Genomic DNA, 288,358 nt, shown 5'->3' with positions numbered 1-288,358 from the left:
GGCAAAAGTGAATTAATTACATTAAAATATAATATCATGATCTGGAGATATGCTGTCTTCTTTTTGCTGGAATCAAAATGGGAGTATCAAGGTAAAAGAAGCAACATATGTATCAATTTAAACCACTCGGAGCAGTGTTACCATCACTGTGTTGCTTCTTTGGTAGGTCAGTTGCTGCCTACTTAGTTCCAGAATGCTAAATCTAATCTGTATGATTTAAATGTAGAAACTCACTGTTCTGATCTCCTGTCTGAAAAAGTGTGTTAATGTGCTTCTAAATACATCCTTTACCACAGCTCCTACTACAAGATGAGCCCCATATGTGTCATCTATAGAGACCATTCTCCTTGCACATACCCAGGCAGTCCTGATAAACCTCAGTGTTCAGGGTGGTTCTTGAAGCTCTTCTTGCTCTCTTGCCTTGGATCTGACAGGTGCCTTCCAGTGAGGCTTCTCTCCAACTGCTACAGTCTCAGACCAGACAAAGCTCCAGGCACTGCTCAGTTGTTTCACATGGCAATATGAATACAAGAGCAGCAGATTTGTGTCTGAAGGCAGCAGCTTCTCTTTCACCAAGGAGGGGTGTTCACAGCCACAAGGAGAACATTTCTGTGGTACTTTGTGGAGCCATAGCAAAGCTGGGATCACACCAGCAGCCTGGCCCTGCTGTCAGGGGCAGGAATGAGTGAGGCGAGAAAACATCAGTTCTTTTCTTCACTTTCAAGAAATACAACCTAACCCTTCCTGTGGGACAAGAACAAGAATGAAAATAAGAAATGAAAAAAGTAATTTCTGCCCCTATGGAAGCTGAAGCCAGCTGACTTGAGGGATGTGATCTTAAAAACAGGCAAGACTGGTGTGAGTGTGCAGTTACTTATGCTAAGTACTGTACTTCATCAAGGAGCCACTGAGAAATCAGTAGTACCTCTGTCCATAAAATGTCTAGCTAGAGGGCAAGACTACTGCTCCGATATAGCAAAATTATGTATTTTAGTAACTTCAAGAATAGAAGAGAACTGAAGCTGATTTGTCATGTTCTCAGATGCTCCTCGGCTGTTGCCTTGCCCCAGGACCATGTTTTCAGGGAAGCCTTGCTGGTCTCCTCTGGGAAGCACATACAGAGGGACTTCTTGAGGAGAAGTAGGGTATGAGCATCTTACTTGCAAAGGCAATGAGCATGTATTTGAGAGAAGACCATAGCACATTTAAGGCTGCTCTGCCTCTAGAGTCATGTAACGTTGAAACTTCAGCACTTTTTGTGTCAAAACTTAAGGGTTATTTAAGCGCTGTGTAAACTGAAGCTCCTGATTATCAGCTTGTATTGCCAAGTCACTTTGGACAAAAAAGAGATAGAACTTCACCTGCATGGCAGAAATGCTTCCTCTTACCAGATCTGGGGCTGCTTGCCAGCCTCATACCAACTCTGTTACAGCACCTTAGCACCTTCCAAGCATGAGTAACCAAGCTGTCACAGCTCCTGGCAAGGAGTTCTCATGAGAAGCTGTAAGACTTGCTGAGGTGTCTGTGCTGGAACAGCCCTAGTTAGGCCGTGTGCCAGGACTCAGAGACATCTTTAAAAGGTACAAAGTAATATAGTAGTATACTTCATGCATGTCATTACACCAACTGATTCCCCTTGGAATGAGCTGTGGAGTCCAGTAACTTTTCTGATTCATAGATTTGCCTATAAATGTCTCCTGACTTCATCTAAAGACTTGAAGAATTATATCTTAATTTTAGATAAGTATACTAGAACTAAGAATAATAAAAAGAAAAAATCAAACCCTGAACAGTTAGAATAACTAACCATAGGAAAAATTAGAATGTCATCATTGTGATACAAAGATTTAACAGTTACTGTTCTTTTCCTCCTTAATTTATTTTTATGTGAAATATTTGCTTTTTATTTTAGCTACAATACTCTCAAGATCCATCATAAGGTACAAGCCCTGGCTTTTGTAGTATTCATTTATGCTTTGAAAAGAAGCGCTACTGGGGTAATTTCAAATTGTACCTTCTTCCTAGCTCACCTGAAAGGACTTCTCTTCTGCTTTGTTCAGTAGGAAGTTTTACAGGGCAAGGGCTCATAGCAGGTTCCTTGGAAATGAGAATTTGATCTGAGTCCTTGCAATTATCTCACAGAGCTTTTGCACTGCTGATATTCGTGTTTCCAAAATACGAAGGCAGTCATATTTACAGAGAAAAGATTGCACTGATAAATCTTATTCCCTTTGTGTTAAAGATTTAATCTGTGTCATTGTAATAAACATTCTACAGATCACAGTTATAGTAATATAAGATCTCAGTATGGGTAAGTTCTTTACTGGAGTTCGTAGCAGATAGCATTGGAAAAAAAAACCCAATATTGCCTCCAAACTCTACTGTCTACTTCCAGTGTTTGCTGTACATAAAACTTCTAAAATCCATTAGATGTGCGGGGGAAAAGAAAGAGCCCAAAGCAAGAAATGTTAACATCTTGTAGTTTGAGACTGTCAAAAAAATCAAATTGCCTATAACACTAATGAGCACATGAAGTCTGCAAGCAGAGGCAGAGCCTCTGTAAGCTGTTTTGCAAACACTAGTTTGCAAACACTTAGTGAGAAGTATACCTATGAAGGGTAATTCATAAGCATTATGTTTTTCTCATTTATTGGAGAAACCATCTCACATTTTTAAAGAAAAGTATTAAAAACTAATCCAAAGTAATTCAAAAGATAATTTCAGTCTCCTATGTGTCTCAGCTGAATTGTTACCCTGTTATCTTCCTTCTTTCTTTATGTGCAATATCTATCCATTGCACTATTTTTGGGTTTACTTTCCTGCTTGCTTTTGTGGGGCAGTCTAGCCTTGAAGCAGTAGCTCTAACAGGAATATAGGGGGTTATGGAGAGTGGTCCCGAACTCCCTGTGCAGCTCATGGGCAAAAGGACTGATGCAGTACATAGTCAATTAACAGGATTCCATGCTTGCATCGAGAGGATATGCTTTGCTGCTTGCTTTGCTATCTTGAGTTTGGCACAAGTGCAGCTGTTACTGGAAAACCTATTCGTTTTGATGTCTACAGTACAAGGTAGCTTGGGCGGAAATAAGAAGGGTTGAAGAGAGTCTGTGACAACTATAAAAGGATTGAAAACAGTCCTTAAAGAAAAAGTTATTGAGTGAACTGAACTGGGGTCAAAGTAGTCACACAGCAACACAAATTTGGTAACTAAGGGCTCCTAGGTCCAAGAGAAAAATAGGACAGTGGCTGGAAATCAGAGGCTTGGCACATCTAAATGTATAAATGTATCTCCAAGTATAAAACAGGTGCTTTTAGTGTTTTTTAAGTAGTTTAGCCTGGTGCTAGGTCTTCTCTTACAGCCAATTAATAAATCGAGGTAGTTTAGTTTGTCTCAATTATATGTGTACATAGTTCAGATGATAAGTAATAAGAATTCTTATGGTCTGTATTAAGAAAATACCAAGGATGTCAGATGTTCAGTGTGACGCTGTGATCTATTTATGTAAATCACTTTTTCTCAGCTTCTGTTTAGAGCAGCACCTCTTTTTAGCCTACCAGGGTCAGTGCCTCTCACCAGCAGAAGTGCTGGTGAGAGATGTGGTGGTCAGAGGCCATTGGGAGCATGGTGACCACAAAATAGGAATCTTTTCAATTCATGGTGTAGTGAGGAAAGAGGTCAACAAAATCTCTCACATGGATTTCCAGCAGGCAGGATTTGGCCTGTTCAGGACACTGGTTCAGAGAGCCCCTTGGGAAGCAGCCCTTAAAACAGAGGGCTCCAGAATGGCTGGACATACTTTTAGAAAGAAGTCTTAAAGGCTCAGGAGGAGGCGGTACCTATGTGCCTAAAGGTAAGCCAAGGAGGAGGAAGAGCAGCCTGGATGAACAGGGAGTTTCTGCCAGAATTCAGAGAAGAAAAGAGAGTTTATGACTTTTGGAAGAAGGAGATGAACTTGGGAAGAGTACAGGGATTTCATTAGGTCACGTAGAGAGAAAATCAGAAAAGCAAAAGCTCAGCTAGAACTCAATCTGGCCACCAGTGTGAAATAAAAAGTGGGTTTATAAATACATTACCAACAAAAGGAGGGCCAAGGAAAATCTCTGTCCTTTATTGGTTGTGGAGCGGGGGTAACTATCACCAAGGATGAGGAGAAGGCTGGGGTACTTAATATCTTCCTTGCCTCATTGTTTAACAGAGGGAGTGGATATCTTCATGGCAACCAGCCCCCTGAGCTGGTAGACACGGATATGGGAAGCAGAACAGACCCCTGCCGTCCAAAAGGATGTTGTTAGTCACCTGCTGTGCCACTTACACACTCACAGGTCATGGGGCCACTTGGGATTCATCCTAGGGTGATGAGGGAGCTGGCGGGAAAGCTTGTCACAATGCTTGCCATCATTTATGATCAGCCTTCGTTAACCAGGCAGGTCCCAGGTAGCTGGAAGCTAGCAAATGTAATGCCCATCAACAAGAAGGGTCAGAAGGAGAATCCAGGGAACTACCACCCTCATCTTAGTGCTGGGGAAGATTATGGAGCAGATGATCTTGAGTGTGATCACATGGCATGTACAGGACAACCAGGGGATCAGGCCCAGCTCTGGGTTTAGGAAAGGAGAGTTCAGCCAAGGCTTGATCATCCTGATCTTTTATGACTACATCGCCTGCCTAGTGGATGAGGGAAAGGTTATGAATGTTGTCTACCTGGACTGCAATAAAATCTTTGACACTGTCTCCCACAGCATTCTACTGGAGGAACTGGAGGCCCATGGCCTGAACAGATGCACTCTTTGCTGGGGTAAAAACTGCCTGGAGGACTGGTCCCAGGGAGTGTTAGTGTGTGGTGCCACATGCAGTTGGTGGTCAGTGACTAGTGGAGTCCCCGAGGCTCGGTATTGCGGCCAGTCCTGTGTAATATCTTTATTGATGCTCTGAACGAGGGAATCGGGTCAGTTTGTAGATGACACTAAGTTGGGTGGAGGACTTGATCTTCTGGAGGATATAGGAGGTTTCTGCAAAAGGATCTGGACAGGCTGGATATGGGCTGAGACCAACAGCATGATGTTTATTAAAGCCAAATGCTGGGTTCTGCACTTGCATCACAACAACCCCTGTTGCAGTGCAACAGGCTGAGGGAAGAGTGTCTGAAAGCTGCCCAGTGGAAAAGGATCTGGGTGTGATGAGCCAGCTGTGTCCAAATGTCCACAAAGGCCAATGGCATCATGGCCTGGGTAGTGTGGCCAAACAGACTAGGAAATTTTATCGCCCTGTACTCAGCTCTGGGAAGCCTCAAATCGTGTATCCTGTTCTGGACCCCTCACTACAAGAAAGACATGGAGGTGCTGGAGCATTGTCCAGAGAAGGGCAATGAAACTGGTGAGGATCGAGAGAGTAAATCACATGAGGAGTGGCTGAGGGAACTGGTGTTGTTCAGCCTGGAGAAAAGGAGGCTCAGGGGGAACCTTAGTGCTCTCTACTTCCTATCTGAAAGGAGGGTGTAGCTAGGTGGGGTCAGCCTCTCCTCCCAGGCATCAAGCAATGAGAAAAGAGAAAACAGCCTCAGGCTTTGCTGGGGAGGTTCAGGTTGGACATCAAGAAGAATTTCTTCATGGAAAGGGTGGTTAAGCTTTGAAATGGGCTGCCCAGGGAGGTGATAGAGTCACAATCCTGGAAGTGTTGAAACAACTGGATGTGTCACTTAGTGCTATGGTTTAGCTGACAAGCTGGTGTTCAGTTAAAGGTTAGATTCGATGACCTTGGAGGTCTTCTCTAATCTTACTGAATCTGTGATTGTCAAGACACGTTCACTCGCATTCAAAGAAAATATAAAGCAGTCAGCCTTTAAGTAAGAAATGTTTTGCAAAGATATAATGACAGCTACATGAATCAACCTACTGACAGCATTTCTTATCTTTCAGGCTTGCGGTCCCTTGGGATGACTATTGCTCAGTGCTATGAGGAGGTTGGCCTTCTGCTTCTTTTCCTCTCTGTAGGAATCTCTATATTTTCCACTGTGGAGTACTTTGTTGAGCAAGGTGTGCCAGGCACGACTTTCACAAGTGTACCTGGTGCTTGGTGGTGGGCAACAACTTCCATGACAACAGTTGGTTATGGCGACATTAGACCAGACACTACCATTGGTAAGGTAGTAGCCTTTATGTGTATACTATCAGGAATACTGGTTTTGGCTTTGCCAATAGCTATAATAAATGACCGTTTTTCTGCCTGTTATTTTACACTGAAGATTAAAGAAGCTGCTCTTCGGCAGCGTGAAGCTTTAAAGAAACTCATGAAGAACTCATCCAGTGATTCAAATATCAATGTTAATTTGCGAGACATATACGCACGCAGTGTCATGGACATGTTGCGGTTAAAAAGCAGAGAGAGAGCAAGTACAAGGAGCAGTGGTGCCGATGAATTTTGGTTTTGACTTTGGGTGTGAAGATTTTTGGTTTTGGCTTTGAAGTTATTTAACCTTGTGTAGCACATAGACTACTTCAGAAATTTAGTATTAAGTATCTCTTTTTTAATTATTTGCCACACAGTGTATTTGCTTTTCCAGGTGGAGTTTTACTTACTTGGACAGACTGAAATATCTATAGTATACAAAAGGCAGAATTCATAACATGGAATCTCTCAAGGAACTCTAAAACCCGCTCCCAGGACTGGATTGTGGTAGGTGAGATTAGAAATAACAGATCCATGAAAGTAAAACAATGATGCAAACATTTGTCTAATCTAAATCCCTGCTAATGTATCATAATAAAGTCTTGGTGAAAGTTTGTTACAGTGTTTTCAATTTTAAACATCTAGTTTTTGTATTTGCACTTGAAAAACAAAAGTCAGAGTCATTCAGGAAAACTGAAAAGGGAAGTCTTAAGAAAGTGAAATATTGAATAAATTTAGGATGACAATTCTATAACTAGCTTAGTCTTGATCCACTTTCTTATCCCCATCTTCTACCATATTTGTGTGCAAAAAGTCGTTGAGGGTTGGGAGGAGAGAGGAAGGGGTGGGTTTGGAATTTCCTCATTTGCAGAGAAGCAAAGGGCTACCAGATATATAATGGGTATTAGGAGATAGGTGGAAGTATCAAGGAGATGTGAGATTATAGCAGAGTACAAAACAGTCATTAAATAAGTGCCATAATATAGAACATCATCTGTAGTTGCTTCAGAAGTTGCAGGAGCTAATACAGCCTTTGCAATACAGAAATAATTTTCAAACCTAGTTTAAACTATGTCTTCTCTATGTGTTTTGATTCCCATAACTTTTTTGTGTAGTTAAGCAGTTTTTGTGCTCAACTAAAGTCACCATTGGATAACAGGAGAAGCAGAAATTGTAAAAGATAACAAGCTTGTGATTTCTCTGTCTCCCATTAAAATTGTAGGTATTTCAAGTGAAACAGACTTTTTAAAAGTTAATTATCTTCACTGATACATTATTAGAAAAATGCTTCAATAAAATATTTTGTTTCAAAGGAAAAATGAGCACTTTTTGGATTGAATGCTTACTTTATGTAGTCATGGAGGTAAAAACCTAAAATAATCAAAGGTATTTTTGGACCAATTTCCCACCACCCGCCTCTCCAGTAGCCCAATACCATTCTTAGCAAATAAAGCTTTTCTTTAATATAATTTCACTGATCTAGACTATGACATTCCCATAGAATGCAAATAACTCAGCTAGTAGGTTAAATTTAAAAATTCACAAACCTCTCACATTTCACATTTCTTTTGGGCAATATAAACACTAAAAAATACATCTATTTACTGTGTATTATTAAGCTTTATCTATTTATGTACATCAAAGGCTTAAAATGCATTTGAGCATATATGAATGGGTGAAATAACCCAGTTTTAATAAACATTGAATAATACTTGTTTTGAAATAAGAGTGTGTGTTTCTGTCATTCCCTGTAAATAATGGTGTAAACATAATACAGCAACCAATGTTTTCAAGGCATCTTGATGCAAACTGAGCAGGATTTTGGATGATACTTCCCAATTGTCAGCTGGCATCAGTGAGCATTTTGATTTGGGACCAATGCAGCACACACAACTGTCACCAGGGTCAGAAGGAAGATAAACACTGGACACCACCAGAGATTGCCTAGGTGTGAAAATTTGTAGGTTATCTGCATGGTCTGTGGTAAACAGAGAGCAACTGTATTATCACAATGTTCTCCTCTCCCCAGAAAGTCTATGAATCCACCACAAAACTCCCAGTGATGTCCAGGAGACAAAATTAATTCTGCAGGGGAAGGTCTGGTGCAGCCCACTCTAGGTTATTATTTCATAGCTCTTTGGAGCAGGAAGTCTCTCAGGCTGCACAAATTGTACAGTCTGTTTCTCATTCAAAAGTCATTCTAATTATAGAGAATTAGGAAGAAGCTTTCATTGTGAGAAGGCTGTTTTGTAATGTCTTTTGTGCTGTCTTGTACAGCATCTGATCTGTGTTTGAGAAAGGAAATGCAGTCAGACAGCTGATTGATTCTCTTTAGAGAAAGGCTGCTTTATTGCATCCTGTGCTTTTTATGACAGACTCGAAAGAATGAGAGAAATATTCTGGGATGTATTGATGTATTTGTTGATTCACTCCTTTGACCATCTCTGGAGATAGTTTCCTAGAAATGCCCATGGGAGAAACATGCTCAGGCTTTTTTAAGTAGTTGCTTTGGCCTCTGTTTTCAGACCTCTTGATTTTAAATTCAGTCTCCCAAGCAGCAATTGCCAATCATGTTGTTTACACAGAGCAGTCATCTATCACGTTATGGGCTGAGACTGCAAATCTTTTTACAGAGAGCCAGTTCTGCTTTCAGCTCTTACAGACAGAAGGACCAGAGCATTCATACTGAGAAACACACAGTGCAGGACATCACAACTCTAAAAAAAATGAAAGTACACCATGTATGTGCTACCACAGATTTGCGAAATAGCTCAGCCACCACTAAGGCATGAAATTAAGAATGTAACTTTGCTATCTTTAGAATATCACACTAAAGACAAGAAGCTACCTTTTGTCCTCACTTCTGTTCTGCCATCCTGCAGCAGACTTGGCAGACATGACTGGTAACATTGGCTGAAAATTGAGTATTTTAGCTTTAAGCACCAAGTATTTTCACAAACTGACATCAAGGGTTGAAGCTGCAGCACATAGAAAGAAGCCCTACAATTATCTTGGTTCCCTAATACAAGATTTAGTAATAGTGAAAATTATAGAAACATATAGAACAGTTGGATTAGAAAAGGATCTTAAAGATCATCTAGCTCCAACCCCCTTGGTGTAGACAGGGACACCTTCCACTTAACCAGGTTGCTCAAAGTCCCATCCAGTCTGGCCTTGAACACTTCCGGGGATGGGACATGGACAGTTTCTCTAGGTGTGTGTGTCAACACAAGCAGGCAGGTGGGACAGCCACAAAGTCACTGTTAGAATGCAGAGAGTCTGTTTATTCCTGTTCCCTTGCTTTCAGGGGACCCTAAAAGCAGCACCTGGGCAAAGGTTCATAAAGAAGATGCAGGCACCTTTAAACTTGGTCCATGCTAGAGAATCACTGGCCTGCTGTTCACTCAGGCTGCAAGGTCACTTGATTGATTTACAATGACAGTCTTCCTTGAGTTTAATCCATTCCTTCCAGCACTGGGCAACATTACCACCCTCATAGTGAAGAATTTCTTCATAAAATTTAATCTGAACCAACCTCTTTCAGTTTAAAGCCATTCCCCCTAGTCCTGTCACTACATTCTCTGCAAAATGTTCCTTTTCAGCCTTCTTGTAGGGGTACAAACTAATATGTAGACAAACAGTGTGAAAAATCTTCCATATTTGTTTATAGATGCTTAGGGACAGTTTTTCCTTTGGGCCAGTGTAGTTCAAACCCACCAAAAAATTTTTAACATCACTAAAATTGTCATTTTTACTTTGAAGAGAGGTAGCAGCATCCTGGGTCACGTTAGGCAGAGCATTGCTAGGAGGTCAAGGGAGATAGTCCTGCTCCTCAGCCTGATGAGACAGGTCTGGGTGACGTGTCCAGTGCTGGGCACTCCAGCACAAGAAAACAGGGACAGGTTACTGGGGGTACTCCAGCAACAAAGTGGAGGGCCAGGTTGCAGAGATCAGCACATTGGGAAACCCTTGTGTCCAGGAGGGGCAGCTGTGCTAGTAGCTGGGGGGGAGGGATTGATCAGTTCTGGAGTGTTTTAGAAAGGTATTTAGAAATTCATGTTTGCTAGTATTTTACATGTTACTTCTTGGAGTGGTTTTCATCTTGAATGCATACTACAATGATCACTTTAATTAATGTGTTGTTAGTAAGTTAATAAACCACTTGAAACTTGATTTGATATTAATTATATAAATTGAGCAATTTTTCCTTCAGAGAAGAATTTTGCTGGTCAAATATGAGCTTGTGGTATTGCACATGGCAAATATGGTTGAGAACAAAAAAGGAGCAAAAAGGAAAGAAGAATGTTAAGAGTTTTGTTACGTAATTTAAGTTTTCTGACATAGCTAAGTGTTTTCATCTTGTTATGATTGATGAATGACATGTTTTCTTATTTGCTACAGCATTGTCTTCTCAAAGCTCCATTGAAGTATCCATGCATAAACACAGCTTTAGCAGGACACACTCTGTTGAGATGCTCACCATCCAAACTGTGTTGGAGCAGCTGTTGCTGATGTCTCCAGGCACAGCTGTCTGTGCTCTCCCCACACGGCCTCACTGCAAAAAGGGTAGAGCAGGCTGTAGTCACACCTGGTTGCAAACAGGGGTCTTCAGGGCTCTGGGTCCTTGAAAAGGTTATTCACCAAAGAGGAAGGCTGGAGTTAATTATGTCTCTAAGACTGAAATGCCTCATTCAATTACAACCTCTTGTCAATAAGGGCTTTTTTTTTTTTTTTGAGAGAGAGAGAGAGAGAGAGTTTTAATGAGTCCTGTAATAATTGCAGTTTTTCCTTTTATATAAACACAAATACTAGAAGTCACATACATCTCCAGACAAAAGCACAGCTGCCAGAGACTGTTTGCGGCCGTTTCGATGCAGTTAAATTTGGTAAGTAGTGAGCTTGACCTAATGATCAGTCAGTAACTGAAGTAATTCCTTTATAAAATGGGTTTTAATTAAACACTAAGCTGAACAATTTAGTTATAATTACTTTGTTGTTGTTTGTTATATATGAAATAGAATATTTTCTGAAAAAAAACATGACCCCGATGTATGTAGGGCTGACACTTCTGCTGGAGAATGGCACTGTCAGCAGGAGGAGCACAGTCCATTTTGCCTCTCACTTGCGTTGTCGAAAGTGAGCAGACACATTCCTTCCCACAGAAAACGGGGAGGGAAAATTTGTGCAGGTGGGTTTTGCCTGCTGTCCTATTACAGGATTTCTACATGAAACAAAAAAAAATCTAAACTTACAACAATGCATGTTTAAAAGTATTTGGGGTTCTATTACATGTTTTATTTATGTTGCATTTCTGCTTTACAGACACCAGGAGCCCCTTTAGCTGGGGTGAGGATAAGGATTAGGTGGGATCCCTAATGTCATAAAAACAGGCCCAACCTCAATGTAAACCTCAGTTGTTCCTAGCCTTTCTCAGACCCTCAAGAAACAGCTGGTGAGATGGATTTACAACATTGGGTGTCATAAGAAGTTGTGTTCATCTGACTAAGAATATGTGAAATGCCCATTATGATGTGAAAAAAACTAGGCCTTTGTAACAGCTTCTGCAAATTAAATCCTCTTCCTTGTCAAGAAAAGAAAGACCATACAGATGTAAGATTTACTCCAATTATCCTCAATTCTGTACAGCTTTCAATAAAATGAAAAGTATTTGTAAGTCACGTAGTATTACTGTGTGGTCCTGCAAGCTGTGACAGACATTTCATTTCCTATGGCTTACTCACAAAGGCAGTTCTATTTGCAACTCTGCAGCAGAGATAGATCCTGGGAAATGGCTGAAGTGTGCATGACTCTTCACTGCCTAATGCATGAACAAGTTTCTCAGTAGAACTTGAAAAGCAGTTCAGAACAGCCTCTTGCAATTGCCATAAAAACAAGCCCAGTGAATTGACTTGTCCTAAGCACATTTTTCAACACAACCAAAAAAAAGGCAACTGGCTTAGACATAATTAAAAGTTAACTAATTAATTCACTCTTTACAGATTTCTGAATTGTAACTCTCAGCTTGAGGTATGAAATATATTATGCAATTCAGATGTCAAATTATGGAAAAGCATTCCAAGATGAACATGTCTTTGTTTAAGAACTGCTGTCCAGTGAAGCAACATCCATAAACTCTTAGGTTTTTTTGTACTAAACCAGCAACATCATCACAGCCTTTGGAAACTGCCAGAGCTTCAGGCTCCATGCAATCACTCCGTAGTTATTCTGATGTGCGTTAGATGCTGCAGTGATAAAAGTTATTACTACTAAAACATGAACAGACAGATTAGGCCATTATTAATGCTGAAAACACAAGAAGAAAAATAATGAAGGTAGAACAGGAAAGAGAAAATTAATTTAAATTTAAATTAGTTTTAATTTAAAATAAGAATTTGACATTCTTCAGCTGAGATTTACCAGTGTCTTTTTGTGACTGACCTTGTGTGTTTTAGTCTTCATATCGTCTCATAAGAAAAGAAGAACATATGGTTTACTGCAGAGGAAGAAATTATTTGCAGCTCATTAATTGACATGCATCATAGGTCCATACCACAAATTAGATCACATACTAATAAATCCTACCTCATCCTACCATTCAGCCCTGTATATCATACACACCTCTGCCCATGTGTAAGCACATGCCTTCATATGTGCATTGTTCTTCTGTAGATCAACATAAAAAACTCCCATCTTTTTGTAAGAACCAAACACCAAGTTAAAAGAATAAGATCAGATTTAATCTGTTTACAGTTTCTGCTATTTTTTTTATTTCTACTGTCAGTTCTCATTTAACTTTCCCATCTTCTCTTCCTGGCAGGAATTGCCAAAAAACAGGTGGAAGAATTGCCAATCACAGCCTTTCACTGTCAAAATGTAGACAAACCTACCTCACAGACCTGTGTTCTGCTTTCCTATACTAGAAGCAAAATCCAAGTCAAAAGAAGTGAGTATGGTGTTTTTCCCCAGGTGAAAAGATGGTGTTGATTAGGAGCCCAGGAAATCAGTTTTCCAAATTACTGGAAGCTGTGTGCTTATAGCTGGTTAAAACTGACCCCTCATTAACACAGCTATTTATATCACTAGGAAACTAGACTTCAGTAAAAAATAAAGAAGGAATACATTCTGAGAAAATACCTGTCCCCTGAGTTTAGACAGTTCATAGCATTGGTACCACAAAGCCACCCGAGAGGCCTGATCTCATTGTGCAAGCATTGCACTAAGTCAAAACACAGCCTTTTCCTAAAGACCCTTCCACCCAATTGTGTTGCAAAAAAACAAACCCTGTATTCAAACTGAGAGTGTAGAGGAGAAAAGCTTGTTCTAAAGCCTTCATAGGGATTAATTGTAGGAATAATGTGACATGTTCCCCTTGGCAAGTGTACTGATGTCATGGAATTACAAGAAGATGAATTTGGCCCACTTCCCAGGCAACACTCTCTTATAAGAGGCTTTGTTGTATGAAAGTTGCCTATGCGGTTCAGCCACAAAACCAACATCCAAATTATGGGCTCTATTATGCAGACTCACTCTTTCAATATGGAGATTAATCCAGTTTGCTTCTGCCAAACATCACAATGGAATTACTGGCAGGCTGAGCTAACAAAATGCCACTGGCCGGCACTACAACACAGAGGCTGCATTATGCTGCAAATGCTCCCATCAGCTGTCCAGCAGATGTGACAATACACAAGCCAAAATTTAGAAAAATGGAAAGGGAAAGATCTTGTGCTCACCTATAACCAGGATTTCAATCTAGTTCAGAGCTAGTGCATTTCTCTATCAATTACTTAATGTATTTAGAATTCAAAACTGGAGTAAGCAAAATATTTAATGCAAAATTGATGGGTGTAATTTATACAGTATCTTTCTGTATTAAGAATGTCATTTTCCCACGACACTTCAGTATTTCAATAACCATTGCTTACATTTCCTATCACAAACATCATCACAAACTGCAGGTCTGTTTCCTAGCTGGTGGGTAGAGACAGTTTAACTTATTCATGGTAGGCTTCCTTTCACGTTATCTTTTCAGTTTCTGAAGGTCAAATATGCTTTTCTCACCTGCATTTTAACAGATCAGAGCTACCTCTGCCAGGGAGACATGTTCCTTCAGAGAACCACACTGGAATGATGTTGTCTGTAGTGCAGTAATATGAGTAATAAGCAGGAAAACACAGTGCAGGTGTAATAACAGGAAAGTCACACAAGTGCCTGTTTCAGAAGCAGAAGATGAAGATGCTCTATGGAGAGCAGAAAGCCTCAGCTTTTGACATGGCATACTGCAATTGAAATCCAGTCTGCAAAATAAAACCAAGTGGTCATTAAATAAGACTGGTGAAATGGAGTCCCACAGGTCATGCAGGCAGAAGGAGCTGCTCTGCACATCAGAGCTTTGCCTATTCCTCATTTTTCCCAGCCAACCCCCTAAAACTGTGGAAGAGGACCCACTAGCCTACCTCTACCTGGGAGGACCTATTCAATGCCAGTGAACTAGCCCAGGGAACAAACATGCTAGAATTTGAATGTGTTAAGTGATAAAGAATTATTTGCAAATTCAATTCTAGACAGTGCAATGTGCTTTCTTTTTCCAGTTAGTTTCATTTCCTCACCTTCCCATGTAGAGGTGTCCAATTAGCAAGGTGAAATATAATCTGCTCATTAAAGGAAAGATTTTATTAAAGACATTTAAGAACCTCAGTAGGGCAGGCAAGATGAAAATAAATTATAGTTGGGTAATGGTAAAAATAATTGAAAGAAAAAATAAAATCTTAAAAGACTGAAATGTAGTTTGAGACTAGGCTAAGGGAGACAAAAAAAGTCAGAAATTCTAGAAGAGATAAGACAAGTCGGAATATGAAATCCAGGTTCTGATGCTAAATGTTTCCAATTACCCAGCATACCACGTCTCCCATGCAAGCTACTAACATTTTTGAGTTTCTCTTCATTCTGTATTCTGGGCAAGCCTTAGACATTTGATCATGTCAGATTCTGGTTTACCACGATAGGTGTGTAAACTCAAAAACTTGAAAATTTTGATATATCTGGACAAGATCTGGCTTTGAGTGAGAGAAATAGCACTGTAGCTGAATGTATGTGTTCCTTTTGAAAACTGAATAGTTAATAATCCTTCACAATTTAAAAAGTCTTTTCTTCCCCTTTCTTGAATAAGAGGATCTGAAGCACTTGTGCAAAACACAAAACATGCTGAACCCTCAGAAGCACTGCAGAAACATGTTAAACCTCTGCCAGGTTCACCTCCTCCATTCCCACTTCAATGTACACAGAACAGGCACTGAAAGGCTCCTGAAGAACATTGTAGAAAGAATATTTTTTTGCTTTGGGGCAAATTTTACACCAGGGAAAAAGCTAAGTGGTAGGTTTGCTTTAGATACCTGAGAAGTGTTGGTATCTGCAATGCAGTCCCAGCATTATGATGAGGGAATGAGAGTAAAAGAAAACAAAGTATTATACTAGTGAACCAGCTGGTTGTTTCTGACATGAGTTTAATGCAGTGTAGCCCAGACAGAAAGGACAGGGATGCCACCAGAGTGGCAATTAGCTTTATTTATTGGTTCCAATCCCCACCTCCAGAGACCAATTTAAGGCCAGGGATCGTAGCGTGCAAAATGCATCTCCCATGCTTATTCAAGCTATATAAAAATGACAGGCATAATCCTGTCTTTCCAAGGAGAAGGCTAGCAATGGCCAGCATTGGTGCTCAGAATGTCTTTGGAGGACCAGCAGCAACTGCTGCAACTGGCCTCAATCCATGGATTGCACTGCCTAGCAGGATGCCTAGCAGCAAGGTTTATATCCCTTCTAGATGCTGCAGAGAGGTTTCAGAGCTACCACCCAGATCTGAGAACGTGATAGGATACTGGGGAAGATGCCATTGCTGCTGGACCTCAGTTTCTGATTCAATAAGTGTGTTGACACTTCTTGATGTTTTTGGAGTCAGACCAAACCATGGTTCAAGAAGAGGGGCAGCAGGTCTGCAACTTGTAGAGGGCCCTTTCATGCAGCATCTCAGGGCTGCTCTGGGGCCTGGCAGTGGAGAGACAACTCCACCAGTGCAGCTGTGCAGCTGTGGGTAGGTTGCAGAGATACCAGTGACCACCTGATTGAGCTGATGTTTTTTCCCCCCTCCCCTCCCTCCTCTTTTCCTTCCCTTCTGCTTTCCTTTCCCTTCCCTCCTCTTTTCCTCCCTTTCTCCTTTCTCCCTTCCCTTCCCTTCCCTTTTCCCTAACGTGGAATCAGTTTCTTTCCTGTACACAGAAAGGCAATGCTGGAGACTTTCTATGAGTCCATTCCTATTTTGTTGGGCTGTATGCTCAGAAAACTACGGAGTATCTTGTAAACAAGCAATTAGAGGCTGCTTGAAAACCACTTGTGCTGCCGGAAGGATTCAGTCCCATCGCAGTATTCATGTGATGCCGTCACCACAGCAACCAAGCCTGTAAACAATGCTGGTGATCATGGCTAGCGCGCCAGTACTTGGTTTCGAGATTAGAAACAAAAGCTTTGCCAGACTGTATTTCTTTCCTGCCATTGCAGGCTCCCTGATTGAAATGCTATTTGGATGTTTTGCTCTGGAGTGTAAGTACATTAGTCTTTGACTGACATAAAATGTGAGAAAGATGTTGAACTGCAGTGCTCCACCAGGTCATCTGGTTAGAAATTGACATGTTACTTCTGCAGTTAGCAGTGCATACCTGCCAGCATAATGACAACACATTTATTAACCCACATGGACCCTGTTCCTTCTTAAACAAGACAAAACTAACATATAATTATGGTATCTACTGAGTGGAATCAGTATTCTAAGTTCCTCATTAAAGACATCTAGAGAATTCTCCAAAACCATAGTGCTTTACAGAAACACTTCATTCATCTGCAACCTGAAAACTCTATAAATCTGAGGAGATGATCTTCATAGAGTAAGATAACTACATCTTACTTGGGAATAATATCCCCATCTTTTCTTAATAACTTAGAACAAAGGGTTATTTTGGCATTAACTCCTACAGGGCATTGATATGCCTGAGGCAGCTGTATAGTACTGATGGAAAAGCCTGAAAAAGGTGAGGGTCTAATCTACTTAAAACTCCCATCAGAACTCTCAGTGTGGGTGAGCACTATTATAGCCAGGGGCGAGAGTCTAATCTAACCCTAACCCTAGATAAGCACAGTGTAGAAAACCTTACACTGACACAGGTCATCTTAATGACTATTTGCAGCGAATTCATCTAAAATAGGATGTCTAAAACTGAGTTGTCTGTTATTCTCCATTGGCTGAAGAGACCTTTAGATTGACCAGCTCTGGTTTAAACACTTACATCTTAGAACCCAAAGTCATGGAGAGTTGAATCATTCTTTTGCAGCCTTTTTTGGCACCAAGAAGTTTATTGTCTAACCATTCAACACACAGATTTAAGAGAAACTCTTCACTCTGAAGCCAGTTAGAACTGCTTTGAATCAATCTATTCAGGCTGCAGCTGGAGAGCTATGATCCTCTCTGGGAAGATTTATTGAACTGGAAATAATAATTCATTTGTTTTCTTGTTTTGCTCACTGAATTAAAACTTCTTCTTCAGCTCTCTGAGTCCTTCCTCACTACAAGTAATTCTAAAAATTAAATGCATAATTTTTGGTGGAATTATTCTGAGCATAATTATTTTGGATATTTACAGGATGTCTTTTTAACTCTAGTTTCATGTAGCTCGTGTCCTCCAGATGGAGACATTCATGGAATAAGCCAGATGAAAACCTGCAAAGCTTGAAGAATAAGGAGAATTCATCAATGCAGACTTTAAGGCTATCTAGAGCAAAACATGTCTCTGGATTTTTCTGAGACAAATGGTTAAATATTTATGATCATATTTCTTCAGCCTCGCTGGTTTCTTATGACTATATCAGGCACCAGACAATCTTAAAAAGTTTACAAAAATTGGTGTTTTCATAAATTTTAGTTCTATTTGTTCCATCAATTCAGAAAGCAAATTATAAATTCCTCATTTCATGTCTTGCTCTACAGAGAGGGAATAATACCAGGTGCTTTGAGTGATTAGCTGCAAAACATGAATCACAATTACTGAATCATTGATGTGAGCATTTCACAAACAGCCTTCAGTCTGAAGTTTATTTATGCAAAACTACTCCACAATTTCTTGTAAATAGCAAATAGCTAAGAAGGAGAAAAACTCAGTTTTTTAATTTTCACATCAAATGCAGGTCTGCTTTAAAAGAGAACAGTAATTGTAATAACAAATTTGAGCAAATTCATTATCTACTGAGGACTCTCTTCTTTCAATAAAAAAATATATTCTTAAATTTTATATGTGTTTTTCCTAATTTGCATGTTAAGTATGTTATTTTAAACACCTGTAAAAGACTGATCATGCATACCTGATGCTCATTTTAGTTGTAAGACTATATAATCTAGCTAGGTTAAGCAGCATCTGTTACAGTTATGTCTTAGTAAAGGCTATCGACTTAATGGGAGAGAGATTCATACTGAATTATCTTTCACTTTTCATGTCTCTCTTCCACAGACATTACTACTCTTTCTGATCTGAACAGTAAGCAATGCAACATTCACACAATGACTTTAAAGATGTCATGATTTACCAAACAGGAGACATGATCAGAAAAAGGAAGCATTGCACTATAGAAATACAGGAAAGAGTTAATTTGTATTTTTTAGAGACTGCTAACATAATTCCATTCCAGATGGCAGTGAGAGTGCAAATCTGTTCTGTTCTGTGAGAGTATGGGTGTTATAATAGGCTCCAATGGATCAGATTTATTTTTCAATGTTTTTCTCCACAGAACACTTTAACCATTTCAGACAACAGCTATTTTGTTTTGTATGCTCTGCATTAAGTATTCATATAAGATACTGTGTGTCATTACTAGTCACAAAATGCCATACTATGGAGATGATTCTTAGAAGCTGATATATTGATCAGTCTATTCCATATAGGATCTTCTCTTAAAGCCACATAACTCTGTCTCTTCCCACAGCTTTTTCCCTCCTTTGACTCCTTCACTGAAGTTCCACCTTCAAGGGATATCTTTTTTCCTTATAAGGATTCCAGTGTCTTCATGCTTCTCAAAGTCAGAAAGCTTATGGATTACTTCTCCGTCCCTCTGATGCTCCTCAGTCTTCTTGGATGCTAGGATGTCTATAGCTTTAAAGGAATGCTGGCCTGGTACTCTTCATCCCTGAGTATCAAAGTGCTGGGGAAAACATGAGGCTATTATCATGGTTAGATTACTGTCCTTCATTCATTTCAGCCAGCTCACTCATGTTTCAATGCAAAACAAAAATAAATGTTGTGAAACCTTGATATTTCAAATTTAGGAGGGATACTGATTTCACTATGCTGCACTATCTCTCCACAGCTGCACAGTCCCAGACCTATCCCTCTGCACCCAGTGCTGTTCTGCTTTCTGAGGCCCCACCAGTCAGGAGTTTTCTCTCAAACCTTCCTGTGTTCACTGTTCTAAATGATAGCACTCCTAGGGAAATTTCTTTCAATACAGAACATGGTTTTGCTTGCATCAGGAGCTTAATGAAGCATCATACAAAGGAATACATTTGATAAAATCTCTGGACTACCTACTTCATGGTAAGAGCCAAGAATCTGACAAATATTGTGTATATGTGTTGAGAGACAAAGAAAGGAGAATGAATTTCACTCCTTCCAGTTAGCTGCTCCTCACCACTCAAAAACAAGGTTGTTGTTTCAAAATCCCTTCTAAATTTTCTGTACTGCTTTCTTTGAGGAAAATTTTTTTGTGTTATAAACCAGTTGTCCAACATGTGCTTTAGAATTGCCTTCAGAAGGCTTCTTTGATACAGAAAAGAAGAACTGTGGTCTGCATGAGCATCTGTTGTGCTTTTGAATGGCACATTAGAGAGACATAATTCCTTACTTCACTGTAAGGTAACCTGAAGTGTCTTCAAGAAAACTGTTTTACCTGTTTCATTTCAACTTTGACAGAAGACCAATGATCTTGATTAGCATACCTATATATACTAAAAGCAAAATAAGACTAGGTTGCTTTAAGGTAACATTTGTTCTGATACAAGGTGAATATTGACAGTAAGAGATTAATAAATTATTCAATAAGCACTGGAACTTGCAATCATGGTATGTGTAAAAAACAGAAAAGCTGGGAGTAGAAGACTGAGCTTTCGTGCTCTGGACCTGCTCAGTAACAATTAAGAGGTAATTGTGATATATTTGGGTTTATTTTCTTAATTTGCATTCTTGATAATTGTTTAAAATTTGCAATATTTCTTAAGTATGCACAGATTTTTAGTCAGAAATTAAGCTGCCCATGATGACCAGAATGTTAAAAGATTAAAGCATATTGTTTTCACTATACTGAAGCTTGGACAAGGAGATCGACCGTCAAACCAATGAGAAATCTTTGTTCACCTCTTAAATAAGTTGAAAGAAGAAAAGCACAAAAGCAGTCCCCAACTTCACTTTTATGACTGTATAACTATACAGGCAATTTTCACTATAAAACTTCAAGTAACTGTAAGGAGTCTCTTTTAATTAAAATAAAAAAAAATCACTGAAAATGAGTGCTGCAAATGTACATACCTCACATAGTTTATGCCATACTATTAAGGATTTATTTCTTCTTCATTTAATGGATTCTTGCAGTTGACTTAGAGTGAATTAAATCTTATAACACAGCAACTACTTACACACTGAATGTTCTCATGTGCATATGTCTGTACCTGGAATTCTGTCCCTGATTCAGATATTGATTTGAATACTAGTTCCCTTATAAAGCTGAATTCAGGTAGTAAATCTGACTGTGCAGGTGATGAAGTATTTGACATTGATTTTAAAAACAGGACTATACAAAGTAGCTGGAAATAAAAGGACAGAAGTTTCTCTCAAAGGCTTGTTGAAATTTCTAGAATATTTAATTGCAAATAGACCTCAGATATGTATACAACATATAAAAGAAATAATGTATTTGTCCAATTCAATAATAGAAATTGAAGGGCAGTGTATTCTAACTAACCAACTGATTATTCTGTTTCTCTGAAACTTTGCATTTTGTTACACTTCAGAAAACACATTTATGCTTTAGTATCTGTTCATCCATTTCATCACTAGGATGCTCAGATGCCTCCTAAAATACTAGTCATTGTTTACAGAAATAAAAATGATGTTTTCTGATGGCTGCCAAGTGGCTAATTAACAACACAAGTATACCCCAATTTAGTTTTTTCAAGGGTTTGTTTTCTTGTTTTTAGTAATTATAACAAAATAATTACTTCTTAAACATTAATTTGAAAAAAACAAATTTCACTGTGGAGAAAAATGTTCTCAGTACACATTCAAGAATATAAATGTAGTGTCCTTCCTCTGGGCTTTTTAACACCACAGAAATGTATCTTAGGGTTAAATGTGCTTATGTTGTGATCAGATAGGATCCCAGAAAATGGTAATTATGAAGAGTAAAATAAATTCTTTCGGAACTAAATATATCAGTAAAAAGAAACCAGAGATGTTATAGAACACTGATGTGTATTGCATGAAGGGAACAATTTGCCTCTCCAGGGACACTAAACCACACCACACCGAATAAAGAGCCAGGGACTTGCAGTTGATATCCTGGCAACAACATTTTGTGGTGAATAGCATGTTAGAGATGGCACTAATTAATTCATACAACAGATATGATTAGTGGATGGATTTCACTTTCTGCTTTACTATATAAAGTTATTTTAAACATGCATGTTAAGTGAGTTGGAATTTCTTGGCAATGGCTTCAAATTATGTTTAAAGTTGTTTAAAATGGGGAAGAGGATTTATCTAATTAACATGTTCCTCAGCAAGACATTCTTAAAATGAGAACAGTTTTATGGGAAAAGAAAAATTCTTTCTTACTTGCCTACACTGCTGAACTCTTACGTTGTTTTCTTTAACTGAGAATGCAGCTCTTGTTCTCACATCACAAGCAGACAACTGCAATCAGTGGCAAACAATGAAGATTAGAGACATGTATACTTAGAGGCTATGGAAAAATCTTGCTATTCCACTTTTTGTGAGTGGAAAGCAGTGGGAAATGGCACTAAGTTACTAGCAGTGATTCAGCAGTGATGAGGAACTATTCTCATAGATTAGAAATTGTGAAATAGTAATTAGAAAAATGTCATTTAAAACTTAACATATAAAATTGCCACGATTTATGCAATATTGCACATACTTAATACACGAAGGATTTCAAAGGCTCTAAAGCACTATAAACTGCCTGTTGGGATACAGGTTTCTTTTGTTATCACATCCAACAAAAAATTAGTTAAATCTTCATGGCACAGAAAAAAAAAGCATTTTCTGGATTCTGTGTCTGCTGGGTATCAACAACGGGAATCTTCTCCAAATCCACAGATTCTTCTCCAGTCAGATCTATGAGAGAGTCCTTTACAGAGGGAAGCAGGTGGTGTTTATAAAAAGGGTGAGTATGGCCTTATGACTGAATGGTCCTTACAGTCATGGACTGCTATCATTCTTTCCATAAGCAAGAGGGAAATTTATTGAAGTCCATGGGAGATTAAAGTTTCATACAAGTTTAATTCCACAAGAGCGAATATTGTGAATATTCAGTTCTGAGTTCAAAAAACCAAAATGTTTGTGGCAGCTGCCCCTGTTCACAGAGACTTGGCACTGTCCAGAGCACAGCTGTCTGCAGGTCCCTGCACTGGAGACCCTCATGGAACTGTGGCTACAGGCCGGCAGTTGCCACACAGTGGTCACTCAAAAGAGGACAGAAAAACATTTCACAACAGATCCAGGGCAACACCTTCCCACAACTATCAGGGCCAACTCTCAGTGAGCCACTGCCTGCTAACTGTCTGCCTCTGAGAAGTAAGGCACAAGAACTCCCATCCTCTGTACACAGTCCTTGCTCAACTACTATTGTTAGAGCCTGGAAGTACTGGGACTAAGAATTTGGTGGGAAATTATTTGCAGAAATGGATGTGGGAGCATGTTGTCACCCAGAAAGGGTCAGTCATTCTGATGCATTCAGACTGCACTGAACTGCACCATTGCTGTTCAGCAAGGAAGCATTGCTGTGCTTCGTCACCTGACGTGGTGTGACATGAGAGAAAAGCAGTGTGGGTAGCATGGAGTCATGATCCATGTTGTCTTTGTACTGTTCACCCTCACCACAGCACAAGTCCAGACAGAGGAAAGGGTAACAGAGTACCAGCATCAAATAGAGGCATCAAGGCCCATACAACATAAGATATTCAGTATCCAGATAATATTTCTATTTGGTACTTCTGTACCAATTTCTATGGTCATTCTATAGTGATTGAATCTGTACCAGTGTTCTTACATACTGACCATGGATGCTGCTGTGACCTGGTTAAAAAAGATGCAGCTGGATCAAGTAGTTCTTGTGGAAAAATACAGGATAAATCAGTCCAGCTACACACTGGAAGGGGCCAAAGGGCTTAATATAAATCTAGTTTCTTGTCTATGTGGTCTGTCACTAGCCAATACCATTTAAGCTTCTTCTAGCAGGATGGATTTGAGAAGTCTCGACAAGTTAGTTAAAGACAAAACCATTAAACATTGCTAAATATATAAATGTAACATAGAGTGAAAAACAGAGGCTGGGGAAGTACACAGAAAAAACAGTGTGTACAATTTCCTTGTTGTGTAACGTATTCTTCACAGGACATCCACCTGGTGACTCTGAGAGATGAGACCTTAGGTCTATCTTAGAATGGTCGCTTTAATATTCTTAAGGTGTGGGAGTTTGTTATGTAAAATTTGGTCTTCTGACAACATTGATTTTGTCATTTGGGTAGCAGTGGCAGAGTAGAAGCCCTTGGCAGAGTAAAATGTCTCTATAAATCAAAGGTCTTCAAAAGTGTGAGCGTTGCAACGATGCTGCCTATCACCACAGTGGCTGTCCACTAGTGATTTAAGAGGAAGGCAGTTTCTGGCTGAAGCTATAGTTGTGCATGTGGTCCTCCCTTGTTAAAGCCTTTCAGTGAAATTCATTTTATATTCAGGAGAGCAATATTTTTGGCTCACAACTCACTGGCAAAAGAGATGGTCTTTTGATGAACTAAAAAGGCTTTAGGAAGTTTACCAGCATGTAGCTGATGAAGAGACATGTTTGCCCAGGCACCAAACTCCACAGGTGATGAGGATGCTGCCAAGCCTGGAGTTTTGGTTTTCACAATTCAAGGGGGCACAATGAGGAGCAGTGACTCTCTGTGCAGTTTTCTCAGGGCTTCCAATTTTCCTAGCCCACACATAAGAGGTCATTGACATTTCACAGGATTGAAACAGTCTGAAATAGTTTAAAATAGATTGAAACAGTCTGCATAGTTTAAGCATTTGCCTTGAAGGGAGTTCAGTGACCACTCTTAAATAAGAATGCAGACAGACTTGTGGAGCATCTCTGCTGAACTGGAAGTTTCAAGCAAATTTCACTTCTCTAAATGCTGAATAGGCCTGATCTTCAGCATGCTGAAACAAATTTGACTTTCATCAAATACATTCAATTTAATTTATTAAGAAGCAATTGAAATTATCTTTTAAACATAGTATGGCTGCTAGTTGCTCTGAAAAAGTCCTAAATTAAAAGATGACTGAAAGAAAACCTTTTGAAGTTAGCTTTCATCACTTTGTGGTTGTCTGTTTTCTTCCTCCATTCATAAAGCAGTGGATTATTAAAAGCTGATAAATATTGCCACAAGGTCACCTGACCATATAATCTGAGGCAACAGTTAGCCAAAGAAATGTCTCCTTCTGACAGCCAAAGTTGTTCTAGCAATATGAGCAGCATAACCTAACAAGAACCCCCTTTTTTATGTCAATACATACTTGTGATGTAGACTGTTTTTAAAGGACTTCAGAGATTAGAGCATTAAATGAAACACAATAGATGGAAATGCTAATAAGAGGTACAGGAAAATGAGAATGTACCAGACAAAGAAGAAATATTAAAATATATTAGTCTTTTCTGTCTGTGAAATACATCAACCATAACAGCATTTCACAGAGAAACTGCTTACAATTACTCATCCAAATGAGTGAGATAGCATTGTCTCAGAAGTAAATCACTTATGTGCAAAAGCTTTCATCAGTGTAAATTTGTTGATAACATTCTTTTGTCCAAGATATATTCAATTTGATATCTCCAGAGTGATTAATGACTTATGTCTGTGTATATTCTCAGCTTCATGGGTTCTGATGCCCAAATCTCATAATAAAAGATTAAACTTTCAATGATTAAATTCTTCTATATGCATTTAAGATGGCATCCATTAATACATTGTTGTTGAGGGCTAACAGTAATTGCCTTTGACTTAGTTGCTTAGTTGGCAGAGGGATGGATTTTTTGAAAGGAGGTATTTCTACAAGTGCAGGGATTGCTGTTTCAGTGTTTTGTAACATTAGTGTACCATTCTGAGGTACAAAGGAAAATTAATCTCACTAGGAGCCTAGAGGATTTCTTATTAATGTGTTTTTTTCATGAGGTATGGGTCTCAGAAATCACAAAGCTGCAGCTGAGGAATTCATAGAGCAAAAATAAAAGTTGACTCAAATAAAAATCTCTGAAGTAGACTTTGGAGCATTAGCATATCTCTCAGGTTTTATTCATGTCATAGATTTTAGAGGCAAAGTTCATTAAAAAAAAAAAAAAGGCTTTCTAGCTCCTCTTGTCTCAAAAAGCTTACCTTAAAAGAAGTAAGATTGCCAGCCAGGCTGGGGCTGGCAAGGAGAATCATGAAGTTCCCTTATACAATTATAGGGAAATGGTCTGAGCAGAACTCACTGTGTTTGATAAGAATTAGAAACCAGTATTAGGAGTGTCCCAAAATTAGGGGATCTGGCACATGAGGTGAATGAAAGATCATGGTCACAGTGATGGCTACAATGAAAAGGGATAAGGGAAATAGAGGAGGAATGTAAGGAAGATTAAAGTGTACATAATGAGCTACTGCTCTGGAAAGAACAAAAGACATATGGGAAGTTAGAATGGGAGAAAGGAAAACAGTCAAAATAAGGCAAAAAGAAAAACATAAAAATAAGTCAACTGAAATAAAGTGAAGAGAATAAGATGGTGTCTCAAATCTGAAAGTATGGCAATATTGGATAGAGAAAATTGTGAAGGCACATTTTGAAAGGCAGATCCAAAAAAATTAGACAAAACTGGGTCTTTTTTCCAGAGGGAATTGTTTTTTCTGGATTTCTCTTTGTCATCTATCCAACAGCTAGTATACCACACAATCCCTTTATAGGACACTTATCTGGAAAAGCTAACATGGGTGATTTAAGATTTTTCAGATTTAAGATAATAAACTACCAACTGGAAACTTGGATGAGATGAAGGGTGAAGCTGTTCATGAAACTGTAGGAATAGGACTGGATAAAACCACCGAAGAAATTCTGCATTATTGACACAGTGATCTTGTCTGTCATGGGCTCTCTAGGTGCTGGCAGTAGGAAATCTCACAGCTGGATGCAAAAGCAGTCACTTCTTTGCTTTTAAAAGCCTTTTTTGCTTTTAAAAGGATTGTAGGTCATTTTCGCTACCTTTCAACCCATTTAGGAGACCTTGTTATTTTTCCTTCCTAAACAAGCCTGAGCAACAAGCCTGAAATAACAAGTGGCAAGAGCATTTTAACAAACAGGAAAAAAACCAAGCAGTGAAGAACCTTTAGTCCTGACAGTTTCAATGCCATAGATACAAACAGTAATAAAGTTTTAGGAACATAGTAGTTGCATGCAGGTTTATTTTCAGAAATTACTTTGATTTATAATTACCTTAATGAGTGCACTAAAGCAAAGGCATAGCATTATGTAAGAAATGCCAGATGGGAGACATAATCAAATTTGCTGATGAAACCATTTAAGAGAGAAAACAATAATCCCAAAGGTGAGTATACTGAAATAATGACTTCTGTTCATGGAAAAGAAGTACAAACTCCTATATCCTTAATCATGAAAAAAGAGTTTATGGCTTTTTATCTGAATGTATCAGTGATGTATGTTAATCTTTGGGTTTTGAGGGGCATTGCTGTTTATTTTCCTTTTCTCAAAATAGATCCTATTGAGTTCTTACAATGTGCATTTCTTTGCAGTATCTTACATAAAAACCCAGAATCATTAATATTAGGCAAATGTTCAAAAATACTTTGAAAAGGAGATACTTAATTCACTTTATCCTTCTATTTACAGTATAATTTAAATAAGGGAGATTAAAATTAACCAGATCTTTAGGTCATTGTGAACTAATTAAAGATCCAAACAAAAAAAATATTCCACAAATAGATCAAAGGCATTTAAGGAAATTGGAATTGGGTATTGAACTGTCCACATAAGAATGCAATGTGTTCTATCTTTCTATTATGAATTATGTGCACTTGTTTGCCTTAATATCAGAGATAAATAAACAGCTGCATCTTTGAGCTTCTTTCCTTAATGCATACAACTCATTGTCTCAGTAATTATACCTTAATGTGCATCTTAGCATTATTTTGCTAGGCAAAGAAGGTAAAAGGCAGCTCTGGAGTGTTTAACCTGGCCACTCTTTACCTGCTTTCTCAATTGTACAAGTTTTTGCAAAATCAGCAATCAGCTTAAAACCTAATTTTAAAGGGCTAATTTTAAGTTCCCTTTTTATCTGCAGCCTCTAATTCACCTTATCGAGAGTTGAGTGGTTTTTACTTTCAGGGTACTCCCACGGCATAAGAAAACCAAGAGTGAAGTATGAAGCAAGAGGGAGCCAGCTGCAGTCTTCAGGTAGATTTCAGTCTGTCAGGTGTCCCACACACCTATCACAGCACACTGGTGTTAGCCAAGCACAAGCACACAGGCTTCAGAACTTCTAGGAAATACAGAAAATAGATACAAAACTCTCTGGAACTCTAAACAAAATTGTAAGGTTGATGGCCATGAAAATGGGGTCCAAACAAAGAAAAACCAAAAAAGGTTCAGTCACAGATCATGTTTGCCGCACCCAGGTTAACCAGGTCACCTCCAGATGTAGGATACAGATGGTCCCAGCCTGACACCCCAGGCACTGCTGGAGGTCAGCCTGCAAGCTTGCTAGGGAAAGGGACAGGAGCAGGACACAGGTCATTGCTAAAGAAAGTTCTCTCTGGCAAGGCTCCTCCTTTCTGAAGAGCAAAACCCTTCCTCTACACAGGGTCTCCTCCACTTTCCCCCCACCCATACCCAAGGAGCCTCATGCTGGAGCCTGAAGGCTGAGACCTGGTGAGAAGGCAGCTGAGTGTTCAGTGGGGAATTCAAGAAGGTGAGACCTGATAGGTCTAAAAGCATCTGCAGGAGGGGAATCTGCAGATTCAAATCACCAGCTTCCATTTAGAAGGGATTTAGGGAGGTCCCAAGGGGAAGTTCTGAGGGCATTCAAGCAGCAAATTGATTCAAGCATGTGCAATGGCAAGCCTCCCTCCTTGAAGGAGGGACCTGAATCAGCTTTCTTGGCAGCACACACAAGAAATGAAGGAGTACAAACACCACCTGCTCTACTCTGGAATTGCATTGGTGGTGTCAATTATTACATTGTCCATGTTTTAATGTTATTTTTTTAATTGTGGTTCAGTGACTTAAACTTGATCAGAACAATAAAGAAATGCTATGAATGAGAAAGCTTTGTTTACAAAGTCTGACTGACCACTCTGCTCAGCTTCCCTGCCAGTGGCTTATCGCTGCTCCCTGCTGTGAGTGAAACTCTGAAACTCCTCCAAACTAAAGAAACCTAATGCATTTCCCCCTGATTCATTTGTTCCTCACTGCTTTACCCTCCAAGCCTTGTTACAGGCAAAAGGGAATGCACCACGTAGCTCAGCAGCTTGATATTCGCACTCAGCCACAGGCTGATACAGGCAGCCATGCTCTTGTCTCCCCAGCTGCAGCACCACAGACACACAAGTGCCTCTGGCCCATGGTCTGAACCCCCGTGTGCTGTACTCAAACCCCAAACACAGAGAACAGAGAGCACACACCCAGGAAAGGAGTGAGTATTGGAGTTTGATGAGATGACAGGACAGACCAAGCTGGCTGGGCTAAGGGCACAGCCAGACAAATGTACTGACCAGCAAACTGCTCACAGGCAGCTGGCCCCTTATATCCTCTTGCACAACCTCAGATTGCTTCTCCCAGCATCCCATAATGAATTCCATCCTCCAGGACAGGGAATCTCCCAAACAGTCTGTGCAGGGCCCAGAGAGCCACATCTCTGGGGACTCACAATGCTGGGTCTCACCTGGACTTGATGCTCCTGGGACAGGACTGGGGGGCTGGGGCTGCACTCACGTCTCTGACTGGGACACTGAGACTCCCCCACTGCCCCCATGCCCCTCTGCGTGGAAGGGGTGAGCCTTTAGCACACACTCTAACAAACACCAGCACCACCAGTGGGAAGTATTTTGACTGATACTGAATCAAAACAGGTTGGTGCCTAGCGGTCATTTATTCTCCCATTCTTATACAGCAGAAATGAAAAGGAAATTTATAAAAGGACTGACAGAACTCTACTATAGAGAATAATGCTTAAAAGTAGAAAAAGAAGACTGGAGTGGAAGCACTGGCACTGATTTGCACCCCCACAAACTGGAAGCCCTTGGCAGTACTGGCGAGGCAGCCAGGCACAGCTAACTGCTAGCCAATGCCCCTGGATTAAAGGTCTCATATGGCACCAGGCATCTGGCCCAGCTGTGGAGGAAGGGCTCTGAATCACCCAGTGATTATGAACATATGTGAGGGTGTCCATGAAAAACTATTGTCCCTATTCACCCGTGCCCAGTTCCCAGCTCCCAAACCTGTGCTCCTTTGTGCGGCAGGATACTTGCTGAGATGGAAAAATGGAGCTAAGCACAACCAAATGGACAGGCTAAAAGGAGCCTTTTCCAGGAGACACCAGAAGGGAGCACTTAGGTATCGCATCCTAAAATTAAAAGAGCACAGAGTGGGCCACTGAATCCCAGAAAATAGGCAAGGACACTCAGGAGCCAGGCCAGGCTTGCTCTGAGGAACAGAAGCAGTGCTATTTAGTGAAGATTTTACTGTGGATTTCTGAGTTTTGGAGCCTAAAGGCTTGTTCCTCTACAACCTTTGTGGTTGTGAAAGGGCACCCAGTGGAAGTCACGCTGCCAGCTGTACTAAAGACATGCTTCAAAAACATGCTGGACAGGATACAAATGGAGAGAATCACAACCAGATGATTCAATGCTGGCTGCACATCTCTTCTCAGCTGCCAGTAGCACAGGGTCTGAGTCAATGGGCTGCAACAGCCTGTCTTGTAAATAATCCTCCACATTTTTCACTGCTGCAGAACTATTTAAAGAGGAAAAAAATGTGGTGTAAGATGGCCTATAGTTGTCGCTCCCTTGTAATAAACAGGACCGTTCACTGTCTCCGGTGTCAGTCCTGAGGGTATGTTTCTGTGGTGCAGAAGTGTACTGGGGTATCGCTGTCCTCCTGAGCTATACCAAAAAATATTTCAGGTATCATGTGATGGACTGTGTTTAGAAGATTTTGAATTGAATTAACCACATCTTAGTATTCCCTTCTGAGATGATAGGAAACAGGATATTGTCAAACATAAGGTCTGGATAAAATGCTATCATTTAAATTCCCTAGTGCTCCAGAGACAGCTGGAAACAGCCTACTCTTTTGAACAACTCATAACACAGATTTTTCATTATGGAATTGTATTGGAAAGTCTGCATCTTGATAATGGAGCTGCATTGACTCTGGGGTGCCTTTGAACACAGGCAGACAAAACTCCAAGAGATGGGGAGAAGGCACTCTTACAGCAACCATCACAGAAACATTCTCCTTGGATTCATATTTTTGTTTCCCCTGAAAAAGGCTTTTAGGCCATTTGTGACCTACTATTAAAAGGAGCTGACGTAAATGTGGAGAGCAGACACAGTGTCCAGTGTACCTCTCTAGGGCAGGACTCAGCTGCAAGGTCAGGCAGGGCAAAGCTATGGCAGGGCTGGAAAACAGCACTCCAGTTTAGCTGAAACAGAGAACAGAGCTTCACATCTGCACTCAATAATGCTTCTGGGCCCGTGGGTGAGGGTGGAGGTCTCAGATGAGTCTAGTCAAGACACTAAGACTTATTGATGCACCTGGGCTCTTGAGACCATTCTCAGCTAGCTGTCACCTGGGAAACGTGGTGGCCTCTCAGAGAGCTTGTGTCATATCTACAGCTTTTCATTAACATCTTAGGTACCCAGTGGGTCCTCAGATGTCAATGGCCACCTACACATAGCCAGCTGAGCTACACCAGTCAATGTATGGGATTTGCAATAAATTAAAAGGTCAAAACACAGATAGCACACACCTGGTGTTAGGTTTGAAAATGTTGCTGTGTCAGCAGACTTGTAGGTTTTGAATTATTTGCCTGATAAGAAGGATTTGGTGCCGTTTGAGATGCTCTGGTGTATCCAGGGAGTCTCTAGGATATCTGTACAGGACTGGCAGATGTGACAGGAGCAGTTACATAAGACTCAAGAACTTTTGCAATAAATACTGCAGAAGGTTAGACAGGATACTGCGGGACACCTTAATGATGGGTCACAAGTTATTACTGTGATTTAATCTGGAAAACTTCTGGACAGCCAAGCATTTGGTGTTTATGTCAAGATGGTCTGAATGGTGGGTTTGATTTTCTGACTAGACTTCCCTTACTTGTACTACTTTAGGCATGAAATTTCATCTAAATCCTAAGAAATCTATCTACTCTTCCTCTCTAGTTAGCCCTCAGAGACACATTGCTCTGCAGTACATTTTACAGTACATTGTCTTGGCTATCTGGGATTGCAGCCCAGACTGTCTTTGCTTTGGCATAGCTGAAGAGAGAAGCACTATTGTTCCCAGAGTGAATTTTAAATTATTTCCACTTTGAGGAGACAGATAAGCACAAAATTCTTATAGAAGACCGATGCTGTGAGGAGTGGCAACTGTTTTGGCACACTTCTGAGGTGCACCACTTTGAACTGGTGCAGGTTCAAAGCTCTCTACAACATTCTGAAAACCCCTTTCTTCAAGGCATTGCAAGTCAGAACTCAAAAGTGCTGTGCAAAAAAAAAAAAAAAAAAAAAAAAGGCCAATATTTCTTTAAAGCACCTGGCTTAAGCCATCCCAGCTTATCTTCAGTTTCAAAAAAAACTTGGATGTTTCAATTACTGAAATACTTTACAGGCATGGTTTTTACAGTAATTATGACATTGTAGATGTTATGTTAATTCTCTTCTACCTCAGAAGACTTTAATTGTCTTTGGTTTTTATTTAACAATATGTGTTCCCAGGACATTCCATTGATTTACTTTTTGTCAATTAAATTTTGTCTTTTCAATTTATCCAAAGCTCTCTGTGAGTATTTCATAATTAGTTTTAATTTCATTTTAGGATCCACCAGTTCAAATTGTCTCCAAGTACTTAATTAAATTTCATTCTCAGAAGACAGGTATTTCATCTAGATTTTGTAATAGTTTATCATACACTTTATAATAGAGTTGATAATAGTTATTCAACTGCACAGGACTGTGCAATTTCTGTAGAAATATGACTCACATACTTTTATATCCTATAGCTCTAAAAATTAGTTGTTTCCAGTTGCCACAAAAATAGATTAACTCGATTAAAATATATGTGGAGAGTACCAAAACCAGAGTTTCACCCAAGTTTTAATCAAAACCCACCAAGAGAACCCTTGCCAAGAAGAGGCAAGCAATGACGAACTGCTTGTCTGTGTTCTCACAAGAGGGTTTGCTAAGAGTATCTTTCATCCTGGAGGATTTGCTGAGCACCAGCTCCAGCCTGCACAGGGCTGGGGTCTCTCCTCTCGCTGGTGATGGAGGCCCCTGCTTCCAGGCCTGTCACTTTAGCAGGATGGAATCTGTTTCATACCTGGCACCCTAGGGAGCAGGAGAGAGTGTTTACCTCTTTGGAGCACTTTGATGGTGGTGATAAGAGAGACCTATTCTTTCCTCCGTTGTGAATTACAGATTAGGCTACATCTCTTTACAGGTAGCAGTCATTTTGGGGAAAGAATGGGGTTCTACCCAAGTGTCTGAAATGCCTACTAGTTACCCAAATGGTCATTCTACTGTCTCCTAAAAATTAAGTACTGCAGAGAGTAAACCACACATGAGGTAGTCAGTAGATCTAAACATTTGCTCTGCAGCTCACAGAGCAGCTTTTCCTACCTGAAACTCGAACACAGAAACAGCATTAGTAACATTGGCCTTACCACCTCAAACCTTCATTTAGATATTTTTATTATTAAAAAAAAATAAATCAATTAGATACTGAAGGTGAATTAGCTTTCAGAAAACATTTAAATATGCTTTCTCAGCTGTCTGTGTAATATTTACATTAGACTTTTCTCAGCATAGTGTGCCTCTTACCTCACCTGGAGTTTCTAGAGAGAATTTAATTTCCCAGACTATAGGGTAAGGTTCAGTTTTTGCCAGCTGTTTCTAGGGGCAAAAAGGAATCAAAGTATTCAGTTCAGGACCACTTGGAAATGAGCATCCACCACCCCTTCTCACTAACGCAGAAAATTTTTGTGGTCACTATGTTTCTTCCACTGTTACTGAAAATTTATAATAGAAATTTTGGATTGCTGGAAATATTTTGTCTGTTCTATAGGTTGAGAGAAATGTTAAAATTGATTAAATTCCCATATGCCCATCACTACTTCTTTTTCATCAAGCCTTTCTGAAAACACTTGGATAAAGTTTAGGCTGTAAAACTAGAAGTCTTCCCATGACATTTGTTTGGAGTGAAAGAAATGTCAAGTCCAAATGTGGGGAACCAAAGCAACAGTACTCACACAGGTGATTCAATTTAGTAATTTAAACAGTAGTTTTTCAAATAACTTTTAAAACTATATTTCTCTTTTTTCTAGAATCTTCCAAATTACAGTCACAAGCTGTGTAAAGGGATAGCATAATCTGAAAATGATACAGTTTCTGAAACGAAATACATATCCAATCCTTAGAAAGCTTTGTGTATTCCTGCAATAAATTAAATTCCATCAATTTATCTGTAGTGACTTCAACCATTGGAAGCAGAGAGTAGCGAAACTATTATAGGAAGGCAGTCAATCCTCCTTCAGGTCTCAACAGCTTCTAAAATAGTTTTTAGTATCTATCTCCACTTCATACACAGTAGAGAAAGAAACAGCAAGATCTTTGCACCTCTGCTTCACCAATTTCTGACGTTCTATGGTGAGGCCCAACAACCACTAGGAATCCTGGGTAAAAGTGCTGTTTCTTCTGTTTAACAACAGGTGAGGAAAACGTCCTTAATCTACAGCACCTTTGGATACATTATGCAGATATTTTCACATTTTCACACAGTTTAACATTTTCAGTGTTACTTTAAAAAAAAAAAAACAAAACTGAAGAAACCTGACATAGCATTTTGCACATAGCTATGTGTAGCTATATGTATCGTTAGCAAAACGAAATATTAAGTTTAATTAAACATCACACAGTATGTGGTCTAATTCCCATTTACGCACTGGTTAAAAGTTCCATCACCTGTAGCTGTGCAGATTTAGTTAGTTGTGGAGCATCTTTGATGTCTACAACCACTAATGAGGCTCAGAGTCAGAGAGGTCTGGCTTCCCGAAATTTCTTCTTGTTTTTAGGAGGGAGTGCCTAATTTCTTAACCACTCTCTGGGCTAAGCCTGTCTTCTCATTTGGTATTTACAATGCTTTTGAGTACTTCCTTGGTGGCACAGCTTTATCTGCAATGTACACAGATCAGGCTGTGATCCTGCTCTACTCTATCCCTAGTCTGAATTATAACAAAAGGATTTTCATCCAATTCTCACACTGAAACTTTATACAACCTAATTAAGAGGTTTTATTGCACAATTGTTCATAAGTAGATCTTGACAAACATTATTAAACTGACTAATTGGCAGCACAAATTTCTTATTCAAGTGCACAGGAAGATAACTACCAAAGTGATAAATGTTAGTTTGCTGTCCACAGGGAATTTTCAAGAGTAAGCCTAAGTGGTTTCTATTGTTTGAGCTTTTCTGAAATCACAATGACTTTTGTGTACAATGGCATTCAGAAGATAGTCAGCTGGGATATACATTCCTCAAACACGAAAACATGATTAATCAGAACCTCCAATGGTAAAGTTAAATTAAAAGAATCATAAAATCATCAAGGTTGGACTAGAGCTTTAAAATCATCTAGTCCCACCATCAACTCAGCACACCATAATCACCCCTTAACCAGTCCCAAGTGCTACATTCAGATGCCTCTTGGACACTTCCAGAGACAGTGACTCCACCACCTCCCAGAGAAATTATTACCACTTGCTAAACGCATCATGATGGAGTGCTGGTTCACAGGAGGTAACCCTGACTCCATTTAAATTAATAGGAGGTTCTGAGAACAGTGAGAACTAACCTTGTTCCATGCTTTTAAAAACTGATGTAGATGGAAATGTTGTTTGGATACAATTTCAAATTGTAGCTGTATACTATGCTAGATAATCTCATTGAGGCTTCCTTTCCCACAAAATGTTGGACCAGATAATCCTTGAATTTCCCTTCCAACCTGAGCTGTTCTATGATTGTATGAAGCTTCAACTTAGCCTATTAATAGCATAGAATCTTTGACCTCAAGAGTTTAATTAAAATTTTTTGATTGATCCTTTTCTCCTCATATAGCACAATTTGTTTTATTAATAATAAAACAACTAAGTTCCACAGCACAAAAACTAACCAGAAAGAGTCTGGCCATTTCCCAAGACAGAATATTCAATTGTCCAGAGAATTCAGTCACTAGAGGAAACACATGGAGCTGCAGGCTGCAAGAAGGATGTCTTTATGTATTGTCCATGATCTTTTAGAAATGTGGCCACTTTCAAGATTGCATTCTTCAAATTTAGCCAAAGTTTGACGCTTCAAGCAACAACTAGTCCACTGAAGGACAGTGTTTCTTCTCTTCCTTCATTGATGATGAAGGTTAAGGACAAAGTCTACAGAAATAGTTCTCAATTCATGTAGTTTGAGAAGAAAAACTATAACGTAGTCACGTGGCATCACTGTATCTGTCATGGATATACAGGCATCTGTACTGATTAAATAACAGCATAAATGATGTTGTATTTTATATGTTACAGCTTCACCAGCTTTCAGTCCATTTGAAAAAGCCTCATTGAAAAAGAAATGACAGATCACAAGGGTAAACCTGGGCCATAAGCAGCTGTTTATTCAAACAGTACTCTAATTCACAACTGTATTCCATCTGTTCTGTTAGAACTGTTTAAGAGTAACCTTAGTATTGTATTTGACTGGTATTATTTTCTTAAATAAATCATAAAACTGAATTGGAATTGTGGGTGCTTTCCATTTAGGTAACAGAACAGTCATTGAAGCAAATCAAGACCAAATTCATGTTTTGAAATGAAAAATGAAGAAATGAAATTTTGCCACATATTAACAACACCATTTTGAATGCTTATATTATTTGAATTGTAAATACTGACTAATGCAATTAACAGATGCAGCAGTGTATAATGCAATTTCTGCTTGGCAGTGTGTTAATAGACATGTTCTTCTGCTCTGGTACAGCTGACAGATGTTCAGGAATCCCAGGAGCATTAAAGAGAAAAAACAAATCATCCTTAATACAGAAGGCCTTTCACATGCAAATCACAAAAGTTATTAATTTCCTTATAGTTAATATGGGGATATGATCACTGATAAATGTACCATTATTATAAACCACCATAGAATACCAGCTTTGAAGGATCCTCAGAGAACATCTTCTCCAACATTTAAACTATTAGTATGCATCTTCACCTCTCTCTAATACCACAGTTACACATTCAGCTTATTCTGGCCACATAAAATAATCACACCACCAGGTTTTCAGCAGGGTCAGCTGACATAATCCCACTGAAATGAGCACTGCTCTCCTGCTGGCTTCAGGAAAGGACAGATGAACAGTAGTTTCTCCTTAGTGCACAATTACAGAGGCAATGGTATTTCACACTGCAGTATTCTTGTGAACACATTCTAGTGAGGTAATTGATAAAAGATTGGTATCTGTTGGAGATACTCCTGTGTGGGTACAAAGCAGTCAGTAGTGCTTACCCTGCAAGACAGACCCAAGGGAGGGCAGATATGAATATTTATATTAGGATCTTTATAGGCTGGCAAGGAACACCCAACTTCTGCATGTGGGAACTCTCTGCTGTAACTGCAGCACCTCTGTCTCAGGGTGGTCTGAGCATGCAAAGAGCCAGTAATAGACTGCTCTGACTGCCTGGTGCCCTTTTCCTTTCTCCTAAACTTTAGCTTGCTTTTGGCTTCAGTGGCTTCACTTTGGCACCAGGCCAGTGTTGGATAAAATGTATTTTATTTAATATAGGGAATTATTTTACTGAAAATATTTTAGTGAATATAGGAATTCCATGTTATGATTAGAACACTGAAAACCATCTGTTGTCCTGTACACCAGGAGTTTGAGAAGAACATGAGTTTAGGGCCATCAGAAACAGGGAGCACAGAGCAGCCTGGTGAGGTCTGTGTGGACAAGGCAGAGCATGGCCAAGCAGAAGGTTCAGAGCCCAGTGCAGGGAACACCAGGGCTAAAGCAGTGGAGCCAGGCATGCCAGGCCTTGACAAGCTGAGGAAGAAGGAGACACAGTGATCAAGGGTATGGCTCAAGATAAAGACTTTCTCAGCATCAGGGGACAGAGCTGGGCTGTCTGCAGCTCCTGGGGCTCTTTGCAGTGATGGATCTGTGCTGGCAGCAGCCCCTTCCTGTGCTTATACAAGGATGACCCAGCCCCAGCAAGGGCTCATTGCAGCTGCATCTGTGTGCTCTGAAAGCTGCTTTGACAAAGAGTCCTCCACATTCATGAAAACTTTTGTGGCTACTGTTATTGTTAATAACAGAGGGGGGAAGTTCTGGCAATGAAGAAAGTCCATTGACTTTAGCAGTTTTTCCAGCCTGGTGGAAACTGCTTTCAAACCAGTGTGAATATGTAAAAGAGAAGAGTTCCAAGAAAATAGGGGACTTTGTGGATCCTCATATTAATAACTATAAGCAAAGAGTTCTTTTTAAGATGGACTGAACATGGCAGTGAACATGAGATCAGAAATTAGGCATATTTATGAAAATATGGCCCTATTTTCAGAATTGCTGAAAACTTCAGCTTTATAAATGCTTGTTTTATTTCACATTATAGTTGCATATGAAAGATGCTTCAGTACAATAGGCAAACCCTGTTTCCAATCTTCTTAGCAAATCTAATAGAATATTAGTATATTTTATCTGTATATTAGGATGAAACTGGTTATTCATATTAATTCAATAGGGCATATACATTTAACATCTTTATCATACTTGGAGGGAATGACAGTGAGTCCACCAGATGGATCCAGTCAGTGATTCATGTGTCTCCCCATATAAATAATCTCACTTGCTCATTAAAATAACAATTTTTCATACTTGGTTTACCTATAGATATATTTGGGTTTCAGTCATAATGAAAGAAGTAAAATTTAGTATGAATGTCTTTCTCAGCACACCACCTGGCTTTTATTTTCAGGCACTTTTTACCAAAATGGAAACATGACCTTTTTTTTTTAGTGAAATCATATTTAAATATTTGGTAGCTAAAAGCCTTTAACCATTCTTTCTTTTTAATTTTTTCTTCTCTGTGCAGACATTTTCAAACACTTTCTTACAGCTAAATAAAAGATCTTTAATTAAAGATAATTAATATTTTTTAAAATATTCAGGTACATAAAATAGATTCCAATAGCAAAACTGTGATCAAAAAAATATATGCCAGTCTTTGTTTAAGATCAGCAGAGTCTTTCCAGGATATAAATCACAGGAAAGAAACATCATTCTGAAACAGTGATTAGGGCTGAACTTCTAGTTTCGGATGTTCCCCCACTGTCAGCATTTCCGACCAGCTGCTCTCTGCTCATCACACAGGCTGCTCTAGGGCTCTCCTGTCCCCTGGCAGTCAGATCCCATCTAGCGAAGAAAAATCCCTCTTTTTCAGCCAGATCTCTCTGCCAACCCTGGCAGCTGTGCTGACAGAAATCGGGCAGCAGCATGGAAAAAAGGTAAGTGACGTTAGGGTGAGGGCTAACAAAAATCTCTTGAAACCCCAGATAATTTTGAGTATGTATGTCCATACTTTTTTATAGATATCCGTATTTTATAGATACCTAAACCCTAATTACCTGATAGAATCTTTACACCACTCTGGCCACATAAAAGTCTTGGAAAGAAGGTACAAATAATTTTCATAGTATTTTGGTTTTCAATATAAGGGCTTTGTTTATGAAAGAACTTCATGCACATTAGTGTAATAAAAAGAATGCCAAAGGTCGCTGGAGAAGGTTTCCCTACAGCTCTCCTTCCATAGGAGTACCTAGAACTATAGGACATCTCGAAGTGCAAGAGAGTTTTGGGTTCACTGGAAGGCAGGGGACAAAAAATCAATAAGAAAAACTAAGCAAAGATGGGGAACCAGAGAAATCTCTCCTTAAAATCCATGAAAATCTGATATAGTTAAAGGAGAAATGTGGTGTTTCCAGCCAGTTCTTACAGTAGAGTTACTAGAAACACTCAGATCGAAAGGAAACCTCAGAGCGCCTAACGGGCAAACCGAGAGGAAACAATAAGCTTCACACAGACCCTGGAGGGAAAAGCAACTGACAGACACAAAATTTACGTACAAAATCAAGCTACTTTTTCAAAGTCATCAGTTTTTTATCTTAAGACTATGCTGCCTGGGTGAAATTACACACATTTCAGGTTTAAAGCAATAAACTTTAAGTCAGGCTGTATTAAATATTTCAGAAGGTCACCTGGCAACATTCACGATTTACACTTCATTTTAATTTAATTCTGGGCCTTATGGTGAACCAATTTTGTAGCATGGCTGAGGATCTGAAATAGCTGATGTATAATTTCCACCAGCTAAAAGCAATATAAAAGCCTTTCAATTTTTAATAACTCTGATATAGTTAATAAATCATCAGCCACTATAGGAACAAGGATATTATAAAAACTAGAAGTGCATGTATTGACTATCCATGTAAACAATTATTTGCTTCTTGTATTAGATTTAGGATTTCCTTGTACATATTAAAAGAACAGAAAGATGAGTTTTAGCCAAGTACAAGGATATTTTATTTGAGTTACCAAAAAACTTGACTCTGCCCTGCCCTTAACACCTTGAAGGAATTAAGATGAACAAAACAAATTTCTTCTTAAAAATCAGTGTCAGAAGAATATCCTTTTTTCATGGCCTTCCCCCAGAGACTACTGATGCAATTGCATGAAATTGTCAAAGAACAAAAGAAAAAAAGCATAGCAAAAAGTGCAATTCTAGACAGGAGCATTCCTCTTCCAAAGGGAAGCTCCAGAACTAGCCTTCTTCCCAACAACTTCCAAAAGGCTAAATGTGCACAATACCCTGCTCCACACCCTCCAATTTCTTCTTTGTCTGAATGATGATGTTGTTACCTTGGACAGGAAGATCCCTTTGAAGCCAAGAGGAGTCCATCTTCCAAACTGTGTAAGGACACTCCTATTTTGTGAGAAAAAATAGACAATATCACAACAGTATTTGTCTTTTTAACTTTTTTTTTTTATTATTACTTTGTTATTGGCTATGGAAACCAGAATTGATTTAGAGTCTGCAGAAGTTTTGTGTTTTGAAAGGCTGTTTTGTGTTTTGAAAGGCTGAGAAAGAGCCCAGGGCCTGGAAGGGAGATATCCTGGAGCAGAGACAGAGCAGGGAAGGATGTGCCGTGGGCCCAGGTATTCTCCAGACACTCACTCATGTCTGTTTCTCTTCAGTGGTTGTCATTACAGGTTTAACAGACAGTGTGCAACACAGCACAGACAAGACACAGTCACCTGCTTATTCCCAAATGGTGATTTTGCTTTGCCTTCTCCCACACCTCTCAGTCTAGAGAGCAGCCTTGGGTCATGAGTTCCTCTACCTTCATCCACAGCAGTGAGAACTGCAGAAGATGCCCATTTCCTCTCCCTCATAGACTCTGGGGGCCATGTATTTCATTTTAGTTGCCCAGTCCTCTGCATTCCCTGAATTAAAGTGCCTAAACTGGATTTCTGAATCACCGTTCCCAAGCCGGCTTACCAAATTAGGCAGGCTCAGTCCTTTGAAGTGAGAGAAGACGGAAGTTTGGGGTGAAATTGATTCCTCTAAAGATGATCTGAAGTCTGGGGTTTCCATTCCCTTGAAAATTCTAGACAAAGATTCCCCTGGCTTTACATGAAAAGATACCCTGTAATTTATAAGCACTCATGAAGAAAACATCCCCTTCCAACCAGACTCAGATTTGCATCTCTCATCCTAAGGAGCATTTAAACAAAATATAGACCCAGTTGTGCTTTTTTGGTTTTGGTTTTGGTTTTGGTTTTGTTTTTTTTTTTTCCAAAAATGATACATCGCTGGACTGTGGATGGATGCAAGACGTGGCAGTTGTAACCCAGCAATAACGACTCTTCATGATGATAGTAAAGCAATTAAAAGATGTAGACTGTAGAGACAGGAAAAAGTTGCAGATTTTTTTTTTCTGTAGCCTATTTGGCTTCCTTTCATTTTGCATGTAATTTTGACTGAAGAAAATCTGGTAGCAAGGCTTTTCTCTTCTCCTCTCCTCTCCTCTCCTCTCCTCTCCTCTCCTCTCCTCTCCTCTCCTCTCCTCTCCTCTCCTCTCCTCTCCTCTCCTCTCCTCTCCTCTCCTCTCCTCTCCTCTTCTCTTCTCCCCTCCCCTTCTTCCCTTCTGTTCAAAGAGCTCCCCAAACCACTAATTGCTTTTTGGAGGAAATACAGTTACAGATATCTGCATACGAGAGCCTGAAACACCAATGTTAGCTGAGACTTGTGAATGTATGTCCCATCAAAAGAAGTCTCCAAAATATTGATTTGAAGAGGACTTCTTTTAAAATATCTTTTCCAGCAGAACTTTAAGAATTGTAAAAATTTTTTACGTTATTCTATACATTCTGCATCCTACCTGTTGCTTTACACAGCTGCTTTAAAGGAAAACCAGCTGCTCTTTCTCATTAGATTACTCTGATGAAGCTTAAAGCCAGGTTTACATATTAATCCCTGTATTTCCCCCATATTTCATCTCTCTGATGTCAAAAAAATATGTTGAGTATGTTGTGTATTGGTGTCCCATATCATATCTTATAACTGAAAAGTAATCAAATATTATTAAAAACAATCAATCAAATTTTTTTTCAGGCTGTGGTATGTACATTATCTCAAATAGCAATGTTCTGAAACCTCCTGCTTCTGAAACTTCCTGCTGCTGAAAATGGAAATTCAGGTCAGAAAAGTGCTGATTTGTGATATTTTAGATTAGACTCCAAAAGGAGAATGTTGGGAAGGTGTTTCTTTCAGAACTGGCATTTTTCAGGCCTTCAAACCTCATACCAAAGCAGGTCACATCTAGCAATTCATTATTAAAGCATCCAGACTTTTTACAAAATGCTTTCTATTTTATGCTGCTTTTGACCTTCAGCATTTTTCTAAAAGAGTAACAGAAATGGTATTAGCAGACAAATTTTCTGCAACAGAACCAGATTCTTTATATCAAAGCAAGCTTTGGAGTTCTGATTAAAGGATTCTTTAGCTGATGACAGCTCTGAAGGGTTTTGCTATAAAGTGCTCTACCAGCTATAGTCATAAAGCAATGGATATCCCTAAATTATATTTTAATGAAAACAAGTTTTGATAAAGACAAAAACAAGAAAACAAACTCATCTTTCCTTTTTCCTTCAGAGATAAGGGAAAGAACTTGTACCTAATAATACCCAATTTGCTGTTGAAGAGACAAACCTTATTTTGTGATTGAGTACAGAGAAGCACACTGGAACCATGTAGGAGTAGTCCTGTAATAGGATCATACCCATCCACTTGTTTGTGTGATGGTAAGGGGACAGTCTATTTTTAAATCACAAGATTTTCTTGGTTGACTCAGTGCATGATGAAAGCCTCTAGAATTTATATTAGAGATTATAAATTGCAATGAAGTTTAGGGCTACTGAAATCCTAGCTGCTTCACCATGGACAGACCTTTTCTCTTCTTCAGGTTGATCCTCCTAAACTTATTGGAAAATTGATTTGTAATTGGACTAAACTGGAACACTGCTTTCACAGTGGCAGAGCACCAGAGGGCTATCTAAGTATGGAAAGGCAATTAATGAACCTGGGAATCTATGATTAAGAAATGGGAATTCAGATGGAGCATGATTATGTAGGTGACCACTAAAACACACCTGCAAGGAAAGCAGCAGGCCTCTGAGTTAGCTCTGGAAGTGCTTGTAGAGGTTACAGATAAGTAGAAGGCAATGTTCGGGTGACTGCCCTGAATCACCTGCACTTCTGTGTCCTGAGATATCCAGCAGTCAGGCTCTGCAATCTGGGTATTTTCTTTTTGAGAAGCTGCTCGTTCCACCCCACAGCAGCCTGTGGACAGAAGCAGCACCAGTGAAGGGTGCATGCTGAAGGAATTGATGTGCTGAAATGGTCCCTGAGCACCAGCTTTAGGCAACATACCAAGAGCCTTCATGCCACAGCCGAGAGGGTCATCCTCTTCTGAAACAGATTGAATAGCCTGGCTTCTCTAGGCCATGCCATTTTGCAGCTGACTTAAGTCAGAGACAAGGGATCCACTAATGTCAAAGTTTCATCTCTCTCTCAAATGTCTCTGTCAATATGAATCGAAGCTCCTACTCATTATTTCACAAGCATGAAACTTCAAGTGCAATTCAAATGTGTACATTTCACTAACTTTCACATCTTTACCTTGTAATCTTTGATCTTAAAATAGGCTGAAAAATAAAAGTTAACTTTAATCATAAACATAAGTCCTTCCACAGTTACAGCTGTTTCAATTACTTGTTGCAGTAATATTTAACAGTTAGTACGCACTCCTATGAATATTCATTTTGTTTCTTCATTAAGGAAATTTATTTTAAAAACCATATTTACAAACCTTATTCAGAAGGAAAAAATTATTTCTGTGTCTTCAAAATGTAAATTAATATGTTTTAATTGTCCATTAAATTATGAGAATTATTAGCTATTGCAACAAAATCAGCTTTCAGTAACTTGCATCTCAAATTAACTTCTGAAGAGGCTCATCATTTAATAAATGTACATATCCTGCTGCTGAGAAGAATACATTATTTCTTCATCAAGTATTTATTAATGTAGGGTTCATAGCATCCTAAAACGACTGGGGCTGACAGGGATCTTAAAGATCATCAAGTTCCATCCCCCCACCATTGATAGGGACATATTTTACTAAACCACGTTGCTCAAAGACCCATCCAGCCTGGCCTCGAAAGCTCTCAGGGAGGGGGAATCCACTGCTTCTCTGATCTAGTAATTCTCTACCAAAGGATTTCTGATTAACAACAAATTGCTATCTGAAAAAATCTAACCTGAAATTTTGACTTGCGTTCATACGTATTATCTACTCTGTTGTGTGTATACATATGTGCACATGTGTGCATTTGCATACATACTGGTCTACATTAAATTCTCCATCAGTGACAATAATTCTACCATTTCTTTTATGCTACTGGATATTTATACATGAAGATATTTATAACAGCATAACTTTGTGAAGCCCATAGAGACATCATATCCATCTGTCTTGCTATCCATCTGTCTTGCAAAAAAACCCCTGATTTATACTCACTGAGAAATTACAAATGTAGAAGAAATTGCATTATGTGATTCAATTCTTTATCAACAACTGCCTGGTTATTTTTCCAAATAACTAAGATTGAAATTGTGACTGTTCAAAAATATTTCCCTCAATTTCTTTATAGCCTCTGAAGGGATTTAAGATAACCTTGTGAAGTTTTTAGTACACCAAGCTTCACAGCTTTCTTCTATGTTGAGTAAGGATATTTAACATTGGTATGTTTGAGGGACTAGAATGGCCAATGTGCCAGGTCTTGGATGATGTACTCCTGAACTCAGGCAGAACTTTTATGTATGCTGTGTGCCTCTGGTCCCAAACTTTTGATGCCTGAAGCTGAACGTGAAAGCACCGATACTTTGCAAGAGATCTGATATCAGATATGATGAGGACTTATCACTCTGTGTCACTTGTTCAATGAGCCTGACATTAAAAACAGAACCTTTATGGTGCCATTATTCCTCAGCAAAAGGTCAATTTTTTCAGTTTTGTCAATGCTTTCTAATACTTTTTTGGACAGACTGCAGTCATTCACTTCATCACTTCATTTTTAGTACACTTGTCATAGAAGAGGCTGAAAGGGGATCTGATCTATTTACATTTAAAAAAAGAAATTGAAGAAATAATATGGATGATTCTTCCAATAGAACAATGTATCCCTCTAGTTTTCAATGTTGCCAATAAGGGAAAAAAGGAGATGCAAAATGAAAAGCTACAAGCAGGGAATGTGCACACTTACACTGAGCTGTCCATGTCTCTAGCATGCATCAAGCTGCATCTGCTTCTTTTTATTCTTTCTGTGCATGTTCAAATCTCTATTAACATCTTTGTTTGCCTCTGGCTTGATGATGAATTATGACCCTTTGAAAGCACTTCAGATTTTATACTCCAGCTGGTTTTCCACGCCCTAGATGTAATTTTATTATAAACAGATGTCAGTGGTTCAGCTGATTAACCTCACTGACATCCAGCCACAGGCACATCTGCAGCCACTTTTCAGAAGATGGACAGATATAATGTCCTTTGCAGTAGTCTAAAATTGTGTCTACACTGTCTGTCATTTAACCAGATGAAGAACATTATTATCAAAATACAGTAACATTCTTATCAAAAAGACTGAATTTTATCTCCTGTGCTGAGCCAGTAATACTCATTTGAGAATAACCTTGCATTGATTTTTCCCAAAGACTTGAGCAGGCAGAGCTCTAGAATACTATCATTTGAATGAAGATCTCAAATATACCCTAGAGATTCTGTTCTGGTTTTTCCAGACAACACCTGCCATCTCAAAGAAGGCTGGCCGGATATTTTACAGTGGAAAGGTTTTCTGATAGGCAGTTGCTGATTTGTTTAAAGCATAATATCCTGTGGAAATATATTTATTTAAAAGAATGTATGTTGGAAACCTTACTTCCCCCCCTGCCATTGCAGACTCAATAGCTTGATGAGACAGCAGGCCCAGGAACAGGACAACTCCAGCTCAGCCAGCAATGAGTGGTTCCCAGGTCCACAGACCAATGTCAAAGAAATTTTGAATCAAAACTAATTTATTCCAACTGTTTCAAAAGTTATTTTTCTTGTTTCCTGTCTTATCAGGTTGGTTTTGATTTGGGTTGTTTTAAACGTAAGGACTTTACCATAGATTGAAAGCAAAACCTTACCATAGATTGAATGCAAAATCTCAGCATCTTAAAATCTTGGGCTTGTCTTTGGAGCAAAGTTACTCAAAAATGAGATCTACAGCCATTCTACTCCAGTGACTCTGGAAAGCATTTTACTGGCTTCAAGTATCTGGAATAAGGTTCTCGGTTTACAATAAGTCACTGTCACTGACTGCAGACAAGAGAACGTTGTATTTTTTTACTGAGGCATCACTGTATATTTTCCTGATGAAATATGAAATATAGCATCTAAAGTAAAGATGAAATTATCTACTTATTCCTCACAGACCTTGTCAAATGTCTTTCCATTACTGATTTGAGCTTTTAGACTTCTCTTTGGAGTCACTGGCTCAAAAGTGAAGTGCTGAACCTTCCTTCTACTGCACTAAGGGTACCTGCAATTGAGATAAATCAACCTCAGGTACATAAATGGCTAATTAAGCAGAGGAATCTTAGAAGACCTGAGAGAAAATAGGAGCTGGAGAGTCATATAATCAAAATATCAACCAGAAAACTCAAGAGAAATCAAAAAGTTGAAAAGTGAGGGCAAGAAGTCTGGTTTGGTCACACAGAGGTGAATGACGAGAGTGTCAATGTCCTAAGCTGTGACAAATGTGTGCTGCTTAGGTTATATTCCACATGTGGGGCTGCAGAAGGAAGTGTCATCAAACACCGGCATATTTTCAAATGAGTCTTTTAAGAATTTTTCAAACTCAATAACACATGTACAGGTAGCCAGATTTTATTTTCCTTTAAAAATGTTTGTGTTTTGTTTAACTAATCATGTATATTGTGCTGCCTTAGCCAAACTGCACAAAATGTGGGATGTTTTCCACAGGCTGGACATGCCTACAATCTTCACAAAGGGATGACTAAAGGGTTTTTGGCAAGGAATGTCTCTCCAATTCCCTATGCTGGAAATTTAGTCTTTGTCTTAGTTTTGGCCAGGATGGAGTTAATTTTATCATAGTTGCCATGAGGAGCTGGAGCCTGCAGCTGTGTGGGAGTGTGGGGGTTGTTTATTTTATGCCATGCTTTCATCACTGAGGACATGGCTTTGGGTGAAGGAAAAGTGGAACATGACCCTGAACCAACCCCATTTTCTTCCTTTTCCTCTGGGCAGCATGACACAAATGGTCCATTTTGGAGTGTTTGTCCATTGTTGGTTTTCACTGCCTTGGCCTTGGGAGAAAGCACCAGCTGCGGTAACATAGCCAGTTTCTCCTTTGTCTCAGGATGCCACGTGTCACTGGCTATGGTAACACCAAGTCCATCTTCTGTAAGCAGTTTTTTGCATGTAACCACCCTCTTTTATTCACTGCTGTTATTACTGTTGTTGCTGTTACTGTTTGTTTTTTCATTGCTGTTTTTCTAGCAAATTTTTATCTCAACCCACAATCTCTGCCATTTTTTCCCTTTCTCACTGGAGGGGACAGGGGAAAGGGAAAGACCCTGCTTGGAGTTTAATTTCCAGTGGGTTTTAAAATACAACATTATCGAAAAATCGATTCGGTTTCCTGCTAGTTCAGCTGTTGGAATAGATTAATGAATTCCAGTTGAACACTGTTGATTGCTTGTTTCTCTTATTAGTTAAGCCCCAAGACAATTTTTTAACAAACATTAAAAAGCACTGGAATTTACAGTTTTTCCATTTTCAATTCAAACTCCTATATAGCCATTCAAGGCAAGAGAAACCATTATCTCCTTGTTTGTATAGGATCTATCAAACAAAACATTAGAAGAGCTTCTGCTATGAATAAGCTTTTCAGAGTTAACCTAATATTTGCAGAAATACCAAGAACTTTAATGTTCAAAATTAATAGCTTTCATCAGAATATTTCATTTAAAAAGTAATTTAGAAAGTAATTTCTCCCACTGCCCTGCCATGGAAAAATCTTTCTAAAATGCTTAGCAAAACCAATCTAAACACAAGAGTCTCATTTTTGACACTTTAAGCCTCCCTAACCATCACTTGTCATAAACTGTGCTCAAAGAGATTGCAATAATCTACTGCTCATTCTCAAGTCTAGATGCTAAACAATACCAAGACAATGTGGTCAGTTTGAGCAGGATCTGAAAACTAGTATTTGTATTAGGTTTTCATCAGCTTTATTGTAACATACAAGAGGGGCTTAGTCCAAATACAGTTCATCAAGGAGGCCTAAGGAGCATCTCTCAGATCATAGTGCAGCCGGAGGTGGTGGGGATGCACTGGTGCAATCCATCCCATGACTAAAGTCAGCTTCTCTGGGCCTCCACATGCAGCATTTGTGTTTGGATGTGTGATCAACAATACCTACCTCAGTCTTATGGCAGAAATACCCACAAATAATTATTTGGGTTTGGTTTTTTTTTTTTTTTTTCATTTAGAATATCCTAGAAAAGCAATTCTCACATTGCTTTTCAGTCTCAAGTTGAAATGTGTATTTTTTTATTACAGCAAGTGCATCTGCAGTGAAACTTTTTGCTTTGAAATTTATTTATGGACCTTGCTTAGTTTACTGAAAGCAGAATTGTCTGACTCCTTTTTTTTCAAGAGGAACTTAGCATCATGAAACACAATTTATACTTTTTGACATACTGATATTTTTGAAATACTAACAGTTTATAGCTTGAACTCAGTGCTTGGGAGTCTGCATAGCCATGCATTCTTGCCATGTTGAAATACCACATGTTCAGCATACACAGGAGCTCAAACTTGCAGCACATGGTGAAACACCTTGAAGTGACAAGATGCAAGTGCAGAGCTGCAGAGCCAGATGCACAAGGTCTGAGACATACATGATGGCTCCCAGAAATCTGCACCATGCCTCTGGAGCACAGTGGAATACACTTGAGAGACAAAACTCGGACAAAGACAGAGATCTTCACCAGTCCAGTCAGCCCCAGGCCAGAGCCATGGCTGAGGTGGACATGACAAGGAGAAGTGTCCAGGACAGCATGCAGCTCTGCCAGCTTCTGCAGCAAGGTGGTCTGTGCTCAGAGAACCATGGCTGAACAGTGTCAGGGTCTTATGCCAGCCAGAAGGGAAATAGGCAGAACTAAAGGGGTAGTTTTGCTGCTTTGCACTGTGGAGAAACCTCCGCGGAGAAAACATAGAGCTCCTTTCCATGTTTTTGTTTTCAAAGTTACCACCAAAGATAGGGATGATTCCAGTGCTCTAATGATATGAATCTTTTCAACTTGCAGCTTTTTTAATGCTCAAAATTTTGTAGTAAGATAGCCCAGTGAATACTCCTAAAGAGCTAAGAGAAAATATTTTTGTTTTCACAAGAAAAAAGAAAGATGTCCCCGTCTCTGTATTCTGTAACTATCCAGTGTCTCAGGCTTTCAGAGCAGCACTACATTTTTATTTAAACCATAAAAAAGCAAATGCTGATTTCTCATGGCAAAACTGTTATTTAATGTCATCATGGTTGGCAAAAGTAGCAATATTTTACCTCTGAAGCAGTACTAAGAGCAGGTGCATATGTCCCTGTTTTCTTGCTTCCATACGTAGTGTTCTTTGTTATTTTGTTGCCATATGGCAAGGACAGCAGGATCTACTAAAAAATACCTCTATTAATTTAATAAAACATGGTTACCCAGTTACCACTGGCCCACAACTGAACAAGTAATATATGAAGTATGATTTCTGAACAGGTTTTTCTGAGTTGATAATTTTGCATTCTCTCAATTTTCCTCTGAGAGATCTTTTCTCCAAGAAAAGCTGTTGATCCATTGAAAAAAAAAAAGGTAGATGAAGAAATGTCCTTTTGCTGCCATTACCTTTGCCTTGATGAGTCTCAACCCTTGATATTTCACCTTATAAAACATGCTCAGCTAAGGAAATACTAATTCTCCTTTGTTTTATATGTTTAAAATAAGGTTTTAAATACATCAAAATATTTAGTCAAGACAACATTACTCTGGTGACAACATTTATAGCACAAGGCAAAGCCAACACACAGTGGACTAATGACAACACACAGTGGACTAACAACAACAGGCAGAGTGATTTGCCTGAAGGTTTACATGAGGGCTACTCCTTTGTCTTAAATAAATAAATAATAAATTAACACTGCTGGATATGTCAGCTACTGGCCTAAGGTGTGAACCTATTCCAGTTAAAATACTCAACATAGTAACTACCAAAACAGTGAAATCCTGTATGTCCCATTATTGTAGACATATTCCACTAGCAAAACAACTCCCACAGACTGCTTATAGAGATGGGAGGGAATGGAATTTCACTTTGTGTGCCAGCCCAAATCATGGATTATTTTAAGACCATGCAGCACCAGCTTTGTAGAATTCCATGTTATCTTTTAAGAAAAATACATATGTTCTCATTTGGAAAAAAAAAAAAAATCAGCAGAATATAACTGCAATATGGCATTGAGTTTTTGGAAACAAAACAGACTGACCTTGCTCTGAATTATTTATCCTTGTTGAACTGTACTTACAAGAAAATCATAGAGCCACAAAACGGTTTGGGTTGGAAGGGACTTTAAAGATCCACCCAGTTCCAACCCCTGTGCTATGAACCCCTCTGCCATGGACACCTGCCACTAGACCAGGTTACTCAAAGCCATATTCAACCTGGCTTTGAAACATCCAGGGATGAGGCATCCACAGCCTCTCTGGACTACCCGGTCTGGTATCTACCACCCCCACAGTAAAGAATATTTTACTAATATCTAATCCAATATAATCTAATCAACCTTCTTTCAGTTCAAAACCCCTTTGTGCTATCACTACTTGTCCTTGGAAAAAGTATGTCTCCAGTTTTCCTGTTGGTCTCCTTTACTTATTGGTGAAAACTGAGGGAAACAAATAGTTGATTACCTCAGCCTTCTTCATATCCCAGGTAATCAGGCTTCCCATTTCCTTCCAGAGAGGACACGCATTTTCCAGTCTTCTTTTTATCACCAATGTTCCTCTAGAAGTGTCTCTTGCTGCCTTAGTTTTTCCTGACCAGGTTTTACTCTATCAGGGCTTTAGCTTTCCTGCTTCATCTAGTCCTCAACTTTCTCACAATAATTATATATCTGCAGACTCCTGAAAGAAATTTTTCAATGTAAAATACCAGGAATCACTGTTATTCACAAATATGCATAATGATGAAAATTATTTGACTTTGTAAATTATTAAAATTTAAGAGACATTACAATTCAAACTGACTAAAGTCACACGATTAAGACTAAGGAAACAAAGCAAGCCTAGAAAACAGAGATGCAAAAGAACACCCAAGTCCTGCAATTCATTAACAGAAAATATGCTTCTTTCCCTTATTATTTGGTTCAGTATAATCAATAAGATCCAAGTGACAGGAACTGATAAGAGATGAAAACAGGGTTTGACCTTTTAGCTTCCCTTCAGCATAGTTAATTCTAATTTTAAGGTAAAATCCCCAAAAAGCTGCACACTTAATGAACTGCCCATGGGAAAAATAGCAGATCTGGTTGGGAAAGTCCCAATAAAGCCACTCCAGTATGGAAAAGATGATAGGTCTTCTAAACACTTCTCAAAAACATTTTCTACAGGCTTTTACCAAATACTCTTCCAACTCACCTGGAGGACTAAATGGCTTACAGAATACATTACACCAAGGAGACACTGTAATACCTGCTGCATCATGACATGGATCCTGGCTCCTTGTTGCAAAGGCAGGTGGAAAGTGTGATGTACATGAATGTGTGCTTGGAGTTGGGCTCCAGGACTTGGAATATTCCTGCTTCATCAGAGTACTTAACAGTTTGTCCCCACTCCAGGAAAACTGGAGAACTGAAGGAAGTTGACTTATCCTTCCACTATTGTCTGCATTAGAAATCAAACTGATTTGTTCCAGTAAATCTAGGAAAAAATTACTACCCTACTACAGGAATTTTACAAATTATAATCACTTTCTCCAAATGACAACAAAATCTTTTAGTGGACAGTATAGAACAGAAATTGCCAGGATAGCCACCTCTAAAATGTGTTGCTGCTATTCAGGGCAGGATTAACAATGCCTGTAAGAGGATGTAACAGTAGAAGATCTTGCCTTAGGTCTGTATCCTCCCTCATAAGAAAGGACAGTGGGCATTGTTTGATGTTGCTCTAAGTTAATGCTCCTTTGTTGTCAAGGTGACCACAAGTATTCCCATATCCCATCAGTTAACCAATGAGATTTTGCTCTCTCTCCTCCCAGCATGACATTTTTGCTCCTAGTTTCAGTATCTTTTGGTGTGTTTGACTAGCCCAGAAAGTCCCTTTCTCTCTCCTACTCACCAAAGGTCCCTCATTTTCCACAGCCACACTGGAATGGAAATTTCCCTAAAGGCTTTAAGCCTGGAAACATTGCTTTTGGTCTGCTTAATCTCATCATTACCCCTTCTGGCATATGAATAAAAACAGGTATCAAAAGACAGGAAAAGAACCGCCATCAGACTGAGAGGAAGGGAAAGTTCCCTCCTGAGCATGTAGACCTTCTCCATGGCAATGTCCCTTCTCATTTCAGTATCTAGGCTCAGGTAGCTGCTCAGAGAGCATGTAAAACCCAGCAAAAAGGACAGAAATCCTGGTTTGTATTCAGTAGGATAAACAACACTTAGGTTAAATTTACACTGCACAGAGGTTAGATCATACAGCTACACTGCACAGGACATATTTGCCTGAGAGCTGTGAAATTAGGCTATTATAAAAAACAGGAAAGAGCCATTTAGATATTCTTGAAATACACCTAGTGTTACAAGCTCTAAGCATTCATTTTGAGAGTAACACTTAATACTATTTATTTCAAAAGCACTCAAATCAGAATGACATTTCTTTGATACACTTATATTGATTGTACTAAAAGAAATGAACACACAGACCTCTAAATAATATATTGTGGCTTAAATAATTGAAATAGGGTAGGAATTCATGCAGCTTTCTAAAATACATTTGATGTAGTGGACTCAATAAAATATGATTGTATAAAGACTGTCTTGAAAGTTTCTCTATGAAGAAAAAAGTGAGTTTGAGCAGCAGAGCACAACAGACTTGCTTGTGGGAGTACAATAGATGATGTCCTTGGCACCAGCCCATGTTTTACAGTACCATTGCCTTCCCTTCTTCTGTCTATTGTTTTTATTTCTACTTTATTCCATTTTTACCCTTTTCCTTTACTAGTTACCTGTTCTCAAACAGTGTTCATATCACCAGTAGATCTCTTACATTTTTCAATAATTCTGTTACAGAATGGAATCTATAATCTAATTATGCCCAGGAGTAACATTTATCAGGTTAGTGACAGCCAGAGCTTTCCATAAAGTTCTTTCATATGTCTAGGGGTTAGTCATCAGGTTTTTATCACTTTGCAGCATTTTAGAATAAAAGTATGTTCAATACTAAAAATACCAACCACATTACAGCAGCTGAACTCAGTGCCAGAGAACATCCCTGGTACTTTCAGTGTAGTAATTCTAATAAATCCTTGCGCTAGACTAAAATTTCAGCTGATATTAGAGCTTGACTAACACTGAACTACTTACTTGGGCCCCAGTGTAACTAAAGAACCCAAGATAGTAATCTGCAAAAGCTAACTCACCCCATCTTTCCTACACAATCACCAGAGGAAATGACAAATTTAAGGTTAGAAATGCCTAATCTCTTTCCATTGATGACTGTGTAAATGATTAATTGTATATATCTAATGAAAAAAATCCTGCTCTTCAGTGGTACACATAATAACTACAATGTGCCTTGCAAAATTGACTTGCAGACTTTATTATATTTTTAAGATCCCAGATTTCTAGAGACTTTTAAAGTTTACTTTTAATTTATTCATGAATTCATTCTAATCTATATATTAGGAGGGAACATGTTCAGTTACAAAACTGAATCACCTAGATGCTTTGGCATATGTCTAGCTTTGGGCACAGAAATACTTCTTTAGATTTCATCATGAAAGTTAACTCATCAAAATGCATATGCAAGTGACTAAATTTAACCTGGAGAAGTTTAAAATAGCCAAAGGAATTATTAAAAAAATTAAAGTGAAGTGCCATAAGCTGGACCCAGACCCTTCTGATTTAACTAAGCACCAAACTCTCCACGGTGCATGGGAAAGTGTTCTGCCAGACAAAAGGGTGTGCAAGAGAGAGCAATCACACGTTTGGGTACCTGGGGTACAGTAGAAATATTGTGGATACCACTGAATGATCAAATGCAGAGCAATCATTGCATAACAGAGAAATAGAATGGGTTTAACTGTAAATTTAGTAGTTCTTAGGGTCCAGTAAGATCTCTACAACCTATTAATTCATAGTTTTTAGGCTTTTTTCCTGAAATAGCAACAGTTAGATGAAATGGAAGTAGAGCTTTTCAGGTGCTCTCCTCTTCCAAAGCAGGTGTGCAAAAGGGAAAAAAAACCCACCATACTGGATTTTTGACCAAATGAAATACCAACCTTTATGTCTAGAAAAGGTATAATGCAGTTAGAGACATGTAATGGTAAAATGTATAGCTTATTTGCATTATTCCGAAGTACCCCAGATCCGTAAGGTAGATACATTAAAAAAAAATTAGATACAATAAAGGATCCCTCAAGTAAAGCTCATTCCATGTATCACATGTGATGTTTTGTTACTCTGCTTTATTTAGTCAGGCAATAAATCTTTGCATCCCCTATGGCTGGAGCAATCTAAAGTCCTGTGCATTAATATTGTCAATCCACCTGCAATTTTTGTAACAGTACAAATTTGAAACAATTCTAATTGCCAAGAATAATTCACCAGTCTCTTTTTATTTCTAGACATTAAATGTTGCTTTCCCCATTTCCCAGGAATACAATGAAGTGATTTAAATCAATAAAGCAAGTAGGACACACACAGGGAGCCTAAAATAATTTAATCTGTGTTTTGAAAACATATTGGAGCAAGAGTAAAGAACAAGATATTCTCCTTTTTGCTAAGCAAGTGCTGCATTTTATTTGGCATTGTGAAAAATCTGGGCAAAAATGTGAAAAAAATCAGGTTGTAAAAATGTAATTCTTATTTTCAAATTTAGTCTGATGGAGGATAGTTAATGTAGTTCCAAGAAAAAAATCAAAATATTACCCTGAACATGTACTTAAAAGAGTACAAATAGTCCAAGAATCACATCTACACTGTTTGTACAGTGCTGCCATCCACTGAATTACAAGAAACTCACATTTGTTAATTTTCAACATTTATGAGTATTTTTCTCCTGATAAATCTAAAAATCTAAAATTTCCTAAAGGGTCTTATCAATTTTATTTTCAGAATATAAAATTGTTGTCTCAAAGTGTTATATCAAAGAGAACATTTGGTGGCATGAATGTTTGATTAGAAGCCTTTGGATGGTACCCTTGGAGATGCAGACTCTCAACAACAGTCATAAAATATACATTCAGTGACCTAAAAGGCTTGAAAGATACAAAATATGCTTTTAAAACTTGGGACTAAACAAAAAAAATCACAGTTTTACTTCTATCCAGACACCAATAAGTGATACAGAGAGGCAGCCATGTACATGTGAAGACAAAGTGAGTGGGGAAAGGAGGAGGAATAACATAAGGAGAAAAAGAGCAGAGAAGGGAATGTGGTTGAGGAATAGTGGCATCTTCCTTAGGGAAGATTTTCTTATATCCTAGTTTTTTTTTCTCTCCACTCTTACAGACACTGTGTAAAGTGACTGTGCCCAGTACTTCCTCTGAACTTACATTCTGCCCTTTTTGTAAGCATCACTGAGGTCAGGTCCCATTTATCTATAGTAATTTTTGTAGCCAGATGCAATTGCTCTGCACTGCCCTAGGAAAGCATGTGAGGGCAATGCAGGGCACATCTCCACCAGGCTCAAGTCACAGTGCTCGCATGGGAAATTCAGCTGTGTAAATGGATACTGCTTTACCTATGGCAAAAGTAAATGGAAAGAGATTCAAATTTTCAGAGACTCCATTCTGTATTGCTGCTAAATCATCCTATCCATTCCAGTGAGTCAAAATGTACTCTTCAGGAATGCTAATGATGAAAATTTTAAACATCACAGCTAGCAGCCTAACCTCCTTGCTTGTGGACTTAGAATTCTCAACAGGAAAAACACAGAAAAAACTATTAAAGCCATTTGACCAGATGTTCCAAGTTGGCCTTATGAGATTTGCTTTCTGAACCGCGTTTATGATCTTTTCTATGGAATGTTATTATTAATGTAATTGCTATTGATTTGTCTCTCTATTCAATAATTTTCATTACCTCTGATGTGGTTAAAATACAAAGTAGTGTCACAGAAAACAGTGCAGAGTATGATGCTACTTGCCTGTCAGTAAATGCACACCTACCAGTCCTCTAAATATGAAGGATCATGCCTGAGAAAACAAACACAATTTGCCCTTTTCAAACCCAAAGTGTGTGTCTGAGCTGTCAGAGTCTTCAAGTGCAATAGATGGAATTCATCTGCTTTCAGCTATCTGAGGGTTAAAAACTGTCTGAGGTAATTGCTTACATTCTTTCAATAACCAAGAAAAGAGAGAAAATCTTAGGGCAGGATGAACAGTCCTCTGCAGTCTAAGAAGTACTTCCCTAAAAATTACATAGAAGACCAAGGTAAAGAAAATTGGTGGACAGCTCCATTAGCTTCAGTAGGCATTTTTAATGTATTCACTGGTTAAAAATGAGTCTTGCACAACTCTTGTCAAAGTTTAAACTCCTGAGTTCATAATAAATACTTAAAACCTCAAACCTTATAGTTACCTGTCTAAAGGAACTATAAGCAAACGGATTTAGGATTTTCTGTTCAAGTGTGTGTTTGCTCTTCATTCTGGATCACAAGACTAAAATTAAAGCAATAAGCACTGAAATAAACAGGTTTTGTACTGATTTGAAGCCTCAGACTCATGGTGCATTATCTTCATACTTGAGAAGAGCTGAAATGCTAACATTCCCTACTATTACCTTGATTTTTTTTAAAAAAGCATCAACAACATCTGTGCATCAAAGCACAACATCTGTGCTACAACAGATGCCTAAGTCAGGTAATTTTGTTCCATGGAAAGAGGTTTTTTTTATTTTTATCTCTAGATCTGATCTGAAACAGAAATAATACTTACCTTGAAAACAAAGGAAAAATGTTTTCACACTCCAGATTCCCGCCTTGGAATGTAAATTAAAAGGAACAAAATCTGAAAACAGATAATCAGCTGACAGATGCAGTATCTGCTCTTGAGGCATCTTTGAGTGAGGAATTGCTCAGTATCACAGAAATCTGTGGAAAAACATAAGTGTGATAGGACAAGTCACTAACCACCTGATTGACACCACTTTTTTTTAGGCATCATCTGACACTTATCAAAGTTTTTAGAGGGCATTATTATTCACGACCTTTCACTGGAGTTGTATCACAATAACAAGCACCAATTTAGCCACAGTGACATTAGCCTATAAAACATTTTAACAAAAACAAAAATCATGCCATCAAGATATGTGGGGACAGAATCCATTCTATTTCTGGCAGGGGGATCCCAACAGCTGTCTGTACTGAAAACTGAAGTAAACCTGATTGGAAATGAATGAGAGGGCATGGGACTGAGAAGGTAGATCATATTGCTGTGCACCAGCCTCTGGAAAAATTGAGAGGGGCAATGGACTTTAAAAAACTACATTGAAAACTGTGGGTAGTGGGATCTTCAAACATTGGATCTACACTTAGCAAAGGCCACCTGGTTATTTAACACTAGAGGCTCTACCAATCAAGCTGACCCTGCCCAATCAAAACGTCCACATACAGTAGAAGGGATAAAGTCCCTGTGGTGCATATAGGGAATGTTTCAGGGAATTTTGGATTAGTATTGCCTCAGGCAAATGCAAATCCATCCATGGGACTGTTTTTGCTCATGGACTTGGTACACTTGGTGGATAACGCAGAGAGACAAGGAAGTACAATGTACCTCAAGGAGATGTGACTTTTGGGTGAGAACAGTCTGTAATGCTGAATTGTATATTTAATATTGGTTGCTGAATGGCAATGCCATTGTATGCCATAAGTACCACGGACAGTAAGTATGGACTGCTCCAGATACACCAGTTGTGAGCTCCTGATGCAGCAGCTCATGGGTTTTCATTTTAATGTAAACACTAAATTAAGGAACACCATTCCTAAACCACAGTGCTCATGAACCCAAATATTTTCTGAAGCACGTTAATGTTCACTGGCATCAGCACATGACCTCCCAGTAATGTGAACAGCTCAGACTGTGCTAAGTTCACTTCCACCTCTGCCATCTGCCATGGTCTGTGGTTCATGAGGAGCAAGAGTGAGTTGTGCCATGAGTCTGGGTGCAGATGTTCCATAGCAGTGCAATCACAGCAGATGTGGATCCAGGCTGCTGATACTGTACTTACCCAGGTGTGAGATTCAAAGGACACATCACCCTCTGAGCTGAATTGCAGAAGACAGACTGTCTTTGTCTAATGTCAAATAATTAATGTGTTTAGTTCAAATATGATGGCTGGCTTGGGAAACAGAGTTTGTAACCTTACAAATCACTTCTGCCTTGAGAAAGCTGCCTGAAACACACTGAACAAACCAGCTAGTGTTCCACAGTCCCTAGACCTGAAAAGAACAGGGTGGACACACAGAGTCTGCTCTGCATGACAGTGTGATGGAGGCCTACAGAGGTATCTTGCTCATGCTGTGGTGCACACTGAACCTGGCAATGTGTAACCATGCGTGGCTCCTATTTGTCTTGTCAAATAATTTGGTGGGGCACAGATCTGGGGCTAACAGTGGTCAAATGATGTCAGACTAGGAGACTTGTAATAAAGCATCACAGAAAGAGAACAATATTTGTTGCCAGCTGACCTGCAGATGAACTTTCTCTTCTGCTCTTTTTGCCTCAGTTCTGTCACAGCAATCACTTGGCAGAAATTTTGCCAGGAAAAAAAATAAGAAAAGGATGTCTTGCTATCAATACCAGAGAATACAAACTTCATAATAATAATGTAATTATCCATGTATTACTCTGAACACATGCAAAGTTGAGTAAAAGAGCCTAAAAAAGGTAGCCTTGTTTTCATGGTGGATGAAAAATTAGGTTTGAGAAATAATTCAGTTCACATCTGGTTTTTCACTTTTTTACAGAGATTTTTATGCATCACTTTGAGTGACTACAATAACTCATTTGTAAACAAATCACATTCTGTGATCTCTTCTATAATTGCAATAGGCAATTGCAATATTTCCTGTTAGTCTCAGAGGGAGGTAGCTTACTATATGGACTACTTGGTCAATTAGGTTGAAAACATTACTCACCTAACCTTAGCAAATGTAAAGTAGATTTTGTGTGTAAAAAATGCAATACTATTTTGCTCCTGCATAGTACTGTGCATCTGTACTTCTCAAAAAAAAAAAAAAATGTCCATTTAATAATATTTTATTTTCTTGGAGCCCACACTTTCTGTGAAAGAACACTGGGATTCCTTATTCCAGAAGGGCTTTTGCTCTAGGCTGAGACAAAGCAAAACCTCCTGTCTTGCAAGGAGAAAGACTCAGTGTAATACTGTCTATCCTTACATGAATCATTTAGTACAGATGTTGGATAAAGTCCCTTAACCTGAAACATTCACTGCAGACCTGTTAATTGGTTATTAAACCACATAAATAAAGGGAATATTTTTTCAGCATGCAGGAGCTAGAATGGTGTCCAATGTGGAAATCTGGATGAACTTTACACTGGAAATACATACTCATACACTGGGGTTTTCTTTGTCTTTTTGTTTCACTGTTATTTATTTAAATTCATTGTTTTATAAGCTAATTTATACTTTTAGCCTTATTTCCTCTATGGCTTAGGTCTAATAAGGCCTCTTTTTCACCTGTATCACATAAGAAATCTCCCAAATATTGCTATTGCTGGATTATATAGCTCTCTGCTTCCTTGGTTGGCTGTGCTTTTCTCAGCAGTTATCTCCTTTCCTTGCATATGGATATTTGGATTTTCTGGACATTTAATTTATATTTTTACTGGTCTACCAAAAGAACCAAGTCCCAAGTTCTCAAATATTAACACAGAGTTTATTCACACTAACAGCACCGTCCCTTGCCATATTTTTGGTCTGACCCCTTAGCACTCTCACAGGCAACACCTGGAGTAGCTTAGGGTTTGTAAAAGTCAGGAACCATTCAAAGGAGGCATGAAGGACAAACCATTCTGTTCTAGAAGAAAGAATTTGGCTGTATAGATATAAACTGTGGGATATAAACATATCTACTTGCCATCAGAAGCAGAGAATGAGACTGGCCCCTCTGCTTTCATTAGTGTACACATTGCCTAAGGGTCAGCATCCTTCCTCACTGCCTGACTGGATTTGAGCTTGTACAGTTATTCTACTCTTGATTTTTATCTCTGAAGCCCTCTAGTTAACTCTTACTTATTAGTTAATGCATGCTGCTATTTCATTTTGCTATTGTCTTTTGTGTGAGAAGAGCTTTTGTTAAAATTAGATGAATACATGAAGAAGCCATCCAGGCCCCACAGCACATTAAACAGTATAAACACTGTCATCCAAGTCACTCATCATTGAATTAAAAAATGAAGCGCTATAAGAAAAGACAAATGCCATTAGTTGCTATGAAAAAGACAATTTATCTTCAGTGTAAATGTCAGTAGGTGAATCTTAGCATGCTTGCAGTGTTACTTTTACTGAATAAGAGTCGTGCTCCAATTTTGCTCTATTTTCAGCTTAGTTAAGCTAAGCCTTGATTTCTCCAACTATTTATTATTTTCCCTAGTATTCACTTGGGCAAGCAGTTTTCAACTACTACTGTAACCTGCTTCATTATCTGTTAAATACAATTAATTCAAAAAATATTTTATCTGTATTATCAGAATTTTTTTATAAGTACACTTTTCACTCTTGCTTAGCCTTTACATTTTCTTTTAAAATTAATGAGGGGTTTTCTTTAATTGCACTGGCCAAATTCAATCCTGATATTCTTTTCTTTTATCGGAAATTTTAAAAAATTGATAATATCAGTAGGATGAAGATTGATATTTCATTCTGTCTGCATTAGTGAAAGGACAATACTACTGATAACAATGTCTGCAATATATATTACTACACAATGGGCTTGCCACAGTTATTACAAAATGCTAAATTACAAATTCTGATACATTTCCTACGAGCAGAATCCTAATCTGATATCTTGCTAATAGTCTTCTCCTTGATTAATCTGAGCAGCTAAGCAAAGCCAACACAGACACACATAATGTGTCAAAAACACTCTAATGAATTATATGACAGTCTTTTGTTAATGTACAGTAAGGTAGAAAGTGGCTATTAATGCTGTGCTATGTGTCATGGTAATTTAATTATCCAATCCACATCTACCTGTGTGCCTAGAAGTGTAAGTGTACTGTTCAATCAGTACACTTTGAAACAAATTTCTTTGCTTTTCTAGTTTATCATCTTCACATATTCAGTTCTGACCATCTTTCATCTGCTTTTAAAGTAAGCTCTCATTTGCTTGGTTATTTCTTCACCCTACCAAGTACAAAACTGCAAGTGAAGAACTCTTTCTGAAATCTGAGCCTTTTCTTTTTCTGCATGAAAACTTTTCTTTTTTTCACATTCCCCTGGAAGTGAACTGTATAAATTCTTTTAGTCTCAAACCTAGCACTGTTATATCAAGTGGAGGCTTTTTAAGGGGACGTGGAGTCCTAAGTATCTGTGTCTGTACAGTGAACAAAAATATTTTTGCTCATTTTCTTTTTCTTATTATTTCTTCTTCGTATAGTCAACTTCTAATTTACCTTTACAAAGATGAGAGCATAGGCTTAAAAAATTTAGGAAAGATCTGTGAAAGCTCCCAGCACACAGTCAGTCAGCATCTTCAATTAGGTAAGGTCTCAATTTAGGCATCATCTCACACCATGTTTAGAGCAGAGTGCACTATCAGTCAACAAAGTAAGTCAGTAGGATAGCTGAGGATAATCTTACTCCCAAAACCTCTTCAAAGTTTGAGCATGTCTATAGCAGACTATGACTCATGGCCCACATGTCCTCTAGAATAGGGGATGAATTCTTTGGCTGCAAATGATGCCTTGACAGCAGTGAAACTGTTGCCTACACTTCAAATAATAACTATATCTCAGAATTCTTCATTATAAAATGAGACAAAAGTTTTTACCCTGCCTACAAACCATCATCTTAAACTGTGGGGGTTCCAGTTGTGGTTTCTCTGGGTCTGGATTGAAGGCTCTTGAGACGGTAGTTCATATTCGGACTCAAGTGTTCAAATTTCTTATCAGTAAAACAGTCTCACTACTGTGAGTTCGGCAGCTTTTCATTAGCAAGGCACAAAATGGCTAGCAATCTCTTGTTACAAGGTCTTTTAAGACTAAACTATCCAATTAAGAACTGATACCTAGATTATTTTCCCTTTTAACACAATAACTGATCCCAAAGAACCCGCAGTGTGGACTTTTCTGCCCAATTACAAAATGCCACCCAAACCCAAGAAGAAGAAGGAAGAAGCAGCATGAAGAAGAAACCCAGGATGACATCCTGTGCTCTCCATCTTGCTTCCATCCACAACATACTAAAAATCCCCAAACCTAAATTTCTCAGCAAGTGATACACCTACACTACTCTCTATAGTCTATTTCACACTTCTGTGGATCCTAGTCTGTCTTGAAGTCTAGGAAACTTTCTCCATGAATGAGGGTCAAAGTCAATGCTCCCCTGGGAGTAAGAGCACCCCAGAGCAGGCAGAGAAATATTCCCGGTGCCCTGGTTTCCACGTTAAACCATTGCTCAATCACTAAATTTATTTTCCATTTGCATTGGTAAGAAGATTTTACCTGGTTACAGCTCTTTTTTTCACCATGAAGTCAATGGGAAAGATATCCAAATTTTTTTTGTAGTTACTGGAGACTTCAGAGAGTACATTAAAAAACACCCTGCAAGCCTCTGAACAAAAAGACACCAGAACAGCTCAGACACACAAAATAAACACTTCTGTTTCATATAACTATTCAGAAATCAGATTTGGAAATGAGAAAATCAAAGATCCATATCAAAGTACCCCTGCTGTAGGAAAGCAGAATAGGACAACAACCTGCAGGACCTCCTACCTTACATCACAGGATTTATTTTCCCTCTCTAGGAAAGACAATAAAATAGTATTTAAAAAAATGTGACAAGTATGAATTTCTAAACTCTAGTGTTTCCAATGACTCTTCATAGTGATTTAAAATTATTTCCTTTTAAGAGTTTCTCATAAGAAAGGACTCCTAATCAAAAAAGCATCAGTTTTCACTCTCATTTTTATTCCAGGGAAGGTACTCTGCACTGCCATGTATAGAGAGGTTTTATAATTATTTTTTACAAATTAGACCAAATGCAAGCATATTGCACTTTTTTTCTTGTTTTAGGTCATCTGCAACAGGGTTCTGGAGTGAAAAGTTCCAAGTCATTGATGAAGATGTTCACAATACAGGCAGTGTTGATATTTTAATTTGTACTCTGAGCTCTATGTAGTCCAGGCAGAGGTACAGATACGTGGTGAAGCAGGGAGGGTTGGTCTTGGGTCACCAAAAGTCTAATTTTAAACATGACTATCTTGTTAAAATCCTAGATACCATATTTGCCAAATGTATGCTACTGAGTAGAAATGTGGATGAGTCACAGGGTCACAAGAATTGCAAAAGACTGGCTGCAATTCCCTCATTGGATGACACATTTGTGATGGGGGGGAGGGGTGGTCTCAATGCTATTACCATTACTAATTAAATATATAGGTCTAAATCTACATAATCTACATAATGCTCATGAAGGGCATAAAACAGGTCTTCATAATTGTCATCCCGGCCACATAATTTGTCTGGACCCAACAGATCTGGTATTTCTGCTTCTGTTCTGGCTCCCTCTGGAGAAGGGAAAAAGGGGGTCAATTCATAATAAAATTCTTATTTGGAAATCAGTAGGAAATCATCTTCCCATGTCCTAAATGTGAGCCTTAATCACCAGCCTAGATCATAGTTTACAAGATAGATGTCTGGTTCCTGCTTTTCAAGCTGCAGAAATCCACCTTCAGCAGAGATGTCCAGCTGAAACTGAAGGGATCACATCTCTTCCACTCAATAGGGTACACACACACCAGAGGCAAACAGCACCTAGGATCATAGGATAGAACCATAGAAGAGAATAATGGAATTGTTTAGCTTAGAAAAGTCCTCTAAGACCACTAAGTCCAATCGCAAACCCATCCCTGCCAACTCCACACTAAATAGTGTCCCTAAGTGCCTCATCCACACATCTTTTATCCACTTCCAGGGATGGGGATGCCACCACTTCCTTGGGCAGCCTGTTCTAATGATTAATAATCCTTTCCATGAAGAAATTTTCCCTAATATCCAATCTAAATCTCCCCTCACACAACTTAAGGCCATTTCCTGTTGTCCTATTGCTTGTTATTCAGACAAAGAGACTTCAGGCAGACTTAGGATATAATGAACATTATCTATAGACTGGATGATTTCAGGCAGCTCCCTGATCAACATATGTCCTTTTAGACCCACTGAGAGAATAATTTCTCCTCATTTGCTGTAAGCAGACCATAAGCAGACCACAACACAATAACCCCCACTGTATGACAGAGGCACACATGAGTAACCTTGGATATTTAGCTCCCAGACTCCTCTGCAGTTCTTGCCTTTGGAACAAGGAAGGTGGTAGCACTCACCTTGGATCAAGAGCTCACATTCTTTTATCCACAGCTATCACCCAAGAGAGAAAGAATGAGAAGAGAAGAGAAGAGAAGAGAAGAGAAGAGAAGAGAAGAGAAGAGAAGAGTTCAGTTGGAAGAAATGTAAAACAATTATCTAGTTCAACTGCCTGACCACTTCTTCACAGCTGATCAAAGTTGGAAGCATGTCCACATGCCTCATAAACACTTACAGGCTTGGACCATCGACCACTTCTCTAGGAAGCCTGTTCCAACATTTGAATACCTTTTTGGTAAAGAAATGCTTCCTAACATCTCATCTGAACCTCCCCTGACATGGGTTTGAACAATTCTCCCTGTCCATTTCCTTAGGAAGCTGTAGAGAGTGAGTCCTCAGCCACTCCACACAGGATATGCCTTCAAGCCCTTTGACCAGCTGTTGCCCTCCTCTTGAAACATTCCAGGACCTTCACATTCTTCTTAAATGGAAGGGCCCAGAAGTGTGCACAGTGCTTCAGATGAGGTCCCACCAATGCTGAACACATGGGGATAATCCCCTCTCTTGCCCTGCTGGTCATACTGTGTTTGATGCATTAGAAGTTGTTGAGTGCATGTCACTATTTGAGATGACCATGACAGTTTTCCCTTGACGAAGTTTTGTCTGTTGTTCCAAACTTCCAGTGTAATTTACTGTTCCCTGGTTAAGCCTTTGATCTTAAAGAAAGGACAAGAACTATTCCACTCACATTGGTTTCAGCAAATCAAAATATGAACTGAGACTGTTGATTTCAGCTGCCAATTAAAAAGCTAATTAGACAAAAGTTCTCTATCAATATCCCAAACTGATACAGGCAGCAGATGCAGCAGTTAGATTAATAATATTCCTCAAGTTGACAACGATGAAATAAAAGCACAGGAGAAATACTCCACCCCTGGAAATGTTGATAAGAACATCATCTGACAAAGCATCAGAAACAAACTGAACATACGTGATTTTAACACCTTCTATACTATAACCAAAGAAACAGTTTTATGCTGTATGATTTTCTTTTTATTTACCTTTTACTTTTTAAGGAAATTAAAAGCTAGGAATTTCAGAACTGTGACAATAAGGCACTTAAAGAGCTTTGACCATTAGTGTACTTCCTACTGTAATTGGCTGATTATGTCTTTGGCAAGAGGACTAAAGCCATTTAAGGAAGAAAAAGGATCATGCTACCTTAAGCTCTTTTTGAATTTACCATAGTATATTTTTTCCTAGTACAAAATTGGAAGAAAAGAAAATCATAATAAAACTATATCGGTTTTGTTTCTTAATGATATTTAATTAAAACAAAGCCAAGCTTCTCATCTAAATAAGAAAAAAGGAGACTTTTGTTGAGCAAAATATGTTCAATTCAGATCTCTCTGAATTTGGTTTCATTTTATCAAGGGGAAATTAAACTCCAAATAGCTAATGTAAAAATATTTATGAATGCACACCTGTAGAATTATGCACTTTTTTGTGCCTAGAAGACCTCAGCAATGTGCTTAATGGGACATTTGCTCTTACCAAAGACCTGCAGATTTTAAATGGCTGTGTTCAGTTAGTTGCAGCTAAATATGCTAAGGGAAAGGCATGAAACTGGAGTTTGCTCACTGAGAAGATAACAAGCAACTTCTCAGTGCAATAACTTGATTTCTTTCTGGGTTTTTTTTGTTTTTGTTTTTTGGTTTTTTTTTTTTGCCTTTCTGATTCATTGCATAGCTGAATTAAATGGCACTAGTTGATTTTACTTGAGGAGATGTGAGGAGATGCTATGCACCCCATTGAAGGTTAACAGCACTGAGGGCTACCAGAAAAGTAGCTCACCTACCTTCACTGAGATTTTTGCATGCTCCTTTGAAACCAGCTTTTAGTTCCTTAAAAAGAGACAGTTCTCAGTAGCCTATTTCTGAAGTAAGTCAAGTAACAAACAGTAATCTTTACTATCTGATCAGTGGTATTGCATGCCTATGCTTCTTCTGGTTTTAATCAACTTAAGTTCTTTAGGTTGGTCTGCAACAAATTTGCTCGTGTGATGAGTTACAGTCCAGATGTGAAAAAAGAGTATAGGATGAATTTTTCTAAACTTTAAGAGTCTTCTTTAATTTCAGCTTCTTAATTCTGGCAGGATACTCTGTATTTGCTCCTTCAGAGAGCAGCTGCTGCATGCTGCAGTTTTCAATTCAGAGAGGATGTTCAGCACCTGGCTGTCCCAGAAGAAGATGAGCTGGCATTCTGCTTCCTACAGAACAGACCTCAGCAATATTACCCAGCAGATCTGGATGAAAATTAACCACTGAGCTTTGAGCTAAGGTTTATGGAAAGAGTCCCAGAAAGTGCTGATGAAGCTGCACTGAGGCATAACATCATGGCACTCGCTGCAGAACATTAAGGTTAATTATCTCCTAAGTGCATGCTAAATCCTATTTCCTTTCTTCAGAAGTTCAGTTTAAGCAGCCATAAATTTATTCTGAAATTCTAATGTAAAGATGTTTCTTGATCTTGACCTTGGGAGAAATTGCCTTATTCATAAAATCCATTAAGGTCTCAACATCAAAGCAATACAAGCAATAATGTCATTAGATAATAATGGGAATCACATGAAGAAATATACTAGAAATGCCCAGCCTAAGCCTTCACAAATCTTCATTGCACCATTCCTGAGAAAGAGTGAAAAGACCACAGGTAAAATTGGGTCAGAAGTACATGAGTTTTGCCTCACTAATCTTATTAGTGACTTTCACTACTTTCATAATCTAGCAGGCCTTCATTTCACACTACCCAGTACAGAGGGGAAATATTTTCTAAGTGCCACCAGAAGCACTGTTAATATGTAGAAACACAGAACATTACAAGAAAGGAAGTTAATTTCTTTTCTCCATTGCTTCTATGTTCAGGGGCATGCTGATCATTTCTTCTCATGTATATATCCCTATAGACATCATCCAAGTAAAGCCAACAGAATGTTTCTTCTGGAAATAAGAGAAACAACATTCTATCTCTGTGTCTTAGCTGGAAAAAATCATAAATGAGAGGTAATTCAAAGGGGGAAATAATTTTATTCATCAAACAGAATAATCTGTTTCTGGTTTAATACAAATTTGCCATTGGTGTGACTGTTAGGTCAGGACTGTTAGGAAAGGATGTTCTGGAAAGAACCACAGACCCCAGGTATCTTTCAAATATTTAGAGGTAGAAATATTCAGAGAGTCTTATCATTTTTCAGTAGAAAAGTCCTGAAAAACCCTTGCATTGTGATGTCTATAATTTGCCTCTTCCTACAGAAATATAAAGAGCAATAAACATGTGGGTATGCATAGCCTGACTAAGGAGGCTCTGTTTTTTTTCTCCCAGGTGTTTAATTATTCAACATAAATCTTACTAAAATTTTTCATTATAATACTTTTCTGATCCAGCTTCGTCCGTTTCCTGAATCTCACATTTTTTAAATGGTCTTTCAATAATTAATCTTTAAGATATTTTTAGGACCTGAAATATTTTTAGTAAGCAAATAAATTACACATTTACAATAAAAATGTTCTGGAGTTCTGACACGTGTAATTAGAGATAACCTTTGAGTGGTACTTATATCCAGGATGTTACTTTATCTTTGAATTCCTGCAAGGCTGGTTGCTAAAAAAATACTGTACATCTTATTAATCAGTCTCGTATTGGGCTAAATTGAAACACGTACTAAGAATGACATTAATATTTGGAACTTTACCCTCCTGAATCCTTCATGCTTGAAAAATATCTGCTGGCAGTAAATACACTCCATGTAGAGGAATTATATTTGACCTTGCAGTACCCTGCAGATGTAGCAGAGGTGCTTTCTTCTTGCTCAATTAAATAAGGCTCCAAGGACCTGCTGTCACCTCTGTATTTGTTTGTTACCGGTTAAAGTGTTCTTGCTGCATGAAGATTCACATCTGTGACAGCAGCTGAGAAAATGTTTTATTTTTATCTCCCTGTGATCATAACTCCTTCAATTAATACTATGAATTAAGCAGGCCACTCAAACTACCTTTCCCATAACAGTTGTTTCCCCTCAGAGCATTGCTGCCTCATCTCTTGCAGAGGGGATTTTTCCTGACTCCAGGGTCGCATCAAACATTTTGCAGTCTTCAGATAAACTTCTCTTTTGTTCTTTGTGTGAAACCTAGATAATGGTGATTTTGCTCCTAAACATCAAAATATGAAAGTTGTCTATCTTGTTTCATTATTATTTGCTTATTTGTAATAACTAAAATACATAAAACCTTTTTCTTAGATTAGCCCCTATTTTTTCTGTTGGCGTCTTGCAGCCATAGGCACTTTCTGTTCTGTACAAAGCCCAAATTGCCAAGACAAAATGGTGCTAGAAATCCTTCTCTTCAGCAAACTCTGCAGACATTTACAGACACACTTAAAGCCCATATTTAACCGCACTGTGCTTGTCACATATTTAACATATCCAACCTAATGCCAGTCTATGAGATTACTGATTGCATTTCAGCTTTGTGACATTATTAGAACATAATTCTACTTTGCACTCCTCTTGCAGATAGCTGGTCTAGGCCTTTCTCAGGACCAGAGAACAGAAGTTTGTGCACTTTGCATGTCAGAAATGCCCTCTTCTATCTGTGATCCAGCAGCTGCAAAGATGTGTTCATCAGGTGACCAGTTATACACCTGTCATGCAACAAAGATGCCACGTTTAAATGTCCTCTGGAAAGATGGCGAGTATTGACTATAGCCTAAATTGCTCTATGTTTCAGGCTGAAGGTGGTTGATATATGTTGGATGCCTAGCTGAAAAACAGCTTCTGTGTGTTTACTATTAGACTTAATAATGTCAAAGTCTCACTAAAATAGTCAAATGTGACTGTATTCTTTAACCATTAACATGTGCCCTGCATGATTTTGGTTTATCCCACCTGGCAACACTACCAGATAGGAATGTTTCAGGGGATAGCTTGAAACACAAACCCTCTCCAGTAATCTGTATAAACCAGGTGATCCTCTTATGAGGGGATATCATTTAGATGAAGAGATACGGTGTAAAACCATGTCTCTGACGGGCTGTTTGGGTCCATTCCAGCTAGCTCTGGACCCTAACCCACACGGTCTTACATGGACGACAGCAAAAGACCAGAAGCGCTCTTCTCCATGTGGCAACATTCTCTCTTTATGCCAGGAGACACAGCAGATGGACAAGCACATGGAAAAGAGGGCATTCCCTGGTGGCAGGGGACTTTTATATCCGGGGAGTGGGGGGTGAAGGAAGAGGTCAACAGCCAATGGGATACCAGTGAGGAGCAGCGAGGGGAGGGTCAACCCAGGAAGAGACCACAGGGGGTACTGGGGTGATGGGGGGAAGAACAAACCGTGTGATATAGCATCAACTATTCAGTGCCATATAAGGACCACTCAGTGCAAAAACTCTAATCACCCAATGCAAAACAACGACTAAATAAACTATTTAGTGCAATACAACAATATGGGCTATGAAATGCTGCTTGCCCTCACAAGCAAAGGACGAAGTTTGGCCTGCATGATCTGTTTGTATAGAAGAAGCCTGTGATAAATAAACACTCAAATGGGAAAGAGCTGGTATCACATAAATCAGATTAATTACAAAGAATTGTCTTTCTTATGTTCGTAAGTGGATATTATAGCTTTTAATAGAAGCAATTGTCCTGATAAATACTTATAAACATTAATCTTACTCTAAAAGAGACTTGGGACAGTCATGGCACCACTGGAAGAAGCTAGACCTCCACTCTTAGCTAGACCTCCACTGACCTTGAATAGTTTCCAACATCACAGCCTTTTAGTGATATTACATGGAGTTTCTGCTAACAATCCTTCCCACATAGACTGGTGTTTGTCAGTTGTAAGCTCTTTAATCCCCTAAATTTTACCCATATCTGACTCTTGCCTTTTTATATCCACAAAAAATAGTTTCTGAAAGATAGCGTGATTTTAAAAATTGCAAGGACACTTTCATTGTAGATCACTAACTTCAGTATTCCAGCATAATTGAATAAGGAACATCAGTCAAGGGAGTTTAGATTATGCTAAATGCTGTGCAAAGGTGACAAAAGTCAGGAGTTTTTTAAAGCCACTGCTGTATGACTTGCCAAAAGCAGCTAACAAACTGAACCTGCAAAAGAATGTGAAATTAGCACAAAGGATACTGTCACTTACAGTGGCTAACTATAGCAAGTGGCATGACAGCGTGTCTCATGTTTGACCTAACAGCCTCCCTGAGTGCTCTCTAATGCTAAAGCTGCATCTCTGTCCAACTTATGCTGCAAAGGGCACTCATGGGGCTGGCAAGTGATGAAACAAATCTTTGAGTTAATCACATATGTGTTAATTACATATGGAAAAAATGTTCCTGAATATTTGTAGTTACTGAAGCCTGACATCCAAAAGATGATTTTTTTAATTTAAAAACTGAACATTTATGTACATTTTCCCCACATCTGAACTCTCACAATTCTCCTTTTCCTCCTAATTCCGAGGTAATTCTATGCTCATGGTGACTGACTTGCCACAAGAAAATGCTGAATGACCTGCAAACCACAAAAGAAATATCAGTTGAGTTCAGACTTAAGCCTTTTTCTCATCAGAGACATTAATTTTATCTCTCTCATTTCCCTGCCATCATTTTTCATTTAAGTTTTGAGACTAGAATAACACATTTAATATTATTGAAATTAAACTTTAGATTTAAAATCTACTGCGATGAAGGGAAGTAACAGACAGAGAAATCCCATAATAATCTTTCTTTTGGAAAACAACCTAGAATATTCTTTTTCCTGCATGCCCAGGAGGAATAAATTCCATTCCTTTTTTTGGCAGGAAATCTGAAGTGCCAGAACACATTGCTGGTGAAAAGCCATGAAATTGATTCTCAATCAGCTCTTCTGCTGGAACATTTTAGCTATAGTCCTGGTATTTAAAAAGTCATCAGGAGGATATGTTTTGGCACTAAGTCAGGTGGACATGATGACATAAAATGGCATTGCCTGGCTTTTCAGGATTGATACAATTGCACAACTTTTCACAGAAGAAATGCCTCATTGCCCATCATATTTGTTTAAATTTCAGTAGACTGTAGCTACTATCAGCACTAGTCTATTCAAATGACTTCAAAAATCCTGTTTACAGTGCTTGGGATAATTACTAGGATTGACATTTCAATATTCAGTATCTGGTATGAAAGTTATGTGGGGTCTCAAAAACCAGGATTTCTGCCTCAGTACCATGTCTCTCTCTTATAGATGGCCTGAAAGAAAGAGATTAAGAGCAGTGTGCTTTCATTCTTGACATCAGTCTCTAGGCAACAAAGAGCTGAATTATGGTGACTGAATGACATGTTATCATAAAAGGCTTAAATTTTAGGAATCACATAAGTATTGTGTGTATTCATACATCTGTACTCACACTACAAATATGAATATATATATATATATATATATATATATATATATATATATGAGTATGCACATATGTGTAAAATGTGTGTGCATATATATGGACAGATATGTACATAGAGGTGCAATATGTATATTATATGCATAACATGCATACACCAGGACAGATATTTCAAGTGGCCCCCATATCTATCTATCTATCTATCTATATATATATATCATGTCTATGTACATATATACCTATATACATCTATATTTGCATGCAAATATACTTTTAGATGACTGTTAAGTGCACCATGCTTGGAGTACATAGATTCAGACATCAAAGAAGAAATATTATCTATTTCTTTTTTTTGGCCAAACCATTGCAGACTGATGTCTAATCTGTTTCAATGTCTTGCAATGTCCATATCATATGACTGCTAAATTACCAGAGAGTGTTTTGAGTCATATTTTCCCTGCTATATATGAACATGGATGTAAATAGGAGCAAAGGCACGAAACCTGGCACTGGTAGATGATCATATCCTGGCTTGAAGTCAGAGCACATCAGTATGATCTAAAGTTTGTTTTTTCTTTGGGGGTTCAAGGCGATCAACCAGGTGATGCCATTCATCTCATTTAAGAGCTCTGAGGGTTCTCTGACTTCTCCTCCACTTGAAAAGGCTAATATTTCTCCTCCCTGACTGTAATCACCCAATTTAGCTAAAATAAATTTTCCTTCACAAGAGGGTAAGTGGGAGAGTTGGTGGTTTGCATGGACTGAGTCACCACTCTTGAGGAGAAATCCCACATGAAATATTCAGGGAAATAGGAAACACGAAAGAGAACAGTCAGAAAAGCATGCTCTTTATGGACATCTATAGATGGAAGAAAGCAACACTTTTTTCTACTCCCCAGTATTCAGTGAGGCTATATCTATCTTTAACAAACTGTTTTATTTCCAAATAAAACAGTAACAGTTTCATTCTCAGTTTCCACAAAATCATCTATCCTTCCATATTCTTGCCCTTTCACTACAGCACAGGAAGATAAGGCAGTAAAGCCTGTACTGAGGACCAAAAATTACATCTGTTTCAAGCTAAATATTAAAATGGTTCCAAGGAAGCCTAATAGACAACAGGGATAATTCTGCCATCATTCTCCAACTCTTAATCTGAAGGGTATTGTGTCAAAATATCCTTAAAATATTTTTAACTTGTTTTACAGAAAGGTGGACAATCTTCCATTACTTCCATCAAAATTTTCATGTTACTTCAGAATGCATCCAGCTTCATGAGGAGCTGCATGGGCTCCTTAAATACATTCAGATTTCAGATGAGAGGCCAAGCCAAGAGAACCAGTGCAGTGTGCACTGATTATTAAAATTATCGGAGAGATGCCTCTGTCCAAATTAAGGCTCAAATGAGACCATATGCCGAAGTCAATAATGTGGATTTTTATTTAACCATAAATGTGACATAGAGTGAGAGAGACATAAAAAATAGGAAACGAGAGTGGGAGGAGAAAATGAGAGTGACAGAGAGACAGATTAAAGAGAAAAAATATCACCACCACATGAATCCTGACAGCATCCCATTGGTCCTCTTCTTCTGGTCTTCTTGGTGGTGAGGGTCCTGGTCTTGATCCGTTGAGAGTGGTGGAAGTCCATGAAACACAGAGTCCACTGGATTTATGTTTGCTCAGGTTCAGATGGGAACACCCAGGTGGGAACACCCAAGGCAGGAAGTTTTATACTGGATGATGTAATACTTTGGATCATGGGACACTTTGGGTGTCTTTGACGGTTATGACACCTTCTAAGACACCTCTTACATCAGCGAAGTGCACTCAGCTCTGGACCATTTAGCCCCTCAGCAGAGATGAGAACCGTCAGGCTGCACATGAATGTGCCAATACTTTCCCAGAGGTGAGTTTTCAGGCTGAGCCACTTGTATAAGTGTCCATAGCCATGTCCTTGGCATGATAAAAAGCACTATCCAACTTCATTGGATTTGCCTCTTATCAGCCTGTTCCCTTATCTTGCTCAACATCCAACTGTAGCCTCTGGTGATGGGCAGTTAAGTGGTCGATTGTTTGAGCAATTAACCAGTGACAGTCCAGTCTCTCACCCAGTGAAGGTACAGAATGGGGAATAGGAAAGTGCTACAGAGCCAAGGGTATAGCAAATATGTAATTATTTACAGATAGCAGATCAGCCCAATTAGACAAGCCAAAGGGACCTCTCCAGCCTGGACTTTGATCACTCTGCGGGGAAATAGAAGACTGCTCTAACGTCCACTCTGCCTGGTTGGAAACAAGTGTCAAGCTTCCATATGTGGAGGTAGGATCCATTTTCCCAGCCAGACCACATGTGCCAGCACAGGTCATCCCTCAAACTGTCATCAACTGACTATTTAGGACTTACTAGGTAAAATCAAAAGCTGAAAGGACTACCTGAAACCCAGGAGGCAACAATCCCAGTCAGGAAACAAGAGGACTAAAACAGCAACAGGAATATCAAGTTTTGTTACAGTGGTAAGGGCAGGAGGGCTGTCTTCAGGACTCAGGGCCAGCTCAGAGCTGGAGCAGCTGAGGCAGCCCCTATCCCCTATCCCATTGGGAATGCTCGGCCATAGCCCAGCCTGGCCTATGGCAGCTGCTTTTCAACTGGGGCTCTAATGGGTGAGCTACAGCCCCCAGAGCCCCACAGCCCTGCCCTGGCCAGCCACAGGGCCTACCTGCAAGCCCATGGCCTGGCTTCAGCCCATCCAAAATATGCCTCTTTAACTAAAAACCAAGCCATTACACCACTACACCCACTTCCCCCACTTCACATTGCTCATGCAGGGCATGGGGGGCACAAAGACAGGGGCCTTCAGATGGTGGGCAATGGCTAAAAGCTGCTCTATTTGCAGTGGGCCTGTGCCCTGGAGAGCTGTCAGGCTGGTGCTGTTTAGCTCCTCGCTAAGGTGCAGTGTATTTGTGTCATTTGTACACGGCTTATGTTGCAAGGTGACAAATCTACACAGAGCCACTACCCCCTCTCAAATAAACAATCAAAGAATCACTGGTAAGTCATGAGGCCAGATCCCCTGGATGCAAAAGTGACTTGCTAATTGCTTCCAGGACTGTTAGCAAGAGTCACAAGCAGTTAGCAGAGCTAAGCAGCTCCCGGTGAGCGCTGCTTGTGGCAGCGTGCATGGCAGGGACCTCGGCAGCCACTCTCAGGGCATGAGCTCTCAGGGTGCCCAGGGCTGCTCAGAGCAGCAAAGTCTCAGCTTTGGTGGGAACATTATCTGCCCCAAACAGGGCAGAGCCCAGGAGCAGGAAAAGATTGCTCAGGCTTTTGGCCACCTAAGGAGACATAGTTATTTGCATTAAATTAGGGAGAAATGAATGGTCTGTGATAAACATTTATGGCATCAGGACAGGGATCGCATCCTTATGGGTACATTTAGTTGAGACAATAATGAAAATGATAAAAAAATAAAGACAATAATGAAAAAAAAGAAAATAATAAAAAACCCACACAAAATCGGGGGGAAAAAAGGTTTTTTATTATGATCATACTCTTACTTGAGAGTATAAAATTGATAACTATGGAATATACTTCTTTTAAAGACCATCATTATAGAAGTCAGAATGCTCCTTGACTCTTGATGTCTTTAGTCTCTGAGTTATTAGTATTCAGGTTTTTCAGTGTTAACTGTGTCCTCAGTGTCACCTGCTTCCCTTCAGCATCAATGAGGACATTTCCTTTGTTTGCTATGGAGACTCCATGGTGGCCCAGAAGGTAAATGAATCACTGTTCATAACTATTATTTGGCTCTAAGGTGAGGAAAACCTAGAGCTGTGTAAATGAATCCCCTCCCTGCAGTCTTGCCTTGTTCCCTTCTGCCATCTTGTGGCACTAAAAGTTTAATTCTACTCTAGTTAAAGGCATTGTCCCAGTCTGACATGCAGCAAAGCACCAAGTCATTCCCCATCCCACATTAATGAGCTTACTCCTTCTGGATGTTCAGAGCACTGCCCTGGGAAGTCTGGAATCACCACTTGTGAAGGTGTTTAAAAGACATGTAGATGTGGTACTTAGAGATATGGCTTAGGGGTGAACTTGGCAGTGTTAAGTTAATGGTTGAACTAGAGTATCTTAAAAGGTTTTTTCTAACCTAAATGATTCTATGATTATGTGTTAGAGCACACATGGTAACAGGTGCTCCATCCATTTCCAGTATTTGGTGACAAGTCTGAAATAAAATGTTCCTGTCAACAGGTTGGAAGGTGTTCACACTGACAGCAGAAGACTAGATTGGATTGGAAATATGTTTTTTGGGCAATGTACCAAACCAGGAATTAATTTTTTTCTAGAATAACTTATTTTTTCCTTCTGTAATTTTTTCTAAAGGGATTGATAAAGTGATATAGAGGTGGAAGGGATAATGTCTAGCGAAGAGAAACCAGGAGTTGCCACAGGCAGACTTGGAAGCACTGAATAAGGATCAGCAGTGATAGAAAAGAGCTGTGGTGCAAGACAGGAGCAGAGTTTACCCAAGGCTTCACAGCAAGTAGGAAAAAATTGAATTTCCAATATGAGTACAGGATACAGCTGCCATAAGGATCAAAAAGGCAGATGGGAAGGGCTGGAGCAGCAAGAGCTCTGTCCCACTTCCAGAGGAGAGACTTTCAAGTAAACCAGACATCACAGTAATGGCTGGGACAGTACAATAATGTGCTCAGCCATGCAGAGAGGCTGCCTCTCCTCAAACACACCATAGCTATGACTCCATGTGCTGGCTCCAGCTCAGCTACAAGCATTGAACATCAGCAGAAGATATGTCTCTACAAACAGTTTATTACATCCAGCAGCGTGCAATCTCACACACCAGTCTGCTTTATCCCAGCTAGAGACATCTGAGATCTCTGGAGAGCTTTTGGCATCAGATCCACACATCTTGCTTACCTGTTAGCAGTGGGAGCTTGCACCATCCACACAAGCCAGTGCCAGCAAAAGCTATTGAAAAAATCCTTTTCCTTTACAGGACAGGTGAAGACTGAGCTCAATTCATGTCTTTAGGGTCTGAATTCATGCACACAGTGCATTGAAACCAGAAATAGATCAACTGAATGCTTTTAAGATTACCATTCTGGTGAGAAAAAGGCAGGAAAGAGAAAATCCCTAAAGTCTTTGCAGTGAATTCAATAACTCAAACATTTACACTCATCCCACATGATAGCCTGTCTATCAGAAGAAAATATTGCTAATATTAGCAATAAGGCACCTGGAAATTAGGAAAAGCCAGCACTGAAGCATAATAACAGAGTTATGAATTATGTGATGGCATATGTACTTCTGAGCAATGTCCAAGGCAATCATCATTCAGTCCCTTATGGCAATAGGAAACTGTTCCTTAGAACAGTCTTCCCTCATTTTTTCTGTAAGGCAAGGACTGTTCAATATTTAGAAATATTTATACAGACCAACAAACCAATAGCAGCTTTAATTTATAAAAGCAATGAATGGTCATTAGGTATTTTATTTTTAGCCTTGTTTCTGTGGACAAATGTAATTTTTTTAAACAAATTATCTTCATGGGATATGGTCTAATATTTTCTCATATTTTACAGCCTTCAAAACTGATTGAATTTCAGGCTAAAAGGCAGTTTTGTAGATTACTCTTACCTCATACTACAGAATGGGATAAAATGATGTGATGATGCAAGTAGCTGGATCTTCCTTTAGCTCTGTCCCAAAGTGGTGCTAAGCTAATGAATTAAATGAAGTTTTCTGCAAGTAGTCCCCAGTCCCATGCTCTTATTAACATGTAATATTGTTGTGTGAAATCAGTCACAGAATCACAGAGCAATTCAGGCTGGAAGGTACCTCATGAAGTCCCTAGTCTGACCTCCTTCTCAAAGCTGCTTTATACAAATATTAACCTGAACTGCAGCTAGGTATGTGAAAAGGTTCCCCAGAAGCCATTCTTGAAGCTCCTTTTGATGCACAGTGTTCACATTTACAGGAGCCGCCGTAAAGTGTTACATTATCCTGCCTCTGGGTGTCAGCATTTGCCCTCATTTGGAGACGCTTAGAACTTGTCCTTAAAGTCACTTGTCTCTAAAGAACCATGAAGCCAGACAGATTCCGGTTATCACTCTGAATTTGTCTGAACAGTTTGATCTGGCTGATGAGAATTTTCAAGAAAGCTGGAATAATCAAGCTAAATCAGGAAATTATAGTCTCTGTGTGATTGAGAAGGGAGTTTTTTTCAGGATTTCACTTCTAAGATGAAAGGGAGATTCAATTCTGAATTAATCTTTTTTCCCTAACATTTAGACTGCAAGACTTGAGCAAGAAAAAAGAGAAGAAATAGAACAGGTTTGAGCAGATGCTATGCTACTCACAGATGATACACTACCAGATAAGCAAAAGTTATACACAGCTTTTCGTTTTAAGCTAAAGCTTACCTCTGGAGACAAGATCTGCATGAGGCTGCATTATTCCAGGTGTCATTATGGCCAGGTGGTGGAGACAAAAGCTGTAGAAAGACCATTTTGCTCTTCATCAGTGTAGTCAGAGTCAAGGCCATCATGAGGAGGAAGAGCAGCAGAGTAAAGAAGAAAGAGAATGGTGACTACTTAAACAGAAGGATGCCATAATGCCTATCCAATGCAGCAAACCTTCAGTCTCTCTCCTGGTGCATACAGGGAGCTCTCAAACCCTGTGGGGCCAGAGGGTGGCTTCTGTAGCCTCAGTCATAGAGGGTTCTTCATAACACCCAAATCTCAGAGACACCTAAAAGACTTGAAGGAGCTCAACACCCTATGGGACCAGTTCTCTGCTTTCCTGTAGCTCCTGGTATGCGAGCTCAGAGGCACTGTCAAAATTTCTCCAGATCCCAGGAACTGGGGATAAGCATATCCTGTGGAAATCTGTCTGCCTAGAAGATTTTGCTTATTATTTAGACACACTTTGATACATAGAATAATAAAATATTTTGGGTCAGAAGGTACCCATAAGGATCATCAAGTCCAATTCCCTGGTCCTTGCAGGACTAGGTAAAATTTTAAAATATGACTAAGAGCACCCTCCAGACAGTTCTTGAACTTCAGCCAGCTTGGTGCCATGACCACTTCCCTGGGTAGGCTCTTCCAGTGATTGGCCACTTCCTTAGTGGAGAAACTTTTCCTAATGTCCAATCTGAACCTGCTGGGACACAGCTTCACTCCATTTCCTTGTGTCCTATTGCTGGTCACCAGAGAGAGATCAGCACCTTCCCCTCCACTGTCCTCCATGAGGAAATTTCAGGCTGTGAAAAGGTCACTCCTCAGCCTTCCTTTCTTCAAGCTGTGCCAACTAAGTGACCTCAGCCACTGCTTTTAAGTCTTATCCTTGAGGACTTTCACCACCTTGGTGGCCCTTCTCTGGACACTCTCTAAAACTTTGTACTGTGGAGCTCCAAACTGCACACTCAAGGTGGGGACAACCAGAGGGACAATCACCTCCATTGACCAGATGGCAATGCTGTACTTGAATCCAACAGTACAATATATAATCCAATCATCTCCAATGTAAAAAACAAAAAAACAAATAGGCCTCACCAAAAAATGTCTGCAAGGAAGTTATTTAGCTAAGATTGAATTTCCTGACAAAATAGAAATAAGTGATAATTCATGCGTGCAAACCAGAATGGTCCTGTCCCATGTGGATTTATATTCATACCACCATACATTAAGAAGTTCAATCTGAAAAACACAGTATGTTTTTAGAATGCTGCCCCCCCTGAAGCATGACATGTAGTTTTAGGCTGGAATTAATGAAATTTTCTTAATTTTTATTCATTGCATTCAGATGTGTGCTAAGACAATAAATGCCTTAGAAAGAGTGAACATTCAAAAGCCCCTGTTATCTTGTGTATTGAAAGACACTTGTTTTCTGATCAGATTTAATGCATGACAATTACTGAATAACTCTGTCAGTCATAGTTGTTTTGTCAGCATAAATCTGCCAGAAGAAAGATTCAAATTTTTAAAAAACCAACCCAAACAAACAAGAAAACAAGCAAACAAACAAACAAACAAAAAAAACAAAACACCAAAACCCTGAAATTTATATAAGAGGAAATCCACACCAGACTAAATTTAGTCTGATTTAAATTAAAGATTGCGGAGCAGTATTATTATAGCCCAATTTACCCCCTTTCAATCCTTCACTAAGCTGGTTTGGATTTACAGATACTTTTATAACTTCCAAGTATAATGAAAACGGTGTAAATATTCTCATATTAAGATCCTCTGTGAAGATATTTTCCCACTACGCAGCTGTCTCTGACTTTTTGAACAAAATTAGAGATCACTTAGGAAAAGTAAGAGCAAACAAGCCTATAGAACTAGATGAGATGTGTTTGTGGGTACAAGAGTTGCCATTTGCTATTTTAAGACCACTCTAAGTCATCATTGTAAGGTCACAGAAGTTAAGTGAAATCCCCAGTGACTGTAATAAAGGCAAATGTAGCACCTGTCTTGAAAGGGCAAGAGAAGAAGAAGCCTGTTTGCTTAATATTTGTCCACAGGAAAATTAGGAAACAAACTTTCCTGGAGGACATTTCCAGGCACAAAAATTTGACTGGGAGCAGCCAGCACAGATATATCAGGGGTACCTCACACTTGACAAGCCTGATGGCTCTGTATTATGAGATGAATGGGTCACAGAATAGCTGGAAACCTGTTTAAGTGCCTTTAGCAAGGCATAAGTAGTCCATAATAACCTCACAGCCAAACCAAAGAGATAGACTGGAAAGTCAAGTTTGCTTTGAACAGCTCTCAGGATCTGCCTGTAGTCATGAATTTATTGTCATTTTCTTCAGCAGCAAAGGAGCATAAATGCTTAATTTCAGTGAGAAAATTAAAGTGAGTTACTGAGTTGATGTTCCTCAATGCATCACAGTGCATGAAAATACAGTCTCTACTGAAAAACAGCCCCACGACAAGCTTGAGGAAAGCCAGACTGCCTGAACAAATGGAATGTGATTTAGTTATTGTGACCTTCTCTTACCGTCAGCTACTTCTGTCTTCCATTAAGACTTTTTAGATTACAGGGTGAGGGTTGGGGTAGGAGTTTATAGATAAATTTACTGTCCGATAACTGCTACCCTACTTTTCTCATGCTAACTGTGAATGTAAGAGCAGAACTACTCAGCATTGAATTCAGAACAACCTTATAGCAAGGATGGCCACCATATTTTAATTTAAAAGAAATGCTGTCACATATCTTAAAATACACTTTAGTCTAAAAGCAAAATACCTGCTACACATCATTCTGCAATTAATAAAATTGCAGATAATATACAGAACTGATATGCTTACAAGTAGAAGTGCTGCTGAAACAAACTGGCTGCAGATAAAACAAGCTCAGAAGAATCAGTAAGAAGATTCTGTGTGAAGGTATCTTCAGATCAGCTCACACAGCAGAACCCACATTAAGAGTTATCAGGTTCAGAGGTCTCTGTTACACAGCACCTGAACAAAAGGCTTTGATGAGAAGAGAGATACCATCCACACACCTAAGATTTTTTTATTTTTTCAGTTATTAATACAATGGAGATTGTATGTGACATTTTCTTCACAGAACATAGGCATTTTGTAGGATGATGAGAAGATAAAAAGAAAACACTTGAAGGGTTCCTGTTTCCTGTCAGTGGAGAAGGGATGATGAAATCCTATGGAAACATTGGAAAAACCAGCGGGAAATTCTATGGCTTTGTTTTCACTGTGGTGTTAGAAATGGTTTTGATTACTGAGATGGACTATGGTTTTTGCACATAAATAACATCTTTGATCTAAAATGCAACTGCTGACAGGTAGAAAGTCTGATCAGTGTTCAACTTTTCTCACTCTCTTTTCTTTGTTTGCCTGGTTTCTTTGAAGTTCAGTAACATACTCCTAGCGTGCCATCACCATCACTTCATATAAAAAGCACAGGAATCCAGACTAGTCATGATAAATTATAGATAAGCTAAGCAATATTTCTTTCACACAGACTGCAACTTGTGGTAAGGTGTATCCATCCACCTGCCTGGCAAAAAGGTACATTTATTCAGCTTTGCATTTTTCTAATCTACTTATAAAATAGGAGGCGAAATTTATTTCTGGACCGTACTGATAAAGTCTCACTAGGACTACACAGCAGTATTTGGCATCAGAAGGAAATATATACCACATTTCCCTTAATTCTAAAGGGACTGGGAAAATAGAAGGTTAAGTAAACTCAATATTTCACTGAAGAAAGGAAGACTTTTTTTCTCATTACTTGGGTTCTTAACTTTACAGCAAATACCTACCTTCTTCGTATGCATGCACCTTCATTAAACTCATAGTATTTTTACATATTGTTTTACAGCTTGTGATTTATGGGAATTTAGAACATTTTATCTCTCATTTATCTGATTTTAAATATTGGTTACAGTACCACCGAAGTTCACTTTGACTGATCCAAAGAAATGCACAACTTCTAAATTTGGTAACATGATTCCCAGCTTTCTTAACAGCAAGTGATTGAAGTCTCCAGAAAATCAGGTTTTCTTATTTTCTTTAGTGTGTAAACAGTATAAATCTACTTTAATGGTGAGACTGACAGCTGGAAGCTGATAGGAGCAGCTAAGGGAGCAGGGGGTGTTTAGGCTGGAGAAAAGGAGGCTCAGGGGGACCCTATCACTCTCTACAACCCCCTGAAAGGAGCTTGCAGTAAGGCGGGATTTGGTCTCTTCTGTGAAGTAACAAGTGATAGGACAAGAGGAAATCACCTCAAATTGTGTCCAGGGAAGTTTAGGTTTGATATTAGGAAACATTTCTTCCCTGCAAGCATTGTAAAGCATTGGAACAGGTTGCCCAAGGAAGTGGTTGAGTCACCATTCCTGGAGATAATTAACAGACATGTGGCATATAGGGACATGGTTTAGTGATGGACTTGGGAGTGCTGGGTTACTGGCTGGACTTGATGATCTTACAGGTCTTTTACAAAGTCAACAATTCTGTGATTCCCTTTCAAGTGAAATGAGCTCACAGAGCAGAAGGTGATATTTTAAAGATTTCATTCCTTGTCAGTAACATCAGTTTGATCAGAGTCAAACTGAAACATGAAAGTTCTGCAGGGCTACTACCATCAGGAGGTATGAGACATCGAAACACGTATCAGACTGACAGCTGTGGAAACTGAAATCCTTGCTCTTCCACTGAAATATAAGGTAAGCCGCTACTGGGGAAGCTTCTCACAAGCATGCTTCACTGATCCAAACAAGTGATCTGCTTTGGTGACAAAAGGCAGTTGTTTATGTCACCTCCACTGAGATTATCAGCAAGTGTGTGTAGGAGCACAACCGGCTGGGATGAATGGTGGTTTAGCCTTGGTGGCATAAACAGGAGGCATCAACCTGAGACCATGGAAAGCAGGATACTGAAAGGGAGATACCTGGTCAGGTTATGGTGAGAAGAGTGTGGTCATGGGAGTTAGAATGTTAATGGGATTACTCTACAATAGGTCATGTTTCTGGTTCTTGTTCTCCATTGGTTTGGGACCTGTCACATATAAGGTCATGTTCCAAGTTCATGTTCGTTATTGGAGCCCTGCCCTCAGAATACCCCCATATATTATGTTCACCACACCCTCTGCTCTTTGGATATTGCCCCTCAGATCATGCAGTTTCTACGTTTGTTATTTTGCTATAAAAGTTCTTTATTTTTCAGGCAAGTCCATCATTCCCATCCCTCTATTTTTGCCACTTTCCCCCCGGCTGGAACAGACTTGGGGTTGCAGGGAGCCAGACCTCAACAAGTGTGTCTGTGTTTTTTATCCTTTTTCTCTCTGTCATAATACAAGTTCTTCTGATCCTGCATTAAGCATAGGTGATTAACTTGTTTCACTTGCTTGTTCCTTTATCTTCAGTCATTATGTTCAACCTAGAAAGTTAAATTACTTTTTAGACTCTTTGAACCCAAGTGTTGTAGTAGTTTGAAAACAAGAGACAAATGTTTTAAACTTAGTGATTTTCTGTGGGAAGTCAGCACTGAATTGAAACTTCTTTGATGGGTTTGTAACGTCCATTGCCACTAATTCTGTGGTGGTATGTACCAGCCTGAGCTTCCCAAGTTCCGGGAGCTTGAAGTCCATTGAATGGATCATGGAACTACATCAGAGCTACAGAGAGAGCAGAAAAATGTGAAAAAGAGAAGTCAGCTGGAAATGGTTGAGACAATGTCAGTGAAGAATCCAGCAGTGATCTTCACTAGGGGACTGAATGAGGCAGTCACAGGTATAGTGCTTCTAACTAAAAATACTGCACCAAGACTGTCCAGAATTGCTCCGTTTCTGCCTCTTCATTCACTGGCAGGATGTATGCTAATAATTACAATTATTCTGGCAGTCCTGTTGCCATATGTGGTAAAACTCAGATAACTCTATATCACCTGTTACAATATATCATCCTAATTTATCTGCAGGTAGGTGTTAAATTGGTTTATAAAGAAACAGCTAATTATTCTGTTATTCTGTAAGTCAAACTTCCAAGAACTATCTGGTTTATTGTTGCCTCCTGGGAGTACTCATACAAAATTACCAAATTATTCTAAATTTCTACAAACTCCCTTAACAAGGCTGCAATATCACATGATATAGAGGAGTTAAGGAGGAAGAGAATGGATGTCTTTCCTCTGTCCTTCGAAATAAAACCAACCTCTCTTTGCACCACTGATGAAGTTTGAATTCCATGTTCCGGTCTGAAACCAGCTCCTCAACTTCCAGTGAATGGATACATACTTATCTTTGATCAGTTTTCCTGTGAACCTGTGGCAAAAGGAGGAGCCTTGGGCAACAGCTAAATGTATGGTTGAATCATAGAATGGTTTGGCTTTGGAAGAAACCTTGAAGATCATCTATTTCCAGTTCCCCTGCCATCTCTCATGAGTTTCTGAGACAGGGCTAAAACTTGTGGCACACAGCTTGAGAATGTGAACCCCTTTTCAGTGGGACATGAAAAGACTTCCAGATGGTGAGAGCTAGACCAAAGGTATTCCAAAGAACAGAAAGCCTCTGCAACCTATGAATGCCTGTTACTTTTTTAAAGCTCATTAAGAACGTTAACCCCCAAAAAGAGGTAAAAGGTACTTTCTAGTGCTAAATGTGTTTGTTCAAATTGAAGCACCCTGTGATGTGTTGACCTTGGCTGGTCACCAGATACCCAGCAAGTCATTCCATCACTCTCTCCTCAGCAGGATGCAGGGAGAAGAAACAAGAAAAGCTCATAAATGGAGCTAAGGACAGGGAGATGATTCACCAACTACCATCATGGGCAAAAGAGACATGACTTCAGTAAAAATAATTTTATTTACTGTCAGTTAATAACAGTAGGAAAGTGAGAAATATAAAAACAAAATTAAAAACACCTTCCTCTCCACCATCCCTTCTTCCCAGGCTTAGCTTCCCTCCTTACTCTTTTACTTTCTCTGCTCCAAGTAGATCAGGGATATGGGGCATGCAGGTTCACAACTCATAACTTTGCCTCTGCTGCTCCTTCCTCCTCATGCTTTTTCACTGCTCCAGCAGGGGGCACATCCTACAGGATACAATCCTCCAGAAACTTCTCCAGTGTTGATCCTTCCCACAGAGAGCAGTCCTTTGGGAACAAACTGCTCCTGGGGGGGCCCTCCACACATCCTGCCAGTGATGCCTTCTCCTGCATGGATCCTCTCCCACAGACCACAGTTCCTGCTAGGAATCTGCTCCACTGTAGGGTTTCCATGGGCCACAGCTGCCCTGAGGGAACATGCCCCTCCTCTCCTGTGGGGTCCTCCCTGAGCTGCAGGGGGACAATGTGCAGCACCACAGTCTTTTCCATGGCTGCAAGGGAATCTGTGTTCCAGTGCCTGGGGCACATCCTCCCCCTCCTTCTTCACTGACCTTGGTGTCTGCAGGACTGTTTGTTTCACATTTTCTCACTCATCTCTCACAACAGCTGTGCAGCACTTTTTAACCTTTCTTAAACACATTATCACAGAGGCACTACCAACAAAGCGTAAAGGACTCAGCTCTGGCCAGTGGCTGTTTTGGAGCTGTCTGGAACTGGCTATGTCTGACATGGGGGAAGCTTCTGCTATCTTCTCACAGAAGCCGCTCCTTCAGCCCCCCTGCTCCCAAAACCTTGGCACATAAACAAACATACCACTGCTAATAACATCTGGCTTAGAGATTTATTCTGAAATGCCTTATTCATTGAATTCTCAGGCAAAATTGCTGCCTATCTGTCCTGGTTATAATCCAGCACAGTGCTTTGAGTAGTAGCAGATTTTCTCTTACAAGAAAAAACTGCCCTATTATTATTAATATTATCATTATTATTCCTTTAAAGTCATCATAAGATGTGTTTGCTTCAGTGAGCATTGTGATCTGTGAACATTTTGTATTTTATGAAAATAGGCTACCCTCTTTTCCCATTGCTGCATGGAGGCTTCCTGAAGATGAGACTGGCATAATAAGGTCAGCACTGCTGGGTAGTGTAACAAACTTGTCAGTAAATGTTAGTTTCAAAAACAGCATCTCAGAAACCTTGTCTTTATTCTCCTCACTTCTTAAGACATGCAGTTTCATGTGTCACCACATGGTATGTTCAGCAAAAAAAATACACACAGTTTGAAAAAGAAATGTAATTAAAAGATTTCATTTAAAGCCAGGAAAATATTCAGAATCTAGTCATTAGAAGAAACAAGTACAGGCAGCTCTACATACTTAATTTCCTGTGCCTATTAGCAATAATGTCTTTGGGGGTGAATTTCTGGCATATTTATCACCATCATATTTAGGTACTATGGGTTAAATCTGTGACCATGTATAAATCCTCTTTTTGATGCTTCAGTGGAAGATTCACCATTACAGAAAAATACTATGCAAATCAGATTACATTTTCCTGCCTTAGGGATTCCAATCCTTCTGCCCATTGGCCATGCCAACATTCTCTATACAGACATAGCAGGAAATCCCAGAAAAAGAAGTAATGAAAATAGTAAAATGATGAAAGTCTTACAGTACACAGAGAGAGAAAAGAGATTAATTTGCTGGGGAAAGAAATGAGAAAGGTGCCAATAGAAGGACAAAATCTGTGGAGATGAATGAGTCACACTTCCTTATATTCTAAATATAAGCGTTATATTCCGAAACATAAGCAAAGAGAAAGGTCATGGTTCAAGCTGTGGGGTTTTGCATCATGTTCAGCCCTTGGTGTGTGCACACTTGAATCTCAGGCATGTGTTATGTGGAATGTGATGCCTGCATACAAATTTACTGCACTAACCATGGAACAGAATGTATGAAACTCTTTGTGGTATATCTGCTAAAGTGTCTGTGGTAACACTGAGCTCACATTGTCTGCACCCCAGAAGTCATGGTGAGAGTGACAGTAAGTCTGTGCTATAAAACACTGATGAGAGGTGCACCAGAGTATACATTCACACTACTAGTTATCTGGGTACTACCTGGCTTTGAGAAAAGTGGAGAGATGTGGTGTGTACATAGAGCAGGCTCAGTCTGCTGACAAGGAGCCACACAGATGTACCGACCAATAACTGGGTTCCAAATCACTGGAGGCTTTTAAAATATTGTTTAGAAAATACCTTTCCCCCGTTGATACTTTCAGGTAACTTAATTTAACCCATTTCTGCTTTCCTCTTTGGTGAAAAAAGAACAGATTTTTCCAAGTGATTCACAGAGGTGGTTGTGGGTAACAAACTCTCTAATCCACCTCCTTTCACTGAGCAACAGGAAAATTTACAGCTGAGCTTCCTGAGTGGGGAGGGAACAGAAGGAATCTAAAAGCATGCAATGTCACCTAACTCTTTATTCAAGAAGTGCAATATTTATGCCACAGCCTCTTCAACAAGTAGATTTATGGCTTTCACATTTGTGGTGGCTTAGCATTCTGACATAAAAATTGCCTTTGTTTACTCAGTCTTGTCTAGCAGTACAGGACTGCTCTGCAATCTCTGTATTTCCAGATGGTTGAGGGAAAAAGCAAGGTTCTGTTTGGAGACAGCACAGAAACATTCCTGAGGCAAGAGGCTGCATAGCAATAGGGATAGTGCATGCTCAATAGTGAGTCGTCATCCCTGCCGCTCTGTTACCATGGAGATGGCATGGCTGCTCCAGCTTACTCCGCTCCCTCCACAGCTGCAACAGGAGTTTTGCTGGGGTGCATGTGCACTGCTCCTCATACCTTCTGTCCTTCACAAACACTGCAGGGCAAACCGATTATGGTTTATTTTGTGCTAAGATCATGGCTTGTTAAAGCTCACTGCTGTGTTTAAGAATATCTGTGTCAGTGCATCCTAGGACTGTGTGAAGCTCAAGGGAAAAAAACACAATCATAAAACACATGCACCTCTAAAAATACTCCTGTGAATTATCTCATTTCTGCCCAAAAGCCTACAGACAGGATATCTTATCCACCCATTTTTGAGAACTTCATGTATACATTCAATTTAACATTGGGGTGTGAAAACCATTATAATTAATGTACAAGCAAATGTACAATTACCGAGTATTTTGTATTCTAGGGCTACAGTGAGGAAGAGAGGGAGGGGAGTCCAGAAGCTGATGACTTTTTCCAGGTATGAAAAAGACGCATACAGCAAGGAGCCAAGGAGCCACCTCTCTTGTTGTTGTGCCAAAAACATTTTAGCTAACACATTGAACAGAAAAGCAGGTCATAGGATGATTTCTTTTTATGCACAGAACTTGACAGGCTGCACTTGCTCAGAAGTATGTCTGCTTGTTTGAAAGCCATTTCATATTTCAAGATTGGAGAAGCAGCTACAATCCTATGTATAAAAAAAATTTAATGTGCATGTCAAAACTTCAACAATAATATCAAGTACTGCTTTAAACACACATAATCAAGACCATTTATTCTTAACCAGGACTACTATATATTCAGGTTTTTACACTGAAAAAAATCACTTTTTCTTTCCACTGAACTATCTTGCCTGCATGGAATTTTAAGAATTGCCCTTTTGTTTTAAGTTTTGCCTGAATAATACTTGAGTTCAGATGAAAGGGCTCAAAATACTCTGCATGCACTATATGACAGTAATGAGCTCTGATCTTTCATCAAGAGCCAAAATCTAGGAAGCAGGAAAATCAGGACAGTTTCTCATGGATGTGCTCCACATCCAGAGATTCATGTGCAATAAAGGCAGAGCTTTTTGAGAAAACATCAGTCCTTCTACCCATCTGCTAAGCAACAGAACAGCACTGGAATCATCCAAGAAGCTTCACAAGACTATCTGATCAGCTTGCATGTTATTTTGTTGGCTCTGTTGAATTGTGTTATTTGCCATCACAGCTGCTGGCATTTGCTGTATAGACTCAACCCTTTAAATAACATAAGATGTAAATAATATTGTGCTTTTACCTTTTCATTTCTGCAATTCACGCCATCTACCCTGGAGCATAAGTTTTATGAAGCACATTCTCTGACTCATCTAAGTGAAATACTCAGGTTATGCCACAGATAAAATTTATTTCATGTAACACTGAGTGGACCTCAGTATATATATAATGCACTTTGCTATGTTATGTGTCTTCTGCTGTTCAAAGCCCTCTCCATGTTACATTCAGAGAGGTGCAAATCACTCAGCTCTTCTATTCAGGATGTCCAAAGGTGAGTCCATTTCCCATTATCATCAATCATGCTCCTTGCATAAGCGCGGTTCCCGTAAGACTGGAGTCTGGTTTGCATCCCATTAAGACTAATGGCAGTCTCATGCACGCATCCTGCGCGCTTCCGAGCGCTTTGAGCGCGGCTCTGCCCCGCGGAAGGGGCGCCGGTCGCGGGTGGGGCGCGCTGCGCCGGGCGCTGTCCGCGGTGCTGGAGACGGGCACGGCCGCTCTGCCCCGCGGCATCAGGGAGACCTTTTTGGCAGTCTTTCCCGCGCTGATTTAAAAACAAAAAAACACTCTGGCAGAACATTAATTCGTATATAAACATCTTGATATGATATTGCCTCACATGGGGTGGACTAGATGACCTTTCAAGGGTCCTTTCCAAACCAAACATTCTATGAGTTTATGAATATTAAAGAGATTAAAACAGTGCTAATCCCTCTCCAAAACAGACCCCTTTTGACATCAATGTCACTAGAATAAACCAGCTTTCTGTAATTTTTCAAAATCTGCAGTAAGATTAAACTGAAGAATCATATTTACATTGTGGAAGGGTTTTTGTGATAAAATGTCAGCAATTAGCTGGTTTTAACAGTGCACTTCAAGAGATTCCATGCTTCTTCTTGAAAACAGGACAACGTCGAGGCTGAACTGAAGAAGAAACCTGGATTTCAGGTGATATTCTTTTCCCTCTGGAATTAATAAAGTACTTCAAAGAGATCTGAGAAAGATGAGCTCAAACACCTGAGTCAAGGAAGCACTTAAGACAGCAGCTACTTCCACAGGGGGATTGTGAGTCATTTATATGGGGACCCTAGGAGTTTCAAGAAGAGACTTATTAGGAAGATAAATGGGATATGAGAAGCTGTTCTCTGGCTGGCAAGTGGCCAGAAAAGAAGGACATGAATGAGATTCACATAAAAAAGGGGCAATAAAGCAGTCACACACATAAGCACTGCAGGAACACACTCCTGAGACAAAGAAAACAGATGGAAATCCCCCAAAACAGAAAGGGCTACCTAGACTGTAGACATGGAAAAATCCCCAAGGAACTGGGGTAGATAAGAGTGTCTCTAGAGAGTAGGACAGCAATTAACTCCACTGCTATCCCAGGATTTAACTGTTACTTTTTACCCCCATTACTCAGCAGCTTGTGAATATTTACTAATGAGTGAAAAAGCAGAATGTCAATGTAATCAACTTTTTACTTACAAAGTATGGGAGTAAATTCATTTAAAGTATGGATTTTTTTTCTCAATCCCAGTTGTGACACTTGCCATGGGACAGATGGCACTGTCCAAACCAGAATTCACTGATTTATGCCTCATAGAATTAAATTACTCAAATACTATCATGGACTTAATAAATAAAAGAAGAAGGAAAAACAAAAAGTGTTCCTAATTTTACATTGTATTTTCCTTGATTCACATAATCTCCTTACAGCTGTTTCTACATCTTTTTCATTTTAAACAATCTGCGTTCTTCACTCCAGGAAAGAACTGACATGTCTGACTCACACTGTCTTTGAGACAGCCTCAATGGAGTTGATAGAAACATGTTAAGAAATGGATAGAATTAGTCAACAATCAAATCTTATTTTCATTGCTCGAATATGCTTGCACAAGAATTTCTTGGAAGGGCAACAAACACCACCATGCACTACCATGGCCAAGGCTTTTATATCCTTCAGCTTCACTTATTCATGCCCTGAACCCTGCTGGTTTCTGCCCACATTCACTCTGAAAGGGTGCAGCACAGCGGTTCTGATTTTATTAACAGAATATTTTTTGCTAGAAGCTCTTTGTCAGATCAAATCATTGCTTTGCAAAGTAGCAGGAGCAGTGTAAGTAGCAGGTTTTCCATTAGCATTCTGCCTAGAACAAAGGTGCAGTTCAGCAAATAAGGACTTAGTGCATGTCTCTTTGTTTTCTGTTTGGAAAGGGTGCAACAGCCGCATGTTAAGCGTATTTAAACAGCTTTCTTTTTGCATCCAGATCAAAAAGGAAAATTTCTTTTACCAGTGTGTCCAAGACAGGGTTCTCTAAGAAGAACACAGCTGTTGCTGTGCTATCTCATCTCTTCTCAAAAGGCAAGTATTTTCTTGTTTAAATTGTGAAGGAGATTTATTGTTCCTATTGTACTGACACTGCTGGCTGAAGCTCTGTGTGCTTTCCTGAATCAAATCAACAGGACTTGTTCCAGGCAGCAGCACTAAAACGATTAAGAAAATAATGCTTGTGGGAGGGAACTAATTTTGGAAATTCTTCATGTTCATAGCTCCAAATAATACAGCAATCAAGAAATCAGCATGTTTCATCTCAAAAAGTAATACATAAATCTTAATCTCTGTTACAATAATCCTTAAAATATTACTTTTCATACATTTTAGCCTTTAGAGATCATTTCATATTAGCTGATTTTAGTAGTCTTTATCAAAATAGGCAGCATTTTGAGATAAGTGAAAAACATCCCAGATATCCTGTACAATCCAGCATAACTATATAGTGTCTGCCAGACAAACAATAGTTATTAATTTGATTGCAGATCCCATTATATGTATATATTTTTAAGGATTACTATTATTTAGCCTTATAATTTTTCCAGAAGTGAAAATTTTATTGGAAAGGTCTGACATAAAAAAATTGGGTGTAAATTTTCCTTAGTTTTGAAGTGCATAAAGAAAATATTTCTTTACCAAGAGTGTACTCAGACACTGAAACAGGCTTCCTAGAGAGGTTGTGATACCTGTCAATGTTCAAGAGGCATTTGGACAGTGTCCTTGGTACCCTTTAGCATTTGGTCAGCTCTGAAGTTGTAAGGCAATTGGATAAATGACTGTTGTATATCCCCTTCAACTGAACAAGTTTAGTCTGATCTAGTCGAAATAATTATTTTATTTGATGTAAAATGTTTTTTAATCCTTTTCTTTTTATAAAATCTTGATATTTAACATCAAAGTTAAATTCAAACTATCTCAGGAGGTCAAAATGTCCAAGTGAGAGCATTAACTGTGCTCAACTCATGAGGCCCAACTTTGCCTAACTGCCAAGGCAGCACGTTCTCCTTTGGAGGTGCGGGCTCACAATCAGAGCACATCATTCTCTGTTTGATTCTGCATTCTCAGTGTGCACTTCAGGAGAGCAGCAAGAGGTATGTGCTGTTCTCTCTGACTTGATCTGTTGAGAGGATACACTGAAGCTCATTACTGTTACTCTATTCCTTGATGTTAAGTAGTAAATGTGCTACAGGGCAGAAAGGAATAGCACCGAATTTTTATGGGAAGAGCCTATGATCTTGAATAAAATGTAGGCAATGCCACCACAGACAGGCGTCCTAGTTTTTGCTGTCATAAACTTGCACACAGGAATAGCCAGGCTTCCTTTTCTGTGCTATCTTCACAGGAAAATGAAAGCTGAAATTCCCATTTTTATTTTAAGTTCCCTGTGTTAAGGATGCCCACAGCCATGTGCTTCACAGAGCCACACTCACATTCTGCTGCACTCCAGTTATGCTGAAGTCAGCATAAATAAAGTGCATGACATTGAATGCCAGCTTTTACTCCAATATAGATGCACACTGTCTCATTTGAAATTTACTGGAATTATCTGACTCATATAAAGAGTTCAGATGGAGTTTCTGTATAATCAGGTTTCTGGTTCTGTAAAGAACCAGAAGATATATAGAATGGATATCTCAATACAGCTGACATCTGTGAAATAAGATATTCTCTCAATTTTTTATTGTTTTCAGTTTTGTCGTGAAGCCACACATAAACTTTGCTGTTCAGAAGACCTAAGGAAAGGTTCTCTGTAGATTACTTTTACTTACATTGAAATTATATAAAATGAGTTTATTCCATCTCCAGTTTATTTGATAAAACTTGTGATTCTCAGAATCAGTTCAGAAAAAATTGCTTCTAGCAATATCTAGGCTAGGGATTAAGAAGAGAAAGGTGCTCCATCTGATCTGCCGTGCTTATTTGCTTTAAATTCCCCAAAAAATTCACAGTAATTTTCTTTCACAGTCAACAGTCCACAGGGAATGCTGTGATACTGTTTAACTCCACCATCAATTCCATGCTTGGAGTTTGAGTGCACAGAATAAGAAACCATACAGCATTTTTTCCACAGTAATTTTCCACATGCCCTCTTATCTCCTAAAAAGTGTGAAGTAATTTAAGAAAGCATACCCTTTGTAGATTGAAAGGCTCTTCTCCATTCTTTTGAGAGAAGCAACCAATTCCAAAGCCAATTGCTGGAAAGTTACGGATGTACCGCAGCTGGTTGATGTGTTAGTTCATCTCACAACATCTTCTGCAGGAAAGGCTAATGATAAATTGTAAAAAATCTGGGATACACTGAATCACTGGTTATATTTTTCAAGTTTTATAAGTATCAAAATATTCTTAGACACTCAAGATCATTATTAGATTTTAAATCCCTAGAGACATGAAGTAAATAAAACAGCATGCACAGGTGTTTAAGCATAAATTATCCTCACTCTTCAGAAAGGTTAAATTTAATGCAGAGATTCTAAAGTATCTTAATTTATTCAAGGAAAATGCAAACAAAATATTCCATAAAAAATGCAACTGAAACAAGTGTTCAAATGTATCAGCTGAATTACAGGTTGAACTTTTCTTGTCTGGCAAAAGGGTGATGTAATTCAAATCATTTTGAATTTGCATCTATAATAAAAATAAGCATAGAGCTCATCACTATAGCTCAATTAATGAAATTTAGCTTGCTACATTATAGAAGACTTGTGCCTGACTCATTTATTTTATTAGGATCATTCAAGGACCAACTTTAGTATATTGATTATTTGCTTCAACACCTGTGAAAAAGGAACATGACAGTAATTTAGTACAGCTGAGCACACACACTCAGGTTTGACAGTAAGAAGATTCTTTTGCCTGATTTTCAGCCTGTGCTGACTGTACAATAGAACACGTCAGGCTGTGAAATTACAACTTTCTCTTGCACCTGGAGCAACTTTAGAAAACATGCTTAGAACGGAACATGGCAATTTCATTGAAGTCAGTCTTTGCTTTTACAAGTAAATACAGTTTGAGGCTTATGGAGTTTTTGAGAAATTCACTAATTTTTGATCTCTCCATAACAAATACATTAGCCTGTAATAAAAACTAATTATAAGGGTTGCAAAACAACTGTGAGAGACATTTTATTTTACACATTTGTCTTTATTAAAGGTTCTATATTGCAAAAAATAAATTAATTGCATTTTTCACATAAACTGTGCAAGGGAAGAGAGGTGGAATTTATTATGAACTTAATTAAATTGCTTTGTATAATTACAAAGAAGATCACTAGCAACATAATAGATCATCTTGGACCAAAGGTGGTTAAAGAGATAATTCACTTGACGATAATGGGCTTTGAGAATACAAATGTTGGTTATTTGCTTCGGAGCCTGCTATTACTCATAGAATTACCATACTAAAGTTATCAATTTTGTGAAAAAATTAATTATAATTGCTTTTCTCTAAGATGTGCTGAATACATGTAAAGCTGAGCAATTAATAAATATCATGTCTCATTTGTGTATGCCATAGATTCAGAAAATGGCAAAAGAAATTCTTTCCTTTCATTTGTGTGTATGAAGATTTTGAGTATTCAGAAAAAATGCTGACAAAATGCATCAATAAACATTAGCATAGAAGATGTAAATTGACCCAAATTACATTTACAACCTACTAGGAGAGCCTGAGTGCCCCTGTGAAAAGTTGTCAGATAATGGGACAAATTTGTTCCATTCTCTACTCATGGAAATAATTTGACCTTTAGTTTTTAATCTTCTTCAAGACAATAAATAGCATGGGAAATAATTTTGGAAATTATTGCTTAGTTGTTCAGACAGGTAACTCTTTTTCTGGCTCTAATTAATTATAATTATTAAAATATAATTATTAGAAAATAATTAATTATTAAATTAATTTGCAACTGATTAAATGGCTATAGCAAATAGCCTGGAAGACCTCCACCTGGGAATTATCAAAGTCCTCAGGTGTTGTTCTTTTCTTGGCTGTGACTCAAATTCTCAGCTGAGGTAAAGTAGATACTACCACATCCAAGACAATGTTCTCAATCTCCAAACAGGCAATTACCCAAGAGGCTCCCCATAATGGTGAAAGTAACACACTCGTGTGAAAAAATCTAAATTTGAAGCATAGACAAAGAAGCAGGAGACATCATATTTTTATATTAACTCATTCATTTTCCATACTTCAACTGCCCCTTCCCTCATTCCTACAGGCAAGTCTAAAAGCCAGCCAGTCTCTTGCATTAGATACTGAAGAAGCACTCAATCAGGCACACGGATATGAAACACTACATCTCTTATCAGATCCTCTCTTTCTAAACTAAATAATTTAAAACATTTTGGGTCCCAATCTCACTTGGATTTTTACATAAATACTTAAAATTGATTAGCAATTGTGAATGATGTTCATATATAAACACTATCTAATTGTTAGCAGAGCACCACTCCTAGTACATATTCAGCAAAGTCTTGATTCTGTGTTTTCCTCAAAAAGAAATAAATTCTTTTATGTGCATTTCACAGGTTGTATCACTCATGTTGCCTAAGAGAAGAGCAGCAGAATGGTAAACTAGTTTTAAATTCTTTAAAATCATTTATACAATAAAAGAATTTAGCATTCTGATATGATAAATATAAATTGATATTTTACTACAGATCTGCAGAATACTAAGATTTGGAAGATAACTTGTCATTAAATCTCAATAAAAATATAATTGAAACTGTTATTCATAAGATTGTTTCTGAGCCTAAATAGTAATAGTTAATTCAAATTATATCAGCTACAGTGGTGCTATGCTGACTGGGTCACTCAAATAGTGCCACTTCAGTGAATTGGTATAAAAATTGGGTCTGGAAACTTCTGTAATACCATAAAATTCTGTAAAATTGAGTGTAGCACTGCATTTTTTCCTGACCTAGTTTTCTGCAGTATTTCTAGAAGGTGTTAGTTCATTTGGTTTGAATGCAGATGTGGGATTTAGAAGGGAAGTACAAAAGATGTGATCCTTATGTTCCAAAAAAAATCAGAATGTGATAGTTATATCAACTCAATTATATCAATACAATTTTTACTTAAATTTCATTTGGGTTGAGAGTAGATTCTCTATCTCAAAACTGAATGTTTTGGCAAATGGATGTTAAATATTGCAGGAACTTTTGCAGCAGTCTAGACTATCAACATGACTGCCATTATCTATACGTTGTTCTTCATGTAAAAGTAATCATCACAGTCTACAAAATTTCTAGCACTACTCAGGATATTTCAGAGTCTATTAAAAGAATAAAAAGTGCTTTTACCCACTAAAAGCCATCATCCAAAAAGGCCAGATGAAGCCCATGGAGGCAGAGATGTTGGGTGCCAAGGCTTTTATGCAGAGGTTCACTGCTACTGGCTTTGTCCCCTGAGACCCCTCTGTGATTCACAGGTTGGACAGTTGCATTTATCTAACACTGGACTAAGTAAATCTTTTAGAGACTTTCTTTTCCCCTGCACAATTGCCAAAAATGTAGATTCTCTAAAATCCTAAAAATAGCTGGCAAATGAAAAGAATATTGATATATGAGTTCCAACCAATTTTTATTCTTATTCAGATAGTAATAATTTCTCTAACAGTAGAAATAGATGCATTAGGGGAAAAAAATTCTTCTCTCCCATTGTTCATACAGCACAAGGGGTGTGATTTTATGTCAGGTTCATGTTGATGGAGACATTGGTGCATGACTATTGTTATTCTGAGTGGAAGATTGAAAGATGTTACTCTGAGTGAATGATTCCGAAAAAAAGTTGTTAAAATGAGTTGGGTGTCAGTCTCTTCTCCCCTGAAATCAGTGTCAGGATGAGAGGAAATAGCCTCAAGTTGCACCAGGGGAGGTTTAGATCAAATATCAGGAAAACTTTCTTCATGAAAAGGGCGGCCAAGCATTGCAACAGGCTGCCTGGGGAAGTGGTGGAGTCGCCAGACCTGAAAATGTCCAAAAAGCATGTGGCTATGGCACTTGAGCACATGGTTCAATGGTGAAATGGTGGCAGTGCAGGGCTGGTGACTGGACTTGGTGATCTAAGATGTCTTTTACCAACCTTGGCAATTCCATGATTCTTTGGTTCCAATATCCCTGACTGGTAACTGGCACCAATCCTGTAACCTGTGAATTGTCACTGGGGTGTCGCTGTGCTTACCCCCTTGTCACTTAGCTCCTGTGTGAGTTTTGGCCTTTAGCGCTGGCTGTCTGTGAAGTGTGGCTGAGTTTGTTATCAACATGAAGTTGTTTTTGTGTACCTTCATGACATACCTGCTGATCATAGATAGCAAATCTCTAATAAACTACTACCTATTCTGACTTTTTTGAGAAAATGGCTATCAATAGCCTCGAAAATCACTCACATCTTCATAGTAATTTAGAAATATATTTTCTTTTAGATGCAATCTTTTCTACATGTATTTATTTTTATATATGTATATATTATAAAAGATTAATTTACTCTTAAGTATTGCATACATCTCTAAGTATAAACATCCTTACCAAAATCCCTTTAAGACATGAAAAATGTTTAACTTTCATTTATCTGACACATTCTTACAATAAAGAGTGTCAATATTTTCATAAAACAACCTGATACTAAGAGCCCTGCCTTTAATTTCATAACATCTTACATTCATATGCATCAAGCAAAATGTAAGACTTACGCAATTACTGTATTTTAGGACTACATCTGCAACTGAAGTGGTGACCTGGTTAGAAAGTGTTCTCTCTCTCTTCATTTTGCATACTTGGAAGAAATTATTCATGTTAGGCATGAAACCAACTTTGACAGTACACGGATTTTGTTTTACTGCTGCCCTCTTTCCAGAGCTACAGCTAAAAGCCCTGTACTGTGTTCCCTGGGATACACTGTGCTGTGACTGGGAGCCGTGGATGCACTGTTGGGAAGGCATAGGGAGGTGGACATGCTTGTACCCACTGGAGTGACCTTTCTGCAGCACCAGCACTGTGGCTTCACCACACATCACAGGTGGCTGCTCTGGGTCTGTGTCCAAGCATGTGAGAATGCAAATGCATGATTTCATTTCCCAAATTAATAATACTTTATGACAAACACAACCCCTCTCTTCAATCCTGCAGATAGACTCGTGGTACCTACAGGAAATAGAAAAATAATTTTGTTTCTCTCATCCATTTCATTTCCACTTTAACTTTCCATTGAAAACATAGGTGTAGTCTGTCATCTTCTGCTTCCCCAGAAGACCTGGCACTTTCCAAGGCTGTATAGCCACCCTTGAGCCAGCCAGGAGAGGGTGCCGGAGAGCACAGTCTGCAAACAGCTCCCTGAGTAGTTTTGTTCCTCAAAATGCAAACCAAAGTCAATTACATTATTATGTTTTCTGCTATCTCATCTCTTTCATTTGTTCCTTTGCTAATTGAAGCTTCTTGGTATCCACTCTATCCCTTTCAAATGCCATATTACAAGTGCAGACAAATTATGCCCAGATCTTTTCAGGTCTGGAATTTTGTTTAGATGGATTTGCCTGTTATTTGAAAAAGATTTAACATCCTCTAATGCTGAATCTGAATTTATGTCCCACCTATGCAACAGTTTAAAGGTTATGTATAAAATCATAGAACCACAGAATGATAAAATCATTTGGTTTGGAAACCCTATTTTCATTTGGATAGATGATCTTTCAAGATCATCCATCCCTCCTACCATGAGAAGGGACACTGTCCACTAGACCAGATTGCTCTCTGGATTGTGGATGCCCCATCCAGCCTGGCCTTGAACACATCCAGGGATGGGGCATCCACAGCTTTGCTGTGCAACCTGTTCCAGTGCCTCATCACCCTCACAGCAAAGAACTTCTTCCTTCTGCCCAGTCTACACCTACTCTCTTTTGGTTTAAATCCAGCAAGCTCTTTATCCATCAAATAGTTTGTCCAAGTTGCAAAAAACAAATTTATCAATTTTCTTAGTCTGCAGCCCAGAATTAGGAAACAGAAGTCTCCTGGAATGGGAAGCATCTAGATAAAATTGTGTACTATATCACCTTTTAAATTAGAATGTTTCTGATATTTTTAGATGCATGTACACTAGTACATGGTGTTCCTACTTCTATAAATGTTACTATGATCCCCTAACCTCATAAATTGACAAAGAGCAGCAGTAATTACAGAATAAAAACAAGAAAGATGGCATTACATTCAGGCAGACAAAAGATCCAGACTAATAACTATTTATAACAAGCATAGAGAGGCTATGAGCTCCCCTCTCCCATGCTTTAATTATTTGCAGAAGCTTCCACATTTACAAGTCATGTGTGTCCTCCAGCCTTAACAACAGAAACACTTTTGTGTGATATCCATGAAAATAAATAAGAGAATTGTTTGCCATATTGTTAATGCTAACTGCATAATGATTTTTTTCTGGAATTAATAATTTACTCTATCACTTGGAGAACTGTTTTCTGAAGTTCACCTGATTTTTTGTTTTGTTTTGTTTTCATTTGTTTTGCTTTTGAAATTATCCTTGCTTATTTTTAAATGCGTGTGAGTTTTCAAATGGAGTAATTTAGGTCACCTGGTCTGCATCAAGTTGGCAGAACAAACTCCTAACTGGAGGAATGAGTATAAATCATTGGTTCAGTCACAAAAGGGAAGAAAAGAGACAGCAAGGCCACCTTGTTAGTGTACAGCTCTGGGAATGGAACAACTACAACCTTCCTCAGGCACCATTTCTACCCATCATGCCTGAGTCTACTGGACATGCAAACATCCTCCCCCCAGAATGCCCTGCCTGGCAGTGCTGCAACTTGATTGCAGGAGCATTCAGGGAATGTGCCAGCAACATCCGGGAACTGTCTCATTTTTTCTGTAGAGGTAGGGGATAATTAAATAACTTAATTAAATTGATTTTGATTTTTATTTTATTTTTAAAAGGCACACATATTAAGTTTATTCCTAGATAAATACGTTTATTATATTATACATAATGCATGCAAATATATGTATAGGTTTATGTTATTTGTTCTCATGTTTGACATGTTCACTTTCTGGAAAAAAAAACCAGACATCACTTTAAAATGTCATGAGATGAATACAGCTATTAAGCTGTCACATTTTAGTGAAAATAAGCACTTGAGCCAACACTTCAATAGAATTCACTCTAAAAGGGCTATCAGATATCAGATTTTAACTTCAGGACAAAATTATTACTCTCATACAAGGGAAAAAGAAAACTGATACAAAAGACATTTGGAGGACTTCAATCATAAGGGAAAAATTTGAACTGTTAGTCTACCATTCAGTGGTGATTATCAAATCATGCTGCCAAGTTCCCTTTCACTAAAAAGATCACTTGCCAATCAAGTGCTTACCACTGGTGAGAACTGAGACAGATTTCAGTTTTGAAAAGGGATGCAAGAGGTTAAGAAGAATGAAGCTGCATCCCAAGGAGTCAAATGAATGTGCCAGGAACCAGTCCCTGGCACAAGGGCTGGCTGGCACAGACACAGCCTGTTACTAACTCCCAGGCAGCAAGGATCCTTGCTGCAGTCTGGAGGGCAACTAGGGTGAAGAGTCTAAAGAGGTAGGTTTTATTCTTGTGTTATCCACTGACATTTAGCTGACAGCCACCCATGGTGTTGGTCTCATGTCAATTCCTCCCCACTCCCAGTCTGAACCAAAATGATCATTTTTCTACAAACTATCTGTAAGCACCCAGCAGAAACGGAGATGACTAAGAGTCAGTGTGGATTAGTTAAGAATAAATTATGTCGAGCCAATATAAATTCCTTTGTGACAGGGTCACAGGCATGTGGGTAAGAGAGAAACAGCTGAAATCATATATTTTGATTTTAGTACTTGTGACACTGTACTGCCAGTGCATTCTCAAAGCAAACCAGGAACACGTGATAGAGGTGGAACTACCTTGTACTACATGTGAAACCAGTCACAAAATAATACAAGGAGTACAATTATCAATGGCTCATTGTAAAAATGGCAACATGTATTTCAGCAGGGTCCTCAGGGATCCATCCTGGGTCTGGCAAACAGTTCCATTAGTGGCCTGCATAATGAAATAAGGACTACACTGTTAATGTGCCGACAACTCCAAGCTGAAGAGGATTGTCAGAGCTTTAAACAATGGTTAGAATTTATAATAATCCTAATAAGCTATATCATCTGAGTACAATACAATGATTGTTTTAAACAGAATAAATGAAAATAAATAAAGGAATCGTGGGCTAAACAGAGTAAGGAGGAACCAAGATAAGCAGGGGGGAATATCGAGGTGCATAAAAAGTTGCTAAAAACAGCACAGTCTGTTCTTCCTGGCTGTGGAAGACAGGACAAGTAATGACTTTAACACTTTAGCCCAGAAAGTTCAAACACCAAGTAAAGACAACTAAGAGTGGAAGAGTAATGTAGTTGGGGATATTATGGAAACCATTGCTGCAGACTGCTAAGAGCAAGTTAGACATGTAGAGACCAGAATAAGTACAGGTATAGTTGATATTCTTACTCCTAGAATAATTTCTGTTACCTTCTAGAGAACATATTTATTATTTGATATATTCAACAGAGGAGAAAACCAAACCACATACAGACTGATGATAGGAAGGAGCCTGATTTGTTACATTCAGCAACAAAAAATCTGATCGTCACCAGATAAGCACATGCCTGAGCCTCTACACAGCCTGGGGGAGGCACATGCACACCATGGCCTCTGCAGAATCAAGGCTTCTCTCATGCTGCTCCAACACTCTTATAAGAAGCAACAGAACAAGATTCCATTTTACCACTTAGAACATTTCAAATGCATTTATAATTATTACAAAGACAATTATATTTGCCAAGATCCAGAACCTGCTGGATAATGATGAAAAAATTCTGTTATTTGAAACACTAAACCAACTTCCATGCAAACTTCCTAATTACTCTGAGGAGTAAGGTACCATTTAACTTCTTCACTCCATAGGACAGAATTCAGGTTTATTTAGTATTGCCATTATTTTAAATATTGAATGAGGCTGCACTCTTAATCTAAAAGCATTTTCCAAGTGGGAACAATTCCAAGTATGACTTCATACTGTTCATATTTTTTTTTCTAGCCCTATTTTGAACTGAATAGTGGCTTCTAACAAGAAGCTGGGGAAAACTCACAATGTCTTCAATAAAAGCAAGTAAGTGATCATTAAGAAAAATTAGAAAAAGCATCCCATCATCTAAGAACTGTGAAAAAGTCAGGAGTATGAACAGCATTTGTGGCACATTACTATACAAAACCAGTAAGAGATGTAACTGCTCTCCCTATGTGTACAGAACGTGAGATTCTAATTGAAGAAGAAAGAAGTAATACCACCTCTGCTGAAGTTATTAGTTGCCTGTCATTGAAAGAGGGCCTGTCAGTGAATGTTTCCACCCTACAAAGCACAAAAAATCTACTAACTTCTGAAATCCCTAAATGTTCTTATCTTAGATTAAAACAAACTTTAGACTTCTGAACTATTATTTCTTACATATTGCAGTATACAGAAGATGGAAGGAAAAATTGTACAGTACTTGGGAGAAGATGAGCTAGGGAACCCTGAAAGTGCCCTGAATGATTTGCTAAATTATACAAAAAATATAGCCGAATACAGTAATTTTGGTGGGACTAGACTGTGTGGGACTAGTGATGCGTAGATAATTTTGATTCATGACAGATTGTGAAAAGGAAGTTTTGTGAGGTCCAAGGGAAAGGTGCCTTCCAATACATATTTGGGGCAACAAATAAACCAATATACAAACTTTTGGAAAATATAGATAAAAAATCTAGAAGTACCTGTATTTCTGTTGAGGCATTGCTAAACCTATTTGTGAAGATTCCAGTTGGCAAAAACAAGCATTCTTTAAAAAAAAAAAAAAAAGTTGAACTCAGCTCTGAAATCAAAATTGTTAGCATGTTCTGGCAACCTCTAAAGATAAAATGCCCCCTCATTATGAAGCCCTGTATTCTCCTGCCACATCCAGTTTCATCTGCTGCAGTGAAGAAGGGAGTTCCTCTGGAGGTCAAGGTCAGGTCACAGATACAGACTGTTTGCAAAAGCATCGGAGTATCTGATGAGAAATTGCATCATATCCCTGAGGCAGGAGCATGAGATCCCACATCAATCAAATGCATACAAATCTTGGTATCTTTGGACAGGAATACACCACAAATTGTTGGGTTTGACACGAGTCCCTCACCTGATGTTTTAAGTAGATATAATCTCACCACTTCAGTGGTGTCCACCAAAACAGATTTATAAACACAAAAGTGTTTCCATGTACCAGGCATGAACTGAATACTAATCCCCTATTTGCTGCTTTGTTGCAAAGAGCAGATATTACACAATAACTTCCTGCAATGAAAAGTAAAAAAATAGTCTGTATGTATACAGGATCAGAGGAACCAATCCGTACTTAAACTGTAATGAAAACTAAATTCTTAAATAACAACAGTGTTTCTAATATTCCTAAATAGTATTAGAAAGTAGTTCTGATACTCAAATCCATTTCTTCCTTATTAATAAACAAGTCTTTAAAACTCATTTGTCTTGGGTATTTGTATAAACAGTTTATGGTTTAATGGCCTTTTGTGCCAGATGATTGCTAGCCTTATTCATGGGTGTACCACTTAAAAACAGGGGTGACATGAATATGTAAGCCCTCTCTTTCCATTTGGTATTACTTTTAATGTGAAACTAACATAATTGTTTGGCACAGCTTGTGGTATTTGCTTACAGTAGTTTTCAGCAGGCTGTATTTCATTTTGTCACAAGTTCTCTCTTGAGTCCAGGCTCAAAGTCCGTTTCTTTTAACTCTACTGATGCCATAAAAAGTAACACTGGGTGTTATTTAGATATTGTTTTTGAAGATTTTAAGTTTTCTTACAGCAGTGATGCAATTTTAATACTGACCTGAGGGCAGATCCTGCAGACTTGCCATGAGCAGAACTTTAGTCCTCCTTGCATCAAAGTGCATTTGTGGCATTGTGTGTCGATGTGGATTAAATCTGCCTATCATGAAAACTCAAAAGTAATGTTTTGAGTGGGTTGAGTGGGTGCTCTTGACTGCATAAACTCAATTGAAACCCACAGTTGACAATCATTATAGTCTCTCATAAGGATTTATAAAATATCTATATTAAAATGAAAATTATAAGAAAAAAATCAGAGATGTATGGAATAATAAAAGGAATCTACCAATTACCATACTTAAAAACATTCTATACACTAATCAACAGAAAAATTAACACTTTTGGAAGTCTGAATCTGCGTTGGTTACCCCCCACAAATAATTTAAAAGGCCCACTGACCACTTGACATCTAGATTAAGAGAGCAAAGTACAAGGAAAACAGGAAAACTAATGTGTAGAATAGGCATTTTTTAATAACATATGTTTTTACTAACAAGGATTTGGAATCTTCTGAAATCCCTATCACCAGTGAGTGTGCAATAACTGCATTAATTCAAGTCCTTCTCAGTATCAACAGCAATTCCTCAGTAGGTGATTTCAAAGCTTAGGCCTTACTTTTGGTAGGAACTACAGGGCAGAACATAACCTTTCAGCTGTGCTGGTAATTATGATTATACAAGGACTGTGGGTTTGAATCACATTTCAGAAATATTTGAGCCAAATCCCTTATCTTTCCTGAACTAAAGCTTGCCCAACACTGTTTTGTGCTGCAGCAGGGCATGCTGAAACCATTGGTGCCAGGTGGCACAGTACCCAGGGCAGCTCCCGGGGGAAGGGGGTATGAAATCAGCTCTGACGCCATCCCTTCCTGTCCCTACACTTACACAGATGCCCCTGCTCTCGAATTCTGGGAGGCATTTGTTGCAATTAGCAATTAAATGGAGCCGAGGGACTGGGTGTCAGACATGTGCAGCTGGGGATTACTGGCTGGGCGCCTCCAGCCAGTTTGGAACAACACAGAGAGAGCCAACACATATCTCAGCAGGAGTTCTGCCATCTCACCCACTGCAGCCAAGGGCCTCCCTTAAGAGAAGGGCACTGCCTGCAAAACACAGCTGAGTCTCAATAAATAGGTTGATGTACTCTTGCACTGTCACCCATAATTCATGGCTCAAACTGCATTCAGTTCTTTCAGCTCAATAATCCAACTATAAATCAACAGTATGTTTGACATGGTCAACAATTCCTTATCAGTAGAAAATATTTTCATGTTTATCTTGTCTTCTTTTAGAGAAAAATGAAATAAAATTACAAAATTAGAGTGCAAATAAAATTATCAAAATGATGCAAAATTAAGATTAAAATTCCCATTTCTTCTTCTTGACATTTACAGACATTAAAAATCTTCAGCAGCCCCACAAACATACATCTTTTCTTTCAAATCAGGCATTCTTATTTAAGCCCTTCATGCATTCCATGTTCTCAGAAACTTCACAAGGCTTTGAATCAAAGCAGTCTCACTGTTATTTATTGACAATTGTGGAAAAAGTGATATTGCCATTGTCTCAAGTAGATGCCTAGATTAAAAAAAAAGGCATGGCATTTGCCTTTCAAATGACCCAGATGGCAGGCTTATCTTATTGAAAGGGAAGGAGAGGATGGTAACAACACACCTTATTCACATGTTATGTGGGTGGATGTTATCAAGCAGAAATTACTTGTCTGGAACCATACACAAGTTAGTGTAGTTTGTGAACTACCAACATGCGGCTCTAAAACCCTTACACCAGTGATTTTAAATCCATTTAGTAATCATTCCATTTGACTATTTAAGAATTTGTAGCCCAACTGGCATCCCGATAATCTTTCTGATGTTGAAGTCATTAAGTTTAAGCATTTACTCACATTAATATTACCATCCATTGCTTATATGAAGCAGCATTTCAGGGCCCTCTTCAAAATCACATTGAAATAGATACTGAAAAAATAGATTAAAAGACCCTGTTCACAATTCCACCTCCAAACCTTCTCAGAGAGTGCCTATGTCGACAACACTGCTGGGTAAGTGTCTAGCCAAGAATGTCAGGGAAGACAGAAAGGAACAGAGGCAGGAGGACAGTAACTGTGTTATGCTCCTTGGTTTATATACTACATCAATACTGTGAAGTTGATAGAAGTAAGACCAGGCTCTAAGAATAAGATCAAACTATAAATACTATAGCACCAGCTGAATAAATAAAAAACCCATATTTCTGGCTCTTCTTCTGAGCTATTCAAGTTTTCATGAACTAGTTTACAGATGAATACACATATATAAATTCCTACTTGTTCAATACTGAACCTCAGTACTGAAAAATTCACACATATCCCAAATCTTGTTTTTAAAGCAACCCCAGAATGACTAAAGAGTGCTTCATAAGAAGATAAAAGACTTTGCAAGCTTCTTAGTTTTTAGTCTACTTGGTGGTGTTGGGAAGCGGGAAGTATTGTTCATATTTTTGCCATTTAAAAGGACCAAGGTAAAAAGCTGCTTTGACCATTCTTCTGCTGTTGCCTTTGAAATATGGTTAAATTCGATTTAGTCATCCAGAGCTCAAATTACAAGGCTCTGCTAATTCAGTTTCTGCTCTTCCCTGAAGCTGGACAGCTACTGACATTGGCAATTATGTACAGTTTATGCTGGTTTTCTTACTTCAGTTGTAGTTGAAATGGATTCGTGCTTCATTTATGGACCATGGGAAATCATATCATTATTTGACCAGCAGAGCCTCAGATCCCATGTGCACCCTTGACATCCTTCCCCCATTGCCTTGTGTTTGCCTCCCAGGGACTTAGAAGTGATTGCCACCTCCCGTATCACATCTCACTTGGCTACCGCACATGCAGTGCTCTCTGGCTCATACAGAGAAGCCTGTGGGCACATTCTAGATGCCATTTCCTTCTACACCATCATGGTATCTCATTCTGCCTTTCATCCCTGAGTGAGTGTTTTTATAAACTGATGAAATTTGTACCAATTCGTTCCAATCATTACATTTTGGCAGAAGCGTGTGGTAATTGGCAAGGCATTACTTTGATTCAAAGGAGAGAGCTCTTAAGAACCATGTTAGACACCATGTCAGTGAGGGTTCATACTTTTAAACATATTAAATGTCTTCAACTAATTTTGAGCTCATCTTAAGAGCTCTGCAAGAGTGTGCTTCAATTCCTGGGAAACTTTCTGATATACACATTTCACTGCATCCTTTGCCTTTCCCACAGTGAAGAGGATTCAAAATCAGACTCTTCTCTACCTGCATACTAAGAACAGAATAAAAGTAGATCAGAAATAAAATTTTAACTCATCAGAACATAGAAATCCAGTTAAGTCTGCAAGTTAAATGAGCAGACACTTCTCAGACACCTGTTTTGGGGTCATAAAAATCCTTTCACAAATTACACTTGTTTCCAGAACTTGTTTTCTAGAACTAAAAATATCCAAGTTGGACTTCAGATTCTCAATCAAATGCTTTTTCTCTCCACTCTGTGATGCAAGAGCTATATACTATAAGCCTCTCTACATCTCATAATTTCATACATAAGGTACTGAGGAAAATAAGGCAAGATACCAAAATAATTTCCTTGATAACCCTAAGAGATGCAGCACTCAGAAATAATTAACTGCTTAATACCACCACTACTTACTTCCTCACTTATTCTGACTGAATATAAAAAATGTCTCTCAGACCCACCATGTCTGTATCCTCCAGCATAAATAATGCTTGGCTGATACCACGGAGCCAAGATAAAAGTGAGCACTTGTCCCCAAGCAGAAAAGCTTTGAAAATGAGGTAAAAGCCATTGTATGTGTCTGTCTCTGACCGATCTGTTTCCTCTGAGTATTCAGGTTTCAGCAATATCATACCAAAACCTAAACCAATTAAGATTGAAGATTACACCAGGACTCATCTACCAGAAATAGCTGCACACCATCATCTTTTTCAGGACCTCATTACAGCTGCATCCCAAGCTGTATTGCAAATCTGTATAGAATTTACATTATATAAAAAAGCCATATGTTGCAGTAGGATACCATTATTGAGCTTAGATGGCTGGATTTTAGGAATCATAACAAGGCCAGTCCTAATCTTTTACACTGGACCATGCAGTAATCTTCTCAGAGATTATGAAAATAATATCAGGTTGTCCTGCTATGTGCAACCATTTTATGAATTAGAAAAAATCGGGCCTATAGAGCAATACCAGATTTTGTTCTGTTACAGCTCTGGCACAACTGAAGTCTAGAACACAGAATATTTCTGTGCCACTTAGACCACACATCTACAAACTAACTATTGTAACAGACACTCCTACCAAGGAGTGGCGGGAGTGCCTGTTACAAGAAGTAATCACAAGAATTTCTAGATAGATTTTAATAGGTTTACACTATTTCAAAAGGAGATCAAATCTGCACTTTAAACCAAATTTCACATATTTACCAAACTGGATGCATAGCTGAGTCATGAGTTTTGGCAGAGCTCTGGGACCCCTGGAGAGAGAAGCTTAAATCCAGGCAGTTGCTGGCCACAGATCCTTCCTTGCACCTCCATCTGCAGTGTGGGCACAGACACAGATGTGCCTGCTTGCCATGCCTCTGCCTCTCTACAGCTCATAATTTCACACAGTAACTTCAGATGCCTGAAGTCAGACAAGTCAGCCCAAGTCCTTTCTACATATATAGGCTGCTTCACAAACATCTGAGAGTGCACAGTGCTTTAGGTTGCCTTCTGGCTTGCATTTCACTGAGCAGTACTGACAGAGACCCATCTAGTACAAAAAGATCACACAACTCTTATCAGAAGTCAGATTAAATAAATGTCTTGCAGTAAGTAGTATTTCCCTTGAACTCTTTCCCAATAGCACTGAACACACTGTTCCAGCAGACATCTTAACACTGTGTACACAGGCAAGATCCCTCCCCTATTTCATCTAAATATTCCACTTCTCCTCCATTAGTTCTCTTAACCACAGTCTAAGTCTAAGAACTCATATTGAGATATTCGCTACTAAGGGCTCAAAGTAATTTTCTCAAATTTGCTTTCCAAAACAGTTTCCCCTCCGTTGGCAGGACTTTATTTTTTGTCCCAGATGTTTTTTTCTTTGAATTTGGCTGTAAGTTTTAAAATGTCACTATTCACTCCAATGAGCCTTTCTTAGAAGATATGTTTCCTATAAAGATGTCCTGATACCCGTTACTTTGTTATTTAATATTTAATAATTTAATATTTTAACATGTGATTTATGTTGTCAGAGTCCCAAATTAATTATTCTATTATTTTGCCCAAGACCAACGTGAAGCAATTGTTCCCCTTTTCTGTTTTCTCTGTCTTATAATGATATTCATAGTCTTCTCATCTTTCTCTCATTTTCTAGTATTTCTGAAAGAAGATGAAAGAATTTTTCCAGGTAATTCTCTGCTGACCTCTAATGCAAACTATTGCTATGAAAATGGTTAGCTCCAGCTGGTTTTCTTTTTAGTATTTGTGAAGCATTTGAGTGAGATCTGCTGATATTACACAGCCCATCTGAATAGAAAAACAGGATTGACACATTTGATAAGCAAACTTGTCTCAGCTGGAAAAGTACAGATGCTTTCTAAGTCACCAACAGAAGCATTATCAGCTATGTGCCTGCATTAATGAAATCATATAGTCTTGGGATTACAGGGCCCAGCTCTGCCCTCTGCCTCATTCATCACTGACCTCAGAGGGTGATGTAATTCAAAAGCAAAACATGTCCTATGGCCAGTACAGGTATTGCCTGCACTCTGTCAACCTGTGAAAGCCCATGCCAAAAGAAAAACTCAGACTCATGAAATTGAATCTCGAGAGATTTAGGCACCAGAACTCTCAAATTCAAAATAACTGTGAGAAAGCCATCAAACCCTAATGAACATAAGATCACAAAACGTGTCTCTGGTTTCCATCCTAAATGTCCACAAGTCTTTTCAGTATTATAACAACTTGAAAGAGTCCTGATCTGAGCAACGAGCCAGCCTGGTTTTGGACCAGCATTCTTTGGGTGATAATCCAAGTGTGGAAGCATTCACTTCTCCACAAAGTCAAATTTTGCAAGTATTTGAAACTACCAAATGGTGACAACATAAAAATAGCAAAGGTGCGTGAGGTCACTGTTGAGTAAGAATTCACATAACACAGGAATCCTTGTTCAGCCTTTTAATTATTTTAATTATTACACACACACACACACACACACAAAGGAAAAACCAAACAAAACAATAAAAAACAAAAACAAACAAAAAAACAATGAAAACAAAACCAAAAAAGTTCCACTCCTTTTGCCACCTGGGATGACTGCTGTCTCTGACTTCCTACAAGTCCTTCTTGCTTCCATTCTGAAGGACAGGTCCAAACAAAAATGAGGAGTTGAAGTTGCTCAAGCTGAGCTACTACACAGAAAAGGAAAATTCATGGAAACAGAAAGAAACATTAAAGGCTATACCACAGAAAAGGCCACAGTTGAGACTTGGTCTCTGCTGGTAGCATGAATAAACCACTTGTGTGGAACGGTGCAAAGGTACTCTTGTGCCTACGGCTGAGCTCTAGGCAATTCTCTCCTGAGCATCTTATGGTTTCTGCTTATTCTTCTAAGTGCCCAATTCTGAACTGAGGTATTTGGGCACTTAATTAAGATATTGAGACTTTTACTGTACAGTTGTTCTGGCAGCTCATGAGCAAAACTACTACACTGCAAGAAAGCAAACTGGAAAACGGCATTTGTGGACTTCTCAAAACAATGTGCAAATGGAACAAATAAACTTAGAAAAACAAATTTCACTGAAAGTTTTGCAAAAACATCAGGTGAAGCTTTTTTCTCAGCAGTTCAGAAGTGGAAGTGTCAATGCAATGAGCTCCTTGTGACTCTGCTAATGGACACAGCTAAATTCTGGCCAGCAAAACTCTGCTGAATTAGAATCCCATTCCCCCTCCCACTGAGAAAATTCAGGGGCAGCAGCAAAATGTACTCTGTGATCCTCTGTATTTCAACACATCTTCTCTCCCCCACAACTTACCTCTGGAAGAGCACTCTACCAGAATGAAGAACTTGGTAGAAAAGCCTGGAATAAAAACTGCTTCATGTACCTTGTTCCCCACTCAGGAACGCATAAGGTCTAACCCCAGGGCCTGGAGCAGTGCCCAGCTTCCCCTGGCAGCTCCTGGAGTCCAGGAGCTTCTGCTGAATCCGCAGCCCTCTGCAGCTGCCTGGAGAGCTGTTATTTTTCAGGAGGGAGTAAAGCAAGGAAAGGCTAAGAAGACACTGTGTTCTGTAAGTTTTCTGAGGCCCTTATGAATGCATAACATTTTTTCTTTCCAGCAAACACAGATCTCTTCAGTTACACACTGGTGATGAAATTAGTTTTATAGGTCGTGCAGAGGTATTGGCAGTTTGTAAAAGACATGAGAGGAGTAAGAGTGATATCACATGTTCATATCAAATATGTGTTGTTCCCAGTACTGATGATTAACTAGTGCAAGGTAAAAATATTTTAATAAGTGACTTAAAAGTTAATTAATTCATCAATTACTGAAAAGTGACTTAATTTCACAATATTTATAAGATATACATGACTGTAAGGGGAAAAAATGTTTGCTTGAAGGTTAATGATTGTTTTATGATTTATGATAAGGCTATAAACCCCTATGCCAAAAGGAGAGAAGATCAAAAGGAATCACATCCCATTATGAATCCTGAGGCAGCCCAAAGACTTCACGTCTTATATCTTGTTTCTTAGCAAGGCAAAAATTAGAGCTTGAAATGAAAAAGATAAAACAGGCTCCGAGAATTGAATCTGCAGCAGCAGCTCTGGAGCTGAGTTACTATGGCAATGGCAGTGCTGCTGCACAGCTTCTTCTTACTCTTACTGCTGGTACAGCAGCTTTGCAAATGTAAGTGGGAAATTTCCACCCCACACATGCCATGGGTGCCCATGGTCTCGGGAGAAGCCCACGGTCTCAGGTGCCCTGCTCTCTACTGAACAGAAGAACGTATTTGTGTGATTAAAATATGTGATTTGCAATTTTCCATGGAAACAGTCTTGGAGCAGTAGGGAAAGGTCCAGAATTCTTCCTGATATTTTGTGGCAGGAAGGTAGGTGCCAGTGCTTACAAGATACTCTATAAGCACAGAATTTTTATTACAGGAATTTTCTGCTTTTTTTTTTAGCTGTAACTACCTCACGTCTCTGAATTATAGATGTCTTGTCACTGCCAGGGAAGGATGGTATCATCTTTTTGGCAAAGCATGGCTTGGAGCTCTACATAAGTAATGGATCTAATTCTGATGCCAGGTTAATAAATTAGTAATTATGACTCTTTGGATATACAACAATCAGTGCGTCAGTACTTACCAGTGTCCTCTTTCCTCTTTGAGGTCTGGATGAATGCATCACCTTTCCTGTTACTGATGCTATGCTCTCTGCACTACACATTAAAGGCACATTTGCTCTTAATTATTTTTGAGACAGTATTTAATATTTACGGTCTAATAGAAAACAGAAGTTCCAAAGAAAAACTGGGGCCCTTTATAGGTGTCATGGGAAAATTAACTATATCCCAGCTGAAACCAGGATAGCAGGAAGCGAAAATATAAAGGGAATCTTTGCTCAAAAACATGATTGATGGAAGTAGCACTTCTGCGAGCTCCTTAAGTCCTATAAGCAGACATATATGTGGAACCTCAAATAAGTTTCATATTGAGAATTTCATCATCATTTTTGTGGAAAAGCAGTCCTTTTTACCCATTGTGTGCATATGTTTATACCCCAGAATGTAGTCCTGCTAATGCTTGTTTTTTAAATAGATCCTCTCTAGAGAGCAGATTAACAAGGTTACCACATGCGCATTAATCAATAGGAGGGTCAACGACAATTACCCCAATGAATGGTAAGAGAGGAAATATTGCAATTAAATCTATCTTGCATATTAAATTAAATATATATTGCAATGTATCTATCACCTGAGAATCAAGTATGGTTTTATGCCAGAATCAAATAAATTTTTGTCTCTCTACATGTTCCATAAACACATTACTGAAAACCAGTACCAAGAAATTCTTTACTTTAGGAAGAAATTCTTTACTGTGAGGGTGGTGAGACACTCAGGGTTGCTCAGGGAAATTGTGGCTGCCCCAGCAGTGGCAGTCTTCAAGACCAGCTTGGATAAGGGCTTGAGCAACCTGCTCTAGTGGGAAGTGTCCCTGCCCATGGCCGGGGAGGATGCGACTAGATAATTTTCAGGGTCCCTCCCAAACGTTTAACATTCTGTGACTGAGAAGCAGAGAAGTCTGACGGTGCATTTTGCTAACCGTGCGGCTATACAACCATCATATCTGTACCGGCATCATCTGCCCTCTGCCCCGGTCTCCTACGCCCGCGTTCCTTCCCGCCTTTCGCGGCCAGGGCCCGGCCAGCCCGGAGGGGCGGCGGGGGCCGCTCCCGGCAGCGGTGCCGAGGGGTCCGCCCGGGCCGAGGGCCGCGCCCCAGCCCCGCACCTGCCCCGGGGGCGGGCGCTGCGGCGGCACCACGTGTCGGGGCGGGGAGCGCGGCGGGGCCGGGCCGGGCAACGCCACCCCCAGCGCCGCAGCGGCAGCGACAGCGGCAGCGCAGCCCCGCTCGGCGCATCCCTCTGGCCCATGCCAGGTGCCCGTTCCCGGCTGCGCCGTCACTGAGCAGCGATGGGGCCTCTGCGGGAGAGCAGCAAGGTGAGGAGCCGGGGATGGACGGCGCGGCGGGGAGCGAGGAGAAGCAGGGGCAGGCAAATCGCGTCCTGCCCCCGCCCTGGGGGGGCGGAGGGGCCGGGATTTGCCTGCCCCTGCCTCGATGATGGAAAGAGGAGGGCGCATCCGAGAGGTTCCTGACGGGGTGTCCCTTCCCGAGCAGGAGCAGGGGACGCAGCTGGAAAAGGAGGTGTCCCGTAGCCGCATCCCCCGCTTGGTCCTTCGGCCGCAGCAGAAGGTATCTCCCGCCTCCGAATCGCCCTTTTCGGAAGAGGAAAGCCGGGAGTTCAACCCGCCCAGTTCTTCCGCGGGCTCCGGCAGGACTATCAGCAGCAACAGCTTCTGCTCAGGTACCGCAGAGAGATCCCCCCAGCCTCGGGTTCTCTGGGGAACACCGTGTGCCCCACACGGCCGCCCCCGAGGTTCCGCTGTCATCCCAGCCGCAGCATCTGTGTGTCGGGCTCCCATCGAGCCCGCATGAGCAACCCGTTTTACCGATGAAAAAGGGCAACCATTGATTTTTCCAGGGAAATCTAGTATCTGTTCTTTTAATATGTGTCCGTAAGCGACACCAGATGTTTCCATTCCGAGTTCTGCTATCCACTGCTAAAAAAGTTGGCGGTTTTATTGCGGCAGAAGCATTGCTTTAAAGAGAAATATTTGCCTTAACAACTGCAGCGTGGTATTAAGGCATTTTGAAAAGCCCTTAAATCAAAAGTCGGTAAAACAAGGGAGTTGCCGTGAGACTGCAATTCCTTTTGGTTTTTTGACAATGATCTCCATGAATTGGAACAGAATATGTAGGTGAAGTCTTCACTGTCATATTGAAATAAGTTTTGTTTATTTCAGAATTCAGGCTTCTACTGATGAGTGTGTCACCAGATATGAGCTGGGCGTGATGGCTTCCCTACAGAGAGGGCAATGGATGCGTGGTTGATCAGAAATTATTACTCTCCAACTGTAGACCAAAAAATGTCATTTGCTCTTCAAAATGTCACGTGAGGGACAACTCGAAAACAGATTTTTTTATGTTGAATATTTACCCTGTGTAGAGTTTAGCACAATTTAAATGCCTCAACTGGTAGTGAAAGACTCAGATGCCTACTAGTGGTAATTTTTTAAGTCAGTGAAACTCTTCACTGTAAATGACATTAATTTACACAATGATGACATTAATGACATTATGTACATTTATTACATGAATGACATTAATGTGCACGCCTAACAAAATTGAGGGTAACATCATGAACACCTTGGACTCTATTTGCCTGTGGTAATTCAAAAGGTATTTCTGGTGTGGGGAAATTTGTTTTCAATAGTCAGTTTTTTGGAAAGCATAACATTTTCAGTGGTGGAATTGGAAGTGCTAGGTTAGTGGTTGGACTCAATGACTTTAGAGGTCTTTACAACCTAAATGTTTCTAAGATTCTGTGATTCTCTGTTTAAAAATCTGAATTATAAGAAGTCTTTTTGCAAGAGTTAGTATCAGAGCAACTTCTTAAGCTTCCTTTTTTTTTAGTTCATAAAGTATTTTCAATTACCAGAGGTGTTCCTGGGAATAGACAGGAACGCTCTTATTTATCTTGGTCTTCACTACAGTGGATGAGATTACTGTTACTATTTTTTAAACTCCTTTCATGAAAAACAGTGTATTGAACACAGTGTACAAGTTTTCTTAGATGAGAAACACAATATCCATGTTTGAGTCTAGCTGTGCCAGATTTTGCAATTCAGGCTCAGTGGAATGATCTGTTTGGTTATTGTTTAATGAACAATGCAGAGTGTTAAATAAACTTCATAGGATTGTAAGAATGCTGGAGTCTTTTTCCCATGCCTTTTTAATCCCTCCACCTTACCTGCTTGAGTTTGTGTGTTCCAAAGAAATAAAATCTTTTGAAGCTTTCTAGAAAAACGTTATTTTTACGATCTCTCCCAAATGGCTGCTTTTCATCCTGATTTTTTTCGTTCTGAGTTGACAAGCCTTTCATCTTGATCACTGACAATTTTTTCATCTTTTGCATTTGTACCCTGCTCTTCAGATCTACTCAACAAGTAGCTGCCACTGTCATGTACCCTTGCTGTCCCACTGCACTGTATAGACTGTCTTGAGTCTCAGCAGCACGTTTTTTTTATTCTGGGTGTGTCTGATCTCATGGCTCGACAGTTTTAAGGCATCTTTCGCAGAGGTATTGCAGCGTGCAATGCTGGTCTCTTTACCTGCATCTCAAGCACAACTGCTTATCTCTTTTATTTATTTTATTCATCTTTTATTATTTTATGCATGCTGCAGTGATTTAGTTTGATTTTTTTTTCTCCATGTGAGGACTTTGTGCTCCTAAATCTGCCTGCAGCACCCATACAGGTACACACTACGTGGTTTGCTGCTCTGAGTCTTCAGACCTTACACAGCCATGGATCAGCCAAGGCACTGTCCTCCATCCTAGACCCTGGTTCAGTTGTTGCTAGATTTGATGGATTTTTCAGTGGGACGCAGGTATGGCAACAGTCACTGACTTGATTTTGTTCTCTGACATCTCTTTCCTGTCTTCCACTAATGATCCTTCCTTATCAGCATTTGTCTGATTTAGAGTGAAATCCCCCATGGGCAGCAGGTGGCTGATAATTCCTGTTTCTGGGGAAGGGATGGTGAACAGATGTGTGGAGAGGTGAGTGGAGGGGCCACAGCCCTAACCTGCTTCTCCTGGTGCTTCTTCTTGATTTAGAAGTAGCATGTGCAATAAAGGTTATTTAAAATTAGCAAGGAGTACATTTGGAAGACGAGAGCATACGGGAACACTAATGTAGCAGCATTTAGATAATTCAGATAAATGAGCATTTAGATAAGTGAGCATTTAGATAAATGTCTCTTTTGTAATTTCTTTTGAGCACTAAGCCCCAAAATGTTTTTGATAAGCAGAAGATAGTATGAATTGATCCCTGGAATAATTCATTTCCTCTTTACCCTTCTCTTGTCAGATTGTTCTCTACCTTTCTTCCATTATTATTGACACCAAGTAATGATCCGTAGATTTCTTTTTACCCCAACAGAAATCACTCTTTTCCCCTCATCCATTAAATATGTATTTTTTGCTTCATTCCTTAGAACTTCTGATCTTGTCCATTTTCCTTGTGTGCTTACACTGATCTCAGTGCCGAAGTGAAGGCTTGGAGTTCCTTTGTTTTAAATGAGGGTAAATCTTGTAGGTATTAATAATGTTGTTTTTGGGAACCATGGCAGTGCTGCAAGCATGGTGGTAACAGCAAAAAATATCTCTTGGCAACAGAAAAGAGACAGCTTTTGTAATGCTTAGTTTCTTTTGAAGAAGTTGTTGGTTCTGGCTGTGATAGGTTTAAATTTGCATGATCAGCTCCCTCTTTGTCTTTTTTGAGTAAATCAGAGCCTCACTTGATCATGTTGGTCAATTATTTGCAGTTGACTTTATGTCAGTTTTGCTTTGTAAGTCCATATGAACACAATGAGAGTGTTAGTCGTATCTGGGATATTCCTGACAAAATTTTAATATGCTTTTATATGTGTTTTAATAGTCTTTGTTTCTGCCAAGTGAATGTGGATGCTGTCTGGATGTTGTGTAGGCAAGCTGAGCTTTTGTGTCTGAATTCACCGTGCACAACCCTTTCTTAAAACCTTAAAGCATCTGGGGTCTTGGTTGTCATTTGATATGGGAGCACTTCTTTGGCTCAGATGTTAGCCACAGAACCCATACAATGTCAAAGGATGGAAAAACACTCTCCCAGCAGCTTTGTGTGGCTCACCTGCTACTGAGCATTTGCCTGTGTCGTGTGTTTCTTTCCTGAGCTGCACTTGGCTTTCAGGAGGCTGCGTGCACTTACCTTGTGAGTTGTGCAGAGAATGTGATCCAGAGCATCTCAAACAAGCCTCCTGCTCAGGGATCCATGGAGGAGCAGCTGCTGGGCCTTTGGGCATTCCAGTTAGTGGTTGCTTTGTAAGAAATAGGATACTTTGGATAGAGCACTGTCCTTGGTTTTGGTGTCCTTGGTTTGAAGTCAGCCTGTGCTAAGCTCAGCAAGCATATTCAGCTTTTCTTTTAAAAAGGAATTTAGTCTGGGATATACTTTCTTTTCTGTTTTTGGTTTTTGAATAGCTCAGCTTTTAAATTTCTCTGTTCATAAGATGACTTGATAAATTTCTCTGTTCATGAAGATGACTTGTTACACGATACCTTTGCAACACTGCCCAAGTTCTTCTCAGCCTTCTCTAGGATGCTAACTGCCAGAATTTCATCACGGAATGCAGTGAAGCTTTGGTAACCAAGATGTAGCTTTGCAGGAAGCTCTTGTATATTTAATAATTAGTGCAGCAAAGGAATTTTTGAGCCAGAGGACTTGGTTTATACCTGTAGCAAACAGTTCCTCTTTTCTTGGGCTTACCTGTAAATCACCTTTTTAATTAGACTGAATAGTCCTACGAGCTATTGAAAACCAGCATCTCTGTACATCAGTGACTGTGACTCACTCCAACGCAGCCTTCAAAAATAGGAGTTGAAGCTTCGTTCTTGCTTTTTCTTTAAAATTTCAAGATCTGGTTCAGCACCTATTCAAATTCAATCCTTGTTTCATAACTTGTTCTTTTCTGGGGTAGAGATTTTATTTAAATCTTCTCCTTTGCATGTGTGGCACAATAAATGTTCACACGTACAGCGGCTGCACTGCAAGCCTGGGGTGTGGGTGCTGCAGTAGGAATCTCAGTGTTGCCATTCCTTGCTCACTTGCTCCTGTGCCCATGATCTCAGAGATTATTTGCCAGTTGGCCCCGCTATTGATGGATGCTGGGTCTGAGTTCACAGTGTGTGTCCAAAAAAGCATGTAGGCTTTAGGCAGGCTTATTAACTCCATGTGAATGCACAACCCATTTTGCTTGCCATAGACAAGAAGAAGAGGTTGTACAACTGTTACTGAAGAAAAAATCTGTACCTTCTTGCACTCCAGTAAATAATTTCTCTGTAGAGCATTGGAGCGGATTGCATTATAAAGCAGCTAGCCTTGGAGACTACACAAAATAAGTATGTGTACTGAGATGTATATTCCTGAATAGAAATAGATACAGAAAACTAAATTTTTTAGTATTTTAACAAGTCAACAGATTGAGGCCAGACAGTTAGTTTAAATTACTGAAAGTAATTGCTCCTATTATTTGTTTGTATATATATATGTATTACTATGGAAACAGTGAGCTCTCTCATTCTTCTTGTTTCTTTTTATAAGAAAAAATATTTTGTTTAAATAGTTCCTTACTGGTTTATGTGTTTGATTTTTTCTCTAAGTTACTGATTCAAAGAAACATGCTTAAAGTTCTCAACTATGTGATACTGAAAGTTTCTCTTTCCTTTCCTGCAGTCCTTTATGCTATGCTTTCCCACAGTCATTTTGCCTTTTTTTCAGGCTTTCTGGAGGACTTTTCTAGAACTTCTGTTTGCAGCACTTTGTAAGGCAGTTTAGTGATGACTGTGATATTAATTTACAGAAACACTGAAACAAAATCTGTTTCCAAAAATACACACCTGGCCTTTTTTCATGAGAGTGGTACTGGTGACATGCTTCCTTTTCTCACTGCTGCTTCCCTAGAGAATTTCCTGCTGGACCAGCTTACATGCAATAATTTATTATTGGTTCATATTATGAGCCACCAGTTCTGTCTCTGTGGCACAGAGATCTGTTCCAAACCTGGAAATAAGAACAGTGCCTAGGTACTAAAGAGCAAAGTCTGCTTTTTCCCCAGTTTTTGGCCTTTCCCTGCTTCCGTTTCAACTTCAGTATTTATTCTCCCTGACTAAGTAACAATCCTTTTGTTCTTTTTGCCACACAACAACATCTGGAAGCCAAAATATTTGACCTTTTGGATGTTTTTTGCCGCCTTTTTATGTGTCTATCAGTACTGTGAACCTTTAAAACCCAAACCAGAGCCTCCTGGGGTCAGTAGGACAGTTCCTGTTCTCCCTGGAACATTTTGCATGGTGTCCTGAGAACAGTCACCCTTTCTACTACACCTAAGCCTTTCTACTGCCCTTTAAGTTGTAGCTTGGTGTGTACTATGGGCTGAATTCTAAACATTACCTGGTATTTTCTTCACCACAAATGCAACTTTCTATTAAGTTGAATATTGTCATGCACTCTGAAGAAAATCACAACTTGTAGCAGGAATGAAACTTGAATCAGAAATCTTGGATTTACTTTTTGTTAAAAGAGAATCTTGATGTTTTAAGAGAAATTCAATATTACATATTTTAGCCCTACATTTACAGGATTAGTATATATCCATGAAATTTTCAAACAGTGTTTTGAAGTGTATTTGACTAGATTCTGTGGTGCTGCTAAGTGCCACACTGGGCTTGAGGATAGTTAAAAGAAAAGAGAAAAGAAAAATATGCATAAAACAGTAATGGATAGAATATATATTATTTCCGTCCATGAGAAGGTAAGCAAAGCAGCCTTATGAGATGATGTTGAAGCTGTGAGGGTCACAGTTATGTGCTGTTAGCCATGGAGGCAGAGCTGTGTGAGACCAAATGAATATAACTTGTTGCACCATTTGAGGAATAGGTACAAAATTCTTTGTGGTCTATTGAAGATTTTTATTTCCCAAAATGGTGCCTTCAAAACTGGAAAGAATATTTCTAATATCTTTCTTTGCTGCATAATGGAATAAACCATACAAAACCCCAGAGAAACCCAACCATATATACACATACATTTCACTTGATGTTAATATTAAATGCATGCTATTTCTCACAGTGGATGTAGTCAATGCTTTCCCACCAGAGGTAGCAACAGTGGTTCCACTTCCAGCTGTTGTCTTCAGAAAAGATTAATGAGGTCTACTAAATTGCTTAAACCCACACCAAACAGAAAATACTCTTCTTTGTCTTTTTTTTTTTTTAAGATTCTTTCCTGTCCTTAAATTTAGTTTAAAAATTTCTATAAAATTTTCAAATAGGTTTTTCAGTCCTTTATCACCTTAAACCCCTTATCCAGATGTTTTCTGTGATGTGATAATGAAACTCAGGGAGCTGTGCTATTCCTGACCACAGCTCTCCTAGTAACAGTACTATTTTTATTGATATTTTTACTAGTAAGCCCTTATGCTTCTCTTCTGTAATACACCATTAGTAGGGCTATAAATGTAATGACAAAGCCAGTAAACCACAATTATATAGTCCTCTTTCTTTTCATATGTTTTGACAGAGCTCATGTCAGTCCTGTTTGTTAGTGAAATATTCACGTAGAAGGAACATTAGTAGATTTGCTGCCAAAATAAATTAAAATTAGCTACTTCAGTATGACTTAGCAATTGCATTGTCAGACATCAAGAGCAGATTGCTTTAAAGACATGTTTATGTGAAATCCTGCACTGCAAAAGATGCCCAAGCTTAATAGCAGGTCAGTCCATTTTTTTTCACCTTCCTCTCCCCTCTTCTATATAATCTCAGCCTGTCAGCATTCCTGCCATGCTGTGACTGAGCAGAGAGGGCCTCTTACCAAATCCAGTGAGCAGCTCTCATACTGAATTTTCAGCAGTTGGTGGGCAGCCTGTGGGTGTGACAGAAGCCAGCTCAAAGGGGCTGGTGAGCAACAGGTGTAAAAGTTGACTGTACATTGATGATCTTCAGCAACCAGTTGAAGATGTTTAGTTGTGATTTTGCTGGGTTAGATTTTATGACTAGAACATTACAGTCAAAATTTCTAGCTTGAAAGATGGACTGTGAATAGCAGGGCATTTTCCAGATGTGGAATATCTGACAAAAAGAAAAGCATGTAGGCTGTGGGAACCTGTAGAGATCATTTCATCCAGCCTCTTTTTTGAAGCTGGATTGTTCCCAGCACATCCCAGCAGCCATGTATTTGTCTGTCGGAGTCTAGAAACCCTTCAAGGACAGGAGTTTGCACAGCCTCTGTAGGTGACCTCGGGGAGTGGTGGAGCTGCTAAGCCAGCCTTTGTTCACAAGCAAAATGGAGCATAGTTAATTCAAGTCTTGCCTGCAGAGACACCGAGATTAAATGTGGAAATTATTTGCATGGCAGGATTTTGCATAAGTAGGCCTCCTCGCTTTTTCTGACACTGCTGTAGTTGTCCTTGTGCTTCAGCTCTACTTTACTATGTTTGACTTCTGGTAAGAGACTTGCCTCACAAGTACGTCATATTCTGAGAAATCCTCTTAAATACCAAGCCAAACAGGTCTTCAAAATAGCTAAGAAATTACTTCTAAATTGATCCGAAGGACCAAAACTAATAGTGTTTTTAGGACTCTACCTTTAGTGAAGTTAATAAATATATTTTTCTAAAGTCTGTGTGATTTTGTAAGCAAAAAATTGCTCCTAGCAAATTAATAAACTTACAGAGTACATACAATCATATACTGGAATGGCCTCAGTAAAAAATGAAAGGTTTTAGGAGGAGAATGAAAGGTTTTTGAGGAGAACATTCCCGCTTCTTACCTTAGGCTGTGCTCCCTCAGTGGTTGCTGGAAAGGTGAGGGTGCTTTCAGAGGTATGAGGTGGGATTTATGCCTGTTGAGGCCCTGCTGGTGTGAATGTGAATATGTTCCTGCCTCTGCCTTTCTATGCGTACTGCTAATTTTATACTCGGATGTTTTATCTGCTGCTTTTACTGTGTTTCCAGTGGTTCCAGAGTGACACTGTGACTCTCCCATTAGCAGTTTTCTCTGCCTGGCCACTGAGCCCTTATGCTCGCTGGTTCAGCTGCCCAGATCAGAGCAGTGGTTGTGTTGGTCCTTGATCAGAGCTGTGACCCTGCAGGCAGTGACTCAGAGTACTGGGATGATTTAGTGTGAATGGGGCTGTCCTTCTCACTCACCCTCCAGAGGAGCCTCTTTCTCTCTGTTTAATGCAGAAAGAGACTTACAGGTGGATGGTAGGTGCTGTATTCCCTTTGGTGTCTGTCAGCAACTTTCATAATTGCATAAACTCCCTATGCTACAAGGCTAGCCATGAAGAGAAGACCAAAACAGTTCAAAAATTGAGGGTCAAAAAAGGTGAGGCAGGCAAGCAGACTGGGAGATTACCCTGTAAAATTACCCTTTGTGGTACCCTCACTGCCAATAGCCAGCTTGCAGTGCACCTTCCTGGCAGAGCTGTGGCTGCCCAGACTAACAGATCATGGGATGAATGCAAAGGTAACTATCAGGTAAAAGCCAGGAAATTGTTTTTGTCTTGGTACACTGAACATTCAAAATTTCATTAGAGCCACATGTTTAATTCCAGAATCCACATTTCTTGATGGAAATTCAGACTATGTACAGCCTGAACACTGATCAGGGGACTCTTAGAAGGAGACAAATGTTAGACATTGAAATAGGGATCAGGCAGGAAATGGACCATTCAGTGTCACAGGAGTGCCTAACTCGATCTGGCAGCTAGGAGAGAAAGTAAAAAGAAGTCAGTGCTTCCTCAGTGAGAGCATCATTAATTATTTACATGTATTATATAAGGAGGTTGTATATTCAAAGCTTCTTGAAGCCTTTTGGGAAAGGCAGCATTTTTTTTAAAAAGGTTCTAAGGCATATTCTAGTGAACCTTCTGATATCTGTGCTGAGAAAATCATCACATCTTTACATATAGCCTAAAAGTCTACAAGAACAGTATTTTTGTCAATTGTTCAGAGCATTATTATCTTTAATACTGTTGTTTATATTTTGACTTTACTATTTAAAGGTTAGTCAGGGCATGCAAATGTCAGAGTGCTCTGAGCAACTTTCCTGATGGTTTGTTTGAGGAGACACTATCCCATGCTTGGCTTTGAAATTTGGCAGGCATGTCTGATCTGGGAGAGGGCCTGGACACAGAATTTCAAGTGACGAAATCCAGCTATGTTCAAAGGAAAGTCTACTCCCAGAATGCTCCTAGGAGGCCCCTGTGGGAAAAAAAAGACACTGTGAAAGAAAGCAATGGAAATCGTGTGTTATAAATTCATATGATTTTACCTCTTGTGCAAGTAAATTAAGACAAGATCAGAAGTACAGGCTATTTACCAGCTTTCTCTTTTTTTTGGCTTTCTGGTGCTGATGTGCCTGAGAAGATAAATAAAGGCTTCCTCTGCTCTTGAGGAGTCTTAAGATCTGAAGTCCTTACTGGAGCAAAACTCCTGTTGAGTTACAGGGTTGAATCCTTAACTGACCTTACTGGAGACTGTACGCACATCATATCAGAAAGTGAATCCCATTGAGGGCTCATCTGCTCCTTCCCCACTTTTTTGAGAGAGATTCCTTATCTTGGCCCATTTCTGGGCAGGTGGAGATCTTCACTTTCTTCATCAGAGTTTCCAGCAGGGTTTAGGAGGAGCCTGCAGCTCTGGGGGAAACATGAACGCACCACGCCACAGTCACGTTCTGCTTGCAGGGGAGGAGCAGAGGGGTCGCTGCAGCCGTGAGCAGGGAGGGTGGTCAGGCTGTCTGGAGATGGAGGGGGAATCAGCTCCCCAGCATCCAGGGAGGTGTGCTGCTTTCCTGTGGGGAGTTCACCTCCAGTATTAAATACAAATCAATAGCCTGTTAAGGTTTCAATAACAGGAAAGATGAAGGTAGGCAGGCAATTGGCTGGCACTAAGCAGCTAGAGAGCATCTCACCCTTCACCAGGACTTTTCCTTGTGCCAGGAGGGTGAGCTGTGGGTCGGGTGGATGCCCCCAGTGTACAACAGAGCTTTGCATGCTTTGATGGTGAGCACCAGTATTTCATAGGCAGCTCTTCCGTTCTGTGGTAGCAAATATTTTGATTATTCAAAAGGCTGACACAGAAAAATCTTTCTCTACAGCTTGCCCTAGTTCTGAAAAATTTATAATCTTGCTCATGTTTCTGGATAATAGTAATAGAACTACTATTTTTACATTACATAAAAAATAAACCATCAGAGGAGAGGGAATACAATAAAATTATTCATTTACTGTAGCTGGAGTGGGAGTGCTTACCTGGTTATTATTATTATTAGTGTATCTAAAGGTTATAAGGGGTATGAGTAGAGAAGAGCTATTATTCTTTGTGCCAGGCTCATTGGTTCCTTTTAAAAATGTCCTGTTGCACTGAAAGCTGAAGTTCTTAACACTAAAATAAGGATATGTAGATATGACATAATCTGATGGTACTTTGTCACCAGTGTGAGATCACAGGCAATGTTGGGGGGTGGTAAATAAAACATTTTTTGTGCTATTTTAGTATGTATTCTTTATCTACCTTTTTTGAACATTTGGGGTTTTTATTGCCCCAATTTTTAACATTGTAGTTTAGTTCTTTCATTGTGTAAAGTTTTATCTGCTCCTATGATTCTTCCAGGCTGCATCTCTATAGCTTTGGGAGTTATTTCTACATAAATTCTCCCATAAAAAAACCAGATCTGCGAGGTCTGCAGAACCTGTAGGTATTGCAGGTATTGCAGTAACTGTATTGGTGGAGAGATGAGGTAAATAGTTTCTTGTGGGTTTGGGTGGAAGGTTTTGGGAGGGGACTTTGCTTGGGTTTCGATTTTTTGTTTTGAGGAGGTTTTTGTTCTAACAGAAAGTTTGGAAACTAATGCCACATACAGAAACCTCTAAGTGGAAAAGTTATAATTAAAAACAAACTGCACAAGCTGTCACTTATTTCTGAATATACTTGATTATAAATGTTGGTGTGCTTCTAGAGAGAGGATGCTTTGGACACAGCTGAAGCAGCTGCTTAAATGCAATTCAGGAGCTCCCTCAGTGGTGTTGATTCACTGTCCTGCAGGTAATATTCACCCAGCCTGCAGAAGAGACTCCTAATTGGAGATGGGGAAGGAGAAACAGATGCTGATCTGGGAGGAAATTGCCACCTTCTCTCTTCTTTGTCTTGAGTTATACTGTGATGATGGTGGCAATGGAAAGGATAAAAGGTAATCCTAGCAGCAATCCTGCATTAGTCAGGATGAATGTAGAGGCAGTCTGAGCAGCTTATTAGCAGTTCTCTCTTTCCTATTATTTTGCTAGGAACTAGTTCTGAGTTACAGAAGGCAGCAGCAAGATGGCAAAAATATACGCTTTTTGGCTTGATTGGGATTATTTGAAAGAATTAAATATGATTAAACAGGATTAGGTGCTTTGCACTGTCAGTGCCCTTTGTGCCCTGGGAGGTTTCTGGCAGTAGGCTGGGTTGCCCCTTGGCTTGGCATCATGCCTGGCACTTAGCAGAGGCCTGGGATGCAGCACCTCAGGCTGCTGGCTGCTCCTGCAGCCTAATACATGCAGCTTGCTCTGGACAGTCAGCAGCTCTGGGTGCCTTGCTTGGGACTGAAGGCAGGACATGGAAAAATGAGAAGCAGAACCTTGGAACAGATGAGTGAGGGTAGAAAAACTGCCCAGGCATGAAGGAAAACTGGATCACAATAAAGAAGTTTTTCTACTGTATTGAGGGGACAATAATTTAAAAAAGCAAAAGCTGTTCTTTCCTGCTGAGGGGAGGTAGGCAGAAAGGTGTTAGATATGGGGTGTCCATTCTGTCTCATAAACATGCAGTCATGCACTGACTTTTAAATCAATATGCCCATGCAAAGCTCAGTACAAAATGACTCTTGACCTACATTATGAACAGGGTGGAAGAGGTAAGTGCAAAACAGTCATGCAAATTATTTGGCTCAGTTGCAGGTACTTCACTGGGTTTCATGTTAGCTAAAGATAATGCATCAGGAAAAGAGTGCAATAGTGTAATTCAGATGGCAGCTTTCATTTTGTCCTGGGAAAGAACAATTAGATTTCCCCAGGAGAGTCAGGGTAGCGTGTTTGATTTTGTTGTGTATCAATTAAACCACCATGACTTTTAGGGGAACTGCAATTACTCCAGATTACATGGAACATGATTAGATTGAAGTTGGAGTTTGATACTGGATTTCATTCAAAGTCAGGCTGCTTACTTTGCAGTCAGTTGTTAAAGGCTGGAGTGTTTGTATCCCTGGAGGTCAGGAACCTGGGTCTGTTCCCAGGGTAGCTGTGGATGCCCTGGAGTGCTGGTGTGCCCTCAGAGGAATTCAGCTTTAAACAAGAGCAATCTGTGTATAACCCACTCTCTTCTAAACCAGGTACCTCACAGCCACGAGTCAAGAATGGAAGAGTTCTGTGATCATGGTTGCTTTTAAAAGACTACTTTGAGGAACCTGTATTAATTCCAATTACATGAAATTCCTGACTTCGTGCACGTGGGCTGTAGGTGTTGTCTTGTTGTTCAGATACAGGAACATTTCTTGAAGGAGAGCATGTGGCCCAAGCTTGCTCTGCAGCCAGTGTGCACTACACAACATTTGTGTCTCATGTGTAACTTCATGCTGCAATATTCCCTAACCTTGCTAAAGGAATTCATCTTAGATAGGAATTTTCATTATGTAGCCCCTGATTTTGTATTTTGTCAGACCGAGTACAACAAGTATTTGCTTTTTAGCTTGCCATAAGGTATTCAAGATTTCTTCACAAAATGCACAAAACAAATAGCTTCTCACCAGGTTTCAGAGCCAAGGTTGTACATATCACTTACTGTAAAGAGTTGTAGTTCAAACACTCTTTCTTTTATTCTGCTAACTTTCATATACTTAGATATATAGTTAGAAATGTTGATGTTTTCTCTTTTCTCTTCAGATGACACTGGCTGTCCTAGTAGCCAGTCAGTATCTCCAGTCAAGACTCCTTCTGATGCTGGAAACAGTCCAATCAGTTTTTGCACTGGTAGTGATGGAGACTTTTCCAGGAAGAAATTCAGTCCAGGGTCAATGAGTGAAGGGAATACGCAGCTGGCTCGATACAAGAAGGAGACAAAGACAAGCCTTGTAAAGCCCGGTGAGTATAATTCCTTTCATTTCCTTAATTACACTTTCTTATGGACTGGTATATTTACAGGTGTCTACATACATAGACACCTGTATTGTGCCACCTGTCATATCACTAAAGCTGATAACACATAAAATAACTGGCTTCTTTCTGTGGAACCACCTGAAAGACATGAAAACACTATTGTTATTGTCCTTTTCATGGAAACATAATCAGCTGACATCTTCACTTTTTTATGAGGCTCAATGGTGATATCAAATAGCTGAAATGGATTTTATTCTGTTTCATAGTAATTGCACACATATTTCAGTGCCCAAAGATAAATGACTCTTAAAATAAGAAAAAAGTCTTGCGATGTCCTTAAATTTATTATTAGATCCTGCCTAAACTTTGTGCTGCCAGGCTCTGACAGCTCTGGGGATACAAGATGTCTGACAGGCAGCCTGTGTGTGGGAGTGGGGCAGATTTGGACCTGCAATGGCTGAATCAAGAGTGTATCTCCCAGTGCTTTGGGCTAATGGGCCACCTCAGACCACCAGCTAAATCAGCACCTGCTTGTTGGACATCCAAGACTAAATACCCAGATGTGCCATTGGTTCCTGTAATTTTAGTGAGTTGATATAAAATATTTTTATATCATTAGATTCATGTACAGGCAGCTCTTGATTACAATGGTCAGGATATTTGTGCTGCTGTTTAATTAATCATGGAGACGGAGTTGGCCCTGTACGTAGCCAGCTGCAGAACTGACATGGTTTATGAGCTCAGGTAGCTCCTGGCTATATTGTTTCCAGAGTCATTTTACCTCTGGAAGCAATTTAGATACTTCCATGAAAAACCAGCTTAGATTTGCCAGCACCATGTTTAATCCAGAAACAGTGGAAAATCTGTTGCAAAATCTCTTCACTGGCTTGGTCATTGAAAGGGTTGATTAAACCTGTTTTACCACTATCCCTGCAAGTTCTTTGGCTCATTTCATAGCACCATGTTACTTGAGTGTTCCCAGTGTCCTGCTGCTGTGCATAGTGGGTGATAGATAGTATTTTTACAAGGTTTGTGGTGAATGTGGTATATGACAGTCAAATCCGCAGCTGTGGCTACCACAACCATTTTGTTTGTGAATATGAACGTTGCTTAGCAAAATGGGAATAATTAATGCAAAAGTTTTTTTTCTAATGAAGAGTTCTATACTCATGGAGAAGAGTTATGCACCTTTTTCAGTAAATTAATTCACTGTTTTCAGTTTTACACTTTAAGTGCCTTATAATATGAAGTTATTAGCCTTTTGCAATATTCAGCAACCGAGTCTGTTTTACAGAGTACTTGTAAGTTCCTCTTGCTAAATATCTCACAATTTTTTGTGAAAAGCTGTTCAAAATCATGTCATAGTGTGAGAGCTGACACAAGTGGGACATGTCAGACATAGATGCCAGGGGACAGCTGCGGTTCATCTTCCTCACTGTTGGGCACAGGGGTTATGTGATTTTCTTCCATTGCTATCTCATTCCATAGCTTCAGATGGACCCAGTCTCTTCCTCATGGCCTACTTGCACATGAATTTCTGATGACTCAGTTAAGAAGATGTAGCCATTGTGCAAAGAGGAGCCATCACCAGGTAGCAAAACACACAGAGAGTAACCAGGGATCAGTAGAAGGGAACTGGGATATGGAGGAGAATAACAGCAACATGTCCTTGTCATATATAAAAGAAATTGTATGTAATTTTCTCTTTACCAAAAGCTCTTCTTGATTTATAGAGATTATATCTACTTCATATTAATCTGAAATGGCTTGTGACATTGGCCACATAGCAGGAGTCATATATGAGAGACAAAAATCTAGCCTACCACTGTTTTTTACCATGTTCTGCACTACATTTTTTACACAAGTATATCCATCACTGTGGACCTTCAAAATTCCTGTCATTTTGCTGAAATCTGTCTGTTTCCAGTACTGTTCTCTTGGAACATGCTGAATCTCAGAAGAAACACACAAATATTTAGATAATTCAGGAAATGTCAGAAAGGGATAGCACTGAGAATGAACCCTGGGATGCTTTGGGGCTGTTCCCAAGCTCTGATACTTTTCTGCTTCTCTAGTAACATCACTTCATCTTTCTATTCTATACTTCAAAATGCAAAATACACATAGTCTTTTTTTCCTCTCAGACAGCCTAAGGCCTTGTTATATGAGTCTAAGCCATCTTCACCTCTTGAAGTATTAACAAAATAGATTAGGCTGCCATTCATATTTTATGTAGTTTGCATAGAGAGCCATACATAATCATGAAGTACTCTTGCTAAACCTATAAAATATTTATATTAATGGAGAAATTATTCATTTGAGAGAGATGGAAATGGTTTATATTGTGCATTAAATCCGAATCACAGCAGTGCAGAAGTGAATTTGGCTTAAAACCTGTGCCTGATTTCCCAGGGAGGGATGGAGAGAGCAGGAACATTAAGGAAAATAATAGAACACCCACTCTCAGAGATTTCTACAAGCCTTTTAATTTCTGAATTTTAGAATTTGGTCCTTCTTTTAGATGGGTTCATTTACATAATATTAAAGGCAATACAAAATGTGCTGCAGAAAATGTCCTCACAAAAAGGCACAAAAAGACTTAATTAATGTTGGTCTTAGTTTTTTATCAAGATGCTGTACTGAATCCTACACTTTTTGTAATTGAATAAACAGAACCATAAGCACTTCTACATGCTCACATTCTTGTGTAGTCCTCCTAGAAAGATCCCTCCTGAATTCCTGTAGTTTATGTCCACATCCTGTTGAGAGCTGTGGGAATTGTTTTGCTTCCTTTGACAGTCTTTCTCATCTGCTTTTTCGACTTCCATTAGAACGCTTAGTGAAAGGATTCACAATCTGCCTCTTTCAAAGACATAGATGAAGAAAAGAATCTTTAGCAGAAGTTGTGTCAATAACTTTTAAACATCCTGCACGTTTAAACTAACACTGACATGTATTTAAATCTCTGTGAGCATCAGAATTTGAGAAGGGCATCTGATCAGCTGTGTTCAGCATTTCTGTAAAGTTCAGGTCTTCTTGCTTTTGTTGTTACAGGCACACTTGGGACAGTTTACTGAATGTTGGCTGTTGGAGCTGTTTCTTAGAGCCCATGGAATTGCTGAAGTTTCACATGAAATTATTACGATCTAAGAAAAAAACATTAAGTCTGTCCCAGACATTTTAGACCTTCAGGATCCTGCAGAATAGATGTGTAAATGCCATGGCACAAAAGGAGCCCTAGGTGAGCCCCAGTTAGGGTCAGCTCCCAAACCTTGTAAGGACTGGCTGTCTTTCATTCACATCTTGGTACAGTAATAAACATTCCAGGTAGCAGAGGACTATGCAAAAAGGGTTTGGTTTTTCTCACTGCTAATATAATATCTGGCCATTTATTCCTGAATCTGGCTAAAGTAGCAATATTTTGGATTTCAGTGTCATTGAACTGCTATGGATTATATTTCAAGAAGGGCCATCACTGGGAGTTTGGACATTAAAACTTTTTTCTGTTCAGATTAATGAAAGCTTCTACCAGGGTCTTCTACCACACAGAGCACCTACATTTGCTGGACAATAAGCAATGAGCACAAATTGAAAAACATTAAATTCCATCTGGACACATGAAAACACTTTTTTTGTCTGTGGTCAAACACTGGCACACACTGCCTGGAGGAGCTGTGGAGTTTCCATCCATGGGCATAGTCAAAACTCAACTGGATATGGTCCTGGACAGCCTGTTCCAGCTAGACTTGCTTGAGTGGGGAATTGGGCTGAGTGGCTTCAAAAAGTCCCTTTTACCTCCCAGCGATTTTCTAATCCTGTATTGTTGGACTTTTTTTTGTCCTTTAAATAGTGCATCAGCCAGATCTATAGTTAAGTAGTTGCAAGGCACAATTTGTGTTTTTCCTGCCCTTACTTGGCCACTTAAGTTCATAAAAAAAGAAGGGTATATTGAAAAAAAATAATCTTTTAACAATCACTATTCAACTAAAAATATTATTTAACAAATAGTAAGTACAAGGCAAAGTAAGTAATCTTGTATTCAGCATGTGTTTTCTACTTTTTCCCAGTGAATTTATTAGGCCACCATAAATGAGCCTTGAGATAGGGTGTCCCAGTCTGAACAGATAAATCTTTGAAGGCTTTAGGACAATTAGGAGTTTTAAGAGAGACAGGTGGAGCTGAATGTATTGCCCTTACTTGGTTGTGAGTATTCAATAGGTACAGGTACCTTTTTAGTCAGTGTTGGAGTTGATAGTGATCAAAAAGGAGGCAAGGAAAATTACCCTAGACAACTGGAAATATTAAGATAACTTAGATAAGCTAAACAGATCAGAGAAGAAATGCAAGTGTTAGCTGCAAGATGTGTTTTATGTGTATGTCTTGCTGTTAAAACATAATGCTTTTCCTGAAGTTTGGGGTTTTTTTATTATTTTTTAATTGTCTGGTGTGTGAGGATTAGATTCCCAGGACACTAAATGTCCAAAAACTTATTTCTAGGAGTCCTCTGTGAAAGCAAGGAGTAGTGACTAGTTAATCCATTAGTATAAAATTAGCCAACAAATTAATCCATATTGCTACTTTACCTCCATATCTGTCTGTATTCTAAAGGCAGTCGCCTTGGTTATTTTAAAAACAAAACATTATTTTGATTTATTTTATATTCCTGACTTCTGGCTGTATTCTTTCACAGGTCTTTTGTCAACTCATTCCCTCATTTCAGTCTGACAGTGTGGGGAATAGCAGTGTCTGACTCGGATGTATGTGTGTGTATGTGCTTCACTTGAAAAACATGAGTTGGTGTGTAAGTTCTGTGAGAGGATTGTCTTACAGGTAATTCTGGAAATTTATTTCACTGTCAAGAACTTCCTTGTGAGTGCATCATTTTGCAATGATAGGACTTTGTTTTATCTTGGAAAGTTTGATAAAACATTAGAAAGACATGTTGTACCAGCACATTTATCCAAGAACATAGTATCTGGTATTTGCATGACTTTCCTTTATTCTCTGTACCAAATTTCTGCAAGCAGTTGGAAAATAATAGATCTGTTGTTCCTATTATTCAAGAGCAGCAGTACAGAATACAAAAACCAAGTTACAGAATGTGCTAACTTGAACAATTACTATGGCACACAAAGAAATTCATGGATCTTTTTAACTACTTGCTAGGACATCTACCTATTATGTTGAAACGCTTCTTAAAATGCTGATGCTGTACTGTGTATTCTAACACAAAGTCACACTGTTTGGTTGTTTGAGAAAAAAACCCACACCAAAACCAATGGAAAACCTCTGTTTAGAGATAGAAAAGCGCCTTGACTGATCCTTAAAACAAATGGACATTCATCATTCCATCCCACAAAGGTAAGAGCAATGAGAAGACTGGTGTCTGTCTTTTTGCTGTAACTTACTTAACAGCGCCTCATAACCCACATTCCAAGACTGTCCCTTTTCTTGCGGGAGGGGTAATTTGGAACAAGGGTATGGCAAAGAACATTTAACCCGGTTACAAATGCAGTGTTTAATCAGTGAACACCATGTTCCCATCCTGGGACCAGTGATAGCCATACTTGAGTGGTGAAATTGGGAAACTCATGCTTCCATTCCTAGTAATATTCAATTACATAGATGCAGCTGGTGTTGCATGCATAAGAGTGATGGAATTAGGAAATGGGCTACTCCAGATTCAGTGTACTTTACATAATTGGTCAGAGAACACAAAAGGGTTCTGAAGATTGACCAAGTGAATTGACTTGATACCAAATGATGGAACGTCTTGCCTATGACTGACCATTAGTTCTTCCCTTGAATTACTTGAATTAATAACAAGGAATCTCTTGATCTGACAATGTTTATTGATAAGTGTAGAGCATAGATTCTCTGACAAGTACAGAGGAGGTTGCAAGTGAAAAGAGGAAGAGCAAAAGTCCAGGTTTCCCGAGTAACTTAAACCAGATGAGGAGGGCTTTAACTTGAGCATTATGTCTTTAAGCCACTTGATATTTGGCAAAGAGCAGATACACAGTGGTCGAGTACTTGTGCTTCTGGAAGGCTTTTGATCTGTTTTTTAAAACATCACCTTGGCAATAAAAAGGGAGGAAGCATCTTTCTCAGATGTAAGCACATGCTTTGAATGCTTCACTTCTATCCCACACCTGATAGCAGCCATTATAACCATCCTGACATTCAAATCTAACAATATGCATCATTTGTTTCCTGTACAGTTTCATTCACACTCTTTTCCCTTTCTACTATGTGTATTTCATAATTTCATTTGTAACACTGAAGTTTCTGAGACCTTTTCTAATACAGAATCTAACAAATACAGTTGAGGCAGTTTTTGACCCTATTCATTTTCCTCAGTTACTTTTGCTTTTCTTTTTTCCCTTCAACTTTCATTTTGCCACACAAAATAGCTGCAAAATAGCTACTGCTGATTTTCTAAATTAAAAAAAAATGTTTCTGGATAGTAATTCTGTGTGCTGAGTCCTCCTGCATATTTTACTGCTTTAATTTCATGTCTGTTGCTATGGAGCAGTGCAGATTTGCTTGCCTCACTTGCCAGCACAGGCAGTTATTAAGGCCTCAATTCCATGGGTCCCAGAGGAGCAGGGTGTGCTCTGGGGGGATGCACATGCACATCTCACTCTCCAGGAGTGAGGACACCATGTCTGGGTTCCAGCCCATGCCATCCTCAGAGCTTGTGCTGCAGAGTTGAGCCCCGAGGGACATCACCCTGCAGAAGTTTGGTGGTTGTAGCAGTCAGTAAGGGCTGGAAGGTGGCCAGCCTGAAAGGTTTGGGGGGTGGTGGTGGTGGTGATAATGCTGAGGGTCTGGCATTTGCAGAGCCCAGCCTCCCCCACAAACGCCGGGATATCCGGATTCTTATGGCCCCTTTGAATATTTCCTTCTAGATCTAGACCCAGCATAGCCAGTAGATCCTGTTGGTTGGAGCTCCTCTGTCTGGCATAAATCCCTCAATTTCATGATTCAGAGGAAGTGAAACTGGACTCTGTCTCCTTAGACAACCTTCAGTAGCGCATGGTTGCTCTGACTCTCTGGTCCTAGTGACTGGTTCCATTGCTCGAGGGACATGAAACAGCTCTAACAGGTGAACCTACCATTTCCCTTCTGGGGGTTACAGAAGCTGTTTTGGAGGTGAGAGACATGTGAATTCATGGTCTTCATCCAAGATGAACAGAGCAGAGATGGCCCCTAATTTATCTGACCTCAATTCCCAATCTGTACTGTAGGGATCAATTATCTTTGCCTGCATGAGTACACTAAGATCCTATTTTGTTTTGAAGAAGGTAGAACGAATGAATCTACTGCATTTGGTGTGTGATCTTTCTGACCAAATATTAAAGCATTTACTTGAGGATTCACCTGTTGTTTTGGCTGAGAATAAGACTAAGGTTGGCTAAGACATGGAAGACTTCCACGTTTAGTCAGATGAACTAAACTTCTACCCACCTCTTCTGTGTCCTCATCAGGCCTCTGACACCTCCGCTGTTGGCTCTTATTGAAGTCAACCACAGTCTCTGTGGCTTTTCTTTCTCTTTTTTGGCTTCTTTCTTTTTTTAATGGAAAGGGAAGTTCTTAGGCATTCAGTTGTGGAAGAAGGTTTGTGCTTGAAGAGCACACATGGACCTTCAAGTAGCTCTAATTAGATGCTTTTTCCTCTTCCATTCATCCCTGATAAGCTTAGGCATTCTCCATTTGTCCATTTTGTGAGGACTTCTGCCCAAGCTGCCTAGCATTGGAAAGGGAGATTCTGAATCCCATTTTGCGCTATGGATTCACAGAAATTAAATATTTTTTAGGACTAAACTAAAGTCCTAAAGCTAACTAAATACACTGAAGTGAAATAAGTGCTCTGTAGCTTCTGAAAAATAATACTGGAATATAACCAGAATCTAAATATTTTAAGCAAAAGATGTTTAGAAAGGTAGGTAAAAATTATTAGCATAGCAGTAGGGTTTTAGTTTAGATTTATATGTATTTTAGATTTAAACTTCTAATTTAAACAAATTTACTTGAATTGCTGGGGAAGAACATGTTCAAATACCCAAACATTTCTTATAAACATGAATAAGCAAAATAGAAGTACAAGTAGTGCTTCAGCTTCGAAGCGTTTCATAGTATTTAACGCAGACCTACAAATTCCTGTTAAAGTGGCATTTTAATTCTGTGTCACAAATTTTATAATCCAATCCTTTCTAAAACATTATTTTAGATGTTGCTTAGTAGAGACATAAGCAATTAGTGGGTAGGCCGTGGCCTTTCAAAATACATTTCTTTGTTCAGAGGACTCTTAGGCTGCAGCAAGTGCTCAGGTGTCACAGCAGAAATGGAGGATCCAAAAAAAGAAGCCAGCAAGTTGTAAAGGAGAAATTGGCAAGTAAAAGCTGAAAGCCTGAGTCCCACCTGTTCTACATAGTGACCTGCCCAGCTCTGGGCTGGGCACAGGCTCCCTGCAATTCAGGGCCTTGGGCAAAATTCTGCCGTTACATACCTCCTTCCTTACAAAAAATAAAGAAAGAAAATGATGTCATTGTTGCTTAGTTCAGTAAATGGAAAAGAAACTTAGATTTAGATGTCTTTGTATGCCTTTTGGGGGGTGGACTTTAGCACAAAGCAGTGAAGTGCCCTAATACAGAGCCACCGGGCAGGCCGAGGGCATGCGGGGTGGCTGCTCCCAGGGAAGCTGCTCCACTTCCATTCAGCTCCTCTTTTACTGGGGGTTTGGAGCTGAGCTCCCAGCAGGCACACGGTAACTCCTTTGTCTCTCTCTCCCTGGCCCATTAATTGTACTGCTGCTGCTCCAGACACACAGAAAGTGGGACAGCCACTGTCACAGGCAGATCGTGGCCCGAGGATGCCCGCAGCCTCCAGCTTAACCTCGCTCTTGGTCCATGAGAGAGCCACTGCTCTGACTGCAGGTCACAGGGAGGAGGGGACCTGGCTGTGGGGCTTCTGCAGGGACTGCCTGGGATGCTGCACAGGATGACATCCCTGCCACACAATTCATCTTTTAGACCCAAATGCCTTTTGATAGCAATGAAGGTCTCCTGGGGCTTGCAGGGACGTGCTCCTGCATCAGGAAAAGGCCTGGCTTAAGAAGGGCCCTGGGGTTTAGAGGTAGGTATTGAAGGTGGCAATAGCTGTGATCTTCAGCAAAAACAATAAAATTCTTTTTGTATATTCCAGCAGATTTGTTTGGATTTTTTTCTCCTCTGCTAATCCAGAGCGGAATTTGAGCCAGAAAGGAGAAACCGATGCTATACACAATGCACACTCTTAAGTACTTGTTTTAAAATGTATGTGAGGTCAACATAGAACATGCCTTGAAATTTGTGTATTTACTGCAGTGAGTTTTCTGTGCCTTGTGTTTGCTTTCTGGGTGTCAGCCCTCTTCACAGAATGAAATGCTGTGCATGAGAAATAGTTCCTTACGAATTTTCCCTTAGGAATTTTTTTGTCCTCTGCTTTTAAATTTCAATCTGTATTATATATGCCAACTTATTATATATGTCAACATATTATATATGTTTAAAATAGCTTCCTAAATTTCCCTGGTTAAAGTACTGTGAACCTACTCCAGATACAATTTACTATGCACAAGTCCCACTCACCATGAGTTTTTATTTCAAGTAATTTTTCATGAAATAACATGCATCACAGACAGAACCCTGTGTTGCTGTTACATAGTTTTCTTTACAGTTTTCCAGCTATATTCCTCCTCCCATGATAAACTGTGTTGTCAGTATTTTTATCTTAGAATAAACAAATTGCATTCCCTTAATCTCCCTTCATAAACAGTACCCTGTCATGCTGTTATCATTATTGTTGACCTTTTTTGGAATTTCTCCAGGTTATTAATGTTTTTTTAATGAGAATCATGGGATTTAAAGTGTTTTCTGAGCAGTGTTTACTCAGGAGTTGATAGATTATTTCCTTTTCTGTTTTTTTTTTCATCCCCTATTGCTTTTTTCTCTGACATCTTACTATGTTCAAAGCAGAGCTATGCAAACAATTGATTTGGGGATTGCTGCCAAATCAAAACATTAAAGAAAATCTTTGTTTCAAACCAAACAAAGTCCTTATTCAGTCTAAAATATTTTGAATTTTTGGGCATTTATTTTTATGTTTTACCCCATTTTTAAAAGAAGAGAGGCATTTATTAGTTTCCCTAATTAAAGCATCATTTCAAACAGAAAGTAGAAAAATCTGATTTTACATTTTTCTGGCCATGTTTGACTTAAATATCAAGACTTAAAGATCAGATTGACTTAAAGATCAGTGTTCTCTGATCTTGTTTTTTGGTGACCAAATTACTACCTAAAAGATTTTTTTCCCTTGGAGTTATTATTTCAAATACTTTTGAGCAGTATTGAGTGGATAAGTCAATACATTCCTTGTGTTTATGTATCTGTATTTATGCATAGGGATGGAAAGCTAAAGGAATGTCTTTATTTTAGTCATGCAAATATCACTTACTTAATTTCACTGTTGTATAAAGGCATTGGTGAGTTGGTGGTGACTGGGCTCAGAAAAGGAAGGTCAAGCATAAACAACTTATCAGATTTCTGCAGATAGTGGGGTCATTTTAAACATCTGGCCTATTTAAGCAGTGGTATTTTACTTGCTTTTATGTACATAGATATCTAAATCCCAATTAAGCTGTGCTTTAGATGTCTTCACTCTGTTTTGGTTGTCTCTTGAAGTTAAGAATTCTGAGCTTGGGAAGAGCCTACGAGAAAGGAAAAATGCATGTCCAGTCCCTGTTCCAGTAAAGAAACCACGGTACTCATAAAACAAAACCCAGCAGCCAGAACAACTAGATAAAAGTTTCTCAACTTTGCTAAAACTCTAGATTGCAGAAAAGAGTTTTTTCAGCTGTGTTGTGTGCAGGGTGGAGTCTTCTGATGGAGGTGGGAGCTGTGGGAAATTCCAGCTGGAATGGATTCCACCCATGTAGCAGGAGTTAATGAAGACAGGCATTCCAGACTACTAGGTGGTTTTATAGAGGAGCTAGAGAAGGGCATGACAAGCTGCAAGGATGGGACCTCATCTCTTTATTAAGTTCTTATTGCTGGATGCTGTGTTCCTGGGGGGGTGATTGGGAGATTGTGTGCAGCATCTTCCCAGTTCAAAGCTAAGCCTGGCCCTAAAAATTCTCAGGTGGAGCCTTTCTTTCCCAAGAAAAGCAGACAGCATAAAAGAGCTGTCATTTGGCTTGTTTTGTGTGGTGTAGTGTGAAACACCCACCCAGGTCTTTTGAAAGAGGCACCAAACTGTTCACCCCTTTTTAAGCTGACCTGCTTCTAGGCATGCACAGAAATGAGTTTGGCAGAGCTGAGAAGCTTTGCTGAGTGAGACTGGTGGGAGGTGGTTCCCAACTGAGATGGCAGTTCGGGAGAGCACCAGTTCCAGAACTGCCATAACTCCCCCCAGGAGCTGGAGACCCGGCCTCGTTTTGTACATTCAGCCTCCAGCCACTGCAAGGTGGACATGGCTTCCCCAAGGACTCTGAAATGTACTGCCTTTAATGTGGCATCAAAAAATAGCAAACCTGCTTTATGGTAGTGTATTTGATATATGCCATTACATAAAATATATTTTAAAGAAATGAAAATTCTTCCAGGTTTGTTTCATATTTCATTAGTATTACATTGTCTTGCTTCCATGCTGAGGCACTTCATTACAGGTCTGTGTTCCACCTTTCTTAGATTCTGTAAATAACAGGAAGTTGTTGGCTTTTGAAATCTGGGCAGGCTGTGTCTGTTTGCTAGAGCTGGTGGAATACAGCTTGACCACAAACCTGCAAGGATTAATAAGCTTAAAAGCACAGGCTTCTTGTCTGTCATTTTTGCTTCTTAACAGTAAGAGTGAAAAAAAGCAGCAAATGATGGCAGTAATAACTTGAAAAGCATTGGCCTCAGACCTACCTTGCATTTGTTACTGTAAAAAAAATAGTTTATGCAACCAATTGCGTAAGGTTTTGCTGTTCTTTTCAACAGATGGCACTTGAACTTCATTAGTTTTTTGTAATAATTTCAACATGTGTGTTACAGTAAATATTTTATTAGCTTACAACAAATTTTGCTTTTCATCCTGGAATTGCAGGGTTGTTTCATCAGTTACCCCCCAGATCTGTTTCTCCTTCCAGTGTTTTTCCCTTGCCTGTTGAAAACATGTCAAACTGATTTAAAATGTTTTATGCACATTAAAATGAAAACCATATGTCTAATATTAAGGGTGACTATGCAGAAGCTTTCACTTGAATCAGGTTTTGCATGCAATTTCATGCAGTTGCAGATACACTGCTCCTCCTCCTTGCACACAGGAACCAGATTTGGGAAATGTGTTGAAGGGGCCTCTGAACCCTCTTTGTTAAACCTCTGCCACCAACGTGACAGGAGGGCTGGGATCTTTTCCCAGTCTGTGATGAAGTTTGCTGCCTCTCTGCGTACTGCTAGGTTATCCCTGCCAAAGATGACATTTTCCAGGTCCTAAAAATACTTCTGACCAGCCTATCCATTTCCCTTCAAACAGACCAAATAGTACTGCCTGGTACATAAAAAAAATCCCCTGAGGTGATACTGCATGGTTACTTATAAAATATACTTGTCCATAGGTGGATTAAAGATATTATTTATAAAACTGTCAAATGCAAGTTTAGCATTACATTATAAAACTCCCAGTGTATTTTTTGAACCTCCAGTCTCAATGTTTGTATTGAGGTTGGTGTAGGAAAGCAGCATCCTTCTGTCTCTGATAACAAAGAGCCTTTTTGTTTGAACATGAAGATAAGTTCCCCAGACTGTTCCCTTCTGCTCCATGAGCATATGTTCCCCCTGACAAAGGTCACTTCAGGTGCAGAAGAGTGAAATTGTGGGAGTCATTTTTAAGGTGTTGTTAGAATGGCTCAAGCTCCATACAGAAGCACAAAAAATTAATTAGGTCAGGCTGACTTCTGTATGAAAAATAGCCTTAAAAATACACAAAGCAGCAAAAAAACTCCAACTTGTAGTGCTCTTTGTCTGTTCCAACATCCACTTTTGGCTTCTCTACAAATCAGTGAATTAGAAACAATTAAGAAAAACACAAGCCCAGATCATAGTGATATGCAGAATATGCATGATGGCTCTCAGCCAATGTCAGTAATTATTTTGTAGTGACTGTGTTTTGAGAGAAGAGCTTGATTGATTGTGGTTTCACAGAATACATAAGTCACATTATGTATTCATGTTGAGATCTGCAATGCTTATAATTTGCATTAGTGTGGTTCAGATTACTATAAAACTATAGTACTTAGATCAGAAAACTGATAATGAGATTAATTATTTGATAATAATCCTTTCAAAGTAAAAAGAATAAGCAAGAAAAATGAGCGAAAATCAAGATAAATAATCATTTGTAAAATTGCATTTTGATCCAAACACAGGGAAGCAGGATCTGTGCTGCAGTCCTTCCCAAAAGTCTGTCTGGTTTTGAGCTGGAAGTCTTCTAGCCCAACGCATTTGAACAATTTATGGAGACCCACACCCAAAGTTTGTCTCCACATCCCCTTTGACTGCATCTCTGCCAGATGCCCAAGATCCCAGCTGTTACTGGGCCAAGCACTCAGCTGAAATGTGACCACAGACTGGTCTGCTGAGGGAGCACTGTCGAGCAGTTGGGTGGATGTCCACCCAAGAGTGGGAGTGATGGCTTCATTCATTGGCCAGTGCAGTGGGGTAGCGAGGGGATGCCTGTTGCCTTAGGACTGAGGGTGCCAGACATTGCTGTTGCCATTATTCGTGGAGCACAACTCACAAATGTCAGTTCGATGACTAAACCTCGTATAAAACCAGAGGGGTGATAAGGTACTAAAAGCCAAGATTCACGGCAGAGAGCATGCCAGACATGCCCGCAAGAGATGCCAGGAGGAAGTGGCCATGTCCCAGACCAGGTCACCTGCCTGTAGTCCTGGGTGTGCCCACGTGCATGCCTTGGAGTCACTGTGAACCTCCGTACCAGAGCCAGACCATCTCTGTGAGAGCAGGCATCGAGCAGGTTTCAATCCTCTGAAATTTGGGCAGTGCTAGTGCTACCAGTCTGTGCTGTGTCACACCTGAGCAGTTAGAGCTTGAGGACGAGGTCTGAGTCCAGTGCCCTCTTTAGACCAAAGGAGCCCAAATCCACACTAATCCTAAGAGTTCCTGAACCAGTGCAACCTACTGGGCATCTTCAGCTTCTTCCCCTCTCATTATAATGGAGAGAGTGATACCGGCAGAGGCAGAGCATGTGAGAACAGCTTTTGTCACCCAAAGATTACAGCAGTCCACATGGAAGAGAGCTGTGACCTGTTCCTTGCTCTCAAGGCTACATCTGCTTTTACCCAGTTACTGTTCAGTGAGAACTGTAATAGTTAAATTCAAAATAAGAGTCTCCCATACGATAATCCTAAGTCAAATAAATAATAAGTCAAAGGCCGGGACTGGAACCAAAACCCACTGTCATCTAAGATCTTGACACTTTGAATTCAGCACATTTCCCACTAGGAGACTTTGCTTCAAAATTGGTCATTTTTAAGGGTGTTATCTGAAGAAAATCCTGAAATGTTAAAGCAAAATTTCATTGCTTCTTTGCAGCTCATTTTTTTTTACATTTCTCAGTGCATGTAAGCAGTGTGGTTTTCTTTCCTAGGTCATTTGTGGTGTACAAAATCTTGCAGGAACAACCCCATATTAAATAGAAAAAAGCAGCATTAGTGCTTCCTGGAAATATACTGCTTATGCTGTTAAATATTGAAGCTAGAGATGTAGCTGGGAGTTAAAGCTCTGAAGATAAATTGAACCAAATATCTTAAAAATACAGGTGCTTTCATTAGTGGGTATTACAACTGAATTCTCTCTACTTTTCCAGCTGCTTCTAATGACCTTGCTGGATATATTTTCACACAGTCAGGCCTAAGATCTGGGGGTCTCAAAATCAAGCTGTCTAGAGAGACAGCATGCCACTTATTCCTCAAGTAACTGCACCAAAGTGGTTAATATGTATGCATATTTTGGTCACTTGGCTGTATCACAAAGTGCTTTTGAAGGCAAGAAAGCTCAGCAAATTTAAATGCTTTACAAATTGAGGACAAGCTGTTTCTGTCAGCACTGGGTTTTTTTACAGCTCTGTTTCACTGCCTATATGCAAAACTTACTTCAAGACTGATATACATATAAAGATATGTCATTTTAAAGGGCGTTATTTGAAGAAAAGCCTGAAATGTTAAAGATTTCATTGCTTCTCTGCAGCTATTTTTTTTTTACATTTTCCAGTGCATGCGAGCAGTGTGGTTTTCTTTCCTTGGTCGTTTCTGGTGTACAACATGTATCTTTTGACTCCATAAACATGACTATATGTATATGTGTATGTGTATGTATATGTGTGTATGTATATGTATATGTGTATGTATATGTATATGTATATGTGTATGTGTATGTGTATGTGTATGTGTATGTATATGTATATGTATATGTATATGTATATGTATATGTATATGTATATGTATATGTATATGTATGAACTCCAAATGATGTGCGGCTGAAGCTGGTGACTCAACGCGTAGCATCTTTTGCAGGAAGGGGTAAGACACTCCTTTTAGGAGGGAACTGTACCGCTGTTGTCCTTGCGCTGTGGCTGAGGCAGGGCAGGGGACTCAGTTAGAGGTGAGGCTTTTCCCCGCCCGGATCGCGGCCGTGGTGCCGCCCTGCGCCGCTGGGGTAAACACGCAGCCGTGCCAGCTGGAGGCGGAGCGGGCCTCGCACAGGCAGCTCCTTCTCCCGCTCCTCAATCCCGCCCCCGAATCTCTTACTGCATCCGATGCAGGATGGGAAACCTGCGCTTGAGGCATTCCTAAGAGTTTGCCAGTTGATTGCCGTGCTGCGACAGGAGAGCGTGAGCTCCCCGAGCAGCGGTGGCAGCAGGTGCCACACGCGTCTGCCGGAGCGCGGTCCCCCTGTGCGCCTCTGCCGGTGGCGCTGCCCGCACGGCTCGTCAGAGGCAGCCCCGCAGCTGGCACGGGCTCCCTTCTCCTCCCTCGGTGTCAGCCGAGCCCGGTGGCCGTCGCGATGCTGTCAGGGCAGCAAGGAGGCGAAAAGGCGGCACAGAGCGTGATGCTGCCTGCACAGCGCTCTCGGCTCGGTGCCGCAGCCCACCGAGCGCTGGGCTCTGCGGGATTGCTCTCTTGCTTCTCAGATACCCATTCCCGGCAAAGAGCAGCCCTGGAAAATGTGACGGTACTTGGTTGGCCGTCCCTGTGCTGTTCCTCCCAGTGCACAGAGCGGTGCAGAGCTCTGCTCCCGTAGCGTGGGCGTGCTGCTCGGAGCCCGCTGCCGGGCGGGGGGAGGCCGGAGGACGGGCTGCCCGGCGTGGACCCCGGGCTGGCTCCATGGGCTGGGACACTGATGGCTGCAGCCTGGAAGAATTTGAATGAGTGATCTCCAAATTACAGACTGCTGAAGCTGGTGACTCAACGTGTAGCATCTTTTGCAGGAAAGGGTAAGAGTCCTTTTCAGAGAAAAGTGTCTGATTGGAGCTAAACAAGTGTTACAGCCAGTTAGGACAAAGGAATGCGGGGTTGAGAAATGTCAGTCTCTTTCATTGTTAGCACTAAATTAATAAGCTGTTCTGGAGCTTACATGTCTGAGTTTTTGCAATTGCATAGTCACAGTGACAAAAACAATCAAGAGTCATCCTTAGGAAGCTGTCAGCCTGGAGAATGGCATTAGGAGAACGAGAAGTTGTGTTCAGCTCTTGCCTGCACTGCTGCTAGACAGGGAGTTTCATGTTTTGTTGAGATATTTGTAAGACAGAAGTCACGCCTACCCAGGAGAATATGTTGCAATGGATATTTTATGGATAGATGCCATGTTATTTTGCTCAGAGATGTCTACTAAATGGGAAAAGATGTTTTTTAAAGTCTCCTAATAACATTGCTGTCAAGCTCTGCTACAGACAAAACTGGCTTGAACGTCATTTGTACACTTGGAATCATTACTAGCAGTGACCCCTTTAACTTATAAAATGTTCTCAAAGATCCTATAAATAGCCACATGCCTAATTTTAAACATAAGTAGTCTCCTGTGCGAAGTGTTAAGCTTGTGTGTAGCTGTTATTAGAACTGGGGCCAGAAAGGTTAGTTCATGCTTTGTAGACACAGTTCCTGGTCTCAGATGCAGTTCAGTCTTTCAGAAGGCTTTGCTGATGGTGTGGTTGTGTTTTCAGGCTCTGCTGGCTCTTACCAGCAGTGCCCAGCCCTGCAGCTCTTGGTGCTCCAAGCCAGGCAGGTCAGGGAGAGGCGTTTGTTAAGTAGCCTTGCTACTCGGCAATGCTTTCGATAGCAAGATCTGATTATGATGTGATCTGCTTACCCAGAGATGAACCTTGGCTAGGGCTCCTGCTCTCTGTGCCACGGCCAGGACTTGCCTTGGGAAAGCTGCTGGCGTCCTGCAAGCACAGGAATGTTTTGGGGACCAGAACACCAGAGGTATGACATCTGTGTGACGTGTTTACCTGTTTGGGTCATGTTTAGAAAAGTAGTTTTGGGTGTAGTGATACCAAGAGGTTATTTGGAGTGTACGTTAGTCTTGTAGATGGGGATATTTTGTTTACCAGGAAAACTCTGTTGCGTCTTGGAACATCATGTCCCATGATCGTTTTGCTTTCTAAGGAGAGGGTCACTCACATTTACATCTGTAAACATTATATAAATACTCTGTGAAACCAAGTGGCTTTGCTGCTTTCCTTCTTCCCCCTGCAAATTTGCACGCAGCTCTGATCTGGTTATGGGTGTGGTGGCTTGGGTCTGATTATCAGGGGCGTTGTACTGGGTACGGAGCTGGTTAGAGGTGCTAGAGCTGATCCCTGGAATCCCCTTTTGAAGAGCTAAGCTTTGTATGTGAGCACTTTGAAATTGGGCTGAGGAATATCCTGGGATGGGCTGATGCAGAGGCACAGAGAAATAGAGGCTGGTAGGGAGGGAAAGGTTGGGTTAAATGTACTTCCCCTTGAGGTAGGGAAAGTACTGGATTAAATCCATTTGCACCTTTATCCTAAGGCCAGTCGCTAAGTGTTGCCCGATGGTAAGAATGGTTGCTGGCTGTCTCAGCCTCTTTAAGACTGTGAAGCCCGGCTCTGTCAAAGTCTTTTCCCAGTCTCAGGTGTTCAGGGTGAAAGATGCACCTTTCACCATCAGCTCTGTGTAGAATTTAAGAGAGATTGAGGACTAGAAGGTCTAGCTGCAGTGTATGATGGTGGCTCCAGCTGCATCTCTCCTGTGTGGAAAAGACAGCAAAAATGGCAAGTTTGCAACTGCTGGCTTGGGGATGTCTATCCATGGGATGACATCCAGAAATTCCCAGATGAAAAATGCTGTGCTTGGTCAGCTGCTTAAAGGATGTTGGAGAGTTATTTCCATCCCCTCAGCCAAAGTCACCATTCATGATTGTGGCTCAACAGCATGAGACCTGGGTATGGCATAGGATGATATAGACTGACATTAGACTGACAGATTGGAAAAAAAAAATATAGCTTTGGTGTGGTTTTCTTTCAGAGGATAAGACTTTCTTAGTACATCTATCTACCTTAGCAAAATGAGAGCAGTTTTCTGTATATGCCAGAGCTTGGGAAATAAAAGGTGTGATCTGTAGAAAATCAGTAATCAGATGACTTGGTACCTGAGAAGCACTTGAGACCTACATGTGATTACTGGATTATTTTAAGGTTATTAGAACTGCCTCACTATGCTTCTCTGCCACATGAAAATATCCATATGTGTGTAGATAAATATATAGATATACCATTAGCCTGTCCAGGTTTATACCTAAATATATATGTACATTTATGTTACCTGAGAAAACAAAACAGAAGCAGTGAGCAGTGTCTCTGCATGGTTGAAAGCATCAGAAATACCCAGTTACAGTGGTGTGTTCCTAATCACTGTGCTCCTGAAGGAGCCACGTGAGCAGCCTCATTCGTCTGTCGATGTCTGTGAGAGAGCAAACAGGTTGTCACAACAAGTGTTCCTGTCTGAGACCTAAAATGGCTTCTGTAATGTGAGGGGTTTGTGTCCAAGTGTTTTTTTTGCTCTTGTTGAAGTGCCGGTTCTGAAGAAAAGGGGAAAATCTGGAACAAATCCAGCTCTTGTCCCCAGGGATGTTTGAAAATCCATGCAACTTCTGAAATTCACACAGAACAGACAAAGGAAGGATGCTTGTGATTCACTGTTATTTTGAAAACAATCTTTGAGTTATAATTTCCATCATGTTTTCACTCTTTCCTTTTCCTTTCCAGGCAGTGAAGCCGATTTTAGCTCTTCAAGCAGCACGGGCAGTATTTCAGCACCTGAAGTCCATATGTCGGCTGCTGGAAGCAAGAGATCTTCTTTTTCTCGCAAGTAAGCAAAGCAGTGTTTCCTGAATATTGCTAGTGCAAAGATAGACTACTGTGTAAGGTCTTGCATTTTAAAACAATTGTGTTAACACAAGGCTCTTGGGTAGCGCGCTGGTGAGAACTGCAATATAAGAAAGAAAAAAATGCTGTATTCAGTGCACAAAAATTGTCAGTTTGCCAGATCAGCCAGCTGTTGGGTTGTTTGGTTTTTTTTTTGTTTATTCATGACAAGTACGAGAAATAGAATCAGGTAAGGCAGAAAAGGCATTGACTGGAGTGGAGAGAGAGCTGGGTGTGTTAGTTAACAGCAGTGTTTCTAATCAGTTAACCTAAACCTTTTGGTCTTAACAATTTGTTTCATCTCTGTCATAAATTGTCAGCTGAGCTTACACCTTTCCAGATCACGATTTTATTTTTTGTTGTAAGAAGTAGACAGTATTGCCTTTGATGTTGGATTTTTTTTTCTAAAATACCCTTGCCCAGCCTATAGACAATTTAAAAAACAAAACTTATATCACAGCCATCTGTCTAAGTGAACATAAATATAAAATATTTCTGTAAGATTTCTCCCTGTCATCTGTGGATTGCAAATTCAGGCAGCTTGAGAACACAGGGGCAATGGGATGGAGCAGCGCATGTTGTGTTCTGCCCACACAATCCCTGCTGGTTACATTTTGTGGAGCAGGAGGAAGGAGTTCACAGGGACAGGACTGGTTTCCTGCCCGTGGTGGAAGGGCTGGCAGGCAGGCTGGGATGGCAGCAGGGTACCCGTGTGCCTGAGCCACACCAGCGTCCTGAAGGTCGCGATGTGTTCCGGCACACAGAGGCTGTCAGAAGGAGGCTTTGAGAGCACTTTCCTGCCTGTATCATGAGATACTTAAGAAAGTAAACACTACTTGAGTTCACTCTAGATTACATTCAACAAGTAAAGTTACTGTCTGTGGGGAAAAAAATGGTACTAAGTATAATAGGAAGCCCTAAAATCACCTTAATTTCAGTAAGATTCTGTGTCATTTCATACACTACTGGGCATTTTAATATAATTCCAAACTAGAGCCTACTGACATCCTGTATTGGACAGAAGTCCTCTGTAATAAGGCTCCTTCAGATGCCCTACTATGTTAAGCACAGTCTCTGCCACACACCAGAGTTGATGATACACTGTATGAAGTGGAAAGAGATATCTTCTTTGCAATATGTTCTTTTTTAACTGTTCTTGCTATGAAACATTTCAGTCTTGTCACAAACCACAGTCCTGTACTTCATTGTAAAATAATTACAAAATCACCCAAACCACAGCAGTGTGATGAAGGTTCACAGCAGCCACTCAACCATCTGTTCCTTATAAACTGTTCCATTTGCTGAGAAGGGAAAAAACCAAGTGAAACAATTTAAAGAAGAGATGTTGCTTCATAATTCTGTGGTATTTGATTTTTTTCTATTCAAGCCTTCTCTTTTGCTGGCTGGGTTTGCCTTTTTCTGGTATTTTTTGTTTGGATTCTTTTTTTTTATTTTTTTAATCCTGCCCTTTCATTACCATTTATAAGAACAACTTCAATGGGAGAGTGAAGGTAGCAGTGGAGTAGTGTAGGATGACAAACCAAGTGAGCAGGAAAAGGACACATCCCAGGAAGCTGGCCTCAGAGCACTCCAGCCCTTGGCCAGCTCTCAGGCAGGGAGGATACCAGTTGCTTTCAAGCACACACAGTTAACAGAGTCTTTAATAAAGAATGGAAAGGAAAAGGTAAATATGTATGAGAAAAACTGGAAGAAAAAAAGAAAATACTGTGCTTTCCTTTGTCTCTTTTAATACCATTTCAGCCTGCTCTCCATGGGGCTCAAACTATATCGAAGTGAATGAATAGCTGACCATGACAGATGAAGCACCCAGTATGCCAAAGGCAGAAAAGAACAGTGGCCCAAACAAAATCTGTTTGCAGTGCACACTGTGATCCCTCAGGCTGCTTGCCGAGGAGCATGAAAGCAGTCTAACAGCAACCCTGCATGCACAGGCACCACTCTGCAGGCCTGGCCAGGGAAAGCTGGAGTGTGGTTCTTTTGGCATTAGTCCAGACCACAGGCCTCTCCTTACTTAACAGAGTCAAAGATTCAGGGAACATGGATAATCTGATGGAGTCACTGGGAACTGTTCTGTCCACAGAGAGATGTAAAATGGCTGAGATTTTCTTAGAACACGTAATTCGGACTGAGAGCCCCCTGCCAGTGAAAGAACGTGCAGTGGCTGATCATGTCAGAATTTTATTTCTTTCCAGCCACTCACAGTTATCTCTCTGGTTTATTGTTTAGAGAACTTTTGTGTGTAAAATAAGACATATAATGGGTTGTGTGATGAGAATAATGCTTTCACCATTTTGGTTCTTCTCCAGTCGTGGTCCTTACGGTCGGAATAATGGATCCTTATCCTACAAGTCTGGAGCCAGTCCACCTGCTTCACATGGAAAGGATGCTTCATCAACACTGTGCAAAAACCATCTGAGTCCTGCTAACATCCATCAGAGTTACAGGGCTTCTTCAGCCAGCAGCAGCAACTCAGGCTCATACAAAGGAAGTGACAGCAGTCCAGTGATGAGGCAAGTCTGTATTTCAGCCTCTGGGTGTTGGGTACATTGACACTCTCTGTGCGCTGTAGTGTGGGATCAGCTGTAGGAGTTGCCGTGCAGGTCATCTTGCTCCTCACCATAGTTATGATGCCTCGTATAGGTGACTTAACAGTCAGCAAGGTTCTCCATACCATGTAAAAGCTTTATTGTTTCAGCACTGTAAAATTCAAGTTTACTTTAAGTCAAAGTCCTTTGCATTTGGTTTTCACTCCAAGGCAGGCTATTTCATGCCGTCAGTTGTCATGAGGATTTACTGGTTTGTTTGTTGTAGGGTTCTTTTCACTTCAAAGAGAATTGGGTGGGGTAGTGTAGGAAACATGCTACACTTGGGCGAAAATTCACCCCGCCTAGCCTTAGGCACCTCCCTAAGGAGTGCAGTTTCCTGTATAGGAAAGAGTACAGATACCTGCCAGAGCATGTGACATACATTGCAGAGAAGAAATGGCCACCATGCTGCTGCTGTTGCCCTCTCTCCCAGACAGCTGAGCAGCCAAGCATGTAAGGTACACACCCAAAGCTAGACAGGATGAGTACAGATTTCAGTGTGCTCAGCTTTATAAATCCTGTGTGGATTTATAAAGTCCTTGGGCTGCCTCGCCTGACTGGCTGTAGATGGGTGCCCTCGCCCTGCCTGTTCTTGGGCACACCACCCATTTGGGGTGAGGGGGTGGCCAGGTATTTTAAAGTTAAAATAAAGTTGAAAGCCTCATTTGATGTAATGACACTGAAACCTAGTACAATAAATAGTAAATCTTGCACTGTAGCTACAAATCAGCTGTTTCCTCAAGTACTTTGATTTGCAAGGTGAAGTAACTTGTGTGGACACTGAGGAGCCCCAGATGAGTCAAGTTTTGCATTTATCAGTCAACGAGATGTTTTTCATTCTGCCAGGACTTAAGAACTGTAAGAGTGATGTTATGTGATGGTTTATTTTGGATTTTTTCAGGCGGTCAGGGAGATACAATTCTTGTGGTGACAATCACAGCATTAAGCCACAAAATCCAGAGCAGTATTTGACTCCTCTGCAGCAGAAAGAAGTGACAGTACGACATTTGAAAACCAAGCTGAAGGAATCTGAAAGCAAACTCAAAGAAAGGTAAATCTCACTTCAGAAATCAGTCAGAAAGATTTATTTGGGAACATTTAGGGGTCGGAATCCTGAGTGGTTTTACTCATTTCTTGATCAATGAAGTTTACATGAAGAAATTTGAAATACCATTAGTCTGGTTAGGTTGTTTTCAGTATTTCAGGTTTTAGAGTGTACTAAGGGGATGCAAAACAATGAATTTATTTATAAATATAGCTGTCTCTTTTTCCTTCTTGGAACTTTCACAATAAAACACTTTTAAAGGACTTTTTACAAGTCCTAATTCAGATTGAGACCTTTTATACATAGAACAGTTTCTACCTGCCAGCATGTTTTACCTTAGTGTCCTGTTCTACCTCAGTGAAGTAGAACTGCAAATGTCCCCCTTTCCTCAGTGAAAGAAAAGTTCACACCCAAACCACTGTGCCTGTTTGTTTTTTTGTCACTTACATACTGAATTTTTCACAATAGCCCTTTGTGTGGATGCTGAGCAAAGAAGTGACAACATGCATTACCCAGCAGCAGATGTCTCTTACTAAAACTGCACTCTGAGAGCTGGCTCTCCAGCACAGAAAACCCAAGGGGGCACAAAGGGCTGTTTGAATGGGGCCCAAGACAGAGTTCCAGGGACCCTATGCTCTTCCTCTGCATCAGCAAGGCTTGGAACTGACATAGGAGTCCCCTCTCCCCCACTTGCTCCCCATGTGCTTGCAGCAGCCTCTGGCTCCCTGCTGGGGAAAGCCAGCCATGTGCCTGCAGACCTGAGATCCCTGGCTGTCCAAGGCCAGCATTGGCTCTGGCAGTATGTGACAAGCTGCTGGCAGGCACTAGGGATGCATCCAGGCAGCTGTTTCCCTTTTGCTCCAGGGTGAGGCAGTAGGGGAGATTTTAAGCACTACAGTGGTTAGACGTGACCTAGAGGTCACCATTTGTGCCTCAAATTGTCCAGGATCATGGCACGGCCCACAAGGCTGCTGGTTTTGTGGGGAGGTCAGTGACTCCCATTAGCAATCAGCCGGCATATCTTGGCTGTCTCAGAGGTGGTCACAAATGGCACCTGGAGAAATTTGCTTCCTTCTTGGAGCATCTCAGCAGCAGAGCTGTCACTGTGTGGTGAGGGCCTAATGTTGACTTTAACTGAGCAGTTGGCAGAAGTGTTACATCATTTTTATTTTGCTACAGGGAAACAGAAATAGAAGAGCTTAAAGCTCAGCTGGGACGGATGAGGGAAGACTGGATTGAAGAAGAGTGCAATCGTGTGGAGGCAGAGCTAGCCTTAAAGGAAGCAAGAAGTGAAATTAAACAACTCAAGCAGGTTATTGAAAGCATGAAAAATAGCTTGGCTGAGAAAGACAAAAAAATTCAGAAATACTTCGTAGACATAAACATTCAAAACAAGAAACTGGAATCTTTGCTGCAGAGCATGGAGATAGCTCAGAACCACTCTGTGAGGGATGAACAGTGCCTGGAGTACACGAGCGACTCAGAGGGGAAGCTGTTATCATTGTGTGCCACCCTGCCAGACAGCCCCATCATAGAGGACCAAGGTCTGGAGGAGGTGGCAGACAGTGATCTGCTTCTTAGTGAGGACAGAGCTAACGGGACTGACTCATCTGGAGAGAGTTTGACCACCACAACCTCTGAGTTGAGTGATCCAGCTCCCTTCAGTTCTGCTGTAAATAAAGAGATGCTTGAAATAATTCTGGATGGAAAACTAACTTATTGCCAGGAAGAAGAAAAAAGCAACATGATGGTGGAACAGGCCATCCAGACTGATGTGGTGCCATATAGCTTGGATGTGGAGCAGCTCATTCAAAACATCTTCAGAGGTCAAGACACCTGTCCTCTAAGCCCGCCTTCTTCACTGAAGGAACTGGGTGAATTTTCTCTTGGAAGCTTCAGTGATTCTGGTATCATAGTGGACTTGACTCCAAGTGATCCCAATTCTGCCATCCTTTTGTCTCCTATGGAGTCTCCATGCAGGAAGGTGGAGCACAGAGTTAATGAAAACCGCTTCATGAAAGAGCTTGATTTTACAGAAACTCATGATGATGAAGCATTTGAGTATGTTAATACGGAAATAAAGAGGAGATACTGGAGCAGCAGTCTCCTCGGGGATCTTCTGGCTGTAGCAGCCCCTGTTGTACCAACTATTGTGTGGGCTTTGAGTACTCAGAGAGGAGGAACAGATCCTATTTACAATATTGGAGCATTGCTTCGTGGTTGCTGCCTGGTGGCCCTGCACTCTTTACGCCGAACACCCTTCAATATCAAAACCTAAAGTTCACTCTGTCCCTGGGTACCAGCTGGCTGAGGCAGAGAGAGAGAGGGATGAGATAGATCATAAAAGGTTACTGTATATTCTGGCAGAGTCCATCCTTTGCTTTTGACTATTTGATTTGCACTATAAATCAGTTAAAAACATGTTCCTTGTTTCAAAATAAAAAAAAAAATAAGCTGAACCTCTTACTTCCACAAGATGTTTTTAACAGTACTGCTGCTTACAGAAATAGTCCTCCTGCTCTGAGGCATCATGTCCCTCCCTTAAGCTGGTGACTTTCTGGTGCCAGCACATCTGCACAGTGAACATAACCAGAGAAATAGGAACTCAAGCATAGTGCTCTTCCATGTTCCACTGCTGAGCTAGGATCAAGCTCAGTCACTCTCCCTGGATGGTTCACTGAGCAAATGTACAAGTGCTTTGCACTGGCTCAAGGGTAGTGCAAGATGCACAATGGAACAAGTAGCCAGAGAAAGGTGGGGTATTTCTCTAGACAGCACTAACCTTCCCTTAGGGTATCACACCTGTGCTCCAGAAAGCATGCTAGCGCTTTCCATTTGTTGTCCCAAGTGTCAATTCAATTTAGAGGTAAAACCCGTATTCCCCAGGCAGCTTCCAGCACATCGTTTGTGCCTGTCTCATGTAGTGCTCTTCTCAATTGTGCAATTGCTTGAGCATTTCACTGGTCTTGTGCGTATACAGGGACTGTAACCAAAAATGTACATCGTTGGGAGTCTTAACACTTGTTACAATGATAAGTATAGGCGTGGATACACTTTGATTCTTAATGTTGTTTTAAAGTCTTTATGTATTGGAACCTGATAGTCTTTTAAGCCCTTTGAAATACTATGTATAAATGTATTGTGTTTTAACTTATTGTTTATTTAATTGCTTTATTGTAAATTACCTTTATAATCACAACTTCAGTAAAGCATGATAGCTATGTCAAATGTGTGTGTGTTTTACTGTAGAAAGGTATAAAAAAGTGCCCCATTCTAGCTGAGCTGTCAGGTACAGGCTGAGCTAGGGGAAGTGCTGTATCAGGTACTGTTCCAGGAGATCAGAACTAGACTGAGAAAACCTGAATACAGTTCCAAGTGTAAGCACTCACCAGGCTGATTAAAGGCTCCAGCTGGGCTGCAGTTGCACACACAACCCACTCTGCTGCCTCACACTGCCTTCATGGATGCAAGTGACCTAATCTTTAACCCAGTGCAATTATCTGGAAACCTGTAACTCCTCAGTGCTGCAATCCCAGAACAATACCAGTCTTTCTGGCATTTAAATTACCTGACAGTCATATGGTCTCAGTGTGCATGCACACTGTGACCATCAAAACATGAATTCTCCATGTCCAAAACCTAAGATCTGTGGATAGATCAGAGGACAGCAATGCAACAGGCAAAAGAGTGGGGTTTGTCTGGCTCCACCCAAGCTTTCAACCCCGTCTCTGGCCATTTAAACCTCACTGGCCTCCTGTTTTCCCCTTCAGCAAAGGAAGTGTAGTATTTCCTTGTGTGACCCAGAGATGAAGGGATCCAGGGAAGCCTGACAGTGCCATGTATTGCTCTGCAGCTTTTGGGAAGGAAGTTATGAGTACTCCACAAAGGAGTATAATTGGCCGTGTGTGGGGAGCATTTGCGACACTCAACAGGGTGATACTGGTGCTTACAGAGGTGACTTGCACACCTTTCACGTGGTGCCTGAGTGGTGAATTATTTTGTGTTTGCAGTAGAGACTCTAGAGGCTTCATTAAGCATTACATTAAGGAAGAGAACTCTAACAGATCATTTGAAGTAATATAATCCCCATCTAACAGAGATGGACATGAGAGCATCTTGCTTACATTGCCATAATTTTGTCTTCCATGCTCTCCCACCTTCTTGGGTGCCTGCAGCCGTCTGGCTTGCCTTGTGACAGTGCTGCACTGCATATTACTCAAATGTCACTCTCAAAAGCTTTTACATTACAGGGACCAAAATTACCAGTTGGAGATATTATCAGTATAAATTTTACACAACCATGGACTTTCATAATTCCTGAATATCTCTTTTTGGGACTGAAACACATTCCAGAAAATTTTATTCCTACATCAAAATATGTCTATGCAGAGCCAGGACAGCAGTATTTTATACCTGATGTTAAGAACTTCATTACAATGTTGGATTTTTCTTTCACAGACATTATTGTTTAAGTGATCTTTGAGTGACACTGAAATGCACCATAATTTAAAAGAAAAAGTGATCTTCAGTTCTAGATGCATTCACTGTTGACTTTGTGGGGAGTTTTTGCAACAAGATGCAACAAAGTGGCAAAAAACTACACTTATGTTTAAGATGCCAATAGGCAGATCTCATCACCAGAACCGTCAGTTTCTTTCTGCCCTTAAGATTCTTCAGTCAATTCAACTCTCCTAAGACATTTAACTACTATGCTCAGTGATCGGAGCATTCCGATCACATTCCTGATAAAAGCCTTTGTTCTGATCGCTATCTAAAATTCAGCTCACTTCTAAGCCTCCACCTTTCCTCCTCCACACTGCAAGGACATAGAGAGCTCAAGGTACCCTTTATTAGACCACACCTGAATTACTATAATGCACCAGTCCCAGACTTTGGTCTTTGTTCCACGATCCATAGAGGATATGTCAGTTTTTGCTCCAAACATACCACCTTCGCTTTTTTCCCTCAAAGATTACACTTAAGTCTTAGTCATGTCTCACTGAATCTCGCTGGTACTGTACACAACTAGGGGAGAATCATCAGTCTCCAAACAATTCAATAGAAACTCCCATCCTTTTTTTCTGAGTTTAGAAAATGCTCATACCCACACCCCTACCTCACTGGAAAGTCTTATCTCAAAAGATGCAGGTGAGGAGGACATGCAGCTCATACACCACAGGTAAAATAGTGAACACTTGAATTCGGGCTTAGGGCATAGGAACCAAATCAGCTTCTTCCTGGGCTGAGGGGATGCATGTTCATAATCCCACTATACATTTTATTTCTAATCCAGGGACAAAAAAGCCTTTCTTTCATACTCAGCTAAAGAGGTACCCAACATGCCCTGCTGCTGAAAATGTTGAGGCTTGGGCATTTGACTCCGTTCCCACTAGAGATTCATCTCTATCCTTCACAGAATCACAGAATGCATCAGGTTGGAAGGCACCACAGTTGGTCATCTGGTCCAACTTCCCTTCTCAAGCAGGGAGCACGTGGCACAGAATTGCATCCGGGCACTACTTGAGTATCTTCAGCGTGGGGAGAATACAACCTCTCTGGGCAATCTGTTCCAGCGCACACTCATCTCAAGTAAGGAAGTTTTTCCTCATGTTGAAGTGGAACTTGCTGTGCATCAATTTCTGCCTGTTGACTCTTTTCAGTCTTCCTTATGTCCTTTTCACAAGGCTGTTCCCAGCTTGTAATTACACATTTCTCCTTCCTTTCCCTGTAAATCAACTCTCTCTTAATCCCAAACTCCTGAAACATATTTAGCACTGTTTTACATATGCCCTATATAAGTATTTCACTCCAAATCCCTTCAGACAAATGAACGCAGGACCTGGCAAGCATGAACAACTACAGCACAGTCAAGGAAAGGATTTTTCAGTCATCCTGGCAGGTCAATCCTCCACAGTCAAGAATATCAGTGAAAGCAATCAAGTCCAGCTTTCAGCCAAGAAAGAAAAAAAAAATAAAAACACATGGCCAACAACTAAAATATAAATGAGAAAAGGAGGAGCATATGGCAGTAGAAAGGAAAGACAAGAAATGCACACAGGGGTGTACAGGATCTTCAAGAAACTCAAACCAATGGAAAAGATTGTATCAGAGCAGCTGCCTCAGTAAGTTTAGCAAAAGTGTTATCATATTTATCAAGGATAAAAAAATCAAGATGTAGGATGGAGGAAAGAAGAGAGACCACAGGAAAAAGATGAAACTGATACTAATGCAGGGGTTATCACCATTCAAGAGACTTCCTCCAAGAGCAGCATCCTCCTTACTGGCACCATGTCAACACAGGGCAGAGATGGGAGGAATCTCTAGAGCAACTGTGCTCAAATCTGGCAGGTAGATAGAAGAACAGCAAAGCAGTACACAGCAGGAGGGAAAAGCAATGCAGGAGGAGTCCCAAGCAGAAGGTGGCAGAACTCAAGGGTTTTTAAAATGGCTGAAGGCTCAATGATTAAATGTGCTTTGATGATGTAAAGGGGCTTTATTTGCAACTTAGCAACTGGCCCACCTGTTGTTATTTTTAATGAATAGTATTGATTTACATCTACTTTGTATTGTCTCAAAAAAAAACCAACAGTAATCACCTAATCTTCTAAAAAATGAGACATAGCTTCAAATGGATTTCACTTTAAACAAGCAGCAGATAGCCAGTTTCCTTGCCCTGTGTCAGCAATAGTTAAAGAATTGTGACTGGTACCTCCTTGCTTCTTGAGTGCTGTTAAAAGGACAAACACAGACTGTTTTTAAAGCTTATTCATAAACTTTCTCATCTCCCATCCCTTGTCAGATACTTTGGAGGTGTGTAGTAGAGGCAGATTTGCTTGCCATACTGCTGCAGTGAAGTCCGCACTTGAAATAATCTGTTCTACTCCAGCCAGAATACTTGTGCAGAAAGCATGCATGGCATTGTTGGCTTCAAAATATATTTCAAAATTTAACATAAAATTGCTGTCACATCAGCTGACTTGTGCAAGATTTGAACCTATATGACAAGTATACTTAACATTTTAAAAAAACTTTTCTCTGGAGTAAATCCATTAAAATTATTTCTTACTGTCTTGTTTTCTCAATTACTCATACTCTAAGCAAAACTTGTGCCAGAACTTACTAGAACTTAGTTACGAATTCTATTTTTGTAGGCAGGAAAGATCTAGTCACATGCCCCCTCCTCCCCTTCCCATTCTCTTACAACGGACAGTTCCTGTGCTGTTCCTGGATGAACAGGAAACAAGTCCCATATGCGAAATGTGCCGACGTCACTCACCTGTCATAAGGTAAGAAATCCATACAACCCACAAATCAGGGATAATAGCACCCACACAACTGAACCTGGAAAAAACATTCACTGAAGCACTGGGCTGGATGAAGCACAGACCCCCAACCCCCTCCCATCTACCTCTTTCCAGCAGACAATGAACTCTTTCATTGAAGCACTGTTGCCTTCCACTGCACATATACCATTCACGTTTAACCAGGGGTATTACAGAGTAAACACATACAGAAAGTGTGCAAAAAATGGAGTTTGAAAAGTGCTTGTAACTGAACTGAGAATTTTCACACTAGCTTTATTAGCAGAAGACACAGTTTTTCTTCTCAATTATGCTAACTATGCAATGACTATAAGGTGTGGGGATTCCTCTCTGTAGAAAGTATAAGAATTTCTGCTAGAAATACAAATTTACCAATACAAGTAAATTACTAAAATGCTCCCTTACATTCACATCAACCTTTTGTAGGCTGCATCACTCCTGTGTAGTGATGCCACTGCTGGCAGTCAATGCAGTGTCAAGTGAAAATGGGAGCACAGGAAGCTGCAAGTGACAAAGTGACAAGAAATCCACTTTCAGTGTTCAGCTGCATAACCCACCAGGAGCACATTCTGAGTTGCAGGTCATCCATAATAAGTTATCTTCTTCTACACAGTATGATCTCCCATGGAGAACTTTCAAGTATTTACAAATACTTTCATAAAAGAGCAAAAGCAGACTTTTTATCAGGCAGGAAACAAAAGGTTCTTTAAAACTGTTTAATTACATATTTCAGGTAAGCACAGACAATACAGGCAGATTTCCCACCACTCAATATTTACATTCTTTTCTCTAGGCTTGAGCTGTTCATTTAGAGTGTTTTTTAATCAACATCCTTGTCAATCACTTGCTGCAAAGAAGGGTGCTGGAAAAGAACTACTGCAGGAAACATTCCATCAAGGCATGATTTTCTGTGGGGCTTTTCTTCTTTAAGAACTACATACTAGTAGTTCAAGATATTTTGGGAAAATCCTGGCATCCAAGATGACCTGAAGAAGGCATTGAAACCAAGCAGTGTGTTGAAGTCCGATAAATAGTTAAATCAATACCAATATGTATCTTGTGGAGCTGAAATTCTCTTTTCACTGGCATTGCCATTGCTGTGTGGCTTCCGTTAGGACAGTTTTACACCAATTTTGTTTTGTTCCTTTTTCATTAGCCTTTGTGCCTCTTTCTCCATTTTCTTTCGCTGTTGTTCTGCTGCTCTTTTTTCCCTTTCTGCTATCTTCTGTTGTCTGTAATTAAAGAAAACATGAATTTCTAAAGAACACACTCTCAATTTTCAGCATGGTTGTACCTTAAGTTCCTGTCAATACACAGGTTATTATAACTAATAAAAACAGAGCATCAGTCTATTGTCATTAGGCTCAGAACAGTCCTTCTTTTACTGTGCTGAAGTCCCTTTTTTCAGATTAATCTAGAATTGTAGAATATTCTGAGTTGGAACCCACAAGGATCATCAAAGTCCAACTCCTGGCCTACACAGGACCATCCCCATGAATCACATCATATGCCTAAGAGTGTTCTTCAAACAATCCTGGCAGGCTTGATGCTGTGACCACTTCCCTGATGAGCCTGTTCCAGTGATCACACTCCAGGTGAAGAACTTTTTCACAATATCCAACCCAATCCAATCTAGTTTTAGGCAGTAATATTTCTTCAATTATTCAGCAATTTAAAAGCCACTAGCTTCTCAAAGATTCAGAGTAAATGAATCAGTGAGAGTACAGGACAGATGTAAGGCCTACAGCAAAACCTAAAAATCTATCTAATACTTTCAGCAGCAGCTCATAAGTTTTAAGGTTTTGCTGGTTTAGGGATTTTTTTGAGATTGTCACCCATTACTGTACCTGATAGCTGACAGAGCTACCTGATAGCTGACAGAGCTGTCAGTCTAGCAATATGCAGAGTAATAATATTTGCCACATTACAGTGGCAGATTTTTATTATTTCCCACATATCTGAACTGATGCAGAAGGGAAGAAGCACTGTGCTTCTTCACCAGCCAATATACAGAGATAGTAAAGTTCCAAAAAGCCACATGGTGTTAATGCTGCTGTTCACGTGCCGTTCTGAAGGGAGGGATCGTGGCAGCTCCTGTTTCTTTCCCCGGGATGACCCGCGGGACATGGAGCTCCTGCGCACAGCAGTGGTTCTGCGCCCTCTACAGTCTGGGAACCTGCACTTGGCTCTGCCCAGAGAGAGACCTTCACCTCGCCTTAGACACAGAGACTGGCCAACAAAAATACCAACAAGAAGTTGTTAGAAACTAAAAATGTGTGAGCTTAACTGCTTCCACTGGGATAAAAACTTTGTTGGTAATATAAAGTCTGAAGTTGTACATAGGTATCTAAAATTTGCAGAAGAAACTAAGTTTCAGCTAAGTTAACTGAAAATGCAGTTTGTCATTCACTAAACCAATTCACCACTGACTGGAAAATTTCAGTGTATCCCAGCCTAGAACCTGTGGAAAATGGGGAAAAAAGAGACTACAGGAACTTCTCAGGCTCTGATAGCCTACTCTTCAGCACTTTCTGCATGCCTTAATTTCAGGGAACATTTGACTTCCTATATGTGCTCATTTCAGCTGTTATGCTTATACATAAACTCACCAGAGAGGCCATAGGATAGAGTCTTCACTGCTAATTAGCAAGACACAGCCCACTTCTGCATAACTGATCAGCACTCCATTACTACACAAAAACTATTCTGGTCTTACTGAGCACTCACAGGTACCAGACACAGCAGGCTAAGGGAGACCCTTACTTTTTCTGCACACTCATTTCATTCTCAAAAAGCACCACTGGAGTACAGTCAGCATTAACACTCCGGAACATTAGAGGACTGTCCTCTATCTGGCAGTCTGAAATATTATACAAGCTTCTTTCAAGTGTTACACTTAGGCATTAAGTCACCAGAGTGGCCACAGGATGTTCAGATCATTTTGCAGATCAAGATGTAGACTCCTATCATTAAGAAGAGACTCCACAGCACTTCCTTACTACACTCTGTTGAAAACAGAGCCAGGCCTGACCAGTACTATGCTTAAGTTTTATGTTAAATGTCAGATGTTAAAGACACCAGTGATGTCTACTACAAGAGAAACTAAACCCAGTCGGGATTTTTCTATCATTTAGTCCTGGCTAAAAATCAGCCAGGACTTGACTCATTTACAGATAAACATTGTTATTTCTGTGTCATGAATAAAACAAAGGTTTTACTTCACCCAGCTGGGATGCAGCTTACATAATGACCAGCTGTATTGAGGTAGCCAGCCATAGCTGGACAAAGTAAGCCACAGACATCTGGAGTTCTAATCATGTTTTATCTGCTGGAAGTATTTAGACACACATCCCTTCTATAACAACTGCAGTTTGATACTTTTTAGTGAGGCCAAAAAGAAATCCTATGAGAAGTCACCAGTTGAGTTGAACCCTTTCAACAGTAAAGATGGTAGGCTGAAATCTTTAGGATAGGTTCAACCAAATATCATGACACTTAGAAAAATTAAAGCTTTTGGGAAGCCCCACTGCTATCACCATGTAAAAGACTGCTCTTCCTAAGTATTCTAGAGCATGAACCTGACAGTTGTCAAACACTATAACTTTGACCATCCTGGAAAAATTCACTGCACAATTTTTACACTCCAAGAATAAACTGGCATATACATACACCAGGTAATTTTTAGTAGCTAATCTATGTATGACAAACTGCTGCTTCAGAAAGCCTGAGTACTACTTTTGATACTCCTAAGACCATTTGTAATGGAATGTGGCAAGGGTTAAATAAATACAATGCAGCCTCTGCAGTAACAAAAGGAGTTGTTTCATTCTCTGTAAAAAACAAACAAACAAAAGAGTGTTTTCATTGTCTTTCATTTAAGTCTCAGTAGACTGCACCCTAGCTATTAAAAATCTTACTGAGTCTATTGATATTCTTTACAGGAAAAAGTACTATCTGTGGAAACAAAACAGCCCAAAAGCACATCTTTCATATCACAAAGCTTGTACTTCAGTACAAAACCTGAAACAGTAATGAAGTTGAAAAAAATAAAGGGGGGGGGGAAAAAAGACAAGCAAGGTATTGACTAGAATGTTCACACAGATACAAAAATATTTGCATTACAACCCTATTCTCACATGTTAAGCTGCTGCAAAACAAGACTGACAGAGATAATAAATTGAATAAATTCTAATTATGATTAGCACAATGAAAATGAGCTGGCAACTTCCCTCTTGTCTTATTCCACAGATAGAAAATGCAAATTTTTCAAAACATTAAAATAAATACTTGATCGGATTCCTCTTTTCTCTTCCCCACAATACTTACTTTCCTTAGAATGATTTTTGACTATATCATATCTTTATTTCGTATTATCACTAGTGGACCACGGAAACCGTGTACTTGTAATTAAGTGAGTAGAATTACAACAGCCTAGGAAGCTAAAGCTATCTGAGGCTGGTTACCTGACAATGTAGCAAGCAATAAAGTTTGATGTAACTGTAAGTCACTACCAGTTCAAATCATTGTGTATGATTAACTTGAACTTTATTTGCATCTCTACTCTCCATACCCCTTTAAAGGAAAGAAAAAAGAACAAACTGAACAGCTGAAGTATTCACACTAACTTTGTGCAAGACTTTGATTTTACATTCAGCCTTATCAACTAGTTTAGTTAAATTAGAAAAGCGTAACTCCTACAAGGATTCCAAGAACATACTTATCATTTCACCTTCTATCCTGAACTATTTCTACCTTAAGCACATGGTTGTGATACTTTTTATAAGGACATCAAGTGGTATTTTACCTAATCAAGTAATGTGATCTGAACATAATAAGTTGTTGGGAGTGGTGAGGCATCATTTTTTTAGCACCTGCATGCTCACGCGTTAATGTACTGTTCTAGTAATTTTTAGATTCCCCTCTACTATCTCATTTATTAAATTAATTAGATCCAAAATGTCTTCTGGTGAGTACCAGTTACACAGAGATTAGATGCATAAAAATAATTTGTCTTAAGAGGTGTTTAACAATTCTTGGCACTTACCACAAAGGTGTCAAATAAACAAATGTGATTCTTTTACATGTAAAACCTTTACATAGTGTTATATTAATTTCAGTTACCTAAGAACTTCTTCTGCCTGCCAAGCAGCATCTTCCTCTTCTTCCCAGGCATTTGTATTTTCTTGCCAAGTATCCAGGTCTCCCAGTTCCGGCTGAAACAAAAGAGAAGTTCTAAGCACATGGAAAAATTAGATAAAACACTTGTGTGTGACTGCCAGAGCAGCTCCTTGATGACAGCAAAGTTTCCTTAACATTTATTTTTAACCTTAATGCTTCAGACTTACAGAAATATTTGAGGTATGACAGTGCTTCTCATCTTATTGTCCATGCTTTTTTTTCCTGCAATAATACTGAGTTTTTTTCAGTTGTCAAAGGGTTTTTTGGACAAAGACAGGAAGGAAGTAGCAGAGTGCATTTTTAGCAAGAGGAAGATAGATTGAGCAGATTATATGGATAGTGTAAAAGATTTCTGGCAGTTGCATGAACAAACCAACACATACATCCACATGTTTTTATGTCCAGTATCAGCTGAGTGACACTTTTACTCACTAAAAGTCCTTTCCTGAACTATTTTCATAAAGGACAGTGCAAGGAGGTGGTATGACCATTCTGTACTGCTTCCTGCCTGTACCTTTTTGTGCACAATGTTTATGAAAAGAGAAACACTGTTAAAAAAGGCAAAGAGCAAGGGAGGGAGAGTAACTCCTGCTAACTGGCCAGGCTGTTAGGCAACTAGACAATTTTTTCAAAGGCTAAGGAGCAAAAATTAGGAGACTGCTACATTACAATCCCTATACAAAAAGGAAGAGAGAAGCAGAAGATTAAAAATGGGTCGAAAACAATAAAGCAAGGGTAACTTAGAGGCTTTCAAAAAAGCTTTCTACTCTTTGGTTGGTAACTTACTGTGTAAAATCCAAAACTTACAGTTCATTGCTTTAGCAGATGTGCAAGCCTTCAAGTATATGGAAGCTTCTTACCTTTTTATCACTGATCTGTCAAGTTTCTCAGCAGAACATATTGGACTACTTCATTCTTCACTCAATTTTAAAACAATTTACATCCCTGACTATTCCAATTACTCCCCACAATGCACACCTTAGGCAGACGATTCCTTCCACTAGAGAATACAATTTAACTGAAAAATACAAGATCAAAACTTAAAGCATACTTACAGATTGGTGAATAAAAGGAATATCTTGTGTGGCTGCTAATCTGCTAGAGAATCCTGTGTTTCCCTCTGGAATCCCAAAATTTAAAGGCTCTCGTTTTTTAATAACTATCTGAAAATATTAAAAAAAATGAACAAAAAATTGGTAGATTAAAGCACTGCAGAGATTCCTTGGTGATCATATAACTCTGTGCCCGTGAAAGTTCAGGTACACAGCATCTCACTGTGTCTTAAACCTGGCCAGGTTCTTAAAGCTGCACAGCCAAATGAACTTGTAAGTAAAAGACTAATGCAAAAGTCAAGAACTCCTCCTACCCCCACAAGCTTTTTCTTTAGTCACATAGAAACCTGTGACTGTATCAAGACAGAGAATGGGCACAAAGAATCACAGATCAAACAGACACATCTCCCAGTACTCATAAAAGCTACCAATTATATGATATATTGCTTGGAGAAATCCTGCTTCTGTGACCTTAAAGGTCACTTTAAGGTACTACTTTTGAGGACAGTACAGTCTGCACAGTTGTACTGCACTGCAATGTCAGCTCTCTCAACCACTCCAATATCTGTGCAGTTCCAATAGCTGCAAATTCTCTGTCAACATTAACCAGTAAAGCTCTGTACTGGTTTGGCTGAAAAGCAGTGCTTTTCCCAAAATAGCTGCCAAGATCCTTTCATATCCTTTTCACTTGTCTTGACCTCAAGTCACAAACTTTGTTTAGCCTACTTCAAGCCTCTTCTGCTTCCCAATGAGGCAGATCCACAGTTCCACTGCTTGTATGCTTGTACCAATGCAAGAAAGGAAACAGGACTAGACAACCTTATTGAGCAGCGACAGACTGTTATTTGACTGAGGTTCTATTTCCAAATACTTCAGCATAGATGAGTGACAACATGAGTAGACTGTACCTCAGATCTCAGGGTTTATATTGAGACATTCAGTGGAAATAAACACAAATTCATACTGAATGGTGTTAATTTGGCCAAGTTAACCGAGATGTTCTTTACAGTGCCTGCAGTCATCTCTAGAGATTTATTTAATATAAACCCAGTGTTTAGCATGGACTCTTCCCTAATTTTGTTCTGAATCTGAAGCTCATTCTATGAGGCAAAAAATGTCAGTAGATATAAAGAAGAAATCTACCTCTCCCTAGCCCTCTTCTATCCTCAGATTCTGGGAGATCAAAATCCTTAGAAGAATTTAGTCCACAGGATACTGCAGATCCTGAATGTACAGAAAGCTGACACCAGAATCACCTCCAGTTCATATGGTCACAGAAAGATTCAGGTTTGAAGGGGCCTCAGGAGGTTTGTAATCCAATCTCCTCCTCAAACCACTGTCACTCTAAGGCTGATGAAAGTACTTTGGGCTTATCCACATGGGGCTAAAAAAATTCCAGAAATGGAGGCTGCACAACTTCTCTGGTAACCTATTCCAGTACTTGTGAGGTTTTTCAAATTGACTCAAAGGCCTGCAAGTACCCGGTTGAAAGATTCGCAGATAGAAACAAAACCTGCAAACACCAGATTTTAATCAGCATTTATTTACACCTTGATGCTCCTGTAGAGATGCCCTCCTGTCTTGTCTCCACAGTAAAAATGGATATTTGAAGAACAAGCTATTTTGAAATATCAGTTGCCTAATTCCAGCCTCCCCAGTATAACTTGGTGAAACAATTAACCATTGTTTTCTGAAACAACAGGGCTGCTCCCTCAGACTTCAATAGAGCAAGACACTGAATGTCTTTGTTCAAATAACGATATGAGCACAAATGACTAGAGGGTTCTCACATTATACTTCCCAGAACTTTTAGAGTATGAAACTATTCATTATTTTCTAATAACATGAACACTACATATGTAAACATGTGATAGCATCACAATTGTTAAGATCTCAAAGGTCTTAACATTCAACAAGATAAACTACACACCAACATCTGTTCTCATTTACCAATAGCACCTTCTGTAAGTTGCCAATTTACTTGCTTTTATTTTAAAGCAGGGAAAACCTTCCATAAGTATAGTTGAAAATGTAATACTTACTTTTTGAGTTTTTCTTATAGTTGGTGCCATATCTTTGAAATAATCAGGTTCCATTTGCTCCAAAGAATTTTGCTGAGCAGCCACATTACCATTGCCACCTTCAATCTTCACACTTGTAGGTGCATCTTCATCCCATGAAGACCAGTCTTCTACTTCAGGCTGAATATAAGAATATGGTACAAATTAATATTACCTGCAGGTAAAAACTTGTCTTTTTATATCTTGCTGAGATATATACTTAATACTGTATCACATATTATTATATCTTTCACATAGATCACATTATATGATATATTTCTTGGATATATACCAATTCAATATTGTAGGACTTCTATAATCACCCTGTTAAGGGATTAAGTCACCTACCACTTTAACAATTACCTGCTTAGGAACAGATGAATAATCCACTGTGGTTGGCAAAGTAATTTGGTCTCCACTTAACTTTCGCCCTCTTCCAGACCTGAAAAAAAAATGTAGGATTCCTCCAAGCTCTGAAAACATGAGCACTAAGTTTAAAAAAAACAAAAAGGGAAGTCTGAGAACAGCACTACTGCAAATAGTCATGGCTAAAACATTTAGTGCTTCAATTACCTTTGTATTAACTACTGCCACTAAAAGTCTGCTAAGCAAAGGAATTTCATCATGATTTGAAAGTTGTGTTCACAAGAATATAAAAGTGCAATTTACTTTTCTAATTGCAGTGAAAAAGACGAGAAATACTTCTAAGAAATAAGAAAATGGACTAACTCTTCTGCATAATTCAGTCACAATTTTTAGATTGTCAGTGCTTATGACGCAAGCACTAGCAATCTATAATTACCAAAGAACCATTTCTACTGTAAAATGAGAAATTTTTCTATTTGTCCTAAATTTTAAGCTGTGTCTAACAAATAGCTTTCTGAGCTGCTTGATTTGAAAGTCCCTCTGAAGTTCTTTTTTCTTCAAAGTCTAAACACAGGTAATACACGATTATGCAAGTTAATAGCTTTAATTTGATTCTTGCTTCTACTCAAAGAATACTGTTTCAACGCATTTCAGCAACCATACAAAATAATTTTAATTGAAAACAACACTAATGCATTGCAAATAAACCACCTAGATATCTACGTCATGATGTACAAAGATCAGAATAATTAAAATATTCTTAGCTGACATTCACTGTATTTTAACACCTTACAACACAACAGAATGCAATTCAGACTCACACTTATATTTTCTACAAAGAATGTAAGCTCCTACAGCAGTCATGTAACTGACCTTATGTAGCTTGGAAAATTTAATGGGTTTTTTCTTACTACTGATGAGAATAAACTAGGAAACTTCAATTTCTAGTTTCCATCCATTAGTTTTAGTATTAAAGAACATACTATCAACTGGTTAGCTGAATTGCTTGTAATATGACTTCTACTGTATGCTAGTGAGTGACTAAAGATTTTTTTTTTACTCTAGACCAATATTTCTCTTTAGAAGAGGTCAGATGTTATAATCTAATTTTCAAGTTTTATATAATTAACTCTTTAATTAACTCCCTTTATAAACTGTTCCTTCAAGCTTGAAAGGAACAGATTTTAGGGGTAAAGGAAGGTGAAAACACTGTTCCCTCAAACACATTAGAGACTTCTGGTTGACAAGATTTACTTGGCATCTCTAAAGGAAATCCAAGCTTGGAAATATCCTCCTTCAGACCTCTACAACATACACATCCTTAATACTATTTACATTTAATACTATTACAAGACCTCACTTCTGCACTGACTTTCTCTCTATGATCTATGAGACAAGCAAGCGGCTTGTAACAAACATTAATCAAGTCAAAATGGTTACATTAACAGGGCTGGAGGTAGGAGGAAAGAGCTTTTGTCACACAACATCAGACAGAATACAGTACACAGAGCAGCACCAAGGAAGATCTCCACAGATCTCCACTTCCTCTAGGAAGGGAACAAGATCCTTATAGGAACAGCTGCTCCACAGCCACCATTAGATACTGAATGCCAAATGCCTCAAGAATTATTGGATTTGTTTCTCCTTACTAATAAGCAGCATTCAGATTTCTCAGTTGGAGATAGAGATTTTAAATGGAAGGAAGTTTCATCTCATTTTATTTCCTGAAAACTGGATTCAGGCAGTCTGTTTTTTATCAAGAAGAGATTTAACTAAGGACTAGTACTATATGTAAGCTCTATGCTGCCTAGAAAGTTGCACAACCTCTACAGGCACTTGTTCAAATGAAAACCTAATGTAAACTATGTAATCTAAGTAAGTACCAGCTCATATCCATTGAATTAAAATGCACATTTAATTAAATCACATTTGCTGATAATTAGGCATAGTTATATGGAGGGGTGCATTACAGGAAAACAAAATCTATCAAACTACACTTTGCAGATGACAGTGAACAGAAGAAACATCTGTACTTGGTGGTCTGAATTAATCTTATCCATTGACTTGCTTATGTGAAAGACTTAATTTTCATTTCTTCAACTAATTGTTATTAAGCAAATAAAGAGTTTTCTACTTTATGTATGCTGAAGCAGTTTCTCAGCTGTTCATTTCAAGATAATATGTCATTCAGAAGTTGGAAAAAAGAATGAAAATACTGTCACTACACTTAGAAAACAATTATCTGCTTATAAAAATATCATTAGAGAAATGAAGGATCTACATAATACAGAAGTTATGATCAACTCAGTGTTTTGACTTCTCTCAGAACTTGAACAGCAAGTATTCTTAATTTAATTTGGAATTCAAATTAAAGAACTAAGGTTGACATCTATATAATTTTATGCAGCATTAAAATATATCTTTTTAATACTTCACTAGATCTGTAAGTGAATTTACCAACAACTCAAGAGCTTCCTCTTATTCTTGGAATAGGTAAAGGTGAATAGGAAATAAATAGTTATTTTGTGTCTACCACATATTCTGCATACACTTTAATCCTCACCGGGAAAGTAGTTGTCATCATACAAAAAAAGAGAATACATTTCTCTAGATTAGTATTTGTTTATGTAAACAACATGCTGCAAAAGTGGCAGGAAGCTCAGTAGTTCCTAAGACAGCACAGTGCCAAGAATTGCCTCAGGTACTCTACTACTGTATTACTGAACTCTAGTACTCCACGTTAACTCTTGAGGGTTTTTAGATTGCTTCTAAGTACTATACTTCAGGATTCACAAGCCTACAACTCAAAAAAACACCACATATGACTTAAGAGTGTAAAAAACAAACCATTATTCATCATTAAAAAGAAAAAAAAAAAAAAAAAAGCCGTTCCCTTGAACTTCAATCACTGTCCTCCAAACTTCTGAAAGAATCTTCAATAGGCAAAACAATCTGAAGTCTCAGGCAACTGTTTTTTGACAAACAGGATGAGAATTGCCTACATTTGTAATGACAGCCTTCAGACTGATGTCAGAGTGGATGCTCCCATTAACTGAATCTCTTAAAACACAAAGTCACTTGCTAAGTACTTTTCAAAAATGTGCAGCACAGCTTTTCTTGAAGTTTGACATGGAATAGTTTTAAAAGCCATTTTTAAACCCTGTCATAGCTGTTTACAAAACCTCATTCAGCTACCATACAACAAAATACACTCACAAATACACTACACAGACTTTTGGAACTCTGAACAAATAGCAAATTAAAGAATTCACTTGATTTAGTTTTCATCTGTGTTGATTGTTTTGCAATTAGTAAAATCAGAGCTGGTAAAAGTGGTGGCTGGGTGCTGGGGGAAGGGCAGAAGTGCAAGAACCTGTAATTGAAATAAAAAAGGTAACCAAATTAAATAAGACTTGTTTACCTGCATATTAACTTTTTAATGAAAGAAAGCACTGCTGCCAGGCAGGTACAGACTTTAAAGAGTCGAAACTGTGTTATGGCCATGGTAAGAAACCCTTCCTGCAAAAGAAAAAAGTTAGATGCAGAGGATTATAAAACTTTATACAGTACTTAAAGCCAATTGCCTTAGTTGCTACTAAGCTAGGAGCAGTCCGTGAAACTGTATTAATGCAAGGAAAGAGTGCAGGTACCTGGAGCAAAGATGCTACCTGCCTACTATGAGGATATTTCACTGATGTAAGTAATACAAGTATCTAATATATATGACCTTTAAAGAAACAGCACAAAATCACAGGTAGAGTCAAAGCTAAAGACACTCTTAAAGAGGAAGTGTAGGTAACCATCTGCAGTGCCTGTGCAGCTGATCTGTCTCAGACACTACCAGTGGCACTGAACATTGGCAGTGCAAAACAGAGTACTCATCAGAGAAAAGCTCTTGCTTGTTTGGGCATATCATGCATATACAAATTATAGATTTAGTCATTAAGTAAAACTCCCAAATTAGCTGTTTAAATTTACCTTCCATTTTGATGGAAATGTATGGTGAGAACACTGCTTATTTTAGAACTAGTCTCACTGAAAAATCATCATCAGAGAAAGAGTGTTCATCTGTGTGAACTACTGCACCAGCTAACCCACAGAGCTACTGATAATTCTCTGCCTGACTGGATCATGATAGCAAACACAGAAAAGAAAAAATTCATCTTTGGCTGAAGCCACTCCTGTTTGTAGCTATTTTTTCAGTGCCAATTTGATAACCTAGAGAATTTATATTTATCATATCACATCATTCCAACACACCACCTTGAATAGCTACAGACTGACTCAGAAAAATCTGCTGGAATTCAAGGATGCCTTTTCTCTTCTATAGGTGAACATTTCAGAGTAAAGAATAAGAGGTTAGGCTTCAGAAATAGCTTTGCATTATAAACATCTACACTTGTAACAACATATTCTGTTGCAAGTTTAACATACCTTCTGGTGAGAGGAGAAGGCAGCCCTGTGACAGTTTCCTCAGGCCATGAGTATTCCATGGAAGGATAGCTTGATTTCAAATATGCTATGGCATTTAAATCACTTTTTATTCCAGGCTTTAAGTTAGGAAGAGTCAGGTAGGTGGATCATTAGGTAGGCTGCTCCAATACTGTCCTGAGGATTTTATTAAAAAGGTACACAATGGGATTTGTGAGCTTCACGGAGCATAAATGTATTTTTATTGGTGCTCATTTGCTAGATAATGTAACTACTATTTAACACTGTAGTAATATAGTACTGGAAATAGTGCTTTACATGTAGTTCAGGACAGGACTTTCTGCTACTGAAAAATCACACAGGAGCTAATAAACAGGCCCTTTTACTATAAATGGAAGGCTTAAGTTAGTAGAAACCACCAAATTACAGACTGCACTATCAAGCTCAGGAGAAAGGCTTCATAGGACATGTGTCACCTCTACTTCAACATTTGTGTTATCATATTTCATTCCATGGGAGACTTAAAAATGTAGAGAACTTTATACAAGGTTGAATTGGCTCTTTATCTAACAGAATTAGAAAGCAGTCAGTTCCCACAAAGAAGCAAGAACAGACATTGTCCAACATATTTAGCTTTTAGTTTAAAAGACTGGACCATTATTCATTTCATATTATGCTCAAGCACTTCCTTACCTTTGGAATGAGCAATTTGACAATATCTAGATTATAGAAGAATGCATCAGTCAAGAATTTGAATGATTAGGAAATAATGGAAGTTAGTGAACGAAAAGTGAACAGTAATAAGATGGAATGTTCTCTATCCTAAAGGTAGAAATTATTGCAAACTACTACTGAATTGGTGAAAGAAAGTGTTATTTTTAGGAAAGGCAGCTAGAAGTTATCTGCCTGGGATGTGAGGCATGAAGAGCATGTGACCTGCTAAAATTATTATAAAGGTACATCTTTTCTGAAAGGAAGCCTGTTTAGAAGCTCACTCCACTCTACCAGAATTCACTCTTTTATCAGCTTGGGGGGCAGGAGGGAAGGAGCAGTACTCAATATTAGCAAGAGTAAAGCACTTTTCCCTCATTCAGGCTATCTAACTGCTACACTGGACAGTACCGACAGACCCGAAACTTAAAAAACTCCTAACTACTGACTGAGAAGGTTGTTTTAGGAAGCCACCAAAAACCTTTGCAAACTCAATATTGTTTATGCCTAAAGTCAAGGAACTAGGAAGATTACTAAGTGCAAAACTAAAACCAGAAAAATGTTTAAGTGTGTCAGTTACCAATACATACATTTATATGTGTACATATAAATGAGCCCAGTTTTAAACTCACCATTTTTCATATATCGAATTGTACACTGTATTGAGTTTTCAATATAAAGTTAAACAATTGGAAAAAAACATAATCCACAAGAACTCTGACTTGTGAAGTCCACAAGAACTAATCACCAAAAGTTAATCCATTTCCCAGGTCATTCCCATATCAGAGTGACTATATTTCCAGTATCACCAGAATGCCCATTTGGCAGAGTTCAACAGCTATCATTATGCCTATGACAATCAGATAACTTGCACCTCTGCACTTTCCATGTGTCAGGCAAAGATTTCAGAGTTACAATGAGACATATGGCCAGTTAACCTATTTGTGATAGAGCCTCATTTCATTTCAGCTGAGCTAGAACTAGGCCCTTCAAAGGCTGGACTTGATGACCTTGGAGGTCTCTTCCAACCTTAGTGACTCTATGATTTAAGATAGTAAGTACTGCTTTGCCCACCTTTTTTCTCAGCATTGATTGCAGTCTTCCCAGTTAAGTTCCCTACACTATAAACTGTCAGATGCACAACCAGAGTTTTGTCAACAATATGCTATCAGCCAGCCATAGTAGTGTTAGCAATCATTTACCTCTAAAAAGAACTTTCCTCAATGTACCTGCTTTTCATACTGCTATTTATGATATGAAACAGTATATATGTATTCATTTAATAAATATTATTTTTATAAATTTATTTAAAACACAATTTTGAACTAATTATTGTCTCAAGGTAAGGAGAAGTCAAGCATTCTCCCCTTTGTCTGAAACAGCACTTGAAACATGTGCATTGTTGCTCTAAGAACAGCACTACCTGAAAAAATAAAGGTTTGCTGAAGGTTTTGAGTTTTGTTTGGTGCCTTTTGGGGTTGGGTTCTTTTGTGCTTGGGAGTTTTTTTATGTTAATTAAATTTCTCAAGGTAAACCATTTTATATTCAGAAGTAGTTGTATGAATACAGATGTACACAGAAACCAAATTTTCCTCAGTTCACTGCAAACTTAATTCATACGATACCATTACACTAAACTTGTGAAGTGAAACAGCTGTTTCATCCTTTTCTTGTCTATCTTTCTCAGACATTGGAAAGAAGCACAGCCATGTACCTTCTCTTTCTCCTGGGAAAAATACTGAGCAGTGTAATGCTAAATGGCAGACCACAACATTCTTTCTCTTCTTAAGCCTTTCCTTGATAAACAATCCCAAAAGGAACCACAACTGTATCTGCAGTCAATTATAACACAGGATGACAGAGACATAATGCAAAGTTGCAGAGCTACAACAAGAATCCTAAAACATTTCTTAACAGATAGAAGCAAATGTGAAATACTGGACTAAAATTCAGAAAATCTGATAAGGATTGTCTGCCAGCCTGGTACATCCTTCTGTGTATCACACCTCATACCTCAGCTTTCCATTTATAAAACAGGATAGATTTCCCCCTCCCACTACTGGAATTGCTTTGTTACATTTATGAGACTTAGGGTCAAATGAACTTCCATTACAACAGATATAAACAAGCAAATAAATCAAGACATTAATCCAAATCAATTTAATACTCAAGGTCAACTCAGCAATTCTGTAACAGACACCAAATTTAGCTGGAGTTTGACTTGTGCATCTCATACTGTCTTCCACTGGTAAAAAATCACAACAGGTGTTCACATGGAACATGAGCCCAGAAAGGACTAAAAGACAAAAGCCACGAGATGTTATACACTTTAGAACCAAGTCAGAAGAATGAGGAAACTCAAACATTTTAGGGACCCATAGAGGAAATAGAATGAAGGGAGGCAAAGTTCAGAATTTTACTGAACATTTTTACTTGGCTTACAGCTTGCAACAGCAGCCTCATTAGAACTCCTGGCACCTCTGACTTCACTGACAGCAGCCAGCACAGTCCACCCTGAGGCGGACTGGTTAATCAACTATGGTGCAATAAACAAGACTCTCACTGTTTATCACTGTACAATAAGCACACTGGCACCTGGAGAAACACTTCCTCTTTCATATCTAACTGTACACACAAATACCATTTAAACAGGATTTCTACAGAGTCAGTTCTAAAGTAAGGTCACTTTGGGGCACTAAAATTACTTTAGAAACTTGTTTCCTGCTAGTGAACTCATCTTTTACTGCCACATCAGCTTTCTTTCACATCAGCTCACTTATAACTCTGGAATGTAAGCATGAACACACCTTGGAATCAGTGATTTTAGCCCATATTAAACGCAGCTAGATAAATAACCAGACGATAATGCTTAAAATAACTTGTCCGATAGTGAAAGGCTCCCCTCCAATTTACATAAGGAGACACCAAAACCACTTCACCCTCCTAAAGCAAAACAAGAAATTAATTTCCTAGTACTAAAGACTAACACGGCCTTGAGTGTTTACATTTTTCAGCACCAAAAATCCATTCAGTAGTGCTTTTGTTGTCACTAGAACAGCTGCCAATACCCTAGCAAAGTTTCAGTGGTAAGGACAGACTTTCTTAAAAGGGGATCCTGTATGAAGTTCTAGTAGAATTGCCACATCAAAGATCAGAAGTAGGTTTATAGGGAGATGGAATTTTATTAAGATTAGTAGATACAGACAAAAAACCCGTTTTCAAGCACATAAACCCTCTTCCAAATCATGTATGTTACAAGAAGTATAAATACACTTTGAATTTTAAAAAAGACAACATAATGATTCAAGAACAGTTTTCAATCAGGTACTGAAAGACAAAACCAGCACTTCCTGCATTTCAAAGACAGCAACCATGACTCTGTAGCCTACTAAAGAGGTTCCACTGCCCTCTTCCCAGTTGATTTGTTTAAGTCTCTTGGTTTTTTCATCACTTTACACAGAAACATAATATTGGGAACACATGTGGAGGGAAAAAATTCTATCGTGACCACTGAGTTTGATAAATAGATACATTAAGTAGCAGCATGACTGAACCCTAAAGCCATGCTATTATGGCATTAGGGAGAGAAGCACAATGAAAAGGGAAGATCAGGGGGCATCTCCTCTTTCTAACTGTAGGTGACTGTGGGATGTTTGCAAAGGTACTGTAGTTTCAACACTGATGTTCCAACTTTCAGTGCAAATACCCTAACTAGACAGTTGAAGTAGGTGGGACAGAAGACAGCTCACTCATATTAATCCCAGGCAGAGTAAAGTCATCCAAGGCACTCAAATCCAGAAAGAGATACTATTGAAAGCTGCAGAAGATAATGAAAGTCAAGACAGAATGTCTGTCTCTCTATAAATTGGTGACTGCTGGCAATTCCTGAGTTATTTCTAGACACTAAATACTCTGATATACAACATACACAGTTTCAACTCTTTTTTAAACATGTTACTCCTGGAGTCATAAAACTTCTACATTAATACCACCACATCTCACCCCTTCGTCTCCAAGAAACTGAATATAGCTGCAATCTCACTAATGTGAACTCCTGAAGCTGTCTTGAATTACAATAAATTCTACTCTTCAAGGTAATATTAGCTAAGATAGAAAGTTTATGCCTACCGAATGATCAGTTACTCTGTGACAGTTCCTTAGCTATATATGCCACTGTCTTGTGAAAACCAGCATACAGAACACAGCTTGAAGTAATGCAATCTTGCGAGACCACAGTGCAACTTCATTCACTTCATAACTTTGCAACAAGTCTTTTACATAATGCACTAATTCACGTAACTCACTTCACAAAACTGAAGTTCTCAGACATAGAACCAGAGTTTAAGAGACCCCAGTTCTGTTCCACTCCTTATTTGCCATCCTGGACCTAAGTTTTCTGTAAGTACATGGAATGCTAGAGACAACAAATTAACACACTCATTGTTACTACGACAAAATCATCTTGCAATGCCTGTCTTAACGAGAACCAGCTATTTACAAACAATGAAACTACAAGACAGCCTAAAGAAGTCTCTGCAGTGCACATGTGTAATTCCATAGAGCTATAAAGCAGCAAGCTATGCCATTTTTCATTAGAGATGCAACTCCGGCATTTACACTGTGAATTCATGACCAAATAGCAGCACCCTACCATTCTACTGACCAGCCAAGTCTTGAATATTATTAGAGACAGCACTGAAGCCAAATATTAGCACTTAATTTTTCTGTGAGCTGTTAGAGATTCTCAAGTATTTAAAAGCGTGCTAAGGAATTTTCACTCTATGTATTATTAAATTTGCCCGTCGGCGTAAACAGTAGGTAACCCCAAGCAATACCGTCCCGCCACGAGTTCTGACAGGCCATGTACCCTCGCCCCTTCCCATAGGGTGCGAAGCCCCTCAGTTCCCAAACGCTGCCTATCTACTGGTCCGCCACATCACGTTCTCCGCAACCCATGAGATGTCCCCCACTTCGCCCCGGAAGAGGCGCCGACCGGTCGGGCAGAGGCCGCGGGCCTGGCGCTCCCGGGCCGGCCAAGCAGCCCCGCCGCTGGGCGAAGGCCGCGGGGCCGGAGCGCCCCGAGCTCGGGGCAGAGCGGGGCGGCGGCGCTGCCGCGGGAGAACCGCGCGGGCAGCTCTGCCCCGGGAGGGAAGGCGCCGAGACCGGGCCCCTGCCCCAGCAAGGCGGAACCGGCACCCGGCGGCGTAGGAACCGACCCTTCCTGCTCACCTGCCCCGGGGGAGAGGCCTCGCCTGGGGTCGCGGGGCTCCAGGGGCCGAGGCGGCCGCTCCCGCAGCCTGCGGCCGCCCCTCATCCAGAGCCGGGCCCGCGCCGCTCCGCCACCGCCTCGCGCGCCGCCATCTCGGCCCCGTCACCCGGGAGACACGCCCGCCCCTTCCGGCCGCCCCTCATCCAGCGCTCCGCCCCGGCCACCCCTCATCCAGCGCTCCGCTCCGACCGCCCCGCTCGGGCCGTGGGCGCCCGGCGCCGTCCGAGCGCTTGGGGCTGGGGCTGGGGCACAGCCGTGCTAGGCTGCCCGCGGCCCGCCCCGCCCGCCAGCGGTCCGCGACCTCCCCCGCCCGCCTTCCTCCCGCCCCCGCAGTGGCTGGGGGGTCTGAGCCGGCTCTTTGGCCTTCCGGGGATCTGCGGGAAAAAGGAGTTGGACTGCAACCCTGTCGAGTTGCTGCACACGTGGCAGTAAGGTGTTCCTCTGTGGTCGATAGGATGCTGAGCTGTAAATTTGGATGTTGCTGAAAAGCACACATTGCTTAAAGTCGCTTCTTGCAGGTGCTACCCCAGTGTCCCAGTTTGTTCACCACCTGCTTGTCCATTTTAATGGCTGGTTAAGTTATGTTAAGGTTAATGTTAAGGCATTCCAGGGCTCTGTCTAAACCTCCAGTTGTGTTACACTTGGTAGGTGAAGTAGAGGGGATTTTTGTCTCTTTCTCCCATGGAAATCTAGTCAGTTCTAAAACAGCAATAATACAGCACTCCTTTCAACTCAACTCCAAGCTGTAGCACTCAGTTCTTTGTGTGGTCTTTAAATATCTTCCAATAAAGACTTCCTGCTATGGGATTTACTCGGCTGCTGTGTTCCTTATGTGTGTTGGGCAGTGAGGAGATGGATGAAGGATGATGGCTGTTAGGAGGCCCTGGTATCAGAGTTCCTTCATTTCCCTTTTCCCATGCCCCAACAGACACCGTGACTGCATTTCCACAACTCTTCATCAGGAAACAGGCCCCAAAGGGACAAGGAGCCAAACATGATATATCTGACCATGGGGCAAGGACCCTGCCAGCGAGGACACGAGCAGGGTGATCTGGGGACAGCTCAGAGTCCAGACTACCAGGCAGGTTTCTGGTGATGAGGCAGATCTAAGGACAAACCAATGAGTCTGCACTGGTCCAAGATCAGTAGAGAACATTGCAAGTCAGGACAGGATTGTGGCTGTTATGTTTGCCCAATTATCCAATCACAAAAAAACCCAAACAAAATTAAATGTAGCAGCAATTTTAATTAAGTATAAAATATATAAAATTGAATACACTCACAATATTGACAATATAATTTGGTTGAAATGAGGAATAATTTGGTTCTGATAATAATGCATAAGCAAACAAAACAAAACAAAAAACCCACGCATACGTGCGGGGTACAGAGCGCAGGGCTTTTGGACCCCCGCTATCTCACGTACAAGGTTATCAAGCTACAATTCCCCTTTTTATGCTGTATGTCATCACCATCTTGTCCCATTTTCAATTTGTCACACTTGTATCTCCACCCTCATCATCACCCTCATCACGCATGCTCCACCATCCTTTTAGGTGGTCGCACCACTCTTTGGTGGTCGTCTGAAGAAGGCCTCTCCTGTTCCTCAGGTGTCCTTTATTTCACCTTTTGGATTACACAGGCACACCAACCTGGCCTGTGTGTGGCTGTTACATTAATGAAAATATGGTGGAAATTGGCTGACCTCTAATGGAAAATAAATCTTATCTAAAAACATAGTTATGCAGTTTCAAAATTAGTAGTAATATAAAAATATCTTAATTTTTAAAAGCAATGTTCACCGGGGTATATTCTTCATTGTTCAAAAATGTCATAAGCCCCCAGCTGTGATGTTTTAAACTTGGATTCCTTTGGCTCTGTTAATTTTTCTAAAGAGTTCTCCTATAGTCTTGGGTATTTCATTGCCATATTGAATGCAGTACTGCTACAGTAAACTAATCAAGTTTGTTGGAGAACTATATATTTTTAATATCTTTTACAGATATTAAGACTTAAACATGTTAAACCACATTACCTGACAATTTGCAAGAGTGCTAATGTCACTTCTTTTACATCTATGGCAATTTCTCTCCCTTCAAAGTTTGATAGTTCCATTATCCTGATATATTCATGTCTACTTAATAAACTCATTCTATCTAAAAGTGATACAATCCTTTTTTCCATATGAATTCTCCTTCCTAAGGGATACTCTCTTCATTTTTTTTGTTTGTTCTCTCAAGTGGTTTATTAAAGCTACAAATAGCTTTTTAACTAAGAGTACCTTTCCTCAATCACACTCCTGATGCATTTTGTAGTAATTCAAGTTTTACATTCACGGAATAAATTTTACCTTCAACAAGTGTTTGATTCTGGTAAAAGTAGAATTTTCATAGTTCTGGCCACAGAAAAAAATGCAGATTTTTACTGTAAAATTCAGAAGTAATTTTATACACTGCTGCTACAAATTCAATCATTAAAATGTCTTGAGACTCCAGATGAGAAGAGGCAGTTCCATTGTTTGATACATTTTCCATTCCTTTGTAGTATTCCTGAGCACATATTTGGTGTAATATCTAAGTATTGTCCAAATAATTTGCCTAAGTTTAGACAAAAGTGTATCCTAGCCTGGGTGAAAATATGACCAAAGTAGCCAAGTAGTCAGTCACAAAAGCCCCTTTTCTTCTCTAAAGGTGTTTCTGGCTGAAACTGTACTCCTCTGCCTCTGCTGTCATATCTTAAATTCCTTCCCTTATTACCACTCAAGCTTGATATACCCTGTAGAGGAAAATTCCAGACCAGTGATCTTCTGGTAAGAGACCTTTATAAGAAAATTCAACAAACTGACTTTCAGCGAGCATATAATGTATAAAAATAATATTTGTTACTTTGAAATGGAGCACATTCCAAGCAGCTTTTTTGGAAGCAGTGGCCAAAAGAGGCCAAAGAGCAGCAGTGACTGTCTAGGTCTCCCCGAGCTCAGGCAACGGTGTAGGTCTGGTCTTCTGCTGGACTGAGCAGTTTTGTTGCACCACTAGAATGTCTCAGGGATTCTCTCTCCTTTGAGGCACTGACCTTCCCACTGGAGCCTGGCCAGCTGACAGGATGTTTTACAAGGCAGAATCCCCAGTCAGCCTAGAGGAATACCCACCCCATGTTGAAACAGGCAGGCTGGTTTTTTTCAGTGTTGTAAGAACTTAGAGGTGATAAGGAATGTGTGATTTTTAGCCTAGTGCTGAGTAATTTCCTGAAGAAATTATCCTGGGTTCTCCTGTCCTTCTGCTGAGATGTTTCTGTATTTAATATGATGAGTTAATATGCAGAATAGATGGTAGGAGTGGTACCAAAATCCCGTTTTCTTTGTCCCTGCACTATTACTCATATTTCTCAACTCAAAATTCAGTAGAGGATAATGGGACCTCTTTTTTTATGCACCCAATTTATCACTTCATCACTAACAGAAAATCTTCCTTCCATCCTGTCATAGGTAGCCATTAAGTAATCTTGACTTACACACACAGCCTGCCTCTTGTTCTTATAAGGAAAAAAAAATGCATTAAGTTGAAGTTTTCAGAAACTGGATCCTAGGCACCATGTTAGCATTTGAATTCAAATCCTCTGAATACTTGAGTATCTAGCATGTTGCTTTATAAAAATATTTATTTACATGGGGGTGTGTGTGTGCACGCATGCCTGCAATTGTATTAGTTGCAAGAAAACAGGAGAGAGAGGGCATAGCATGCAAACAGAACATCATGAAATTTTATTGGAAAAAGCATTTAGGAAAGCAAATTATTTTCTTTCAAGGGTTGATTTTGGTTGTTGCTTGGTTGGTTGGTTGGTTACTTGGTTGGTATTTGAGGGGAGAGAATAATGAAGCTGTTCTTTGTTTCTTCATATTTCAGCATTTGTTAGAGGAATTTCTACAAATTAGGAAATGCAGGTTCCTTTAATTCATGTCCTTTGCCAGATCAAATGGTCTAATTTCAAGCAGGAATACTCTGAAGTTAGGAAAAGAACTTGATAGAAAAATATTAATAATGAGTCCTTGCTTTTCCCATTTTAAAACAAATCAGTTCAGCAAAAAAGACCTATGGTGTAGCCCAAAAACTTCAACTTGCATTCTTGTTTGAACAGCAGTGTGCCAAGACCAAATGGCCATTGGAAATGTTGAGTTCCCAAAATTAGTCAAAAAAAATGACAGCTTCAGACAAACCTTACTGTCTCAGTAAAATTTGGACTGGGAAACTAGATCCCAGTTTTGATGAGGGAAAAACCCAACAGCTCATTTTGAATATAACTGTGTAACCTCATGTACCTACAATCTTAAGGAGAGAGCAACCAAAGAAGAGCTATGAGGAAGTAAAATAAATACCTTTTTTCATTCATTATACAACTTCCTCATATGAGGGAAAGAGCAGGGGCAGACACTGATCACTTCTCTATGGTGACCAGTGACAGGACCTGGGGGAATGGCCTGAAGCTGTGTCAGGTGAGGTTTAGGCCGGACATCAGGGAAAGGTTCTTCACCCAGGGAGTGGCTGGGCACTGGAACAGGATCCCCAGGGAAGTGGTCACAGCACCACTGACGGAGTTCATTTGTCCCACAGTCTCAGACACGTGGTGTGATTCTTGGCAATGGTCCTGTGTAGGGCTAGGATTTTGACTTGATGATCCGTGTGGATCTCTTCCAACTCAGCTTAACTTGTGATTATCAAGTTTTCCTGTTCACTTCATGATACTGAGGAAGCATTTTAATTTATATTTATCATTACAGCAGTCAGTAGGCTGAAACCAGGCTTAGATCACACTCTTTTTGATCTTCATTCAATAAAGGAAGAACAGTCCTCTTCTGACTTTTGACTATTTCATTAAACTCCTCCTGCAAAATATGCATCAACAGATATTTTGAAATGTAAGCTGAACAACTCAAATATTAGCAAATTGATCCAGGCTTTTGGCAGAAACTTAGCTCAGAATGAGATGTGCATGAAAATGTTAACAGATTAGCTAGAGACAGCATTTTTCAATCCAGTTTACAAAAAAAAAAGATTTTTTAATGCTTAACTTTTACTGCCTCTTCCATTGTAGCTTCCAAGGACAATGCCTTCCACCCAGCTACGCCTTGTTTGGGGGCTAACAACTTATGCTTATGTTCAACTAAAGCAGCATTTCTCTTTGTGGAAAACGTTTCTTCTTTCCTTTTTCTTCTGGAAGAAACTGAACAACTTCTGCCAGTTACAGTACTCACCTATTTATGCTCCCTGGATTTCAAGAAAGTTTGATTAACTCAGGAAAGCATTGAAAAATGGAGGCTCCACCATACTTCTTTGTCACCATGATATTTTCTAAAAAATCCCTTCACCAGGATTTCTTTTCCTGGGAAGTTAAGAAGCCTCAGAGAAAAATCTAAATAATAATTATCTGATTCTCTTCTCCTGTGTTTGCTGCTTTGGAATGTGGTCTGGAGATTGTTTACCAACAGGTGCATGTTTGATTGGTTCCATGTGAACTGTGTTGACTTAATGACCAATCACCATCCAGCTGTGTCATGGCTCTGAGGAGTCACGAGTTTTTATTATTCATTCTTGTTAAGCCTTCTGTCTGTATCATTATCTCTATTTCTTTAGTGTCGTTTTAGTATAGTATTCTTCTAATATAATATAATATGATATAATAAATCAGCCTTCTGAGAACACAGAGTCAGATTCTCATCTCTTCCCTCATGTGGGGACCCTCACAAAGACCACACTTCTTCACTGTTTGTTCTAGTGATTAACCAGTTGTTCTTTTAAATCTGGATTTTGACTTCTATTTCCATGCACTCTTTAATCCTTTCTCAGTTAAAGTTTCTTTTGTTTCCTTCTTTCTCCCTGAGAAGATTATGATACATCACAACCAAATTTTGTGTCAGATTTCTTTTCAATAGGATAACACTGGGACATTTTTCAAGCTTAGCCAGCAAAGCTACCCCTTGATAATTCCATTTTCTCTTTCAGTGCTCCATTTTTTCCTACTTCCTTTCAAAATTGCAAGCTGAGCATCAACCTCACCAATGCAGCATACAAAGCTAGGATCAGTGTTGTGCTCATCTCTGCTCATATGTATTCAAAAAACCCTTGGAAGCAGATACAGAGTTTTTCCCTGCTATTTCCAGTGTCATTGCACTCCAGGGAGTTGTGTTGCTTTTGCCCTGAGCACTAGATGCAAAAGCCCAACGCTGTGCTGACTTTGTACGCAGGCAGTGGATGAGAGCCAGCAAGCAGAAGAGGCCAGCTTGCTCTGTGTTCACCCTCAGGCTGCCAAACACAGATTTGATCAACATCAACTTTATATCTTACCTCAGGATCACTGACTGAAAGAATGGATACCTCTTCCTAGTGACTCAAACAAACAGAAATTAGCGGAGTTCTTAGAGGGACTTTTTTATGATCTGTTACTAAATCACTAGTCAAAAGCTAAACATAAAAAAACATTTTTAAGAATAATACTGTTCAAATGGAAAGCATCACGGTAAATATGAAATATAAAGTGAGATAAGGATTTTTGTTATTCCAAGCAGAATACCAATTAACCTATTTATTACACCAAAGTGGTGAAATATAAATTATTTATGAGGAAAGGAATTTGTTTTTCCTCATTTTGAGCCCCAGTCATTACACATTTGGCTCTGGAGCCACAGCTGTTTCTTTTTTGGAAAATGAATAGCTGAGAAAAACAGGCCAAGTAGAACACAACTCTGATTTCAATTGCAAATACTTAGAAATTTAAATAAACCCAAAAAGACCCAGCAGGTAGAAACACTCGATATTTTTCATTGCTCTGGTGAAAACTCAATGACTAAGTTAAAACCAAACTCTCAAGGTGCCATAATTGCTACAATTAAACATATTCCATGAGATAATGGCATAGATGAGACAGTGCAGCGTTGTCATCTGAAAGGACCCTCCAGAGAGAAATGAGAAACAGCAAATATTTTGTAATAGCACTGGTGGCATCTTACTGGATTTAAACAGACTTTAGATGTACTTGTTCTCCAAGTGATAAAGGGCCATACTGAAATATTATGGCAGTAAACAAGAATGAAGAAGGAATGAGGAAAAAGAAGATAAATAGTACCACCTCCCCCCCAAAAAAAATTGGAAAAACCTATGATAGCAAAATCATTCTATCTAAGATGTTTGACATCCCAGCAGAAATTATTGGTGATGTCATTGGTTTGTAGCATTTTTTGACTGACTATGTCAATATAGAGAAGTTTTCATGGGAGAATAATTATCAAACAAATTAGAATCAAACAAATTTCACCTCATTGTGCATTTCAGACCCCTCAGGACCTGCCTGAGGGATAGGCTAAGCTGTCTTTTTTCTATTGGCCTTTTATTGACAGCAGCAGGACTACTCAATTTGCTGTCACATAAAATTTGGATTAGTGCACATCCAGAGCTTTACCAATTTATTCTATCTGTTATCAAACCCATTATTTCCATGTCTGTTTGTAAGCTGTTTTATTTTTTGCAGACTTGTCTACAAAAAGATTAAGCTGAACCAGCTACTGGAATGTATATGCACTGGGCCAGCCAAAAGAAATTTATTCCCACAGTTGAGGTAATTCCGATTCTGAATTCTCACTTCATGGCTGTTTAGTTCTGGGTTTGTAAGTGCATTTCATGACATTGAAAATGTGGAAATTTTGGAGAAAAATTAGCTAATGCATCTCTCTGCCTGTATATGCTAGAGCTATAGATCCTTTAAAAACACAAATTATTGTATTTTTCAGTGTGGGAAACAAAACCTCAACAGGACAATGCTCTGACTGAATCCTAAATGTTACTGTTTTCAATACTCAAACAAGTAGAAACTGAGACTGTGCAGGAAACAGTTTGCAAAACAAGCCAGCCTATGCATCTGAGAATAAACCTGCAGTTAAAACAAAAATAAGAGGCCACAAAGAAACCATCTCTCGCTGCTGATATCACCACAAATCGAACTTCATTCTTAGAAGATCCATCAAGATACTGCAGACCAGGACACTCCAGTCTAATTTGGATCTGCACATGTTGTCCAACATGCTCTTTGCCTGGCTACTTAATGGAGGCTGCACTGGTGTGATTAATAGAACACGTGGGGAACAAGTGGCTTTGTGCTGCTCACATCAAAGAGCAGCCAGTGGTACCCTGAGACAGGAGCCACTGGTGTATCTGTGGAATGCAGGCACTCTACTCTTCCTTCTTGGTCTCTGAACATGCTTGCATTTTAAACCTGTCTGGGCAGAACTTTACAGCTTATTTTTGGCAGCATGTGAAAGAGCTTGTTGTCAAGCCTTTAGCTTCAGATTGGTCAGCACAATTTTCTGAAAACTTTTACAGTGTTCAGTCTTTATTCTGTGCGAAGTATGAACTGACTGCAGAGGACTACGTTGCACTTAGAGCAAATGCACTTCAGCTGTCATGTTCCACGTGGAACTTCAGATGTTTACAGATGAGACAAGTCTTCCACAGTTCAGTGTACAAATACCATAAATTTGGTCCCCTCTCACCACAGTGAAGGAAATCAATTGGTAGCTCTGGAGCAAGTTGAGTGCCCATGACGTGCTGCAGCCATTCATTAAGCAAAGACTTTTAAAGTCATGTGCAAAATATTGAAGAACATTAGCAAAAACCTGTAAGAACAAAAGGGTATGACTACTGATGCTAATGTACAGCTTTGACATATGTAAAACAGGCTCAGATTATATTCTGCTAGATTGTGTGAAGAAACAATGTACTCCACCAAGTACTAGCATTGGGTAAATTAAGTCTGGAATAAAGAACTCAAAAAATTTTACATCTATGTGATTCAAATATGCAATTCAAATACAGCAAATAAAGTTACAAACATTGAATTAACACATACTGTGCTGGTTTGGCTGGGATAGAGTTAATATTCTTCATAGTAGCTATTACAGGGCTGCTCCAAACAGTGCTAAGATAGGACTGTTTTCATTATTGCTGAGCGGTGCTTACACACCATCAAGGTCTTTTCTCCTTCTCATCCCACCCCACCACTGCAGGGACTGGGGTGCATAAGGACTGGAGAGAGGACCCATCCAAGACCCCATAAAGCTGTCTTTATGGGGGTCAGCACATAAAGCTGGAGGGAGAAAGAAAGGGGGGATATTTGGAGTGGTCACATTTGTCTTCCATACTAACTTAAGTGGGATGGAGCCCTGCTTTCTTAAAGGTATCTGCATATCTGCCAGCCAATGGGAAGTGGTGAATGAAGTCCTTGTGTGCATGGCTTTTACCTTACCTATTGAACCGTCTTTCAACCCATGAGTTTTCCAACTTTAATGCTTTCAATACTCTTCCTCATCCCACTGGGTGTTGGGGGGAGTGAGTGAGCAGCTGTGTGGGCCTGAGTTGCCAGCAGGGGTAAATCCATGACACATACTGAATGCAAAAACACATTTTAAAAAACAAGATGGATCTTTAAGTGAAAGAATTGTCTTCTTTCTGATCATTATTTAACAGCATAGAGGCAATGACATACAGCAAATATGCTCTAACTGACATGCAGGTAGATTTAAAACAGCACAGGAAGAATATTTGCAGCAGACCCACGATCTTGGCTCCACTTTTGTTTCAGTCTTAGCAGGAGCTTGGTCAGAGACAAAAGATGTTGGAGACACAAGATGTTCGTGACCAGTTACATCTTGTCCCCTTGATGGTGGTATTGCCTTGTGCATACCAACTCCCGTCTGCTGCCAAACTTCACCTTTGGCTGTTGCCAGATTTCTGCCAGACTTGTCTCCCCGTGTGAGCCGGCACTGGAGCCCTCTCGGGCTGGCACCGCCGCTGTCGCTCTGCCCAGCCCCGCGCAGGCGGCGCCGCGGGCGGGCAGCGAGGGGAGCGCTCGCTGTGTCCGTGCCGCAGCCCCGCAGCTCTCCCCAGGCCAAGGGCTGCAGAGGGAATGGGAGCGGCCAGCACCCTCCCGTGCCAAGGGCGCGGGTGCCCCCGAGCGGCTCCTCCGCCGGGAGCTCGCAGCAATGATGCAGCAGCACAACCCGCTGGCACAGGAACGGCTGTTTAAGTGACAGTTTTTACAGTATTCTTCTAATTAGGAGTATGAATATTATTTTGAGCCAGTAATTTTTTACAGTAGCCACCGAGTCACAACAGTATCCTATTGCTCATTCAGTTTTTGCTGACACTTCGCTTCTACTCCACTTTATAGATGATTCTAAAAGATGGGAAAATTTAAACATTCTCACTTCAAAGCCTCTTTCTTGATCCTCTCTATTAATCAAATTTATTTTTGCAGTTATGTATAGACCTGGCTGATGTCACAGTTCCAGATACAAGAATTAAAAATGCATCATGTGACAGTGGCGGATTGCTGAACCCTATTTCAATTCCAAAAGGCCCCAGAGATCCACATTAAAAAAAAAACAACAAACATTAATATGGGCAAAGATAGAAAAGAGTAGTTGTTCAGAATTAGAATAGCGACTCAAAATAAACGTGAAAAGAATTGCTGATGAAAGATATAACTGCCTTTTTCTTAAACAATTCAACCTCTCAAGAATTGGTGAGTAAATACTTGCATCCCATGTCAGAGACTTCAAACAACTCATTCTCTAGAAAAAATGCACAAAAGGAATTTCACCAATAGTTTTATGTAGTCTTAAATTTGTCCTGCTTACTCTGGGAAAATCAGGAAAGCTATGCTCAGCAGTATGTCATATCCCATTTTCCACACTTTTTTTTAGACCTTTCTGCATTTCTGGTCAACATACTTGTTAACTGTGCTTCTCTTCTGAAAATCTTTACAAGGTTCCACAATTGTATAAAGTTATGGATTATTAAAAACAGAAACAGGTGACACCACTTTACAGTCCACCGAGAGAGAGAACCACCTTAGAACCATGAGTCCACAAAATTTTTTATTAAAATAACACCAACTTTAAGAAATCGATGCAGTGCAAAGAAAAATTAATGATTTTTCATCCTTATGAAGTATGTAAACTGCATTCCAATCCTGACATGACTGATGTAATACAGGAAACTGTATCCCAGATGAATGTCAAAGTTAAAGACTGGCATGCTGAGCAAGGAAGGTTCTTATTCTTTGCAAGAGTTCCTTCTTTACACTGTCTGGTACCAAAGCTGAAACACAAATAAGAAAGCAAGAAGTAAAAAAGGACAAAATAAAAAGCATGCTAAAACCATACTTTTACAATAGCCATTTCTATTCTTTCATTGTTCTTGCAATTCTTTTAGTACCTAAAGTAACTGAAACGACTTGATTTTCATATAGCACATCTATATTTTTCCCATTTAAAATAGGCAAAAATTAGGATCTATTGAGAACAACGTTACTGGTCAAGTTTTTTTTTTTTTTTAGCTATTCATAGTCCAGAAAACTGGAAAGTTTGAGGAAAAGGATTATTTAACAGGAAACAGGATATAATCACTAGAACAAGTGTGATTATCGTACCTTTTTTCTTCACAAATTTAAGACCAAAAAAAAAAAATCTCAAATCTGGTGGTCTCTAGTAAGGGTCTCAAGCAAGTTATTTTGAAGGCCTATTTTTATTTAGAACTTAATGAAGTTTCCATCACTAACATCAAACCCTGCTAGAGAGCCTGAGAGGAACAATATAAAGAGGACTGCAGCTTCCTTAAGTGATTTTTTTTTTTGTATTTGTATGCTATGTCCTTTACTCTTCTTATTCCCATTCCACTAGAACTGTTAGTTCTGATTTTCCATCTTAAAATATTTGGAATTTTAAAACATCTGTGTTACATACACAACAATACCAGTAAGTCAATTATAAAAATTAATATAAACATGACTAAATAATCTGCAAAAGTAATCTGAAGGCTCCTACACAATACAAATTCACATGTTTCATTGGCTGTTAATATTAAGCTATTAACATTTTATTTGTAGTTAATATCAAGCTATTAACATTTTTCCTTGAATCCAATACAGACAAGTTCATGATGCTGCTTTCAAAACACAAAAATAGAGGTAGGTATGTTTATTGATGTACTACTCCACCCACATTTGCATTTTCTTACCTCTGCCTTTGGGAGTGATTTCTGCCACCAAATCATCAACAGTAACATGCTCTAATCCTTTTTCTTTAATGACATCTGGGGAAGACCAAGAACAATACCTTAAATCTTTTAATCCATTCATAAAATGACAAAACCTGTGCTGGTGATTAAGAGACAAAACCTGCCTACATGGCCATGGGAGAATACGAAGTAGCATGGGACATAAATACAGGTTATTAGCTCAGTACCTACTGCACTGTACAGGGGATTTTAGTCTCTCACTCATGCCATAGATTAAAGGATGGGAACCTGCCACTGCTGATGCATCTTGATCCGCTCATATTTTAAAAACAAACATGAAATTGTTTTATCTCATCTGAGCATTACCAGATGTGCCTGTTACTAGTGTTGGAGCAGTTCACAAGTTGGCTCACTTATCTCTTAAAACACATTATTTACACAGTAGTAAGAAAGGTGCAACTGGAAAAACACTTTGGAACATACAGTAAGGAAGAGCACAGACAATAAATCCTTACTATTCTTCCAACTGGTTTAAACAAGATTTCTGTACATATTTCAGCCAAGTCAAAAAGTATGTCAGAGAAAAGGAATAAATCTATAGCAAAATAAAGGCTGTTATTAATACACATCAGTATGTTTCATCAGTTTGAAACAACTGTACTTATGGTGCCTTGCACACTACTGAAAAATGCAGAAATGAAAGCAGAGAAGTAATCTCAATTCAGTAGCATGTTTAAACATAAAGTTGCCAGGGATACATTCTTCTTGCCCAGATCTTGTTTAAACTGTCAGTAAAGCCTTCATCTGAGACTTTTATTTGGCCAGAATCTCAGCTGACTACAAAGGAAATTAATTAATTGACCACAGTTACCTTTGCAATGTGCCTTCAACTGATCCTTCCAGCCACATTCAATTAATTTGGCTCTCAGCAACTCTTTAAGGCTGTTAAAACAATGTAGAACTTGTTAGAACAGCAAACAGTCCCAACAGCTTAAATATGCTCCAGTGTTAAAGTCAGGCCTACAATTACTACCCAAGAGCTCCCAGAGCAGCAGCAAAAATGGCTGAACAGCAGGTGAATCCAAACCCAAATGAGTTCCAATTTCAGGTTACCATGTTGGACTATAAGGATTTGGTGCCTCTGGAGCTAACTCACAGAACTGCTTCAGGCAACGTTGATGCTGCAGCCATGGACAAAAAGGCAGAACCCCTTAATTACTCAATCTGACTGAGTCTACTCTGGTAGCAGATGCATGCAGACTTTTAAAGTTGGAGTATTCACCTGATACCAGGTCTTAAAAAAAAGTAAAACCTTCTCCCTCACCTTTCAGGAAGAATTCTGCACTACACAACTGCAGGTTCATCTCCCCAGTTACACATTATATCGTTCTGAGTGAAAATGAAGGATCCTATATCTTAAGCTTCCTCAGCATGGTTAGTTATGTGAGCTTAAGCAACAAGGATTCAGGCATTACTGGAAAAGACACAACAATCTGCCACAATGAAGCATCTACTGCATATATCAAAATAGAATATTGTAAGTTAGCTAAAAAAGTGAAAATTAGTACTAAACAAACAGAAGAAAGGAAAATGAAAGTAAGATATGATAAATAACTTTAATATCTTTTACCCTTTTCTCCATTAGCTAGGAAGCCTGCTTATCCTGTACTATCCTAAGTAACTCTAGCAAAACCCTGTTTTCATAAATGAAAGGATTGTAGCAAGAGGCTGAACAGTGTAGGTCTAGTCCCTTTTACTCAGTGAATTGTGTAGAGAGCAGATGAACTGATGACAAAAAGCAGAGTAAGAATACAGGTGAAATTGGCTGCCTCTGAATATTTCTTAGTTCAAGAAATCTAAGTGCTCTGCCTGTGATCACAGTACAGCTCTGATAAGGCCTGTTTATAAGACAGCTTTTGACATCCTGATAACACCCTTCCTATTCTTAAATTAGCATAAGATAGATCTCAATACCATTTCAATAAATTGCTTGCTTTTCTCAAGCTCTATGCAATCTTCCAGGGGATGGTCACAACCAGGAAAGATACAAAGCAGAGACAGCAAGTCAGGCTACAAAACGTTACACCAGGCACAAGGCTATGCCATGACCCAAGAAAAAATTTCTTCTCATAGAGGTCTTTAAAACTGAAGGAAATAGAGCTTTTGGTGCATGGTGTTGCAAGCGCAGTGAAACGATGAGGAGGGAAATGTCATAAGCACTCTAGTGATATGTAAATACAACATCAATAAAACAGACTGAAGAGACAACAACAGGCCAAAAAATTGTGCAATTTACTTGTTTGCCCTGATTGGGATCTCTGCAATGACTTGCACAAGCACTCCTTTATGTATTCTACAATATATTGCTTTATCTAACAAGAGAAGAGGTAGAACCACAAGAAAAACTTGAAAGCAAAAAGGAAACTTTTATTTCCTTCTCCTTATCAGGAAATAACAAGATTTAGCTGCAGCAAATTGAATGGAAGGATGATTCTTACACGAATCTAGGGCATTCCAACATTAAATACCTGTGTAAGAGAAAGCTTTAGAGTTCATAAACTGATTACCCATCTTTTATTTCCCCACTATTTCTTTTCTATTGGAAAACAAAAATAAAACTGTTCCAAAGGCGTTTTTAAAAATAGCTTATGCAACACTCAAGACTTTCTACGTGCAGCATTTAAAGAATTTAGAACTGAGTTTACTTTATGGAGCTTATTGTACTTCTAGGTGTAGTGCAGTCTTAATGTATTTAAAGCCTCTCACCGGCATGGAGTAGGAATTCAACTTACCGCTCCCGCTCTCCTGTTTCTATTAGCTTTTGGTTAATGGTTGCTCTCATCTGCGCATCTTTATTCATTTTGGAAACCTAGGTTTTCCACAAACCTACACAGAGCAAAGCAGAGTTTCGACAAATGCCGGTGTCATTCACTCAACAAAAAAAAGTGACCAAAACAGAATAACACGCAGTGTTCCGCCCACTGAGGCATCCCCGCGGTTAATGACCGGAGCACCAGTGTGTGGCCAGCTCAGGGGCGAGCTCGGCACGGCACCCACCCGGCTCCCCGAGCGCCGAGCACCGGCACTTCACCGGGCCGCCTGCGCGGGCACGGCCCCCCCTCTCCGGGCGCGGCCTCTCCGCAGCCCGGCCCTCCCGCCCGGCGCCCGCGGCGCTCGGCCCGCCCAGCGGCGCCCCGGAGCGAGGGAGCGGCGCGGGGAAGGCCGGCGCGGTTCGCTCCCGGCTCGCCCCCGGCCGGCTCCCGGCTCACCGCCCGCCGCAGCCCCGCCGGTCCGTGCGGCAGAGGCGGAGCCGCCCGCAGGGCGCGCCACGCGCCGCAGCCCCTCCGCTCCTGGGCGCGGGTGCCGCCGGGAAACGTAGTCCGGGCTCTGCGACTACAGCTCCCAGCGCGCCCCGGGCGCGGGGCTGCCTCCCGGCCCGGACTACGGCTCCCAGCATGCACTTCGGCGGCCGGGCGCCCGCTCATCCTCTTCCCGTGGTGCTCCGCGGCCGCTGCCGCGCGTTCCCCGAGGGCCCGCGGAGTTGCCGGCGCTTCCCGAAGTTTTCCCTGAGCCGCGGGATGGCGGGCGCCACCCACTGCTCCCTGCAGGCCAAGCGCCTGCTGCTGGACCCCAAGTTCGAGGGATACAAGCTGTCGCTGGAGCCGCTGGCCTGCTACCAGCTGGGGCTGGACGCGGGTGAGGAGCGGGCGCGGCGCGGGGCTGATCCCGCCGGGCATCCCTTGGGCAGCGCGCGGGGACGGATCCCGCCGCGTTTCCCTTCGTCCCCTCGCGGTGCTCCGCGGCCCTCGCTGCAGGGTGCCCCGAGCTGGGGACAGCCCGGCCCGCAGCGCCGGCAGTCCCGCGCCTCTGGAACGGCGCGCGGTTCAGGGATCGAGCGCTTCGTCCCGGCTTTTCCCGTTATAATTGCCGCAGTCGGCCAGGGGCGTTGGCGGCCTCCCCGCCAGGTGGCTTCGTGGTGGCCCGAGGTGTCTGACTTGTCAGACCTCTGCCTTAGCCTGCTCCTGCTGCGCTTAGGTCCTAAATGAGTAAGGAAACCCGTGTCCGAAATCTGCTCTTGCTTGTGCAGGCAAGGTGAGGCCAGGTGACCAGCTGAGGTGCTTCACAGCGGAGTGTGAACGGAGCACATGCGGTTTAGAGAAATGCGTATGAAATTAACGTCTTGTACAAACTTCAGCAAATTAGCTGTTCTTCTTTCTTAGTCTGCCCAGAGTTCAGAGGTGAATCTTCATGTCATGGATTCCATGCCCTGCTTTCTCTGCCAAGCATCCTTAGTGTTTGAGATGCTGGTCCGTTAACACGCTAATTCACTGAGGAGTACATTAGCACAAAGTCCTGTTGGATATGCGCCTACAATCTTAGCCATGCCCTGAAATATCTCAGCACTCTACGTTTACTGATTAGAGAAAATCAGGTCTTTTTGTAAGGTGGGTGAGTTAGTTTGGTTTTCTTTGTAAAGCTGAGACAGTAAACACAATTTGTGTGGATTAATCTGTCTCTATACGTTTACTGAACAGTATAGCCGTCTACAGAGTGACCCATTACATGCTACTTTAGTTTTGTGTAGAACATACTCTCTTCGTGGTAGATCAGAAAGGTGTGTTTGCCATGCTGAGTTGTCAGCAGTAGGAAGGAAGTTTTTACATAAATTTTGTGTTGAAGGTTAAGTGAATGAGACTGTATCTGTGGTAGGACTGCAAAATTTAATGAGAGTAACATTTTTACTGTAAGACTGCTTTAGGTGTCTTCTTTCAAAACACAGCCCAAATGCAGGTGAGTGGGTGCATGAGTGTGCTGCAGTTGTGTCAGAGAGAGCAGCAGTGTAGCATTGGTGCACTCCCTGAGTTTGTCTCTTATTTGCTGTTCTGCCTATGGTCAAGCAAACTTTGTGGTTCTTGGATAGTCAGTTGTGCACCTGTTCTAAATAGGTGAGGATTACAGATCTTCATTAAAATACATGAACAATGGAGTTGCTAATGGAGAGATGGATCTACTCAGTTCTTGTCTGTTCAGATACTTTATATCATGGTTACAGTAACTGTGTAAGTGTGTAATAGAGGATTGATATGTGTGACTGTGTTCTTTTCTTTCCCCACTTCCCACAGGACAAAGACCGTGACTCATTTCAGTCTAACTTACTCAACTGTGCTACAGAGTCACTAATACTAACTCGTATTTTCTGTTCTGTGTGTGCATATGTAGATATAGATACTGGTCCTCTGAAGAGTGGAAAGCTTTTATTGTTGTTCTTGTGTTTTGGAATTAATAACAGGAAGTGTATCAGGCCTTATATCTGTCTTCCAGATGTTTTGATTGCAGCCTGCTCTTCAGCCCTACGGCTGCCTCCTTCTTCTCCTTGCGGTTTTCTTTTGTGTCCTTCAAGGCAGTTTACTCACAGTGCAGAGGTGTTCTGTACCTGACTTTTGTATTTCCCAGTGTCAGTGGTCTACACATGTGTTAGATTTAGGGTATCCTTCCAAATTGATTTTTGTATTGTGCAGGAGTGATGGATTGAGTAGTAGAGGTTGTGGATGGTGTGTAGGCTGTGGCTTTTTCAAACTACTGCATGGGAGAAGAAGCCAGTGGTGTTTGGGAAGGCCAAGAACTTCTGCTTTCCAGCACACTTGTGTGCAGATTCAAAGCCTCTAGAACATGATGAAGAGCTTGGTAGTTTTGGGGTTATTAAATGAATATTGGTCACTGTGTGAAGAATTTGATTTAATTTCCTCAAAGTGGGACTGAGTGCAATAGCTGAAAAAAAGTAAAATGTTTAGGAACACTGTCAGTACAATTATTTCCGATTTTATTCACAACTGTTTGCAAAAATAATGTAGTAGAATCTGGAAGATTAATGTAAAAAGGCAGTTGATTTTTTGTTTTGCAGAAAAAGATTTAATGAGTGTTTGTCTCAAATGACCTGAGATTTGTAGTTCTGCTTGGGTGGCATCCCATATTTGGTGGCAGTTAAGGGGAATATGTGAGTTTTAAAGTACTTGGAATACATGACAATAAAAAGAAGTAAGTGCTTGTTCTTAAGTAGAACTGAGTTTTAACTCAGCTATAGTTGAAGTGTTTATTATCTATTTTTATGAATTTCACTGCTAGCTATAAAATAAAATGACAAAAAAAATGCCTTGTGGAATTGATGCAGTCTTCAGCCCCTGGAGCAGGTGGATAGCATATGTGGTGTTGTGTGACAACTTGTAGTGGTTGTCATGTTCCTGAGGACTACAGTGAGCTTCATTTTCTGACCATCGTGTAAAACCTAGTGTTCAGTTCTCATATGCCTTCAGCTGGTTGACTGTGGTTGCCAGGAATTTGCTGTGGTCAGGTATGCGACTGACATTTTAAGAAACAATTTATTTATTGATCTCTGATAGAAGGTGATTTTCTAATAAATTTCTAAAAATGTATGGACACAGTGAAGAAGAATGAGGGCAATATGATACTGTCCCTTCTCTTTTAAATACTATGATGTGCATATTCTTATTTTATTTCTTCCTTATTCCAACCCATTCTGTCCTAGTTAATGCTAAACTGTAACAGTCATTTGTTTTCTCATCTCTCCTCCTGGTAATATATTTCAACTAGTAATGAGTCCTATATTGTTATGCTTTTAATTCCTAGCTCTTCACTGTACATTTTATCTTTCTCCATACTTTTCTTATTTTGAGATGTTTCCTTTGCATTGAGTTTTGTAATGCCTTTTTTTAGATCACCTAGTGTTTAGGAGGGACAAGTGAGCATCTTGGTTGTGGTTATCTCTTCTGCCCTAATCTGAGCTCAGCAGAGTCCAAAGCAGAGATTGTGGGGCAAATCCTTGTCTCCAGCAAGGAACATGTCCAAGTTGCATAACATTTTTAGGGGATCGAGACCATTGCTGTTTACTGGTTAGAGGTCTCTTAATTCCTTTTCCTTTCCAGAGGCTTGGAATTTATGCAGATGTGGATGTCCCTGATCCCCTTCCTCTCTATCTTGTCTGTTTGGCAGGACCATTGTACCTGTAATGTAGTAGTGGATGCTTTTCAGTATAGCTACAGCTGAGTAAACATTTGCTCTGAGGTGGAGCTGCTGATCAAACCAGGAGCATTTACAGAGAGTGCATTCCTTTGATCGTGTGCATTTATCAGTTTTATCACTTTTTTTGAAAAATGGTGGTAATGCATGCTGCTTAAAAGGCCGACTTCAGTGAAAAGTTGCTCATCAGTAGTGCTACATGGAAAACAAGTTTGTGACTTTCCATGGAGAAAAAGGCACTGGTATGTTTCAAACATTTATAGAGATTTTTATTTGCATTTTCCATTATTTGAAAAATTAAATATAAAAAGAATGTTTAAATTAATGTATGGGAAATAGTAAGAAATGGTGAACTTTTTCAGACATTTGCTGCTGTAATCCATAGAAGTTTAGGTCTCAGGCACATATTTCCTCAACAACAACAAGTTGCTGCCTTCAACAATAAAATGATGGTTTTTCTAATTAAAAGAAAAAGTGTTAATGCAGGGTTAGAAGGATCTTTGAATGCTGATACTAGAAAATAAATTATCTCTTCCACTAATGGACCAGTGTGTCTGCAATACAAAATTGCTTCCACTGGGTGGCATTGCAAAACAAGGCATGACATACAAGCATATAATATTTGATGTCACAGAATATGCTGGTATAATTACTTTGCCTATTTTGCACTTTTGTAAAGTTGCTTTGGTGTATTCAAAAAAACATCTAAAAATGGAGGGGCTGTTTGGGGGTTGTTCCTCACCCTTTTTTTCTCTATGTTTCTTTTTTTTTTCCCTCCAGTTCTGCTGCATAGTGTTTAGCAGTATAAGATCCTTAATTGAGAGTTCTTTATTCAGAGCAGATTTTTTTTTTTATTTTTGCATTGCAGACTAGTAATTATAATAATATCTAGCTAGGGATCATATAGTGACAGTTAGGTTAGGGATGTGTTACTTCTGTTGATTCTTATGAATTACTTTGTATTTAGTGCTTTTGCTTTTAAGGAAAGCATTGTGAGTGCAAATATTTTTTTAAATTATGTTTCAACTGTTTTGAGTCAAATTATTTCTTTTAAAGCGTGGAACTGGTAGAGATAAATACAATTCTAGAAAAGTAGCATAGTTTTCTTTGTACTGGTCCAAAATATCCCATGCAACTAGGGTTGTTGGGAAATAATGTTGAAACCTGAGATTCATTTTATACTAAAGCAAGTCTGTATACTTGCTTTCTTTTCTGGTATGAATAACTGTGTATGAATCAGTGTTGCTGGGTTACCATGGTGCAGGTGTGTTTATCAGAAATTTGAAAGGGACCACATATCGTTCTGTTGAATAGCTGCCATTGACTGCTGCTTCTTAATTGAACCCAAACAGACTAGTGAACCCATTGAGACTGGTGCATTAGTCTGATTCTGAAAAATCACATAAAAAAAACCCAAAAACAAACCAAACCCAGGAAAAAAATTAAAAAACGTAAAACAAATCAAACAACAACAAATCAGAAAAAAAATCTTCACTGAACAACTAAATTAAAACTCATAAAACTGTGTAACTGTAAGACTGAATAAGGTGATGATCTGATTAAAGTATTTCTTCTTCTCCATTTATATTAACTTTATATTATTTATATTATTTATATTAATTTTTCTGAATTTTCTTTATTAAAAGTCTCTGTTTCTTTTCTCTTGTCTCCTTTATTTTTTTTGCACTCAGGTCTTTTCTTTTTTTTTGAAAGACCATCAAGAAACCTTGAATCTTGAAGGCTGTAGAAAGGAAGGAATGAATTTCACCCTAGTGTAGAATCTTCTATAAACTATCTAAGCACATGGTATGTGATAGCAGATGGCAGATTTCACTTGGTCACAGTATGGGTTTCAATTAATGGAGAATGGAATAGGTTCTTTAGTTGCTTCATCTTGGCAGAGCTATACATATGGATAATATGTTCTGAAAGCAGTTGGCTACCTACTTTGAAGTGTTTCATGACAAGACAATAAACATTTGTCAGATGTCCTAATTTCAAATCACCTGTGTATTGTATAGTTTCTGACTTCTGTTTATAGAATTATTTACATATTGCAATAATACAAGGGATTTGGATCTCCTATTCCTGACCCCTTTTATTATTCAGAGTTTATCAGAGCTACAGTCAGAAAAGTAAAGGACAGAGAGTTCATGTTCTTCCAGATTTTATAAAGTTTATCACCTTGCAATCAGCTAATCAATAGTTTATTGTTCCAAGAATCTTTGTGAAAAGTTGTACATTTGCTTTAGGAATCATCTAGTTTGGAGTATTTAGGCTCTTTTTTAGTTTCAGCTCTGACAGGAACAACACACTAGGGGAGTGGGGAGGGAGAAGTGGAGGAAGGAAGCCTTACCATTTCAGGGGTTTTGTGCTAAAAAATCTTTACATGTTTCTGCATGTATATTCTAATTTCATAGGATCAGCTATATAGGAAGTAGATTATATGTGCTTGGTTTCACTGATAATAATTATCCTGGATTGTATTTGGTTTGGTCTCTAATATTTTGCAAAACATTTATGTCATCTCTTGTGTTGGGAAAAATGTCTCTGTGATAAAGCTTGGTTACACAAACAGCTTTAAAATGCATTTTCACAATATATTCTATTTTTTACAGTGTAATTTAGAGTAAAATATTTTAGTTAATTAAAGTAGGAATTGGAATGGGTAGCAGTCCTTGCCATTAAGACAGGTGTATTTTCTTCTCAGCCCTTTGTTGATATTCTAGCTTGTTTTGAAGGGCCATAATTTGTGGAACAGTAATTTGTTAATTGCAGAGGTACGGAAATCCCTCCTGTGTGGTGAATATGAATAATGATTTGATCTGGGTGGAATTAAAACTGCTGGTTTGCAAATATCAACAGTGATTAGAAGACTAATTGCTAATTACACTGTCATTTTGGAAGCATTTTGTATTGTATGATTGGATTTTTTATTAATCAGGCAGCATAATCTTGCATAGTTTCCTAAAGCCACTGTTATGCTAATAGCCAGTGTCTCTGACAGGGTCTGTTCTGAGCCATGCAGGGATTGTCTGGTTGTTGCGTTTGTGATTGCTGTGCAGTGGCACTGATGGTGCTGCTAAATGAGCTGCTCTTTGCAGGAATTGGTATTCTGCCACAGTAAACTACTTCTGCTGCAGTAGGGTTCAGGTGGATGCTGAAGAAGAGTCAGAAGTCTGAGTGCTGCTGCAGAAAGTTGTGAATGGTCTCTGTTATGGGGTGGGATGGAAGTGAAATACTGGAAATAGATTTTCTCTGTTTCTGAGCAGAAAAGGGAAAAAAGTAGAAGTTAAAAGATCAGGAGCTACAATCTTGTGTGAGAAGGATTAGCCTTGAGGTGCATTTCATATCCTCTGGGTTTGAGTGCTAGTTATCATAGACTGACAGTTTACTTGTAACTTTCTAAAGGAATTCTGTTGAGTGAAGTTCAAGATAAGTTTCCTGCAGGAAAGCTAAGAATCCTGGGTTGTCCCTACTGGAGAATGAAATGGAGTTCTAGTCTATCTGAGACTATTTACAGAACAATGGACTAGACCTCTGCTAATGTATTTTGAGGTGTTTGGACTACAGCTGCTGCATCTCTGTATAGATACGGAATAGGAGGAAAAAAGCTGCACATAATTTAAATAAAAACCTGGTTAGTCTCAACAGATAATCCAGTCCTGATTACTGTTAGTTAAGTAGAGGTTTTCTATTTGGAAAAATGTTGCTCAAGTGAATGACTGTAGGTACCATGCTTCTTGCCTTGAAGAAGGTAGTATTCTAGTGAATAGCCATTCTTTGCAGCCTCTTTCAATTAGAAAAACTTGGTCTGAAATTTTTATGGTATCTTTGACATTTCTGGAAATTTCAGCCTCAGTGAGAGTGCTAAGGACATAGTGGGGGATTGTTGTTTGTTTGCTTTTGATTTCTGTTGTAATTTTGTTTGGTGCTTTTGGTTTTTTGTTTTGGTTTTTTTTTTTTTTTTGTAATTACTGTGAACTAATTCTGCTTTGTACTGTTTTAATCTTTTGCCTTTCAAGTGTTGGTATAGTAGTTCAGAATTTAAGACCATGAAATCCATGTGGTTATATGGAATATTTCTTTTGGCTGCTGTTTTCCTAGAGTTACTATAGAGCAGACTTTTTTTCCCTTACTGTAATGTAAAGTAGGTTTGACATTGTTGTTGCATGTGTGTAGATGTGTGTTCTGTCCTGTGAGGGTTATTGATAAATTGGACCTCAGCACATGCTGGGAGACAGGGTGGAGGTGTATTGGTTTGCATGGCAAGGTTTTGGTAATGGGGGCTGCAAGGGAAGGCTCCTGTGAGAAGCTGCTGGAAGCTTTCCCCCTGTCTGACAGAGCCAATCCCAGCCGGCTCCGAGATGGAGCCGACACTGGCCAAGGCTGAGCCCATCAGCCGTGGTGGTGGTGCCTCTGGGGTAATAAATTGTTAAAGTATAAAAAGCTGCTGCACAAGAACTGCAGCCAGAGAGAGGAGTGAGGCTGTGTGAGAGAAACCATGCTGCAGACACTTAAGGTCAGTGAGGAAGAAGTGGAAGGAGATGCTCTCAATGCCAGAGCAGAGAGTCCCCTGCAGCCTGCGGTGAATACCATGGTGATACAGGTTGTTCCCCTGCAGCCCATGGAGGCCCCTAGGGGAGCAGAGATCCACCTGCAGCCTGTGAAGGACCCCATGCTGGAGCAGGTGGTGCACCTGACTGAGGCTGTGATGGCATGGAAAAAGCCCATGCTGGAGCAGGCTCCAGGTAGGACCTGTGATCTCATGGGGAGAGGAGTCCACATCACAGCAGGTTTGGTGGCAAGACTTCTGACTCCACTGGGCACCCACGCCGGTGCAGTCTCTCCTGAAGGACTGTGACCTGTGGAAGGGAACCACTCCAGAACAGTTTGTGAAGAACTGCAGCCTGTGGAAAGAACTCACCTTAGAAAAGTTTGTGAAGGATTGTCTCCTGTGGAAAGGACTCCTTGCTGGAGCAGGGGAAGAGAATGAGGAGGAAGGAGACGCAGAGAGGTGTGATGAACTGACCTCAACCTCCATTCCCTGTCTCCTGTGCCACTGGAGAGGGGAGGAGGGAGTAACCAGTGGGAATGAAGTTGAGCCTGGGAAGAAGGGAGGGTTGGGGGAACTGTCTTTTAAAATTTGGTTTTATTTCTCATTACCCTAGTCTGATTGTCAGTAAATTAAACTAATTTCCCCAGCTTGAGTCTGTTTTGCCTGTGACAGTAACAGGTGAGCGATCTCTCCTTGTGCTCATCCTCTCTCGTGAGCCTCATGTTTTCTCTCCCCTGTCCAGCTGAGGAGGGAAGTGACATGTCTAGTGGCTTTAGTGGGCATCTGGCATTCAGCCAGGGCAAACCCACCACAACAGGCCACTGTAAATGGTAATGATGATGAGATAATCAAAGCAAATGACTGCAGTGGCCTTCAGGGTGGATGACTTGCTTTCCAAGTTTATGGTGAAATTTTAAACTATGTATACATAATGTATTTTTCTTCAAATGTAACAGAGCTGTGGAATGAAAATGGAAGAATTATTTTTAAATTACTAGTTTGAATTTTAAATTACTAAATTGTAAATAAATGATTGTTAAAATTGTCTTTTTCTTTTCCCTCCAGCTGTAGCAGAAGTGCAGCTTCGTGATGATCAATATACCCTTGACCACATGCGTGCTTTTGGCATGTATAATTATCTTCACCTCGATTCCTGGTACCAGGATAATGTCTACTATGTTGATCAGTTTGGAAGGGTTATGAATCTGTCAGTGACTCTGGTAAGAATAAAATATTTTTTTTAAACCACTGAATTGGAAAAGATGGGAGCAGATGAGATAGAAAATACTGCCAAGTAGTATCCAAACGCAAAAATTGGGGGAAGCTATTGCCACGAAGATAGGTGGAAGATATTTCAACAAAAATGCATTTCACCAGGAAGAATAAAAGGATTTTAAGTGAGGTTTCTGACTTCTTTATGCTAATAATATTGCATTAGTGTTGCTGCAGTGTGTGTTGCAATAGCCCTGTCCCTCCTGCTTAAGGGGACAGGAGCACGCAGGAGTTGAAGATGCTTGTGGCCAAAAGGAAAAACAAAAGCCAGGGGGTTCACAAAAGCTTACAGAGGTTTTTTTAGTGAGTTACACATTTGGTATGGAAATTGAAATGTTAGTCCCTCACCTCCTAGTACAAACACAGAGCAGTGGGCTGATGGGGTGTTCGGGGTCCTGGAGGTGCTGCCTGGGCTTGGTGGGGTACCTGTTTATGGGTCAGTTTCTCCACTTGGAAAATAAATGACTCACTTTCTATACATGTTAGTTATCATGTGAAGTTTGTTCTTTCAGTCCCTTCTGGAAATAGGTTGGAGGGCTTAGGGGTTCTCTGGTGGTCTTATCTCCCCGCTGCAGTCCATGTGGACATCCACTTCTCCACATTGTTCCTAAATGCATGTTGTACTGTGCTGTGCTTATCTCTAGGAGCTGAAACAAGGACGTTTGTCCCAGAAAAGTGCTGTCCTACCTCAGTGTGGCCCCTGTCTCCAGCCACATCCTGTTTTTTCTCACAGTGTGTTATTACCAACAAACCTTGGTTGAGTCCACAGCCTGTGGCTATCACTGCTGGAGGCATACAGATTAGCTCTTTTCTTTTAGGCTTCTACATAGTGGTACATCTGCTTCCATTCTGGGCAAGATGGACATGATGACAAGCTGAAGGAAAGGGAAGATGCTTTTTTCCTAGCTGCTTTTCTCTTTCTCCCTGGCATTGCTTGATGTTTGTTTGCTAGCTTGAAAACCCAGTCATTGTATATGTGTTAGAATTAGAAATGCTCAATCTTGGCATAATTTGTTGGAGGCAAAAAGGTGGGTGGCCATGAGAGAAGTTGAAATAGTGTAAGCAAGCTAGGCCAAGTCTGAAATTTCTGCTGTTATACTGGTGGTCCTAAGTAATCAAACAGTATTTCTTTTGAGCCATTTTAATGCAGGCATGCTTCTGTTTCTTTACAAATCTATCCTTCATTTCAGAGAGGGAAGGACATGGTTCTGTGAACACCATGTCTAGCACATACAGTTGTAGTACTTGGGCATTAAGAAAGAAAAGATTGTGTGGAAAGGAAAATGCCTATTGTCTTACTACAAGAGTTTGACTTATAGCCCTGTCAGACAAAAGAAAACACAGGGCTATGTGTGGATTTTTGAGAGCATGTGGCTTAGCCTGTGCAAGGTTCTGGGGACAGAAATTATTAGGTCAGGACTAAACTAAGAAAAATTCTGAAACTGTAGTTTTAGATTTTCAGGAAATAAAGGTTTCCAGAGCATGTTAGGGTGAGAACTGAAGCTGCAAAATATTCCTTTCCTTTTCATAGCATGTAGCAGTTGGAGACTTTGGCAGACTCTTACTGTGACAAAATAATCTTCTAGGACTTCTTCCAAAACTTTTGAGTTCATCTGGATTCCTAGTAGAAACATCCAAAAGAAAGCCTTCTCTTAACAGTGGCTTGTCATAATCTCATTTTTTGTTTTATTCTTTGAGGTTGGTTAACCCTGGCTTGCTGCTGAATGTCCACCCAAATATTCTCTCACTCCCCCTATTCAACAAGATGGTGAGAAAAAATGAGAGAAAAGCTTGTGGATGAGCATAAAACCAGGGAGATCACTTACCAGTTACTATGATGGGCAAAACAGACTTGACTTTGGGGAAAATTATTTAATTTATTGTCAATTAGGACTAGTGTAGGACTATAAGAAAGAAGGACACACAAAGCTTGTACCAGGAACGAGCTCCATTGTTCAGAAACTTGTACTTGCTCCTCTATGTGCTTTTCCATGAGCAGCAGTGTGGATATCTGTCCCCTGTGGGTGGGTTTCAGGAGGACAGCCTGCTTTTCCATGGTCTGCTCCAAGGGCTGCAGGCAAACCTCTGTTCCACACCATTGGCTTAGCTGACAAGCTCAGCTGTCTGCAGTGGGGAGTCCAGAGGAGCCAGCTGGAAGTGGCTGTATGTGCACTGGGCAGCCCTGGCCCCTCCTCACTGAGGCTGCTCCTGCAGGTCTCCTCTGCTTGCACAGCACAGACACCCAGTACATTTCCTTTACTAGGAGGGCACTATGTGTGTAAATTTATTTCTTAGCAGATAAAAGACTTTTCTACAGCCTATAAATTGACATAAGAAATATTCTTCCATAGGACCTATTTCAAGACAATGGCATTTGATTAAAATCTGGTCACAAGTCTTGGTTCCACCTGAAGGGGGAAATAAAACTAAGCTGTGAAATAAATAGACACCATCTTGTGTCCTAATACATGATACATGCTGTTTTGTAAAGGAAACATGTTTGCATATGAATAAAAAGGAATTTGTGTTCAGAAACGTCAACAAGGTGTCTCATTACAAATGTGCCCAGCCATATATTAGTCAAATGTATATTAAAAATAGCATTGGTTTTGGCCAAGTACAGCTTATAATTAAAATTAATGTCAGTCTTCTTTAAAACAGAAGATGGAACAGGGTAATGAGTTCATCCTAAAATCAGAGTGAAAGAGCACATAGACTTTCTAACACATCATTATTTCTAGTTCTGTTTCTTACCTTGGTTGCAGCTTTGATTCTAATATGACAGTGTGTTGGTTATCATATATCATGAATTATCCCTGCAACTTCAGTGTTTAAAAAGATGTCATCTGTGAAGGAAAAGAAGTGCATATAACACCTTGTCACTTGCTCAAAATCACACATAATTGAAAAAAGAAAAGTGATCAATACAAGCAGTTCTTCTGTGTTGATGGATGAGTATTCAGGTGGGTTTTTTGTACCAGATTGAGGGAATTATTATTCTAACTTGGCTGGAAATGCTGTATAATAGCTTTAACCTTCTCCTGTTACAGCTGTTGGACTTTTGTCATTTGGTATGCCAGCAGCAATCAACACTTTGCTTTAAACACCCATTAGTAGGGTGTGACAGGATTACTGACTTGAGATTTTTTTAATTATTTGAGGTTTTTATGTATCTGACTCAACTTTGTTGATTGCTCAGTGTTTGTAGCATCCCAATATAGCTGCAAAACATTCAAAGTTTTCTCCTTTAGCAGTAGGACTTGGTTTCTTGACCTTAAGCTCTTCTTGCAAAGACAACTCAGATAAACAAATTGAAAAATTGTGGCAATAGGAACTCTTTTCACACCTGATTAAAATCCTTAGTGATATATGTATTTCATCTCTTTAATTTCCAATAAGAATTAGCTATGGAATACTGTTTCTGTAACTTTAGTTAACTTCAATTCAGAACAGCTGTTAGTGGCACCAGACACAATGTGGGAATTCTATTTCAAATAAGTCAGAATAAGAAAGCTGATAGAGAACAACAAAATCTTTCACTGTTGTGTTTCACGGTGTTAAATACTTGTCTCTTTGTTATTCAGAATGCTGCGTAAGGACATTTTTTCAGTTCAAGAGATGTGTCAAATACCTAGGTATTTTATTTTTCATAAAAATATTGTCCTGTCTTTGTTATTTCTACTTTGTGGGAATTGCCATACGACTTACAACTTTTATTTTTTCCTTTCTTTTTTATTCCTTTATTCCTTTCTCATTCCCAGTTACTTCCTTGAAAAATTAATTTTTATTTTAAATCTTTTATAAAATATCTCATGTTTGTACAGTATTGTCATTTAGCCCCAGCTGACAACTAAGTACAATGCAGCTGCTTGCTCATTGCTGCTCCTCCATCCCCAGTAGGATGGGAAGGAGAACCAGAAAAGGTAAAACCCACAGACTGAGGTAAGAGCAGTTTAACAACCTATATAAAGCAAAATTTAATAATAATAACAACAAAAATAATAATGATAGTGAAAAGAGAGAGAAATAAATCAAGAAAAAACATATGATGGACAATACAGTTGCTCACCAGCGTTGACTGATGCCTGAGCAGTGCTGAGTTGTTTTAGCCAGTTCTTGCTGGTGTAATACGTGGCTACAGACTCTCACCATCCCCTCATGCTAGGGATGGCATGGGAATTACTGTTACCCCAGTTAACCACCTAGTCAACAAAGAAACTCAGTCAAAAAGCTAATCTGACACAATGGGATTGAGAGGAGGTTTTGTTTCATCTTCAAGGAAGTCTTTCCTTTTCATTGTCAAAATGACATAAGGGATTGTTCTTATAAATGTCTAAAGTTAAATAAGTGAACAGAAAGGTTGTGAAGAAGATAATTTCCTTTCTTGCCTATTGAAAGCAAATTTTTAAGTCTTTGTAGTAAAGATTATTTTTGATTTTTTTCAGGAGATTAGGTTCTGAAATTCCTGCTCAATGCTGATAAACCTGGTGTGATCTTTAGAAGATTAGGTAGTTGATAATTTTTTATTTTAATTGCATCCAAAACTATTTGGAGCTTACTGTTAAAATTCACTTGAAGGCCTACAAAAGTGTGGTCTTTTGCAATGTTATGTGGTATACCCCTGTAGTCACTGTTAAGAGGAATGATGCTTCCTCTTTCCGTGATAAGATACACAGGATTTCAACTTTTTTTTCCTAGGCTCAGTAATCATTGCTAGTAAAAATGGAAAACTTTCCTACTTCATAGGAACAAAAATGCCTTTCAGTGAAATCTAAAAACCAAATAAAATACGAGGAGGCGAAAATTCATTGTATCTCGTGATTGTGTGATATTTGTTTGGATTGTGGTTTTGGTTTATTTGGGTTTTTTCCTTTTAATTCTTTTATTCTCCCCTTCTGAATGTGTTATAAATTAGTAGAATAGTCCAAGGGGTATAGGGATACAGCTGACACCAGAAACTGACCCTGAATGCTTCTAATAATAAAAAAATTGTGAATTTTCCATTGCAGGTTTCATTATCTTCTTGTAGCACACAGTAATCTCTAATATGAATTTAAGTAGGCCCAAAAGGCAGGCAGGCTGTCTGTTTGTTATCTAGTCTTTTTTTGCTGTTGCTTATTAAAATGGTACATACCCAAATGCAATTTCTCTTGCTTACCTTTCAGCATGAGTTAAATGCACATCTGATTTTACTAACATCTGGAAAATAGGAATGTTTTGAAATGTCTTGAAGGCAAGATTCTCTATAAATGAGGCCACAGCATGCTTTGCATGCACAGTGTGCTCTCTCTGTATTGCATTCACTTGCCCAAGTGCGAAGGAGTCTTTTGGAGATGGTCTTTTGTATGTATATTCTTGACTGCGTTATTTCACAGAGCAGAATGAGTAAGTTTCCTTTTCTAGAAGCAGATTATTCCCCCCCCCATCTACTGATTGTTTGAGTGAAAATAGGACAGTAGATGTTTAAATGATTTGTGGCTGAATATTCGAGGTCTATAATGAGAGACAGTTTTAATCTCGAATGTTTTCACTGCTGTTTCTTAGTCTCATGCCTTACTATGTTAAGGATGGACCTGAGACTAAGAAGCATTTTGTGTCACAGAATCAAAAATTACTTGTTTCCCACCCAGGTTGTCACTACAAAAGTATGCTTCTGCTTGTGCTTCCTTTTACATACTTGTCAATATCTTCAAAACTGTCCCTGTAATATTTTTCAAATTTTGTTTTTATTTTTTTTACAAATACATTTCTTTGTAAATATATTTTCATCTTACTGACAGCAATGCTAATTTTTAGTAATGAGGGAAGAATTATTCTCTTGTTAAACAGAGGTTTCTGATTTGTGGACCTTCAGAAATAATTGTAGATCAACTGACTGGAAATGAGCCTAGTAAAATAAAACAAAAAATAGTTTCATTGGTTCTAGAACCATTTTTTATGTTTTCAACATGGTCTATTTGTTGTTGGATTAAGAAGATGGATTTGGTTTAAAAAGGGATTATCTCTAAAGGTCAGTCAGGCACCTCTTTTTTTCAGAAATTATTTTATTGTTCAAATACATGTGGGTACACTAGCTTATAAAATAGCTATGAAACCCATTTTATCTAATTTTGTTTCATATATGATACATATATATATATAAAACACTCTGTAAATTAGGGGAAATAACCATAACTTCCTGAGAAATGTTCCCCCAAAGATACAGAAAAGAACAGGAATTGCTTTTCTTTATTATTACTGGAAGACCTCTTTGAAGACTGCAGATCAGATTCTGCAGTCTATGAATCTGTAAGAAGGACAAGTTGGTGAATATGGTGTGGGTTTGGATTTTTTAAATTATATTTTTTTGTTTATTTTAGAATCTTAGAACAGCCCAGATGAAGGGATCTCAAAAGATCCTGAAGTCCAAGCTTTCATGGTGCAAGGAGCCTAGATGAGGTTATCTAGCACTCTGTCCAGTTCTGTCTTGGAAACCTCTAGTGATGGAGTTTCTGCCATGTCCCTGGGGAGGTTGTTCCAGTCATTGATTGTTCTCATTGTAAAAATTTCTCTTATGTCTAGATGAAACCTCTTCTAACGCAACTTTTAGCTGTTGTCCCTTGTCTTCTCTGTGTGGCTTCTTGTGAAGAGAGAGCTCCTGATCTCCTTGTGGCTGCCCTGGAACACTGTGATGAAGTCTCCCCTGAATCTTCTCCAGGGAGACAAACCCTGACTCCTTCAATCTTCTCACACAGGGGAGATTCTCCAGTCGTTTGATGGTGTTCATGGCTCCCCTTTGCACCTTTTCCAATCTCTCCATGTCTTCTTTCAACATCACTCCAGGTGGGGCCTGACTACCATTGGGTAGAGTGGGATGATCACATCTCTTATCTCTGCTAGTGATACTTGTGCAGATGCAGCCCAGGATCCAGTTTACCTCTGGTGCTGCAGCATTGCCCTGCTGGCTCATGGTCAGCTTGTTATCCCTGTTGCCCTCAAGTCCCTTTCATCAGGGCTTCTCCTTGCCACACAGACCCTGGCCTGTCCTGAGCTCTCTGGGTGTGCCATTCCAGGTGCAGGACCTTGCTTGTCTTGGCTTATTTTCCCAGCATTCTTGCTGCCCCACTCTTCTGGGCTCCCTGGCTCTCTGTGCCACATGTGTTTCCCTTGTACACATGTCTACCTCATCACCTAGTTTAGTGTCGTCAGCAAGTGGGGTGGGGGTGCTTTCAGTCCTATTATCCAGGTACCTTATGGAGATGTTCAGTGTGTGGGCCTGGTGTCAATCCCTGAGGGACCCTGCTTGTGACAGACTGCCAGCCCATCTTATTTAACAGCTTCTTAGTTCAGTTGAAAAACTTCAAGTGATTAAGTTCTATTTCAGTTATTTAACACATTATAGAGATGTGACTGTGATGTTGCTGAATGTCCAGTTTGCATCTTATATTTTTCTGTGAGAATATTTTGTTTGTGCTCCTAATACTGCAGCCTGATCTACTTCATAAGTGGCTGATCAAGCTGTATTGCTAATAAAGCATGTCCTGACTGTTTTTTAAACTGTGACGCCAAATTATTTTCAAATCATAAAGATTTTTTTTAGAGCTTTCTTTTAACAAGCCTCTTGGATATTCAGAGATTATTTCAACACAAAAAATGGAGGTAAATCTTAATCCTAAGCAGGCAGCAGCATGGCTGACATTCCATGAGCCAAATAATGAGCAGAAAGTCAGTCACAAAGCCTTATTCAGCAAAGAGCTGTATGTGAGAGTGAAGGCAGAAGATAAAGAATAATCCCTAAAAGATATGCTGGAAGACATGCCTCTGTACTTAATGAAAACAGTTGGAAATCCAATTTTCAGCATGAAAGCAGGGTTTTTTTCTGTTAGAATTATCAGGAAATTAAGAACAACACAGAACTAAAGCAGGACTTGCGGGAACAATTACTAGAAATATAGATGAAATTGTTAATCTAACATCCATTTTGCACTGTTATTGAATCAAGCTGATTTGTGTAACATTAACAGAGTAGGAAATAATTGATTTTTTTTAAATGTAGTGGTATGCATAATTTTTAAAAAATCTGTCTTGATTGTTCAATGAAGAATTTTACCATCTGTGCAATTTGTTCACCATTGTGTCTCTGTTTATTCCTGCTCAAAAGCTATCTGTAGTTCAGCCTAAAAGAGATTGCAGTGTGGCACTGCAACAGGATACCAGATAAACTTATCCTGACATATAGTAGAATCGTAGAATTGTTTAGGTTGAAAAAGCCTTTTAGGATCATTCAGTCCCACCAGTCACCCAGCACTGTTAAGTCCATCACTAAACTGTGTCCCTAAGTGCCATATACACACGTCTTTGAAATATATCCATTGGTGGTGGCTGCACCAACTACCCTGGGCTGGCTGTTTTATATGGTTGTTTCCTTCTGGTGAGGAAATTTTTCCTAATATCATCTAAGCCTCACCTGGAGCAACTTGAGGCCATTTCCTCTTTTCCTGTCACTTGTAATTAGTGAGAAGAGATCAACGTTTACCTGGCTACAACCTCCTTTTACGTCGTTGTGGAGAACCATAAGGTACCCCCTTAACCTTTTTTTCTCCAGGCAAAACAACCCCAGCTCCCTCAGCTGCTTTGCTTCTCGCAGGACTTGTGCTCCAGATCCTTCCCCAGCTCCTTTGCCCTTCTCTGGACACACTTCAGCCCCTCAGTGTTTTTCTTATAGTGCAGGGTCCAAACCTAAACCCAGGACCTGAGGCGCAGCCTCAGCAGTGCCCAGCATAGCGGGACAGTCACGTCTCTAATCCTGCTGGCCATGCGATTTCTGATACAGGCCAGGATGCCACTGGCCTTCTTGGCCACCTGGGCGCACACTGGCTCATGTTCAGCTACTGTTGACCAGCACTGCTGGTCTTTTTCCTCTGGGCAGCTTTCCAGCCACTCTGTCCCCAGCCTGCGGTGCTGCCTGGGGTTGTGACCCAAGGGTAGGGCCCAGAACTTTTCCATATGGAGCCTTATACTGTTGGCCTTGGCCCATCAGTCCAGCCTGTCCATATCCCTCTGCAGAGCCTTCCTACCCTTCAGATCAATACTCCTGCCCAGCTTGGTGTCTTTTGCAAACTGAGTGAGGGTACCCTCAAATCTCTCATGCAGATGATTGATAGAAATAGTAGACAGGACTGACCCCAGTACTAAGACCTGGGGAACACCATTAGTGACCGACCACCAACTGGATTTAATTCCATAGTATAATGATAATGTGATAGAAAAGTTATTTGAAAATGTGGTAGGAATTAGCACAGCTTTTCTTTGCTGGCTAATCATAGGTATTGCTTCTCTTAACTTACTGAATAAAGTGACCACTCTAGGAAAGCTGAGAAACTATATTTGCCAGTTGTGCAACAGAATAAACTAAAAATCTTTTAAATTTACGGGTGTATTTTATGTACTAGTTTGATTACAATTCTGTGGCTTTCATTTCTTTTTAAGTCTCCACATTTTTCCTGGGACGAGAATTATTTGAGGTAAGTGATTATTATATGGGAATGCTAGGGAAAAATAAAAGCCTTTTCTAATTCAAAATATAATTACTGCTTAAAATTGAAGAAAAAGTGCTGAAATACCAGTTAGAAAACACTTGCAGAAGTCAGTTTGATCAATTTCCACCACCTTTTCCACATATGTGGGAATTATGGTTGCTGCCCACTTTTTTCCTAATATGCTCAATGATAAACAAAACTGGTACATTACTATTGAGTTTTATTCTTAATTTGCCTGTAATATTTACTGAAATTAATAAATACCTCATAAAGTCTTAGTTCATGACTGTTTGTTTATAGGACACTGCTCTACAAAAACCAAGAGAAGTTTTCAGGCTACCTACAGACATGACTGCGTGTGATAATCGCCTTTGTGCCTCAATGCATTTCTCATCCTCCACGTGGGTTACCCTTTCTGATGGTACAGGAAGATTGTATTTAATTAAATCAGGCAAGCGTGGAAACAGTGCATCTGAAAAGTGGGAGGTATGTCCTGCAATAAATAATATGTTTAGGAGCTGTACATGTATCCCTATCAAAGTTATCTAGCTGCATTAATAATGGAATTCGTTATCCTGCTTGGACACAACTAATACAGTTGTTACATTTCTGCCTGAAGCTGTGAGTCTCATGTTCTGTGGTTAGTTCCTTTTTGTTTATGAAGATGACTCTGGTAAAAAGTGCCTGCATTTTGTATCTATTTTCTTTATTAGAGGGTAGTTTCCTAAGAAACCACAAATGTTTTAGTATTGACAGAAACATAGGTGTGTATACTGAAGTGGAAGATTTCAACATGATGGATTAGCTCCTTTCTGTACATCTTTTGAGAGTTCAGTAAAGGAAATTGATCATCCTTTTTTTAGATGCTTGGTAATAAATACCATCTGGTTTTTATTCTGTGTGAGAATGCTGACACATAAATTGAAGTTGTCAGTGTAACAAAAATATGAGATTTATATCTGAGGTTCTGTCATCATTTAAATTGACTTGTTGAGTATGTACAGCATGCAGTGTTTTAGGGTTGTTTAGAGTAATATCAGAACCCTATAAATCCTCAAACTTTATCAGGTTTCAGTAACAACAGCTGGATTGAGTCTATGCTCATTCAACTGCTGCAGCTTGAATTCTATGTAATGTATTCTTTCATTTGTTCTTTCATTTTCATGTGTTAATCTTCTAGCAAATAATGTTTCTTCTTCTCTGTTGTTTGGATTAATTTAATCTTTAGTTTTTTGCTGAATGAGTACTTTTTGAAAAAAGCTGGAATACATGGTTTTTAGATTTAAAACTTCCAGCTATAGGTACCAAATATTTCATGCTATAAGATATGGAGTCCTTCTGTATAAAATTATTGAAATAATTTTCTTATTATAGAAATAATTTTCATGAATTAATGAAATTTATAATTTTAAGTTCATAATTAATGACATTTTGTATTCACAGTGGTGCCTAATAGCTTTTCAGTATGATAGTAATAGTTATGTATTCTGCCTACCTAATTCAAATATTGGAGGGACTTTTCCAATCCATATACATAAATAAAAATTCAAGAACTTCTAACCCTAGCTTCTCCTGAACATGAATATTATTCTCCTCCATTTCATTATAGCTTTTTGTTTCTTACTTTATAGAGGAGGAAAATGGGATTTCTTGCAAAGCTAAATAATGGGACGTTTGGTGATTGAACACTGGCATTGATGCTTTGGACCTATATGTCTTCTTCTTTGCACATGTCAAGGTCTACAAAGATTTTCAGAATGTTGAAGTATCTAGAGAACTAGTGAGAGCCTTGGGGAAATGCCTGCATTTTCGTCTTGAATGTGAGACTGTTTGCCCAGTTGATAGGCAGTGTTTATAGACCCTCTTGTTCTCATCAGTTGCTGTACCTCTGTTTATTGCAGTGCTAAACGACCACAATGCAATAGCTTTGGGGATCTTTGTGCTTTGTCTAATGGGCTCTTTTAATGATTATTCAATATAAACAATGTTAAAAAAAAATTCAGTACAGTAACTTGATAGCCACAGAAGGAGGAACAAGAAATGTGTGACATTTTGTGGGTTCATGTTGGCGAAGAGATTTGTGGGAGACAAACTGTTACTGATTTGATGTTCACTGAAACCCTTCCCTGCTTTCTGTAAAAAAGTAAGGCTTCCAACTTTAACTGTCTGACTTTTTTATGTTTTTGTCTTCTAGATTGTCTTTAATGAAGAACTAGGAAGTCCATTTATTGTAGCACACAGTGTTTCATTTGTCAAATCTGATGAACATTCACTAGCTGTGCTGCTGCTTAGGGTAGAAAAAGATGAACTGGACACAAAAGGAAGTGGATTTCATGTTACTTTGGAATGGGTTACAATTGCAGAAGGAAAAGAGGGTAAGTGCTTTACATTTATATTAGTGGTGAGTAATGTTTAAAAAAAATAAAGTCATGTTTTTATTCTTTGTCTTATAAGTTATTTTTCCACAAGTTCTGATATTTATTTTCCACAGCTTAGATTTTACATAGGTAATTTTTACTTATATTTTGAGATAAAGTTATTGGTTGTAGACCTAAATTTCGACAGACATTTGGAAAACAGGAAGTAAAGTTTTGCACTTGTGTCATTAAGATTATTAAAAAACAAGATAGCACTTTACTTGAATGTTATGAAATACAATTTCTGTTTAACGTGGTCTTGTATAATTGAGGTTATACGGGACTATTTCTAACTAATGTCTGTAGTATTTTTTAAAATATTGTGCAGCTGGATATGGGTCTTTGGTGGGTTTTTTTTGTTGGTTTTTTTTTTTTTTTAGCTTCCAATTAATGATGTAGGGGATTTGAAGTAGTATGAGATAAATGTAAGACCTGTAGCATAAAAAGTAAATACTGCATATTCTACATTTTCCTGCAATAAGAGTATGAAGTTATTCCATTACTTTTAGACCAACACATTGAAAACATATTAGTTAGTATAATAATACCTACTAATTAATTTTTTATCCTAATAAAGTTTTACAAATGATACTTTATATATTCAATATTACCATATATATTCATTAAATATCATGATTTACATGAAGGATACAAGACCCCATGTGTCACTCATTTAAAGATGTGTGGATTAAATTAATAGACATTCTTGGAATGACTGATATGGTCTTGCTCATTATGTTCCAAGAAGTAAGATTTGATACTGACAGACACAAGATCTTTCACTAGTTGAACTAAAGAGTTGGGGCATACTGTGATGTTATTAGCCAAATGTTCTTCCGTCTCCTACATGTATAGTATGGACAACATAGCATGGAATAGAACAGTTCATTTGGAAGTGACCTACAACTGTCATCTAGTCCAACTGCCTGACCAGTTAAAGCCTGTTGTTAAGAGCATTGTCCAAATGCCTCTTAAACACTGATAGATGGGGCTTTGACCATCTCTCAAGGAAGCCTGTTCCAGTGTTTAACCACCTTCTCAGGAAATAAATGCTTCCTGATGTCCAGTCTGATCCTCATCTGGTGCAGCTTTGAACCATTCCCACTATGTTCTGTTACTGGATACCAAAAAGAAGAGCTCAGCATTTCAGTCCCCACTTCCTCTCCCTAGGAAGACTGTAGACAGCAATGAGGTTGTCCCTCAGCCTTATTTTCTCCAAACTAGACAAGCCTGAAGTCCTCACCTAGTCTTGATAGGACATTTTTTCCAGACCTTTCACCAGCTGTGTTGCCCTCAGTGGCTTTAGTTGTTTCCTGCTGTTGAAACTTTGGATGATGGAAATATTTCTCAGAAAGCCACATGAGACTAACTGCCTTATGCTTTTGTGTCAAGCTCAACAAGAGAAAGAAACCTCTGAACATTACTGTTTATAACTTAGAAGAAAAACTAAATCAGTAACGCTGTCAGTATAGAACTGAAGACTGTTACTCATGAGAGCACAAACACAGACTTTTATTATATGTTTTAATACTGTACACTTTCATAAAAAAATATTTTTTACATTGTGTGTTTTATAACTTGCGACAAATATTCTTGGAATCCCTAAAAGTGGATTTAAAAATCTGTCAAAAAGTCTTGCCAGTTCTCCAGCATTTCCAGGGAACAAAAAATGTTTGAAATGACTGTCAGTAGAGATGCAAATAACAAAATTCAAAGCAATCTTTAATTATGAAGAGAGAAGTATTTTTTTATTTCATTTTAACAAACATCTCACCAATCAGACTGATGTATGAACCAGTCTCAAAGATAAAAGCTGTTTTGAGGAATTACAATATTCTACAATCTCTTTCATCAGTAGTTAATTGCTGTTGCTTGCCTTTCCTTGAAACTGTCTGTGAATGCAGTTTATCAAATTAGATTTTAGTAAAAGTAAGTAGTTAAGCAACAAGCCATTTCTTAAATTACCAAAATCTGTGCTTCATCAAAGCAAAGCCGTACATGGTTATGTCTCTTGACACCAACAAATGTGAAATCTCTGTCCTGTTTGGCAGACTGGACAAAGGGATCACACTCACCACTACTGTGTTACCAAAGACCAAAAGAATGGAAGGATGAAAATAAATCAGAATGGGGGCAGTGGTTAGGTCTTTTTATATCTTCTGTGGTACTTCAGAGGACTGTAACAAAGGTACAACTTCCAAAGTTGGTTTTCTTTCATTAACCAAACTTTTAGGAATACTTTCTGTAAAAGCTTGAAATGAGGAACCACCATGCTGCTTTATGAGATTCAGAAAATGTAACATGCTTAGCTTTCTTCTGACCTTCTCTTCAAGAAAAATATTATTTGTACAGAGGGTGTGCTGGGCTAGCTGTGATCAGCAAAGACATTGTAAGAATAAAACACAGTCTTAGATTAATCTGTTATAACACAATGGAAAATCATGGTACTGTGATTTATCAGGTAGGATTACATAGTATTTTTAAAGGTAATGTATTCCTTAGATAATAATTTGTCTTCTAGAAATATATTATGACTTTTAAAAATTTTATTTTATAGGTGATCATAGATACGAAATCATTAAAAGGAGAGTTCTGCAAGGAAAATCAGTCCCCCATTATGCAGCAATAGAGCCAAGTGGGGATGGTCTAATGATTGTTTCTCACAAACCATTCACATTTATGCAAAGTGAAAGTGACAAATTAGAAGAAAATGATGATGCAAAAGTATCAAATGAAAAGAAAGGTAAGACTTAGTCTGACAGGTTATGATAGGCTGCTCTCTTCTTTGACTTATTACATGTCTTGTTAGTTTAGCATTTGTTTAGAAACTCTAGCAATAAAAGTTGTAATATCTGTCTTAAGGACAGATTGATTTTTGTCTGTTTGCTTTTACTTTTAGCAATTGTATTGTGCATGAACCTATATTAGGTGCATTTTTTTGGATAGGAGACACTTGAAGAAAAAGATATTTTGCAGACAGACATATAATAAGTTTTTTGTATTAGTTGGATTTCTAATGCTTAAATTTAGACATCTATCTGAAGTACTCAAATTAAGAAACCAGTCTTCCCAGATGGGAGGGGGCCATGGACTTCCCCAAACTGTTACTCATCAGAAGGCTTTTTGATATGCAATTTATTTCTGCCTCTCTAAAATTTAAATAATTATTTTGAAAAATATTTTTAAAGAATGAGACTCTTATAAAAGATTCTATTTTCTCCAGTGGGAAAGCAGTTCAGAAGATGTTCAACAAAATGCATTCATACTTTTTTTTCTTTGCAATCAAAACAAAATTAAATATGTAAAAACCTAATAATAGAGTTGTTTATTTCTAAGTATCACTAAGCTCTGTAATGTCTATGTTTATGTAATTATGTTGGATTATTTCACGTTTGAGTTCTGTTTCTGCATATGCAACATTGGTTAGTAAACAAATTCTCACAAATTCTTTCTAGGGATAGTAGCACAATCTTTGTCAATAGTGTGTTACTATTTGGAAAACAATACAAAAGGATCAAATTTCTGGAATGTGTTAAACACTGTGACAACTGTGATATTGTACATGTAATTTTATTAAGAATAGTCTGTACATATAAATCTTGAGGCAAAGTAGTTCTTCAGTGCACTGAGCACCATAATGCAGTTGCCTTTTGTGAACCCTAATATAGGCTCTAGTTTTATTTGCACAGTTATATGAAATTGCGGGTGTAATGGACTTTTAATATCAGCTACAGTTTGTGTCAGTGTTCACAATTTTGAAGGCTGTCATGTCTCAGTAATAGTTTCTGGGGAAGTATAATTATAGCATCTGTGACTGATCCATTGCAAGCAGGGCAGCTGTGGCAAAAGGCAGCAGTGCAAGAGTCCTTCCAGAGTCGCAGGTTCTGGTATGAGGCTTTGATCAGTGGAATCTTGGGTTGGGTTCTGACAACTTGAGAGCTTTCAAGGGGAACCCATACTTTACTTTTTGTCAGAATAGAAAGGTAACTTGTACAAGATTGCTCTTTTGAAAATACATTCATCTCAATTTGTATTTTATCTGCATTTCCCACTCATGTTGTTATAACCTTCCTTTTGTATAAACATTTCTCTTAAAAGGCCATTTCTTCTAGCAGTTTAGTAATCAGACAGCTTCTAAACAGTAATAAAAGTCATCTCTACCTCTGGGCAAGCAGTTCTATTTCATCTCCATTAGCTGAAGCAGGTTAAGACTACTTAGTCTTATAAAATCATTTCTATTGAGTAGTTAGCATAGCTTCTGGCAAAATATATAAGAAAAAATGTTCACATCTCTGAATCATATGTACTTCTGGCATGCAGTAGCTTGTCACAGAATCACTCGGTTGGAAGAGACCTTCAAGATAATCAAGTCCAACCTAGCCCAAACACTTCAACTAGACCATGGCACCAAGTGCCACATCCAGTCTTTTTCTAAACACATCCAGGGATGGCAAGTCCACCACCTCTTTGGGCAGACCATTCCAGTACTTTATCACTTTTTACATAATAAACTTTTTCCTAATATCCAACCTGTATTTCCCTTGGCACAGCTTAAGACTGTGTCCTCTGGTTCTGTTAGTTGCTGCCTGGAGAAGGAGACCAACCCCCACCTGACTAGAACCATCTTTCAGGGAGTTGTAGAGAGTGATAAGGTCACCTCTGAGTTTCCTTTTCTCCAGGCTAAACACCCCCAGCTCCCCCCTCAGTGGTTCCTCACAGGGCTTGTGTAAGCCCCTCTCCAGCCTTGTCACCATCCTCTGGATGCACTCTAGTGTCTCAGTATACTGCACCTAATGTCTCCTCAACCACATTATTAATCATTAATGTTTCATTGTATTTAAGTACATTTTGCATTCCAGTTTCATAATGCTACAGTAAACTTTAGAGTAATAATTAATGCCCATTGTATAACTATCAGCATATTTGAGTAAAGACATGAATATAAATTACTTTTCAAATGAGGGGCACAAACAGATTTGATTACTAAAAAGGTGTCTCTCTATGTTCAGAATATGTTTTGTGTAAATTGTTCAGAGTAAAAGTTAACTTCCACTTTTTCAAAAACACGCTTTCAGAAAATTACATGTGTCTCAGCACTGAATGCTGTGGAATCCAGTAATCCTTGTAACTTAGGTTGTGTTTTGCTGCATGTTTCCAATGGTAGACCCTCTCTACTACTGGCAGCAGACGGAAGATGATGTGACCATAACAGTTCACCTGCCTCAAGACATCACGAGAGATGACATAAAAATACGTTTTTCCCCTGATAATATATGTGTTACACTAAAAGACCAGCCTCCTTTGATGGAAGGAAAGCTCTATTCATCTGTGGACCATGAAAGCTGCACATGGATAATTAGAGAGGACAAAAGGTATTCTATATATGTTTTAGGTTTTTTATTGATAGGAATTGGTTTTAAAACATATACCATATCTGATTTCTGGCCCTTCTGAGATGGTCTCATTTAATGCTACACCCCATGTCCCTTCTTGCAAGAATGTCTCCTCTCCTGAAAACACTTCACTGGCTTTTGCTGTCTCAGTACTGTTTCTTTATGTAATTGTGAAAGTAATCTTTCTTTGGCAGTTATTTTTCAGGAAAAAACCCATCTAGTATCAAAATGTTAAACATAGATTTGTAAGGAGAGTAAACTTAATTGGTTCAACAATTATTTTTTTCACTATGTTTCAGGATTGATTAGTTTGAATGTACCTTATTGTATGTGTTAGTTTCTCTTCTACTTTCCACAAACAAGCATTTTAGTAATAATACAACCGAAATTCTTTAGGCATGACTTAAAAATTCTTTAATATATTTTCCTAAAAAGTTATGTGCATTATAGAAAATGAATCTGTGTGAACTTAACATGGTGTAGACCTCAAATAGAAATGTTCCTGCTTTTATTTGAAAAGTAACTTTTAGGCTCTTTTCTCATTCTGAAATAAAAATATGTAAGAATGGAGAGGGTGCAAAAAAAGAATTCAGAGCTCCCTAAAACGTAGTCAGGTTTTTCCTTTTGCATTGTCCGGTTTTCATACTCTGCCTGAAATGAGACATGTATTCACTTACCCGCGTTGGTCTGGTTATCTCAGAGATATTCACACTCTTTAATGAACTCAAGAAGAAACTTTTATACCACCAGGTGATCCATTCAACAGCTCATAGCTGTTTATCTAAAACAAAAGCTACCCTTCAAGTTGTGGTAAGGTTGGCTTTTTGCAGTTTCCAAAAGGTTAACTGTAAAGGACAGTAATTCTCAAAAAAAAATTTGAGGGACTAATCTTTTTATACAGATTATACTATTACTGTATATTAAAATTTGACTGTGATTAAAATGTGTGGGGTTGTTGGGTTTTAGATATCCTGCTGAAAAATAACTCTGAATAACTTGATTTTTCATAAACTGAATAACTTGATTTTTTTTTTATTATTCATTCCAGTGAGTGTTATTGTATGAGTATCAGGCTTTTACTTTAATGAGAAAGGGTAATTCCATACTTCAGTTTAATAAGGTGCAGTCAGTTCTTAATGTTCGTACTGCAACACTGGTATAAATCTATTGATTAAAAGTCAAAAACTTGCTCCAAATGTCTTCTGTGAAAGTATGCTGTTCCTAGTACCAGTGTAATTGCTTCAGAGTTCCCTAAATAGTTGCTGCTATGGTGCAGTAATTAGTAACTTCAAGGGTTTTCTGTCAGGAGCACTACAGCTGTCGTTGTTGCAGAACCTGTAAGTGTATATAAAAAGTGAGTATAATAAAATTGACTTCAGTTTTACCATTATATCTATGTGTTTGTCTAACACAGTATTTAAATGGAATTACCATGTTGGTGCATTGGGCTGTGTCTTATTTTTCATTTACTTAGTTATTCCTAATAGTTTAGTGATTATATTGCATTCTCTTTGTTGTTGTTGTTGGGGTTTTTTTACTTGTTACAGAAATCTTATATCTTCTGAGATATTATTTTAGATAAACAGTATAGATGATTAATTGCTGTAGTATTTCTGAGGTCTATAAAATACAAATATTTTTGTCCCCAGTGTTATATAGAGGTAGGGCATACTTAAGTAGCCCTAAGAATTACTGCTTATGTTTCAAATAAACCTCTGTAGTAAAATTCTGACAGTCTGTATAGATTGCTTTACAAGTGATTTCCTGCCATATTTGAAATATTTTAGTGAGACTGCTTTAGGGTAAACTACACTTGTATTGAAAACCCTGAGGTTTGTGTATTAGAAATCACATCCTTGGTCTGTTTTTCTTTAGAATATTTTTTGTTAGAATAGTTTATTTCATAATTTGAATGCTAATGTTTCCTATTATGTGATTTTTCCTTATTAATTCAGTTTGAAAAGAAGTGCTCTTATGTACATTTAGAGCTTTTTGGCTAATCTGACAAGTGGATGTAGTGTTTTCACGTGCTACTCTTTGTCTTCTCTTTGGATTTTAGTTTGGAAATCTCTCTGATTAAGAAAAATGAGGGGTGCCGTTGGACAGAGCTAATCCTTGGTGACACAAGAGGGGAATTCATTATGGACCCCTCCCAGTGTTCTGAAATAGCTGAAAGCCTGATGCATCTTACCTCTGAAGTAATGGTAAAGAGTCAAGCATCAAAATTAAAATTCTTGTGTTTTGCATGTTGTCTTTTCTTGTTATTCTAATTTGCACTGCACTGATCCAGCTCATCAATTATTTTACTATTTATTAATTTTTAATTGAAACTGTAACAATCTACTGGTACTAGAGTTGTGAATGTACTTCGAACAGTAAAACCATCTTCAAGGGGGACTGAATTTAACTTGTATGATGATGTCTGTGCACCAAACAGAAGCCTGATTTAACACTGAAAATAAACTTTGTTCCCACCATTTAGGATGTGCCAGTTTGTTTTAAAGCAATTAATTAAATGATTTTGAAAGATGTCTGTTTCTTGTTTATCAATAGGTTAGCAAAACTTTTTTACTGTCTTGCTAGGGATACTGTACTTGACCTACACAGTGTACATGACATGTTTAAAAGGAAAATTTAGGAAACATGGCTCATGAACTTTCTGGCAATATTGTTACACACAAAATCTACTTAAAGTAGATTTTGCTGATATTCTCTTGATACTTTTTAATTAGAAAATGGCATCTCATCTGAAACTTGTGGAGTGTGCCTCCCTGTGGCTTTTGATATATTAGGTTTGGATTATTACTTTGTTTTTAGTAAGGCTGAAAAGTGTTAATAAAATGAATTCTATGTAGTACTCCAGGTTTATTTCTCTCCTCTCTCCCTCAGTATTTGTGAACAAGATAATGTAGCATATCTTTTGACTATAGATTTTTTTTGAACTTTAAATTTCTTTTCTTGTGTACTTCCTACTGAGCTTAAAGTGATAATTTTTAATCATATGTTTTCATTAATTTAAAATAGATTTTAATAAATTAAAATTAATAGCAAAACTAAAACATGTCATGTATTTAGAGCTGCTTATTAAATTAATTAATCAATTTTTAATTGCATTACTGATGGCAAGATGAAACAAGCTTACATTGATGTACATTTATTAAATGTGCATATGTTTTCAGGATTGTATGCTTTTGCTACTTAGAGAATTATCTGGAATAATTTAGCATTTATTGTCCATGTTTTAGTGGCTTTCCTCAAACTGAAATTGATTTTATTGTACCTACCACTTCTGGTGTTCTCCACAGCAGAAATAATTTTATTAATTTTGAGTAAGTACATAGTAGCATAATCCTTCACCATGTATGGATATGCAAATAATTCTTCATGTTCAGTTGTTCTTTAGGTTGTTTTTTTAATTATAAAAAGAAAGATTTCTTTTTTTTTTCAGTAGTTTGGATTTTCAGTGTAGCTCATTCTTTTTTTCAGAATCCAAACCCTGAAAAGGAAAAGCCACCTTGTAATGCTCAAGAGTTAGAAGAATGTGATGCTTTTCTTGAAGATGGTGCAAGCTTGTGCAGATTTGATGGTGATACATTGAAAATCACTCATATAGTAAGTACTGCAAATTATTATAGAAATACTTTGAAACATGTTTTTGTTTGGAAATTTTGTACTGATAATATACTCTATTATCAGTACAAAAATCTGTAGATTCTTGAAATCACATAAATTTCCCCCATAATATTAAATCGCAGTAGCAGCAGAAATTGTCAATCCATATGTGCCCTTCAATGTCATTTTAGTATAAAAACAAAGCTCCTTTTGTTCCCATAAAAAAATACATATACTTTCACAAGTGAGCCATTTGAAAAAATGAAGTTATATCAAAGTAATTATAAGGAAAGGGTCTTTTTCAGTGGCATAAAATTCTTTAGATTACTTAGTTTACATTTTCCTCAGTAATTTTCAGACAGCCTTGTAGAAACCTGACCTTTTTTACTAAGAAGCTGGAGCACAGATCACTTTATAATACTTCTTTTTCAATCACACTAAAAATTATAGGCTGGGGGCAAAATGCTTCAGTAGCAGGCTTGTAAGCTGGGTTGTTGGCAGCCCTGACTAAGAGTAAGCTAGGATTTGATCTGGGCTGTTGCCTAGAGTTGGAAACAACAAAATCATATGAAAACATTACAGATTAACTCATTGTTGTGGTGGTTTTTGGAGGGTTGTTTTTGTTTTTTTTTTTTTTTGTTTTTTTTTTTTTTTTTTTTTTTTGAAACTGGATGAAAGCAAAAACTACATCATGGTTGTAGCATGGTTTGGGTTGCCTAGTAAGTTGTGCAGTCTCTGTCCTTGGTATTTTCAAGACCAGACTGGATAAAGTTCTAACTAGGTCAGCCTAAACTACTGCTTCTCACACTGAAGGGTAAGAAATGCTCCAGGGACATTTCACATACCAGGAGGAACATGAGCACATCACAAAAGGGGTGCTTTTGTGCATCACAAAAGGCTGCTTTCTAGCAGGCAGGGAGACATAGTGGAGCAAGTTTGAACTCCAGGGTGCTTGTAAAGAGTTCTTAAAATGGGTGGTATAAAAGTAGTTCAAAGGTTAATATGTTTAAAGCACTGTGGTCAAAGGACAGTTACTGTGGGTTGGAAATACTAATTTCAGCCTCTTCTGTGGAACTTGCCTTGTTAGAGTATGTAGAAATATGAGTATTTCAGTATATTCTTCAGCATACAGTAATATATTTTCACTTTGATTTAGTTCTTCTTTCAAATTGTTTGGGTTTAAAATTATGGGGCCTTTTCCTTCAGAAATGGGGCTGATACAGCTTTTTACCCACAACTCCTACAAACATTTTTAATGAAGAGTGTGCTAACCTGAAATTTAGTAATTACTTGATTGCAAGTAAATTAAAAAATATTGACATTTCATCATTTTAGTATTCTAACTAATCCTTGTTTCAGTGCTTGCCAGTTTTTACCTTGGAGGGACAGTGTTTCCTTCGCTGTTAGCCCTGCAGAAAACCAGATGTGATTACTTAGAGAGAATATTTCCCTAACATGAGAAATTGCAGGTTAGGATCTATCCTAGAAAACCATTTCTGCGCAAAACACATTCCCATTTGTTTGTGTAGTGGACATAATGTTTCTCTGAATATTACTCCAACAAACTTAATTGCATTTCCTTGAAATGTGTAAGGCACCTGTGGTGTATTGAGCTGTTGATCAGTGGGATGCAGCATAATGTATTCAAACATTTTGTAAAGTAACAAATATAAAACTGTTGATCATCTAACTTTGGCAGTATGTGTAACAGAATCTGCTATTTGTGCTTTGAATCAATATTTTGTATTTGTTTTGTTTTCAGATTAATCTTGGAAGTAACCAGTATCTTTTCTCAGTTGTTGTGAATCCCAAAGAAATGCCGTGCTTCTGCCTGAGGCATGATGTTGATGCTCTTCTCTGGCAGCCTCACTCTGACCAACCAGAGAATATGTGGGAACATATTGCAACTTTTAATGCTTTAGGTGAGAAATTAACTTCTGTGTCACGTACCTCTGAGACTTTTCTATGTGAATACTGCTGGTATGGCTTATGTTGATATTTTACTTACTTATATCTGAATGGAAAGTTGTTATAATTATGTTAGTAGCGGCATGGTAGCTTGTTGCATATAGGTACAACCTTATAGAAGAGAGGCCTTCTAAGACATGGTTTAGGCCTTGCTGTTCTGGCTAAGCTAGCCTGTTAAGTTCTCATGAGAAAAGAATCATAAGAATGAGAATCAGTTGGCATAACAATCTGTTTTTGTAAGAAAAGAGTCTGCACCTATGAAAACAAGTCTATCCCATGAGAATCTGTGAAGGAAATATGTAAACTGTCTAGAAAGAGGGAGGTTTGGTGGACATGTACACTGGCCATTTATTGACGTGTGAAGGGAGTTTCAGTGGATTGTTAACCAATTAGAGGCAAACACAGTGCCTTCTGATACCATGTAAAAATGAGCTGTGTGCAATAAAAATTCGGCAGTTAGGCACAAAGAAAGAAGTGTCTCATCTCATTTTTATCTCTAACATGAGGTCAACGGCAACAGTAGCTTAATTTTTGAAAAAAGAGAACGTAGGAATGAGATGTTTATGCCCTGGGAGGAAGACAAGTCTGTTGAGACCGTGTATAGGATGCAAGCACAGAACTGCACAGTAAAAGGAAAATTCCTTAGATAAGTGACCTTGAGTTAGAGAATAAAAAGCATAATCACTACCTTAACATTCACACAGACATTGTCGCAGCAATAGCTGCTGTTAATTGATTATGTGTCTAGGTCTGTGTAATCTTATGGTCAGGTGTTTTAATAAGTGACCTTTAGATTCTACTTGTCTTGTTGACCCATGTGATAACAATTGGCTTGCATTTTTAATAGAAGTGAAGCAAATAACGTTCCTAACAGGGAAGGAAATACTTGCAGAAAGATGGTAGATCACTTTGCAGAATTGCATCTCAGTTCTCTTTACAGAAGTGTGAAAGGAAATCAGTCTGAATTGAATCAATTTGATACTAGAGTCTTGTAATGAAAGTGAAAAAGGGAGGGCTTTTTTCCTTCTGAGTGAATTTTAACAGAAACTGCAGTGTGTTAAAAAGTAATTTTTTTTTTTTTTTAGTGAGTTCTAAACTGAAGAAAAGTTTTAAGTGTCTATTCAAGATTAGGTAGGCTCAGAAATTCTAATTTTTAAATGTAATTACACACTGGAAGATGAGGAGAGAGAAGAGAGACTTAGACCACTAGTGTTGGGCCAAGATTGCCCATGTAGACCATGTCTGTGACTTTATGATCCTGCTGAGAAAATGAAAGACCATGTGAGGCATCTTCCAGATGTGGGAAGAGTATCTTGCTGTACTTACGTATCCAAAACACCAGTTAACATGAGGTACACGGGAATTGTATATTGGTATTAAACTGGTTAATGCATCCCTTCAGAAAGTACTGGCTTATGTAATAAGAGTAGTTTGGTTTGGCATTTTTTTTGTTGATGTTGGGTTTTGTTGATTGGTTGTTCATCTTGTTTGTTTCTGGTTGTTTTTTTTTTTTGTTACAAATTGCATATTATTTTTTAAGTTAAGCTTAGGTTTTCATCAGCCAGTTAAAGTTCTGTTGAAACCAATATATTACTTATCCCTTCTACTTGGTTTTGGGCTATACAGGTTATGTCCAAGCATCTAAGCAAGACAAGAAGTTCATGGCTTGTGCTCCAGATTACTCCTACGCTGCTCTTTGCGAGTGCTTGCGAAGAGTTTTCATCTATCGCCAGCCAACTCCTCTGGCCACAGTTCTCTACAACAGGAAGGAAGGAAGACAAGTAGGACAGGTTGCTAAGCAGCTGGTAGCAACTCTGGAAGCCAATGATCCTATCTTAGGCTTTCAAGCTACAAGTGAGAGATTATTTGTTCTCACAACAAAAACCTTGTTTTTAATAAAGGTGAACTCTGGAAATTAATTATTCAGTGTGCTCTGCTGTAGTTTGTGTTAACAATTTGTTATAGAAGTGAATAGGTTGACAATCTGACAAGTTCAGTACAATTTGCTGAAAATCAAAAAGGGGATGTTGTACAGGGAAATCAAATTTCTTCATTAGAATTTTTCTGTAAGAAAGTGAATTTTTTGACTTTGCTGCCATGGAAGTAAACTTTTTGAGAACTATGGGAAAATGTCTTCTGCATTAACATCTTTGTCAAAGTAATTGTCAGATGCTGCTATTGCATAGGTGAATAGATTTATGCATTGCTTTTTCCAAGTGACTTTATTTGCTATACTTCTGAGTTTTGAGGATTCACTACTGTTTTTAAATGTCACTGTTTACCTGTGAAAAAAGTAGTCAGATAAAGAGTTACAAGCATATGATATGCCAAGTAGAATGTATCATAAGGAAAAAAATCTCCAAATACTGTTGACCAAAAAACTGATTTGATATTTTGACATTCAGTAGATTTGAGTGAAATGTGAGAGAAATGAATGGGGTATTATGTTTCTTATACAGGTAATAAAATGAAGCAATTTTACTGTATGTGCACATTTTAAATTATTGGTTTGGGACTTGTTTATACTTGTTTATACATTCTATACTTTAGAATGTGTTTTAGTAGCTTTTTCCAGAAACAAAGTAAGGATCAATACATAGCTGGCAATTATACATCTAGTGCTGTTAGTTAAGGTCTTGTCATACTCTCAGTTGTGCCATTTTCACTTGACTTTATACTTCATTTCAAGTGACTCATTTACAATGAGAAAATGGCTGATGGAAAAGGCACTGGTACTGTAACCTGAGATGGGACACTCAGAGGTGCTGCTTCTTCCTCAGATGCCACTGTAAATGCTGCATTGTCACTTAACTGTTCTGTCTGTGATGCCTAAGCCAAAACATGGTATATTTGCAAAGTAAGAGGACTCAGGCCAATAAGGATGCTTTGGTTTAACAGACTGGTATGGTTGATTGAGTTGAATAGTTGTATCTGAAGATTCTTGTTTCTTATTTTAAATTGGCATTGTCAATACATTTAAACCAAAGAGTCAGTTGTGACAGCTCCACCCTGGGTTGATCTTTTTTCATGGTTGGCTTACAAATCCATAGCAAAGGATGCCTAATATGTTGTGTACTGACAGGAAAGCTGCTGTCATCTGTGGTACCAAAGTACTGAGACACAAATACAGGCAGCCTTTTCATTTGCATCTCCCTACCAATATTATTTCAGAACTCTGTAAGAATCTATTGAGAGAAGAGTAAGCATTTCTTTAGTTGTGATTGTTTTGACTCTCCTGTAAATTCTCCAGATTTGTATCAGTGAACTGATTAAATAACAAGAGGGAGGCAAGCAGCTGTGGCTTGCAAAAACTGTCCAAATGCAGAAGCTTTTCAAGGAACCTGATTTTTGTTCTCCTCACAGCAAGATTATATTGCATATCCAATATTGAAAAGCTTTTCTTTACTTTTAGTTGGGTAAGTTAAAACAGACTGGATTTGTAAACCTCTTTTCATTCTGTCCTTTTAAACCTGTCTTGAAAATGCTTTTTGGAAAGGCTCAATGAATGTATTACCATTGCATAACTGTTTTGCATCTACATTTTTATTTGTTGTCCAATATTGTCAGTGGTCCTGTAGAAAAAAATATGTAGCTTGTTACTTTGCAGCATAAATTAAGTGCTTTTAGATGTATATGAATATTACTTAATAACCTGAAGTTTAATCTTTGGGGACAGAGCTCTAAGAAAGTGATATTTGGGAAATGGAAGAATGAAAGAGTAAAGGAATCATAGTCAACATGCCTTTGTCACCTCTGGTGTACTGTACACAGCTTCCATATAGATGCTTTCAGCTGTTCTTTGTCAAATTCTTCTTGCTGTGATTTACATGTCTGGAAACATGCTCTGCTGTCTCCTGCAACAGAGGAAACAAAGTCAAGTAAAATGGTTACCTCTTCAGAGGTATTACAATATGCTGTGACTAGAACTTACATTCCAAATGTGTTTCTGTTTCAAGGGGGTTCTTGTTTGCATCTGGAGATAACTGAACACAGGGAAAAGGTTCATCCCTTTTCCATGTTACTCATCTGTTTGTAATCATGGTTCCCAGGAATGACATATCAAGTAGTCTCTCTCTTATTTTGCTTCTGTGAGAGTCAAGGATATTTTATAATTTAAATTATTTTTTACTTTGAGGAACCTGGAGTGCTGTTGCACAGCAAGCTGCTAAGCACCTGAGGCAGGGCAATCCCAAGCACAAAAGCTGGGCTGAGAAGATTGAGAGCAGCCCTGGAGAAAAGTACTTGGGAGTGCCGGTGGATGAGAGGATGCATGTGGCCCAGCAATGTGCACTTGCAGCCCAGAAACCCAAACAGGCCTTGGGCTGCATCATGTGAAGCATGTCCTGTATGTCCAGAGAGGTGATTCTGCCTCTCTGCTCTGGTGAGACTCCCACCTGGAGAAATGCATCCAGCTCTGAGGACCCCAACATAATGGACACATTACCGGCTTGGAGCAAGTCTGGAGGAGGGACACGAAGGTCATCAGAGGGCTGGAGAATCTTGTCGAGGGCAACAGGCTGAGAGAGTTGTGGTTATTCAGCCTGGGAAAGAGAAGTCTCTGGGAGACCTTAGAGCAGCCTCCTAGTATGTAAAGGGGTCCTGCAAGAGTGTTGTAGAGGGGTTTTGGACAAAGGCATGGTAGGACAAAGGATAGTGGCTTTAAACTGAAATTGAGTAGGTTTAGAGTAGATGCTGGAGGAAATTCTTTATGGTGTGAGGGGTGAGGCATGGGACTTTGAGTAACTTGGTCTAGAGTGAGGTGTCCCTGCCCATGGCAGTGGGGTTGGAACTAGATGATATTTGAGGTCCCTTTCCAACCATTCTATCATAATTAAATGGCTGCAAGCCACCAAGAGACACTCCCTATCAGCATTTCCTTTTCTGTGTTCAATTAAAACTAAGGCTCATTTGCTCAGCGTATCCTAAGTAGGCTTATGCAAAGTATAAAATGTAGGTATTTTAAAGAGATGGTTTTCTGACAACCACGCTTCAATTTTTCTAGGATTTTTTTTCTTGAAATCTTACTTTTTCAGACAGTTCTTCCTGAGAGGTCCCAGTCACAATCTGTTTGCAGAATTTCTGAGAAAATATTTCACTATTCCAGGTTTACTTAGCTGTTACTGCATTATTTGATTTCAGTATTCTTTTTCAGTGCTTTCCTTGACTGCATGTTTGGAATGCATAATGTATTCTTCCACAAGTTGAAATAAAAAGAAGAAATTTTAAAATTATTTTAAAGGATTTATATTAATTTCAAACGTGTAGTCTTCCTATGGTACTGAAATAAAATAGAAAAATAGAAATCAGAAAATCCTTAAAATCAAACTTGTGTTAAGAAGTTTTCTGCTAGGGCAAAGTTCTAGCAGGTGTCATCACTGCAGGGCCAGGGCTGTTGCCAAGACATGCCCTATTGTACTCCTTGTTTATCTCTGTGAAATCCCCTGTACAGCCTTGCTAATGTTCCATTTCTGCCAACACACACATTTACAGAGGTAGTTACTGGAGAGGGCTGATAAGTATTCAGTGTATTTTTGTGTTAAAGTGCAAACTGTGCCTCTGATCCTTTTTTATGTATAAAATCCAAATTATCTGGACAAACCCTTCTAGATGCAAGAGAGAGATCTGTCCTTCCTTCCTCTCCCCCTACCTCAACATGGGTGCTTTTTTTGCAGGAAAGTGAAGGAAAGTAGGAAGGATTTGGTCTGTATGTCTGTCCTTTGTCAAATAGTGGCTCTTCATTAATGAAACAACAGATCCTGTGAGAGTAACAAGATTAAAGCTTATTTTTTATTTCAGTTTTTTTGTGCTTTGTTTCATTAATGAGCTGCTAGAACTTTTTAATTTCCTTGCCTTTTGTCAATTTATGTTTTCTATTCTCATTATGCAGATTAGATGAACTTGAAGCCTGCAGTCAATCGCATATTAGCCATACAATAAAAATTTAGGTTTAAAATTTTGTGCCGTCAGTCCTGTGTGCCATTTGTAATGTATTTCTGGAAATCTGGAGGTGTTTGTTTCCCTTCCTCCCTATGCAATACATGCTTATTTGTGCTATGGATAAAAGTCAGCAAGGTCTAAAGGTAACTTGACATCCTCGATGTAAAAGAGGTAAGCATCAGGCAAGACTTTTCATCAAGACTATTACAATCATTTAAGATTCAAGGTATAGATAGTCCCTTTTTCTTGGAGAAGTGTTTGTTGGAGTAATAGTTTTTCCTTTATAAAAGGTTTAAGGTCCTTCTGAAAAACTTTCTTTACACAAAGATCTTTGTCATGAAGTGGTAGCTGGATATCAATTAAAATAGATCTCATTAACTCTTTCAGATGGAAACCTGGAAAATATTTGTCATTGTCTTTACCAATCTAATGCTCTATGCAAAATATCCTTTATAAACCATTCCAGAGCATTTTTGCAATCTAATGTCAGTTGCAAGGAATTCTCAAAAAACATAGGAAAGCAAATTTTAAAAAAATTAATCATTTTAGAACATGGCTTTCATTATGCTTTGATGAATATACAGTCTCTAGTAGTGCATTTCAATAATATATTTCTTAATGTATTAGTTGCATTCTGAATGTCCAGGACTTGTGTGTTCACTTGTGTTTTCATCTTTAAATGCACACACCTTATGAATTCATACTGCCTTAAGGTACTGGGGAGGGTGAGGCAGCTTTTGGACAGGAGAATCTTCTAACTTTAATGACAGCAAAGTCTGGATTCTTTATTAACATGTTCATGAGTCTGCCATACATGTGTTGTAATGTCATGATAACTGCTTTATGTGAAAACATCAGTCATTAATCAGTTATGTGGTGGTTTCCTCTGCTGAGGATTAAATATGAGATATTTCAGTATTTCATTTTACCCAAACATAAACAACTCAGAGGCCAAGTATTGAGTAGATGCTTCAAGTTGGCAGAATCGATGCAGATGTGATAATCATTTCTTTTTATCAAAATAAGTGATGTTTAGAGGGAAAAGAAATAAGACACACTGAATACTAATTCAGTCACTTCCAGCACTGAAATTGCAGCTGATTGGCCTTTAATGATTTTTCTCTGTGAAGTTACTCATTCTTTCTGTTGCACGTGTCCCCTGTAATAAATGTAGAGTAATTTATGGTAATTTAAGGTTGAGCAATTTGTGGAAATTTTCTGAATAACTGAATTATGCTGGCATATGTGGTATCTAAAATATGAGCGTGAGGTAGAAGATGGATGCACTCAGTCATAAAGAGACCAGGGACTCAGGCTCTTGATTTGATCCAGGGTTGGTGACCATGTGAGCAGAAATAAAAATGAATGTTTTAAAGACATTTTCATGAGTTGCAATTTCAGATTCTAGAAAGAGCAAAAATAGGGGAATCTCTGCAGAATCGTTATAGTCCTAGAATGGTTTGGGTTAGAAAGGGCCTTGAGGATCACCTAATTACAACACTCCTGCCGTGAGCAGGGGCGCCTTTCACTAGACCAGGTTGCTCAGAGCTCTATCCAACCTGCCTTGAACAATTCCAGGGATGGAACATCCACAGCTTCTCTGGGCAATCTGTTCCAGTGCCTCACCATCCTCACAGTAAAGAATTTCTTCTTAATATCTAATCTAAACCTGCCTCTTTCAGTTTAATATCCTTACCCTTGTCCTTGTCCAGAGTGCCTCTCCAGCTCTCTCACAGGCTCCCTTTAGGTACTGGAAGGTGTTCTAAGGGCTCCCTGGAGCCGTCTCTTCTCTGGGCTCAACGCTCTCTGCCTGTCTTCAAAGGAGAATAAACTTGCTTAGGAAAGATAAAACATACACAGGTTTCCTTTTAAAATCTAGGGGTATATGCAGTGCTCTATTCAAAGCAGCTGGATCAGTCAGAAAGAGAACTTGTTACCGAGACCTCCTCTGTTGTCATTTTCTTTGTATGTGGCAAGTGTAAGTCATCAGTAAAACTGCCTGGATGCTGGTGTGATTGGAGTCGCTCTTTTTGTCCTCCTTCTTACCTCATGTAGCTCCAGGTGGTTGCTGCTGTCTGAAAAATTCAGTTAATAGTCTTGTAACATATAGTTAATAGTTATATTAACTATAGAAATAGCTATATATGGTTATATATATATATATAACAATATGTATATAATTATAGTTACATAATATATAGTTAATAGTTATAAGGTGTAAGAATTGGCTGGTGATAGCAACACAGTTCTGAGCCTCTGCATCCAATGTGATATCTGATAAAATCTGCCTTTTCAAAAAAAAAAAAAAAGAACAAAAAAGAAGAAAAAAAAACCCCAAACAAACAAAAACAACCCAGATCAAAAAGCCCAAACAAACAAAGAAACACACAACCCCCCCCCCCCCCAAATACCTAAAACTCAGACTGCTTTATTTTTTCACTTCTTTTTTTTTTTTTTTTTTTTTTTTTGGGAAGTACACCAATAATGTTTTTCTTTTTGCTCCTAGGAATGTTCTTCTGTGCTATAAAGAAAGATGCAATATCCTCAAAGTTTAAGCCTCATGTCTCTTACTGCCGTGGGGACAGCAGGGTATCTGTCACTGATTCAGTTGAGTTCAGGGACAAATTAGTGTGCAACGTGGTTAGACTGCCAGCTGTTCCCTTAGGAAGCGGGGAAAACTGAAGTCAGGTTATTTTAATAGGTTCAGTCTGTCTGTTTGCACAGCTGCACTCTATGAGGTCCATGTAATTCAACATACTGGGAGGTTCAGGTGCCCAAACAGGGAGCTGTGAGCACATTTCACTGTCTGAACCCATCTGATGTATCTACACAGTCTGGTGCTCTTACTCAGTTACCTGCCATCTCAAGTTATTTTCCATTGTGTTTTTTCTGTGATTACTCAAATAAGTTAAGTTGCTGACTGACTGCAGTGTCTGCTGTGGAAGGAAAGAGCACACAGTAGATTCTTGAAGATGTATTTCTATACCTAATGTGATTTATACCATGAAAAATCAGTTGCATGGTTTTGACTACAAGTTGATTAATGTTTACAGTTAATGAATTCCCACAACTCACATTATTTTCTGGTGGAATTATTCAGAGATTTGTAAGCAAACATATGAGAACATTAATTCAGAACTGGAGATAATTAGCACTTCTCCGTTAGTTTTCAGTTGGTTATTCTGCCTTCATTATATGAACTAAATATCTTGAAATCTGTAAGAACTAGTTCACTTTGTAATCTTAAGTGTTACTGACTGAGAAAGTGGAGCTTTGCCTCCTAAGTACTGGCAGGGGTCAAAGTCCACAAGACCAGAGAGGACTAGAGAGAACTTCATGGGGCTTTAAAAGCATCCTGTTACAAGCAACCTACCAATGCAAAGGGAGTGCAGATGCTCAAATCCCACCACTTCTGGATACTTCCTGAGTTTAGCAGCGCTCATTGTTCCAAAGATTATAGCCTAGGAAGAAGCATCCTGCAGAGCCCAACCCCTCCTGCTTTACAGCTCTGCAGAGATTCTGAATGTGTGAATTAAAACAATAATGTATTTGTACCAATGATATCCAGCTGTGTCCATAGCCACAGCACATTCCTCTGAAATGTGTGTGGTTAAATGTGAGATGTAAAGCATATAATAAAGTGGTCAGGCCAAAGCTCAATTTCTGCATCTCTCATTTCCCTTGAGCAACTGCTTTTGGGTGGATGTTTCCTTGTGCTTTGCCATGAGCAAACAGCCAGGGCTGTGCTGTCTGCAGCCCTGAGCCCTTCAGCTGTGGGCTGCTGGCTTTGAAGCCAGCTGTGGTGCTGGTTCCAAATGGCACAGCTCCAGTTTTCCTTGTCACCTGCCAGGTTGTGCCCAGCTCTTTGTGTCTCTGCCATTCAGTTAGAGGAAACTGTCACGTGCTGGGAGTTACAGCCACACACCACAGCCAAGCTTTGCCTTTGGTGGTTGTGGCTGTCGTGGTTTAACAGAGCAGGGAGCTGAACACCACACGGCCACTCCCTCACTCCCCACTGCCAGTAGGATGGGGGAGAGAATTAGGGGAAAAGAAGTAAATTTGTTTTGTTGTTGTTGTACAGAACAAATGCAAAATGCAATTGCTCACCACTCACTGACAAATGTCCAACCAGTTCCTGAGCAGTGGTCCTCTGCCAGATTTCCCCCTGATTTATATGCTGAGCATGACACCATAAGATATAAAATATTATTTTGGCCATTTAGGGACAGCTGTCCCAGTTGTGTCCCCTCCCAGCTTTTTGTGCACCCCCAGCCTCCTTAATGTCAGGGCAGGGTGAGAAGCTGAAAAGTTCTTGTCTTAGTGTCAGCACTGCTCATCAGCAACTAAATCAGTGTGTTATTAAAATTATTCTCATCCTAAATCCAAACCACAGCACAACCAACTAGGAAGAAAATTAACTCTATTCCAGCCAAAACCGGGACAATGGCAAAACTGAGCCCTCCTGGGCTTCAGGCAACGAGTCTGTGCATCCCAGGCACACCCAGGCAATGGGAGTGTGCTTGAACAGCCCAGAAGGAACTGCTGAATTGCATCCTGGGGGATTGCTGGAGGATTTCCTCATCTCTATGCACAGCTAAACTCTAAACATGTTCTAGGGGCAGGGGAGTGAAGGCTAAAAGATGTTGGGAATGGGTTTGAAGAGTTGTAAGATGAGTTTAAAGGTAGCATGATAGGTATGAGCAGGTCTGGTCCAAAGGGTTTCTGTGAGAGACAGTGCCATTTTTTGAGCCATGGCTAGGCTGTGTTGCTTTAATGTTCCTTTTGAGCCAGTTTTCACTTGCTCCTCTATTTTAATGGTGAAAACTTTTGTGCCTTTAGCTGTGGTGTGGGTTACAATTCCTGTGATGAGAGTACAGAGCCCAGATTCAGGGAAATCTTTTCAAAAGCCAGGCCAAGGAAGGTACATTGTCTTTAAAGCTGTTTTAAATTTTTCCCATTAAAATTGAGGGGCAACAGGGTATATGATTACTGCCAACTGAGAAAATTATTCAGAGGAAGAAAAGGGTGCATTTTAAATAAATTGAGTATCATATGTGTTTATATGCATGCAAATGTGCACAGAAGATGAGGAGAGGAGAGAAGAGAGCCATATGGCAGTGGGTTACAAATGGCTCTACTGCTTAGGGAAAATCATAACTCTAAGCTTTGATATATATGAGCCTGCTGGGGTTCAGATGTTCTTATGCTGGTGCTTTAAGAAACCAGCTGAATGAATAAACAAACATTTGAAAGACAAAACACTCAGCCAGCATCCAGCTTAAAAATTCAGAGAAGATACCATTAAGAAGGACTTAGAAAAAAGGCTGGGGCTTCTGTTAAGATTAAAATGAGCTTGTTTATTTTTTATATATTCTGCCATTCTGTAGCTACTGTACATACTAAGTATGTTTCTTACTGTTTACAGGTTTTTTGTCTTAGCCTCTAAAAATATTGTATTAGTATCAATAATAATTGCTTTAATTACTGAATCAGAGTAATTAAAAGAATCCTTTAGAGACACCAATCACAAAATACAGGCTTTCCATCTTCATTTTAAAAAATAAATTTGTATACAAGATTCCTTCCTTTCCTCTTTGTCAGAAGACCAAACATTTATCAGGAAAGATATGCAGTGGAAACTGCACAAAGGTAAATTCTCCACAGCAGAACATAAACAGCCCAGCAAAGGTTCTCAGTAGTGGGTTTTTTGCACTTAGGCTGAGACTTTGCAAGGCCTATATGCCCTAACCCACATGAGTGGGACTTCTTAATGTTGTACTTTCCTAGGAAAGAAAAGGAACAGGCATGGTAAGCAGTAATAGCGCATCACACTGTTTGTGTAGATTTACTCTGAAGGAATATTAAAAATCGCATCATATTCATGAGAGACTGGAGAGTGATATTGCTAAACTTATAAGGAGATGTAATCAGGTATTAATTACCTGACAACCAGCAGCATTCAACGTCTCCAGTAACCTGAAGAAGTCCAAGCCATGAGCAGCCAGCTTTTCCAAGGGAGTGCTATTGGAAGTTGCATCAAAAGCTTTTCTGAAGTCCAGGCAGAAAAAATCCACAGCCTTTCCCTCATCCACCAAGCCGGTCGCCTTGTCATAGGAGCTCAGGTTAGCCAAGCAGGACCTGCCTCTCACAAACCCACGCTGGCTGAGATTGATCCCCTGGTTGTTCTGCTGTGCCATGTGATGCTGCTCAAGATAATCTGCTCCATGATTTGCTCTGGCACTGAACTCAGGCTGACAGGTCTGTAGTTCCCTGCATCCTCTTTCCCACCCTTTTTGGCCCTGGCTGTCACACTTGCTGATCTCTAGTCAACTGGGACACCCTGGATTAGTCAGGATTGCTGTAAAATGATGGAATGTTGATGGTCTTGTTGAGCATCTCTGCCAGCTCCAATTCAGCCTGGATAGACTTGAGTCTAAGTGGTGAATGTGAAGAATGTGCTCTAGTCTCAACACATTGCTCAAACCCATTGTGGATGTGACTGTCAATAACTTGTCTTTACAAGCATTTTTTCATAAATGTACATACTTGACATTTTAATGTTTTTGGTTTTTTTGGGGAGAGGATAGGGAGACTTCCCTTTCTACCTGTATTCTTTTACATCAAGTTCTGAGTTGTCCTGTTTACAAAGACATACTCTGTGATCATCCTGTACAGGTGCCATCTTCTGTTTTTCTTGTTTTATTTGGTTTGGGTTTTGGTTGTTTTTTTCAAGGGTTCTTCTTGTTGTTTGGTTGGGTTTTTTTGATTTTTTGAATTTTTTTTTTGTTGGTTGCTTGGTTTGCTTTGGTTTGGTTTGTCTCTTTCTTTGGTTTAAAATTACTTTTTTTTACCATTCCAGCTGTTTGGTAACATGCATGGCAGGCTGAGGAGTTCCTAGCCAGGCTAAGTATCACAGCATGGATCTATATCACCTTCCAAATTTCATTGTAATCAAGAGAGAAGAATGTGTCTGGCTTCACCTGAAAGGCAGCCATTTGTTGTAAATCATTCAACAGGGACTGCAGTAAGTTGGGGGGAAAAAAACCCACAAAATGTGATGCCCTCAAAATTTGAGGTCCTTTGGCCAGTCAATAAAAATTTGAGTGGAACTAGAGATACTGAAACACATTCCTCATTGCTTCAACTTTGATTTTTTTGCCCATGGTATTACTACACAGATTAATTTTTTGAGCTGCTTTGTTGACACTGAATCCCAGGAACTTATGAATGCAGTGATTTCCTCAACAAACTAAAGACTCAAAATCCATTAGAAATCTTCAGGTTAAGAGTGTGCAAACATAGGTCAAGATTCAATATGCATAGAAAGCTCTTGCTTGTAAAGATATGACATAAATCATCAATTACTTCATTCAATTCATATTCTCCATATGGATCTCACTTCCTTTTGCTGCTAGGGATTTTGTCTGGCTTTCATTTGCATGTCAGATAGTAAATATTGGCAAGTTTAGACTTTCACGTCATCAGCTGTTTGGGATCCGTGTATTTGTAAAGTACTCTGTACACCTAGTTCTATATACAAATAGAAATTATTTAGCTACCACTTATTGAGGATTAATACCTTGGATGAATTGTATCTTCACACTGCTTTCCAATTGGCTCCCTAAATTAGAGGATTTAGTGATTCCTATTTATGTAGAGCCATTTATTTATAGTGCTTGCTGATAAACAAGAGATTGGTGTCTTGCTTAGCAGAGCTTGTTTGTTCTCATTTTAAGGTTTTAATCACAGGTATGTGAAACCATGACAGGTTTGTCTGCTGGCAGAGGTGGCTCAGGTGGCTGTTTGGCCACAGCTCTCATGCTAAATTGTATTTCGCTGGATTTTCCCTTGGGCTCAAATTCTATTGATGCAGGGTTAAAAAGCAATCCCAAAGGAAAATGCTAAACCTTGATTGTGGGGTCTCATGCCCCGGATTGGGGTGACCCCAAAAGGTGGAAAAGTCTCTCCTCCAACCCGTGCCTTCAAAGAAAGACTCAGTAGTCTTCTGTTGTCCGGTCTCAAGGTTGTTTATTGTTGGTTATCTAAAAGATTCTTCTCCTGAACTGCTGTGGCCCGTTCAGAAGCTCAGACAAAGGCACACTGCCCTCCCAGGGGGCTGGTGTCATCTTTTATATCATACATTACGTACTAAATACTTTTTCCCCAATGCCTACTATCTATATTGAATGGTGACTTTCTATTCTAAACCAATCTGTGAGTGCCCACATCACCAAAGACATGGAGGCAAGGAAGGAGAAAGAAAGAGGACAGGGCACACCCAAGTCCCTCCATCTTAGATCTCCTGACCCCCATGTACAAAACTTGGACCCCTGCGTACAAGGCTTAAAACCCCCCTGTACAGCACTCAAAAATCCTTCCTTTCACTTCGTGACTACTTCTACTACAATATCTAAACTTGTGTGTGTGTGGCTTGTAATTCTTCATACAGAGTTGGCAATTTGCTCCATGGGCTAAGATCAAAACCCCACGTGTGTCTTTGGCTGCATGCCAGGGTCTCAGAGCCCCCTGCCAGCAGCTCTGGCCATCCAGGGCACCCAGAGGGATGTCCTGGGTTCCCACACTTGATTTTTTCAGTCTGCTCTGGCATTGACTGAGATGAGCAGTGTGTAAGTAATTGTGAGTCAGCTGGAGAAATGGATGCATGGGTTGCCTTTTCCCCGGCATATGCTGTCTCAGACACACTGAACACTGGGTCATATCCCAGATTACAGCACTTTCTAGACTGAAATCTAGAGATTTCTAGCACTTGCTAGAGTTTCTCTTTGCTGGAAAGGATTCACACTCACTCACAGACACAGCCTTTCTAGGACGAGGTCAAAGGAGCACTAGGGAACTGAATATAGGTCAGTGCTGCTAACAGATGAGTTCTGGAGTTCATCTCTGCAGCTGTATATGAAAGAAAGAGGAAGGGCTGTTTAAAAAAAAAAAAACCAAGAGAGATAAAGCTTTCTGCTTTCTCAATAAATACATTTAGAAAGATTTTTGATTTACAGAACTAAACATTTCTTAGTGAAGCAGTTACACTTGTGGAGTATACCCAAATCCACCATAAATGAATTTGTGCTAAAATTTATGCTATGAGTTAGAGAAGGAGAACTTTCATCCCACCTGATTCTCCTGATGGGGTTTAGGTGTCTCCTTATGATTGCTCCTCAGTTAAGTAGTTGAAAAGAGATGGTGGGACAGTGGTATTCTCCTAGAAAGCCCTGGAAGCTCACAGCAAAGTTTTGTTGTGAGAGGAGTTAAACAGCACATTTTGAACCTTTGGGTATTTTTAGTGTTTTATTTGAAATCTGAAAATGCAGTTATTCTGGAAATCTCTCCTTTTCAGTGTGTTGTTCTCCCTGCATGGATTCTGACCTGTCCCTGCTGCTGTTTGCTGTAGAGCCAGGGAAGTTCCTCTGAGCTCTGTCCTGCCCTCTGAGACCCTCACTCAGAGACCACCTGGTGTGCATTCATTCCAAGGGATAATTCTCTGGTAAAATAGAATTTTCCTTTTCTGCTGCCAGAACAGAACAAAATATTGAAGACAGCCAAAACTGAGACATAATTTTTGTGGTTTTCATGTGCCTTTAGGGGCAGCGAACCAGCCCATGAGAGATTGCTTTTTGTCTGCCTGAGGAAATTTGAACCTGCAGTGGGCTACTAGAAAGACTTGAGGGTGGAAGGGAAAAAAGATCAGTCTGAACCTGAGAAGAAGCACAAAAGAGAGATCTTTTATGTCCTAGAAGCATCACCTCTGTAGAAATAATACTATTACCTTTCTTTCTGTGACACTTGGAGAAACTCTAGATGACAGGAGTTTGTTTTTACCACATCAAAAAAGATGGATCTTGGCAGCCTGGTTTATCTTCTCATTTTTTTCAGCTTTTTACTTGCAAAAGGGAATTGATGTGTTTTCTGTGGTATGCTCAGTGACACCACAGAAGACCATGTCTAGCATGTTGCACACCAGCCATTCATTTTCTATGAGAGGAATCTTTGATCTTTTGATATGCCGTGGCATTCAAGTGCCATTTAGAATTGTTACTCACTTAATTTTTTGAAGATACTTATTTTGTCACAATGTGTAAAGAATGCTCTGAGCTTGATTGTGCTTGCAACTAAACTAAAAAACAAACATTCTTACTAAATGAAAAATAAGTTTAGTGGTTGCTTGGTTTTCTACATTGATTGATTTCCAGCCAGTTCAACAGTGACATGAAGAACCCTACAAAGTATGTTTTCTATAAATTTTACCAAAATAAGATACTGAGAGGAGGAAAGAAACCCTAGTAATGCCACAGCTGAGGCAAAGCTCTGACATCTTTAGTCAGAGCTACTTTTCTTTCACACCAGTGTCAGAAGTCCCTCAAAGAAATTTCTGAGACAGGATTGACTTTTCTTGATAAGTGTGGAACAATTTGTTCCAAAGAGTGTGCATATCATTAACTAAACACTTACATACACATAGGTGTAATCTGTGTCCAGCCTGGAGTCTGTCTGAACAGCAGAGACAGCATGGAAGTGCCTGAGGATGGGAAGGACACCAGCAATCACCTGGAGGAGAGCATGGAGCTGGAGGAGAGTTTTAAAGAGGGTGATGGTGAAGATTGGCTATAACCAGCCTTGGCAATCAGGCTGTCTGTGGAAATTTTAGAAACCTAACTCTTGATATGATATCCCTAGGCCCAGTCTTGCCCAGGAGCTGGACCTCCCTGCATGACATGCACCCTTCGTTTTTGGCACAGGCAACGCTGGGAGCGAATGCGGCTGGACAGGGACCTGCACGTGCTCTGTAACACTGAGCTCACGGAGCGGAATCGTTTCCACGGGCAGAAGCACCATCATGCACATGGAATTCTGTCCCTTCATCTGTGCTGGCCTATCTGAAATGCCAGGGGATTTTCAGATGAGATTAGGACTGGAAAGCAAGAGTACCTTTGCTTTAGTTAGTTCTTGGCTGAACATAGCGAAGAGGAGCTGCAACACCCAAGTACTCTTTGCTCAATTAGATGGATTGCCTTTATTTTCTTAGAGAGTGGGTTTGTTCAAGCTCACTTTCAGCAGTGATGACAGGAAGACATCACATATTTCACTCCAAACTACCGTGGCTAAAAATCTAGCTCATTATCTGGGTTTGAAATTAATTAAACTTCTGCCTTTTCAAGTCCTGACCCAGATGCCTGTTGATGGTTTGTTGAGTTTTTATCCTTCCGTGCTGCTCATATCTCCTTTCTGTCACTTCATATCTGGATGTTGCATGCTTTCTCCTACAGGTCTTGGGTGATGTACTGAACTGCTTTGAAGGTCCCCTTCCTCACACACACTCACCCTGTCTGCTGACCCTGTTTTGTGTCTGAAGTGAATTGAAAAGCACTCCCACAAGCACCAGCACTGGTGACAAAAATTACCAAGTCCTCCATTGCTCTAATATTTACTGTGACTGAAGCAGGTGCACCTAATTGTGTGGATTTATTTTTAATCTTTCCTAGCTGAAACAGATGGAATCTCTGAGACAGCCACTGTTTAAGTGATATCTTCCCCCAACTTTAATTACTTTGAAAAGCTGAACTTCCACTGGCAGAAAACAAATCCTGATTCAAAGCCTAGATACTTACAGGGCTCTTTAGTTCTTCCTCTCTAGCTTCACAGAGGAATCAAGCTGCTAATATGAAAATATTTTGCAAATTAGGCCTTGAGTATCTCATTTTGCACAGGAAAATATTCCATTTTAATTATTCAGCTTAACATGAAAGCATGTCTAGCTGTAAGCAACAAGGCAGTTTGCAGCTCTGATTAGCTACCCAAACATAAGCACTTTGCAGCTTTGATTACTCATCCAGTTAGGAATAGTTTAGTTTCAATACAGAAAGATTATATTTGCAGGAATCTTAGAAAATATTTTCTTTGAAAATAACTAATCTATGTAAAGTCAAGGATGTTCCTTGATCAGTCCTCATGCTGATTTATTCAAGAAGCAGTGGCAGCTGAAGGGAGGGAAAAGGAGCTGGAAGTGGGACATGTGATGGGCTCTGGTATCTTTAATCTTATCTGGTATCTTTATCTCTGGTTCACATACTTGTCTCCTCAATTTGCAAGTTCTGAACCATGTTCTTGATATAAAATTCAGATTAAAAAATATTTCTTACTAAGTTTTATCCTCCAATTTCATGTACATTATTAAAGGGGATACAGTGTAGTGAAATCTTGCATTTTTTCATGGTCCAACATTGCAATTCTGACACTACTCGTCCTGAAAGGCAAATTCTGTGCTACACAAGCAATTCACTGCTCTCTTTCATTTCTATTACCAGCTGGATCAATAGTCAGAGTAATTATTCTATGCATAAGTAATTAATACTCCATACTTCAATCAACTTGAAAAAATACCAAACCAATTTTTGACCTATTTCTATTTATTGCTGGGATTGATGGTAACAGATAAAGAAGCAGAAGGTGTTTTTGCCTTGTCCTTCCATTCCTGATCAGTAGAACATGACAGCAATTTTCAATTAATTCTAATTAATTTCCAATTAATTTTCTCAAATGAGCGACTATGAAAAATGACATTCTGAAGATTGGAGAAATGATTGGTTTGGTACAGCTCCTAGTCATGCTGACAAGGAATGATTCATGTGACATTCTCTCGTTGTGTCATAAAAATTAGGTTTTGAACCCTTTAGACATTCTGTGAAAGGCACCACAGTAACACACCACTTCAAATTTTACAGTGGTTCATAATTTAATTGAAAATTTCCCCTTTCCCCCTCATAACTTGTTTCTGTTTTACAGAGGTACCTGAGGAAAATAAGCAGGTGGATCTGAACATTACTTCTATTAATCCTTTGCCAAAGGAACATTGCAAACTTTAAGTACTCAAACCTCATAAAGACAGTCCCTGGTAATGCAAAGAACCCATTGCTGAGCCACACATTTTGAATTTCATACATTCAGCCAATTCCAGACACATTATTGGGGAAACAACAATTGAACAACGAAAAAAAATAAGTTAAATAGAGCCTAGAACATAAAGACATGCTCTACACAGCTTCTCTAAGGAGTGGAAACTTTTCTGAAAATGAATAAATGAACTGGGAGACTTTTTCTGTTGGAAACAATCAAAAGACATTAAGCTGATAGGAAATTTTAACTGCAAGAAGAATTTCTGCTCCAATGCAACTGCCTCATCCAGCACCAGGAACATTCTCCACATTTGTTTCTTCAGTATCTTTGCACAACAGGGCTCCCCTCACCTACCCCACTGTGCAGACCTGTGTCGATGCCCCAGCAGCAGACTCTGCCCTGCAGGACAGGGCTTGGGGACATGGGCAGCCTGGCCACTGCAGCTGCCCTGTGGTTGACCCAATTTGGGTGGAGCAGGATGCAGGAAGCTGCCTGTGGGTCTGTGTCTGGTAGCCAGGAGGGCCAAATGTGCTCTGGGGGCACCAGGCACAGCATCACCAGCCAGGCAAGGGAGGGCATTGTCCTGCTGTGCTCTGAGCTGAGGCAGCCTCACCTCACTTCGGGGGCAGTTTTGGGTGTCACAAGAAAAGACTGATAGAAAACTATCAGAGAGTGTCCAAAGGAGGGCAACAAAGGCGGTGAGGGGCCTTGAGGGGAAGCCAAATGAGGAGCTGCTGAGGTCACTTGGTCTGTTCAGCCTGGAGAAGAGCAGACTGAGGGGACACCTCATTGCAGTTACAACTTCTTGTGAAGGAAAGAGGAGGGGCAGGCACTGATCTCTTCTCTGTGGTCAGCAGTGACAGAACTCAAGGGAATGGCCTGAAGTTGTGTCAGGGGAGGTTTAGGTTGGATATTAGAAAAAGGTTCTTCACCCAGAGGGTGACTGGGCACTGGAACAGGCTTCCCAGGGAAGTGGTCACAGCACCAGCCTGACAGCTCAAGAAGAGTTTGGACAATGCTCTTGGGCACATGGTGTGACTCTTGGGGATGGTCCTGGCAGAGCTGGGAATTTGACTCAATGATCCTTGTGGGTTCCCTCCAACTCAGCTACTCAGCTTATTCTGTGATTCTGTGTTTATAAATATACTGTGCCTTCATCACAAGTCTGGGCACAGTCTCAGCCCCTCTCTGCCTGTGCTGTGGCAACAAGTGCAGCCAAGATCATGAGCTTCCCAGGAACTGTGATAACCAGGTTATAAAACATCAGAGTGGCACTCATGGAAATAAATGCCCAAAGACATTTTTGCATGGGCATCCCCATAAAAACTCACAGATTCTTACAACCATTATGGTGGAGTGCACTGACTGCAGGATAATGCCCCTGTGATGTCCTCACAGATGCCAGAATTAGGAGGGTAGCATCTTTCACGAAACTGAGGCGTAGGATTTACCAGAGACATGTACCTGTAGTGTAAGCCTTGTACAAAGTCAGTCTCTTAAAACAGCAGCTCCACAAAGCAGATGTTCTGGAGAGCAGAAAGGACACTTGGATTGTGGGGACTTGTACTAATTTTAATGTGTCCCAAGAGTTTTAATATCTTGTCTTAGTGAACAAAGAAAACCAACTGAAGTCAGAAATCAAACTTTGACTTCCTCCCAGCCAAAAACCATCAAATGAGATTTGCAGCATGGACAGCACAATTAGGGATAATAAATGGCCTAGAGAAAAAGGGAAAGAATGCATGAGATAATATGTTTTGGTGGAAAAATAAAAAATAAATCCTTCTGAACAGACTAGAGAGAAAAATATCTTCACCCAGAAGTCTGGAGATTGAATCCCTGCTGCAGAGCTCAGAGATTACCTGTTTTTCATTTTTCTTACTGATGTCAATGTATGTGGATTACACCCACTGTTAATAAACACAGGTTTTAGCCTTATGAGATATACATTCTAAATTTACATTTAGCTGCTTGCTGATGGCAACTGTTCTACATATCCATAATGCTCACTTGGGTTTACTGAGGGATATCCCTTCAAAGAGTGTCTTTTGAGTATTGAAGGAGAAAGAATTAAAAGAATGTGTTTCCCATTTGAGGTATTTTTGATGCAGTCTTTTATTCCCCACTGTGCATTTAATATGCTCATGTAGACTTGCTGCTTCTGGCACAGTCTTAGAGATTAGATTTCTGAAATACTGACAGAAGTCCAGCTACTTTGCTGAAACCACAATCAGAAAAATCTGGCTTTCGACAGCTCTCATTAAGTGGAAAAAGAAAATCCATTCCAGTGTCTTCTAAATTTATAATTAATTAGCCAACGCTGTTCTGCAAAGCTTCCAAGCACACAGAGGTCACCAAGAGTGCATTTGTGTTTGATGAATTTGGTGGTAGAGAGAATTTTAACAGCACTTCAGCACAAAGCCTGAATCTTTGAGACAGGCACTTAGAAAACTGTAATTATTTAGTGCTGTAATCAGATGGTATTTACCCCCTCTATACTGCTTTTTAACCATGTCCAATTGGTCTTTCTTTGCCTTGTGCTACTCATTTCTATTGTCCTTTCATTAGCCTCTAGTGAACAACAAAATCTGCAAACACTATAAAACTCCTTTTCTGTGAAAAACTTAATTCCATATTACAGTAAAGTTTATTTTCTTATTCTTGTTTATAATAGAAGAATAATACTTTTAGGGAGAAGTAGTATCTTTTATCTCCTATCCTAACATTCCAGGCAGGAGAAACTCTTTCCAGAGCACAAGTCAGTTTCAGATCTGGATGTGAAGGATGAAACTGCTGGCAGAGAGCAGAACAACTGCTCTGAGTTTAACTTTGTTGTGGACACTGGGTGGAAGCCTTTGGAGAAGAGGAGTCATAAATAAAGGATAATAAAGTCATTTAGTTCCCATGAGGTAGAGTGGCTGTGCCTCTGCTAACACCAAACTAGACCACCATCTGTTTGCCAGCTCCAGACCCAACAGGCACCACATGGTCTGTGTCTGTATCACATAAATTCCTTTACCCTCACAAAGAGGGTGGCAACACCCAAATTGCTTATTTGGAATATTGCCAGGCCAGGCTATCTCCCTGTGAGAGTGTCACTTTGCTGGGGGCTAGATGTGCTCCAGGGACTGAACAGCAGCTTGACAGTGTTGATGGCAGCAGGACAGTGCCCAGCCTCAGCTGCTGCTTCATTCACTACTATTCACTACAGGCAATTATCACCTGCAGAATAGTATTCCTTAGCACCAAAACATTTATTTTAGGAAGTCATAATAGAAGTAGCCTGTTGAACTTCAGCCTGACATTCCAGAATATCATAGCACTGGGAAAAAGAAACTAGAGTTTGTAATTTAGAAAAATGCAATCTTACGAAGTGAGCTCCATCCACGGTCCCTTATGTTTTCTAGTGCAGCAGACACAACAGTCTCTTTTCAATCTTGTCACATGCTATTTTAGTGTAACAGCAACAGCTTGTGAAGATTCTTTGATGTGTAACTTGTTACTAGACATGATCTCTAAAAAATTAGACTAACCTGTTCTCACTGCAGTAGACACGGCCATCTGCCTCTCCCACACATCCACTGTATCCTCTCACAGCTTTGTTCACTCTTCTAATTGTTCTGCATAAACAGAGTAGGATACAATATAACATTTTAAAATGTCATGTTTACATGAGAAACAGTCAATTTTTGAAGATACTTCCTCCCTTCAGAGCTGCCATTTCCTATTTCCTTCCTAAATGTGTGTCCTATATGCTAAATAACTTATTAACACTTTGTAATTTCTGCTCATTGTTCTCCTGAATGACAATGTCTGCCTGAACATAATACAGCCTGCCTTTCAAGATTACCCAGATATAAATCAGTGGCATGTGAGACAAATCTGTTGTCCCAGTTTGCTGTCTGTACTTTCCCCAGACACTGGGAGCTGCATCGTGTTCTTTGTTTTCTTTCATACAGTTATTGCCTAGAACTTGAAAGGAAAACCTGTTTGTGATCAACAGGGATTTGACCCATTGTTACAGGACCTCTTTCTGCTGTAGAGCTGCCAGTAGAGTTGCATAATTACATTCTGAAATTATTATAAGCTCAAGGTATGCCTATCACAGACAGAGCTCATCTCAAAAATCGTACTTGTTGGATGGGTGACACTTATTTTAGACATTACCTGTTTTCTGTCCTTTATTTTTTTAGAGGCTGTGAGTTAAGTGAAGATGTTGGGTGAAAGTCTATTGCTATAATCTTATTTTCATTATTCCATATTTGCATATATCCAAGCTATGGGATATAAATGGTTTTTAACAATGAGAAGAAGCATTTCTCTCCTCTACACAAAATAGAAGTTTATCATATGAGATTGTTAATATTTTCCATGGTTTCTTGTATTTTGGTTTTTGTCCCATGCGTTGGCCTTGACAGACCAAGAGCTTTTCTCTTCTGCCTGTTTGGATCCAAAATGTGTGCAGGGCAGAAATACCTCTCTGATGGAATACCATGCACTCAGGCTACAGCCCTCTCAGCACAGATGCAACTTTGTTTTCCCTTAATTTTTCCCCACTGAAATCAAGTGCTGAGAGTCACTCCAAATGCCAGCACAAGCCTGAAGACACTTGAGGAGTTCTGGTGAAAGAGTTCTGATCCACCTGGCAGGTGTAAGAGGTGTTTGTCAGTGCTGCCCTGGTGCGTTTCTGTACAGTGTTGGGTGCTGTATTAGATCACAGTATTGCTTTTGGAAACAGCATCCAGGGGCAGCTGTAAGCACACGTATTTCAGGAGGGAAGCTCAGTGAGCTGTAGTAAGACTTGGAGCTCCACATGGCTGAAGGTTGCTGAGCCCCTCTGGGCCCTGCTTTGGGCTGATGCTCTGTCAGACACCAGTGCCCTGCCCTATCAGCATTTTCTCCCCACCAGCAGCCCAACGCCTTCAGCTGAGACCAGGATGTGCCCTCTGCAGTGCCCTGCTTAAGTCTACACATCAAACTATCAATAAGAGCACACATATTATTAACTTCATAGAAACTCTCAAAACAAGCAGAAAAAATAACTCTTGCACTTGCACTAAGACAGAAATGGGAGGAATAGGGCAATTATGCTTGTTCACCAAACAAATCGTTCATCTTAGTGGTAGAAAATACACAGTTGATAAAATCTACATCTGTTAGGGAAAGCCGAAAGAGTGAAACTTGTAAGGAGGAACCTAAGCTTGACTTGATAACATCTCTGGGACATCTACTCCAGTGTTTGACCACATTCACAGTAAAAGGCTTTTTCCTAATGTTTAAGAGAATTTGCTCTATTTCAATTTGTGCCCATTGTTTCTTGCCCTGTCACTGAGCATCACTGAAAAGAGCCTTGAAACTTCTCTCTATCAGGTATTTATACATGCTGGTAAGATTCCCTGAGCCTGTTCTTCTCCAGGTTGAAAAATCCCAACTCTCAGAGCCTCTTTTCACACATCAGATGCTTCAGTTCCTTCATGCCTCTGTGGACCTGCACTGGACTCATCCCAGTATGTTCATGTCTCTCAGGTACTGAGAGGCCCAGTAGAGTATCCCAGATGTTGAGCAGAGGGGAAGGGTCACCTTCCTTGGCTGCTGACAATGTTCTGTCTAGTGTGGCCCAGGAGGTTCCTGGCTGTCTTTGCTGCAGTTGGCTTTTGCTGCTCCAAGGTCACTCTGTTCACAGGATCCACAGTGCCTCTTGTCCCCAGAGCTGCTCTGAGGCCAGCCCCCACCAGTGTATTGGGTTATCCAGCCCAAGTAGACAACTTGAGTTGGGTACAAATGAAAACATTAAGAAACCTACTTCCTGGGATTCACAAAAGTCAGCAACATCTGACTGGAGATGAAGCCCTCTGTCTTTAGGACTAATGGTAGAGCATTTACCTAAGAAATGAAAGGCATGAATTGGGCTTTAGTCTAGCTCTAGGGAGTTTAGCCTCTGTATATCCTGATCCTCAGGAGACTGAGTTTTCGGTGCATTACCTTGAGGAAAACCAGCAGATCAAGTAATTCCACTGATCCCTTTGAGGCTGGGTTCAAACACAAGTGGCTGGTATCACCGGAAAAGCCAAGCAGTTCCCATGGAGTACAGGAACCAACTATGCTGATTGTGGTGACCAAAGTGGCTTCTGGGCTCTGCCCCTACTCCCAAGATGTGGGGGTTTTTCTCCTTTTTAATTTGTTTGTTCATTTTGTTTAATGTTGTTCAATGTAAAATACATAAATAATCCTTGTAGCAGGGACAAGGATTCTCTTAATCCCTTCCCATTTAAGCACTGTAACTACTGCTAGACTACTGGTACATTGCTCTTCCTTCAGGAAAAAAATACTGCATTTTTCAGGATCTCATTCCCCTACAGATGAAAAAGGATATTGTTACATTGTCTGTCCATTGCCAAGGACAGCAAAACAAAAGGTTGTATTCAAGTAGTTGTTAAAAAATTTAAATTGCAGTATAATTATCTTGCTCAACATTTTATTAGAATAGCAACAAAAATCCATTACAAATTAATCCCCACAGTAGCATGCATCCAAGTTTTACAAAATGCTTCTTTTGAACAAAGATTGTTCTACATTTATCAGCAGTACATTTCTCTGAACAATTTCACACTATTTATAATAGACAAATAAATAAGCCATGAGAAGTGACAGAATGAAATTGGAATTACTCTGGGTAGGTGAAGAAAAAATTCCCTCCAAACCAGTTGCTCTTACATAGTTTGTTAGAATTCAAATTTCCAAGATTCAGCTCTCAAATTAATGAATTCAGTAGTCCAAATCATTTTGTCTGAGTCAATTCACTTGCATTCGCTGTATCACTGTATCCCAGTAGTAATGAAAGAATCATGAGAAAACAAACTCTTACTGAAAAGGACAAAAGAGCAAAGAAACAATTCTGTCTGAAAAAGATATAAAATATACAAAGATAATTTTCAAATTTCACTGCAATTTGTAGCAAAAGGAACAGCTTTTGAAACAAATAAACACACATAGTGGAGAAATTAATTCACTGTTGAAAGAACAATTTATCTTTTTACATTCCTGAAACAGTATTTTTTTTCCATGGTGACAGGGCTCCGATTGGGGGTGGGTTGTGTGTGAGATTTATTTATTTATTTATTTATTTATTTATTTATTTATTTATTTGTAGAATAACTTTTTTAAAAACAAACAAAATTGTCAACTTCCAAAGTTACTGATCCAAGACTTCACTGTGCAGCTGGGGAGGTACTGCAGCAGCTCCTTCAGTCCATTTTTCCAGATAACTGTTTCTGAAGTGATGCTAGTGAGATCTTTATCATCTGACTTGCGCCATCCATTTCCACAGAAGCATCATAAACCCTTTAACAGCACATTGGAGCTTCTTTCATAGATCCTTTGCTCTGAACTCAGGGAGGTCATGTGATAATTTGAACTAAAGTGTGGTTCAAATACACCTGACCTTTCTCAGCTGCACGATTTACCTTCGCTGAAGGTTCTGAAATCTCAGCATTTCAGAAAGGAGCCAGCATAGCTCCCCGAGACAGATGTGAAAGCAGCACCTCTTCTGTTACATTCTGAATGAACTTCTAAATAAAAGTCCAATAAGAATGGGAAAGATGTTACATAAAGATATAGGCATGGATTTCAATATTACTACCAATCAGACAATTCTTTCAGACTAAATGTTGCAAAGGACTTTGCTATCCACAAAATAAATGTCCAAAGATATTACTGCAGTCAGTAGCTGACATCCAGCCACTTTCACTTCTAGCAAAAAATCCTGATATAATTATCAATAAATTTAAAACCACATAATTTTAAAAAACACATTTTCACATACATAATTTACAACATCTGGGTACAAGAAAAAAGGTTGATTGCTGTTCTAAACAGAAGGATGAACACAGAAACAGTCACATCACCATGAGATCTGACAAAGTTTTGTAGTGTTAGCTGTATATCAGTATAAAATTAGCATGGATTTCACAACTAACATCTGTAAAGATACAATCACATCACATTATCAGTTAAAGTCACACCTTAGCTTAAATATGCAATGATAAATACTGCGGTTTCACACACAATTTTGCAATGATAGTAATTTCTGTTAGCACAAATAAATATCAGAAAGAAATAATTTCATTTTTGTTATTCCCAGTGATGGTGGATACAAAGTCACCTACATAGATTTTAGCCCTTCATAAAGCATCACAAAGAATATGGGCTTAAATACCACACTTGAGCATCTGGTCGAGCAGCGGCTGAGAAAGCAGACAGTTACTTTTTGAGCAAAAAGGCAAATAAAGGAGAGAATTCACTTCTGGTACTGTTGGTCTATAAAAGCTGTAATTCAGTTTGTGCTATGAAAGCCTTGAGATAAAAGTGTAAGTTTTGCTGTTATTACACAAATACTGAGCTCAGTTTTTACCCAGCCAGTTGTGCTCACCAGACAGCCAGGTTTCCATGGAATGCCCTCTTTGCCTGCTGCTGGTCCTGCACATCTTGCTTTTTAAGTAAGAAAAGCAATTAGTTCCAGCATCTCTTGAGAAATTCTGGAAAGTAGGGCCTCCTCTGAAAGCCCTGAATAGATGCCTGCTGAAAACAGCATGTGAAGGGCAAAGAGATTTCCAGGCACAGCTCCACCAGTGGCTGCCTCTGCAGCCTCTGCCCCCAGCTCAGCCTGGGAATCAGCTCTCAGCAGCTGTGAGCACTCTTGGCTTCATCACAAGACTTTGCAAAGTCAGACACAGGGACTTGCCTTTACTTTGAGTGTCTCTTGACTAAGCAACCATAAATTCCTGTGTAAATTTCATAGATAATTTAATTTCTCTGTGACAGGTGCTTTGGAGGAAATGTTGAACAGGTTGTGGTATCTCTCCTTGGCTTTCCCTTATCATGGCAACCTGTGGCTTTAAGCAAGTGTAAGCAGTAAAATGCTACAGAACTCCATATTTTCACATCAGGCTCTTCAAAGGAAAGGTTTGCCCAAAGTGTATGTCACAGTTACAGAATTGTGTTTACGAGATTAATTGCTAGGTACTGATTTGAGAATACACTGGTATGCTTCTCTCTGACTGTTGAGCCCTAGCCAGCTTAGCTTACTTGGCTGACACGTGACTTACTCTGTCATTTTAGTTCTTATTATTTTAAAAGCAGTCTGGACATTTCCCTTCCAGTCCTGTGGGGGTTCAGACATCTGCACAGAAATAGACCCCACTGCATGTGCCTGCCTGGGGGCCTGTGTTGCTCAGATAGACAACCTGGCAAGCTGGGAAATGCAGAGGATTTGGGAAAAATTGCAACATAGCCTGCATGGGTCCTGCTTCTGGCTCTGCTCCTGACAAAGCTCTGCCAGCTTCTGGAATTTTGTCACACCTGCTCGGCTTGTTAAAACCTCCTTGCTGTTGGTCCCTTCCATGCCCTGCCATCACTCTGCCAAGCTGGAAAGTGCCTGTGGAGCTCTGCAAAGGTAAAACAGGAGTTACAGCAAGGATGCAGACACAGCAGGGTACAGACTGTTCGCAAAATCACAGAATCACAGAGTGAGTCAGGTTGGAAGGGACCATGGTTGGTTATCTGGTCCAACCTCCCTGCTCAAGTAGGGTCATTCCAGGGCACATGGCACAGGACGGAGTCCAGATGGCTCTTGAATATGTCCAGTGAGGGAGACTCCACAACTTCTTGGGCAATTTGTCCTCCTTGCCATGTAGAGAATGCCCAATAGAGTCCTTTGGATGCAGCAGACATAGGTTCACAGTTTTAACACTTAAATCTGAGACCTATCAGGGTATTTTTAATTCTCTTTAACCTTGCAAATATGGTTGAATATTAGTGAAAGTGGCTTGAATTAGAGAAGTGGCTGTGTAGGCAAAAGAATACTGGATAGGAAAGCCTTACAAAGGCTGCCTCTGTCAGCCACACTGGGCAGGTTTGTGACTCTTGGGGATGGGGCTGGGCAGGGCAGGGTGCTGGACTCGATGAACCTTCTGGGTGCCTTCCAAATCAGCCTATTCTGTGATTCTGTGAATCAGATTTTTTACAGGTTTTAGAATGTCATGTACAAAGCTGTGCAAAATGTTCAAGACACACAGGAATACACAGGCACTTTCCTGGGCTTCTGCAGCACAGAAGTGAGAAAATTAACTTCTAGCAAGAATGAGAGCTGGTCTAGAGCAGAGCCAAAGCAAGACATGATATTTTGTCTGTAGCTACATCAGGGAGACTATGGTCCCAGGCTGCTTATCATGGGCCTGTGTGGGAAGAGCAGGGAGGGGGCTATGCTGACAAGTAAAAAGCCATGATGACTTTTCCTCTAACAACACTTTATGTCCTAAAGTATTCTAACAGACAAACTTTAAAAACATTAAACATTTAAACATTTAAAAAGTGTCATTTTTCTCTGAATTTTCCTCATTTTCCTAGATATTATTAATATTAAAGCTCTAAACTCCTTCTAGTGCTCTTAGATACAATTGCTATTGAACCAAGATAAAAGGAGGTGTTAAAAGCCTGTTACATACTCTTCAATACAAGTCAATTTCCAACAGGATTCAGCAATAGCTGAGACTTACATTTAAAGCGGTACATCTATAAACCTGATTGCTGAAAAAAACAAGATATTTTAAATGCTTCTTACTGACTTTTTAATTTGTTTCTTCCCTGCTGCAAATTCATTGAATAGTCTTCCTATGCCACGCTGCTCAAGATAAAAATAAACCAAGGGAAAAAAAGATTTTGTGCTTTTTGCCATCAGACACTTGTTTAATGAAGCGTGCTGGGATGGCTGCAATGAGATTTGCACTGATGTGGGGTGAGGGAGTCACTGGCAGGTAATTACTGCTATCAGCAGCAATTTTGGCTGCTGTTGGAAGGTCCCCCAGGTACTGCCCAGGTACTGTTGGAAGGTCCCCCAGGTACTGCCCCTACCATCCCCTGCCCCACTCTGTGTCCATGGACATGTCCTGGCAAGCCTTGCTCATTCTGAGATCACAGACCACTCTTCAGCCAGGCAATGGGAAGAAAGATTTAGGCATTCTCCTGGAGCCAACTCACCTGGCTGAAGTTAGGTTGTATTAAGTACTTCATTCAGTTAGCCTCAATAACACACTCTTTTCACTCCCCAAGATGCTGCATTTTCTTGTAGGGCACAGACAGGTATGAAAAGATTTATGGTAGCTTCTGCAATTCTGTGAGCAGAAATGTCCTTACAATTCATACAGCTGGTGGGAACAGAGCATCCAAACGTCCTGCATGGCTGCACACTCAGAACAGGTGGGCCTCAGGCCTGAAAATGAGGAGACAAGAGGCAAACTGAGAAAGAATATTTTACACTCTCATGTAATCTGCAAAAACAAATGAAAACTAAGCCCCTTTGTAGATCATCTATATTTTTAAGATCTAAATGTACGGGTTCACAAACAGCGTTTAGGCAAGTACTGTGTAAAGAAAGCATCATGAAAACAGTAATGTGCATCATCAAGAGAATTGGGTTAAAGAGATGTGCTCCACACTACAGAATGAAAGTGCTGGTGTGTGGGAGAGCCTCTCCTTAGCATCAGCTGTGTGGTCAACCCCTAGCTGGAGTCAGGGGGGAAAGCACAAGAAAATACCCCATTGCCCTCCCTGCAGCCAGCCAGAGCATGCCCAGAGGAATCCCTGAGCTCAGACACCAACATCACCCTCCTCCCAGATGGGTACCTGAGGCACCATGCCTGAGAATCACTTTCTGATGCTCCACTAGAGCCCACTGTTCCTCAGAAAAGAAGGCTTAACCAGGTTGTTTCTCCCCATCCTTCTGCATGCTTCAGATCCTCCTAGTCCCCCCATGCTTGGCACAAGGCACTTTGAAAACACAGCTTTCCAGAGCTGGGCAGTGTCCCTCCCTGCCATGCCCTGTTTGGTGCATGGCCTGGCACTGCCAGCCCCTCCCAGCCCTCTGCAGTGCTGTCCTGGCTGAAAGCTACCCCAGCACAGCCCCACGCCCAGCAACGTGCTCTGGTTCTGGAGGACCCACAACAGACACTGGAATGTATTAACTATTACCTTGGATGACAAACAGGTATCACCCATGGACAGTTTTGCAGAGGACAGGTAGGTATTGGTAATATCTTCTAGCTCAGTGCTGAAATGATCAGAATCCTTGATGACATTATAATTTAGGGCCATGCTGTAACTGGCAGGTTTCTTCTCCTGTTTCTGCTGGTAGTTGCACAGTTTCCTGAAGGCTGCTCTGAATTTCTGGGACATGAGATTGTAAATTACAGGATTGATAGCACTATTTAAATAAATACAGATTCTGCAAAATAGCAGGAACCAGTTTTCTTGGAAGGGTCTGGAAAGAAAGGAATTGACAACAACCAGGGTGCGGTAGGGCATCCATAGGAATGCAAATAGGATCACAACCACAGCCAGCATCTTGGTAACCTGAGGGAACACAGAGAGACAGAAGAGGGGCAGAAGGTCAGTACTCCCCTTGGCATGAACATGTGCATTCTTACACCTCTAGGGCCAAACCAAACCTCTGGACAGATCCTCCAGTAGGAATTTCTGATGAATATTTGATTCAGAAGGGTTTTCTACAGTGGGAAGTACAAAAACCTTGGCTTCAAATCCTTCCTTAACTTTGTTAAGTTACTCTTTCCAGATGATATCCCAGTAAGCTAACTGTTGTAGACCTTAGACATTTCCACTTCTTATGCTGGAAGGGGGGTGTTGATTCAAATGGGAAAAAAAGGGACAAAGAGGTTTTTTTTTTTCCAAACACATTAGATCTCTGCCTTTAGACTAGTATAGCCTGTAGAGTAATTAAACATGAAGCCTTTTAGGTTATCTGGTTTAACAGTCAGCCTAAAACAATTTCCCAAAGCCAAAAATAAGGAAGAAAAGAGATTAATTAGATTAATTTATTTTCCTCAAATCCTCAATATTTAATTAGATCTTCATTATTTGATGTTTACTCTCAAAAGTCAAATAAAGTTTACAGAGCCTGGGAAAAAAGGATTATCAATCAAACTTGATTGTTTTAAGAACTTTTATTCTACTATGTAATTTTCTTTTGAAAAAAGAAAAGAACAACCCAGGACAGCTGAAATGAAGTGAATGAGAAATGACTGGGAAAAAAAAATTAAACCCACTTTAAAACAAGTCTTTCTTTTGTAAATAACTTAATTCGGGTGTAGACAGTATTCAACAGTCTCTACATTAAAGAAAGTTTGAAAGATATTAATAAAGAAAGTAGAAGGCACACAGAAATGTGGCATGGGAGGATACGTTGGCACAGCTTCATGGAAGTCAGGAGATGACTTGGTTAATTGTGTGAAATAGAAAGTATTGACCCACATTATGATGAACTCCAACTGTTTCTTTTGATTGTAGATTTATAAGAGTTTCAATAGGAGATAACACCACTGAGATCACTCACACATGCTAGTTTTAGAAGTGGGCTTTAGTTTGAAATTGTGAGTACACAATTCTATTGTCTTCTGAGCAGTTAAGCTCACAATATAGAAACCTGCCATCACATTGCCTAATGAATGTGTTTTCCCCTATCTTTCTAGAAAGACACACTTTTAAGCCAATTTGTTCGGTTCCTTATAGGTATTATAATAAAGAATGTGATGAAAATCAAAGTTACTCCACAAATTGATGCATCTTTATCTATTTATCAGTCTTTAAATGTACATATTCAAAGGCTTCAATTTATCTTATAGTTCTTCCCTCACCCTTACTTTTGTTTTCTCCACCGCTGTGTTCAGTGGAAGTAAAAAATAAGACTGAGAAATGCTATCTCCTTTTTTTGTCACTTGACTGATACATTTCATTATGACTTCTACACAGTTTCTTTTCTAATTTTCTGTGCACAGTTGCTGTAATAGACAAGATACAAATGTGAATGTTCCAGGTAACTCAAAGGATGATCTCTCCTTATCTTCACTTCTGAAAGGGACATCCCTATGAACATGGTGGCAAGGAGAGAGTTGACCCAGTACTGACCCATTCTGGCTCTCATCCCTCCAGTTCAGCTCCAGCCTGTGCCTCCAAACTGAGCATATCCATTCAGTGGAGAACAATCATTCACTGCAGAAAATAATCCACATTTAAAGGAAGAAAGCCACCATTTGTGTAGCTTGGGTGAACAATGGGACAGAGCCAAACCAACAAATGTATTCCATCAGCTCAGGCATTCAGGGCATAACAGCCTACACAGGCATCAGAGTACTTTGCTACCAGAAGCTCAGCAGGGCACTCCATTACGGTACCTACCAGTCATTGGCAATTTACATTTCTTTCAGGAAAAATTGCTCAGAGGATCATTTGCAGTGTTGCAGCTATCAGCTTGAATCTGGACTAGAAGTAAATTATTCTTACTGTCAAGGAGGGGGTAATTCAGAGTCACACAATTAACGCTGTACAGCAGTGATAAAAGACTGCTGCTGCTCAAGTGACTGTATCCCATAAACTGCAAATATATATATCTGTATATTATATATGTATGTTTGTATGTATGTATGTAGTATGCAAATTATTAGCTGAATTTGTGTATCTTGGCATTTGGATGCACATTTTCTTTCCAACACCATAAGCTTCTACTGCTGGAAACTGAGCACTCTGTAGAGCTGGTTTTCATTTTGCTCAGGTCAATGAACCAACTCACATACTCATATGCCTTCACGGAGTCTACATGCAGCGCAAGAGAAGAGGCAGAACACAGGGGTAGCATCTCTTTGGTGGCATCTCTTGGTGGTTCAGTCCATACAGGACAATGAGGAGAATTCACTATAATTTTCAAATGTCTGCAGTACATATCCTTGCATAGCTGCCAAAAATAACAAACCTCTCACAGGATCTCTACTGCCTGTCAGAAATTCAGTTTCCTGACCCATCTGACCGGCTGTGGTTGTCTCTGAGACACAGACGAGGCCCTGAGTTCAGGTAGTTATTTGCTCATTGGTAAATCCCCCTTAGTCTGGCTCTGGAGTGGTTCTTCGTGCTCAGCTACCTCAGACCATGACCTATGTGCAAAAGGCAGCAGTTCTGACGAGGTGCCCTGGCAAGGCTTACTTAGTCCCAGCACGGGGGTTGTCACCCCACTCCAGGGTGAGCACCACTCAGGGCTTCTGACACAAATTCACCTCAATTTGCTTTACTGGTGAACTCATTATCTAAATACCTGACTGAGGCCAAAGCTTCATTCTTATACACAACAAAAGTCATTATTGCTGAACATAAATTGTTTAGAGGAAAGTTTGGTCCTCTTTGTTTAAACAAAATGCCTTTCTTAAATCACTTTATATGAAACAGAACTAAACATATATTGGGAAGATGCCAATTATTTGACATCAGTGGAGTGCTAAGAGGATAAATTTTAAAAGAACGTGTTTTTATTACTTGTAAGCATACACCAAAGCTCCTTGAAAACAGCAGCACTACATCCTCAATTCACTGCTGGGGTGAAGGCAAGCATACACTGATTGCTCTTTTCTTGTGGATGTGCACGGTATGTCCTATGCTCAGGGTACAAATTATTCTTAGTTAGGGAGATTAAAAACATGGTAAAAAGACTTTGAGCAATTTCAGCTTAGTCCAAATTTCAAGAGTAGTTTGAATGATAACAAAAGAGCTTGAGATTGAATATGGTTCTGCCTGCATATAAACATTCTTCAAGCCTTTTTATTTCTGAGGACGTTCTAAAGAATATTCAAAATATATTTTACTAAACAGAGTCCCAGTGTTTTAATTCTGAACTAGCATCCTCTTTTTCCTCCTGCTCCAAAAGTTTCTTATTCTAAGGAAGGGTTTTTATTAAACATTTTCACTATCCTGGTACAAACAGTTTAGTATTGCTTCCTTCTCCTATGAGTACTAATCTTTCTTACACTTATAGTAAAAGCAATAGTCACTGTGGTGTTTTAAAGCATGTAATAACATCTTTCTTCTTGTGCCTGGTCGTGTTCATTGCAACACACAGAGATTGTATATCTCAGTCCATGATTTCCTAATCATGGACTAATCAAAAAGAAATTGTGCAATGAGGAGGAGAATTCAATAAATAGAAGGATTAAGTTCTTGATATAGTAACATCACAAGTGAAACCAAGGGATAAGATTGAGGATTTCATGTAAGCCGTGTAAAACTTACCTTGCACTGCAAGCTGGAATCTGTGCTTGCTGCGCTGTGAGAGAACAGAGGGATTTCTCTGGCGAGCAGGTCATGACTGCAACACTGTCCAAGAGAGGACTTTCTCTAGAGAGCAATCGACCTGCTATAACTGACCATGATAGCCATGATGACCTTAGATGATTTGATTGGACTAATCAACTAACTTGGTGAGATACACATACTGTTAAGTGAGCTGGAGTCCATCTCAAGTTTAAATCAACATGTTTGCTATGTAAGGCTGCATTTATTTTTCTCCTTGATATCTGAGGAAAGTAGGAATTCCTTTGGGGAAAGTCTGAAACCTACATGCAGACATGTAATTCAGTACTCATAGTATGAATGGAAAAGGAAAAAAATCTGTGATCTGTGGGCTGCAAGACCCACACTGAAACAGAAGAAAAGGGTGAGAAGGAAGGAGTGACAAGGCACCAACCTCTGCAACCTGACTGCAGCACTCTCTGGCCCCACACTGCCGGTTGCTGCAGGAAAGGGACTGGAAAGGGACTGAGTGTAACTTGTGGCTATAACAACAGGCAAAAAATTGGCACTATTAATTTTCCCCAAGTTGTGTCTGCACTGCCCATGACAATAACTGATAGATTGTCTGCCTGTCCTTGTCTTGGATCATGAAGAATAGGAGCACTTCTCTTTTTCTCTCCCATTCTCAGCTGGAGCCAACCCCCCTACAGAAACATGCGTACATTTAATTTCATAGAAATATGCTTGGATAAATATGACAACTGCTACAGAAGTAGGAAGTTCACACCACATTTTCAGACACCTTTTGTACAGATCACATGCTGGGTATTGTACACTCCTCAATCCCTGTAGTGCAAACACAGGTCCAGGAAGACACGGAGTTTCACATTTCAGCAGGACTCACGGTCAGGCCAGACTGTATTGTCAGCTATATGTGTCCTTGTCAGCGTGGCAGGAAATTTTCCCTTTTGTGACTTACTAACTGTGGAGATTCTTGATTTTTTTGAATACATACTTGTTTTTTCTCTTGTTTTTTTACACCACTGCCTGTCTTTTGCATGTTATTTGCATGTTATTGCATGTATTATTATACAAAAAATATTACTAATTATGCCACGCTATCCTTGCTTTGCTTCCTGTGTAGTACTATGTGCAAATTCTAGCTTTGCTTATAATGAAGCTGCTGTAAGCAATCAGGTTGCTTAGGCTTTTAGAGAAAGTCTTGCTGTTTTTACAAGACATAAAAGATATCACATTATAATCTTCACTTTTTGGTTTCATGACATAACAGTGTCCATATTCATCAGTGTTCAATGTAAAATATTTGAGTGTTTTTCAAGTGATACTAAGCACATGTAATCAAGTATAAAGTGATATTAACTTGAAGAGTAGGTTATCTTCTTCTACTAACTAACGGACAAAGAAAAACAACATTAAACACTTGCTGACTATTAACTATAGGCTACATAATTAAATTTAACCTAGCCCACCTATTTCTGTTGTGTGTTTCCAAGCATAGCTCTAGTGCTCTCTGAGGGCTCAGTGCTCTAGAAGGCATCTCAGTTAACTTTTGAGGTTTTTGCCATCTCTGTGATAAGAGAACATGGTCCCTCTCATAACAGTACCAATTGAAGCAAAATAAGAAAAATATAAAGAATAAGAAGAATATCCCCAGAGCCATCTGCAAAAGATGCACCCTGTGTTTCCCATCACTGCACCAGCTGTGCTACCTGCTGCACACCATGTGGTTTACTGCAAACAGCCAGCAATTAATCTGCTAACTATATTCCACTGGTATTATTACACACAGCAGCATACATATTCAATCATATAAAAAGAAGCTAGTCGAGCTTACGCCTCAGTTCTGAGCCATCAGTACAAAAAATATTTTCTGACAGAGAAACAAAGATATTTAGTATTTACAAAGCAATTTATATGCAGACTTCCTTAAACAGACTTTTCACAGGAGAGCTAGAGCCAGGAAAATTTACATCTTGACTGCATTTGCTGAGTGACATAGTGCCTTAGCTGGGACTCAGCCTCAAGTGTCCCAAACTCGCAGGATAGTTCCTGCCCTTCAAATCTCAAAAATAAATCAAGAGTCACTTTGTGTATTTGGCAAGATTACTAACAAGCTGTAATGTAAAGAAATTATAGTTAAAAATGTTTCCGTCATATATGACACTTCCTAACTGCTTTCTGATAAAGGAAATAAAATACTGGGGTTTTTTGGTGTTTTTTTTTGTTTTTTGTTTTTTTTTGTCCTTGCAGTAGGTAATAATGTACAGGCAAGAAAAAAAAGTATTTGTGTATCACTGATTTTAAACTTGACTACTTAAAAAAAGGAAGAATATATTTTACCTCTTTCCACAGGTTCAGACAAGTGAGCTTTAAAACAAGTTGTTTAGGTTTCAGAAAGCCATTTCAAATAGTTGTTCCTACCTGCCTTCGAGAAGCAATAGTGCTATTGAAACTCCTGTTAGTCATCTTGGAATTCACAGGCTTGCTTTGGTGAGCCACATCATTCCTCCAGGTCTTAGAGTTTTCTTTTGGGTCTGAAGGGATGGGGTTCAGGAACAGTATTCTAGCAATCAGGCCATAGAGGACGGTTGCCAATACCATTGGCACAACATAAAATATACCAAAGTCCATCATGTAGATAGGAGAGTAATAGCTCCTGGAGACCTTGTAGCCACAGGACACCACAGTGGTCTCTTTGTAGGCTACTGTATTAAGGTCTAGCAAGAAAAACCAGAGCATACAGTACATGGAGGTGAAAGCCCAAACAAAAACAATGATCTTTTTGGCTCTTGAAAAAGTGCATAGGAATTGAGCTTTGATTGGGTGGCAGATGGCTATGTACCTCTCAATGGTGAAGGCAGCGATGGAAAAAGAAGAAGCGTTGATTCCCAGGTACTGGAGATAAGTGATGCAGAGACACCCGGCATAGCCGTACACCCAGGATCTGTACAGGCTCTCTGTGATATTGGGGAGTCCTGCAGCCACAAGCACCATGAGATCTGCCATGGCCAGACTCACCAGATAGCAGTTAGTGGGAGTTCTCATGTGCTTGGTTCTGAGGACCACCAAAACCACCATGACGTTGCCCACGATGCCCAGCCCGCAGATGAGGAGGACCAAGAGGATGGTGACCACTTGGTATTCAGCTGTAATGATCTCCTGGCTTGATAGTGGCAGCCCAGTCTGGTTCTGCTCATCTCCTGTGCCATTCTCCATCTTCACCAGCCCACTGCTGCTTCTGCCAAGCACTCGATCTCAGCACCTGCTCTCCATGGTCCCCTGCAAAAGGGTCACTGGAGCAGAGCGTGGGTGAGCTGCAGCCCCAGAACACGTTCTCCATGCACTCACAGTCCCATTCCTGTACCGTCCTCCACTCCCCCTACAGCACCTGGACTTTCAGTCTTTGTAAAGTCAACTATCAGACGGGTTAATCCCTCTGAGGCCCCAGCTCACTTGCACAGGCTGAAAGGCTGTTTCCTCACAGCTGGTCTGAGGCATTCAGGGAAGCCCAGCCCGTGCAGGGGGGAGTCTCTGCCTGCAGCGGCAGGGGAGCGCAGCCCCTGCTCGGCAGCTGCCGCCCGGGCCGAGCGCCGCCGCTTGCCGGGAGGAGCCGCCGCGCCCCGAGGGTGGAGACAGCAGCGGGACGGGAAACGAGAGGATGCGCGAAGTTTTTCTGCTTCACGCCGCTCTCTCTTTCTGCTGTCAGACAGCTATCATGACAGCATCGATCGTATTGATCCACTGTGGCAAACAAAGGGGAGCTGACTGGCAGCTAAATTGCACTGATTTGTAGAATTCTGACTGCCGCCGTGCCATTGTGAAAGTGACGGCGATTTACATTTGCCTCCTGCTTTCCGAGGAGCTGTAATAGTCCATTCAGGGCTTTCCAGAAACAAATGCATCCCAGCTTTTGAAACAGAAGGAAAAAAATGTAGGAGTCTTTTTTACTTAATAGAAGATTCTGTTTAAAACCTCTATCGCTACAGCTGTCATCACTCCTGAGTCCTTTCAACTCTTTTGAATTGCAGCAGAGCAACAATAAAATGATCACAACACAAATTGCTTCTTAATGAGATCAGTCACACAGGCACACGTGTGCATGCACACAACACGCACAATGTCACTAATCTACCACTCCTTCCTCAGTGTACCTTCTCCTCCGGTGGAATAAACTCCTCCACGGTCAGTCAGGTCGTGTAAAACCACAGACAAATCAAAGACTGGTGGAAATAACTGTTTTGAGCAGTGCAATTCAGTAGCTCAGCTGCACCTGGAGACTGCACTTTCCTGTCTCACTTGCTATCTTAATGCCTTAGTGAGAGAAACAATAGCAAACCCTCTGTAAGGCTCTGTGAAAGTGCCCTTGTTGGCTCCCAATGACAATCCTCAGCCCACCATTTCTCTTCATGCTATTGTGTTAAAAGTTTGAAGAGCAAATTCATCTTAAAATCACTTTTTTTTTTTTTTTCTTTTTTGCATTTAGGGCAATTGGTTTTGCTTTTTGCTTAGGAAACAAAAGATTCAACAAAATAAAATATTGCACAACTGAGGAAAGGCATCTTGGATTTCAAAACAGACCGTAGTGTTTAGCACGGGCACGTGTTTGCGAAACTAGGATTTTAAGTAGACTTAAACAATAGGTGGTGACAAAGAGTATCACCTGAATGAGAGCTGAAAATCAGACTCAAACAATTCCAGAGGTTTGAAGCCACTCAGTTAAAATCTTTTTTTTTCCATTTGCCTATGTTGTGATCACATACTTTTTATCTGTTGACACAAGAATACTTAATGAAGTAAAGCAAATATAATTTTTCCTGTTTAACAGATTAAGAAACAGGGGTGAAAAGAATTAGATTGTTTTGACAGTGGTCTTGCAGTGGCCTGTGGGAAAATGCAGGTTGCCAATTACTTGACCAACAGTATATCAGCAGAAACATAAAATCTTGATTGTCCTTCATACCATCTGCAGATGCTGTTATTTTGGACACAGCTGAAAGAGGAAGAAGGTCAGTGCTGCTGTAATGCCTGAGTGTCATAAAAAATATTCCTTCTAGCCCCTCTATACTCCACAACATTTTGTCCTTCAAAATGGACAGATTTCCCCTTAGGACTCCATGCTTTTCAAGCTGTGTGACCGTAGTGGGGGCAGCCCCTGATGTTCAAACCCTCAGCATAAAATGCACCACGAGGGAGCCCAGGACTGAGACATCACAGAGTCAGTGTCACACCCAGGGACCCAGCAGGGCACTGAATCAAAGATTCAAACCAGGAAACAGAGTGAGATGGCTCTTTGGATAAACTCCTCAATCCCCAGCTGAATTAAAAGTTTTTGGCACCTCCATAGACTGATTTCTCTTTAAGGGGTGGCTGCTGCCTTTCTGCCACACTGTCGCACAGTGAAGTCTTGCTGCTCACGTTCCTGTGTATCCTGCTAGCTTATGTAGGCAATGTGTGTGTTCTGATTTGGCCTGAGAATCAGCACATCTGAGAACATGTAAGTGTTTGCAGTGCAGGGACTAATGGCTGAGGACATGGCATGCAGAAAAGCAGTGGAATATTTAAAAGGCCAGGACTTTGAAGTAAATATTGGAGCTCTGGAAGATGTGCAAGACATTATCTGATGCTTGCCTCAGTCTTCTGCATCTGCTACTGGTCTGTGTCAGAGAGGGTAGACTGTCTTGTCTCAGTCACTTTTTATGACTTTTTATCAAGTGCTGCATTGTGGTACTGAAAAAGATATACAGTTGTCACTGTAGGGCTATAAGGAAGTAAATCTACAATAGGCATTCAGGGGATTTTATAAAAATCAAAATTTTAAGTATTTTATCAAAAAGTAAGTATTTTATCCAAGTGTTTTATGAAAATACTATCAGTATTAACATACTAAAACATTAACATACTACCATTATTAACATAAGGAAACATTTCCCTTTTCTTTTCATAAAATACTTCCACAACCTACAATGTTTATGTAAAACCTGCAGTAATTGCAGAACGAATTTCAAGACTGGAAATATATATTCCGTGTAATTAGAGCATCTGGTGCTGTGGATTTCACTGAAACATCATATGATGCACTTTGCCCGATACATTCAAATTATCCTTTCAACATGATTATCAGTCAGAGATCAGATACTGAATCTGGGAATCAGTAAAAGACCAATCTTTTCTCCCAGCTGATGCTGTGTTAGTGCAATTCTCAAAATACAGTGGCTAGTTTCAAAAGCAGCTCAGCACAAATACAGAAATACAGCTTGAATGCAGGCCCGGCAGCTGTGCCAGGGAAATGTTGACAGAAGGTGGCCCAGAGGCTGCTGTGAAACTTTTACTGCATATTTGTTACTCCATTTTATGCCTGTACCTGTTGGTCCAGCATCAGTTGACAATCTGCAAGTCAACAACAACAAGCAGAAAAACAAGCCCTGGAAATGTGCTCACTTTTGCCAAAGCATCTCTTTTAGTACAACTGTTGGGGCAGGAGGGAGAGGGGAAGGCATGTTGACACCACCTGTTCTACCTACACTTAGCCAACAGTATCCTTGTCCAAATTGTTTTCCAATTTGTCTCAATTAAAATGAGTCTCTGCTCACTTGAGTCACAACTAACCCATCACAAACTGTCTGATAACATTAAGTGCACACTGAGGAGGAACAATGAATCATTATAAACAGTTTACTCCACTCGCTATAAATTATTCTTAATTGTGTTTCTCTAACTCAGATCACTTCCCCAGTGGGCCTTTTCTGTTTTGATAAACAACTCTAAAAATAAAAAAAAAAAAGGCAATTTCATAGTCCATTACCTCCTGTACTCAGGCTTCATAAAAAATCACAGCTAAGTTGGATTCTTTACTCTGTGTCCCCCTCTGAAGGAGCACAGAGCACTTACTGCTGTACAAGTATTTCCAAGGCTGCATTTTTTGAGAACAGAAGCCATCATTGATCATTGCTTTATTACTATCCAGAGGCTGGCTTTTAAAGTTTCTAATTAGCTACTGGCATGATCAGCTCCAACATTTACACTTGACATGGTTAAATACTGTAGCAACTGTGGTCAGCTAGAGTTTATTGTCCTACACCTGCTGTGCCAAGTAGTTGTGGTTTTGTGCTGATGTAGTGAACCCGTGGATAAGTGTTTGGTTTATGGGAAAAACCTGCACCTGGAAAAGCCTTTTGTAAGTAAAGATTATGAGGGAACCAAACATATCTTCTGTGAAATAAATCTCATTACCCAAGGCAGGGATCCTTCTTTCTAACTTATTTTTTGTTGCCTGTCAATGGAGAATGCTGAACTACTGCTGAAAGCCTGGGTGGGTTTTCCAGACATGCCTAAGTGGTTTAGGACTTATGATGAGGTGGAGCTCACAACTGTGTCTGACAAATACTGATGGATTTAAGGGCTTTTAATCTTCATGAGATGTTGTGGTGTGTTTTTGTTTTATTAGTATGTTTACTGTTTGCTTTGTAATTTTGTAATTTCCTTATGCTGTCTTTTGGTTTCTGCCCTTTTCCCAGAACTTTCTTCACTCCTCCTTTCATTCAATGCCAGTTTTTCCCCGAGCCTGCCTTCCCTCGAGAAACTTCCCTGTCAGTTTTGTATTTCTTCAAACCCCATTAGTTCACTGAAAATGTTTTTTTCCCTTGGGATTCTGCTGATGATTGGTTGACATATTGTATGCCCACCTTGTATTTTATCTCTAGTTTTCCCGATTAGTTAAAGATTGTATCCTCCCCTCAGCCCTCCCCTTGTTTATGAGCTTTGTCTGCCCCGAGTTCAGGGTCCTGGGATGCTGAAGAGGGGAAGTTTTACCATCGAATAAAGTTACCCCAGGAGCCGTGGTGCTGCTCTTTTGTTTATGCTGCGCCGTCGCTGGAAGCTGGGGTTCAACAGGGCTCAAAGCGGGCGTTTGTCGTTCTCCCTGTCACCAATGAGAGTCCAAATCGTGTTTCAAATGTGAGGGGTTTTGCATATTTCTTTTCTTTTATTCTTCATCTTGGACTGGTATTGGCTCAAGGCAAGTGATAAGGAACCTTAATTTACTTGTTCTGAAAAAGCAGATGCTACAAAAAAGTATGAAAAATGGATTTAAGCAATAAGCTGGCTCACATGGGAAATTTTGTTTATCTCTTGCCTGTCAACAAGGACACTGGACACTGTAGTTTGTTGAGACAGGTCTGGGATCAGGTGGCAAAGAAGGCTGGAAGAATTTTAAGAGGGCTGCTCTTTTTTTCACTAATTTCTATCTGGAGTGGAGATAAAGTGTGTAAGAGCCTTATGAAGGAGCAGGAAACTTGCCAGAATAAATATAGAAAAATTGCCCAAAACAAAAATTAAAAATGGATGAGGAAGACTGCTTTTATGGGTTTTTTATCCTTTAATTATTTGCATTCCCTTCAACATCTTCTCTTAAGGGACTATCAGCTAAGCCATAATTACCACTGAAAGGTGATCTGAAGAAAGAGGAGGTGCAGTTCAGTAGGGAAAAACACAATGTGGTACACTTTGGCGGGAGCAAGCAAGTACGCAGCTCTGTAGAAGCTGCTCATCTGACCCCAAGCCATGCAACCATCAATACGAAGGTTGATGAGAAGCTGATGTGAAATCCAGCTTTCATCCAAAGTGTATCAGCAGAAGCCGGGCATTCTCCAAGCTTATAGCATGTCTTTCCATCCTTTAAACATAACTACAATGCTATTTGATAATGCATAATTTCAGAGAAGAAAATGTATACGGTCAAAGTCTGCTTTGTGCATATATTTCATACATGCACTTTGGGTTAAAATTGTTGCCCCTATTTTAAAAAAGCACCATGGAAATTCTTCTTGATTATGGACAAAATTTAGATTATAATTCCAAATTCTTAATTCCAAATTCGTAATAAAAATAAAAGTATTTTTAAATTATGCTGAAATCTCATTCTTCAAGGTTCAGATTCTATGAGCAGACTATGTTGTAGGCATTAACACCAATTGCCTATACAAGAGCTCCAATATTTGAAACAAATGAAAAGCATAACTGTCTAAAAGATCAAAGCAGAGCTCTTGTCTTTGGTGGTAATGAGTTTTAGATCTCACAGATCCCATAGTTTTACTTCAAGGGCAGAATTTCCTAGTTCCCATGTAAAACCAATTTTCTGTCATCTGTCTGTGTCTCTAGAGAGCCTCAAGAGAGGAGAATAAATACTAATTCTAGCATGACCCTAAACAGAGCTTTTTCATAAAGAATATAGTTGCTTGTCTACTACTCTAGGGGATAAAGTAATGAATGATCAGGCAGAATTTCAGTATATTCATTTAAATTTGTAGTAGAAAGATTTGTCATAATTCAGCACAATACCAGCTTTTTATGCTCAGAAGAAAAGCAACACAAGGATATTAATTCACTAATTAAGATACTATATTTTTGATAATGTGTAATGCAAATTCTTCCTAGCTATGAAAATTACTCATCTCACCTGAGTACTTTGATCACCAACAGGCAGTTTGGCATATCTGTAATGAGATTTTCAGTGGGTTCAGTGTGAAAATCTGGGAGCTGGGAAGGAAGTTGGCTCACTTGGTATTGCAAGGCAATTGACAGCTAAGAACTTTTTCCTTGATGAATTAATAACTTAACAAAATCTTAGAAAAAAGTAATAGAAAAGGAGTGTCAGGGACAGCAACTCTTAGCTCATGCATTATCAGGGTGAGTCCAGAACAAGCACAGTCCAATAGCTCTCCAAGTGTGGAGGGAGAATGTCAGATCAGTTTGAGCCTTCTGGGTCCAGATCCCTAGTTTATGTACAGCTTGGTAACTCGTTCCCAATCAGCAATGAAAAACTGAGTAATACCAAGCAGCATGTAATATCTGGTGTTTGACTAACCAGGTGTGCTCATCTGTGCTTTTGATCTCTGTATCCTTGGTAGAAGAGGTGAGCTCCCCATGTGGAAGATGGGAGTTGTGATGCCAGCAGTGTCTTTACTGCAGCATGGCAAAAAGCCTCAGGGAAGGTTTCTGTCAGTCTGAGATGGCTGGTAATGGTGGCTGAGATGGCTGGTTATGGTAGCTGGTTGTTTGAGTACAACACGGGGCAGACTGAAAGCTGTTTGTTCAAACATAAGAATACAATATGCTGTTGTACATCCTCAGTTCTGTGATGTGTGATTTATAATGCAAAGGCAGTGGGAAATTGGTTTATACCCTGATTTCTTGCACACACCACTTCCATCAGTAGATGGGAGCATTCCTGGAAGGGCACAGAACTACTGCTATAGCTGAGTAAAGTGATCTCTAGGAATGTTTTATGTAGAAACAAATACAACCAGGATGACTGAAACAACTTCCAATTTTTTATTTTCAATCCTGGTAAAGTATTTTTGTTGAGAAGAAAAAAATTCAGCAGTTGCATATTGTCATTTCAAAATGTTGAAAAATTTTTAGTAATTCAGAAAAGAATCATGTTCCACAGTTGAAAATGTAAATCTATTTTTTCATAACATCTGAGCTTCATAAAAGCTCTGAATAGAGCTGTTTTTATTTCACTTCAGTTAATCTTTCTAGGCATGTTTGCTCTTTAATGCAAACAGTGAATCACAAAATCATTTACCCATTCAGATTTAAAAGTAGAACAAACAGTAGAATTGGAAATGCAGTAGAGAGTGGTTGTTAGAATTAAGATGAGTCCATGGCAAAAGATGCAGGAATGCCTTCTCTTGGGCCCATACCAAATTGGAATCTAGCCAGCTGATTTTCATTCTGGTATGAGAAAGGAGTGAGGCTTGTGCCTCTTCTGTTCCTTTGTTTCACCTCAGTAATTCTCAGAGGCTTTAATGAACTGATACATTTGACAGACAGGTTATCAATCTCAAGTAAATTAAGCCTGGCAAATATTACAAGTACGTACGTGAAGGATAGAAGGTTATAGATGTGTCTGGAATGGAGTAAGTTTAGAACAAGGGCATCAGGAAAAAAAATACAGGGAGAAACCATTAAACACACCATAAAATAGAGGAGAAACTTGGATCAGAATTCATGCCTCATTAGATACCTGAGAATTTAACCAAAAGATGCATTTCTGCAAAGAACCAGCTACTTTTTTGCTGTTGCTCTGACAATTGCTCCCTTGATTTTGAGGTAGGTTTGATAAATTTGATGGGATCTGCAAGCTTAAGAGCAATGCAGTGACTTATCTGTGTGAAACAGCTAATTAAAACCACCACAGTGATATCAGAGGATCACAGGAGAAAATGACTGAAGTTATTAATTAGAGATGAGCAAATAGGTCTGAATCAAAACCTACTCAAGCAGTAACTCTGTGAGGTTAAGCCAAAAAATGCTGTTTCCTTCCTGGACATTTGATTTTGTTCTCTTTTAATCTTTTATTGCTTAGAATGCAGCAGCGCAAAAAATGGCAAGTTTGGTCCCTCTGGACTCCATTCAGTTCTGATGTAATTGTATTTGGAATGAGCAGTGAACATATAGCTAACATATGAAAACAGCTTTAATTCGTTGTATTACACCACAGCTATAATAATGTCCTTTATGCAAAGTAAGTATCTTCATTAGGAGAATGCAAGACCAAAGGTTTTGGATGTATTGGATAAATTTCTATAGATTATTATGGAATTATTAATTAAAAGTTGATGCATTAATTTACCAGACTGTAAAAACATGTTTTTGTTAATGGATAGCATAGTTTGAAAGAAAATTTCCTAGCACACACAGCTCCTTCCCACTGCTTCCCCCTTCTCCCATCCTTCTTTCTCCATAATTCCCTTTATGACTGTGTGTGGTACCACACACAATTCCACGAGGTTTTCCCCCTTGCTTTTATCTCCATAGGCCTGTTACATTTTGTGAACATGTATCATAATCACCTTTGCAGGGAGGATCAGAGGCTGCACTGTAAGAGACAGGTTCACAGCTGGAGAGCTGTCCCTCTCCTGCAGCTGCTCTCAGCTCAGCAGGTTGGAGCAGAAAGGGAGAAATCTGCTGTGGTTTCACCCCACGCCCACTCCCTCAGCCCCCGATGTGACACGTGGAGCTGTAACAGGCACACGGGGTTCTCACCTATTCGGTTGCAAAGCTGAAGACGGTGAAAACAGCCGGCAAAAATACCTGCTGAGCTGCCTTCGGCCTGGTATCACCCCCTGGGGAGGTTTAGCTGACTACAGAGCTCTACCTTTTATTTCCAAAGTGATCAGTTGCACAGTGGGGCGTTGGTGGCTCAGGTGTAGCTCAAACCCATCAACACAGAAGGTAAATACAAGGCAGCAAAACATTTCAAATGGGACAGAAAGTGAAGAAGGGCTGATCCAGAGCTCAGTCACTGAAACGAATGAGCATCAGTGCAATCCCTAGCACTTATTCCAGTAATTTTACAATATATGGAGATTTAAGTGTTCGGTGGAGCTGCTCCAGTTATCTTTTGGTTTTATCTTCAAGGTGAACTGCCAGACTCAGCTGTTGTGTGTTAGTAATGAGCTGTTACTAGAAAATTTCTGTTAGAACCACAGACTAAAATCAACTCTCCATAAATACAAGCAGGGTGGTGACAGGGAGCCATAGACTCTCTCTCCCTGAGGCTGCTTCGCACTTTCACACTGTGCACGTTTGATGAATGATGTCATGAGAGCATGTAAACAGCACTTCCTACTATTTTCCAGTATCTTGGGAGAATAAATGGCTTTACTGAGAAAAAGAAACCATTGAGAACAGGTTCAGAAGGTGTGACATATCACAGAAGGGATGCTTCACAGTGCACATTGATATTTCACATGTGGAGTCTGAAAGGGTTAATACTGTTCCTGAGGACAGAGAGAAAAACGAGAGTGGAATACAACAAGGAAGAAAGACACAAGAAACAGTGAGTGAGGACCCAAGCAGCAGTGAAAATGGATGTCATAGTCTGAAAGAAATGTTAATCCCGTGCCTGGCTGATCACGATCATCTAAATCCCTGGCAGAGCACCAGCACAGGCCTTTACTGTAGAGACCCGTGTGGAGCCCAGCAGAAGCCCTTGGAGCAGGGCTGGGAAGGATCTGATCTCCCCATCAGGGCACAGAGTCCTGCTCTCGGGTGCTTACACACAATCCAGCGCTCCACCTGCTCCTGCTCTTCCTCTCCGTGGCCCTAGAGGAAATCTGGAAATGTTTCACAGACGGGAAAGGACGGCAGGAGGAGGCGCTTTGCTCCACACGCTGCCCATGCCGGCCTGCTCCGGGCTGCGCGCTGGCAGCGCGGGACACGGCGAGCGACACGGTGGGACACAGTGCGGGACAGCGCGGGACACAGCGAGGGACATGGTGGGACACAGTGCGGGACTGCGCGGGACACAGTGAGGGACAGAGCGAGGGACAGCGCGGGACACGGCGAGCGACACGGTGGGACACAGAGAGGCACAGTGCAGGCACAGCGCGCAGCTGTCGCACGGGTGCCACCCCTCACCCGGCTGTCCCACGGACGCCGTCAGTCTGGCAGCAGCTGCTGGGGCATCTTGAAGGAGCAGCCCGGCTGCTCGGGGGGACCCTCACTGCCTTCCGCAGAGGGCTTTGAGAGAGCAGAAGGAGGAGATGCTAAATAAGGAAAGGGGATGCTAAGGAAAGCTGAGAGGAAAAGATGTGGGGGATAGGCAGCAGGGAAGGAAATACAGCTGAAGGCTATTTTTAAAGAGACAAAGGAGGGTTAAGAAAGCCACATAACTCAAAAAATAAACTAGGAAAATAAAAAAAACCAAAAAAAACCCCACCACCACCCTTGCCCCACACACATAAAAACACACAACAAACCCCCCCCCCCCCCAAAAAAAAAAAAAAAATAAAACAAGCAAACAAAACCAAGAAGAGGACAAAAGGCTAACTTGGCTTTGGCTTGAGACTGGGTCTTGACAGCAGCACTGAAAGGAGACCAAGCTGCGGGTGAACTGAAGGAGAGAGCACCTTCTTACTGATTTGCAGCACAGAGCAAAGACAGTGAGACCTCTCATGGGTCTCCCAGGGGCTGGGGGCTATTTCCTTCCCCCTGCTCACCCCATCCACATTTGCAGCCGCTGCCCCCTCACAGAGGATGATGGAGAAAGATCTGGAAGCCTGATCAGCCTCAAGAAACAGTCCAGTGCCATATGGAGGTCAGTCCTCAGCATTCTACCTGAAATGAAGGGATGGAAGTTCTGCTCCTCAAAACCAACAGTGAGTCAGTGGTACCGGGTGAGGTTGGTCTGTTTAGCCACAGGAACACTGCTCTTCAGATTCCATGGAAAACTGCTTGGATGACTGATTTGGAGACTCTAAACCTGGAGGTTTTCTGAACTTGCCTAGGCAAGGCTCTGAGCAGCCTGATCCACCTGTGAATGCTTTGTCCAAGAGGTTGGACTAGATGATCTCCAGATTGGCTTCCATGGCTCTAAAGGGAGATGGTGTAAAAGACTCTGGTGTATTCCTGGCATGCAGAGACTAGGAGGCTGTGCCAGGACCTGTGTTTGGCTGCAGAGCAGGTTGGAACAGGGGAAAACCTGGCTCCATTACATGTATAGTGGGAAGTCTGACACAGCAGAGCAGCACAAGCATTGTGGTAAGGTTAGGTTTTTATAAATCTGGATGGATAAACTTCTGGGGTTATGTCAGCCTCATTATTTTTCATGTAATTGCCAAGGAATAGTTAAGTCACAGCTTGGTGACAAGGCTTGCTCATTTTTAAAACTACATTCTACCTTAGCAAGTCAGTTAAGTGACATCCCTGTTCACACATGCACAGAAGATGCAAGGACCCTTGAAAATCACATTCAACAAGAAAAACTACCTTTACCTAACACAAACCACAAAATGTCAAATATAGTTCATATAAATAAGCAGTCAAGCAGTTCAGAAGCTCAGAACTTAAACTAAGCAAGGACAAAATTTGTCTCAGAATAAGCACTGCTAAGAGAAGGTGAGAATTTATGACTCTTGGCCCCAGCAGTCATGGCATGCACAGCTAACCCTGAGATGAAGCAGCAGCAGGAATGTTGAGGTGGAATGTGAGCTGTATATATTTATGCCTTCATTTAACACTCCAAGAAAAAAAGGTCTTTTAGCCAATTTCAAACAGTTCTTGTGAATCTTATCATCACTTCACACTCACAAAACGTTGTTGTGATGCACTATATAGGTATTTAGATGTTCTGCACTGGGTGTTACATGAACTGTTCCCCTTGTATCCCTTGGATAAGGTGGTCTGTCCCCTGTAGCCCCTCCCTTCACCCCTCCTCACTGTGTCCCCTTGGCTGCGGCCTTCCGTCCCCGCCTCCCATTCCGCGGGTATAAATGTCCCTTGGGATTGGAATCCGTCCTCTCTTTTCACCTGGATGGTCTACGCAGCAGATGTCCCTTTCCAGCTAATAAACAGGACATCAGAACCACGTGGAGAAAGAGCACTTCTCGTCCTTTACTTCGTCCATGTAGGATCCGTGCGGGCTTAAATCCCAAACTAGCCGGGGGGATTTACAGCCCGAAACCCACGGATTCCTTCAAAACTGGATGACACAAAGACACAAGTCCTAAAACGTTGTTGTTTTTTTTTTTTTTCTTTAGCATGGATTAAAATAGTATTTTTTTCAAGTTGCCACATACTCAGTTTTTCAAGCAGCTTGTTAGTTGCCATGGCCATTGCAATCAAAGGTCTTCCTTTGCATTTTACACCATTGCAAAGGTTATTAAGGAAAAGTATATAGTCCTTTAACTCACTGTAATACTTTTTGATGGAATCAGCTCAGAAAGGTGGTAGGAAACCTTGAAATGGCTGCACAAGACTCATTGCACTGGAGTTTGAGGAGAGGTGATATAAGCGCCATTTGTTGAAATGATGTCCAGAGGAGGCTCTTTGGAGGGAACAGCACCAAAGCACACAGATCTCACCAATGTAAACAGAGAATGAATGTAAAAGCAGTATCAAATCAACACTTAAGGTCATGAGGTCCCAAATATTTAAAATTAAGTTTAAAAATTAGGATGGTTAAATATATACATTCAGCCGATCAGTATTTGGCTGCATGTAGCAATGAAGATACACCAAGTCAGACTTAACAACATTCTAATGCTTGTGATTTTTAATTCAATGCTATGCACATCCCTTTGTGCACTGAAGACAAGAGTCCTCATTTTTTAACTGCTTTTGAAAAACCAAAAGAGGGAGGAAGCTTCCATCCTAACAAATATCTGCAAAAGGTACAGCTAGCCTAGCAACGGGCACTTCATGAACTGTTTCAAAGCAAATAAGCTATTTGTCTGGTACATACGCATCAGAAGATGCCTGGAAACATGATGAATTCAGAAAATAAGAATGGGTATTCACAATACACACTGAACAAAGTGTTTCTTCATGTTTCCATGTCTGTGTCCGCACATACTGGGTGTCATTTGGGATTCACTATTATTTGATGTCTTATCATTACAAATAGGTGTCCAAACTGCATAAAACCAAAATATAACACAGACTAAGTCAGATCAAATTGATCTCATTTTGCATCCATTTAGTGCTCACATTTTCCTGGGGCAATTACAAACCCAAATCCTGTGTAAAGGATTTTTAGTTGGAAAAGAAAAAAAGCATTGGAAATTATTAACTGCAAATATCCTAGAATATAAACATTTTAAAACAAAGCCTGAGCTTTTAAAAAAAGCTTTTTTTTTACTGCCTTGCCAAAAGAAGGGTGGAAAACTAATTCAGTGATTCACCCTGATGCTTGAACACTGGGTATGCTCTGTGGATGGAAAGCACATAAAAAAGATGACAGTTTATCTCAGCATCTATTCCCAACACAGCAGGGTGTACAGGTATGCTTCTGTTGAGCATTCAGCTCTGACACCACAGTTTTAAGTCATGATATTTTGTAGGATGGCAATTTTTATGTATACTGAGTAACTGGGGAAATGCATTTTGAATTGCATGTCCTGTCACAGCTTCATTACACAAGAAGGGCACATGCAGCCACAGCCCTTTGTGTTGACAAGCGCCCCTCGAGCCCAATTCAGCTGGAGATGTTTAGTCTTGATAAAGTAACAAAATAGTAACTTTGAAAAGTGTGATTGCTGGATGGTATCAGTCAGTTGGAGAGCTCTAATATGGTTGCTAATTATTTCAATTAGTTTTGTATCATGCCAGGGGAAATTCTTTCTTTCAAAATGAAGGGCTGCCTCTGCTTCAAGGGCTGTGGCTTGTTTCTCTAAGCCTTGTTTTCCTGTTTCACCAGCCTGCAACAACTGTTTGCAATCTGGATATATCAGTCCACAATTTCGGTGGGAAAACCGGTGTCTCAAACTGCTTTTGCATTTCCTTATACATCAGGAGAAGCACAAAGAGGCTAACCATGTCAAAACAGTGGCTACTGCTGGGCAAACCTGGGATACTTCCAGCCTCACTTTATCTGTCCTTTCCACAATTTGTTATAAAGCCTCAAACTAAACAAGTTATGCTGAGAGCATGTACAGCCTGTTCTTTTTACAGATTTTAAAGACATTTTTCTTGGATGGCTCTTTATTTATCTTTTTGGTCATGATCCTGTTTCTACACAGACTGGACCCAAAATAAGGGAGCTTTCCTCATTGACCCAATGAGACATCAAATCAGAGCCTGACTGTGAAAAAAGACAGACTTTCTGTCCTGTTATTCTTAGGCATGAGAACTTTCTAACGGGACTGCTCTTACAACACATCATTCTAATAAATTCTCACATGTTGCTACTGCAGTAATTTGCAGTCACAATTTGTTTCCTATCTTTTGCTCCCTGACAGCCATAAAAAAAAAACAACCTAGGAGACTTTATCACATATCTTCTCTAGGAGGTCAAACCCCATCTAGTTTGGGCACTGTAAAACTCCAACTAGGATAATTGATTTTCATGGAGATAGAAAGAAGGAATTAATGTGTACTGCTTTTTGTATAGCACCAATGATTATGCATGGATGCTCTTTTAAAAATAATTGTTTATGCTGAACTTTTTGCTTTCCACACAGTGAACTCTATCTGAAAGAGGTCAAATAATCTCCTTGACAACACAGCATTAGTGGCCAGATCATTTTATCACAGCTGAAATTATGTTAAATATTGAAATACATACAGCTAAGGCACATGGAGGCTCTGTGGATTTTCTAAGTACCTGTAATACATTGAAACCTGCATCCTCTGCAATTTATATAGGCTGAAGACAGCAGGTTCCAGAAGTTTTTTATCTTGCTTCACAAGGCATTTTCACAACAGCAGAACTGAAAAATCCAGGGGCTTTGAGGCAGCATATTCAAGGTTGAGCCAGAAGTGGATGTGAACAGAGATAAATAGTTTTAGGCACCACATCTCTTATCTTTCAGAAATATAAGTGCAGCAGCTATTTTTCAGAATTCCCCTCTCTGTTCTGATGGTGATGCAGATCAAGGACATCCTGCTTGGTCCTGCAGAGCTGGGAAGCTCTCCTCATTCACAGTGAATCAGTCTGATTGAAAAAGGCATTGTCTCTTTCCAGAAGTGTCATTCAGTTTTCTGAGCCCCCAGACAAAAGAAACAGCCATTTTTCTTTACATCAAGATTTTATTTTGATTGAAGTTACAGCAAGAACTGGAGGCATTCTTTTTTGATCATTGTTTGATCATCAGACAAACAGCAGCTAAAACCTACGGGAGCTACCAAAAGGATTCAAAATAAAGATGAACTCTGTGTGGATGTGTAGCTGGGCGCAGCGCTGCTGTGTCACAACTGTCTGAAAGCTGCTCAGAGCTGGAGCAGAGCCAGCAACCTTCATATATCTGAATTTCTGTGACTCTTTGCCTTTGCTGGGGGTCTGTAGTAATGAAATAAGCAAAGACCTTGGGCTTTTTTCCCTTGTCACATCTCCACACAAGTTTGGTCCAAACTATGATGTGCTTGTGGTGAGTAGGAAGGCTGACATCGTGAAGCTCCTAGCAAGCAGTGTGTGTGCTGGTCCCTTTCAGCAAATGTACTCCTCCAAAAGTCCTCATCCCAAAACCATGGTGAACGCCCCAAGACCAGTCTCGGTAGTAAAGGAACCTGAGGAGACCACTGATCCCTGCACAGGACTCCTCACTCTCTTCCCCTGCTCCAGCATGAAGTTCCTCCAACAGGAGATGGTCCACACAAGCTTTTCCAACATGAATCCTTCTCACAGACCACAGTTCTTCACAAACTGCTCAAGCATGGGTCCCTTCAGTGGGGTGCAGTCCTTCAGGAACAGGCTGCTCCAGCATGTGGCACCCACAGGGTCACAAGTCCTGCCAGCAAATCTGCTCCAGCCTGGGCTTCTCTCTCCATGGGGCCACAGGTCCTTCCAGGACCCTTCTCCAGCATGAGCTTCTCACAGGGTCACGGACTCCTTCAGGCATCCACCTTCTCCAGCATGGGGTCCTCCATGGAGCACAGGTGGATCTCTGCTCTAGAGTGCACTTCCATGGGCTGCAGGGGCTCAGCTGCCTCACCATGGTTTGCACCACTGGCTGCAGGGGAATCTCTGCTCTGGTGCCTGGAGTCCCTCCTCTGCCTTCTTCTTCCTTGAATAATTGTCTGCAGGTTTCTCTTACATATCTTACTCCTCTAACTCTTTCAGTTACCGTTGCACCACTTTCTGTCCCCCATTAAATGTGTTACCCCAGAGGTGCTACCACCAACACCCATGTGCTCAGCAGCAGCAGCTCTGTCTTGAAGCTGGCTGGCATTGGCTCTGTTAGACATGGGGAAAGCTTCCAACACCTCCCACAGAAGCCACTCTGGTAGCCCCTTCATTGCCAAAAAGCCCTCCATTACCAAAATACTGCCCCACAAAGCCAATACTCTGTCCTGGTTCCATCCAGTACAGCGGTGTTTATTTTGCAGTAGTCATGAGGGGGTGCAGCCCAGACCTGTATGTACCTGGCCAGGAGGGTATTCCATAGCTCTCACATCATTTCCAGGGCAGGAGTTAAGGGACTGTCTGGCTTCTGAGAAGAAAAGTGTGGCTTTCAAAAGAGAAAAAGGTGGTTGGAGGTGGGAAACGGTTCACCATTTGTTCATTGTCTTGGGGCTCACAGTGAACATTTTTGCATGGGAATCACTCTCTCTTTTGTACACTTCTGTTATTAATATTGTTTCTATTACTGTTAGTTTTCTTCTCTCACTGCTGTTTCCTGTAAATTGTTCCTACTTACCCCTGATCTCTGCTTTTTGTGCCTCCCATTGGAGGGGAACTGTGAGCAGCAGTGTGTTTTTAGCAGGAGTACTAAACTGGAGAACATTCCTAAATCACAACATTCACTAACTTAGAACTGCAAATATCATTGCTTGCATAGGAAAAGGGATAAACCTAGGTGAAATCCTCTGAGCAGGTCAGGAGTGCACCAAAGAGATTTCCAGAAGGCTCTAGAAATTGCTCCATGGCATGTCTGTCATATTTGCATAGGCTACAGCTTCATTCTGCTGACAAGAATAAGCACATTAATCATAGGGGACTCAACACGTATTTAGCAAGCCAGTTCTGGTAAACATATCATTACTTTCACAGAATAAATTATATGAGAAGGGTAATTTCAGACTAAAGTGATAAAATAGTTTCAGAAAATTTTAAATCATAAAAATCATCAGCAAAGTCCATTTCATGATGCTTATCATGAAAAATAAGTGGATTAGGATAGTGCTTTGTTTGAGTACAAAAAGGAGGTATCAGAATCAACTGACAGTAACTCCAGAGAAGTCTCCAGAATATGATTTGGAGATTTACTCTCATCAGTGTTCATCAGCATCTCATACCTAGGAAATGCAGGTACTTCTGATGCTCTCAAAACAAATAAGAAAAAGACAAAAGGCAGAGTGAAATTTTACAGCAGGCATCCTCCATGGCATTGTGCTGAAGATTCCAGTTCAAAAATGCACGAGAAGAAAGAGGCAGAGTGGTTGGACGGCAGTTCCCACATCAAAGTAAAAAAACCCACCCCGAACAAACAACAAAACAAGGGTTCATGGTATTACAGAAAAAAAGAAGCCAAACCCAAACCAGTTCTGAAAAGGAAAAAAGCCCTGGAGCCACAAAAGGGAAACAGAATATTTTATCAGCCTCAAGTCAATAAAGATATTACTGTGCAGAATGAGTCACAAATGAAGAGATGTCCTTCTAAAATACCTCTTCTTTTATGGGAGAAGCACAGCCTGCCAGAAAAATAAGAAACCTGTCAATATGCAAACAGTAGTTGTTGTGATTTTTTTGCTGTGTATTAAAGGGTTTAGAAACACTTCAATGGCACATCTATCCATCAAAAAATGCTTATTTATTCTGAACAAAACATAACTTGAAAATCTGCTGGAAGAATGTGGCCAGGGCTCATGTTGGAGAGCTGGACTGAGGCTCCTCACAGAGATATAAATTTCTCCATAGGCCTTCTATTCATGTGGGCTGCGGAAGTTCATAGTAAAAACCAGCCCCAGGGAGACAGACCCACCAGTTTTCTCCTTACTGCCTCTTCTTAACTCACTAACACTAGGTCCTGTCTTCTCCCTAAAATCCAAAGATTTTAGTCACTCCTCCACTTGACTTTGAGGAGAAGTGGGTTTTGCTGTCAGCAGTCTATTTATGAGGCAAAATACAAGTACAAGAGGAATATCTAAATTTTTAACTGGAGTTAAACAATATGTTTTTGTGCAGTACTATCACATATTACATCTTAACTGAGTGAAATAGCTGCTTCTTGCTCTACTGGAAGCTTTAATTTCTATATCCAAACCTAATGATATTCAGCTGTCATCAACTATTGATGAAATCCATTGATCCTGATCTTTTAAGGATCAGGAGATCTTCAAGTAGAGTCAGTGCTGGCAGCTTTTGGCTTGTTTTTTTCCTAAAACAGAATTGAGGTCTTTTGGACTAAAAGTGCAGTAATATCAGACTTGATGTTTATGCATCCAAAAACCTCAGATAAGTAAAATGTCCCTCAAAGAAAAATGTGAATGACACAAAATCTCCAAAGGAGAATGAGGAATGACATATGATTTTAAGTTAATGTTGATATTTTTCCATGTGGTGTGTCAGACTGATGAAAGGAAGCAATGACTTTCTCAATATTTTGCCAGAAACAAAATAGTTTTACATGTAGGTTCTGCATTCTGATTTCCTTTGTTGAGGAAATATCTTGCGGAAGATTTGAAATTTACTCAAATATTGTGAACTAGACCTCTTTTGTTGTGGGATTTTCTTGTTGTTGCTTCTCATCTCCAAGCTGAGCAACACCATCTCTCAGCCCTTCCTCACAGCAGAGGTGCTCCAGCCCTCTGACCATCTTCATGTCCTTCCTCTGGACTCCTTGTCCTTCTTATGTTGCAGACCCCAGGGCTGGACACAGACCTCCAGAGGGGGTCATACCAGAGCAGAGGGGCATGTTGTGGTGCACTAAATGGTTATTTAGATGTTCTGCACTGGGTGTTATGTTACACAAACGGTTGCCCTTTCCCTCAGGTGGTTTGTTCCCTTTGTATCCCTTAAAGGTGATCTGTGCCTTGTAGGCCCTCCCTTCACCCCTCCTCACTGGTATCCCATTGGCTGCGGCCTTCCGTCCCCGCCTCCCATTCTGCGGGTATAAATGTCCCTTGGGATTGGAATTCTGTCTCTTTTTTCACCTGGACGGTCTCCGATGCAGATGTCCCTTTCCAGCTAATAAACAGGACATCAGAGCCATGTGGAGAAAGAGCGCTTCTCGTCCTTTGCTTCGTCTATGTAGTATCCATGCTGGCCTAAATCCCAAACCAGCCGGGGGGATTTTCCAGCCCGAAACCCACGGATCCTTCAGGGGCAGAATCCCCTCCCTCACCCTGCTGGCTGCAGTGCTGTGGATGCAGCTAGGACATGGTTGTCTTTCTGTTTGATTTACAGGATCTTTACTTTATTGGAAAATATTTCCTCCCGATATGCTTTAAAAGTTGAACTTGGGCTTGCATGTTTTATGTTGAAATAGGTTATAATATAAGACAGACACACTAGTTCAAGCCATCATGTAAAGAAATACGTCTGCACTCTTGTTTTCAATTTTCTAGCTTCTTGCTTCATCTGATCCTCTTCTCTTTGCAGAAGAGACACTGAACAACTCTTCCTTTTTCTCTTGCCTTCTGTTAGCCATCTGACAGACTTTTGGCATCCACTTCAATTGCTCTTTTAGTTGTTCAAATATATTAGTCCATTTAATGGCTCCCTATATCTTACATCCTTCTTTCATCTGGTTAGCCCTTTCTGACCACTGAAACAAAACATTAAATGATCGGTTGTACTTCCTAAATCTGCCTCATGAATATGAGTAGCCAGTTCAGAGCCTTCAAACTTGGATTCCCTTCCTGCTAACTTGCTAACATGCATAATTGAAAAGAGCCTGAAAGAACATATAATTTTTTTTTTCTTATGGCAGACCTCAATTATTTAATGACCCATGCATGAAAAGAAGTTCATGTCTACCCCCACATATTCTTAATTTATTTAATTGTCTAACATAGAAGTGAAGAAAAAGTGAGATATTAAATAAGTTGGAACTCATTTAAGGTATTTCACCTGCTTCACTGCCCATGTCATGATTTCAGAGACGCTTTTTTTTTTTTTTTTTCTGATTTGGTGGTTTTATTTTTAACTTGTGAGACAAGACAAATTTTAACATAAGAGAGATAAATAGATAGAATGTACCCTCAGCAAGTTTGCTGTTGTTATGAAACTGGGGCTGGTACACCTGAAGGCTGTGTTGCTATTCAGTGAGACCTTGATTTTTATAATTCATCCAAAAACACACAGACCTTGCTAAACTTCTCAGCTTCCAGCCAGGAAAGTCAGAGGTGGTGACAAATTTCATGTATTTCATCTTGGTCATATATATTTATTTCAATTACTGACTCATCAGCATTCAACTCCGTCTCAGAGGAAATACTGAAAAAGGCATTGGAAAAAAGAAAAAAGTACGAGAAAAAATAGCAAAGAGGAAAATGTTTTCTCAGATAAACTGTGCTTTCCTTCTCTTAGTGTGCTCTCTTATATAACTCAGAAGAGATTGTGAACACTGGTTTTGAATATTTAAATATCTTTGGCTATTTTAATTTTATTTTGCCTTAGTAAGATGCTTTTGAAAATCCACCTAAGTAATAATTTCTTCTTTCTAAAAAGCACTACTTTTTTTTTTTTATAGATACTATATGTTCCTGTTTTATATAATACTGATTTTTCACAGGAGGATAAGACAGACACATTCATTGTAATGTTCTGCTTCCTAGAAAAGAATAGCTGTGGCCGAAATACTTTTCCTTGCTTTAAGGAGAACGGTGCTAATCACAAAAGCAGCTTTTATGATAATATCTGACAAATGTATAACTGCTCAGGACTATGTCCCATTACAACATGCCAATAGAAAAAAAAAAGTTCTGGTAATAATGATACTTCTGGTTCCAAATCCTACATCTCACTTGTTCATCATATTAAGTTAATCTAAAAAGAGCATTTTTTGTCAATTTGTACAGAATGCCAATGTATAAAGCACTGGACTGAGAGTTGAAGGAGACCAAGAAATATTAATCCACACCAATCGCGACCTGAGTAAATGACTTAGCTGTTCTGTGCCTTGGTACCCATCTATAACTGAGGATATGATGTCCTACTTTTTGTCTCTGTTGCATCTTTAGACCACTGTCTAGCAGATATTCACCCTTATTGTATGTTTGTATAGCACCGAGAACTACGAGGGATTTCTCTAAGAGTTAGTCTAATGAATGGAAAATAAAAACGCAAGAAATTACCTAATTAAACTAACTATATTCTGGAAAGTGGAAAGGACCACACCTTTTCCTCTATCTCAAAAATATGAAAATGTAAAGCTGTTTTGTTCCCGTTTCTTGAAAAAGCAATCAACTTTTTCCATGCTAATGACTTGACACTTATCAATGTAAAAAATTTGCATAGCAGCTATTGTGATTCAGACAGTCCTTTCTAGGCCAGCTCAGTGAAACTGTTGCCAGTTCTTGGATTCACTTGCAGTGAAATGATTTTTCATGAGGTCAGGGTAGAGACCCACACCAGGATGTGCACCTTCTGCAATGGGCTCTTCCACCATATCATGGACTGCGAGTTTTGAAATCTGGGAGTTTTCAGGGAGTTTTCAGGGGGTTTTCTCTCCTTTAAGCTACAGCTGCGCGGAACTGATAACAACACGTTCTTCTAAAGTAATTTTATACTGCTGGCTTGTTGAGCAAGTGAAAAAAAAAGGAGAAAAACATTTCTGCATTGCAGACAGAGCAATTTCTCATTAGTTCATTTGTCTGCAAAAAATTATTAGTGTTTCTAATACTCACCTTCATTCCAGTGACTCCTTAGGGTGCAGCAATGCAGGTGTGGTGCACACTGGGTGCACATCAGACACAGCAGGCTGCGGGTTAAGTGATCTCCTGTTTCCACTATCAGAAGAGAAGCTGGCTGGCTGGTTTTGTAAACCATTTTCCCTACTGTTCTTCTGCATGGAGAAGAACACCAAGTCTGATTCCTACTCTGTACTCTTCATCCCACCCTTCCCTCTTGGGCCGCAAGAGTGTGGCAAGCAAAGTACTCCATGGGTATCCTGCTTCACAAGGGGCCTCCCAGTGCTGGATCTACCAGCTGCAGAGGAGGCTCAGCCATGCAAGGTGGCCTCCACCTGCTGGTGCTCCTCCCTGCTGGCTGCCAGGGCAAGCAGAAGTCCATCTGCTTCTCCTTCCCTCTAGATTGCTAAAGATGAGGGAACCTGGGAAAGTGGGTGGCCTTCTCTTGGTGAAGACCAAATCCCTACATACATGTTTAACAGTCTGCCATTGGTGGGTCTTAATCTTCAGAAAAGATGCTTTCATCTTTTTCAGTTTCCCCTTTCTTGCATATGTTATCACCAGCTATTGTGGCCAGTAGAGGTGGGCAATTCAGCCCTTTTCCTACCAAATTTGGTCATTCTCTTGGAAGCACATCCTTGCGTACCTCATCACCAGAGCATGGTGAAACAGCAACCTCTTCTAGCTCCCAAAAATAAAGTTGACAAAGTTTTTTGCTATCCTGGATTAAACCAATCAGCTTCAGTTTTGTGTAAGGTCATCCTGGGTCCTTAGTTTATTTGGCATTTCTGTTGTCATTGCTTGGTTGATTCAGCTCTTATAATTTTTGGAGAATTGGGGTAGAAATGTTTGGTTATATAATTTACCTAAACTCAGCGCCAAAGAAGGTCATCCATTCTAGCAGATAGTGCAGAAGGTTTTAAGTGTGCTTGAAAAACAACAAAAGCCATTATGAAACAGTAACTGTTCTGTACAGGAGAGCAAAACACTGGGTCATGAATTCATAATTATTATATTAATGGACTACACTTAAATCGATATATCTAGCCAGAGGGAGATGAAAGCATCATTTGACCTAGCACTCACATTTCCCCAGGAACACAAAACACTGTAAAATGTCCTCATTTTCTGCACACCAAGGATTATTGTGGAGCCCTTGGAGAGAGGCAAAGGGCACAGAGACTCAAGAGCATGATAAGCAGTGCAGCCTGCCTGAATTCTGGACTGCCAGACTCCTGCCCTCATCACAGCTACAGTACAGAAGTAACCCCTTGTGAAAACAGTCATAGACTCCAAGCAATTTAATGAGGCTCTTATTCATCATTCTCAGGTGTGGAGGCCAGAAAAGGCACATGCAGGTGCATCATAGGTCAGAAGCATCTCATTATGGTTTCAAGTTTCCATGAAAAGCACAACTGGTTTTCTTTACATTTCAGATTATTCTTTCAATAAACTGAGCTTCAAGCTAAAAGCACTGACAATTATACTTTGGAGAAAGTATAATGGAAAAATTACTGATATGTTGGGCAGTTCTCTCTGTAGAGGAAACTTTATTGCTTCTTGTCTTCCAATACATCCATGCAGCATTTAAAAGTATAATGACAGACTACTCTCAATAAATTGAACTTGTCTGTGAAGCTACTAGGCATTTAAATAGTTC

At 39.7% G+C, this 288,358-nt stretch overlaps 7 protein-coding genes across 11 annotated transcripts in view; 4 read left to right on the top strand and 3 right to left on the bottom strand.

Annotated features, from left to right (window-relative positions):
- KCNV1 (potassium voltage-gated channel modifier subfamily V member 1) overlaps positions 1-6,781 on the top strand; it is an 11,982-nt gene extending 5,201 nt beyond the window's left edge. The window contains exon 3 of the mRNA XM_038129729.1: positions 5,917-6,781. Within this exon, the coding sequence (XP_037985657.1) occupies positions 5,917-6,428 (512 nt within the window). The 3' untranslated portion in view covers positions 6,429-6,781. The remainder of the gene's footprint in view (positions 1-5,916) is intronic.
- A 108,252-nt stretch (positions 6,782-115,033) lies between these two features.
- SYBU (syntabulin) lies at positions 115,034-155,423 on the top strand. Of its 2 annotated transcripts, XM_038127652.1 has the most exons (7): positions 115,034-115,202; positions 115,381-115,567; positions 128,844-129,041; positions 148,386-148,488; positions 150,872-151,075; positions 152,052-152,201; positions 153,375-155,423. In XM_038127652.1, exons 1-7 carry the CDS (start codon positions 115,176-115,178, stop codon positions 154,471-154,473), a joined length of 1,968 nt encoding a protein of 655 aa, XP_037983580.1. In that variant the 5' UTR covers positions 115,034-115,175; the 3' UTR covers positions 154,474-155,423. The 2 variants fall into 2 exon arrangements, with proteins under 2 accessions (XP_037983580.1, XP_037983581.1); XM_038127653.1 differs by lacking the exons at positions 115,034-115,202; positions 115,381-115,567; positions 128,844-129,041 and adding exons at positions 145,442-145,592; positions 146,469-146,580.
- Positions 155,424-160,218: 4,795 nt separating this feature from the next.
- EBAG9 (estrogen receptor binding site associated antigen 9) lies at positions 160,219-178,708 on the bottom strand. Of its 2 annotated transcripts, XM_038127655.1 has the most exons (8): positions 178,545-178,693; positions 172,608-172,781; positions 171,595-171,692; positions 168,171-168,249; positions 167,790-167,948; positions 165,751-165,858; positions 164,639-164,730; positions 160,219-160,749 (listed from the first exon to the last, which is right to left on the bottom strand). In XM_038127655.1, exons 3-8 carry the CDS (start codon positions 171,675-171,677, stop codon positions 160,629-160,631), a joined length of 642 nt encoding a protein of 213 aa, XP_037983583.1. In that variant the 5' UTR covers positions 171,678-171,692; positions 172,608-172,781; positions 178,545-178,693; the 3' UTR covers positions 160,219-160,628. The 2 variants fall into 2 exon arrangements, with proteins under 2 accessions (XP_037983583.1, XP_037983582.1); XM_038127654.1 differs by lacking the exon at positions 172,608-172,781 and having other exon boundaries at positions 160,220-160,749; positions 178,545-178,708.
- LOC119696975 (translation initiation factor IF-2-like) lies at positions 176,965-183,870 on the top strand. The gene is made up of 3 exons (XM_038126936.1): positions 176,965-176,976; positions 178,524-179,012; positions 183,673-183,870. Exons 1-3 carry the CDS (start codon positions 176,965-176,967, stop codon positions 183,868-183,870), a joined length of 699 nt encoding a protein of 232 aa, XP_037982864.1.
- Positions 183,871-188,852: 4,982 nt separating this feature from the next.
- Positions 188,853-194,044, bottom strand: ENY2 (ENY2 transcription and export complex 2 subunit). Of its 3 annotated transcripts, none has more exons than XM_038128329.1 (5): positions 193,916-194,044; positions 193,439-193,532; positions 191,518-191,588; positions 190,647-190,721; positions 189,489-189,728 (listed from the first exon to the last, which is right to left on the bottom strand). In XM_038128329.1, the coding sequence occupies exons 2-5, from the start codon at positions 193,504-193,506 to the stop codon at positions 189,652-189,654; spliced, it is 291 nt and encodes a 96-aa protein (XP_037984257.1). In that variant the 5' UTR covers positions 193,507-193,532; positions 193,916-194,044; the 3' UTR covers positions 189,489-189,651. The 3 variants fall into 3 exon arrangements, with proteins under 3 accessions (XP_037984258.1, XP_037984257.1, XP_037984259.1); XM_038128331.1 differs by lacking the exon at positions 193,916-194,044 and adding an exon at positions 193,704-193,895; XM_038128330.1 differs by lacking the exon at positions 193,916-194,044 and having other exon boundaries at positions 188,853-189,728; positions 193,439-193,894.
- A 72-nt stretch (positions 194,045-194,116) lies between these two features.
- NUDCD1 (NudC domain containing 1) lies at positions 194,117-229,981 on the top strand. The gene is made up of 10 exons (XM_038128328.1): positions 194,117-194,342; positions 203,305-203,459; positions 213,330-213,515; positions 215,224-215,404; positions 218,004-218,189; positions 220,611-220,818; positions 222,899-223,043; positions 224,326-224,451; positions 226,214-226,373; positions 228,046-229,981. Exons 1-10 carry the CDS (start codon positions 194,225-194,227, stop codon positions 228,336-228,338), a joined length of 1,758 nt encoding a protein of 585 aa, XP_037984256.1. The 5' UTR covers positions 194,117-194,224; the 3' UTR covers positions 228,339-229,981.
- Positions 229,982-255,182: 25,201 nt separating this feature from the next.
- Positions 255,183-265,048, bottom strand: TRHR (thyrotropin releasing hormone receptor). The gene is made up of 3 exons (XM_038128262.1): positions 263,824-265,048; positions 257,287-257,667; positions 255,183-256,528 (listed from the first exon to the last, which is right to left on the bottom strand). The coding sequence occupies exons 1-3, from the start codon at positions 264,616-264,618 to the stop codon at positions 256,523-256,525; spliced, it is 1,182 nt and encodes a 393-aa protein (XP_037984190.1). The 5' UTR covers positions 264,619-265,048; the 3' UTR covers positions 255,183-256,522.
- Between the last annotated feature and the right edge of the window lie 23,310 nt (positions 265,049-288,358).

The sequence above is a fragment of the Motacilla alba genome, chromosome 2 (assembly GCF_015832195.1).
Source record: "Motacilla alba alba isolate MOTALB_02 chromosome 2, Motacilla_alba_V1.0_pri, whole genome shotgun sequence".
Classification (NCBI taxonomy): domain Eukaryota; kingdom Metazoa; phylum Chordata; class Aves; order Passeriformes; family Motacillidae; genus Motacilla; species Motacilla alba.
The sequence above is the reverse complement of the archived record's forward strand: the minus strand, read 5'-3'. Positions and strand labels throughout refer to the sequence as shown.

What these genes read in the sequence shown, in the direction of transcription:
- NUDCD1 (XM_038128328.1), top strand. Translation starts at nt 194,225, where the DNA reads ATGGCGGGCGCCACCCACTGCTCCCTGCAGGCCAAGCGCCTGCTGCTG. An exon ending in AGTATCAAATGAAAAGAAAG is followed by an intron (nt 218,190 to 220,610) that starts GTAAGACTTAGT and finishes TTCCAATGGTAG; the next exon opens with ACCCTCTCTACTACTGGCAG. An exon ending in ATCTTACCTCTGAAGTAATG is followed by an intron (nt 223,044 to 224,325) that starts GTAAAGAGTCAA and finishes TCTTTTTTTCAG; the next exon opens with AATCCAAACCCTGAAAAGGA.
- LOC119696975 (XM_038126936.1), top strand. An exon ending in GAGTTGCTGCACACGTGGCA is followed by an intron (nt 179,013 to 183,672) that starts GTAAGGTGTTCC and finishes CTTCCATTGTAG; the next exon opens with CTTCCAAGGACAATGCCTTC.
- SYBU (XM_038127652.1), top strand. Translation starts at nt 115,176, where the DNA reads ATGGGGCCTCTGCGGGAGAGCAGCAAG. An exon ending in GACAGCAGTCCAGTGATGAG is followed by an intron (nt 151,076 to 152,051) that starts GCAAGTCTGTAT and finishes GGATTTTTTCAG; the next exon opens with GCGGTCAGGGAGATACAATT. An exon ending in GAAAGCAAACTCAAAGAAAG is followed by an intron (nt 152,202 to 153,374) that starts GTAAATCTCACT and finishes ATTTTGCTACAG; the next exon opens with GGAAACAGAAATAGAAGAGC.
- ENY2 (XM_038128329.1), bottom strand. Translation starts at nt 193,506, where the DNA reads ATGAATAAAGATGCGCAGATGAGAGCAACCATTAACCAAAAGCTAATA. An exon ending in GAAACAGGAGAGCGGGAGCG is followed by an intron (nt 191,589 to 193,438) that starts GTAAGTTGAATT and finishes TTGTTTTAACAG; the next exon opens with CCTTAAAGAGTTGCTGAGAG. An exon ending in GTTGAAGGCACATTGCAAAG is followed by an intron (nt 190,722 to 191,517) that starts GTAACTGTGGTC and finishes GGTCTTCCCCAG; the next exon opens with ATGTCATTAAAGAAAAAGGA.
- TRHR (XM_038128262.1), bottom strand. Translation starts at nt 264,618, where the DNA reads ATGGAGAATGGCACAGGAGATGAGCAGAACCAGACTGGGCTGCCACTA. An exon ending in CTATTGCTTCTCGAAGGCAG is followed by an intron (nt 257,668 to 263,823) that starts GTAGGAACAACT and finishes GTGTTCCCTCAG; the next exon opens with GTTACCAAGATGCTGGCTGT.
- EBAG9 (XM_038127654.1), bottom strand. Translation starts at nt 171,677, where the DNA reads ATGGCCATAACACAGTTTCGACTCTTTAAAGTCTGTACCTGCCTGGCA. An exon ending in TTCCTTTTATTCACCAATCT is followed by an intron (nt 164,731 to 165,750) that starts GTAAGTATGCTT and finishes CTTTTGTTTCAG; the next exon opens with CCGGAACTGGGAGACCTGGA. An exon ending in CAGGCAGAAGAAGTTCTTAG is followed by an intron (nt 160,750 to 164,638) that starts GTAACTGAAATT and finishes CTTTAATTACAG; the next exon opens with ACAACAGAAGATAGCAGAAA.